Source organism: Pelophylax lessonae, assembly GCF_965119305.1.
Source record: "Pelophylax lessonae genome assembly, chromosome: 9".
NCBI lineage: Eukaryota > Metazoa > Chordata > Amphibia > Anura > Ranidae > Pelophylax > Pelophylax lessonae.
In genome coordinates, this window is record NC_138776.1 from 104,164,275 (window position 1) to 104,452,632 (window position 288,358).

General features: G+C 42.8%; 2 protein-coding genes across 2 annotated transcripts in view; one reads left to right on the forward strand and one right to left on the reverse strand.

The window, feature by feature from the left end:
* Positions 1-5,909: 5,909 nt before the first annotated feature.
* On the reverse strand, positions 5,910-235,170 carry TACC2 (transforming acidic coiled-coil containing protein 2). The gene is made up of 22 exons (XM_082268876.1): positions 235,092-235,170; positions 229,113-229,175; positions 189,349-189,491; positions 177,437-177,571; positions 166,177-171,927; positions 79,218-79,384; positions 72,704-73,880; positions 59,800-59,860; positions 53,477-53,684; positions 52,076-52,137; positions 48,368-48,477; positions 48,055-48,205; positions 45,040-45,180; positions 40,172-40,252; positions 23,062-23,091; positions 22,366-22,512; positions 19,261-19,337; positions 15,679-15,722; positions 9,127-9,287; positions 8,751-8,857; positions 8,457-8,577; positions 5,910-6,426 (listed from the first exon to the last, which is right to left on the reverse strand). Exons 1-22 carry the CDS (start codon positions 235,128-235,130, stop codon positions 6,361-6,363), a joined length of 9,042 nt encoding a protein of 3,013 aa, XP_082125002.1. The 5' UTR covers positions 235,131-235,170; the 3' UTR covers positions 5,910-6,360.
* A 31,965-nt stretch (positions 235,171-267,135) lies between these two features.
* Positions 267,136-288,358, forward strand: part of NSMCE4A (NSE4 homolog A, SMC5-SMC6 complex component) — a 53,670-nt gene continuing 32,447 nt past the window's right edge. The window contains exons 1-6 of the mRNA XM_082269133.1: positions 267,136-267,393; positions 271,623-271,703; positions 276,215-276,345; positions 279,212-279,363; positions 279,444-279,543; positions 283,182-283,272. Of these exons, the coding sequence (XP_082125259.1) occupies positions 267,252-267,393; positions 271,623-271,703; positions 276,215-276,345; positions 279,212-279,363; positions 279,444-279,543; positions 283,182-283,272 (697 nt within the window). The 5' untranslated portion in view covers positions 267,136-267,251. The remainder of the gene's footprint in view (positions 267,394-271,622; positions 271,704-276,214; positions 276,346-279,211; positions 279,364-279,443; positions 279,544-283,181; positions 283,273-288,358) is intronic.

The following is a 288,358-nucleotide window of genomic DNA, read 5'->3' on the forward strand; positions in this document are numbered from 1 at the left end:
CCCTACAGTAAAGCATGGCGGTGGCAGCATCATGCTGTGGGGATGTTTTTCAGTGGCAGGAACTGGGGGAATAGTGAGTATTGAGGGAAAGATGAATGCAGCAATGTACAGAGACATCCTTGATGAATTCCTGCTTCAGAGCCCTCTGGACCTCAGACTGGGGTGAAGGTTCATCTCTTAACAGGACAATGACCCTAAGCGCACAGTCAAGATAACAAAGGAGTAGCTACAGGACAACTCTGTGAATGTCCTTGAGTGTTCCAGCCAGAGCCCACACTTGAACCCAATTGAATATCCCTGGAGAGATTTGAAAATGGCTGTGCACCGACACTCCCATCCAACCTGATGGAGCTTGAGAGGTCCTGCAAAGAAGAATGGGAGAAACTGCCCAAAAAAGGTGTGCCAAGCTTGTAGCATCATACTCAACTTGAACTGTATTTGGTGCCAAAGGTGCTTCAACAAAGTATTGAGAAAAGGCTGTGAATACTTATGTACATGTGATTTTTTAAAATTCTATTTTTAATAAATTTGCAAAGATTTCAAACAAACTTCTTTCACATTGTCATTATGGGGTATTGTTTGCAGAATTTTGAGGAAAATAATGAATTTAATCAATTCTGGAATAAAGCTGTAACATAACAAAATGTGGAAAAAGTGAAGCGCTGTGAATACTTTCCAGATTCACTGTATACTACAATCATTATAGACCAGATTGGGTGTCCATAGAAGCCCGGGCCTTGTCCCCAATGCCAATAGACTTGGTGCTCTGGATGCCTTCAAAAGATAGAAAGGCTATTTTATGCCCTACACTTTCCCATTCTGTTAGTCTATGGGACTCGACTCATAGACAATGGCCCTATGGCGCCCCTTTTTAACATTCCTCAATTTTGTCAGTTATGACGCCTGCCCTCTTTTGCTGGTGGATGAACAAGGGACTCTACCGCATAGGACACTATCTTGACCATAGAGGGGCAAGGCCCTCTTCGTATTTTGTGTGGGATTTGCAAAGGCTCCCCTCTGAGAATTTCTGCCTAAAACAAATACATTTCTAAGATTCTCTACAAAAGAACAGTTTCGATCTTACAGCGCGAACACAGTTCGAAAACAGATGCATACAGGGGAATTTTCAGAAGGGTTGTATCTCCATGTTGTATAAATCCTTTGTTTCCCTCTTGTCGAAACTTCCTTGTCAAATAACTTGGGAGAGGGATCTGGGCATTGCCCTTGAGGTGGAGGACTGGCAATCCTGGACTGCATGCATTTCTAATGGTATAATGAATGTTGCCTTGACTGAAGCTTTATAAGGTGATTGCACGATGGTACCTTGTGCCAGAATGCCTCTCTAAAATGTATCCGGATTTGTCCCCCTCCTGTTTTCGAGGCTGTGATCAGGTTGGCTCTGCCAGTCATATATGGTGGACTTGTCCTAAGGTCCGTTGTTTATGGATACGGGTTCATTCCTTAAATTGTTCGGTCACTATGATTATATCATTACTAAGGATCCTCAAATAGCCTTGCTTAATGAACCTGTGGAGAATATCCCAAGGTCTACACAGACTATAATTTATTATGTTTTTGGCGGCCAAAATAACCATCACTACTGCTTGTAAAAGTCCATTGATCGACTTAGCTTTAATGAAGCGAAAACTAACCTGGATCATACTCCCTGAAAAACTGGTTAGCGTCCTACGGGACAAACAACCCCTGTTTGAAAAGGTGTGGACCCTTTGGCTTTCTTACCTACATGTGCCAAATACTCAGGATTGACATTGGATCGATGCCGGGTTAGACTCCTGGACAGGTATGGTCTCGCTCCTTTGCTTTCTTTTCTGACTCCCTTCCTTTCCTTTTTCTAACTTGGTCTTTGCTATCTCTTTACGCAGGTGCAAGATAGGCCCTCTAGTCTGACCCTTTGTCTCAACGTTAGGGTTTCCATCTAAGTTTTGTACATAACGATATGCCTCAAAGGACATGTTGCAGATACACTAGATTTTTCTAAGTATATAATATTTTTAAGGTAGGATAAATAGTTCTTGTGTTAGATGACACAATGGTCACTATGTTTGTTATAATTCCATTAATATGTCTATAGCCTGCCTTGCTGGTCGGGTGGGCAGGTGTTGTCCTGCTTGACCCCCTCCGCCAAATGTACAAAGGCGGTCTGATATAAGGCCCACGGGTTGTTTAGCCTTTGGATTATAACTGAACATGTTTCTCAAAACAAGTCTCCTCATATTTGACCACTCTGTCACAGTTCCTGATACCCATTGGTGGATTTCCATGGATTTCTGTCTTAACTCCTTACCCCTAAAACATGCCATCATTGATAACTTTTTACTGTTTATGTTGACAGAGCCATTTTGCACTCTTTTACTGTAATTCTGAAAATTTAATAAAAAGATTGAAACAGAATATTTTTACCTAACCTAAAACCTAGTACATACTAGTAGTTTTTTTGTTTGTTCAACCCAGCAGGGCTGAACGAAAAAGGGCTGAACGAAAAAAAACTGACAGCTCAGTAGGAGCCCCTGTACTAACTATTTGTTGTTAGTACAGTGATCTCCTCTACTGTTTCATTGTGTTCTGACAGGGGGACGGCCCCCCTGCCAGAATGCTACAGTCAGAGTGGCTGGGAGCGCTGATTGGGAGCCGATCGGCAGACCTTTTCGCTCATGCCCCTTCAACAGATTGTCGTACCTGCTGCAGTACACACAGGTCAAATGCCGCCTGACATTCGGCCCGAGTGTACTAGGCTTTAGGCCAAATACAGTTTTATGTCACAATACATTATCATTGATGAGGCCTCTGTAAATCAATTTGATACAGAGACAAATCAACAAAATAGTTTGGTTATATAGTGAAGGAAAAGCAACTGTAAAAATTTGAAAAGTTGACTTTTTTACTGAGCAAAATTAAACATGTACGCAGCCAATCAACCAATCAAGTGCTAACAAAAATTCTGTTTTTTTTTTATCCTCCCTTTGATACGGTATTCAAAGTAAACACACATTCACCTTATTGACTGTCACTAGTAAAGTAGACAGTTTCTTCTCCCTTAAATCCTACTTTCTGGAAAACACATAAATCCCCAATATTCCAAGAGATGTTTATTTCCTCACACAGGATCTCACCCATAGAAAAATACAGATTGTCTCTACAACATCTACGAACACACGCTCTTTAGATTTGTTCCTTGAGTCCCGGATCACATTTCTGTGATGCGGGAACGCTGCGAATATACAGCCTGTTCCCGCATCGCATCCGCACCCCTGGCAGTTCCCACTGCCATATGCGATACGCTGGGGGTGTCAATTAGAAGTTAACGACACCCCTAGATCAGATCGCATATCACAGTGCGATCTGAAAGTTCGCACAGAATCGGATCGCACTAGTGTGAACCACCATGCGACTTGACCCAAAAAAAGGGTCCTGTGCGTGTTTTAGTGCGATTGCGGTGCAAATTCAGGCATACAAACTGTATGGCTGAATTTGTACCGCACAGAGATCGCATGTAATTTTAGAAACAGTGCGCTCCGAATTACATGCGATCTCTGTGATCGCACAAATGGGAACCGGCACTGAAACATCAGTGAGAGAAACACATTTAAGTCCAAGGGAACAATGTTCAAAAGTAAGGTTATATAATTTGTTTTGTTAAATTGCTTTTATTGCTGCTTTTCTACACTTACAGAAATGAGTCAGCATAATTCAGAGAAATTTAAAAACTCAATACAGACAATTTTACAAATTGTGTTCTGGTGGTGTCTCCTGGAAAAATCTACTGAAACCTTAAAAACCAACTCCAGCCGGAACATTTTTTTTTTAACCTTTTGATAGAGAGAAAGGTAGATGCTCTGTAGGGGCTGCTGGGTTACAAAACTGACTGCTTAGAATTATATTTAGTTCCTATAAATTTATTTTAACTATGTATTTAGCTGTTTGCCTGGAGTTCAGCGTAACTCACTTTGACACTCACAATTTTAACAAATATGTATGGAATAATGAGAAATACTGCAAAGATTTACAGGAGGTATTGTCATTAGATTGTAAGCTCTAACGAGCAGGGTCCTCTGATTCCTACTGTATTAAAGTGTATTGTATTTGTACTGTCTATCCTCACGTTGTAAAGCGCTGCGTAAACTGTCGGCGCTATATAAATACTATATAATAATAATAACAATAATTTAGGAGCTGTATTCTTCAGCTGGATGTGCTCTGTCAGAATACTGTAATAGCAAAAAAACCTACAAGGATTATTGCAAAGGCATAGCCAATAAGGAAAAGAACAAAACATATTAAAGCAAACAATTTAAAATCAGGTTTCATCTATATGACACAAGTATCAAATATCTGATTGTTTGTACTGTTTGTACCTAAGCATTGTTGTTTGCATGGCTTTAATGAATAATCCTGACAATGTGATCCATTTACAAAAGATGAATTACATTTCTAGTGTTTTCTTTACATCCGAACACTAGCTTTTTTCTGAATTTGCACTGTCGATAAATGACAGCTCTTTTCTGCTTTTCTGAGTGCTACAGTCAGGTTTAACTCAAGATGTTGCACAGAAACACACATATATACACACACACATATATAAATTTATATTATATTATATTTTACAGCATACATTTAGATTCTGTAGTGTGCATGTCGTTTTGAATGCTTGTTTTGGCCATTTTTATTTTTTTTTTATTTTCAATAAATCCCATGCACACCCACTGGGCAGGATTTGTTAAAACTGGTACACTCAGAATCTGATGCAGCTGTGCATGGTAGCCAATCAGCTTCTAACTTCACCTTGTTCAATTAAACTTTGGCAATAAAACCTGAAACGTAATTGGCCCACCCTCTATTTTACTCCTGATGAAGCTGATTGGGGTGTGGTATAATATATTGGGTTTTCTTTTTCATTGGTGTTTTGATTTATGCACCTATTAGGTTGTGCACTTTTTGTTATGAATTTTTATTATTGGAGAGCTACCTCGACCTTATAAAAAATTGACAGGGCTTTAGAGGTGCTAGATTGGCGAAGATAGAACCTGTTAATGATTTATGGGGGGGGCTACTCAGACTGCTAATCTGGGGAGCTGTTGAGCCTATAGATATACTGGGCCATTTGGACACCCACCAGTTTGTTTCTTTGGGGGCAGCCTGAGGAATACAGGGATGGTAGTCCTCCCTACCCCTTGTTATACTAAGTGACGATTTCCATCATTAAATGGAGGCACTGATGTCATCCAGCACTCTGTGATGCACTAGAGTACATACATGCTTACGCTCTATAATAAAGTGAAACATATATATACTCTGAAAGGTGTGAACATGCATAGCGGGACACATGTCAAACCTATTATGCTTTAATAGTGCTATGCCCTGGGTGCAGAGTTAAAATTTAAACAGAAAATCTTCTGTTATCAAAGAGCAGGCAGAAAGCGTGCCCAAAAAGCAGGCAGGAGGCAGGGTCAAAGAGCAGGCAGAAAGCAGAACCAGAGAGCAGGCAGGAGAGGGGCCAATGGTAGAATGTCATGGTCTGACTCGCGCTGTCATCCTTCTTAAGCTACACAGCTGTAATGCACTGTAGGGTTTGTGGTTTACATAACCTTTGAAGGATTATGCTTCTGCATCATATGTTTTTCAAAAAATATTAAACCATTTATATGGTGTTGCTCTAAAGGTATTGTGGCTGTGCCCAAGGTGGTAATACAAAATGACTCAGACAATATATGTGCCAATCAGCAGCAGGGTTAAACCATTTAATTGCCAGCAATGTACAGATATTTGGCAATTATTGAAGCTGTTCTTGTGTATCTCAGGATAGTGCAGCTCCTAAACAAACAATTTGATTTTATGAGAAATAAGAAGAACAAGATGGTAGCAATTCCAGCAAAACATTTCTCAAGGGGGAAAAATGGGTACTCCAGTGTTTGCATAATACAGATTTATTTACAGCACTCCAATCATGCGAGTATGAGCTGGATCATTTCATCTTGAAATCTACTTAAATAGCAATCCAGTGACGAAAGCAATCCCTTAGCCATTTCTTAAAAAGAGTTTGAAACATGGTGTAGTCTTGCCCAGCAGGACGTAGAAGGAGCTTACAGCTCTTTGACAATGCAGAACTCCCATATAAAATAAGATAAAAATGCAAGGAAATGCAAAGCCAGTTTTTTCTACCTTCCTGATACAGGAAGGCCATGCAGAAAGGAAGCTGGCATCATATGCTTCTTGTGCCACCCTTAGCCATGGGTGCCACATCTCCATATCCAAGGTACAAATAAAAATTTATCAGTCCTTCCCTACATCATCCAGATTGCACTCCGCTTGAAAACCAAGCATCCCAAAAGATGAAGCACCAGGTTAACTCTTTCCCATCTTAGCAATAAGTTCATCACAAATCTTGGTGAGCTCTTCAATCTCTTTATTCTGAAAATACAAGAGAAAGTCCATGAGAATCAAATATGTATGACATAAGAACAAGTCAATTCTAATCTTAAACTGTAGTAAAAATGTTTTTACTTTGGATAGAGTGGAAATTGGTTAAACCAGCCAGATTTTTTTTTTTTTTTGGACTCCCTTGGACACAATTTTCTCTAAACTTCCTACCATAGAGATGCAAGAAGAAATCCCTGGCAATCTCCTTGGTTCATCACACATGTTACAAGCTGACTATACAACCTCCTTTAGATCTAGCAACAACTTAGGACTGTCTGACTTGGAGAAAACTGACTGGAGAGGTAAGTTGATGCACAAAAACTTAGAAAACAGATAAAATAACTTAGTAATTTCAACTGATTTGTGTATTGATGCCATAAGGTAATTGAAAATCCAATTTCTGATTTAAAAAATGCATAGTGAAGAAAATACTGCATACGTTTGTGAAAGAACCCACGTGATCAGAGGTCATTAAAAAGCTCAGATGCTTAGGCCAAATATAGAAGCATCAATTACCTACACAAAAACTCTACAACTAATAGGCATACCCTAAATATGCTTTTACATTTTTTTTTTAATATATTTTTTGAGTTTTATAGAAAAAACACAACAATACAGTGTTAAAAAATAAAACCCATTCTAGAAAAGAAATGATCTGGCTAATACAGAGAAAAATCCCTGTGCTGTTTCCCAGGGTTTCACAAAACATACCAGAATAGTAACACAGTCAATACACCAAATATCGTGGGTCATATCAAACAGTAGGTCATAATACAAAGCATGGAGATACATTTAGTAACTGTCTGTAGCAACAGAGGCAAGAATGAGTGGGTTAGAAAGCCAGTGGTCCCAAACAGCAGCAAACAAACGGGGCTTCTTCCGAAGCTCATAGGTAAGTTTATAAACTGGGAGGCTATTGTTAAATAACTGTAGCCACACGAGTAAAGTGGGGACAGTAAAACCTTTCCATGTAAGTAGGATGTTTTTTTTTTAGCATAAAAATATATTATTCGCAATAAGTGCTTCTCATATTTGAAGATGGACAGGTCTCCAAAAATACCAAGGAGACAGTTTTTAGGGTGGGAAATAATTAGGCAGGCCCAGGGTCTGATGAAGGTGATGACCTCTGACAAGAGACCTGAACAACTGGGAGGGTCCAAAGGCAGTGGAGAAAGTCAGCCACTTCTCCGCAACCTCTGAAGCGGGAAGCGTCTGGACACACGCCCATTTTATATAGACGTAAAGTGACTGTGGTGGAACAGTTTAGGTTGGATAACCCTATCTTTAGAGGAGATTACAGGGGATTTGTATGTCCTTTCAAACTCCGACCATTCTGGCTCTGCAATATGTAGGTTGATTTCTTTTTTTTTTTTACATTTTTAAGGACATACCATTGTCTAACTTATTCTACTACTTATAAACACTATTTTAATAGTGAGTATCCTAATCATCAGTGGGGCCTGAAGCTGTCAATGAAACCTGAGATTAAGAGTCACCAGCCAAGCAAAGTGTCAGCTGGTGGCTCTCTAGGGGAAATAATTATTAAGATATCTTGCAAGACATATCATGCTGGGAAAAAATAATATACAGATTCAGGTTGAGATGGAGTTAAAACTCTAGATCCGTAGAACATAAAATAAGCAAATGCCCTTTCCTCTGTTGGCTGTAGAATAGTAGGCTATGGTAGCTCTGCATATAATCCATAATGTTTCAAACAGAACATTTTGTATACTTGCGCAATATGGCTGATGTCATAAGGGATGGAACTTACAGGAAGAGGCACATCATTCAGATGTGCTGTTCGTAACGCTACTTTAATGATTAAAATTAAGAGGCTTAAGGGAAAGGAACAATTTGGAACACTGAGGCATAAGGTCTCAGAAAAAAAGGTAAAAGACCATTGAATTCAAAAAGTAATAAAGGTCAGAAAGTTGAGAAATAGAACACATCTGAAGGCATTGGAACAAAAAGTACTGAACAACACTGCTTTTTACTACAAGAATTCAGAAACAATGTCTAACCTTTTGTTCCAGGGTCCTCTCCAAAGCATCGACTCTGAGTTGTTCCTTCCTCAGACTGGCTTGGTATGCTGCCTGTTCCTGCTGAGATTTGCTACGCACCTGGGCAATGTCTGAATTAGCCCTACAGGAAAAGATCACACACTGTCAAACATTTATGAAAAGCAGATCACAAAAACTTCTGCCAAATCCAACAGCTGACAATCCGCTTCCTTTTCTAAGAAACAAATATCTAATTGGCTGTTCCCAACCTGTAACTAATGTTACATTTCATTTTGCTGTATCATATTATCCTACCTATCAAGTTTTTCCTCAGCATGGATTTTCAGAGCATGGTACCGCTGTTCTTCTTTCTTCACTCGTGCCAGATATTCCTGAGCGCACTTTTTCAACACCTCCTCATTCTGTAGATAGATTTGAAAGATGGGGACATGATCTAGTAAATCAAAACAGCTTCACAAAAAAAGCAATACGTTTGATAAAAAAAAGTATCCAAAATGAAGAACTGCTGCTCATAGCTACCAGATTCTTATTTTCTACCCAATATCACTACATGAAACATCACATCGGTATGAGAAGTCCTTCTTACAGACACTTTAAACCATGAGATCCTTAGATCTTCAAGAGTGAAGTGGATATCTAAAGAGTGGTGTATTGTTTTAAAGCCACTTGCCTTCCGGAAGCCTTCTAGCACATCTTTCATCTTCTCGTATCTTCGAAAGAGATCTGCCAGTGACTTTTCCACTGAATTCAAGTCAGAGAGTGCTTGTTCTTTTTCTATAATCAGCTGCTGTACTGTATGGTGTGACATAGACTTCTCTCTCTGCTCATCCTCTGTTCACAGGAAAACAAAAAACAAAGTTAGTCTTTAATTAACAAGTTTTGTTTTCTATGTACTATGGGCAGTATCCAAGGTAAGAGGTTCATGTCATCTTAGGTTGAGGCTTGAACACATTATGGAGCAGTGTGCTTAAAATGTTGGTGCTTTTTACACCCCAGTCCCTAATTTATCAAAAAGAATTTTAACTAACTGGTCATTATGTGTGGCAGTGTTCCTGTCACTTGTCATATCCTTCCTTCAGTTTCTGCTACAAGCTCAGTGTGACATGTATTAACTACTCCTTCCTGTAATCAGTGTAGCTGAAAGCATAAAGAAATTAGGTACAGATGTATTCTCCTTATCTTTCCTCTACTGTTAAAAATAGTATATCAATTCTAGAAGCAGCAAAGGAAGCTGCACTTCATGGTGTTACAACATACAGAAAGCTGACCGCAATTTAGCAGAACTTATCAAGGTTGATTTACTAAAGGCTAAAAGACTGTTCACTTTGCAAGAGAATTTTCCCTTAGGTTAGTGAATGCAGTGAAGATCTGCTGACTTCCATTATCCAATCATGTGCAAACAAAAATTGTGTTTTTTCTCGCACATGTTTGGGTAATATTTGCAAAGTGAATTTTCACTACATTCATTAACCTAAGGGAAATGTCCCTTGCAACGTCAGTAGTCTATTTGTCTTTAGTAAATGAATTCCATGGAGTCTTAATCTAAAAGAATAAACTTGTTCATAAATGGACATATATCTCCCTTAAGCTGGCCATAGGTGGAGCAATTTTATTTTCTGCAACCACGGGTTTTGATTCGCCCATCAACACACACAGTGGTGACAGGTAAATCCCTCCCATAGAGCCATTATGTTCTCCCGGAGGGGTGGGTAGGGGTGGGGGGACCCTCCATGCCAGGAGAAGACACAGTGATAATTGCTAACAACTAAAGCCGCTGGCAAAAATTGCATGAAAAATCCAACATGCTGGTTGTACCAAAGTTGATTGATGGATCAACATGGGTACAATCAACCTGCCCATACATAGTTTGAATCTCAGCTGGCCCCTGCTGAACCGGTCGACAATTGAACCGTCTTTGGCTGGCTTTAAAACAACTGGTGAGAAATATCTGTCTGTCCTTGAGTGATGGGACCTACAGGAATCCTCACACATTTGGACCTGCACAAACCTAGCACTTCCAACACCTTATAGTTCTCCATAGATGAATAAAGTGGTGGGATAGCTTAAACTGCTTTGTTGCATCTAGCACATGAAAAATGATTTGGTAATTGCAAGCTAAAAATCAAAATAGATGGTTAATTTTATCAAGCTATTTATTATCAAATTACACAACATTTATTCTACACAATGAATACCTGAAAGGTGTCTGTACATAAGCCAGATTTATACTGAGCCATATATGTGTCAATTTCCACTTTTCAAGCGAATAAATACTGCTTGTGTAGAAGATAGGAGTGCTGTACACATGCACAATGTCATACTATTCAGATTTGGAAAAGCCCATCTATTACAGATTGATTCACCAGCACCCAGGACTAAGAAGGGCCAGGTGACCTTATCTCTAAGTATATAGTCAACTTTAGTTTTCTGTACCTTGATCTAAGTGCCACTTATCATCTAAGTCTGTTTTAAAGAGCATGTCTTAGGAATAGAAATGTATATATCATCTGTGTACCAATACCTAAAGCAATTCTCCTCCATATCCCCACATCATTCTCACTATAGCTGTACTGGTACATGTGTGGGCATAGAGGTTTGTAAAAGTACATGATTAAACAAGCTAGAACAGTAAATGTAATGGGTGGAACACAATATCAATGGAAAACAAAGACATGATTAATAGGTCATGAAGGTTTTAATCACAGCATTTATCCAAAATGGCACTCCTTGCAACTAATATGATTAGCACTGATGAAAAGAAAAGACATACAGGACTAGCTTACTTAATAAGGCAGTGCAATAATTATATGCAACGTGCAGAAGCCCATAGCTGGGAGATGATATATGGGGTGGCGGGTATGGGGCACTACAATTTATGCAGAAAAACTGCTCTTTATACTGCCATACTGAATAAGCCAGATACACTTTACAACAAGACAGCCAGTGGAAATATGGCTACAGGATTTACCAGACGTCTCAGCACATTACTACAGACATACGGGGCACATTAAAGTCTTACCTGGGCTGCCTTATGTTTGTAAGCAAAAAAAACAAGCAGAAAGCAGGGGGTAAAACAAATAAAACAAGCAAAGTAAATCAGGTTAGTTCAAGGGAAGAACTGCAAAGCTAGTTGGGAATGTAGTACTTCTAAATTATGAAAGGGATCAGATTTTAGGAAAAAAAAGTAAATAATTTTACTGGGAATGCTGCCTAGCTTTTGAAAGGGCATTAAACACAAGACTTCGGTTGAGTGCAAACTTTCCTTGGCTTCAATATCACATCTATCTGCCTATTTTGGTCCTTTTACACAGGCTTTCTTCCCGACGGACTCAGTTTTGTTCAGCGGGGATCGATCCACCGATCAGGCAGATGATAGGTCAGTCTCCACTCACTGTGCAGAGAGGGACATGTCAGAGTCCTGCTCTCCTCTTTGGGAGATTGGATGAAAACGAGATCAGGTGAAAAAGGGACACCTGTCCGTTTTCATTCGATCCTTTCCTCCAGATGGATGTAATATAGGGTTTCCATCCATCTGGATTTCACAGACAGGATCGGATAGCAGCGGGTGTCAGCGGACATCTCACCGCTAACATCCGCTGCTACACAGGGGTGCATGGAGCATCCGATCAAGTCCGTCTGCAAAACTGACAGGCGGACCTGATCGGAAAATCTGTGTGAAAGGACCCTTTAGGCTTATTAGGATGGAACAATGCACAAATGTCCACTGCACATATAGGGGGGAGAATTACTAAAATCTGGTGCAGCTGTGCATAGTAACCAATCAGCTTCTAGGTTTTATTGTCAAAGTTTAATTGAACAAGCTGAAGTTAGAAGCTGATTGGTTACTATGCGCGGCTGCATCAGATTCTGTGTGCACCAGTTTTAGTAAATCCCCCATATAATGCACTTAGGTTGCATTCACACTTGAGCTAAGCAACTTTGGTTGTTTTTACAGGCTTCTTTTTTGAGTGATTGGTAAAAATGTTTATTAGCATTTTTGCTTGAGCTTTTGCTTTAAAAATGCATGTCTATTCAAAAATGCTTGACATTTGTAACTCAAAAGAAGCTCATGTACTTTTTTAAAGCTACACTTAGATGTGAACAAGCACAACTAAAAACCATGGGATTTTGTACGTTGAGCGTTTTGGAGATCCAAGCTACAAAATGCCCAGGTGTGTGAATGGGGCCTAACTCATGGTTGCAAGTTATTGAGAAAGACAGTGCAAGCAGCAAGGAGGGTTCATTACTTCATACCCATAAATAATAAGTGAGATTTATTTTGTGATCGGATCAGTTAAACATGAAATGTTTGGTTGCATGTGGCTGATGTATTTTTCACTTTGACTCAACTGAACCATTAATTTAAATTCCCTAAATATATTTCAGGTGGATCAAAACAAAATGTGCGTGAAAAATACTAAGCCATGTACCAAGATATGCCCCGTGTATGACTAAAGAGGCAAAAGGAAAGAGAAAAAAACAGGAGAACTGCCAAAAAGAAGGAAAATAAAAGAAGGAGAAAAAGACAGTGAAGGAAGAAAAAAAGGAGAAAAAGGAAGGATATCTTACTCAGCACAGCATAGATTAATATGCTAGAATTAGATAGACAGAAGTGCCTTCTCACATTATGAGTTAATCAGGGCTATAGGATCAACGTGTCTCATAATTATGTGCATCAAATAGGAAGGGAACAGTAGGCACCGGTAAAGAGACAACATGAAGGACTCGAGGAGAAATTGGTGTGAAAACAGCAGAAATAGTAAAAAATAAAACACAGAATTGTTCTGATCATTCGGTATCCTCAAGGTCCAGCGTTCATCCAAAAAACATCCAAAGGGAAGGGTAATATCTAACCCTCCAAGATGTACACTGTTGAGGGGGTGTATCCAATATGCTTCCCAGCACAAGAGAAAGTGGTCTTTGTTTCTTCCCTCAGTAGTCTATCAATGTGTTTAATGACCGTCCCTTGAAACCATTTTTTTATTTTCTTTACAAAGCAGTCACATCTATCCCCTGCCTGTGTGCTGTAGAGAATGACCCTTGCTTTCTGTGCGGAGGCAATGGACTTTCTGCAAAGGTCTGACAATTCTGCACTAAGGCAAACCTATACCTGTGCAATAAGTAAAGTTTATGGTCCCTGCTGATTGAAAAGTTCTAGACTCAGCAGGGGTGTGTGACTTCTGCAGAGAGACTTCTGCTTCTATAGAGAACAAGAGTCCTTCTCCACAGTATGCTTGCAGAGGGCAGGTTTTTTTACTCAAGCTGTGTCTGCTTTCTCTAAGATTTTGCACATCTTTTGTTTTGATGCACATGTAATGCCTTTAGCTGATTTAAATTAAAAGTTCAGTTGGGCTTTAAATATGCTGCAAGGCATTTGGAAATCTGCAAAGTTCTGTGGGAAATCTGCAAAGTTCTGCTTAATTAACCTTTAAAACAGGTGCACTAGGTGGGTAACAATGAGATGACCTCCAAAACAGGAATGGTTTTACAGGTGGAGGCCACTAACTTTTTTCCCCTACTCCTCTTTTCTGACTGTTTTTCACTAGTTTTGCCTTTGGCTCGGGTCAGTGTCACTACTGGTAGCATGAGGCGATACCTGGACCCTATAGAGGTTGCACAGGCAGTCCAACTCCTCCAGGATGGCACATCAATATGTGCCATTACCAGAAGGTTTTCTGTGTCTCCCAGCACAGCCTCAAGACCATGGAGGAGATTTCAAATGACAGGCAGTTACTCCAGGAGAGCTGGATAGGACCGCAGAAGGTCCTTAACCCATCAACAGGACTGGTATCTGCTCCTTTGTGCAAGGAGGAACAGGATGAGCACTGCCAGAGCCCTGCAAAATGACCTCAAGCAGGCCAATGGTCTAAATGTCTCAAAACAATCAGAAACAGACTTCATGAGGGTGGCCTGAGGGCCCGATGTCCTCTAGTGGACCCTGTGCACACTGCCCAGAACCATGGAATTCTATTGCCATTTGCCACTGAACACCAGAATTGGCAGGTCTGCCACTGGCGCCCTATACTTTTCACAGATGAGAGCAGGTTCACCCTGAGCACATGTGGCAGACATGAAAGGGTCTGGAGAAGTCGTGGAGAATGTTATGCTGCCTGTAACATCGTTCAGCATGACCAGTTTGGTGGTGGGTCAGTGATGGCCTGGAGAAGCACATCCATGGAGGGACGCACAGATCTCTACAGGCTAGACAATGGCACCCTGACTGCCATTGGGTATCGGGATGACATTTTGGACCCATTGTCTGACCCTACACTGGTGCAGTGGGTCCTTGGTTCCTCCTGGTGCACGACAATGTCCGGCCTCATGTGGTGATTGAATTGATACCACTGAATGGTCCCCGCTCTTGCCTGACCTAAATCCAATAGAACACCTCTGGGACATTATGTTTCGGTCCATCCGACGCTACCAGATTGCACCTCAGTCTGTTCAGGAGCTCAGTGATGCCCTGGTCCGGATCTGGGAGGAAATACCCCAGGACACCATCTCTCATCTCATTAGGAGCATGCCCCAACATTGTCAAGCATACATATAAGCACGTGGGGGCCATACAAACTACTAAGTACCAATTTGAATTGCTGTAATGAAATTTAAGCAAAATGGACTAGCCTGCTGCATCATTGTTTTCACTTTGAGTTTCGTGGTGTCTTTGAATTCAGCCCGCTGTAGGTTGATCATTTTAATTTCTATTAAACAATGAAGCATCCTTTCGTTCCTAACACATTACCCAGTCCATATCAGTATAGATATTCAGCATGATATTTTTGCCCAGTGAGACCTGATGTGTTTTCAAAGCGTTCCTTTAAGTTTTTTTAATACTGTGTATATATATCTATATATATTATTATTATTATTGTATCACCATAGCACCCGCTAACCTGAGGAAATGGAAGGCCCTGGTGCTGACCCAATATTTCAATTTTTTGAAGGACTTATGCAGTCTATACCATCCCCTATGTGGAACAGGTTTTGCCACATTAGAAGTATAACATTGGACTCTGTCATTTCTAATGACCGTGTTTAAAAAGGGCACACTTTAATGGAGGGGGATGTTTTACTAAACTGTATAGAACATAATTAAATAATGTGAAAAACAGTTTTAAGATTAGTGTTTGGTACCACAAATTTACCAAAATAGTAAGTTAAATTAACTAATACACAAAATGCATTTTATATTTATATATATATGTACGATCTGAACACTTACCAATCATCTGGGCAATTGTTTGTTCATATTCTGCAACAATTTTTCTGGAGGAAAACAAAAAGACTTTTAAATCCCTTTCTTTATAGAAAGCTTAAAACCTTCCTAAAAGGCTTACCAGTTTAATTATGATAACAATTAATCCTTCATGCTAAGAAAGTGACCTTGCCAGTAAGGAGGATTTTGTTCTCACAAATAACTAAGTGATGAACTGTTATAAACTACTGTTAAAACAGAGTTCTTTCCAAAAGCCATGTCTGCTAAATAACTGAATGTATATATCATACTACCAAGGAAGGTGCTCTTCTGTCTGGAGGGTGTCTGCACTGTTAGCTGTAACACCCATACCTTCCTGTCAGCACTCGCAAATCTGTAGCATTATAGAGAATTACGGTCTGTGCACACAACTATTTAGGAAGAGTCATCTGATTCAGGCTGTGTTTACTGTGCTTTAAAAAGTTTATATTTTTTACACCATTCAGTAGTACTTTGTCCCATCTTGCTAGGTGCCCTGTAACACTAGCTGCAATGTTAGACAGGGATACCCAATGGCCTTATAGCACCTGACATCGCAGCTAGCACAGAGGTGGCTGCTTTGCAAGCCCTCCAGCTCTTAGTACTTGCCCGAGGCAAGAGTCAGCATGAGGAATGCAGAAGGAGATGTGGCTAAAATGCCCTCCTTTTCTGTGCATTCTGATTGCTGGTGGCAAGTGCTGGAATTTAGAGACAGTGGCCCACCAGTAAAGCTGCCCTCTCTTTGCTAGTCCTTGCTATCTACAGTGTCTGGCAACCGTGACCTGAGGGGGAAGGGGTGCTCTGTCTGTCACTTCAGCTAGCGTTACAGGGCACCTAGGAAGATGGGACAAAGTACTACATGTACTTTGTCCCATCTGGAACTGAATACTGTAAACAAGTGGTAAAGTGATAATTCTTCTTAAGGCAACTGTGCTAAAGCTTGTGGAACTTTTTGTGGATCTCCTGTTATGTACAGAGGTGCTCAACTTCACTGCCAAACCTGATACCATTTAAGGCCAGCCATATAAGGTTTGAATCATTAATGGGCAGGCTGAATGTACCAAGTTGATCGATCAATCAACTTAGGTACAACCAGCCTGCCCGATTCACTTGCGATTATCAAAAGCGGCTGCTATAGTTGCTAGCGATAATCACTGTCTTCTCCTGGTGGGGATTGCTCCCCCCCCCCCCCAGCCCCCTGTTGGGAGAAGACAATGGCCCGGCAGGAGGGATTCCCGCATCAACACTATGTTGATGGGGAATTTGAGTGAATTTATTTTCTGCTGCCCGTAGTTGCAGGAAAGCAATTTGCTCCATGTATGGCCTGCCTAAGTCACCAGAACATATTGATTTGTCTTTTTGAGGTTGCTAAACAAAGCTGATTAGCTTGGCTGCATCCTGGTGCCCATGTACACAAGCCCTTGAAGGACTACTAAACCTAAGAGGCTGTGTGTGATATTAATATTAATATTATTATACAAGATTTATATAGCGCCAACAGTATTCGTAGCTCTTTTCAATGTAGAGCGATTAAAAACAGTTCAATATAGTCTAATTGGATAAAACTCACAAATATAGAATCCTGTATAGGCTTGGGGGGGAACTACTGTTTCCTCCAATACCTCCCCTAGCCTGATTGGTCGATGTTATGTTTACTGTTCTCACTTCCTCCCTCTAGGCTTGTCCTTCTCTGCTAGGGTAATGTGTGCTATTTTCTACTTTCCTCCTCACCTCCTGTTTTCCTAATCCGTTTCCTTCTTGGCCATCTGTCATTCTCTTTCTACTTTCTTGCATTCTCAATGTACAGTCAGAGTACCAGTAACTATCTTCAGTTCTTTACATCTACAGAAAAGTTTCATATTCCTTTTGAATTAGGATTTTAGTACTACTTGTTCTGTCTTTACTATTGTGATTTATGGTGCTGTCAACTCCAAACTCTACTAAACAGGGAAAAGTCTACCTTTTTCACCAAAGAATACAATTGTAATAGTTAAGTAGTATAAGATAATGAGAAATATTGCTCCCCACTATTCGATCTTAGTAGTTAAATATCATCTGCTCTAAAAACTTTCGGGAACTATTAGGCCTTGTTCACACGGGACGTACCAAAGTGTATGCCTCTAGAGGGCAGTGTTTACCAGCATGAGGATGAACAGGTGACCTACAGCCACACAGATGTCAAATTGGGAGCTGTGCAGCCACTGCATTACAACTGACATCAATGGGACTGCCTGCATGGGGATGCACGGATCACCTGTGCATCCTCGTGTGGGTGAACACGGCCCTCCACTGGCGTACCCTCAGTACATTTCATGACCTTACATGTCTTTCAATAAAATGAGGAATGTACACCAGTACATCAACAATTGTACAGCTTTATTGTTCATGGTGACCATTCCTGTCTCATCTAGCATCTCCCCCTAGGTAGGAAGGGGGTGGCCAGTCTGATCAATGAAATTGTACAGCAGAGGAACATGAATGTTTAAAGGTATTAGTTTATTCAGGTCATGATAAAGCAAGAAGTTATTACTCATATTTAATGGGCTTTGTTCTGTAATGCTCAAAACACTACTCATCCAAATGACTCCCTCAGTTTAAATGAGTGTTAGGAACATACCTCAGAATTTGTAGGCTAAGTCACCAATGTTTCAAACAGGAGTCACCACTCCAAGCTTCTATGGCTGCAAAGCCAATGGCCTATCTGTAGTCTGCCCATGCTCCATGAAAGTACACTGACAAAAGAAAAGGGGCTGCACACCGATGACATCATGCAGCTCAGTAAGATTTACTCAGCCGTTCAAGCGTTGTTGCAACTTGTCCCTGCCTGGAGATTGCCCAACTCGGATATGTTTCACTGTTACAGGCTAAATCATAGAGTCTCTATGATTAAGGTAGGAAAGGTGAAACATGTCAGGGAGGAGCAGTCTCCAGGTGGGAACAAATCGCAATCATTGAATGGCCGAATAAACCTTACTAAGCCACCCAACTTTATTGGTGTGCAGCCTCCTTTTTTTTTGTGAAACCATCATGTTCTAATTTACATAATTCATTCATCATTGTGCAACAACATTATAAAACTGAATGTCAGTAGCTACTACTAGCTTTGCTGGTTTCATTAAAACCCCTTAATGTAGACTAGTTTTTGAAAGTTCCTTGGCTTTTGATCAGTCACCCTTTGGGTAGTTACCAAATTAAGTGATGTTAGGGGGTACAGCCTATTTTATTTCCACAGATTATCAACTTTTACAGTCTGAAAATTTCCTACATTGAGTTCTAAGGACCTGCATAAATTACAGGGCTTGAACTTCTCTGTTCAAGAGTTGTCTGTGATGCAGGTAGATGTAGGTTTGTGCTTATCTCACTGCCATATGGAGGGACCTTTAATGCCTAGGATTTGTAAGGCCATCTGAGGTATAAAAAGCAAGATTACACAGTACTACAAGAGGATCGTCTGCTATGCTCAAGTCAGCTCAGACTCCAATGCCCAGTAATGCTAAAACCTAGAGACTACATAAGCTGGGCTGATAGATGAACAATGCACAGTACATGGCTGATTGTAGCTCTTCTCACCTCATTTCGACAACCTCACAGCGACAGTCTTCATACTTCTTTTTCCAATCCGTTACTTCTCTATCCTTAGCTGCAATCTAAAAAATACAATGGCAGGGTATTAGAATATAGCAGTGAAGAAAGAGCAATTATAAACATTGCCTAACCCTGAGCATTTGACTTATGTCAGACAGATAATTCTAGTCAATTTTCTGAAAGGTTACACATTTATAAACATATGTTATATATCATTTTAATAAATTATTCATGTAAAAACTTTACTTCAATCATGTAATGCCATGAGCTTACATTACGCTCAGATTGCAAAGAATGCTGGACTTTCTTATAAGCACTGCTTGCATGCCTAGAATCACCCTGTGATTAGTGGTTCTAAAGTCTAAATATTTTTTACCTTAATGCAATCCCTGCGTTAAGGTAAAAAATGTTTAGGTATCAGTATCCACCCCTAATACTTACCTGAGCCCTCGTCCAATGCTGTGCACGTCAGCAGCACTTCTGGCCTCACAGGCTTGGCTGAGGCTTTGGGAACCATTGGCTCCAACTGCTGTCAATCAAAGCCAGTAATGAGGAAGCGGGGGGTGGGGCCGAGTCCCGCTGTCTGTGACTAAAGACACAGACAGGGAGGCTCGGAAACAAGCCTGCGTGAGTGCCCCCATAGAAAGTGGCTTTCTATGGGGGCACTCACCAGAGGGGAGGAGCCAGAAGTGCTAATAGGGGACCCGAGAAGAGGAGGTTCGGGGCCGCTCTGTGCAATTCCACTGCAGAGAGCAGATAAGTATAACCTGTTTGTTATTTAAAAAAATTACAATCACTTAAACTGCAGACAACTAGCTGATTTACCTCAGCTAAGCAGCTACAGTGTGTAGCCTGATCTACCTTTTACAAAAAAGGCTATTATCTAAGACAGGTCATAGATGATGCAAATTTCTTTCCTGCAACCATGAGTCCCTTTTGATAGGGGAATCCCTCCCGCAGAGCTATTGTTTTCTCCTGGGGGTGGGGAGGGCAGGGTGGGGAGTGCAGTCCCTGCTGGAAGAACACAGTGATTATTGCTAGCGGCTATAGCTGCTGGCATTGGTTACATGTTAGAAATCCAACAAGCTGGTTGTTCCCAAGCTGGGTACAATCAGAATGCCCAGAGATGGATCAAATCTCAGCCGGTCCCTGCTAAACCGGTCAAGATTCGAACTGTCTATGGCTTAAGCCTCCAGAAACCTGGCACTCTTACTCAGATTTCACAACCTGCTAACACAATCATATGCAAAATTTCACATTTACAAAAAAATATATATTTTTATTGAAGAACATATGATTAAAAAACCCTATACATTCCATTTTTAAAAAAGATGTGGAATGTTCATCTTATCTTTATCTTAATTCTTATCACTGTTTTATCAGATTTTACTGGCACACATCAATAAATGGATGTAATTCCTCCTTGTCTGACAAGCCAAATATACTCTCATGGTATTGCTCAGCTAGGACTGCATGCAGAATTTTTAAGTCGAGTGTAAATCCTTCAGCACACCATCCTGGACTACATTCTGGTGGCCAATATAAGTAAAATCTAAATAAAACATTTATTTTTTATGTGACGATGTGACATCAGTTCTACATATCACTCCTGGTTTTTATTTAGAAACTTTATTTCTTCCAGTCAGATGCATTACATTATTTTAGAACAAAGAAACGCAATACCCTGGCTTCAACAGAACCTCAGAATTGTTTTTTTTTTATAACTGATTAGACAAGATATGTAAAAGAGAACACATCCATGACCCCTAATATCAGCTGGTTCTTAAAATGAAAGGACATTATCTTCCCCTAAATATCGTGTGTATAAGCAGACAGACTCATCTTGCCCGGATATATGTGTATGCAGTCATGCCCTAAAGTTGAAGTTCATCCTAAAACTAAAATCTCTAAATCTACTTACATCCACAATCTAAGACTAACCTATTTAACCCTGTAAAGCAAAAATCCCTATACATACCTTTTCCTGAAGCCTATCTGGTCCGGTCTCCAGTGGTGGAAGCTCTGCAGAGGAGACAGCCGACAATGGCTGGGAAATGCCTGGGAAGTGACGTTATCCATAGAGTTACTATGGGGCTTCCATTGTCCGCTGTATCTTCTGCACACGCCTACATAGAGAAGCCACCGCTGAAGGCTTAGCGTGGGACCGGACCGGCTTCAGAAAAGGTACGTATAGCAATTTCTTCTTTACAGGGCTAGATAGGTTAGTCTTAGATTGTGGATGCAAGTAGATTTAGAAATTTTAGTTTTAGCCTGAACTACTTTAAAAAACTAGCGGCTGCCACCTTTTTCCAGGGATTGGCTGCGTTAATCCACAACCTTTCCTCTTCCTGGTTTTGGTCAGTTAGGGGCATCTGCTCATGTCTGAAGATGCCTGCGGTTGTAACCTAATCCAACCAACAATCATCTAATGTCTCTAGACATCCTTATTGCAATAAACTATAGTATGCTGGTTTGTAATGGCTTGTTACAAGTCACTGCAGTTCACTGCTGGTTGCTCCAAATTAAAATGTATCGAAAACCAGCAGTTTTGAACCAGAAGATTTAGATACATTAAAAAATTGAAGCCACAATCCAACAACATTGCAGTTAGAGCAACAGTTTTTAGGGATAAAGGTTTTACATGAATAAATAAAATCTGACCATTGTAAGCACCCTTATCAGTGGTAAATAGTTTGTCTCAACACTCCAACTGCTACATTTGCAGGCAGCTTGTTCTGTTGAATAACAACAGATTTACTGGATGGATCACCAGGTGAAAATTAAAGAAAGAATGCCTTAAAAATTAAACAAATGCAGCCACCTCATCTAAGAATTGGTAAGTTGCAATATAGTAAAAGTTTGCTTTTGAGTTTAATACTGCTTTAAAGAAAATCGACTAGTGCAACAGTGACACATAGTGGTTATATGCTGAATTGTTTACAATTACATAACAAAACTGAGTCCAATTTTTAAGTATATAATGTATCAAGTGTCTTGTAGAAGATCGGTTTCTTGTGCAGTCAGATAAAGCCAAATATAGGCTTACTACAGAAATCTGTGACAACAACTGTCAGCGAAGGTTTACTGTACCTCTTCTCTGGCAAGCTGAAGAGCTGCTTCAAGGTCAGACTGTTGATAGGTATGTAAATGGCCACCTCCAGCTGTCTCCATAGCCACTGACCGTGAATAAAGTGACTTGTGCGAGAGGCCTACATCATTTGAGTCCAATACCTCAGGCTGTAGGCAAAAACAAAATATCGGTATCAATTTGTATTCCAATGTTTCAGCCCAACAACAGCAATAATATAGGACAAAGGCAGACGCAGGTAAATCCAATCAGGTTAGACAGCAGTGCAGGGCACAGCACACAGGGATCAGCTCTATATTAATGTCGATGGCTTCAGACGATTACTGGACTGCAGCATGAGTGTAACCTGCAATTCTATGACAGCTGAAACACTCCAAGAGGTGATTTACCTAAAGGTCTTACTGACCCTTAGTGGTTGGTTAATCATCAACCCAGTGCAGTCAGTGAACCGCACAAACACTACCTCCCCTCTGCCCCAGAAACACAAGACCTTAAATAATGAAAGAAAGAAAATAATTTATCACAAGGCACTGTGATTTTTTTTCCCAGAATAACATTGCAGAAGACAGTTGTTTTATACAGCTTTATGGTCATGCATTGCCATTATACCTTTGCAATGAGGGAGTGGCACATCTACCCATGCACGACAATACAACAGGTTGTTTTTAATGTTAAACCTCACAGCTGCTTATACTTACAACATCCTTGCTTGCTGCTGCTCCATCCTCCTAAAAAATGTAAGTGTCATACTAAATATATGCAAGTATGTAACTCCCTTTCCTTTCTCCTATATGGCTGCGATGATGCTTAGCAAATGGCCGCACAAATCTCAGTGCTGTCATGTGACGGTGAAGACAGAGCCCTCAGCCCTGTGTAAGCTTTAAGTTGTAATTTCAGGCTTACAAAAGGCTGCTGATTGTAAGCAGGTGAACAGAGCAGCAGGGAGTCTAAAGAAAAGGCAGATGCAAAGACCAGAATAGAATTGAACCCATGGCTTTGTCTGGCATGGGCAAAGCACAGGGCCACTTTAAAATGAGCATAAATTCACTCCATCCAGTTATCCAGGATGTTGTCTTCACCACCTTGACCACTGGAATATCTCAAGCCCACATTACCTGTTCTACCATACTTCCTATAGAAACTAGTAGCGGATCACTGAGCAACTATATTTTGTCATAAACACAGAAACCCAGACCCCTAAAGTGTCTCATCAACAGAGAATCAGTCCTACCAATGTGTCCCATATTTTGAAATGCATAAGTCTTTAGGTCTTGTGGAAGACAAGCACATGTGATATTCCTTCCCAGCATGCACCTGCAACACAATCTATTTTTTGGAGACTTTGCACCTTTTAAAACATACTGTCGCCCACCCAATATTCAATGTTTAATGTTGGACTCAAATTCACTAGTTTAACTCTTATGTAACTATCAACTGTACTATTTTTTGGGCAAAAAGTTGCGACCAACCCCACTGTTAATTGAATTCTCGGTTTAAAAAAAAAAATGCAGAAATTATTACTCTCTGCATTGAGGGATTGGTTAGGGTGGGAAAGGGACTATCATGATGGAAGCACAAGTTTGTAGAGATGTTTTTACTCATAAAGTAATATAAATATGCAGGAAAAAAATGTTGCAGCTTTCAGACAAGACAGTTCTAGTCCAAAACCACCTAAATGAGCCCACCAGAAAGCTATCACTGTATTGTGTCAATCATAAGTGGCTGAGGCATTTCCGACAAGGGGAACATACAAGGGGTGAATATACGTGTGGCTGGGAAATGCCTTCAGTCACTTAAGATTGGCCCAGTACAGTGACAGCTTCCTGGCAGGATGGCTCAGATGGGTTTGGACTAAGATCCAAAAATGTCTGAGCTCATCCCTTATCAGGAAGTGGAACTGTCCGAAATTCAAACAGCGTATGGCCAGCTTAAGGATGCAGCTAATCAAGGGAGAAAACATTATCTGGAAAGTTTTTCCAGGTCAGTTTCTGGATCAGCATGATAACCTAGAAACTAACATTTCCCAAAGGAGAGCTCAGTAGTGGAAACTCCTATATTTCTCTCAGTACAGGAGTCCTTTAACCACCTTTATAGATAGCAACAAAAGGTCACTATTGGAACGCTGAGATATTTTGCCTTAAAAGCTGTCAAGGGCACCACTCTCACGTTGTGACCTTTGGAAACTGCCTCAGCTGCTCTAACAACTGATGGAAATATTCCAATATTTAATAAAAGAAAATGTGTACACAAAGGAAGTTTTACATGCAGAATTAAACAATGATTTTAAAGTATTGAGGATGTGGAGGCCTATAGGTCACGATAATGCTCAGCAATCCTTTCTATAAGGACATCTAACCCACACATGCACCATTAGACATGCACAAAACACAGGCCAGGAGAAATTACCATATCATCCAAATCACTGAAGATCAGTGCAATATGTTTATCCTGTCCTAGCTATATCTGAGCAAATAATCCTTTACCCAGGAGCTGCTTCCTACCTACTGAACACGGGTCAGTTACAGCAGGAGCAAATTATATATAAAACAAAGTAACTTGGCGAGCGGGTAGAATATGTATGGTAGCAGAAAAACCATTTTGTTTATATAATAATGTATTAAGCTTGCAAATGGGACATCTAGCAATTAAATTGTGCACAGGTCACTGGCCCATGTATAATTAAAAACATTTTTCATAGTCCTAATGCAGTAATTCATTTTGTTTAGCTATAAAAATGCAAGTAACTAATAAGAATACTATTAGTACTAGAGACACCGGCACCCATACTAGTGTGAATCACTGGAGGAGAGATTTTAGTGCTTTAGAGCACTCCAAGTTTTTTTAATGGGTTGCAGTAATTAATAGAACCTACTACTAGCTGCTGTACTATATACAGTATAGGGTTGATTTACTAAATGCTAATAGACTATGCAGTTGCACTCTGCAAGAGAAGTTGCTCCAGAGACTTCGTAAATGAGCAAAAGCTCTGCTGACATTCATCATCCAATCATGTGCAAGCAAAAATGCCTTTTTTTTTTTTCTTGCATGTGTTTGGGTATTCTTTGCAAAGTGATACTTTGCCTCATTTACTAAACTATGGCGCAACTGCACTTGCAGAGTGCACAGTCTATTTGCATTTAGTAAATCAACCCCTATGTATCAGAATAAATCATTCATATTCTCCTACATTTAAATTGACCTACCACAAACTATATATATATATATATATATATATATATATATATATATATAAAAATAAATGTATGTACAATACCTCACAAAAGTGAGTACACCCTCACATTTTTGTAAAAAAATTTATTATATCTTTTCATATGACAACAATGAAGAAATTACACTTTGCTACAATGTAAAGTAGTGAGTGTACAGCTTGTAGTGCTGGAAAATAATGGTGGCCACACAAAATATTGACACTTTGGGCCCAATTTAGACATATTCACTTAGGGGTGTACTCACTTTTGTTGCCAGCGGTTTAGACAATAATGGCTGTGTGTTGAGTTATTTTGAGGGGACAGCAAATTTACACAGTTATACAAGCTGTACACTCACTACTTTACATTGTAGCAAAGTGGCATTTCTTCAGTGTTGTCACATGAAAAGATATAATAAAATATTTACAAAAATGTAAGGTGTTTACTCACTTTTGTGAGATACTGCATATATATATATATATATATATATATGTATATATATATATATACACTGTAACAAATTACCTAGGGTAAGTAGCTTTATAAATTCTAGAAGATTTATTAGACAATGCATTCCAATCTTACAATAAACAGACCAAGCATAAAAAAACGGGTATTAATAGGCCTCCTACTTTATTATATGAAATTTAAACATGATTAATGGCATTAGAGGAGAAGTATGGAACCTCCAAACCAGTGGTTCTCAACTCCTGTCCTCAGGACCCACTAACAGGCCAGATTTTAAGTATTACCTTGGGGAGATGCAGACTAGAATATTGCAATCACTGAGCAGCAAATTATATCACCTGTGATCTATTTCAGTTATCTTGCAAACCTGGCCTGTTAGTGGGTCCCGAGGACAGGAGTTGAGAACCACTGCTCTAAACAGTCTCTGGTCGGCTGTGGCAGAATATAGTTGTGTAAGTTGTGTAATATAGCAATTTGTGATGTCGTTTATAGAATAGCCTCTAGGTGGCGCTGTTCATCTTTTCATATGCTTAGGTGTCCACATATGTTCCATATATGTTGTCTTGTGCTGACACCATTCCTAGTGTTAGTAAATTATAATAATATCAATATAACACTAGAGTGTACTCAAACTGTGAACACAAATAAAACATGCATAAGCCGAGGTTGCGTACTGTGAAAATGGTCTGTCAGGATGATGGATAGATCCAGAGATAAAGGCAGCTGAAGTTGCAGAAAAAAAGTGTCAACTTTTTCTATAATAGTCAAGTTTGGCCCCACCCCCTTGCGCCTCTAAAACCTTTCTATTAATCAATGAGACTATCCAATAATGGACCAATAGCAAGTACAGGACACGAGGGTGTAGGACTGTGCTTAAGAGCTACAGGAAAAGTTGCATTTTTATATAACTTGGGCTGCCTTTTATTACTAGATATAATAATTTTTTTTTATAGCGGGGCTTTCACTAAAAGTTAGACCTGCTTATGCATTTTTACATCATATGCTTAGTCTGATTTTCAGGTTTGTAACAGGTTACTTAATTAATTTTTGCAGAATGCCAATACCTCCTATTTGACCTAGTGTGTGAATGACAAATCTAGGTTTTACAAGGAAATGCTTCATGCAGCAGTATATTGTATAATTAACTCCCTATTAAACACAGGGAACATGGCAGCTATCTTGAGTCATTTCCTTCTTTTCTAGCTGGCATATATACTTTATGTTACCTTCAAGTCAGATGGCCCAAGCCATGCCAAGCTCTTTAGTAGGATGCAGAATTGAAAAGTAGCATGCACTTTGCAGGCCTGGCATGGCTTCCAACTAGGAAACAGCACAGCTATCATTTTGGTGCAATAAACCTGTCCTAGCTAAGCATGCTGGACTCTCTAAAGGCAGCCACACATGTTTCAATCTGATTGTACAATCTTCAATAAAAAAAAAAAAAAAATAGGATTTTTGACTTACCATAAAATCCATTTCTCTTACTTTCATTGACGGACACAGCTTCTGATCTTCCTAACCATTGGGTTATACTGCACCCTACATACATAGGACACTAGGTAGACAAATAATCTAGCTAATCCTATGGGCAGTCCCAGGGGGTATACTCCCTCTCTCTGCTATAGGTACTCAGTTTTGTTACAAGCAGTGTCAGAAGAATTACAACTCCACAGAGGGGTGAGTGCTGTGTCCGGACACAGCTCCTGATCTTCATAACCATTGGGACATCCCAAAGCAGTGTTAAACAGAGGGGTGGGAACAGCAAAAAAAATCCAAAGGCTAAACAGTAGTCAACCAGGCAGCAACAGGAGCTCAACCAAAACAACTGGAGCCCACCTGGAAAAAACAATATACCCTCAAAGAGGATCAAGTCCTCTAAACAGCAGCCTGTAAAACCTTGCGGCCAAAAGAAGCATTCGCAAATGCCAAAACATCCACTTTATAGAACTTTGTGAAAGTGTGCAACGACGACCAGGTGGCTGCCTTGCAAACCTGCTTCACTGACGCCTGAGGACAGAAGGCCCAAGAGGCACTGAGCGCCCAAGTAGAGTGTGCCTTGACAGGGAAAGGAGGAACCTGACCCTTGATGGAATAGGCCTGAATCACCGTCTATCTGATCCATCAGGAAATGGTCGCAGAGGAAGCGAACAACCCTTGCAAGGCCCATCCATGAGCACAAATAGTGAGTCTGACTTCCTAAGACACCGTAGCTGCCAGGTACACCCTAATTGCCCAGACCACATCCAAAGCATGCAATGCAATTTGCTTCGGATGGTTCAGCCTGGGACACAGGGAAGGCAACACAATGTCTTCATGCAAATGAAAATCAGAGATAACATTTGGGAGGAACGATGGACAGGGGCGAAGAGCCACCTTATCTCTGTGAATCACCAGGTAAGGTGAACGACAGGATAACACCGCCAGTTCCGACACCCTGTGCACAGAGGTGATAGCCACAAAAAAATGCTACCTTCTGGTCTTCCTAGAAGTAGATTTCCTAGCTTTTAACAGCGTTGGAATCACTGACTCAGATAAACCTCTGTCCATCAGCACCTGGCGTTCAACAGCCAAGCCATCAAAGCCAGCGACTGTAAAGCAGAATGGAAGATTGGTCCTTGGGACAGCAGATCCTCCCTGAGAAGAAGCTTCCAAGGAACGTCGGCGACCAGCTGCACTAGATCGGCATGCCAAACCCGGCGAGGCCAGTAAAGGGCCACTAAACCGGAATCCCTTCTGCCTTCTGCCTCGATCCTGCGTAGAAGTCTTGGCAGAAGCTTGAGAGTAGGGAAGATGTAAATCAAATGATACTGAACCCAAGGGGCCACCAGCGCGTCTGTGGTGTCCACCAGAGGATCCAGTGACCAAGCCACAAACCTCTGCACCTATCTGATGAGTCGAGGTGCCAACAGATCCACCTCGGGATGCCCCACCGGAGACATAACTGATGAAACATCTCCTGATGAAGGGACCACTCCCCTTGGTCCAACGCCTGCCGACTGAGGTAAACCGCCTGCCAGTTTTCCACCCCGGGAATGTATACGGTGGATAGGGCTGGAACGAACCATTCTGCCCACCTTAGAATGCCAGTACCTCCCAAGCCATAGGACTCTTCGTGCCCCCCTACGTGATTGACATAAACCACATCTGTGGTATTGTCCGATTGAATACGCACTTGACATCCCTGAAGACGATCCTCCCAGTGCTCCAGGCACAGTCTGATCACTCGGAGTTCCAAGACATTGATTGGTAGTCCTGACTCTTCCAGTGTCCAGATCCCATGAGCAGAATGTTTGCCGAGGACGCCTCCCCAGCCAGACTGGCTGGCATCCATGGTGACCACTGTCCAAAACAAGGGGAGGAAGGGTTTGCCCAGCCGAAGCACCGGAGAGCGCAGCCACCATATCATGGACTCCTTTTTTCCCCGGCTCAGCCGGAGCTGATTGTCCAGAGACTGCGGATTCTTGTCCCATTTGGCCAGAATCTCCTTGTGCAGGGACCTTGTATAGAACTGTGCAAATGGAACCACCTCGAAGGTAGACACAAAGGTAGACACCACCATGCTCAGCACACGAAGTCGGAACCGGGACAATCACCCCTTGAAGAAACAGGTCTTGTACCGCCCCAACCGGACCCTGTAAGCGGGCCAGGGACAGGCGCAAGTTGCATCCCCCCCACCCTCGATACGAGTGAGGGTGCACCTTCATGCTGGTCTGAAAAAGTCTGCTCTGGGCTTGCCAGACCAGGTTCGTTTGTATCTTCCAGAGGAGGTCCTGAAAGGCTTCGAGCCCTTGTCTGTCGACCCTGAGGGACGAAAAAATCTCTTATGAGCCGAGAAGGAGGGCCCACATCTTCGATGAGGTTCCTTGCTCTTAGTAGCCTGTGGAATAAAGGTACTCTTCCCCCCTGTGAGACCTTTAATGATGTCATCCAGGGTAGCTCTAAAGAGGCGATCTCCTTAAAAGGGTAGATCAGTCAAGACCTTTTTAGAAGTCTGGTCTGCAGACCAGCATTTGAGCCAAAAGACACGCCGAAGGACCACTGCCGAAACGGAGAGCTGAGCCACTAGGGAAGCCACATCCAAAGAGGCATCACAGATAAACTGCAGCCCCGGGACCAGCTGGTCCGCCATCATAGCAAAGGCAGGGGAGAGCTGTTCCCCCTCCAGGTCAAGGCGTAAAAGCTTAGCCCACTTGGTCAGAGTTTGTGACACCAGGGCAATTGGGAATACCGGCCTCAGTGCCGAACCAGCCAGAGTTTAAATATTGTGGGCAACAGCCTCCGCCTTCCTCTAAGCCAGATCCTTGGGGCGTGGCCGGAACTCGGATGTGAAAGCAGCGCGGCTCCGGAGCTCTGTCCTATCTGCCCTGATCCTTCCGTGATCCTGCTGGAACCCGACATCCTACTCACCTGATTCCGACGTCTCCTGTCTCCTGATATCCCGGTGCACCCGCGGCGATGGTCAAAATCGGTCCTCCCGGTCCAGAAGCACTCGGTATCAGCCCGCCGGACCTCACGCTGCCACGATCCCAAGATGGCGCCGGCCCGGCGCGTGCTGCGGGCCCTTCCTCCCAGATCGCTCGCTCCTCGGCTGTGCGGATGGCATCGGCCTCTGTGGAGGGGGAAGCGATCTCTCCTGGATCGTCTCGGCTGGCGGTGACTGTAAGTGATGCCCTCTCTCCTCCCCTGGGCTCCCCCGTACCCTCGGAGCCTGCTCTGTCTGTGGATAGGCCCGAACCTACCCTGTCTGCCATAATGGACGCTATCCAGCACTGTCAGACCTCGCTTGCCTCACAGATTGAGTCTGTACAGATGGACATGTCGTTTCTCAAACAGGATGTGCACAACCTTCGCCACAGGGTGGGCAACGCGGAGCAGCGTATTAGTGACATGGAAGATGCCCACCGCCCCATGCAGTCCACTGTGTCAGAGTTACAGAGGGGCCATGTCGCTACTACAGACAAGCTAACGGACATGGAGGACCGCCTCAGGCGCAATAATTTGCGTTTTTTGGGCTTTCCGGAGGGATCGGAGGGTAAAAATCCTGAATCATTCATGGAACATTGGCTTATCGATACTTTTGGGAAGGAAGTTTTCTCCCCCTTGTTTGCCATTGAAAGGGCGCACAGAGTGCCTTTGCGCCCCTTGCCGCCCGGGGCCCCACCCCGTCCTCTTCTCATCAAGCTCCTGCACTTCCGTGATAGGGAGGCTGTGCTCCGGGCCTCTAGGGACAAGGGCCGAATCCTGTATAATAACCACGCTGTATCTATCTTCCCGGACTTCTCTGCTGCGACCCAGAAACAGCGGGCCTCCTTCATGGCAGTTAAGAGGAGACTGCGGGATTTACAATTGCCGTATAGTATCCTGTACCCGGCTCGTTTGAGGGTCATCTATCAAGGTAAAGCCCACTTTTTTCAGGATCCTCAGGACGCTGCGCAGTGGGTGGATTCCCTGGGACGCCGCTCCCCTCCCTCCCAGGATCATAGGTCTCCTCGTCGGTGATCGCTGGCCTGTGTCTTGCAACTGCTGCTAGGTTTCCCTTTCTTCCTCCTGGATGTCGTTGGGATGCACCTTTATATTCTATGATCCTTCTTACAACTCTTTTTTGTGATTGTCGGGTGTCCTCCTGAATGGGGGGACCCCCCCCTTGTTCCTCTGGAAGGGCATTTTTGGGGATGGTTGCTCCCCTTCACCCCCTTTTTTCCTTTTTTTTGCTACCATTCCTGTCTGCTTCAGGACGAGCAGATCCACGTTTCCCTGAACTACACTGTTTTCTGGTTATGGGATTTCAAGCTCTCAACTGTTGGGGACTGAGGGCCGGGTGGGTTAGGGTGGGATGGGTGTTGGGTTACTACTGTTTTTGTGTTTATCTGGGATTGTGGGGGTCTCTCCCCCCTTTTTTTGATTTGCGTTTACTCCGTCATGTCTTCTTGGACTCTTATCAGGGATTTTTTTTACGCCTAGGTGATACGATTTTCATTTCTGCCTTGCTGTACTTGATAATATTTTGGTTCTTGTCTGTGCCTTCTCCTCCTATGCGTATTGCCTGCCAGTGGTTTTGCCTGCCATATTGTGAGGTCTTGGTGCTCGGGGGGGGGCCTCCCCCTTTTTTGGGACCCCCCCGGTCACCAACGCTGATTTTTAACATATCACTATGTCTACTCTCCGTTTAGTCTCTTGGAACGTCAGGGGGCTAAATTCTAAAGTCAAGCGTTCCCTGGTTTTCGAATATTTAAAACGTCATAACCCACACATTGTTTTATTGCAGGAAACCCATCTCCAGGGGTCCAGGGTGATGGCCCTAAAGAGGGCGCATGTGGCGTACGCGCTACACTCTACGTATTCCTCGTATGCTCGCGGTACTTCGATTCTAATTGCAAAATCAGCCCCTGTCACCATCAAGCATTTGAAGACTGACCCTTCGGGGTGTTTTATTATTCTTGTCTTCGAATTTCTGGGTAAGCCCTATACCCTGGTTAACGTTTATGTCCCTCCGCCGTTTACTAGACAGTTTTTTGACCGTATGCTGGGTCTGGTCTTGGAAATGGCTGAGGGTCCCCTTATTATGGCGGGTGACTTTAATACGGTCCTCGATGCTGCTCTGGACAGGTCTGGAGCTGTCTCCTCCGCACCAACTCCTTTATGCTCCTACTTGGACAAATTGGATCTCCTGGACGCCTGGAGATGGAAACATGGGGGGATTACTGAGTATTCCTGTTATTCCAGCTCCCATAATACATTGTCCCGCATTGATCTCTGCCTGCTCCCTCGGGAACTGCTAAGTCTTCTTTCGGGTGTCAGGTATCTGCCCCGCGCAGTATCGGATCACTCCCCTTTACTGGTGGATCTCGCCTTGGGGTCCCCCCCTAATTATAAACTCTGGAGGCTCAGCCCCCTGTGGCTGGCGGACCAGGCAGTGACTGACCAGGGGTCGGCGGAGATGAACTCATATTGGGCACTCAATAAACAAGCTGGATCTGAATTGTTGACCTGGGAGGCCTTTAAGGCGACCATGAGAGGTACCTTTTCGTCTGCCGTGGGCGGTGCCAGGAAGGCTCGCCAGACTAAGTTGGTTGACGCCGAACTGGCGCTGCATGCGGCTGAACGACAATATACTGATGACCCTACTCCCCAGCACCATGCCTCTTGGCGGGCCAGGGCTCGGGACTTGGATCTGGTGGTTGTGGAGCGTACACAGAAGAAACTCCTTTATCAAAATCAGCGCGTTTTTGAACTGGGCGATAAGAACAGTCGCCTCTTGGCTTATTTGGCTAGGCCGGAATACCAGCCCTGTGTCATCCCTCGGATTACCAGCCACGCCGGTGTCATTGTGGAACAAACCCCCGATGTTCTGGCCAGTTTTGTTGCTTTTTACTCCTCCTTGTACCAATCTAGAGCTCATTATACCATTGTTGAACTTGATGATTTCTTATATGATATTACTTTGCCTAGGTTGTCGGCCGGCCAATCTAGTTTTCTGGATTCGCCCCTGACTGCGGATGAGATAAACAAGGCCCTAGCCACTTTCGCACACAATAAGACACCTGGCCTGGATGGTTTTCCTATCGAATGGTACTTGCACTATAGAGAATTGCTGGTCCCCCATTTACTGACTGTGTTCAATTGTGCTCTGAAGGAGGGACGTCTGCCACCCTCTATGACAGAAGCTCTCATTGTGCTCATCCCCAAGCCACGTAAAGACCCCCTTCTCTGTGAGTCATACCGCCCGATCTCGCTTATTAATACTGATGTCAAGATTCTCGCCAAAGTCCTCGCGAGGCGTCTGAATACGGTTGTCACGGACTTGGTGGGTGCGGATCAGTCGGGATTTATTCCTGGCCGTTCTACATCGATCAACCTGCGTAGACTTTTTACTAACCTTCAGACGACTCATGCCTCTGTGGGGTCCAGGGTCGTTGTGACCCTGGACACTCATAAGGCTTTCGACTCCGTGGAATGGCCTTATTTATTGGAAGTGTTGGCGAAATTTGGCTTTGGGCCCGGATTTATAAATTGGGTCCGCCTTCTGTATTATCTACCTCGTGCTCGTCTTCGGGTGAACGGTTTTGTGTCGGACCCCTTTCCCATTTTTCGGGGCACCAGGCAGGGGTGTCCGCTATCTCCGCTGTTGTTTGCCCTGGCCATTGAGCCCTTGGCTGCGCAGATCCGCCTTTGTGAGGGTATTGCGGGCTTTGTGATCAATGGCTTGGAAGAAAAGGTCTCCCTGTACGCGGACGATATGTTGATATATCTGGCGGATCCCTATCAATCCCTCCCTATTCTGTTGAATGTTATCGAACGCTTTGGTCACTTCTCTGGTTTCAGGGTGAATTGGAGTAAGTCCACGCTGTTCCCCCTGGATCCCCAGGCTCTGCCCCCTTCCCTTGCCTCTTGTCCCCTCCAGGTTGTGGATCGGTTTCGATATTTGGGGATTGAGATTCAGCTCCCCTTGTCTCGATTCTTTTCCAACAACCTGGATCCCCTGGTTGCCCGTCTTAGGTCCTCGCTGCGGCTTTGGTCTACGCTTCCCCTCACGGTGCTAGGCCGGATTAATATTTTTAAAATGATCTTTCTCCCCCGTTTTTTGTATGTGCTCAGCCATTCTCCGGTATATGTCCCTAAGCGCCGCTTTCAGGCCATTGACTCGCTCCTGACTTCCTTTATTTGGGGGGGTCGGGCGGCGCGTGTGGCCAGGGATGCTCTGCAGCTGCCGGTTCTCGCGGGCGGGCTGGCTGCGCCTAACTTGCGTCTATACTACTTCGCGTCTCAATTGGCCCATGCTCATTGGTGGTTCCACCCGGAGGATGCTAATGCTGCGGCTTCATTGGAAGCGGCTATTTTCACCTCCTATGAATCACTGCAAAACTTGGTACATCGAAGGTCCGTTATGGGCAGACCGAACACTGCTCTTGTTTCTGTCACCCTACGGATTTTCGCGGCTGCGGCCTTGGATGGTTCCGACCCTCCAGAGCTGCATTCCCCCAATGCCCCCCTTTGGAGCAATCCGCGGCTGAAGGAGTTCTTTAGTCGGGATGATGGCCTTTTCTGGTCCCGCCTAGGGGTGAAATCTATTTCTCATTTGTATGTCCGGGGAACCTTCAGGTCCTTTGCGGACATGCAATCTACCTTTGGTCTGCCCCCCACGGCTTACTACCGATACTTGCAATTGAGACACACGGCGGCCGCACAGTTTGGCCTCCGTGATGTCTCGCTTGAACCGACCCCCTTGGAAAACCTTCTTTCTGACTCTTCACATGAGAAGCTGGTCTCTACATATTATACTCGACTTTTACATTCTCACTCCAAACGGCTCGCGGTGGTTGAGTCTCAGTGGCGGGAGGATATTCCGGAATTGTCGGATGAGGTGTGGCAAGACGTCCTTCCGGAACAAATACCTGTTGTTATCTCCTCTAGGGATAGGGTTATCCAATTGAAGCTTCTTTACAGGGCGTACTATACCCCAGTACTCCTGCACAAAATGGGTACATTGCCTTCTCCGCTATGCTCCAAGTGTAATGCTGCTGATGGTTCATTTTTTCATATGTTCTGGGACTGTCCACCTGTCCGGGCCTTTTGGTCGGAAGTCACAGCTTTTATTGCAGATATCTCTCAGTTATCCAATATTTGTAGCCCCCTTCGTTGTCTGCTGGGTTATGTGGATGACGAGGACGTCCCTGCCCGTACTAAATTGTTTCTCCGCTTGACATTCTTTTATGCTAGGAAGACTATAGCTACTAGATGGAAGTCTACTGCTCCCCCTGACGTTCCATTATGGATTGCTCTCATTAATCAGGCATTGCCTCTGTATAAAATGACGTATGAGGCCAGAGGCTGCCCCAAGAAGTTCCGGAAAATTTGGTCTTTTTGGGTGGACTCTGACCGGACTGCTTCTTCAGTTTCTGACTAGGGTTCTATACTAATGGTACGGCTGACAGCTATGTATGTTATTTTTGTCATGGCTTTTGTTGTGAAATGGAGTCTTGTGTGTGTCTTTTTTGGCTCCTCAATTGACATGGTTCTGATTATTTCTCTGTTCTGTATTGTTTTGTTTGTTCAATAAAATACCTTTAAAAAAAAAAAGCCAGATCCTTAAAGGCCGGGGACTCTTCAACTGGAATCATGGTTGCCTTGTTCAATCTGGAAACCATTGGTGGAACAGTCCACTTCTTAACAAGGGACTCCCCATAGGGGTAACGCCTAGAAAATCGTTTAGGGACCCCAAGGGGACGCTTTGGTCGTCCCTAATCTTTAGCGACAATTTTGCCATAATAGGCGGGGAAAGGAAACACCTTTGTCGCTCTAGATGGCTTGTAAGTGACAAAGGGAACCTGCGCCTCCATCGCAGAGCAGCTGCATCCTCCATCTGTAAGGTCTCAAGCACAGATACAGTCAGTGCATCCACCAGTGCCTTTTCATGTGCGGTTGCAGATGTGGAGGAATCATCCTCACTATCAGAGGATTCCAGGCGTGTGGTTGCAGATCAAACAGGGCGACCCACGCCCGTGGCAGCTGAATCAGATTTAGGATCTGATAAGACAGATGAGGCAGGGGGCACTTTTTACTAGCCCATCGCCTGAAAACCACCTCCACCCGGGACACAAAGAACTATAGGACCGCCGTCAGTGCATAGATGGGGGGGTTGGGACCTGGAGGGCCCCGCAGCCTCAGATTGGGGATCAAGTGGGGAGATGTGCTCCAAAGACTCCATGAGTCACCAGGGAAACCCCACAAGAAAGGTGTAAAAATACTGCAAGGGACATCCCCACCACGCTGGCAGCACCACCCAGTTGCCAGGCACAGAGCTCCAAGCGATCCTCAGCAGAGAAGGAGAGAATCACACCAGACACACCACCCCGCAGAAACCAGGCACAGCAGCCACCAGGAGAATCTGCACTGCATGAGCTGCGATCAGGAAGTAAAAGGATCCAGGAGTCAGCACCAGGGGATGAGGAGGGGCTCCCACCGCCAAAATTGCCGCTCACAGGGCTCCACTGTCATGGCTGCCAAATCAATGCAAAATGGCTACTGGACTACACAAACATGGCCGCTGTGCATAGAAACACACAGGCTACAACAAAATGGTGGCCCTCCGTGGCACCATGAGGCTTCCAGGGACCCAGGAGGGACCCCTAGGCCTCAGAGACAACCCAGGCAGGACAGGGGGCCCTGGCAGGAGCCCCCACCAGGTACAAACCCCCCGCACAGCCGATCGTCCGGTCGCCGACAGCACATCCCCCCAGCCCGCATGGCCAGTATAGAGCCCTGCCCCAACCCCCAGAGGTGGACCAGACCACCCACACAGCCCCAGCATAAGTGAAGGGGGGGTAGGATGGGGGACAGAAGAAAGGAGGGTGCCTAACGGGAAGGAGGGGTTAGATCGTCCAAAGAAGGGGCCCACGTCCACCCCAAAACCCTCCAGGGGGAAGGGGAGACAGCTACTCACCATACCAGGAATTGGTTACACTCCAGACAGAACCCCTCTCCATTGAAAATTTGGGGCTGTCGACCAGGAGGAATGCTGCGACTCGGGTGGAAACCCAGTCGTATGTGACCTCACGAGGCGTTTACCTCGCAGGCCAGCCCTCGTCCAGTGGGGCTATGTCGCAGCCGACCTAGCGCGGAGCTGAGGTTTGCGCGCACTCGCTGGCCAGACTTGGGTGACCACTGGATCTAGATTATCCAGCCCGTCGCCCAGTCCAGCAGTTGATTGTAGATCTCACAGGAAAAATCCTGGAGAAAAACTTCTATCTAAAAAGAAAAAAATTGCCAGGACTAGAGATCCCAGCAAGGAACTAGGTACTTACTCCTGACTAGGCAGAAAAAAACTAGGTACCTATAGCAGGGAGAGGGAGTATACCCCCTGGGACTGCCCATATTATTAGCCAGAATTTTTTTCTGCCTGGTGTCCTACTCCTGTAAGGGGCAGTATACCCCAATGGTTATGAAGATCAGGAGCTGTGTTCGTCAATGAACAAAAGAGAAATATCCATTACATTTTCCTATAATTATATACTGATAGGACCCATTTAAACACTATATTCAATTTATATATCAAGTCAGGTTCTCCCTTCTAATGCACAGTTGTAGGAAAATATAAAAGAGTTTGGGCAATCAGACTGCAATCTATGTGGTTAGCTTTAGTGTTTCTAAATGTTAAACTATATGAATATTCAAGAAGGGAAATTTACTAAGACTGGAGCAACCAGAATCTGGAGCAGCTGTGCATGGAAACCAATCAGCTTCTAGATTTAATTTTCAAAGCTAAACTCTCATATTCTTTACAGCAAAAGAAGTTGCCATTTTAACCACCTAACCCCCTGGCCTTTTTCTTACACTTTTTGTTTACATTTAACAATCAGCAGAGGCCCTAAAGAATAAATTGGTGGGTGTTGCATTTTTTTTATGTCACACGATATTTGCCCAGCGGTTTTTCAAATGGAAGTTTTTGGGAAAAATACACTTTTTTAAATTTAAATGCAAAAAGCACAACACATACCACAATTTTTTGTAAAATATAAACGATAATGTTAGGCCGAGTAAACAGATACCAAACATTTCACGCTTTAAAAGTGCGCACGCCCTTGCAATGGCCACAAACTACGTAAATTTTATTATCCTTAGGCGACGCTTTTAAAAGCTTTAGATTTACATAGGGAGTCTGGTGCTAGAATTATTGCCCATGGTCTGGTTCGTGGTGATACATCATATGTGTGGGACGATCGCTGTTTACGTACGTGACCGACCTTTTTTTACACAGTCGCTTTCAATTTTTGGATCACTTTTATTGCTGTCACAAGAAATGTAAACATCCCTTGTGATAGCAATTGGCATGTGACAGGTACAATTTATGGAAGGATCTGAAGTCTATAAGACCTGAGATCCCTCCTCCCTTAAAGATCAAGACCAAGATAGGTGTGAGAAAATGCTTTTCATTTTTTAAAATTTGCACTGTTTACATACGGGTAAACCGGAAATAATGTAAGGTTATCGCTTCCAGTTCCCTATAAAATAGAGACGTACAGAGTAGTTCCGGTCTATGTTCGTCTCTATGATCAGCTGGCAGAAGTGCCAGCTGGTCAACTGAGTGTCTTGGTGGGACAAGACAGCCTGAAGAAGATGCGGAAGGCAGGGGGATGGATGTCCCCTACCACTGCTTGTAAAAGCAATCCAGCGGCTAGTAAGAGGGGCTAGTATGAGCTGACCATCGGCTCTAAAAACAGCAGCTGCAGGCATCATTCCTTTATAACCACTTGAAGTCCAGTGACGTACCGATACACTGCTGGTTGTCAAGTGGTTAAGCTACATTCACACGGGCCCTTTGCAATGGTGCAAATGGCAGCTGCAGGCATTCACTGTTTCTTTTGTGTGCATCTAGCTGACAAGAAAGCAATGAATAAGCAGCCACTGACAACCTGTCATTTGAAGTGTACAGGCTCAGCCGTTTACACCTGTTAAAAACAGCCGCAGGAATCCATAGAGTCCTGCCGCGGTCATTCATATCATTGTGCAATGCCAGTGGGGATGTAGCCTTAAGGGCCATACACACTATAAGATTTTCTGAAGACTTTTTCCTTCAGATTTACCTTTTTCTATGTAGTGCAAGGGCCTGCCAGATTGCATACAAATTGAAAGTGTTTAGGTTTGACCTCATATTATATGGTTTTGGTAAGTCTAAAGGAAAAAGTCTTCAGAAAATCTTATAGTGTGTATGGCCCATTAGCCTCTGTTAGATCTGCAGCTGCCATGATGCTGCACATGTGATCATTTATGACACCAACCTTTTGCTGGCTTGATAGTTCAGTTGAGAGCACACGCAGCTGAGACAGTTATCATTCATGGCACGCCTTGAATGTAACTGTTTTAGGAAATAGATAAATCGATTGGTTTAGTTTTGCTTTAACTGAACAAGCTGAAGACAGAAGCAGATTGGTTACTATGCACAGCTGCTTCAGATTCTGTCTGCTCCAGTTTTAGTAAATTCACCATAATGTGTATTATCTATAAATTCTTACAGTTAATACTAGTGGGGAAAAGGTGCTGCGGTTGTGCAGAGATAAAATGGTGTGGGATCCAAGAACACACACACTGTCAGAGGGATGCAGAGACCAGTTCACTGCACACACAGCCCAGATACCTCTGTATACTGGGACGACTGGGATATGTGTCTGGCTAACTTCAGAGCCTCAATTCGCATGGCTTCAAACTCTAACTCCTCCTGCTCCAGTAACAAGCCAGAGAAAAGCATTTAGTAAAACACAAAGAAAACATTTCACAAGAAGGAAAATAAGGAACACAGGCACACGAGAATTACAGAAAAGAGAGATTAAATAAGATTTAACTAATTAAGTAATTAGAGAGGTTCTGACATAAAAAAAAAATGTGCTCCTGACCCCTCTACATAGTAACATGGAGGAGTTTTCCTATACCTACAGTACCACTAAGTCTACTGCTTCTTTATGTCAAAAGGGAAGCCTAGCTTTCTGTTTATCCATTAACATTACCCATATGACATTACATTTTCTAAAGCACTGTCCATGCATTTTTTTTTGGTAAATACTGTTTTAACCACTTTTGCAACTCAGTGCTGCTGATCTCCTGCAGTCTCCTTGCTCCAACCCCAGCAACATCTGCCTGTCATTGCTTAAAGCGGTCTTCTTGATGGTGACAACAATGGAACATGCCTGCACATTTAGCTTCAGCAAGGCTGCCTGTAGACTTTACTGGATGTCAATGTGACAGGGTGACAGCACAAGAGAGAAATCAGGAGACAGGGTTAGAGCATTGTCACCCTATAACAGGAAATGCCTGGACATCCTTCATGGCATAATAGCTGCAGATATAAACTTCACAATGAAGTAACATGTTAAAGCTTTCACGCAATTCTTGTGATAAGGTGTAGATGTACAGCCGTGGTCAAAATTTTTGAGAATGACACAAATATAAATTTTCACAAAGTTGGCTGCCTCAGTTTTTATGATGGCAATTTATCCTATACTCCAGAATGTTATGAAGAGTGATCAGATGAATTGCAATTAATTGCAAAGTCGCTCTTTGCCATAAAAATTACCTTAATCCCACAAAAAAACATTTCCACTGCATTTGTGAAGAAGGCTTCAGGGTGCACAAGAAAGTCCAGCAACTGCCAGTTGATTCAGCTGTGGGATCAGGGCACCACCAGTGCAGAGCTTGCACAGGAATGGCAGAAGGCAGGTGTGAGTGCATCTACACACACAGTCAGGTGAAGACTTTTGGAGGATGGTCTGGTTTCAAGAGGGGTAGCAAAGAAGCCACTTCTCTCCAGGAAAAACATCAAGGACAAACTGATATTCTGCAAAAGGTACAGGGATTGGACTGCTGAGGACTGGGGTAAAGTCATTTTCCCTGATGAATCCCTTTCCGATTGTTTGGGGCATCTGGAAAAAACCTTGATCGGAGAAGAAAAGGTAAGCGCCACCATCAGTCCTGGGTCATGGCAACAGTAAAGCATCTCGAGACGATTCATGTGTGGGGTTGCTTCTCAGCAAGGGGAGTGGGCTCACTCACAAATACGCCTAAGAACACAGCCATGAATAAAGAATGGTGCAAAAACATCTCCCGAGAGCAACTTCTCCCAACCATCCAAGAACAGTTTGGTGATGAACAAATCCTCTTCCCAGCATGATGGAGCACCTTGCTATAAGGCATAAGTGATAACTAAGTGGCTTGGGGAACAAAACATCAAAGTTTTGGGTCCATGGCCAGGAAACTCCCCCGACCTTAATCCCATTGAGAACTTGTGGTCAATTTTGCAAGAGGCGGGTGAACAAAATAAAACCCCACAAATTCTGAAAAATTCCAAGCATTGATCCGTCAGGATGTGGCCCAGAAGTTGATTGACAGAATGCCAGAGTGAATCGCAGAGGTCTTGAAAAAGAAGGGTCAACACTGCAAATATTGACTCTCTGCATAAACTTAAAGTAGAACTATAGACAAAACTTTTTTTTTTCAATTTGGATAGAGTAAGGGAGGATTATAACCAATGTCAGATTTTTTTTCGCCATCTGTGTCCCATTGCAGAGATTTCTCTTCACTTCATATTCCAAAGCAAAACAGGAAGTGAGAGGAAATCCCTGCAATTTAACCACTTAAGCCCCAGAAGATTTGGCTGCTAAACGACCAGGGGGTATTTTGCGATTCGGCACTGCGTGAATTTAACGGACAATTGCGCGGTCGTGCGACGATGTACCTAAACGAATTTGGCGTCCTTTTTTTCCCACAAACAGAGCTTTCTTTTGGTGGTATTTGATCACCTGTGCGATTTTTTGATCACGCGCTATAAACAAAAAAAGAGCGTCAATTTTGCAAAAATAACAATATTTTTCACATTTTTTTATATGAAATTCCCCAAAAAAAAATTTAAAAATCAAAATTTTTTAACATTTTCGGCCAATTTGTTTTATGCTACCTATGTTTGGTAAAAAAAATCGCAAAAAGCGTATTTTTATTGGTTTGCGCAAAAGTTATCGTGTTTACTAACAAAGGGAAAGATTTCTGTCATTTTTGTTGTTTTTTTTTTTAACGCGTAATGGCGGCGATCTGCGATTTTTTTTGCGGTACTGCGACATTGGGGCGGACAGATCGGACCCTTGACTGACATTTTTGACACTTTTGGGGTTACCAGTGACATTTCTACAGTAATCAGTGCTATACATATGCACTGTTACTGTAAAAATACACTGGTAGTGAAGGGGTTAACTTTATTTGGGAGGGAGGGACTGTGTATGTCCCTAGGGGTGTGCTTTCTACTGTGATTGGCTGTGGCTTGAGCTGTAAGGACACTGATCAACGGATCTACATACTAGATCCGTGTGATCAGTGTCTTTACACCGAGGAGAATGACAGGCAGCTTGTTTACACAAGCTGCCTGACTTTCTCCCTCTCCCCCGCCGATCGCAGAGTGGCCGGCAGACATCGGGTCCGCCGGTCACACGCGCGGGGGGGTCCGTGACCGCGCGGGAGCGGGAGCGCGCCGCCGGCGGCGCGCGCTTGCTCCCCAGACCCTCCCAGGCTAGTGACGTACCGCTACGTCACTCTGCCTGTGAGGGGCTGACCGCCGCAGTATATAGTCGTGCGGCGGTCGGCAAGCGGTTAAGGGAATTCCTTGGGGACACCAGGTCACCAGAACTAGTGTTCCCATAGGAAGATTTCCCCTCTATTACTTTTCTGGGGACAACCCAATATTTGGGATTTTCTTTACTTTCACTTTCTGTGATAAAGGTAAACAGGACAAACAGAGAGGGTGAAATGTCCCTAACGGAGGCACAGACAGCAATAAGAACTGACAGGTGTTCTAATCCTTCTCCACTCTATCCAAATCTAAAAAAAAAGTTTTACCTTTAGTTATACTTGAATAAAACCCTTTGACATGCTTATATACATGCTTAGTATAACTTGAAATGCTTGTAAATATACTTCAGTATACCATAGTAACATCTGACAAAATGATCTAAAAACACTCAAGCACCAGAATTTGTGAAATGTAATATTAGTGTCATTCTCACAACTTTTGGTCACAGCTGTACTGTAAGATGTTGCCATTTGTTATAGCAGGGAAGGAGAGCGATTTCCTCTTTTGATATCATGGTCTTTTTATTTTTTTCATAAATGACCTGCTGTCACCAGAGTTGTCACAGAGGAGAGAACTGGCATAGAGCTTCATGGCTCATCTGTAGGCTATAAAGAGGGCAATGCTGAGGGTGGATGCCATCTGAGGTAGTCATTTTTGCGGTGTGACAAGTGCAATGCCCAGGGAGGGAGCTTGGTAACTCTGAGCCTGTGATTTTGTCAGGCTCAGCATTTACTAAGCTGCACTGAGGACTAAGTGTCTGGCTTATATAACACCACCCACCATGTCTGAATTGGTGCCCCCAACACAATTGACCTCATTGGTGGCATGGCAATGGCTGCCAGTGGTAAATATTTACCATATATGCAACATTTCATATTTACCTAATAAAAAAAATAATAATTTGTGATAAACAATATTTTAACCACTGGCCGACTGCTCACAGTGATATTACTGCGGCAGTGCGGCTCCCCTGGGTCCAGCGACGTAGACCTAGGTCGCTGGACTCCTAGTGGTCTCACCGGCGTGTTTAGACACAGTGGAAGTCGGGCCGGAGGAGGAGAGGCGGCGATCGCTGCCTCTCTTCCCCGATTGTGGGGGAAAGTGTGAGAAGACCCGCCTGCTTATATAAACAAAGCAGGCGGATCTTCTCTGTGACAGATAGGGAGAGATTGCAGGATTCAGCATAGCTGAACCTGCGATCTCTGTGTCTGTCACAGAACCCCCTTCCCCCCCCACACGTCAGTAAGCATGAGGCATACATTTAACCCCTTGGTCACCAACAGTGATAACCCCTTCCCTGCCAGTGTCATTATTACAGTAACAGTGCATATTTATAGCACTGATTACTGTAGTAATGTCACTGGTCCCCCCCCCCAGTGTCAAAAATGTCAGTTAGGGGTCCGATCTGTCCGCCACAATGTCGCAGTCCCACAAAAAATCACAGATCGTCGCCATTACTAGTAAAAAAAAAAACAATAAAAATGACATAAATCTTTAACCTTTTTAAAGTGGTTAAAAAAATGTATTGAAAAACAACAAATTCCCTTTTAGTTTTTCATTTTAAACGTTTGGTCTGTAATGCCAGGTTTCCTCAGCAGGTGGGAAAACAATATATGGAAGTTCTTAAAGATATATATTTTTTTTTTAACAAACCTACAGATACAGGTAGCAGTTGGATTTTTATTTATGCCAGAAGACCCTTTTAGAGTGAAGGAGGAGTACACTATGATATGAAAAAGAGATAGATTTTTAGGAAAAGGGTGTAAAGATAAAAAGTGCAATACTCTAGCCTCAGCTGCCTGGCTGAATATAATGGGAGGTACAGTTCAAACACAAACAGCAGGCTGAAACTCGTCATTCTGCAAATTAGGCATTACAAGAGTGAAAGGACAAACCTGTAATTTCTGTGCAAATGCTTGTGGGTTCTTCTCTGCTAGATCCGGCTCTAGGTAACTCAGCTGGTCACAAAGAGTATTGTGATGTGCGATCCGTGACAACAATGCTCCAGAAGGAATATAGTCATCATCAGGAGAGCCCTGGGACGGAACACTTGTGATCAGTAATGTACAATGTAACACAAACATTAGTTAAAAGAAAGAAGTATTTTTTTCATTACAGTGTTCTTTTCCCCCAGGGAAAGACTGTGGAACGTTAGCTATGTGGATGCCCTCTCTACTTTTACCCCACAGTCATCCAACAACACAACTAGCAAGGAGATGGCATTTACTGTTTATACGTGTCAAATAATTCCAGTTCTGTGCAATGGAGGATACTTTACATATTGTACATACAACATTGTATAGTATATACCGTATATGTACAGTATATTTTACATATATAAATGTAATTGGTAAATCTTTCATGTAATTTTACTTTTTTGTTTTCGGGTTAAGCAATCCAGTAAAAAGCAGCCTGTCATGGGATATATATCTCTGCCAAAACAAAATGACTAATTTACACTGGAGTTCTATTTTAAACCACTAGATTCTGAAGGTTCTCATGAACAAATATTGTTTAATTTAGCTTTATGTAAATGAAATACATACTGAGAAAAAAATGATTCCCAAGCAAATGCTAATGGTGCAGTGTTGTGTGAGTGATCTCAGACCACAGGGAATAATTAAAAAGAGTACAGCACACACTACAACATATAATTGTGTAATGTGTTGAGAACTGGAATTACTGGGTTTCCTTAAGCCTGAGAAAAAAAATAGCTAGATGTCCAAAAAGAAAATGAAATGATGGCCTTGATGGATAAACACAGCAAAGGCCAAGAAAAAATATAATGTGTCCCTGGAGCTGGCTTTAAACCAGTGAATAATCGTATCTGGATAATCTTGTATTTATTAGCAGAACCTGTTTGATTGACAGCCATAATTGTTCATTCTAGTAAACATATATTAGCTATTTATTTTTTTCTTACAGACAGAGCAATGATGTGCTATTATCTAGTACAGTTTAACTGAAAAGGGCTGGCGTCTGATTAGCTCTATCATTCACACTCAGTCCAGGCAGATCATTGCTCATTTCCTTATGCACCACTAAGCCTAAAACCAATTCTATACTTGTACAGATGAGCTAGAATTAGATTCACATATTTGTATATATCTGTTTCCAAATCTAGATTAGATATGTGATATTAACATTCATCTCTTTTCAGTATAATGTTTTATTTGTATTGACTTCCACCTTAGACTAAAGATGGCTTCAATGTCAGAAGCAGAAATATTCCTTTCCATGTAAAAACCAGACAGGAAGTACTCTTCGCATAGAAGCTAGTGCTCCCTTTTATTTTTCATTATTTTAAATACACTCTCTTCTGATATGTTCCTGAAACCTTTACATACCTTGTAAATGACATTAAAGCTTAACTCAGCCTGGAGCTTGCTTAAGGACAGCACTGAAGGCTGTCACAGTGAGGGATACACTTTATCCACGCACCCCTAAACTCAACGAGCATTGAACCCTTGTGGGGGTGAATGTTGGCTACTGCAAGGGTAAATTTTGTATAAGTCCTAGAGTTCTATTTTACAGACCAGCAGGCAGTCTTGATAAAGGCTATCACTAATGCAAAGTTACATAGTTACATAGTTGGTGAGGTTGAAAAAAGACATCAGTCCATCCAGTTCACCCTTTGATGTGTGTGTGTGTGTGTTTGCTGTTAACCGTACATTGTATACCCCTGTATGTTGTACATTGTATACCCCCCTGTATGTTGTACATTGTATACCCCTGTATGTTGTGGTCTCTAAGGTGCCCATCTAATAGTTTTTTGAAACTATCAATGCTCCCTGCTGATATGACTGCTTGTGGAAGAGAATTCCACATCCTTACCGCTCTTACAGTGAAGAACCCCTTACGCATTTTAAGGTTAAACCGCCTTTCCTCTAGTTTTAGTGAGTGGCCACGTGTCTTATTGTATCTTTCTCTGAATAGTTTGTTCCTTATGCTGGGGTTGCCAGTACAGTATTTGATCATTGATATCATATCCCCCTCAATCGTCTGTTCTCCAGAGAGAATAAGCTCAGTGCTTGTAGTCTTTCCTCATAGCTGATGTCCTCCATTCCCCTAATTATTTTTGTTGCCGGTTCTCTGGACTCTTTCCAGTTCCAGCACATCCTTCCTGAGGACCGGTGCCCAGAACTGGACAGCATACTCCAGATGTGGCCGGACCAGGGTCTTGTAGAGCGGGAGAATAATCTCTTTATTTCTGGAGTGAATCCCCTTTTTTATACATCCCAGTATTCTGTTGGCTTTGCTTGCAGCTGCTTGGCATTGCATGCCACTGCCAAGCCTGTTGTCTACCAGTACCCCCAAGTCTTTTTCCATCCTAGACTCACCCAGAGGTTCCCCCCCCCCTAGTGAGTAGCATGCTTTCTGGTTTCTGGCCCCCAAGTGCATTACTTTACATTTTTCAACATTAAACCTCATCTGCCATATAGTTGCCCACCCCATTATTTTGTTCAGGTCCGCTTGTAAGGTTTCCACATCCTGCATAGAAGATATTGGCAAGCTTAGTTTAGTAACCCACTCCTTATATCTCTTGGACTGTAACTGGTAAATATCATTATTACTAATCACAATTATGTCTATCTGCTATTCTAATATAAACCAAATGATGGCGTCACAATTGCCTATTTAATTCTCAATATTGTAGGATAAGCATGTATTTAGAAAATCAAACTGCAAGGGAGATACATTTGTAACAGCCTGTGAGTCAGCTGAGACCCAAATTCACAAGGAATATTTTTAAAAAATTAGACAGCAGGTGATACTGCTGCCCAGTACTCTACTATAATTCTGGGAAGCTCATAATCCTAAAAAGCAGAACTTGCTTCTTGGATTTCGTTTTAGATAATGTACTGAATATGTATTTTGGAACACGAATATTTGCATAAACACTTCCTCACCAGTTCCATTTTTCCACTTCCAATCATCTCTGGCTCATCATCTCTGGGCCGTGACCTCTCCAGGGCTTGCCGTGTACTATCCTGCATTATGGGTGGAGATCTGGAGAGGGGCAGCTGTCCAGAGCATATATTAGACTCCATTGTCTCAAAGCTGGATGGATAAAAAGAATATAGATAATTAGGATATAAACACAGCACATCTGACATTACCTCGGCAGCCTTGTACATCCTGCACTGAAGACCAGTTGGCCTCTCATTTGCAAAACAAATTTGACTGCAACTGTACACCAAAATGTGCTGCTGATCTACTTACTCTGTCCCTGGGGTACAAGACTCTGAAAACTTGGCAGGAGAGATTTCTGGGCTGTCCTGTGATGCTTCAAACATGAGGTACAGAGACTGGGGCTGAGGCACATCCCGGAGCTGTGGAAACATTACAACGGCAGCGTCAGAATGAGTCAAACTCTATAATATTTAGGCTGCTGTTATACACCACACACACCCTGAGTAATGACTTTACTTACTATAAGTATGGCCTTATTTTAATAACATACTTTGATGCATTGTTATAGAGGAGAGTTCTGCAATAAATACCTTGTATATAAAGTATACAGGCAGATTTACAGCACAGAGATGGATTTGTACTTCCTATTTTTGTGTGTTCAAGGACAGATTTTATATACATAATCTACATTCTCAATGCTGCCATTTCAGGGAATAATGTACTCATAGGTTACATACAGAGTTGTATAAAGTACTCAAAACCCATACTTGAGTAAAAGTACAAGTGCTCGATCAAAAAGTGACTTGAGTAGAAGTGGAAGTGCTCGATCAAAAAGTGACTTGAGTAGAAGTACTAAAGTATTCAACATTTTTTGTACTTAAGTATTGCAAGTAGTTTTTTTTTAAATTTTGCTACTCAAGGACTGAAAGTAAAAGTACAAGTACTGTGTTATGTAGTTATTAAAGAAAGAAGTCAAAAGTTTGAACATCATATTGTTTTTTATTATTTCAAATGCAGCTTTTATTTATGCATACAGTAGCATTTATTTTCGTATGCGCTGATAATACACGTTTTGAGCTTCATGAAACCTGCCATCTACTGTTCTGGCAGTGGTCATTTTTATAATAGTAACGAGTAACTATGCAGCACAAAAAAAAAAAATATATCGGAGTAGAAGTATTGAAATCAACGAAAAAATGTAGTGAAGTAAAAGTGGAAGTAGGAGAAAAAAATTATACTCTAGGAAAGTACAGATACCGCCTTTCGGTACTTAAGTACAGTAGTGAAGTAGTTCTACTTAGTTACTATACATCTCTGGTTACATATAGAATACAGTAACTTTCCCTACTTTAATGGTATTACCTACTTGAATGTTATTAAATTCAGGAAAATTGCACATTTTAATGTTAAGTGAGTTTTAAATTTCCCCAAATATGATTAAATAGACCTATTGTACTTAGGAAAGTGGATCTGAAGTTTGCTATGTATTCTGTGAACTTGAACACACATGTGTAAGTTGTATATATATTTTTTTGTATCAATAAAATACCATTTTTTTTACATTTATATGCGTTATTACCCGCTACAGTCCCATTTAGGGGGTCCCCTTCCTCTTGTATGCTCACTACTGAAGTTAAAAATTGGTCCTATACCCTCTTGATGTTCCAGTGAAAAAAAGGAATAAGTATTAAAGCATATGTCAAGCCAAAACCTTTCTATCTAGTAAGTAGTTTGGAGCTCTAGCTTTATTTATTTATGGTGTTTTTTTGTTCACAGGAAAAGCAAGAGGGAGTGGGGGACCTAAAATAAATTTTAACCTTAGGTCCCCTTTAAAAGATCTGTAAACCTTTTAAAGGGGACCCAAGGTTAAAATATAATTTAGGTTCACCACTCTCTCTTGCTTTTCCCGTGAAAAAAAATAAAAAATAATAATTGAATAAAGCTAGAGCTCCAAAGTACTTACTAGATAGAAAGGCGTTGGCTTGACATATGCTTTAATATTTTTTTCACTGGAACATAAAGAGGGAATAGGACCAATTTTTTACTTCAGATCCACAGGTCCGCATCAGTGTGAACCCAGTCTAACTAACTGGAATACTGCCAGAATCCTTATGGAAGCTCTGGTGGTCACATTAGCACGTGTGTACAGTTTCCTCAACAGTACAAACAGATTAATAATTGGCTTTAATTGAAACTCTCAAACGGCAATGTCATACTTACCAATAAAGCCTATTTTTACTAGATAATGCCCAATTTTTGGGTTAGGCTCCTATAGTTCAAGACCAAGTTCAACACATGCAAATGCACATAGAATGTATGTGGGAATGAGAACTATATAAGTAATAGGATATAAAAACACAATGGGTGTGTAATATGTGTGTAAAATTAACACTATGTGCTGATACCAAATCAATAAATAAATAAATGTGTTCAATACCTTGCTTATTGAGACTCAACATAAATATGCAAATATATGTAAATGTAGGTATAAAAATATAAAAGCATATAAAGATAGTATTAATAAATTATGGTGATATAGAGAGTTAGTGTGCAAAGGTGCTAAAAAATAAATATAGTGCACTAATCAAACTAAATAAGGTGCATTCCGAATAGTCATAACCATCTATTCAATAAAGTGCAACTGCATACTCATAAGCAATGAAAATAAATAAGTGGGTGAACTATGTGCATCCCACACTGGTGACAATATAAACACTAGTAAATAAATAAGTGCAGCCGTGCAAATAACTATATAAATTGTGAAAGTGAGAACCATATAAATTCAAAGGCTCAAAAAGCAGGTTCTGTGTATTTTAAAATTGTCCAAAAATAGTGCAATCAGAGCTGGTACAGAAATCATAAAGTTCTATAGTCCATATAAGGATGGAGTAAGGTGCTCTTTTTTTCTATGAAGCCGGGAGTGCAGTGAGTGGTCGGAAGATAGGGTGCTCCCCCTCTCCTGGGGTCCTGTGCTTACCGGATGTCCGTACCCCTACAGGGGTAAATGGCGGGTCGATAACAGGGATCGCTCCCATACACCGGCAATCTGGTTCCGTCCTATCCTTCCTATTACCACTCGTATCCACTCCTTGCTCCGGTACACATAGGGGTTAAAGCATCAGGGAGAGAGCTCCAGTACAATTCCCGGGTATATGAAAAAGGGGAAAAACAGAAGCCTCCGATAGTGCAGGATTGCCTTTAAAACTTTTATTTAGATTCCAAAAAAGACATGGACTCACATAAAATCAACATGCAGCGCATCCGTATGGCATAGGGTCCGCAACTACCTCGTTCGCGGTGCTCGCCTGGGATCAGCGTGTGTCCCAACCGCCGGATATGCGTTCCTAGCCTCGGGATCGTTCAGACGGAAGTGATGTGGTCACGGATGCTGATCCCAGGCGAGCACCGCGAACGAGGTATTGAACACATTTATTTATTTATTGATTTGGTATCAGCACATAGTGTTAATTTTACACACATATTACACACCCATTGTGTTTTTATATCCTATTACTTATATAGTTCTCATTCCCACATACATTCTATGTGCATTTGCATGTGTTGAACTTGGTCTTGAACTATAGGAGCCTAACCCAGATTTCCCATTAACCTACTTTCCGGGCAGCGCCAATCACTTCCCCTTTTGACATTTACACCTGATGCTCCCCCATTGGGGGTGCATCTTTTGGAGTGGGCAGCAGCCATTAGTGTTTTATTTATAGAAATTTTACGCACTATTTTATAGATAGCTTATCCTAAGCGCGGATCTTTCTTCTTTTCTTCAATGCCCAATTTTTGGACTCTGAAGAGATGGTGCATAGCAAACTAGCTGGTTTTGACCAAGTATGGTCAGATTTGAAGAATGGTTTAAATCAGAGAGTGTTTAAAACACACATGTTTTTATTATAAGTTTTCAGAAGCTTGAAAATACTCCAAGTATTACCGAAAAATGCAAATGCTAACAGAGATTACACAAACTACACATGATGTGCTATGTATTAAATAAACATGGCTTACCGGAGAGCACTTTCCTGTTTTCTCCATGTATTCAATGTTGTATGAGCTTCCATAATCTGTATCTGTGAAGAAAAAAAAGTAAAAATATTTATGTTAAGGAGTAGAAAAGTTCATTGCTAACCCATAAAATATTAAAAAAGTAATCCAGAGAGTTATCCAATTGCCTTTTGGGAATAGCAAATATTTTATTTCCTTGTTAGAAGAAATTAAACCTCGCTTTCGGGTGTTATGTTGCCTTCCTCTGGTAATGCATTTTAGTGAAAATTGATGGACACGTGCTCATAAATCTCAATGGAAATGCATATTTGATTTAAGAAAAGACAATATAAGCTCACACATTGGATTTATTGGCTGACTTAGTCCACAGTTGCTATGGTAAAGAGTTGTATTTTACATTTGTCTAGCTTTTTATATATTAGACAATGTACACAACTTTACTCACAAGTAACGTGGAGTCTAGCACATAAAAGCATCTGCTACCCTTTACTCAAGAAAGACTAGCTATAAAAAGTATTGTCTATTTTACATACTTTGGTGGTTTAAAAGACTGGCAACAGAGACCCACCAGTTTCCTGAAAGACCACTAAGTGCGAGTAAAGAACTCAAAGTTGTGTTCAGTTCTTGCACAGTGAAAGGAACATTCCCTTGTCCAAAGATGGAACAACTGGTAATTTGTGCTAAAAAAATGAATTAAACCCACTCAGTCCTTGAATGTTTACACTATATTGTCAAAAGTATTGGGACGCCTGCCTTTACATGCACATGAACTTTAATGGCATCACAGTTTTAGTCCATAGGTTTCAATATTGAGTTGGCCCACCCTTTGCAGCTATAACAACTTTAACTCTTCTGGGAAGGCTACTCACAAAGTTCAGGAGTGTGTCTATGGGAATGCTTAACCATTCTTCCAGAAGCGCATAAAGGTCCATAAAGCACAAAGCAAGGTCCATAAAGACATGGATGAGTGAGTTAAGAGTGGAGGACCATGATTGTCCTGCAAAGAGTCCTGACCTAAACGCATTAGAACACCTTTGGGATGAATTAGAGCAGAGACTATGATCCAGGCCTTGTCGTCCACACCAGTGCCTGACCTCAGAAATGTGCTTCTGGAAGAATGGTCAAACATTTCCATAGAAACACTCCTAAACCTTTTGGACAGCCTTCCCCGAAGAGTTGAAGCTGTTATAGCTGCCAAGGGTGGGCCAACTCAATACTAAACCCTACAGACAAAAACTGGGATGCCATTAAAGTTCATGGCATCCCAATACGTATCCCAATACGTTTGACAATCTAGTGTATGTCCATATAGCCTATGTGCCCATGCAGTGGCAGCAAAGAGTTTTTCAAGCAATCAAGGTGACATGTAGCAGTATGTGTAGGGCAGTGTGTACAGAGCAGTACCATCTGTGGAAGAGTGAAACTGATTCTCATTGACAAAGCTGGTCAGGTCAGATGGTTGGGGATAGTCTTGTTTGTCTGATTCCAAATCCACTGCCATGCAGGTCCATTTCTGGCTACCAACAGAAGAGGCTAGCTTCTCTTCATCAGTGGCGTGATCTTCGGAGGCTATCACAGGGGGGGTGTCTGACTTGCAGAGTACTGTCAGCTCCTGCAGGGAGACGCAATAGTAAAATAGTACACATTGGCTAAAACAAATTGTAACTTTCCATTTCTAACAAGTCGAATACTGCACTTTAGGGCAATGTAATAATAAACTTTATGAACAGTATTCAACACCCATTTTGTTCTTTAGGCCTGTACAGTGTGTATATACAATCATGTTTTTGTTACTGTCTGGGCTCCTCCTCCACCAAGCATGCAGTAAATTGATGGAAATCTCAAAAAGGGGGCAGATTGCAAACTCCTAAAAGTGGTTCTAACCCTTCACCCGCTCTACAAAAAGATGCTGCCTGTGTCCCTGCTGGAGAGATCTGTTATCAATTCCTATCCAGAAAATACACAGGAAATTAGGAAAAATCTCCCTAAAGGGGAGACAGACAGCCAAAAAACCTGACAGGGCTTCTAAGCCTTCCCCACTCTATCCAGAAACTAAAAAACAATGTAGCTGGACTTTGAAATGTCTGGCTAAAGCCTAGTACACGCTGGCTCAGGTCGGAGTTGCTATACAGCAATCTCCCCTGCTGTGCTATTGTGTTCTGACAGGGGGATCCCAGAGGGATCCCAGGGGAACAGACACAAGCAAGCCAAACAGCTGGCTTCTGTCAGACCGGCTGCCATAGACACGGGCCGAATGTTGGCCAGTTTCTATTGAACCGGTCGACATTCGGCCCATTTGTACTAGGCCTTATACTATGAGAAGTATTCAAAATGTAATGGTTACTGTGGAGGTTTCCTAAAGTGATTGGGTAACAGTAAATGTCAGCCATTCTATACAGCTACTTCATTATCAAATACATCTTTGCCCCCTACACAATAACCACTAGTCCATATCTCTACTACTCTACAGCCCACAAACATCGGTTTGTTTTAATAAAGGCAAATTATCCCTCAGCTTAGTCAATACTGTAAAAATTCCTTTTGAAAACAATAACCAATCATGTAAATGGAAGATGAAAGAAAAAAAAAATACAACAGTATTTTTGTTGCACGTGATTGGATGATGGAAGTAAGCAGAGCTTCACCTCATTCACTAAGCCAGAGAACATTTTCACTGCAAACTGCTTTAACCACTTGCCGACCAGCAGCCGTAGTTTTACGGTGGCAGGTCGGCTCTATTACGCGAAACGACGTACCTGTACGTCACTTTGTGTATCAGACAGTGGAGTCGCACATGCCCCAATTGGCCAGAGGGGGAGCCAAGCAGCGGGTCCGGTAAACGCGATGTCCGCCGGCCACCCACAATCTCTCCCCATGGAGACAGAACGGCGGTCTGCCTATGTAAACAAGGCACACCACCATTCTGTCACAGATGAACACAGGGATCCTACTATTTAGGAACACAGGTCTCTGTGTTTATCTATTGAATACATTCCAAACACAGTTAGAAAGCACTCTCTAGGAGCACACTCAACCCTTTGATCGCCCCTGGTGTTAACCCCTTCCCTGACAGTGTCATTAGAACAGTAACAGTGCATATTTTTAGCACTAATTACTGTAGTGATGTCAGGTGATGTTAGGTGCCCGATCTGTCCGCCACAATGTCGCAGTCCTGCTAAAAATCGCTGATCGCCTCCATAACTATTAAAAAGTAATTAAAAAATAAATCTATCCCCTAGTTTGTAGACACAATAACTTTTGCGCAAACCAATCAATATACACTTATTGTGATTTTTTACTAAAAGTATGTGGCAGAATACAGCTGTTCTCCCTCTAGGTCACGGCGTAAAAGCTTAGCCCACTTGGTCACTGTTTGCGACACCAGGGCAATGGTGAATACCGGCCTCAGGGCCGAACCAGCCAGAGTGTACATATTGCGGGCCACAGCCTCCGCATTCCTGTCAGCCCGTTTCTTAAAGGCCGGGGACTCTTCAACGGGAATCATGGTTGCCTTGTTCAATCTGGAAACTGGAGGGTCCACCACTAGTGGAACAGTTCACTTCTTAAGGGACTCCTCATAGGGGTAACTCCTTATAAATCGCTTAGGGACCCCAAGGGGACGCTTTGGTTGTCCCCACTCTTTAGCGACAATTCTGTCAAAATAGGCGGGGAAAGGAAACCTTTGCTGCTCTGGATGGCTTGTGAGTGCCAAAGGGAACCTGCGCCTCCGTCGCAGCTGCAGCTGCGTCCTCCATCTTCAAGGTCTCACGCACAGATACAATCAGTGCTTCCACCAGCGCCTTTTCATGTGCGGTTGCAGATGTGGAGTAGTCATCCTTACTATCTGAGGATTCCGGGCGCGTGGTCGTTTTTTTCTAGCCCGTTGCCCGAAAACCACCTCCACCCGGGAAACAAAAGAGTCCAGGTCAGTGCATCGATGGATAGTTGGGACCCAAAGGGCCCCACAGTCTAAGATAGGGGGTCAAGTGGGGGGATGTGCTCCAAAGACTCCATGAGTCACCAGGGGGACCCCACAAAACGTGTTAAACACTGCAAAGGGACAGCCCCCACCATGCTGGCAGCACCACACAATTGCCAGGCACAAGCACTAAGCAATAATCAAGAGAGAGGGAGAGAACCCCACCAGACTCACCACCCAGCAGAAACAGGCACCTGCAGCCACCAGGATAGTCTACAATCCACATGTGGCGATCAGAAAGTGAAAAGATCCAGGAGTCAGCACCAGGGGATAGGGAGGGGCTCCCACCACCAAAACCGCCGCCCACAGGGCTCCACTGTCATGGCTGCCGCTATTTTCAATGGCAAACCACCGCAAAATGGAGAGCAGACTACACAAACATGGACACTGTGCATAGAAACACACAGACTACAGCAAAATGGCACCCCCGTGTGACACCACGAGGCTCCCAGTGACTCCTAGACCTCAAGGACAGACCAAGGCAGGACGGGGGGCCCTGGCAGGAGCCCCCACCAGGTACAACCCCCCCCCCCGCACAGCCGATTGTCACAGCGCCCTGCCCCCTACCCAGGAGGTGGACCAGACCACCCAAACAGTCCCAGCATAAGTGAAAGGGGTTGGGATGGGGAACAGATGAAAGGGGGGGTGCCTGACATAGGAGGAGGAACCCTGGGGTCCAACAGTTCCAAAGAGGGGCCCATGTCCACCCCAAAACCCTCCAGTGGGAGAGGTGGGACAGCTACTCACCCAACCAGCAACCAGGCGGGACCTGCTCCAGACAGAACCCCTCGCCATCTAAATGGGAGGGCTTTTGGCCAGGAGGAACGCTGCAACTCAGACCGAGACCCGGTCGTATGCAACCTCGCGAGGCATTTAACTCGCAGGCCAGCCCCTTTCCAGTGGGGCTATGTCGCGGCTGGCCTAGCGCTGAGTTGAGGTCTGCGCACGCGCGCTCGCTGGTCAGACTGGGGTGACCACTGGATCTAGAATATCCAGGGCGTCTGCCAGTCTGGCAGTTGATTTTAGATCTCACAGGAAAAAAACAGGAGAAAATATTTATATCTAAAAAAATTTGCCCGGACCAGAGATCCCAGCAAGGAAGTAGGTCCTTACTCCTGACTAGGCAGAAGAAACTGAGTACCTATAGCAGAGTGATGGAGTATACCCCCTGGGATTGCCCATAGGTGTAGCCAGATTCCTTTTCTGCCTAGTGTCCTACTCCTATGGGGGGCAGTATAACCAAATGGTTATGAAGATCAGGAGCTGTGTCCGTCAATGAACAAAAGAGAAATATTGTTTTTATTTTCCAGAATTGTCGCTCTGTTTTTGCTTACAGTGCAAAAAATAAAAACCGCGATCAAGATGATCAAATACCACCAAAAGAAAGCTCTATTTGTGGGAAAAAAAGGACATCAATTTAATTTGGGTACAGCGTCGCATGTGTCAGTTATAGTAACGTAGTGCCGTATCACAAAAAAATGGGCTGGTCATTAGGGAGTAAAACCTTCCGGCCCTAAGTGGTTAAATGTTCACTTGAAGTTTTTTCCATATATGATTATTTACTCACTTTCAATGTGGCTTTGAATTTGCTAAAAAATATCAGCTAATAAATTCCCTAGTACAGCCCTTTTCCACCTCTTCTGGGAGTGTCTAATTACTGTGTGTGCTGGCCTTGCTCCTTTGCCCCTCCCCTCAACCCCTCACAAAACCTTGTGGCTGCTGGGGGAATCATAAAGGGAATACTATAGAGCAGTGGTCTCCAAACTCCAGCTCTTTGCTTGCCTGTTTGTGGCCCTTGTGGCAGTGTTCCTCACCAACACCTACTTTGAGTTATCATTCCTTCCAGAGACACAAACAGTGGGAAATGATTCCCCCCCGCTGACAGTAATGATGGGACACATTCTTTCTACTGACATCAGTGATTGGGCACTATTCCTTTCACTGACACCAGCAATGGGGCATCAGGGCCAGTATGGCCTACCGGGATAGCGGTAGATTTCCCGGTAGGACGCCTGCCCTGGGGCCAATTTATTGTTACCAACCACCCGCCCGTATAGGTCGGTTATGGGCAGCGGTGCTCGTAAACAGTATGGCTGCAGGCCGACAGTGCAACTGCGCATGCGCCATTCCCGAAGTCTGAGGGGCTCGGGGAAGCTCCTACACGCTCGATCGAGCGGGCTCATGCACAGTGAAGTAATGGCGCCAACTTGCGCAATTTTTTATTGTGGGGCACTCGGTCTTGGCACGACAGCGCCTCGTTGTCACATCAGCAGGTAAGGCCGGACCCCCGGAACACTCCACAGCCTCTGACCACCCCTTGCACCATGTCCACAGCCGCTGACCAGACCACCACCTGCACCATGTCCGCAGTCTCTGACCACCCCCTGCACCATGTCCGCAGCCTCTGACCAGACCACCACCTGCACCATGTCTGCAGCCGCTGATCACCACCTGTACCATATCCGCAGACGCTGATCACCACCTGCACCATGCCTGCAGCCTTTGACCACCCCCTGCATCATGTCCACAGCCTCTGACCACCCCCTGCACCATGTCCGCAGCCCCTGACCACCCCCTGCACCTTGCCCGCAGTTCCTCACCAGACCACCCCCTGCACCATGTCTGCAGCCGCTGACCAGACCACCACCTGCACTATGTCCGCAGCTGCTGACTACCACCTGCACCATGTCTGCAGCCTCTGACCAGACCACCACTTGCACCATGTCTGCAGCCTCTGACCAGACCACCCCCTGCACCATGTCTGCATCCGCTGACCACCCCCTGCACCATGTCCGCAGCCACTGACCCCCATCTGCACCATGTCCGCAGCCTCTGAAATCTCTAATCACCCTCTGCACCATGTCCGCAGCTATATATATATATAGCCCTATGTGCTTTTTATATCTATCTTATCTATATATAATACACTCATGTGCTTTAAATTGCATGGTTTTCCCTTTTATGAAAAAGAAAATAATGACGTTATGCTGTTGAGCTGGTATAGTACAATAACGCTATAGGGCTAGTATGAAAATATTTTCAGGGCTGATTTTTATTCCCAGCCTGGCCCTGTGGGACATCATTTCTCCCCCGGATATAATCGATTGGGCACTACTCCTCCCACTGATACCAACGATGGGGCACTATTCCTCCCACTGACACCAACGATAGGGCACTATTCCTCCCACTGACACCAACGATGGGGCACTATTCATCCCACTGACACCAACAATGGGGCACTATTCCTCCAAAAATTAGCAACGGTGGGGCACTATTCCTCCAAATAATAGCAACGGTGGGGCACGGTTCTTTCTCCTGCTGACCACAGGCGCTATGTAGTTGTTTTTATCTACCTAGCCAGAGAAATTATTTACTCCCACTGTCCACAGTCTGGCCCTCCTAAAGTCTGAAGGAGAGTAAACTTTTCCTTTGTTTAGAAAGTTTGGAGACCCTACTATAGAGTTTGAGTTGAATAACAGCTCTGAGTCTGCTGGGGCTTCTGACATTCCATCTGCAATGACAGCGTCCAGCAGCAATCTCTGAAATGTTGGCTTTTACAGGTAAAAATGTGTCTAAAATACACAGCTCATATAATCTTATGGAAAGTTTTTTGTTGAAATGAATGGTTTGGCAACAGGGTCTCTTTAACCTCTGAAAAATATATTGAAATATTTTATCATAGAGAACACATCTAATATACAGTGTGAACTACTCAAGAACATCAATCATTCATTCCATTCATACAAACCTCAGAGCCATTTTCAGTAACTGGGGAGCGTTTTGGTGACTTCTTCACCCTAAATGTGTCACTGAAAAAAGGAACAGAAAAAAAAAGTAATTACAATAAAATGACAATCCCAATGGGAAATGATTGATTACACAGGTTATTTACCATGTTATCTACTGCTAAAGGTTTCACATAAATAACATGCAGTTTCATCATAGCCTTTAGCTATAATGTGACTGCATCTGGACAAAGCAGGGTGGTAATCTGCATGTAGCTTGGGTTCCATGCCATCTTCTAGCAGCATTTACTTTCAGACAAAATGCAATGGATATTACATTTAACTGGTTACTGGAAGAAATAAAATGAAAACCGGCATACATTCAGAACTGCCTTCTCCGAAACGATCCTTTAAGTTTGCGGTTTAAACATTTCTTTATATATCCGGTTTGATTAACAAAACATAATGGGGAGTGAAGGCACTGGCCATAGCAAGCAGTCTCCCTGTTTTGTGTACTTGGTGCATGTTTCTTAAAGCCCATTTCAACCCTCTTCATTGATAACTGTAATGCAGTCAGGTTGCATATACAGCAAAAGAAAAATGCTGCTCTTTTACTTTTTTTTTTTTTAATAAATATTCTACAACTTTAATTTTTAGCTGCTAAATGCTACAGCAAGTATTAAATACTCTATGCTGCAGCACATGAGAAAGTTTGACCGCTGTTTAGAAAGCATCAACCTGGCTCTCCAGCAGTCCGATACAGCCCTTAAACTCTGCTTGAGCCCCCGTTCACACCAGTGCGACTTTGAAATTTAAAAGCCGCATATCAGTGTGATTTGGACCCAAGATTTAATTGCAGCTTCATTTAACAAAAGTCAATGCAAGTCGCAATAAAATCCCCAAAAAACTAGCGCAGGAACCTTTTTCAAAGTCGCTGCGACGTGGGTGGCAACGATTTGAACGGTTCCATTACCAGTAATGGGGTGCGATTTGTCAAGCAATTTTGAACTGTCAAATCGCATGACAGCACTGGTGTGAACCAGGGCTTATTCAACACAGTAGTGCTGCTGACTGGAGGAGTGTTTGGGTGGGGGGGGATTTGGTCTGCTGGGGTGCTACTCCACTGCAGAGTATGTGTGAAAATAGGGGTCCAACTCTCCTACATGCTGCAGCACAGGGTATTTTAACTAGAGATCGACCGATATATCGAGGGCCGATATGCGCTTTCCCCCGATATGTCGGAATTGGCCACCAAGGTGACCGATATTGCCGATATTTCGGCAAAGTGCTTGTACCGGAGTGATGCCTGCAGCTAGAGGCATCACCCCGGTACCGGCGTCCATAGCCGACGGTCGGCTGTCTTGTAATGACAACCAATGCATCTGAGAAGCTGCTCGGCTGTCATTACAAGGAGCGTGAGGGAACATACCCCCCCCCCTCCCTCCGGCTTCTGTGGCTCGCCTGGGTATCCCGTCCCACCGGGAGTCCCGGGCAACCAGCCTGCATGGCCGCCGAAGACCCATTCAAAGCCACATTTGGCTCTGATCAGGTATCCATGCAAAAACCCGGACGTGATGTCATTAGTGACATCACTTCCGGGTACTATCTGGAACCAGATTAAAAAGAAATGACAGCATTGAAAACAGCCAAACTTGGCGTTTTGAATGCTTTTAAGTGCAGAGGAGGGGTTTGGGGTCTTTTTGACCCCCAGATCCCTCCACAAGAGTACCTGTCAAATAATAAAAATAAAAAATATTTTTTTTTTTGTACGAAAACATCGGCCGATACCGATATGCATTGGCCTAAATATCGGTATCGGCAACGAAAAACCGATATCGGTCGATCACTAATTTTAACCCTTACTACGGTACGTAGCAGATAAAAAAAAAGGTCATTCAATCCACTTCCTGTGAGCCAAGGCTGTCATGAACATCCCACTTGGAGTGCATGACCATGTCAATCAGAAGCTCATAGTACAATGATTATTGAGGACCAACCACCACTGCAAGAATTAGAGGACCTCATGTGGTTGACCAGAAGACCAAAGTAGAAAAAAGTATGCGTGAAAGAAATTTGTAAAAAATGGACAGGTTTGTGGCAGGGGTTTGGGGGGAAGTAGGCATTCAGAGCACAGATTCACTTTAAAGTCCAGGTCCTGCTTTGTTGATAGATATAGATAATGGTGGGTAAGGTATATGATGATGCCCCCAATGGGGAGATAACCCCTCACTTCCTGTGCGGTAATTTACACATAAAAGTAAAGAGGGCACAGACAGCAATATAAAGCCCTTATATAATAGAATAGTGAAGGAATAGATCTGTCTGGTCCTTATTTTCATTCTGTGTCCCCATTATTAAGTTAGGGAAAAGATGTCCCCAGTGTCAACACAGAAATGCAATAAAATACATGTTTTCTAACCATTTCCCACTTTATAAAAAAAAAAAAAAAATCTTTGAATGGATCTTGGCTTTACATCTACATGCACATCTGTATCTTACATTTAATTAGTAGTGAATAAACACTGACCCAGAATCCACAGATACTGAATGTTTGTTTTCATTTTCAGTTACCCAGTAAATGAATATCACATCCATTACATTTCTGTCTGTCTCTCCAGCTGAAAACACAGAATATAATTAGCTGTTGCTTGAAGCCAATAAATCATGGCTTCTGAAAAGGGTCGATTGATTTTTAACCCGACATGTACATCCCATCTGCTGGATGGTGCATGTTAGATGATCTCCCCATAGGGTCCTGGTAGAGAAACAGTTTCAAGTTATCATTAGGGTACAGTGGCCGAAAATAATTGTGATCTATGGGTTTCAGAAACAGCAGGAATTTGATGAGATTGCGCTCTTCCCAAAAACAGAACATTACCTGGCTACATGGGAATAATTATGGAGGCTATAGTAATACCGCACTGCATCTCTAAAGATACAGTACAGTCAGTGAGGGTTGTCACCCTAGGACAGGAAGTGTGTCACTGGAAGGATCACTGGGTGAGAAACAAATCCTGAAAAAATGATTGCAGACGCCACATCTAAAAAATGGAACGCTGCACTATTTTAAAAAGGTATTCATAGGTTGAGGTATACTTTAAAGTGGTTGTAAATCCTTTTATATACCCAGTGAAGTGACTGGCATCAGGTAATACAGAGAAATGAAACATACTCCTACATAAGTTGTACCTGTTTATCTGCAGGATTCTCTTCTCTACATCTGTTCAAGGTGAAAAATGTATAAGGGCTCTTTCACACAGTCCGCCTCTGTAGGCGGATCCGTGCTGCTCAGTGGGGATCGATCTGCGATCCCCGCTGAGCCGGCGGATAACAGCTCCGTCTCCGCTTGCAGTGCGGAGAGGGAGGTGTCACAGCCCCCACTGCTCTCTATGGGGAATCGGATGAGAGCGGACCGCCTGTCCGCTCTCATCCGATCCCATCCGATCCGATCCCCAGGACGGATGGAAAATAAGGTTTCCATCTGTCCTGATTTCACGGACAGGATCGGATGCGGATGGCAGCGGGTGTCAGTGGACATGTCTCCGCTGACATCCGCTGCTCCATAGGGCTGAATGGGACATCCGATCAGATCCACCTAAAAAACTGACAGGCGGATCTGATCGGACCACCCGTGTGAAAGAGCCCTTAGGCTTGTCAGAGCTGTCAGAAAGCAGGGGGAGAGCTGACTGGAGGAGAAGGAGAGACCCCCCCTTCACACAGCACACAGCAACAGAGCTGAAGCTGTCAATCACAGGCTGTGTGCTGCTAATCCTTTCTCAGTCACCTTTTTTTCTGGATTGAGACAAGTAGAGGGATATGCTTTATTTGTATTTTCTTTTCTGAGGTTTACAACCACTTTAAGGCACATAAATGGGAGAATATGGCACTAAGGTAGCAGTGGGTATGCAATGGGGAGCAAAAGAATGAAAAATTCACTAATTGAGTCAGTATTGGTCATTCAGAGCAACCACCCTCATATATAGGTTGCTATATGCCTCAATAGGTGACTGCTGTCATCATTGTACTGACAGTTCCCCAGATGCTACAATGCTTCTGCTATATATTTTATATTGGTTTCCCAATAAAACATATAAAGCAGCCAACACATAAGAACACATCAATATACAGAGCATGAACAATCACATATTCACAAAGGTTCCACCACATACAGCCACGTACTGCCAAGTGTGATACAGCATAACATGCCACAACTGGCACAGGAGACAATGGGAAAATAATGGGTAGGAGCCGTGACCACAAACATGCACAGGGAAGAAGGAGGAAGGAGGGAAGCACAGAGAAAAGAAATGTAGCTGAAGTGAAGTTACTTACAAGAGAGAACAGACAGACACGACATCTTCAACCATCCTATAGACACAGAGACAAAGAGACAGACAGACAGAAGGCTGTGTACGCACTGTAATAAACATTCCATGTGGCCCCATTGGAGTTATGTACACACAAATTCATATTAACAGGAAGGAACTGCTCAAAAAACCAAAGCAAATCCTCCCACACTGGCCTGTCTGCTTACATTTTAACTGGCTTGATGAATAATATATATCTAAGGAAAGTATAAATGCTTAGAAAGTGCATAAAAGCAGTCCAGCCTATCTTTAAAGATTTTCCATGTAATCCCATGCAGGAGAGTGGGAGAAGCAGGGAAAGCACAGCAAGCCAATCAGGGCTCTATTTCAGTGCACAGTACTGACAATCTATCACAGGTGGCATGCTGACAGGAGGATAGATCAGAGTGAGCAGCAGGCTCTAGGTGAGTCAGTAGCCAAGGTGTACTACTTAAAGCTTCAGGAAGATTTTATAGACAGGCATTAGAGCTGAATTGGTATTGGTATGGAGATTTTTTTATAGTTACATTCATCCAACGTAAGTATGCATGTGGCCAACCAGGTCGATCCCTGTACAAGCTGGAAATCATTGTAGCAGTCACCACAATTAGAGTGATTTTTGATAGCTTTGGGGTCCCATGCCAAGCAACTGCCCTGCTGCTTAGTAAACAAAGGCAGTCACTTGGCATGGGTGACATTCAGAGATCACTTTGCACTCTCCCAATGAAGGCAAAGTGCTTTCTGATTGGACGAGGTGGAGAGCTTGGGTGGTGATGTCACGATCTCAACCTCGCCCCAGGAAATTTCTGTCCATTTAAATCAGGGGTCTTCAAACGTTCTAAACAGTCTGTCCTTCAGATTTTTGAAGGGCTGTACTGTGGCCATTTGGGGTAGAAAATGCCCCACTGTCAGTGGGATTCGACAATGTCTCAGGCTTGGTGGTCAGTGTGAGTAAAAAATGATTTGGCACCTGTGGTCAGTAGGAAGAGGAATAGTGTCCCATCATTGGTGTCAGTGGGAAATTCAGTGCCCTATCATTGGTGTCATTGGGAGATTCAGTGCCCTACCTATCATTGGTGTCAGTGGGAGATTCAGTGCCCTACCTATCATTGGTGTCAGTGGGAGATTCAGTGCCCTACCTATCATTGGTGTCAGTGGGAGGAATGGTGCCCCATCATTTGTCTCTGCTGAAGATTCAGTGCCCCATCGTTGGCATCAGTGGGAGGAATAGTGCTTCATCTTTAGTGACAGTGGGAAGACCAGTGTTCCATCATTGGTGTCAGTGGGGGTAATCAGTGCCCCATCCTTGGTGTTAGTGGTGGGACTAATGCCCCACCATTGTGCTAGTGGAAGAAATATTGCCCCATTATTGGTGTCTGGGGAAGGAAAAATGCCCCATCATTGGTGTCAGTGGAAGGAATGAGCACCATCGATGGTGTCTGTGGGAGGAATAGCGCCTTGTATCAGTGGGAGGAACAGTGCCCCAAGGGCCGCCTATAGGCAAGCAAAGGACCACATTCAGCCCACGGGCCACAGTTTGGAGACCACTAATCTAAATATTTAGAATGATTTATTTTAGAATTAATATATTTTGTTATCTAGTTAAAGAATGAGCAACAGTGAACTTCAGGTAAAATCAGCTGGTGATCAGCAGATATCTCAAACTTATTATACCAGAGACAAAGTCAGAAAGTGTTTTCATTTATCTCTGGATGAGCCAGGAGGGCTCTACAAGCAGGCTTCCCATCTCTATAGTCCCAGAGCAGCTGCTGGGTCAGCCTGACTTAGCTCCACTCTTGCATTTTATGGTTAGGGCTAGAATGAATCATAAGATGGCACAAAACTGGAAATAAACACTAAAGCTAGCCATACCCTGGTAAAACAAAAACAGACAGAGGCACCTCTAAGTGTAGACTTTATGTAACAAGTTTTAATGAATAAAATTCTGCACTCACATTGGTAAGCATATGTTTCATGCCCATAAACAACATTCCAGTGTGGAGAAGTGTACATCATCTGGTCCTAGACGTCCATCCTGCTGGAGCCAAGATCCCTTCACCGTGGCCGGCTTGTACGGCGGGGTTAGAACCAGGAAGTAGGCTCGGTGTATTTTGCTGGCAGCGAGGCTTGGTGGACAGTCGAACCAGGATGACGTCATCTGCATGCGACGCGTTTCTGAGCGTGCGTGCTGCCTGGGGGAGGGCAGCCGCGCTCCTTCTTAACGGAAGATACTTGCCGTGAAGAAGGAGCGCGGCTGCCCTCCCCCAGGCGGCACGCACGCTCAGAAACGCTTCACATGCAGATGACGTCATCATGGTTCGACTGTCCACCAAGCCTCCCACCGAGCCTACTTCCTGGTTCTAACCGCGCCGTACAAGCCGGCCACGGCGAAGGGATCTTGGCTCCAGCAGGATGGACGTCTAGGACCGGACGATGTACACTTCTCCACACTGGAATCTTGTTTATGGGCATGAAACATATGCTTATCAATGTGAGTGCAAAATTTTATTCATTAAAACTTGTTACATAAAGTCTACACTTAGAGGCGCCTCTGTCTGTTTTTGTTTTAGCTCTGTGGAACCCCTGGCTTTGGTTCTGGATGGCTGCCATACATGGTGGACTTTTTCTTCCCCTGTGCCACTAATGACTTTTAATGACTTTTAATGATTTTAATGATTTTTAACTCTACGGACTCTGGTTCGATATGTGACAAAGCGCCTGTTACTATTGTGTATATCCTGGTAAAAGCTTGTTCTAAAATTGTAATCTTGAGAAAGTCCATTCGTTTTTCAAATCCTTGGTGGGGACAATGGCGTTTGTTTCAATCGCACAGAAATCTACTAGTGTATAGCTTAAATCTGTAGTGAGCCCATGCCTTCTATAAATATAAATAGGCATTTTTAGGATTGCTCTTCCTTTAAATAAAACATTTCAGTGGCTAACCAAAAATGATGGTTGGACAAGTTTGGTTGTTGGGTTTTATTCTCTGTAAAATAAAAGATAATTACTACCTCCCTATATCTCTATATTACTATGTATCTGACTTTCATAAAGAGTGGCATGCCGTTTGCGATGTCATGGTGGCGCCACATCAGAAAAATGGGCAATATTTTCTTCTAGTGGTACACCAGTTTCAGGATCCTAAAGCTGAACTCCGGCCTTATCTTTAGCCCTGCACAGTTGTAGGGACTCCTCTGTTGTACTAAAATTCCTAATGGCGGCTTCTCGCTGCCCTGCTGCGCTTTCCCATAGACTTCAATCATGTCCCGCGGTTTTGGTGTGCTTTCAGAAAGCGAGACATAATGGAAGTCTATGAGAAAGCACAGGGAACCCACACGAAAACCGCAGGTTAGCTCCACTTTGCCCAAAGCACAGCGGGGCAGTGTCAAGCTGCCCTGATTTCACTGCACACTGTGAGCTTCTCAGCAGCAAGTCAGATAGATCATGTTAATTGGTTTACTCCCCAGCCTGGCTTCTCCTTGGCGTGTCCTTTTCATTCATTGCATTTCTGTTCTTTCAATCACCGAGGAATCATCATCATCACATGTGGCCATTACCTAGGGCAATTCTAGGCCAATGAAGCTTGCTCAGGAATGCTGACACCTACAGACTGATATCCACCCATCAAGACATTGTGATATCTTCATAATTCCTCCCAGAAGCCAGCATACTCCTTGCATCAGGGCTAAGGACGCAAAAGAAATACTGGGGCAGGGTGTAGTGATGTTTTCAGGAGGCTATGTATAGCACTCTTTTGTAAACAAAAAATAAAATAGAAACAAAAGGCTGCGCTCACAACACCTCTAATAAATTGAGGGGGTGAAGCAGCTAGCCAAATATTTGGGTATCACAAACATAAATAAAATGCGCCAATAAAGACAGTGCTACACCCCAAGTTGCAATATCAGTGTGAACAAAATAAACACACACATATATCACACAAAGGAAATAAAAAAATAAAAAGATACTGTATATATATATATTTAATAAAAAAATAATAAGGAATGCGTAGGGGCATGACCACGCAGTGACGTCATCACGCACGTCGATCATTCTCCGTCTATGCTGGATGATGGCTGAAACTGTTCTTTAAGGTTCTAAGACGTTATTAACCATATGAGTGTAATTTTTTTTAAATAAATGTGTTTTTTTAAGTATTTTACACTATTTCTGGCTTTTTTTTTTTTCTAAACCTATACATCTGCCATATTTATCCGGGAGCCGACTTCCAAGGCTACCTTGAGTACCGCTAAGAAGTAGGGCAGTCTGAAGATCCAAAAAAAGGAACACAAGGGGGTGCCAGCTAAGTGCAGCATCAATGGGTTTATTATGATTAAAAAGCCAAATGCAAACGCACAGAAATTCAGTATATAATCAAAGAGCTTATCTGCCGCCATGCCACATTGGATGGAAACCGTCCACCAGAAAAGCCGCTTGTGGCTCTTCTGGTGAACAGCTTCCATCCAATAAGACATGACTGCAGATAAGCGCTTTGATTTTATATTTCTGTGAGTTTACATTTGGCTTTTTAATCGTAATAAACCCATTAATACTGCACTTAGCTGGCGCCCCCTTGTTTTCCTTTTTTTTTTATTTCAGACATTTGTTCCTGTCTCAGGTGGAGCTGCCTACTGAAGTACAACACCCTTCCTATGGGATTTCTATGAACTTCTTATGAATATTTTATGAACTACAGTACCTGTGCTACCCAATATTTATCTAGGGGGTAGAGGCTAACTTATGTGGATGGTGAATTACCATTTGTTGTTCGAACAGTCTGGAGATACACATGCTTGTCTTGGCCACTCATATGCAGAGGATCATGACATTCTGGTAAGCCTGGAATAAGCTTCTCTAGGCACGGTGAAGGTGGAAGTATTCACTTTGGAGCACTATAACTTTAAGAGAAAAAAGAAAAAGTGTTCCCCTAGTGGTGGGATTTTACATGCACTCCAAGAAATCATAATTTTTTGGAGTGCCGGTAAAATCCCACCACTAGGGGAACACTTTTTCTTTCTTCAATTGATTAAGGGATGTGGCACCAATATTAGAAAGCCCACTGAGAGCAAAAAATTTTGTATAACTTCAAGAGTGTTGGATATTATCATTTATGTTTCAGAATTGGAATTGTTTACTCATTGGATGTTTTGAGATGCACTTTTTAAATGAAAAATGTGGGTCCTTCACTATCACAGTGGACTTTATATTGTTGTGTTGGAATTAATTATATATCAAATGCACTTTTTTTTATCGTATTTTGTCATTAAAATTGTTTTTTCGTTTGTGTGATTTGTGTATGTGTTTATTTTATTCACCCTCATATTGCAACTTGGGATGTAGCGCTGCCTTTATTAGCATATAGCACTCTTTTTAGTCCCTTCTATCAGTCTGGCGGTATTGCTTAGAGAAGCTCAGAGACTCAGTGATGTCATCGCTGGGTCTAAAATAATGTTTGTAATAAAAACAGATTTTTAAAATCTCATTAGCATATTAATGAGGAAGGGGGCGAGGGGCTGAAAAATATGAACAGATTGAACTTCACCTTAAAAAATATTCACTACATATTTTGTCCCTTCTATAGCTGCAAGCATCCTCTGTGTGAACAGTTAAATATCCTCCTCCCCTGACATCAGGGTATTGTTTCATCTCACCTGATTGGTGACTACAGAAGACAGTGACTGCCCCTTTAGTTTCTTCTTCTTCCCCAGCCTGATTATTGGACAATAAAGGAGCAGAAGCCAATGATGAGGTCATCCCTCTGCTCATGTCTGTGTATGCCTGCCACCAGTTTTGCTCTTTGCAGTTTGCTTACAAATATTTGTATATTATCAAACATTGTCTAATTCATGAAGCCATATACAGTAAAAAATGTGTTGTAGAAAGCTATATTGCTCTAAAATACAGTCAACACAGTGAGGTTTATTTGTATCCTGCTACTTAGATAGTCGTGTATTATATTGCCTGTAGAAATGACAAGCGCTGTATTAAAGAAAAGTACAAAGATTTGTTTTATGTGTCTAAAAACCCGCGTTATTTATACTATGCTGTCTCTGCAGACCAGGGAATTAACCTACAGTATTCTTTGGCACAACATAATACAGTGCCCTTTGATAGTCTATCTTATAGGAAATCCGTGTACTTAAAATAAAATGTTTCTCCCAAGGCAAAACATGATTTCAATTAGCTTTCACTAAACTTGATTTTGAAATGTTTACATTAAGATTTTCCTAAATCCTGTACTGCTGGGAGTGAATAGGAAAGTAAAGAATACAAGACAGAAAAAGAAAACAGCATAATGCTGCCGTTTGCTGGAGTAGAATGAACAGGCTGCATTGAATCTGATCTGGGTCCATTTCACTGCTAACCTCTGTGAATACAATGAGGGAGATTTACTAAACCTGGAGCAGCTCTGCAAAGAAACCAATCAGCTTTCAGGTTTTACTGTCAGAGCCTAAAGTTATTGTAAAGTCTCGTTTTTTTTTTTTTTTTTCTCAATAAGGTACAGAGCAGCCCAGATCCTCCTCTTCTTGGGTACCTCTTTGGCTCTCCTGGCCTCTCCCTCCCTTTGATTGCCCCCACAGCAAGCAGCTTACTATGGGGGCACCCAAGTCGAGTCACAGCTCCCTGTATTTATTCAGACACGGAGCTGCGGTTCGGCCCCGCCCGCCCCCTCTCTCACCTCATTGGCTAACTGACTTTGATTGACAGCAGCGGGAGCCAATGGCGCCACTGCTGTGTCTTAGTCAATGAGGAGGGGAGTCCTGGATGGCCCTAGACAGTCGTGGACAGGGAGTTGAGGTGAGCATTAGGGGGGCTGCTGTACACAGAAGGCTTTTTATCTTAATGCATAGAATGCATAGAATGCACTAAGATAAAAAACCTTCTGACTTAACCACTTTAATTGAACAAGATGAATTTAGAAGCTGATTGGCTACCTTGATCAGCTGCACTTGATTCTGAGTGGTCCAGTTTTAGTTAGGCTCCTTTCACACGGGCGCTGCGCCCGACGGAGTCCTTTTTGCTCAGCGGGGATCGATCCGCGGATCCCCACTGAGCAGGTGGATGACACCTCCGTCTCCTCTCTGTGTGCAGAGATGGAGCTGTCAGAGCCCCGCTCTCCTCTATGGGAGATCGGATGATAACGGACCGCCTGTTCATTTTCATCCGATCCTATCCGATCCTCTAGATGGATGGAAAATAGGGTTTCCATCCATCCGGATTTCATGGACAGGATTGGATAGCAGCGGGCGTCAGCGAAGATGTCTCTGCTGACATCCGCTGCTCCATAGGGCTGCATGGAGCATCCGATCCGGTCCGCCTGAAAAACTGACAGGCAGACCAGATCAGAAAGCCCGTGTGAAAGGGACCTAAATCTTATTAACTAATCTAATCTTTATTAACTAATCATTTTGACTTTCGCGGAAGATAATTCCTGTATATGCATTATCTGATCATATGATAAGACTGAACTGACTTATATCATGGTTCACAGGGTGTACTACCCAACAAATTATATTTTACCCTATATTAAACATAGATTTTAATTTTATACTGTATGTTTCCCAGCACACTTGTTCTGAACTCAGGAAAAATGCCTGTATACAGAAAATATGGTATAAAAAATATCTGAGCCCAATAATGTTACTTTATCGTTACATCTACAGGTATGCATTGTTTTGAGCCTCTTTATGGTTTAATCACGCCCCTCAAAACCTGGCAGGACTCTTCCACCATTTATGTTGATCTCTTTTCTAACACACGTATGACTTATTGCCATGGCATAGTCGCCAATGCGACCTAACCCCATCCCATAATCCTCCAGTGGGCTTAGAGTTGATGGACCTGGCACTCATCATGACTAAACTTAGGCATTAAAGTTATATTCAAGTTTCTTTTTTTTTTTCAAATAAAATAATAAACATGGTATAGTTACCTGCTCTTTGCAATGGTTTAGCACACAGAAGTCCTGATCCTCTTCTTCTGTAGTCCTCCGTCAGTGCTTCCTCCTCCTCTTCGATGAGTTCCCCCATAGGAAGTCGCTTCTTATGGGGGCACTCGTGCAGGCTCACTCCTGAGCTGCACTGTCAGCGTCTATTGACACAGACTAGGTGGCTTGACTCCGCCCCCCCCGCTCCCTGGTCACAGCATTTTATTGACAGCAGCGGGTGCCAATGGCTCTTGTTGCTATTATTCTGCCTAGAGAGGAGGGACAGAGCCGGCAGAGCCTCGGCTCTTGTGCACATTGCTGGATCGGAAATGGGCTCAGATAAGTATAAGGGGGGCTGGGGGAGATTCAGTTACACAAGGTTTTTTGCCCTAATGCATAGAATGCATTAAGATAAAAAACCTTTAGACTTTAGAACAATTTTAAATCCAACAGACAGGCTTTAAATGAAACATTCTGAAAAAAAAAAACTGTCATTTTAGGATAATGTACAACAGCGTTTAAAAGCAGGACAATTCACAATCTTTAAAACCAGGGACTGTCCTGAAAAATAAGGAACAGTTTGGCAATTGCCACTGCAGACAGAGTAGATATCTATCATGTGTATAACATTCCTAGAGAACAAAAGTGACTTACGTCTTTAATGGAGTCTTCTTCTTCTTGGCTGGTTTATTGCTCTCTCCATTCTGTTCTGCATCATTTGTTGGAATCTCAAAAGAAGCTGGTGTTTTTGCAGGAGACTCTGATCTCTGGACAATGGGTTTGCATTGTTCAGGTGATTCTTGAGTATTGGGTGGTAAATCCTGTAGTTTCATACTGGAAGAGAAGGGATTAAAGTTGGGATCATCCCATTGGTCCAAGTTATATGTATATGATCCTTTAGCAATAGGAATGTCATCAGGATCTGTAGAATTGGGCCTAGGAGGTCCAGGGGGAGCATCAGGCTTTTCAACTGCCTTTTTAGGCTTAGGTTTTCGTAGAGGCATTTTACCCGAGGGTTTTTTGCCTTTTCTTACAGGAGGCTGACCCTCCCGTGCCTCCTCAGAATAATCGAACTCCAGCCTCACTGATTGCCCAACCACTGTAGGGTTTTCTGGTACTTCAGAGACTTCTGGGGTCACCTCACGTTTCTGGTGGGTAGGCAATGGTGGAGACACTCTTCCTGTTACTTGCAGAGGGCAGGAGTCAATGAGAGGGGCACTTGTGGCGCTGCTCAGCTGGGGATCCACAGAGGTAACCTCTAAGGAGGAAACAGGCTGTGTTTCCTGTTCTCTTGGTAATGGCAGCTCTTCCTCTGTTGGGGGAGGTGATGGAACGGATTGAATCTGAAGATCTTTGGACTCTTCTGCTTCTTGTGGCTCTGCTGACAATGCCTCAGTGTCCTTGGTGCTTACAGCCTCTGTCTGTTTTTTAGCACTTGCTGCCTTCTTCTTTAGCGATGCAGGCCTCGCCTTCTTTGGCCTGCGAAGACTATTAAAGGCACTATCAGATCCTCCTTGACCACTCAACACATCATCAAACTGGAAATCAGAAGCCTGCAAGCTAAGAGAGCGGGACAAAGTGTTTCGGTTGGTAGGCACAGAGTCTGTGGATTTGCGACGGGTTTTGCAAGAGGATTCTGAGGATGCTGAAATGACATCTGCTGGGTTAACGGCAGCAAAATCTAAGTTGTAAGTTCCACTGCTTGCTATGGGCTTGTCTTCATCAAACACTACAGAAAATGAGCGAGAAGGCTGACGGAATGGAGAATCATTAATGTTCTCATCAGGTTTCGGGTCAGGAGCTTGTGTGTTCTCCAAACTTTGCTCTGGAGCTAAACAAAGGGAAACAATAACGTTAATGATTAATTTCTGCCCTAGTTGAGGCTTTTCACTGTTATGGTCACCAGTTAGGCAAAAGTTTGTTAGTCAAATGGGTTTTGAATAAGATGAAAGGCTGGAAAACAAGAAATGCAAATCTGTAGGCACTGAATTTGTTTTTTTTTTTGGGCAGTAAGTGCATTTAGAGGCATAGTCTATAAAATGTATCTCCACTTCTGCAGTTAAATTTGAGAAAACCCCACTGTATGTTTGTTACCTGTTTCCATTTACAAAGCACACCCAAAAATATATATTTTTTAAATTGTTACATTTTCTAGGTGTTTGGAGCAGGCTTTGGGTAGATTTCAAGCTAATCTGTCCCCACTGAATTACACACTAGAGCTGACCGTACATGGTTTAGTTTTGTTCATTCGGCCAGTGCACTGAACAAAAAAAACTGAACCGATTTCCCCCATCCATACATATAAGGTGGATGGGGGAATCCTCCCTACTGCACTGTTTGTTGTATTGGGGGGGGGGGGGGGGGTGGTGGTATACACAGATCAGCGCTGCAGCCGCTAATCGAGTCGCTTTTATCCGACAAGGTGTTAGAACTTCTGTAAAATGCAGAGGCCACACATGGATAAAACCGCCAGAATTTCTTTTTTCTTCAAATATTATCTTTTTATTCAGGAATTTATAAATTTATAAAATTATACATAACTTTTCCAATATCTCAGGCTGCATTCACATGTCAGCTTATAATCGCGGGCAGAACCGCCGCGGTTCCGCCCGCGATTCGGAGATTTATTGCAAATCGCGGGACGCCTAGCGTTGCCCGTTGATTTGCAATAGCCCCCCAAACGCCGAGCGATGTTGCCGCGATTTACGCCCGCCGAATCGCGGCAACATCGCGCAAACAAAATCGCGGGACGCAATACGCTCCAAAAAAGTACAAGAGCTTCTTTGGAGCGTATTGCGTCCCGCGATTTTGTTTGCGCGATGTTGCCGCGATTCGGCGGGCGTAAATCGCGGCAACATCGCTCGGCGTTTGGGGGGCTATTGCAAATCAACGGGCAACGCTAGGCGTCCCGTGATTTGCAATAAATCTCCGAATCGCGGGCGGAACCGCGGCGGTTCTGGCCGCGATTATAAGCTGACATGTGAATGCAGCCTCATACTTTTCCATCCTAATGTATAATATAACATCTCCTTTTTCTATTTCCTTAAATTCCCTTCTTTTTCCTCTTTCCCTTCCTTCCCTCCCTTCCCACCCTCTCCCCAATCAAAAAACAAACAAAAAAAAAAAAAAAACTAATTATAATCTTGCGAACAGAGATGGAGGAGTTCCCTCTCTCTTTTTCTCATCTTGTTATTCCCTTGTTTTATTTTGCTATATATTGTTTCCCTTCTTCAGAGCATATAAAATGATTCCATAATTCCCAAATTTTCCCATATTTTCCTTGCCTATTTTGTGCCGTGGCAATTAATTCTTCCAATCTCCTATTATCCTCTATCCTATTTATCCAATCGGCTACCGAGGGGGGTTGTGTTTTTTCCAGGGGCCCGGAATGCATGCCTTAGCCGCATTTATCAGGTGGGGAATCAGCGATCTTTCATATTTATTTGCTGGTATGTCCGATATATTTAGCAAAAAAAAGGTCGGGCTCTCCTCTATTTCATATTCCACAAATTTCTGAACTATAGATTTTACTCCTGCCCAGTATGTTTTTATCTTAGAACAGGTCCAGAAGATATGATACAGTGGGGGAGATTTACTAAAACCGATGCACACAGAATCTGGTGCAGCTGTGCATGGTAGCCAATCAGCTTCTAACTTCAACTTGTTTAATTAAGCTTTGACAATAAAACCTGGAAGCTGATTGGTTTCTATGCAGAGCTGCACCAGATTATGCACTCTCCAGCTTTAGTAAATCTCTCCCAGTGTGCCCACTTCTTTTCCACATCTCCAACATAAATTAGATTCATTTGGGTACCAACTGTGTAATTTCTTGGGCGTGATGTACCATCTTGTTATAAGCTTGTAGTTCATCTCCTGTGTTCTGGTACATCTAGATGGCCCAAAAATAAACCTCAATATCCTCTGGATCTGTTCATTTGTTAAAACACAATTCAAGTCTGCCTCCCACTTTCTCACCCAAGGTAGTTCCGGTTGGTCCTCTGGGTTCGTCAGTAGACCATATGCGATAGATAGAGTACGTAATAGATTCCCTGGTTTTACGCAAACCTGCTCAAATCTCGTTAGCACTCTATCGAAATCCTCTGGTTTCGACATGGAAGCCAGATAATGGTGTAATTGAATTGCTTGCCAAAATTTCAATCCATCTATATGGCTAGTTTAAAAAGTGTTACTAAATCCACAACAGTAAAGTCAGTCTGTGTATGTAGTAAAGCATGCTTGTTATACTCACTGAGGAACCTAAGGGGTTAACCCTCTGCTTGTGCAAAAAGGCTGTTTGATCCTGTCTTCTCTGATCCTCCTCTTCTTCCACAGTCCTCAATCCATCTGCTGATAGCATATAACCCTAGGAGGCACTCTGCACATGCTCAGTTTGGTGTGTATTGTTAGAGAGTTTTTTTTTGGGAGGGTGTGTGTGTGTGTGATCAGCACAGGGCCAATCAGCACTGTACAAACAGAGCGTCAGGGGTCATGCAGCCTCATAGGACAGTCAGAGGAGAACGAAAACTCCTCCTACAAGCTTTAATCAGTACTCGTCTGACACTGATAGATGTCACAAGACTGCTATATACTGCTAATGAGAAAAGGTATTTAGCAGTTTATATTTACTAAATCAATTGCATTTCCATGTTATGTGTACTGTGGGAGACTAGATAAACTGAAAGCAGGCTGCTGGGTTTAATAACACTTTAAGCTTCCTGTCATTAACATGCTATTAACATACAATGCAAAATGACCGCTTCTATAGCTTTAATCCCTATTGTGGATAAAGAGTGTTTAAATATAGTTTACAAATGATAATGAGATCTGCCAGTAAAGCACAGACAAGGTTTATTATAGGAATCATTCTATGCATCAAGATAAAAAACCTTCTGTGTGTAGCAGCTGCTCCAGCACCATACTTACCTGAGCCCCTCTCTATCCAGCGATGTCCACGAGTCCCTCGGTCATCTGGGACTCTCCTGATTGGCTGAAAGACAGCCACAGCACCATTAGCTCCTGCAGCTGTCAAAGTCAGTTAGCCAATCAGGAGAGAGAGGGGCGGGGCCAAACATCAGCTCTGTGTCTGAATGGACACACGGAGCTGCAGCTTCTTCTGCTTAAAGCGGAGTTCCGGCCACAAAATCGACATAATCGATTTTGCGGCCATCCGCTTGCTTTTCTTCACCTGAAAAGGAAATGGATAGTTAGGATTTTTTTTTTTTACTTACCTTGTTATTGTAGAAAGAAATACTCACCTTTCCTCCACTTCCTCCCTCGGTGGCCGCGGCCCGCGCCGTCACTTCCAGTTTGCAATGATTCCTGGGAGCTGAACGTCATCGCTCCCAGGAATCAATGCCACGGCACCGGATTGGACGAAAGAAAACGACTCGATTCCCCCATCCACACCCTCAATGTGGATGGGGGAATCCCTCCTACTGAGCTTTTGTATACTGACAGTGGGGAGATTTCCCCAGCATTAGAATACACTGATCAACACAGCCAGCTAACAACCAGCATGCCCATACATGGACTGAAATTCAGCCGGTCCCTTATGAACTGTCCCTTATGAGCCTAAAGTTTTTCAAGTTTTGAAATCCATCAATTCCCCATTCAAGCAAAACAGAGTGCATAGAGAAATGTAATTTACCAGCTCTTGTAGTCAGTATCCGCATAAGCAGTTGACTGGATGCATACGCCGTTAGGCTGACCTGCTGCTCTGACAAAACTTGATTGAAAAATCAAGCTGGGATGGGGGGGGGGGGTGTTTGCTGACAGGGTCAAAATATGAGAAGTGTATGGCTATTCCAACATCTCCAAGCTCCATGGTAGCCACAGACCATGTGGTACTTTCTCTGTGTCAATAATTTTCTTAATAAAGTTTATTCTTGTGGCTGTCATTGCTGCCCCTCTTAAAAGTTGTTGCGGTGGATTGTTTTTTAGAGGCATTTAACAGGTGGCTTGGAGGCGATATGTTTCCTCCTGGATGCTTGTTTTACTGTAACCCTTGAAAATCCGTAGCACCACTCCTCAAACAGGTGCATTACATGCGGTTGTAAGCCATCTGCAGTGTGACCCCAATTCACTAGATTGGTTCACATTTGGTGGCGGTAATGCCAGCAGAGCGCAAACTGCGGTATCATTTTTACCGAGCCACACCGTGACTGTGGCAGTGTGTACTAACAATCCAGGTGGCCATGTTAACTTGCGGCTGGGGTGTAAGGAGGCAGTAAATCCATAGCTTGAACGCCTTGTTTTACTGTCCCCTCTGCTGCTCTTGTAAACAAGACCTTAGAATAAAAATTCAACAAAGTATGCTTTATAGATGACATCACTTAATATGCAGTAAATACAAAGTCATAGCAGATTACTAGCTATTATAATAGGATTATGAGCTTAGTTATGGAGCATCAGCATCATTATTTTGCTGAAACCAAAGTCATTATAGCAGCACTGCACTGTAACTGGAATAAGCATGAAATGAAGGTTGATATCTATCAGACGTAGAGATGGTTGTGGTCAGCAAAAGATCATTTTTTACTCAAAAATTAACTTAACTCAACGTAATATTGATTTATGTGAAATTTATTGATAGGACCATTTAAAACAGAACTAAACTGCATATGAGCACCACAAACCAAAAACACTATTAAATTCATTTTTAATATCCAAAGCAGCCCCTGCCCTCCCTAATCCATCCATGTCTCCATGCTTTATTATGCTGGGAAATCCCCTTAAAAAACAGCCCCCAGCCTGTGGCCATCTTGAGTAAGGGCAAATTATTCTTGTAACATTTACTTCCAGGAATCCATCTGCCCCTAGCTTAGGTAGTAGGCAGGTGGGTATGCTTAGTTGAGAAAACCCCTCCTATCCTTTAGGCATGCAGGCAGGTGGGTATGCTTAGCTGAGAAAACCCCTCCTACCCTCCTGAAGACTCCTAAGATGTATGACATCATTTGCCTAGGCCTGGAAACCAGGAAGTAACTGAAGAAATGTAAAACAAGTTTATAAAAGTAAATATCATATACTTTCCTATCTTTTTACTGATGCTAATAGCATAAGGATTATAATCTATTATCCTAGTCGACAGTTAAGGACAGTATTGGATTTTCTCCATTTCATTATTATAAGCAGCAATGAATGCCTATCGCTGTTTGTCTGATATATATACCTGGTTCTTCAGGCTTGGGTGGAGGGGGAAGAATTTCCTCAAGGTCCTGGCGCTGCTGCGGTTGCTTTTCTTGAACCTCTGGAAGGGCTGCAATAGGGATCGGAGGGGCTGACTTCACTGGCGTTGTGGATTCTGGGGTTTCAAAGGCTTCTTCAGAGTCGGAGCTCCTGTACAGAAAGGAAATAATTATTATAAACGCCTTGTTTGATGGTCATCCCTCAGGTGTAACAGCCACGAGTGCACAACACGCTCATATATCAGCTCTTATATAATGGAAGCGGCACTATGTTACTGCTTGTTTTAGAAATATGAGAGTGACAGAGGTAATCTGGTATGCTGCTCCAGGCGTGGATAAAATGATTTAGCATTAGGCAGTTCTAACATTGGTGAGGTAATTTACAGCAGACAGTTTGAGCAAAACAAGGAAGCACAACTTTGTATTGCAGTGAGATGAGGTCTACATGACATGATTATAACCTTGGGGAAAATATATGTCTGAAACAAGAGGCGTTCCTCTAATACTTAGCATTTAAAGGAGAACTCAAGTCAACAGTCAAAATATGGAAACCATTGTGTAATGAAGTTAGCTGTACACCAGTGACTGCAGAAGACCCCCAAGATGGCTCCTGTGTGTTCCAACCACATATAAGACTTTGCGCCATCTAGTCAATTAATGCATCCTAAAAATGCATTGGCTAACTTTTTTTTCTGTGTTTCTTTTACCTTTTTTTAATATTGTTATTGTTCTTCACTTCCTATGTACCCTGCCGCGACGGGGTACATCATTTCCCCAAGTGATTTAGGCCCCCTCCTTCCCCCCGCTGCCTCCTGGGACCTGTGTGTGTCTCAGAAGAAGACGGGACCACTTAGCAAGAACACCGCGACTCGTGCGTGCGCAGTAAGAAACCAACTGTGAAGCCTGAAGGCTTCACTGCCGGTTTGCCTTAGTTGCAAAGCTAGCGCCTGCAAACCGGACTAATTGGTTGAGGTGCCGACATCATGGGAACCCTGCACAGGTAAGTGTTCTTATATTAAACGTTAGCAGCTACAGTATTTCTAGTTGCTGACTTTTTAATGTTTTTGTACAGGCTGGAACTCCGATTTAAGAAATTCTGCCCTCACTGCTAAGACTTATCGATTTAGAACCTCAACAACACACTAGCACTTTGGGGAGAGGAACAATACCTCTGTAGGCATGAAATGACATCTCTACTATATGTCACAGCCTGTGCTTGATGTTGTTTAAGGGGATAGTTTTCCTTTACCACAAAACTGCCTATGCAGATAAGAGGTGTCTGTAGATTAAAAAAAAAATGTGCAACTCTGATTAAAGTTGAATAAAGTTCTTGCTATAGGTGTAGGCCATTTACATACGTTATGAAGCCTGACTAGAATACTTCCAGGACGTTGCTAAGTACTCCCAGCAGGCTGCTAAGTGACGACTAGTCCTCAGCAGCATCCTGGGAGTACTTAGCAACTTCCTGGGAGTATTCCAGTCAGGTTTCATAAGGTATGTAAATGGCCTACCTATAGCAAGGGCTTTATACAACTTTAGTCAGAGCTGCGCAGTTTGTTTTTATATACCCCTTTTTAATATAGGCAGTTTTGTGGTACAGGTGAACTATTCTTTCAAGTACTTTGATACAGCAAACTTTTATGTAATTTATTATCTCCATGCAGTTTACATTGCACTTCCAACACCTCAAGGTTCACATTAGTGCCACTTTTGATGCGCCTTGAGTCACACAGAATCACATGAGAAGGGAAATACATTCAATGGTGCCTGTTCTAATCAATGCGGCTCAGCATTTGTGATAGTGGAAAAGGTTCCTGTGTTACTTTGGTGAGTGCGATTTGGCAACACAGAAATTCAAAAACAAAGACAAGTCGGAGGGAAAATTGCAGCAATACTGCATCGCAATAGTGTGAATCAAGCACCAGATCCAGATACAGTCTATTACATGATAAACATTACTTCTTTGTTGTATCTTTGAGCATACAGCCGCACCTGCAAGAAACTAATTTGGAACGTTCAACACATGCTTCTCTATGACTTATAACTACAGAAGAATATCAGGTATATTCATTTTATACATAGTTACATCGGTCCATTTTCTGAATGAATACAAAGCATTTTCTGACTAGATGAGGAGAGGCGGGACAGTGTCGCCACGTTCTCCACATCATCTAATTAGAGGATGCTTTGCATTCGTTCAGAGAATGTAAAAGCTCCTCTGAAAGGCACCTGTGCCAAGCGGCCGAGCTCCTATATTCATATTGAAGCAGGGCAGCCACTTGGCATGGGAACAGGAAGCATGTGGAGACGATTGGAGTAGTGGTGTCTATTTCAGTGATTTCCAGATTCTGGGGCATTGGTCAGATATGGTAAATCCATGGTTACATTGGTCCAAGCTGGACCAATGTAACCAGCTATAAAATATCCATGGAGTTCTTCCTTAACCAACTCTTTTCCAAGCCTATTCTGACACTTTGCTCCTACATGTAAAAATCTACTTTTTTTTTTTGCTATAAAATTACTTAGAACCCCCAAACATTATATATATTTTTTAGCAGAGACCCTAGAGAATAAAATGGTGTGTATTGCAATTTCTTATGTCACACAGTATTTGTGCAGCGGTTTTTTAAACTCAATTTTTTTGCGAAAAAAAAAACACATTCATGAATAAAAAAAAAAAAAAAAAATAATGTGAAAGATGATGTTATGTCGATTAAATAGATACCTAACATGTCACGCTTTAAAGTTGTGTCTGCCCATGGAATGGCGGAAAACGACAGCGCTTTGAATTCTCCATAGGCGACGCTTTAAACGCCTTTACAGGTTATCAGTTTAGAGTGGCACAGGAGGTATGGTGGTAGAATTATTGCTCTCGCTCTGACATTCGCGACAATACCTCACATGTGTGGTGCGATCACCTTTTACATATGCGTGTGGGAGTAGTGTATGTATTTGCTTTTTTTTTTTTTGTACAAACTTTATTGCTATCACAAGGGATGACCCCAAATCTCTCCTCTGGCCCACCCCCCATGCAGCCGATCGAACCGAAATTGGCCTGATCGGCTGCTTCTCTGGCCACTGGTGGCCAGGTAAACAAAGGGGCATAACTGAAAGTGATAAATACTCGTCGCTCCCGGTTTCAAGGGCTACAGAGAGAGGGGAACGATGTTAATTCCTCTCTCTCTGTCCAAGGCAGCCATTGCGATGGGACCGGAGAGCCCGGGAGAGGCGGCGGCGGGTAGGACCCCCTTCTGCCACCCACAAAAGTGATCGTGTGGCTAATTAGCCACTAAAGCCCCGTACACATGTACCAAATGTCGGCCGAACGATCGGCCGTCTTTTGTCCGGTGCTGTCCTGTCGGCTGAAAAGTGCCAAAGACTGCACATGAATTTTGTCGGCCAACAACAACCGACTGCAGAAGTGATGTCATGTGATGGTTAACTTTCCGTGTGTTTTTTCTTCTCTGAGCATGCCCAGTCTTGCTAATCTGCTGTTTGTCGGCCGAATTCTGTACTGACTGGCGAACAATCGGCCGTTCTGGTGACGGCCAACAAAAATTTTAAAGTCTGCACGCCAGATTCTGTTCGGCCGAAAATTCGCTGTCGGTTGTCGGAAGCATCATACTAACAAGCCGACAATCGGCCGATCGTTCGGCGGCCGAATATTTACGGCCGACAATCGCTACGTGTGTACGGGCCTTTAGATCACATCCGTCTTCTACAGAATCGCTGGCTGAAAATAATGGTATCAGGATGATGCCTGTAGGTGCACCCACCATCCCAGTATAACCACTGAAACCCACTGAAACGGGTACGTCCTTAGGTGAGAAGTGGTTAAAAATAACCAAGTACATACTGTATAACCTGAAATTCTTCTAAAATGTATTAGTCCCCCCTATAGCAGCTATACTCTTAGAAGACCACCCTCTCCCCCCCTTCCTTTATAGCTCTTCGTAAATGAGAGTAGAAACACTTATACACAAACTTTGAAAAATAAAAGCGCCCACAGAAGACGATATTAGCTCTATGGCAAGGCAGTGATACCAGGTTTCACCTCCAGGTGGGGCTGCAGACAAAATCTTAAAAAAAAGCAAGGAAGCAAAGCCATCTACTTAGTGCTCCTTTCACACTTGTGCAACCTAAGAATTGTGCGGTTTTGCTGCATTTATTTGCCGTGATTTTGCCATGATTCTGACTGGACTTGAAGCAATGCCTGTGTAAGCTTGAGGTCTCTGGACCTCAAAATGCACCAAAGTCAAACTAAAGCAGTGCAGGGACTACTTTGAAGTTGCTGCGATATGAACGATACTCATTGGAAATCACAGAGTAGGGCTTGTCTTGTGAGAAGTGGTTAAAAATAACCAAGTACATACTGTATAACCTGAAATTCTTCTAAAATGTATTAGTCCCCCCTATAGCAGCTATACTCTTAGAAGACCACCCTCTCCCCCCTTCCTTTATAGCTCTTCGTAAATGAGAGTGGAAACACTTATACACAAACTTTGAAAAATAAAAGCGCCCACAGAAGACGATATTAGCTCTATGGCAAGGCAGTGATACCAGGTTTCACCTCCAGGTGGGGCTGCAGACAAAATCTTAAAAAAAAGCAAGGAAGCAAAGCCATCTACTTAGTGCTCCTTTCACACTTGTGCAACCTAAGAATTGTGCGGTTTTGCTGCATTTATTTGCCGTGATTTTGCCATGATTCTGACTGGACTTGAAGCAATGCCTGTGTAAGCTTGAGGTCTCTGGACCTCAAAATGCACCAAAGTCAAACTAAAGCAGTGCAGGGACTACTTTGAAGTTGCTGCGATATGAACGATACTCATTGGAAATCACAGAGTAGGGCTTGTCTTGTGACTTTTCAGTCCCAAGTCGCAAGACAAGTCACACACGTGTGAAAGGGGCCTAAATCAACTTTTAACTCTCCCCTCAAAACATTTATTGATACAGAAATACCAACTGAATAACTGAAGATAAGCAATAATAGGAACTTCAAAGGAAATACTTGGGACTATATATACCCAGAATTACAATGAAACTATGTTATTGCATGACATGGCACCTCTGAAAAATAACAGCACCCACATAAGAAATTAGTTCTATGACAGAGCAGTGGTACCAGGTTTCACCTCCAGGTGGGGCTGCAGACAAAATGTTTAACTCAGTAAAGCAATGGAAATAAGTCATTGACCTGTACTTGAAGCAACTTTTAACCATTTTTCAATCCTCACATAAATGCCAATGGAATAATTGCAAATAAGCAATCACAGCAACTTGAAAGGAACAATTTTTAGGATTATGAATACCCAAAATTACAATGAAACTGTTATTGCATGACATGGCAAGTATAAAGTACTTTTATTCCACAATAGATATGGTATGATAAAATTAGGAGGGGAAATACTACACTTAATAATTATCTAAAGCAGAGAATAATTGGTTTATCGACCCTGATCGATCGCTCCTAGTATTTGTTAAGCAAATTCTGGTTGGATTCACCCACATTCTTGAATTCATTTACATTTGCCAATGTTGTTTTTTTTATAAATCCAGGGCTCAGTAGAATTCTTCCATATTGGAGTATATATAATATGTTAGGGCCCCTGGCTCCCATCAGTATTTAGTATTCATTGTTTTCAAGTAGCAAATCAATTGCCATTGATTCCTAAGGAGGACTTGACAAGCTTGCTCACTGCTGCACCCATCTGCCACCCCGCAAATGTGAATTTTAGCCAAAAATCTAAATTGTGGGGAAAGTTTATAGTGTACATGAACATGTAAGGGTGAATGTACCACAAATGTAGGTGAATGTGCCTAGATTGGCAATTTTAATAAAAGTCCTCTGAGGAGTCGTCTTCCCTTCCTCTGTTGCTTTCTTGACATAAGGGAATAATTATTTTAAAAAGCAGGTTAAAAGACAAAAATGTAAATGATTGTAGTTGTGCCAGCCAGCCAGCCAAAAACTGGTTAACAGGCTCTTTAATATCAATAGAAACTTCTAACCACATTGAGATTCCTTTGCACTATTCTATTATAACCCTCAACCCAACACCGTTCACTTCTTTTAGTGATCCATCCTCACGTATATGGTAGGAATGGAATATACATAGCATCACTATTATAAGAAGGGACAAGCTGCAGTAAAAGAATCCACCTGCTGGTGGAGCTGCAAGTGAAATTAAGAATGTTTTTTTTTTTTCAATAAAGTGGACCTTCTGTAATGTTCCGGTACCTTTGGTACCCTAAATTACACTTTCCACAAGTGTATGCGCCCTACCATTTACTTTTGGAAAGGTGCGCATACACCTTTAAGACTGGAGCTGTCATCACTCAGCGCCGGACTAGATGGCTATTTAAGGCGTCGGCTCTCACTCACATGTGTTCGTTCAAACACCCTTATCTGGATGCTAACCTTGCTTGAAGCTTCCATGCTTGCAAGCTTACTTCGCTGACGGAACCTCGCTGCGCTGATCCCTGTATCCCGCTACTGGATCATCCGCCTCTCCTGAACCACCCTTCGGCTGTATCGCTAATAGTGCTAAGTACCCCGCAGGGGAATTCTCTATAAACTTATACTAAGCTTACACTATCTAGCTCTGCATAGTAGAGACTGTTTATCACATCTGCATAAACTAGATTGCTAGCTCTTGAGACTACTGCTACTTTTCTGCACTGGGTTGATCTCTTTTGTATGTCCACCTGCTATTCTATCATCTGCTATCATACAACATTGTTAAACCTTCCTGCATCCATCTGCTACTGTCTCACCTTCAAGTGTCTATCACCTACCACCTCCACTCAACCTATCCCTCAAACCCTTATCATTGTGTTACCACATATATAAAGTCACTCTAGGAACCAGCTTGCTAATTGTGTGTATTTACTGGCTGAAATAAGACCTTCCACACATGATGAGTCATTGAGGTTGGGAATGGTATCTCAGCATATCTCTTACATGACAACTGACGTGGAACTATTTCTGCAGCTGAAAATCCACACCATATAAGAAACGCAGGAGCGTTACACCTTCATCCTAAAGGTCATGTTATGTTGCCCTGCCTCCTCCTCCTCCTCCCTCTCTCAAAATTAGACCTATTTATATTTTTAACATAATGTCTTTTTTTGTGTGCGGCATATAGGTCATAAAACTATTAATAAATGCTGTATTACATGCTGTTCATACTCACTGAGTCACTATGGGATTTGTTTTTTGCATTCTGCAAAAAACTTGGTTGATCCTTCTGCTCTCTATCTCCACCTTCTGTCCATGTCCTCAATTCAGCTAGGGATTTTGCAGCTGCGGTGGAAACTCTGCACATGCTCAGTTTTCAATGAGTTTCTATGCTGAGCATTTCATCACTATCACATCTGAGCAGCCCATGTGACTGTAGAGTCACACATGTGGGCGTATCCATATCCGTAGCCCATTCTCTCCCTCCTCCTCCATGCCCACTAACCAGCGAAACACAGTGGGGACAGGATATTACATTTAGATTGATGGAGGCTTCACCTCCCTCCTAATTCTAAGACAAAGGCTAGAGGGGTGCGACAGCCTCTGACTGGCAAAATTATGCCAACACCATTTTATTTACACAAAATAATAAAGATTTAATTAAAAAAATGTATTTGTATGCCAATCTAGAACCGTTTATTGATATAAATTATTTCTTTTTACCAGCTGCAGAGGACTAGAAGCTCCTTCTGCTTATGTTTCCCTGCAGACAGGCTGGGAGAGATCTGGGTAATGTGACAGCTGTATATCGATTAGGAAAAAGGTATGTTTTTTTAAATTAAAATAATTACAGTGCCATCATCCACATACAGAAATAGAAGGGACAATGGAAGTTAAACAGTGTGTGTTTAGTATCAGTTTAAGAACCACTCACCTTGCCTGAACCTAAATGAAAAGGAATATTTAGATTATACTCTGTCAGGTTTTAGGCTCCATTCACATATAGGCGCCTCGGATCGCAGGCAGAATTGTCGCGATTCTGCCCGTGAACCCTAACGAATGCACGTCGTGGGACGCCCGCATGATCTCCGTGACTTGCAATGGCACCCCAAACGCAGGGCGATTTTGCCTGATGAATCGCGGTAAAATTGCGCAAAAAGAATCGCAGGGCCCCTTTAGCCCAAAAAAAGTACTAGAACTCCATTTGGGCGATAGGTATCCCCCGATTCTGTTTTTGCGCGATTTTACCGCAATTTGTTGGGAGATGATCGTGGCTAAATTGTGCCAAGTTTAGGATGCAATTGCAAGTCACAGGAATCACAGGGGTGTCCCGCGACTTGCAATGGTTTGGAACGCAGGTAGAATTGCAGCAATTCTGCCTGCGATCCGAGACGCCTATATGTCAATGGAGCCTTAGATCATTTGCAATGTATTAGTGTTCTAAAGAGTCAGATACTAGCATGAGATGACAAAAAATGCTGTTTGGAATAACTGGGCCTTGCAGTGGTTAACTCCCAAGTTCTTTTTTTACCAATCACTCCCTATTATCAGTAGAAGAGGGTGCAGTCTTAGTACCCTTTGTTCACTACCTTTTATTTGTTCATCTGTCAAAAAGTAGTAGGGAATAATTTAAAAAAGGTCAAGTAGATCTCACATTGCCTCAACAAAAGTTCTATAAATGTACAGGTAGCAAAAAGGTGTCTACAGACTTCAATCTATCATTAATGGGCACCATCAAATATGAGCAGATACCACCAGCTGGCCAATCTTAGAAATTATTTAAAAAATGCAATTATTTTGTACTGTCAGGGTTCTACAAGTATTTTTATGAGAGTTTAGTTCTACTCAAACATTATTGACTTGTCAAACTAAATGTTGGTGTATGGATAGGCTGTCAGACTTGGGTGTTCGAGGGTGGTCCGGCCTGTGTATCAAAGCCCCCTCTTGTATCTCCTGGACAACTTAAGTTATAATTCAAAATGTGTATGTTCCCTGATCTGTGGTTCCCTAATAATATATTTTCCATTATCCAATTCTACAATTTCTAAAAGGCTAAACCTGCTACAGCCTACTGGTAACCTTACCCTGGTTCACCACCAATGGATTAGAACTAGCACGGACATAAGTGAGATTATCCAGTAACAGCTTGTGCCAGTACAGCTAACAGGATAACGACATAAAATGCCACATGTGAGAAGATTTTACACATTATTAGGTTTCCACACAATGAAGTAACTGGTACAGAATAGTAATAAGAGGTATAAAATGAAGGCTATACTGCTTGCTGAATATTTCCGTGTTCACATAAAATGAAAGACCTTGTAAAGAGATCATTCGTTGGCATACATCAGTCAGTACAAGCATTGGCTCTCTGAGGCTAGAGATAACGTTACATACTAGCATTGTCACCACATAGAGAATGTGTATTATAAAGATAAAGACCCAGGAAAAGGAGATACATTTGGTAACTGTGCCTCGGGGCTGTAATTCAAGCTGAATCAGTATGAATTGAACAGGATATAAGGAAAAAACCTGTCAGACTGGCAATTCCACGTACAATGTAATTGTCCAAGCTTGGGTTTCCCAACACCATCTTTAGGGACAGCCAACAGTGTATGCCAAAGAATAGAGGAGGTGTTGCTCATGACATATTTTTAAAGAGCAAGATACAGAATGAAGAGTAGGAAAAGACAATTACTTTGGTTTTGTCAAGCTTGCCATACATCAGTAGAATTTTGTTGGAAATTTTCCATAATCAGAACGTTCCTTCAATTTTCTAATAGTTAGTGGGGTCAAATCAAAGTTCATTTTCGCCGTGGTGACAAGAAAATGCGAAGGATCAGAATGGACATTTTTTCTCAAAAGGATGAAAGTCTAACTGTAAATGAGGTTTTCCTTCAGAACAAATCATTGTTTGGGTGGGCCAAAGAAAAGGGGAGGTTGGTGTTGCTCTTGACATAATTTAAAGTGGATCTTCAGTTTCCGTTTCAACTTCCTTCTATTAGCATTCTCTCCCCCTCTTTATGTACCAATGGAAAAAAAAAAAAAACTTTTATAGCTCCAAATACTTTTTTTTTACATAGTTCATGTCCACTTTCCGATTCCCCTGCCTAGGCAAATGACGTGTACTCTACTCCTTTTGATTCCTAGGATATTTTCGTCAGAAATCCTAAGAGTCTCCTGACTTTTTTTTGTTTTGCTTTTATTGTGAGGGGAGGCAAGCTGGTGGAGGGCAGAGAAAAGCTGGAGGAGGGCAGGCAGAGATGGGCAGAGGATGGACGGAGACAACGTTTAGTGCGCAAGCGAGCACTGCGATGTGTACTGCTGTACTGTGCATGCACGGATTCGCTATGTACTGCACATGCATGGATTCACAGAGGGCGGAGAAGCGTCATGGATTCCTCAATAAACTGGGGGCGCTGGCTTTAGCTGCCCTCAGGTAAAATGGCTGCAGTGACATAAATGGTGAGTCAGTGTAACTATAGCCTGCTTTTTACATTGAAAAATGGCAGATTAAGGAAAATTAAGTAGATAAATTACATAAAAATGTATACATGCTGCATGTTCTTTTTTCAAAATTTTTGTGGTGTGACTGAAGTTCCACTTTAAGGAGCAGAATACTGAAAGAAGACTAGGCAAAGACTATTATGTTGGTTTTCTTAAGATCATCGGGATAATTTTGTTCACAATTTTTCATAATAGGAATGTTCGTTCAATTCTCTAATAGTTGGTAGAGTCCAAACAATGTTCATTTTTGACCATAGTAATGAGAAAATGCGAAGGAACAGGATGGAATATATTTCTCAAAATTATTGAAATTTTAACCGTAAATGTTGTTTTCGTTCAAGAAAAATCATACATTCTGTAGCCACAAAAAGAAACCTTAGTGTGGCTGGGATTTTATTCAAGTACCAGGTCTGGATGAAATTTTAAGGGCTTTGATGAAATTTGATTTAAAAAAGAAAATGTGAAAATTTGATTTGAAAATTAAATTTCCATTTGATAATGAACTTAGTTGACTCAATGATGGCAAGATTAAAGCTCTGATGAACATTTTCTGAGAATTTCTGTATGAACGTTCAGATGGGATTCCACTAGTGCATGGCCAGCCTAACAAAGAGGGTACATATTATGTTATAATGTTATAAGATGCCCTGTAAGAACTAAGGACATAGGCAAAGAATGTAAATATGTGTAGGCGAAGATCATAGCAATAATTATAGGGACACAGAACACACAGCATCAACTACATTTTTGTTTCCTTTAAATCTGAGCTCTTTCACGACTACTTTCAGGAGTTACATATCTCCAGCCCGCTTACACACAGCCAGAAATCCATGCCCCGTAAATAACTCTAGCCCCAGGGAGCTATTGTCTGACTTCCATGCAGGGCCGGTACAAGGGGTGGGCGGAAGGGACGGGTGCCCTGGGCGGTACCATTTGCTAGAGGAGGGGGGGCGCAGGTGAAGTGCCCGCAGAATACACTGTTTGTGTATGACTGTACACTACATCATCCGCTACATAGCTGCAATGATGTGCCGAGTGCGCCCCTGCACTCGGCACAAGCCTAGAACAGCAGAGCCAAAGTCCTTCCCTTCTCTGTCAGAAGAGACACTCCCCCTGACACAGGCGCCGGCTTGGCGTGACGTCACTGAGATGCCGGCGCCGGCGGGATGGGAGAGGGCTCAGAGGAGCAGAGTGTGCTACCCAGGGCTGCCGGAGGAGCGCGAAGAGGAACCGAGTTCGTATGGCATAAGTAAGCAATACCTCTTTGGATTGTATGGGGAGGAGGAGAGAGGCTGAGGCTGTGGGGTGGTTAATTGCCAATGATATTTATAATATGCAGCATGAGGGGGTAATGTATTTCCACTGGTCATTGACGCATTAGTGACCGACCAATGGCTGTTAATTAACCCCTATTTGCTGCATTAGTGGAACCAGTGTTAGTGTTAACACTGACACTGGTGCCACTAATGCAGCACATAGGGGTTAATTAACAGCCATTGGTCGGTCACTAATGCGTCAATGACCAGTGGAAATACATTACCCCCTCATGCTGCATATTATAAATATCATTGGCAATTAACCACTTGCTGACCCGTCGAGGTATATGTACTGTGATGGGGCGTACGTCCCTTCCTATTTCAGGGTTTCTTGCGCATGCTCCCACCCACCTACTCCCCTGTGATTTGACACAGAAAGAGACTGTCAGCAGATGTCAGCCAATGATTCATGGCTGAGACCTGCTGATCGGCTGTGTCAAATCACAGCCCAGAGCTCTGTGTTGACAATACAGGGCTCTTTACAGAGGGAATGATCGCTTTTTTTTTTCTTTTCCCTGCAAAGCAGAGAAAATAAAGAAATTGATCTGTAGTAAAAAGCAGCACACATTACACATAGTTAGGCACACAATTAACCCCTTGATTGCCCCTAGATGTTAACCCCTTCTTAGCCGGTGTCATTAGTACAGTGACAGCGTATAGTATTATCACTGATCACTGTATTAGTGTCACTGGTAATGTGGCAGTTAGTCAGTTCCCACAAAGTGTCAGTGTCACGATCACAGTCCCACTCTTAGGCCCCTTTCACACAAACTATCCAATCCGATCTGCCTGTCAGTTTTTCAGGCGGATCGGATCCTCCATGCATCCCAATGGGGGAGCGGATGTCAGGGGAGACCTCTCCGCTGCTATCCGCTTCCGATCCTATCCGTGAAATCTGGACGGATGGAAACCCTACTTTCCATCCTTCCAGCAGATTGGATCGGATGAGAATGGACAGGCGGAGACGGAGCGGTCATCCGCCTACTCAGCGGGGATCTGCGGATCGTCCCCCACTGAGCAGAACGGACTCTGTCGGTGGATGCGGACCGCGTGAAAGGACCCTAAGTTGCTGATCACCACCATTTCTAGTATATATAAAAAATTCCATTATATATCTTGTTTGTAGGCATTTTAGCTTTCACACAAACACATTAATATACACTTATTTTTTTACTAAAGACAGCAGATTTTGTTTTGGTCTAAGTTTTGGAAGAATTTTTTATTTTTTTTGGATGTTTTATAGCAGAAAGTAAACATTTTATTTATTTTTTTCAAATTTGTTTTTTTATTTTTTTATTCACATAAAAGCTAACACAATCTAGTGGTGTGCAAATACCCCCAAAAGAAAGCTTTTTTTTTTGTGTAAAAAAATACATACATTTTGTTTGGGTACAGCATTGCATGATGGGGGTAAAATCCTCTAGAGCTCAAGTGGTTAATTAACCTCCCAGAGAGTTAACCACTCCAGCCAGTTCACATGGGGATTGCAGACACTGCCATTAATGCTGGGGGTTATTAAATAAGCTAGCACCATTGCTGGGGATCATTGTTGCAGAAACTGATGCGAATGCTGTGGATTATTATTGCGTAAATTGGCTGCTGTTTAAAGTATTTTCTTGTTTTGAAATTTTTGAAATACACTGAATCTTTCTTTACATCTGAGGGGGGCGCAGTTTGCCATATTCGCCCTGGGCACCAAATGACCTTGTCCCGGCACTGCTTCCATGTGCTCTACATGCCCTAATGATTTCCTAATTGAGCTCAGGGCATATGTGTGGGAAAGTCGAATTAATATCAAAGTATATGTTTATGAGCGTGGCCCTGGAAGCATCAGCTCAACCAAAACCAAATCTCCCAAGATATCACCATGACTTTGCAGCCCCTTCTGGTTTGCAGGCTTTCCCAGAGTAGACCTGTATAATTTCCATCCATTTGAAGATCAATGCTTGCTGTCAGTCCCATTAATTCTCCTTTATTATGTACAGAGCAATCAGTTTAAAGAATCTGAACACCAGGCAAACGGGATTTTGATGGTGGTTGCAATGGAGAAGGGGGAAGAGTTGGAGCAATAAGTATAAGGTGGTAAGGGGGTGGACTCTACACAGACCCTGTGACTCTGTCTTGAATGGGCAAGGTGACAAGGTCTCTTTGATCATTTGTGGATTGGGGATGAGTAACTATAAGATTTGGAGGGGGGGGGGGGGTTTGGGACAGGAGACCCTACAAAACATGTGTAACTGTTAGGCCTCATGCACACGGGGTGTTAAAAAAAAAATGAGCTGCAAAGCCAGTACAGACGTCAAAGCGGCTGTAAAAACATGGTTTTAGAAGCATTTTGCATTGGCGGTAATGCGTGTTTAGCTGCGTTAGCGTTTAGCAGCATTTCTCTGCCCTCTTCTATTTTCCACTATAAATCCACAGCTTAAAAAAAGGCTTGATGCAGCTTAACGCTGTATCAGATGTTTTTACAGCTATAATACTGCTTTCAGAACGCACTGGGTTTTTTTTTGCTGCTTGAAAACACCTTTGCCACTTATAGCTCCTAAAAGCCTATGTGTGCATGAAAAAACATGGAGAGGCATTTTTAAGACGTAAAAAGAAAACGCCTCCTAAAAGCAGCAGGAAAAACGTCCTGTGTGCATGAGGCCTTATCATTTAAAGTTGGAGTTGGACATCAGGTAGGTATTATCAAAACACCAGTTAATTAAGCTACTGTGTAAATTCATTACAAATCATTGTATGTATTTAAAAAACAGCAAGTATTTATATTAGTTTTCTGCAATTTCCTACAAACCAGTATTAATGCTGGCCATACCTTATGGTTCAAACTCATTTTCGAAAAACAAACACTTGGCCGTGAGAGCAAACGATCGTGCCATCATGTAATGACTGATAAATCGTTCAATGGACATAAATTAATCAGTGTTTTTGTTAGTTTTTCACATATACCTAGTGCAAACAGATTGGACAAGAAACACATTAACCTTTCAATCTATCGTTCATTCGGCAGAAAATTTCCAAACAAGTCTTTCAATTACCGATTTGTACTCATTAACTGGCTGAAAAAAACAAACAAACTGTCTTAACCACTTGCCGACCAGTCACTGGGACTGTACTGCGGCAAAGTGGCTCAATTCCGTCCAGCGACGTAGACCTACGTTGCTGGACTCCTCCCCTTCTGGGCAGCGCTCGCGCGCCGCCGGAGGCTCGCTCCCGCTGTGTTCAGTCACAGCGGGAGTCAGGCCACAGGAGGAGCAGCGGCGATCGCCGCTGCTCTTCCCCGATCGGCGAGGAATCGAGTCTGGAGATCCGCCCGCTTGTGTAAATCTCCTAAGTGACAAACAGAGACAGATTGCAGGGTTCAGCATAGCTGAACATGCGATCTGTCCCTGTGTCACTCAGTCACCTCCCCCCACACACGTTAGTAAGCACTAAGCATACATTAACCCCTCCCTCTCCAATAAAATTAACCCCTTCCCTGCCAGTGTCATTTTTACAGTAACAGTGCATATATATAGCACTGATTACTGCAGTAATGTCATTGGTACCCCCAAAAGTGTCAAAAATGTCAGTCAAGGGTCAGATCTGTCCGCCGCAATGTCACAGTCCTGCAAAAAAAATCGCAGATCGCCGCCATTATTCGTAAAAAAAACCCACCAAAAATGACAGAAATCTTTCCCTTAGTTAGTAAACGCAATAACTTTTGCGCAAACCAATCAAAATACGCTTATTGTGATTTTTTTTTACCAAACATAGGTAGCAGAAAACAAATTGGCCAAAAATTTTAAAAAATTTAGATTTTTAAATTTTTTTGGGGGGGAATTTCATATAAAAAAAATGTGAAAAATATTGTTATTTTTTCAAAATTTACGCTCTTTTTTTGTTTATAGCGCAATAAGTAAAAATCGCACAGGTGATCAAATACCACCAAAAGAAAGCTCTGTTTGTGGGAAAAAAAGAACGTAAATTTCGTTTGGGTATGGCGTCGCAGGACCGCGTAATTGTCAGTTAAAGTCGCACAGTGCCGAATCGCAAAAAGTGGCCTGGACGTAAGACAGCAAAATCCTCCGGTGGTAAAGTGGTTAATGACCGAATTTCGGCCGATTTTACGTAGTGTATGGCCACCATTAGGTTGGAATTAAGAAGCCCAGCCCTAGTAGATTTCCGCCTCCAATGCATTTCACAGTCCTGGTAATCTAACAATGGTTGCCTACTGGTAAGAGAAGATAACTAAGTGTGTAAAGTGGCGATCTCATCAATGTGCTGCTAAGCCCTTATTGTCCAACCAGAAGAATGGGTTGAGCGATGACCAAGCTTAGAGGAGAAGTATTGGTTTTAAAAAAATAAACATACATACTCACATCCTTGCTGCAGCATCTGTGCGATGGATGCTGCAGCTGTCCCACATTGGCTCCAAGAGCGAGAACTGGGTGATCAGTTCTCATTCTGCTCTAAGCTGACAGCAGTGACGGTCAGTCACTGCTCTCTGCTCTGCTCCTCCAGCACTTACTGGAGTGCCAGGCTGGGGAGGGGGATGGGTACATTTGGCTCCGGCTCTCAGAAAGACAGAGTGAGCTGTCAGTTAGGCAGCAGGTGGATCCCAACAATATTTTGGGATCTTTCCTGAGCCTGGCATGGCTCTGCCCCTATCAGCTCATAGCAAGCTAAGTCTGGGTCACAGGAGTACCAAAGTAAATGTACTCCTGTGACCCACAAGCGAAGTACAGCCAAAAAAGGTTTAGATGTAGTTCTCTTTTAGGTGCTTATCTGCACTGGTGCTGTCTGACAAGGGTGCCTGGATCACAAGACTTAGCCCTGGTTCACACTTATGCCATGCGCGAAACGCAGCTAATCCTGTGCATTTCCCGCACTGCATTGCAATCGCACGCCCTCCATGCCACCTGCTGCGCTTGTCAATGTTATCCTAATGAAACCCCGAAACAGATTGCAAAACGCAGTGGGATTGACAGAATCGCATCGCATGGGTGTGAACAATCATGAAATGTGCTTCATCATGGATGCGATACGATTTCAGCCATACAAAAAAATAGCTGAAATCGCACCGCACAGAATCGCATGTGATGTGCACAGAAATGTGATGTGATTCCTGTGCGAATCCCATGAGGTGTCTGCATTGCACAAATGTGAACCTGGGCTGAGTGAACAGAATAAGGCCCCTTTTATTTGGACGTTCCAATCAAGTTCACTCATCAGTTATTCAGGTGGACACGATCGGAATCTCCATTTTTCTCTATGGAGTGGTAGGTGTAAATAGACACGTGTCCGTTTACACTCGCCTACATCCAATCTGACCTGATCCACCAAAAAAGACAGGTAGGCATTCCCCTTTCATCCAGCGGATCGGATGGCAGTCGGGTGTAAATGGACAGGCAGCCTATTTACATCTGACTGCCCATAGAGGGGAGCAAGCCTTGTCCATGTCTGTTCTGCATAAGCGGAGCAGACACGGACCTTTCATCTGCCTGCAAGTGGATCACAGCCGCAGTCCGCCTTGTGTGAAAGGGGCCATACAAGAACTATTCACATATATTATATCTATTTTCGTGTATTTACTTATTTGCTTAGCGTTCAGCTTTAAATTGCACTTCAAAGAGCTATAAAATAGGCTGCAAGAAACTATGTCAGAAGTAATGAAAAGGAATAAGCGTCCAGAAATCGCACATGAACATTTTTTATTGTTATATTTTAAAATGGTTGTAAACCCTTACATATACCCAGTGAAGTGACTGGCCTTAGATAATACACAGAGATGAAACAATTCCTCCTACATAAGTTGTATCTGTTTATCTGCAGTCTTCTCTTCTTTACATCCATTCAAAGTGCTGAGATTTAAAGCTTGTCTGGTAGTTAAAAAAAAAAAGAGGATGGATAGCTGAAAGGAGTTGTAAAGTCAGAAGGTTTTTATCTTAATGCATTCTTTGCATTAAGATAAAAAAAAAAAAAACCTTCTGTGTGTAGCAGCCTCCCCAGCATCCCCTAATACTTACCTGAGGTCCTTCTCTGTCCACCAGTCCCTGATTGGCTGGGACACAGCCATGGTACCATTGGCTCCCATGGTTGTCAATCAAATTCAGTTAGCCAATCAGAGAGAGGGGGTGGGGCCGAACAGCAGCTCTGTGTATGAATGGACACACAGAGCTGCAGCTCGGCTTGGGTGCCCCATAGCAAGCTGCCTTCTGTGGGGGCACTCCAAAAGAGGGAGGGGCCTGGAGCAGCAACGAGGGACCCTAGATGAGGAGTATCCAGGCAGCCCTATGCAAAACCAACTGCACAGAGGAGCTAAGTAGAACATGTTTGTTATTTATTTTTATCTTTTTAAACGAGACTTTACAATCACTTGAAGATACACTCTTAATGAGGAGAGGTTTGAAAGGGAAGAAACACCCCCCCCCCTCCACACAGCACACAGGAACAAATATGAGGCTGTCACTCTTCCGGAGATCCCTCCCGTCACCATTTTTCTTTTGGTGGAAAACTTGTCAGAAATGATTCATGCTGACAGCAGAGGAATGAAGCAGCAGACAGAAATAACACTTAGTGCTCTTAATTGAGACAAGTACACACTATAGAGGGATATGCTTTGTTCATATTTCATGTCTGAGGTTTATAACCATATTAACCTGCACACCACAAAACCTGCAACTCTAAGGCCAGCCATACATAGAGCAAATTACTTTCCTGCAGCTACGGGTTGATTCCCCTATCAACACACAGTGTTGATGTGAGAATCCCTCCCGCCGGGCCATTGTCTTCTCCCAACAGGGGGGGGGGGGTGGAAGGTGTCCCCACCAGGAAAATACAGTGATTATCGCCAGCGGCTATTGCAGCCTCTAGCGATAATCGCAAGAAAATCCAGCACAGGCTAGTTGTACTCAAGTTGATCGATTGATCAACTTGGTACATTCAGCCTTCCCATTAACGGTTCTAATCTCAGCTGGTTACTGCTGAACCAGCCGAGATTAAAACCGTGTATGGCCGACTTAAGAATGCATTCAAAATGAATGCTACCACAACACAACACACTATGTTACCATCACTTTCAGTAGCATGTCTCAAAATACACATAAGTGCAATGAATAAATGTGAATAGGGCCCTGTTTATTTTAAAAGGAATGTGGAAATGCATTTTATGGCATTTTATTATATTTGCCTGAAGCTGAGCTTTATATAAGCCTGACAGTGACATTATCTCCCAGCTCTATATCCCTATAGTCTTTTCTTTGCTTCCATCTCTCCATTACTGATTTCAGTTAGCAATACCAAAACAAAGCACATGTAACCACATGCACACACCAAACATTATCACTACATATATTTTCCTTCACCCTATTACATAGACAGCAAGGGTAGCTAAATGAAATCTATGTAGTCTATGAAAAAAATTATTTTCAGTTTCTAGAAAAAGGTATACCAATAAAAGACCTTATAATATCAAAGCAGAGCAAATGCACGGACCTCTTCGACGACACCATCAAAATGGAGGCTTATGGTTCTACTCATTCTCCAACTGGAGCAAACACATCTAAGCCAACCTATTTAACATGCTGTCATAAAAAGTGTATTCACTCCCATCTTTCCCCAGAGATGGTAGAACATGTTTAAATAGTTATGAGGCTGAAGAGCTCAGGTGCTTACAGTATGCTTCCGTTCGATGTCATTACTAGCCAGCAGTGACACACATTCCTTAGCATGACAGCAGCTCCGTGTGATGTTTCTCCGAGGGATCATTTGGGTGGAAAGGATTCTGGGGTAACATAGCAGGGAGTGCTGTTGAGCGGCACTAAGATGTACTGGCACAGATTAAACACAAGGAAAAAGGCTGAGGACACGGTAAAGCCGGCCTGGCACAAAGCCACCAAAGACAGCTGCTTGCCCCTTATTAGAGACATTTTCTACGCAATGTTGAGCAGCAATAAAAAAGGTGTTTTTCCAGATAAAAGAAATAGTGAAATCCGCTCTAGGACCGCACAATAGTAAATAGGCTTACAGTCCATATATAAAGGGCAGCGACAGTTTCCAGTTGAGAGCGCAGTGCATTTTAGACAATTACATAAAAGAGCTTATCTGCAACAAGGACGAACAAATCCAATTAATGATTTTTTTTTGTAGCAAACATCTACTGCTAGATGTAGAGCATCCCGAATGTTGTAATAGGTCAGTGCACCAGCGTCGGAGGACCTGTGAACAGGCTCACCATTAGTGTATTAAACAATTTCATGCATTAAGAGAATGATAGAGATGAAATGGCTAGCCTTGCATATTAGGTGGCAAGATAGTCTCAGGAAATATTGTCCAGCCGTCACATCCACCTGCATTCTCATATGTTTCTATGTGTGAATAGACTGAAGGTGTCATGCGTTCTTTGCACTTTAATGCAAAACAACTGACTTAAACCTTGCATCATGGTTCACAGCCCTCCTGCCATGCACAGTACTTCCCAAAGGCTACTTATGATGGCCATTCCAACCACACAAAAGTGAAGTCAACAAGAGTGCCAACAGTCATCTTAGGAGTCGATAATCATTAACTGTTGGTAGGACCGGGACAACAGGAATGTCAACGGTTTCTAACTTGTTTCGGGGGTCAACAACCAACCTTGTTGATTTCTCTTGTTTATTTCTTCTTCTTATATGCCCTGAAAAACATTGGTTACCTTCTACCTTCTTGTTGTCTCGGTTTTACCAACAGTAAATGATGATGAGCTCTTAAGATGACCATTTGCTGCTGTTCTTGTTGAGTTTAATCCACCAAGGACCACTGCTCCAGATGACATAGTGTACAATGTAGGTGCTGAGAACTCCAATGTACACCCCAAGGTGCTGGTCTGGTTCAGGGAAATACAGGGAAGAAGTAGATGGGATGACCACACTAAAGGGTTTAAGCACTCCAAAAAGCTTTATTATAAATCCATAAAAACACACAATAACACGTGTCAACAAACAGGGAGACAGTTATGGCGTCTCACGCTACAAGTGCTTACTCATAACTCAGTTATGAGTAAAAGCTTGTGGGGTAAAACGCGTTACCTGTCTCCCTACTTGTTATCGTGTTTCTTGGATATATATTAAATCTTTTTGGAGTGCTTCAACCCTTCAATGCAGTCATCTGATCTTCCTTTTGTTGAGTTTACTTGGATTCTTCAATTGGAGAGGCCATTGCTTTTTTGGAGGTCATCCACTTTTGTGGTAGAGCTGGCAAGACTTAAAGTGGGGTACACACTAGTAGAAAATCTGCCGAAAATTCCCACCCGATGTGAAATCGTCCGATTTTCGTCTAGTGTGTACACAACTTTCAGCAGTTGATGCCGACATTTTCAACGAAAAAAAAAACACCAACATTTTTTTCGTCCGTCCCCAGACGACCGATTTTCATTTAATGTGTATGCAGTACGTCCGTGAAAAATCGGATACGAAAGACTGCATGATCTGAAGTTGCTGACAACCCGGAAGTCTAGGAACAAATGTGCAAAAAAAAAGAAAAATCGGACGAGAAATTTCGTGAACATTTATGCACTGTCGACTAAAAATGGTAATGAACGCTGAGAAGACAGAGAAAAATCTGAGGATATTTCGTCCAATTTTCGTCAAGTGTGTACGGCCCTTTAATCTCAAGCCCAACCAATACTTTTTGATGGACCAAAAGATTTAAGTCCAGCTCCTCACATCTACGATGCTCAAAGCACATAGATATGGACAAGTGTACTTATAAATGTGAAGCCAATCAAATCTAGGAGCTTGCAATTCCTTGTTGGGAACCAAGGAATATTGAGCAGTCTTTCAATAACAACAACAGAAAAAAAGCTGCCAATAGGATTTTTGCAGGTAAATAATTGGTTCCTTTGATTTGGCTAGACCTGTGACAAAGACAATCCAGTTGACACACAAACCAGCCAAAACTAAAGGTATCAAATAGGTCTCGTATCTTGCCAGTGGCAAAGGGTGACTGAACACTTTTTGAATTTAGTGCTACAAGGTACATGTGAATGTGCCCCCTACAAACTCCCTTCTCTAAGCAACACATCAATGCTCGATGGCAGTTTGCTCAGGGGTGCATATGTCACATTTAGCATGGAAGATTCAGCAAACTGCTAAAGAGCACTGACCTGTATACCTGCTGTAATGAATAACTGCTTTTATAGCAGAAATATTCACAAATCGAGTAAAAATAGATGACAAGTTCTTGGGGTACAGTGTCAAAGCCCTGTATGAATATCTTATGAGATCAACTAAAGTGCAGCCAGAATGTGCAAATTAAATAACCTCACTCACCAACTACAGCAAGCTGAATTATGATTGGCTGCTATAGGTTTCTACACTTTGTGCATCACAACAGCTCTTTGCACTTCCTTACCGAATAAGCTTGTCATTGGAAAAAATACCTAAAATCACCTGGTTGGGTTGAATATATTTGGCAATTTATTGTCGTGTGTCAGCCATATGTGTTTTTGTGAAAAAATAAATAAATCAAATATCCCCATGTATTTTACCTTAACCCAGCCTGCCCAGCAAGTACTATACAGGCTGATGGAGCTGACGCAGCTCACTAGAGAGTCAGGATTAATAGGCGCTCTACAGAACACTGTAGATGCCAGTTGTTAGTGATGCAAAGCACTGAGGATTTATGAATGAATGACAATACACTTATGGTTCAGAGGTTAAGGTCACAATTCACTGGTAATGAGAAATTCAGGAAGCGCATGATGCTCTTGCGCATCACGCGAAAAACAGATTTATGACAGCCTCCATCAAACCAACTGTGATTCACAAAGGAATATTCCAAATGAGAGATTACTCACATATTTTCAGAAGGTTCACTTGCCAGGCTTGTGGCCTGTCCCTGCTGCAGTGCTGACTCAGTCCCTCCCATCCTCAGCAGGCTGCAGGTCGGCTCACAGCCTCCTGCACTGCCCAAACAGCAGTGCCTGGCCCAGAGTAAGACAGGAGCCTGCAGTGCAGAGATCAGCGACCCGCTGGCAGCCCTAATATCCAGCCCGGAGAGGTTAGCCTCAGGCAGCCTGGCTCCTGCCACCACCTTTATATCACAGGGAGCAGCGCCAGGGAACACAGAGGAACATCACCTCTGCCCGCACACTACAGTAGGTGATGGTCATTTCCAATGCAGAATAGAATCCATTTGCGTGCTCCTTGTAACCTCAGCGAAGTCACGGCGTCAATGCGATTAGTCCAGTCAATCTGTGAAAGCTCTCAGCAAAGTCACTGGCTGAATGCAAATGGCTGTAGCACACAACGGGCGATGATGCTTGTCTGCTCAGACAGCACAATGAAAAAGCAAGAAGGGGGAGGGGAAACAGGACCGTAATGTTCCTCAATACAGGAGAATATTGGGCATCTTCATCTCCCTGAGCTCTCATTCATGAAGGAGAATGGCTTGGAAGGGTGCATGATGAGTGGACGGTCTAGGTGAAATAGGAGAAAGGAGATGGAGAAGCTGGAGCAGCATCAGCAGCGCAGGCTCCAGCAGAGAGGAGGAGGGGAAGCAATGGCTTCGATTTAACTCCTTTACGTCTGATCCTTATAATAACTGCCTACAGATCCGTGCTGCTAACAAAGAGACACAGAAATGGCATTTACATATTTCATTCTTGGAATAAAAGCTACACCACTATCTGCATTATACACAAACTACCACCACTATCTGTATTACACACACACCTGACACAGGGTAACCTAGCCCCATAATGCTTAGGGTCCCTCCAAAAATGTCCATGGATGCAAGCATCTCTAATATGTAATAATCATCACATCCTTCCAGATGCTGGATTACCATAGCGGCTATTGGAAAACAAAAACGATGTGCAGTAACCCATAGGGGACAATCATTATTGTGCACAGTAAGCAATAGCAATTTTTGACACAATAAACCTATCGGTTACTGGATGTCGTCATTGCCCTGTGCTCTGGTTGATTCAGCCTGTATGAGCTACAGAAAATAATTACAGAAGCCTTTCTGCATATTTGGAACCCTGAGGAACCCTAAAAATATTTTCAGGTCTCAAAACCAAGTCACTATGGGTCAGTGGGAAAAACGCCCCTAAATTGGTGATCAGTGGGAAGCATGTTCTTTACAGTGGTCACTAAAATGCACCACTTACAGAAAGCTAAAAGATCATTGGTGTCATGCTGCTGACTCTGTTAAGTAGTGTTGGCCCCGGAACTCCTTTCCAAAGTAGTGTTGGCCCTGGAACTCCTCTGCCAAGTAGTATTGGCCCCGGAACTCCTCTGCCAAGTAGTGTTGGCCCCGGAAGTACTCTGCCAAGTAGTGTTGACCCTGTAACTACTCTACCAAGTAGTGTTGGCCCCGGAACTCCTCTGCCAAGTAGTGTTGACCCCGGAACTACTCTGCCAAGTAGTGTTGGCCCTGGAACTACTCTGCCAAGTACTGTTGGCCCCGGAACTACTCTGCCAAGTAGTGTTGGCCCTGGAACTACTCTTCCAAGTAGTTACAGTCCCTCAAATACTCTGCCAAGTAGTGTTGATCCCGGAACTCCTCTGCCAAGTAGTGTTGACCCCAGAACTATTCTGCCAAGTAGTGATGGCCCTGGAACTACTCTGCCAAGTAGTGTTGGCCTTGTAATTCCTCTGCCAAGTAGTATTGTCCCTGGAACTACTCTGCCAAGTAATGATAGCCACAGAACTGCTCTGCCAAGTAATTTTGGCCCTGGAACTATTGGATATTCATGAAGATATGCGAATTCCGATTCACTTGGGTGGATAGACTTTCATGTGTTTTATGGGAATCCACTCAGCCCGACCAGCGGGATTTGCACCCTAAGGACCAATTCACTCTAATGCGTTGATCTGCGTTTTGGCACAGCTGTAAATCGCAGATCAACAGAACGACATCTGAAATACAATAACTGCCAATGTGTCCTATTCACACCATAATGCTGCATATGCATGTAAACAACAAAATGTATGTCAACGGATGTCAGCACACATGAAAACGTGACTAAAATGGATGGAAATAGTAGCATTTTCCATACATTTTAGCCTGTCAGTGTGAATTGGCCCTTATTCTTCTTCAGTGCTAATTCATGAACACAGTGACCAATAATAGCCAATCAGAATACATCTTGTACTGGTCTGATTTTAGCAGTGAATTCTGACCAGCCACTATGGGTAACTTCACTTAAAGAATAAGCACTCTTTGTTGAAACAGGCCATTTTCGACCACAGAATTCTACGTTTTTTGGCCAACTCCAACATTAAAGAGTAATGTGAGAGAAGCATCGGCAATTCTTTTTAATAGGTTTGATGGCTTTGAAATGATAAAGGGTAATATGTTCAGGGTTGCACTAGCTAAATAGGGAAACCTGTCCTAAAAGAACTATATAGACTGACATTTCCGGCTCCTTATCTGCTTATCTAAAAATGCCGATTGCCTGGCCGTTATGCTAAATAGATGTATTAATACTCCCTGAGCCTTTAACCTGGAAAAGGCATACATATCATTAACTCAGATTTCACCTGCTGCATAACCAGAAAGCACTGATATTGTTGGATCAGCATTACAGCCAAGCAATTAGCATTTTCAGCAGTAGGTAAGCCATGGTGGCCTACATTTTCCTTCAACATACTGCCTATCTAATAACACAATTATTTTTAATAAAGCAATTATCTTGCAATCTAAAGTGACCAACCAGCTATTAGCTCATCCCTTCTTGATCTAGTGGCTGTTAAAAGCTAACTTGTGATTGGCTGCCATTGTACATCAATGATCTCAGGGTTATTAAATACAAAGTGCGTATTTTCTTTTGGGAAGAAGAGGCAGTCACACAAAGAACTGAAAACTGATCTCTAGAAGAGCTGTAAAATGCACAAACAAAACAGAAGGTATAGTGGCCGCTTCTCCCCTTTCCTCAATATCACTTTCTCCCCCCCACTGAGATATTAGTGACACTAATTCCCCCCGCGCATCCAACACAACCATATGTCTCTCAGCATTAGTCACTGTGACTTCTCTGTTCTACTCTATTCATAAAAATACATTGTATGGCAGCTGAGTGATACGAGCCAAATTCCAAGAATGGAAATTTACAGAATATAGCCAAGGTGCAAACTTAGAATCAGATATCAATTGTTGACAATTTATTCACAGTAGTATGAAATTAAATTGGATGAAGATGGAAGGGGGACAATGCAGATCCTAAAATATCTCTGCAGCATTAATACACACATTCACAAAGCGTGGTCTGCAAATCACAGCAATGGACATACATCTCCCCCAAAATGGGGAAACAATGGGGAATTATCAACATTTTCAGGCTGGGTTAAGACCCCAAAAAGGTTAATAGAAGGTTATTTGGGAACTCAGCCAACTCAGATAAACAATATTTTACATCTAAACCATTAATGCTCCATAAGCTAAGTGGGGTATTTATAGAAGTTATGCAAAATGTATTTGCATAGCTGCTCGCCCAGGTAAATTCATTCTGCATGTAGTAAAAAACTATTTATGGCCACTAGATGGTGCTAAGGAGCATACTCCTTTCCTATGATATTCAGTGCCATCTAGTGACCATAATGAGGTAATTTTATTCAAACTGCAGAGAATATAGCCAGAGAACATTCAGTTTTGCCCTATTCAGACAAACTAAATTTACATGAAGGTGTTGGCACTGGCGTGGGAGTTTGCAGATGTCACATTGATGAAACAGATGTGAATATTTGTGGACTTTAGTTCTTCTTTATTTGATTTTTGGAAATATTATGAGGATGAATTCATACCTTTGTTTTTTACCCCTTGATAATTTTTCCAATAAAATCATTGGAAACACATCAAAAAAGCTTTATGCACATCAACACACATTTTCAACACCTTTCACAATGTACTTAGTACTGAATGTCAACGCATGCCATATTGCACATCAATGTGCATGCACTTTGATTTTGTGTAACCGCAATCAGTGAATTGTGGGTGCAATACTCTGGCTCCTGCAGACTAGTAGGAGCTGAAGGATGTATCAATAGACTACAAGTGCAGGGACATCAACACACTTGTTCTCTAATGAGAATTGCTCTCCCTCTATTCCATTTAAAAAAAACATGCACAAGAAAGACTCCCCTGTAGTGAATGTTTGCAGTGAATGCTTATTTTTATTAAATTAACTGCTTGGGGCCCTATTTACACTTGTGCAACTTGTCATGAGACTTTGAACCCCAATGTCGCATGAAAAGTCGCACCCCATGTTTCTCAATGAGTATCATTCATATCTGTATGAATTAAAGTTGTAGCGACTTTAAAGTAGTTCCTACACTACTTTGGTCCAACATTCATGCAAGTTGCACCTGCATGATATACATGCGACTAACGAATTCCAAATGTTCAAAACATTAAGGAGCGGGCTGGGAAGCAGGCCACCTCATCCTTGAAAACTGATGACTCATTAGCTGTCAGCGGGTGTTACCACTAACAGCTGAAGAACGCTGGTGTTCTGTTGAATAGTGCATCCCATTGGATAATGCCTTCGATGATCTGCGCATGTGCAGTATGTAACGTCACTACAGCTGATCTATTGATCAACTGATGTGACGTCAACACTGTGACATCATAGGCGGAATGCTATTCTCGTTGGGCCGATTTGGGGGTGTTGCAGGCGGATCTTGCAGTGCAGATTTAGGTGTGTTGCAGGGCAGATTCAGTCGCTCAAGTCTCGTGCATGCGCAGAGAGCGAAGCAGAATCTGACAATTAAATTCTCTCTCCGTGCTTTGCAGATCATTGGATAATGCCTCTATCAATAGATCAGCTGGAGTGATGTTACGTACTGCGCATGCGCAGATCATTGGAGGCATTATCTGATGGCATGCACTATTCGACAGAACACCAGCAATTAAAAATAAAGGAAAAAACAGAAAGGGGTCCCCTTCAAATTTTATGCCAGACCCTTATCGAAGCATGCAGCCGGCAGGTCAGGAAAGGGGGGATGAGCAAACACCCCCCCCCACTGAACCATACTAGGCCACATGCCCTCAACATGGGGGGTGCTTTGAGGTAGGGGGGCTACTCCCCCAAAGCACCTTGTCCCTATGTTGATGGTGACAAGGGCCTCTTCTCCAGTCTGTGGGTGGGGGGGCTTATCGGAATCTGAAAGCCCCCATTAACAAAGAGGATCCCCAAATCCTGCCCCCCTCCCATGTGAATGAGAAGGGGATACATTGTACCCCTACTCATTCACCAAAAAATTTCAAAAAGAAATAAAAACACAGAGACAGTTTTTGACAATTCCTTTATTAAAAATAAAAACAATGTCCCCCAAAGTAAATCCAGTGTCAATCATGAAAAACGCCACCAACCCAAAAAAAAACAAAAAAACAAAAGAAGTGCACACCTGAAGAAGGATCCCACAAGAGCATGCTGGGTCGAAGATGTCACAAAGGAATGGGGAGGCGCTCGCTGCCCCCCACACACACACACACACACACACACACATACACACACCTTTCCTGATCTGGTGGACTGCATGGTCGGATAAGGGTTTGGAATACATTTTTGGGGGAAGCCCAAACACTTGTTTTTATTGACTTGGGGTTCCCCTTAAAATACATACCAGACCCAAACGTGTTTTTTTTCCTTTATTTTTCTTTGCCAGCGTTCTTTTATTTACATTTAGCTGTCAGTGTCAGCTCCATCTAGTGGTCAAAATGCTATATTTTTTCACATTGAGGTATTTAAAAAATATCATGTTTTGTGCACTAGATGGAGCTGAATATCAAAGGAAATAATCCTATTAGAGAAAATACAGGGAAAATTCAAGCAGGCTGAAAGAATGCTTGTGACATTCATCCAACAAATGTTTTATAACTAGACCCCTAATGCCTGGTACACACAATGAGATTATCGGACGGATGATCGTCCTTTTTTTTGCATGCTGGTCCCGTATCGAAAATTAAGAGTTTATTAAAGTGTCGAAAATTCTCGTACGACAGAACAAACATTTGGAAGTAATGTAATGTATTGTAGTGTATTTGTATTGTATTTTCGAAAGCCAACAGTACTGATTAAAGGAAAATCGTACAATTTGGTATCGTACAAAAAAAATATATGTGCTTGTCCCATAGGATAATATTGGGTGAACTGTTGTGATCGGCTCTTGAAAGCTATGTACTAACGATCAGATTATAGTATGATCACTTCGAAATTGGTATTTTAAGGGTAAGGGTCAGTTGTTCTACTAGCGTTCTGTCTCATGGAATTTATCCCAAGCTAAAATAACAAAATATAATACAAATACAATGGATTTTGGTAAACAATATAAACAGCTATACAAAATACTTTGCTACAGTTTTGCTAACTCTAGGCTCTAGATCTAGACATTGAATCAACCTATTGATCCCCAAAATACTTATTAAATGCAATGAATCTTTACACATTTCTTCCTCCAGTTTCAGAGCGGACTGTACACAGATTTTTGCATTCTCCCAGCTGTCAGAGTCCATCTTATCTGGTTACATTTCAGCCTGTCATTAAACTGCTAGTGTCTCTGCAGCTTTGGAGTCGGTGTGTGATTGTGAGAGCTGGAAGCATGGACCAGTCGCCAGCGGGGGATAAGAGGCGTCAGTGTGGGATGGACCAGATGGGGACATCGTACTCTGCTCACATTACATTGCCATCTGTGTAGGGATAAGAACAAGCATGGCACCATCACAGGCTGTGCTCATACTTCTGACCAGCATTAAGTCCCAAACAATTAATTTTCATCGGACAGCTATGGATGGGGGGACTTTTTCAAAAAATATCAAAATTGCCCCTAAAGGTGTTGGCTTTGACATGCTACAACTGGCGCCCCCTAGGCATGACATCTCTAAATTCAGTGTACAAATAGTAAAATGATCATTCCCTACTATAAAGACACCAATCAAAGGTTGGTCATGGTGAAGAGTCTTTACAATATCTCATAAAATAAGGGGTCAATGTATTAAAAAAAAATCATATCTATTCAAACATGCATTTAATCTGTATAAACTGAGCAAAAATGAATGCTCTTTAGACTATTTTTCTCCTCTGAATGTACATTTTTTTATGGGCAGTAGTAATCAATGGTTACATTGGTTAATTCTCTCTAGCCTCCTTTAGAATTTAAATAGTATGTCCTGTTTCAGAGATGTATGCCATTCCTGTGCTCCCCAGCTCCATCTAGTGGCCAAAAGCAGTATTTTAATACTGCCCATAATAAAAACACATTCATTCAGAAGAGAAAATAGTCTAATAACATTCATTTTTTCCCAATTGGCACAGAACAAATGTATATGCAGATTCCCTGGATGAATGGCTACACATTTTTTTATAAATAGACTACTAAGTGCAGGGCTGAATTTACCACTAGACACATGAGGTGTGCATTAATAAAGCAGCAGTACAGTAAGTCCCCTAATTACGAACCAATTTCCATTCTGGGTGCTCGTTCGTAACTTCAACTTGTTCGTAAGTCCAGCAAGGATCAGTGCTTGCAGACAAAGGCTGATCAGGGTGTTCCCACTGTCACAACACAAAGGCACAGCATTGGTGATTGCTGCACCAACATTACTTATGTCGTTACTGCAATCTGTGTTTTTTTTTTTTTTCCAAATTGGACCCTTAACTGACATTTTTGACACTTTTGGGGGTACCAGTGACATTACTACAGTAATCAGTGCTAAAAATATGCACTGTTACTGTAATAATGACACTGGCAGGGAAGGGGTTAACAGTATTGGTGATCAAGGGGTTAAATGTGACCCTAGGGGCATGATTCTAACTGTGGGGGGCGTGGCTTGTGAAGTCATCACAGAGACATGTGATCCTATATAGCAGGATCACATGATATCTGTGATCACTTCAGGGAGAAGTACGGACGGCTGTGTTTACATCAGCCTTCCGTCCTCTGTCAGCGGCGGGAGATCGCCGGTGTCAGGCGGCCAACGGAGCCGCCTGACACCCGCACTGGCTTCCCCGCTAACGAGCCCCCTAGCTCCTCCCAGGCGAGCGCCGTACATGTACGGGTTTTGCCTGGGAGAGCCAACCTGCCGCAGTACATCTACGGCGGCTGGTCGGCAAGTGGTTAACCGCTTGCTGACCACCCACCGCAGATATACTGCGGCAGGCTGGCTCGGCTGCGCAAATTCCTGTACCCATACGCCGCTCCTAAGGAGCGAGCATGGGGACACGTGCCGATTCATGAGAGGGGAAGCAGATCTGCAGGGCTGGTGGCCGCGATTGCCACCCACTCCCTGATAAAACAGAACAGCGGTCTGCCATTGTAAACATGGCAGACCGTTGTTCTGTCAGTTATCACAGGGCTCCTGTGTTCCTCCTATTTAGGAACACAGGTCCCTGTATTGATTCAATAAGCCCACCCCCCCCCTCACAGTTAGAAAACACCCCCTAGCCTCACATTTACCCTTTGATCACCCCTGGGTTAACCCCTTCCCTGCCAGTGTCATTATTACAGTAACAGTGCATATTTTTAGCACTGATTACTGTAGTAATGTCACTGGTCCCCCCAAAAGTGTAAAAAATGTCAGTTAGGTGCTTGATTTGTCCACCGCAATGTCGCAGTCCCGCTAAAAATTGCTGATCGCCGCCATTATTAGTAAAAAAAAAAATAAACAAAAATGACATAAATCATTCCCCTACTTTGTAGACGCGATAATTTTTGCGCAAACTAATCAATATACGCTTATTGTGATTTTACCAAAAATATGTAGCAGAATACAAATTTTTTCAACATTTATAAAGAGATTTGAATTTTACATTTTTTTTTGGGAATGTTTGTGAAATATATATTTTTTTTTTTCCAGAATTTTTTTGTTTATAATGCAAAAAATAAAAATCGCAGAGGTGATCAAATACCACCAAAAGAAATCTCTATTTGTGGGGAAAAAAGAACATCAATTTTATTTGGGTACATCTACATCGTCGCACGACCGCGCCATTGTCCGTTAAAGTAACGCAGTGCCGAATCGCAAAAAATGGTCTGGTCATTAAGAAGCTAAAACTTTCCAGTCCAGAAGTTGTTAATTTTTTTTTTTAAAAATCATACATTTCTATAAGATACAGCAATGTGTGCAGCTTTAGGATTACCATACACATCCAATACAATCTGGCTGTACAATCTTTGTAGAATCAATTTAAGATTTACCAAAGCCATGTCATATAAGGACCTACTTAATCTATCCAATTATTCTGTATCCAATCAGGTAGGCCCTTGCACTACATAGTTATTGGTAAATCTAAAGGAGATTGTGCAATCAGATTGTAACGTGTGTGATGAGCTTTATACAGACTACAGTTGTCCCTTAATGTACTTTTATATGGCAAGAGCTACAGTTCCTAAGCTGGTAAAACCCTGAAGGTCACAGATTGACTGTTCTCCTTCCTCACTGACCTTTATAACAGAGGAGGCAGTGTCAGGGGAGACATAAGCTTGGCTTCTCCTGTACTTTCATGTCTGTGGACACTGAGCTGCTATTGTGTGATGACACATCCTGTCCTGGAAGCAGCCCAATCACCATACAAAGCATGGATGTCACACACAGCTTTCCAGTCCATTATACACTGAAAGATTTCTTATGTTCCAATACATCCTGAGTCCTATTCAATATGTCAAATGGATGCATTAGACTGTACTGTATATAGGATAATCACACTTTTATACACTGAGCGCCTATTTTACAGGCAAGACACACACCAACGTGCATTAGTATGCATATACAGTGCCTTGTGAAAGTATTCGGCCCCCTTGAACCTTGCAACCTTTTGCCACATTTCAGGCTTCAAACATAAAGATATAAAACTAATTTTTTGTGAAGAATCAACAACAAGTGGGACACAATCATGAAGTGGAACGAAATTTATTGGATATTTCAAACTTTGTCAACAAATGAAAAATTGGGCATGCAAAATTATTCAGCCCCTTTACTTTCAGTGCAGCAAACTCTCTCCAGAAGTTCAGTGAGGATCTCTGAATGATCCAATGTTGACCTAAATGACTAATGATGATAAATAGAATCCACCTGCGTGTAATCAAGTCTCCGTATAAATGCACCTGCACTGTGATAGTCTCAGAGGTCCGTTTAAAGCGCAGAGAGCATCATGAAGAACAAGGAACACACCAGGCAGGTCCGAGATACTGTTGGAGAAGTTTAAAGCCGGATTTGGAAACAAAAAGATTTCCCAAGCTTTAAACATCCCAAGGAGCACTGTGCAAGCGATAATATTGAAATGGAAGGAGTATCAGACCACTGCAAATATACGAAGACCTGGCCGTCCCTCTAAACTTTCTGCTCATACAAGGAGAAGACTGATCAGAGATGCAGCCAAGAGGCCCATGCCATGATCACTCTGGATGAACTGCAGAGATCTACAGCTGAGGTGGGAGACTCTGTCCATAGGACAACAATCAGTCGTATACTGCACAAATCTGGCCTTTATGGAAGAGTGGCAAGAAGAAAGACATTTCTTAAAGATATCCATAAAAAGTGTTGTTTAAAGTTTGCCACAAGCCACCTGGGAGACACACCAAACATGTGGAAGAAGGTGCTCTGGTCAGATGAAACCAAAATCAAACTTTTTGCAACAATTGGAAAATGTTATGTTTGGCGTAAAAGCAACACAGCTCATCACCCTGAACACACCATCCCCACTGTCAAACATGGTGGTTGCAGCATCATGGTTTGGGCCTGCTTTTCTTCAGCAGGGACAGGGAAGATGGTTAAAATTGATGGGAAGATGGATGGAGCCAAATACAGGACCATTCTGGAAGAAAACCTGATGGAGTCTGCAAAAGACCTGAGACTGGGACAGAGATTTGTCTTCCAACAAGACAATGATCCAAAACATAAAGCAAAATCTACAAAGGAATGGTTCACAAATAAACATATCCAGGTGTTAGAATGGCCAAGTCAAAGTCCAGACCTGAATCCAATCGAGAATCTGTGGAAAGAACTGAAAACTGCTGTTCACAACGCTCTCCATACAACCTCACTGAGCTCGAGCTATTTTGCAAGGAGGAATGGGCAAAAATTTCAGTCTCTAGATGTGCAAAACTGATAGAGACATACCCCAAGCGACTTACAGCTGTAATCGCAGCAAAAGGTGGCGCTACAAAGTATTAATTTAACCACTTAAGCCCCGGAAGATTTTACCCCCTTCCTGATCAGGCCTATTTTGCGATTCGGCACTGCGTAACTTTAATGGACAATTGCGCGGTCGTGCGACGCTGTACCTAAACAAATTTGACGTCCTTTTTTTCCCACAAACAGAGCTTTCTTTTGGTGGTATTTGATCACCTGTGAGATTTTTTGATTATGCGCTATAAACAAAAAAAGAGCGACAATTTTGCAAAAATAGCAATATTTTTCACATTTTTTTATATGAAAATCCCCCAAAAAAAAGTAAAAATCTAATTTTTTTTACTTTTTTGGCCAATTTGTTTTCTGCTACATATGTTTGGTAAAAAAATATAAACAAAAAAAGAGCGACAATTTTGAAAAAAAAAAAACAATATTTTTCACATTCTTTTATATGAAATTCTCAAAAAAAAAATGTAAAAACCAAAATTTTTTTAACATTTTAGGCCAATTTGTTTTCTGCTACATATTTTTGGTAAAAAAAAAAATCGCAATAAGCCTACTTTGATTGGTTTGCGGAAAAGTTATTGCATTTACTAACTTTGTCATTTTTGTTGTTTTTTTTTTTTAACGAGTAATGGCGGTGATCTGCGATTTTTTTGCGGGACTGCGACATTGCGGCAGACAGATTGGACCCTTGACTGACATTTTTGACACTTTTGGGGGTACCAGTGACATTACTACAGTAATCAGTGCTATACAAAAATGACACTGGCAGGGAAGGGGTTAACTTTATTAGTGATGCAGTGGCTAAGTGTGTCCCTAGGGGTGTGCTTCTTACTGTGCAGGGATGTGGCTTTTCATGTAACAGCAGAGATCTACGATCCTACATAGCAGGACCATATGATCTCTGCTGTTACACAAGGGAGAATGACAGGCGGCTTTGTTTACATTCTCCCTCTGTAACGGATGATCGCGAGTGACCGGCAGACATCGGGTCCGCCGGTCACTCGCACGGAGGTGTCCGTGAACGAGCGGGGGCGGGAGCGTGCCACCGGCGGCGCGTGCTTGCCCCTATTGGCTCACAGGCGAGTGACGTTCCCATACGTCACTTTGCCTGCACGGGGCTGACCGCCGCAGTATATGTACTTGCGGCGGTCAGAAAGCAGTTAAAGGGGGCTGAATAATTTTGCACGCCCAATTTTTCAGTTTTTTATTTGTTAAAAAAGTTTGAAATATCCAATAAATTTCGTTCCACTTCTCGATTGTGTCCCACTTGTTGATTCTTCACAAAAAATTACAGTTTTATATCTTTATGTTAGAAGCCTGAAATGTGGCAAAAGGTCGCAAAGTTCAAGGGGGCCGAATACTTTCGCAAGGCACTGTACATTGGCAAATCACAGTTAAGTATTACGTTTTTGTTTTTGTGTCTGCCTTGTCTTATTGTAACCGTTGTTATTGTTTTTCTTTTTGTATGTTCTTAAAAACTGAACAAAAATAATTTTCCAAAAAAAAAAAAAGTATTACGTTTTTAAATCCCAACTGAACCTTCTTCATTCATTACTGTAGTGCAGTCATGCTACATATGCAGTAATCAGGATGCCTCCTTTTTTACCATCTAAGTGCTGGAGTAAAGAGTTAAAAGAGAAGTATGTTTTTTTTTTTTTTCCAGAATCATACTTACCTAGGTGGATGCAGCATCTGTCCTCCGCCGGCTCTAAAGCTGGATACGCACTAGTGATCGAACGATATCGGTTTTTCGCTGCCGATACCGATATTTTGGCCAATGCATATCGGTATCAGACGATATTGGCCGATATTTTTGTCTAAAAGACCCCAAATCCCTCCTTTGCACTTAAGAGCATTTAAAACGCCAAGTATGGCTGTTTTGAATGCTGTAATTTTTTTTAATCTGGCGCCAGACAGTACTCGGGTTTTTGCATGGAGACCCGATCAGAGCCGAATGCGGCTTTGATCGGGTCTTCGGCGGCTGTGCAGGCTGGTTGCCCGGGTCTCCCGGTGGGACGGGAGACCCTGGTGAGCCACGGAAGGCAGCGGGAGGGGGGGACATCCCCTCCCGCTCCTTGTAATGACAGCCGAGCAGCTTCTCAGCCCCATCGGTTGTCATTACAAGACAGCCGCCCGACGGCTATGGATGCCGGTACCGGGGTGAAGCCTCCAGCTGAAGGCATTACTCTAGTACATGCATTTTCCCGAAATATCGGCAATATCGGTAACCTCCGGGGCCAATTCTGATATATCAGGAAAAGTGCATATCGGCCCTCGATATATCGGCTTTGCATCGGTCGATCCCTAATACGCACTGTACACTATACTATAGACTTGAATGGCTCCAATAAAATATATGGGCTGCGACTTGTCATGTGACTTTTTGGGTCCAAAGTCCTATGACAAGTCGTAGTGTGAATGGAGCCTAAGCTGGTCACAGATAAATTGAAAATCATCCAGTTCTGCAGGGACTGGAGGAATTTCATTCCATCTATGGCCCTTGCCATTTAAGAGCACTCCTAGTTTGGGGCTCCCTAGGACACCCTAATGGGAAGAAGAAGCTGTATGCAGGAGGTGCTTGCAGGTACCCTTTTCCCCATTGTTCAATTTAAAGGTCACCATGCACATTACAATGTAACCATACAATCTTTTTACGCCCAACTTTAGATTTACCAAAACTATGTAATATGAGGACCTACCTAATATACTCACTCAATCTGTATCCAATCACGTAGGCCCTTGCACTACATATTAGGCAGTCCTAAAGGAATTTGTACATTGAGATTGTAACCTGTGTAGTAGGCTTAAAGTCCAAATCTGGACAGTTTGGAAGGAGGGGGGGGGGGGGGTGGGGGGTGTTAATTTTTTGGTTGTGTCCAGAGTTGGGCTTTAAGAATGTCAGGTACTGGAATGCATATTGGCTGTTTTTAATTAAAACGGTGGTAGGAGTTTAGTATGCTGCATTTACAATTACAACTCAATGTAGCCATACAAAAGCCAATCGGTGCAGCAAAATCAATAATTAAAAAAAAAAAAAAAGACACTTTCCCTTAAAAGTAACATATTGGCATAGGTAAAGGTATTGACAAGGTAATTTATGTTTACATATTATATGAAGTGAACAGGCAACTCAAATCTAATCTGTAGGATCTTGAAGGAGACAAATGCCTGCTCATAGACAGTGGCCTCTAGGTGGTAGCAGAGGGTTATTGAGGACCATTGTCTCTTACCTGGTCTTACCATGAAGCAATGAGCATTCGGCATACACTGCTGCCATACATTGCTGACATTTCATCTGACTCAGTATCTCAACATAAGACAATTGTTCAATCAATTTCTATCCAAGGAGTGGAAAATTGTTGCCCAAACAGCTCCTGCTCCAGATGTAGGCACTGTTCTGATTCTCTGACAGCTGTGGGTGCTGGCTGTCAAAATACAATAGCTCCAATGAAGAAAAATGCATCCAATAGGTGCTGGGACTTTATATAAAGTAGTGAGAGTAAAAAGAATTGGAGAGGCTCAAAAAAGTATTTGAGTAGTACTTTTAGCTGGTATCTGCTATCATCCCCTCGGATTTTTGTACTCTGTGATTCATCGCTGCGCTCTCTAATGTTATACTAAAAAAGCTTGAATTCCTGCATCCTGCATTCAGTAAATTTCAATAGCACTGGATGAACCTTCCAGGCATTGTAGAAAATGGTATTCAAGAAAACCTTTAGAGTGGATGGTATTTGGATTTAGGGGAGTACTAGAAACAAGAGAAATCACTCGGGACCCCCATCCACACTAAACAGGGTGGATAAAAATCAATGATTTAAAAAAATAAAAATAAAAATTAACGGATTTTATTCATTTAAATCAGATTTTTTTTTATTTAAATCAGATTTTTTTTTATTTAAATCAGATTTTTTTTTTATCAAATTTATTTTAATAAAATGCTTTTGGAGTACAAATCTATTTTAAGATACATTAATAATTTAGTTTATTCAGCATGAGATGGAGCTTAGTTATGTAGCATGAGGCTGTATATTCTGCAATTTCCTACATTTTTGGTAAACTCATTAACCATAAGATAAAACAAAGTTCAGGAATATTCCTTTATCCCATTGTTTTGTAAATCAATGTACACTACAAACTGTATGATTAAATCGGTTCTGATATCGCTGTTTTACTAACCTGACAGCTTAATATTTTAAATAGGAAACTTTCATTTTATTTGCAAATATTAAAGATTCTAACTACTAGCAAGAATAAGTCCTTACATTTAAAGAGCACCTGTCATTTCAGATCTATCATGGCAGCACCTGTTAGCGGGCATCCACTCACCTGATGCCTTGTTGTGTCACTGCCCCATCACCAGCTGTCCGATTAAAGTGAATGGGACTGTCAGTGCGTAAACAGTGGGTCAAAGGAGGAGCCGCTGCTGGACAGTTGCTCTTATGATTTAAATCAAACCTTTTTACTACTGATTTAAATTGTGATTTAAATTGTAATTTAAATCGACTTGATTTAAATCAAATCCACCCTGACACTAAACAGAATGGATGGACGCATTTTCCCTACCAGCTAGCGTATTCTGACACTCGGTACCCAAACCGTGACTGCATCTATTTGGCAATTTGCTCCTTTTGATTTATTTATGTTTGTTGAGCTAGGCGTTGCCAGCGGGGTCATCCATGGTTAGATTTTAAGCTGATTAACAGTGATCAGTCAAAATTTTAAGGGTCCGATGACACCCGCCGATATCCGATCCGATCCTGTCCAAGAAATCCAGATGGATTGATACCCTATCTTTCATCCTTCTGGAGGATCAGATTGGATAGGATCTGATGAAAATGAACAGGCGGTCCGTTTTCACCTGATCACCCATAGAGGAGAGCAGGGAATCTGACAGCTCCATCTCAGGAGAGTGAGCAGAGAGGGACCAACGGATTGATCCCCGCTGAGCAGAACGGAGTCTACCGGGGCAGAAAGCCCGTGTGAAAGGACCCTAACAGTGCATGGCTAGCATTAAAACACCTGTTGGTTTTTATTGCTATCTGGGGCTCAGTTAGACAGATCTCCCCTCTTAAGCCCCATTTACACTATCACATTGCGGTAACACGTGCAATACCAGAATGCGAGTCATTAGTGCTATGCAGCGTACCATTCATTCTAATTGGCATCCCGATGCAACTGGACAAAAAAAAAAAAACTAAAAAAAACACCGCAATGTTGTACCGGATGTTTGCATGCCTTACTTTTGGTCCATTAAAGTGCGCTGGGCACCCCATTCCAATGAATAAGCTATGTTGAAGAAACGCGTTAATACGCGGCACAACGCGCATTACCCCACATGCTTTTGTCACATCACAGCAGACCAGTTTGGTGTGATTGGGCCCTCAGAGCCCATTTACACTTTTGCAGTGTACTAAAGCATGTTTTACCGCAACATGCGGTAATGCAAGTAACATATACTACTGCGATGTGGTGCAACCTATTTGGAATGCCACCCTGTTGCACAAAAGCAATGTGCCTGTGTTGCAGCGTGCCACAACACATGGTAGTGCATTGCGGGGCCTTATGTTGCCAAAAAAAAAAGGTTGAGTCAAATTTTAGCACTATTTGTTGCGCTAGAAATCACTTAATTTCAATGGGCTTCCTTAAGACATACCGCAAACAGGTAAATGGGCCCTCAAACAGCCAACACAATGAATAATACTGGGGCCGAAATCCATGGACTGCTCCATAAGATGTTAATTAGCTTAGCCAAATATAATTTTACATTTAGAACAACAGTGAGAACAGACAGCAAAATATATGTGATGTAATCTATTCCATTCTGCAGCTGTTGGAAAAGTTTTGGCTAGCCCCAGCCTTCAACGTTTGCAAAAAAAAAGTGTGCGGTGGATCAAGTGAATGTTTTTCAAATACTGCATTTATCGTGGAATGTAAATGTTTCTATTTCTTGTTACCTTCAAATATGGCTAAGTTAAAAAAATACTGAGAATTGGTGACAGGTGTCCCAAAGGTCACCACTATCCCAGTCCTCTGCTCCTAGGGGCATGCATAACTCTCACCATCCCCAATAAATGATGGGATCTACACTAAAAATTATGATCAAGCGCCAGCTGGCGTGAAACACGTCAAGATTTGCTCTCTATCCTGTGTTTTGTTTGTTTGGACATGTTTTGTTATTTCGCAACCAAACTTTTGGATCTTATACACTATATTGTCAAAAGTATCGGGACACCTGCCTTTACACGCACATGAACTTTAATGGCATCCCAGTCTTACTCCGTAGGGTTCAATATTAAGTTGGCCCACCCTTTGCAGCTATAACAGCTTTAACTCTTCTGGGAAGGCTGTCCACAAGGTTTAGGAGTGTGTCTATGGGAATGTTTGACCATTCTTCCAGAAGAGCACTTGTAAAGTCAGGCACTGATGTTAGACGAGAAGGCCTGGCTTGCAGTCTCTGCTCTTATTTATCCCAAAGGTTTTCTATCGGATTGAGGTCAGGCCAGTCAAGTTCCTCCTCCCCAAACTCACTCACCTATTTTTTTTTTACCTTGTTTTGTGCACTGGTCCAAATCATTTAGTGGAGGCGGGATTATGGTGTGGGGTTGTTTTTCAGGGGTTCAACTTGGCCCCTTTGTTCCAGGGAAGCCAAAAGTCAGCATACCAAGACATTTTGGACAATTTCATGCTCCCAACTTTGTGGGAACAGTTTGGGGTTGGCCCCTTCCTGTTCCAACATAACTGCACACCAGTGCACGGTCCATAAAGACAAGGATAAGCGAGTTTGGAGTGGAGGAACTTGACTGGACAGCACAGAATCCTGACCTCAACCAGATAGAACACCTTTGGGATGAATTAGGGTGGAGACTGCAAGCCAGGCCTTCGCCACTAACATCAGTGCCTGACCTCACAAATGAGCTTCTGGAAGAATGGTCAAACATTCCAATAGACACACCCCTAAATCTTGTGGACGGTCTTCCCAGAAGAGTTGAAGCTGTTATAGTTGTGGCAGCACCACCTGGAGTGTTTTATAATGTATGGAATCTACACTAGTTTCCTCTATACAATTAATTTGGTGGGTAGCCCCGTTGGCCACATTCTGCCTAATATTCTTCAGCTGAAAAATTGAAGGGGGCGTTTGGAAACTTGTTTGCTGGACAGTGGTTGCATCCAGTCAGATGCAACCGCTGTTCAGGTATTCTAACAGCAGCAGAAGGTGGTTGTCAGAATACAATAGCCCAGCAGGGGGACTCACTATATAGCGTGGATGGACAACCCTGTTAGATTTTTTTAGAACCTATGGCAAGCTTTACAGTTAAGAGAGATAATCATGGAGACTCGCACAAACTCGTTCAATCTCCAGGCAAGCAGTGTCCTGATTGGATCACATGCATGATACCAAGTGATGTCCAGCCACTACAAGTGTCACTAAAGTGTATATCCAGGTCTTACCCAACTTTACCCCCAAACCTCTGTCTCCCTGCACAGCAGCGGAACAGTTTCCAGTTTTAGAGAACCCTTCCTAATAATTAATATATCTACAGCTCATGATACATTAGCGTGATGGTCAGTAGCAAGAATGTTCCTTTCATTTGTGGTCAGTGGGGAGAATCCCCCCTTAAGGATCTCTAAAAAGATCATTTCTGATTAGGAGAGGCAGAAATTGCTTACTGCGCAAGAAACCGCTAGCAACCTCTGGAGGAACCCTTCGGTTCTACTATATAACCCTGCTCGAGAAAGGCTGATCTAGAGTATGTCCCATTACTTTTTTTCCTTGTTCCTGTAGTAATTAAGAGACATCTTACTGACATCATCACTGGTCTTGTAAAATTCCTGCAGGGGAAGCTGCTGGGAGCTTGGTTCCTATTGACATATGCATAGGCATGCCCCCAGAACTACATCTCCCAAAGTTCTTTTTCTACACAAATTGCCTGAGCAGACTTTTAGGCTGAAGCATTGTTTTGCTGGGAAAGAAATCAATCTATGAATTTTGAATAAGGCTAGGTTTAGACCTATGCAATTGGTGCGGCTCACATTTTTGAAGGCACAGCAGCCTATTTATTTGAATAGGCCACTGTACATAGGGGAAAGGCAGGAGAAAAAGGTCCCTGCGCCATTTTAAAATTGCAGCCGATTGGAAATCGCATGGTGCTTTTGCACTGCACCCAAAAACATGCTGTGTTTTCAGATGTGTGAGGGCGTCAGAACAATTCATAGCAACTCCGCGCATCTGCTAAACATCAGTGCAGTTTTTCCTGCAGGTGTGGGAATGCGTGCAATTTTTTAGAATGCATGGGAGAGATGTACAGAACGTGTTTTTGGACATGCACTTTAAAGGGATTGTAAGGTCTCAAAGTTTTTCACCTTAATGCATTCTATGCTTTAAGGTAAAAACCTTCTTTGTTGCAGCTCTTATCTCATTGGACAGATTGACCATTGGCTCCCGCTGCTATCAATCAAATCCAGTGATATTAGAGTTAGGGGCAGGGTGGGGGAGTCCTGCTGTCTGTGTCAATGGATGCAGCAGCAGGACTCAGGAACACGCCCGCACGTGTGCCCCCATGGAAAGCGGCTTTCTGTGGGGGGGCTCCCGATACAGAGAAAGAGCCAGGAGTGCTGCCGGGGCACCCCAGAAGAGGAGGAACGGGGCTGCTCTGTGCAAAACCCTTGCACAGAGCAGGTAAATATAACATGTTTGTTATGTTAATTTAAAATACAACAAACCTTTACAACCCCTTTAACTTTACCAATGACGGGCCTGCTAAAGCTGATCATAGATGCCACCTCCAAAGTGGATGAAGGAGTCCTCCCCGCTGTGTCATTGTATTCTGACAGCGAGACTTCTCTGCAATCATAATACACTGATTAGCAGAGTATTTCTACTCTGCTGAATTTTCCTGAGTCTCTTTTTACTGTGTAATGCATGACTTGCACTGGAAACTCCCCATGTACTTTGTCCTATACTGGGGACGGAGACACAGCAGTATTTATACTAGCAACAGTAGGCTTTTCTTTATATAGCTTGTAATATGTACAATGACTCACTCAAACTTGTGATTTGTAAACATCATTTTAAAAAGTCACCTAGCATTGCAATGTTATCTATGGTTGTGTGTTTATGGTCACGGAATAAATGGATCCCATACAGGCCAAAAATATACAGTGCAGTATCTTCATTTGAGGCTTTTCTCGTGGATCATTAAAGCTGAACTCCAGCTAAACTATCCTACTTGTTTTTTTAACAAAGAAAACTATCTTACCTTTTAAATAATTTATAAGGCTGTTCACTGATCCAGGCACTCCTATCAGGCATCACAGCCAGATCCTTCACTCTCTTAGACTTGTGTTGTGCATTGCGGCCTGGTCTGTGGCCTCAGCTACTGCACTAAAAAGGAGCAACAATGCACTAATGAGGTTGTAATTTCTTTTCTTTATAGCCACTTCTTCTTTGGACAACACCGGCAACATTACCCAGTGCTTTCAGGTATGGGGTAGCATGACCTCCTCAGCTGTGATTGGTTCTAGCAGCCATTTGCAACATCCAAACACTGTCACATGACCAAGGTAGTGACCACATGACCACTTCTTCCACTAACCTCTGACATTGGGTGACACTTCAGATTTTAGTGATGGCTGTAACAGAGAAAGAAGCCATGGGGAGCACTGGCAAGGTATCAGTGAGTGAGGGGGGCATTGCAAAGACATTGTCCAGCATATGTAGTCAAGTCAATAGGAACTCCAAACACAAATCGAAAATCTTTTATCTGATGCTAGCAAGAAAAACAAAGGACATCCAACACGTTTTATCCCCTTCATCAGGGCTTAAGGCCCGTACACACGTACCGATCGTCGGCATACAAACGTCGGCGGACGAAAGATCTGCCGATTGTACGCGTGTTAGTATGGTGCCTCCGACAGATGTCTGCGCACAATCCGCGGACAAAAGTCTTTCGTGCAAACATGAAAATTTTTGTCTGCGGACACCAGAACGGACGATTGTTCGCCTGTCAGTACAGAATTCGGCCGACAGACCGCAGATTTGCAAGACTGGGCATGCTCAGAAAATTAAAAACACAGGGAAAGTTGGGGGCGTGGCCGGATGTGAGCGAGGGTAGACGTGCCGGACCGGAGCTCTCTGTTCATCCTGCAACTTACCTCCGTTTTCGGTGTGCGGTAGGGCTGCTCTCCTGTACCATCTTGTGGGGGAAGCTCTCAGGTCTCCAGCGATGCCATCCTCGACCCCAAAACCCGCCCGGCAGCCGCCACAGGACCAGCGCCAGACCCGCTCCGTCAAGAGCCAGGGCTCGGGCTCCGCCTCCGCCATCTTGGCGCCAACGTCTTCCCGGAGGAGCGGTGGTACGGGTGCAGGCATGGAGTCTCAGAAGCCTACGGACCCCGTGCTCTCCGGCACTTCTCAGGAACAGGCTCAGGAGGTGGTCGCGGACCAGCGAGCGATCACGGCCCCCATCCTGGAAGCCATAGATGCTTGCAAAGCGGCATTGATGGTGCGCATAGATCACCTGGCATCGGAGTGCACGCTCATCCGCCATGACCTGGATAAATTCAGGGGGAGACTCACTGCTGCAGAGGATCGCATCTCGGAGGTGGAGGACAGCTCACACTCCCATGGCGCTCAGCTGGCTGAACTCCAGAACATTGTGAAATCCTTGCAACACCGAGCTGACGATGCGGAGGATAGACAGCGCCGGAATAATGTAAGGGTGGTGGGGCTTCCTGAGGGGCTGGAGGGGAAAAAGCCTGCTACATTTGCGGAGCAGTTCTTCAAACAACTGCTCTCTCTGGAGAATTTACCCCCCACGTATGTGGTAGAAAGGGCTCATAGAGTGCCAACTGGGGCCAGACCCCCTGGAGCCCCCCCCCGTCCGTTCCTGGTGAAGTTCCTCAATTACAGGGACAGAGACATGCTCCTCTCGGAAGCGCGGAAACACCCTGAACTTCGCTTTGAGAACGCGCGTGTCATGCTATTCCCCGATTTCTCGGCGGAGACACAACGCCGCAGGCGTTCCTTTACGGATGTCAGGAAGCGCCTAAGGGCCAAGGAACTTATCTATAGCATGCAATATCCTAGCAGGCTCAGAGTGCAGTACAAGGGCTCGGTGAAATTCTTTGACACTCCTCAAGAGGCTTCGGACTGGCTGGATGGCGTGTGATGAATCCTGACTGCCAGTGCTCTCGGCTGGCTCCCCTTTGGATGTGGTCCGTTTTTTCTTTTTAATTTTTTTTTTTTTTTTTTGTTTTTGTTTTCCTGTTGTACGCTGCCCTGCTGTCTTTCTCCTCCTGTACCATTTTTTCTGGATATCTACGGCTTGTTGATGGTTTAGGAATGTCTACTTTTGGGGTTCCCTATCCTGCTATCTGGAGGCTGGTTATTGGAGGAGGGGTGTGTCGTGGCGCCCTCCTTGCACACCGGGTGATCCGGTCTCAGAGACTCCATCGGAACTGTAAGAACATCTTCTTTACCGGACTGTTGCTCACATTGGAAAACTGACGTGCGTCACTGTTTTTTTTTGGGCAGTTTGGGACTGAAGCCGCATACCAGACTACGTTTTTCACGTTTTGGGAAAGCTCGTTTTTGTTCAACTTTCCCTTTTTCTTTGTTTGTTGGGGGGGTTGTTCTGGTATAATGGCATGGGGAGTTCTGCACCAGCACCTGTTTTTGTTTGCTCATGTATATTTTGAGGGGGTTATTTATGGGTCCCTTTTTTTTCTCATCCTGCCCATAGCCCTTACCTGGGCTCTGTGTAATTTTTTTCTAGATTCCCATGGCTGACAATATAAAACTTCTCTCATGGAATGTGAGGGGCCTGAACAATAAGTTCAAACGTGCCAGTGTCTTTCAGTATTTAAAGCTCATTAAGCCACATGTCATCCTCCTGCAGGAGACCCACCTTGACGGGAACCTGATTTTGGCTCTCCGTAGGCCGTGGATACAAAGGGCGTTTCATGCCACGTACTCCACCTATGCTAGAGGGGTCTCCATCCTCATTAGTAAATCTATCCCATGTTCGATCCAGCGGGTGATCTCTGATCCAGGGGGCAGATATGTGGCTGTGCTTTTGGATATGTACTCTGTTACCATGCTGTTGGTCGCTGTTTATGTGCCTCCACCTTTTCAGATACAACTGCTATATGATTTAACTGATAAGTTGGCTGAATATTTGCATTTACCTGTACTGTTCATGGGTGATTTTAATGCCATCCTGGATGCTACCTTGGATACTTCCAACCCCAATAGACCGCCCTCGGTGGATCTGCTCACCTGGGCTTCCACGGTGGGCTTGACTGAACTTTGGAGATGGAAGCATCCGCTCTTGAGGGAATACTCTCACCTGTCCACCGCTCATCGTTCCTCTGCTCGCATAGATCTGGCGTTTGGTACTGCCAGAATGCAATCCCTTTTGACTGCCTCGGAATACAGGGCCGGGGGAGTGTCTGATCACAACCCGCTACTCTTGACAGTGAACCTCCAATTGGGGGCTGGAGTGCGGGGTTGGCGCCTGGCTGCGGGCTGGCTCCAACAGGATCAGGTCGCTTCCCACCTTGAAAAGTCGATCCAGTCATATTGGCCGGAAAATGTGGACTCAGCTGATCAGAGAGTGGTGTGGGAGGCATTTAAGTCAGTGGCGAGGGGAGAGTGTATATCGGCCATTAAATCCGCTAGGAAAGATCACAATGAGGAGGTGAGGATGTTACAGGAGATGGAGCGGAGATGTGCGGAGGAGAACGCGGCCTTGCCGTCTGATTCCAGCTATGCTGCATTGCTGGAGGCGAGACGCCTTCTCTCTCTTCACGTCTCTGATCTTGCTCATACAGAAGCTAACAACCTACGGGCTTCTATATTCGCACAGGGCGATAAGAATGGCAAGTTCCTGGCACTGCTGGTGGCTGACCAGCAGCCGCCAGTTAATATCCCGCTTATCAGGGCCGCTGGGGGTGTGCTCAGGTCGGATCCTCGTGACATTTTGGAGACATTTACTGACTATTTTGAGGCCCTGTACGCCCCGCTACCGGATAGTGACTCTGTGCACGCGGATGCCCTCCTGGAGGGAGTTGACTTGCCATCCTTGTCGGCGGAGGATAGCGCCCTCATGGATGCTCCGATAACAACTTTAGAGGTGGCAAGAGCCATTGCGGCCTTCCCACCACATAAGGCCCCGGGTCCTGACGGTTTCCCTGCTGACTTTTACAAACAATATTCCGAACATTTAGCGCCTAGACTTAGCTCTCTGTTGCAGCACTGTTTGGAGGTGGAGGAACTTCCTCCCTCTATGATGGATGCCTATATGGTGCTGCTTCAGAAACCGGGTAAGGACCCCCTGGACTGCTCCTCGTATCGCCCTATCGCCCTTTTAAATATGGACCTTAAAATCCTGACGAAGGTCCTGGCCACTCGTTTGGCTGGGGTTATTCACTCATTGATAGACCCGGATCAGACGGGCTTTATGCCGGGTAAATCTGTGGACACTAACATTCGGCGATTGTTCACCCATCTTCAAATTCCTGGGGAGGCGTCGGGGCAGCGGGTGGTGGTCTCAATCGACTTTGAGAAGGCCTTTGATTCGGTCGACTGGGCCTTTATGCACAAGACGCTGGATCGTATGGGGTTCGGACCCAAATTCAAGACCTGGATCCGACTCCTTTACGCAAGCCCTAGAACAGCCATAAGATTGGGCTATCTCACTTCTCCATATTTCCGGGTGGGGAGGGGGACGAGGCAGGGGTGCCCCCTTTCCCCATTCCTGTTTGCCCTTACCCTTGAACCCATCGCGACTGCACTGCGCAGCTCCCCGGCCGTGGGGTCGATTAAAGTCGGCTCTATTAAAGAATGTCTGGCGTTATATGCCGATGACATGCTGTTGTTCCTGGAGGATCCGGGTCCCTCCTTGAGGGCGGCCCTGTCCATCCTGAATGATTTTGGCAGGTGCTCAGGGCTTCGCGTTAACTGGAGTAAGTCCTCCATTTTGCCTCTCGATGACGGTGCTCGACCTGCTGCGGCCGGGGACCTGCCCCTTCGTTGGGTGGATAGCTTCACCTACTTGGAGATCAAGATAACTAGGCGTCCCCAGGATTATTTCTCGTTGAATTTGGCTCCTCTATTGCCTAAACTCCAACAAAATATCCAAGCTTGGAAGCGTCTACAACTTTCCTTATTAGGTCGTATTAGTGTCCTTAAGATGAAATTTCTGCCTGTAGTCTTATATTTCCTCCGCAATTCTCCGCTATGGGTACCACTGACCTTTTTCCGGAAGTTGGACAGCCTCGTCTGTTCATTCCTCTGGTCGCCCGGGGTTCCCAGGATTGGCCTTCGGGCCCTCCAGGAACCGTGGGGTAATGGAGGCCTGGCACTGCCCGATTGGCGCAAGTATTATTTGGCAGGGCAGATGGTGTTTGCGCGGCGCTGGCTGCGGGCGGACGGGGAGGATTCGGCAACAATCTTGGAGGCAGCCCACCTGGGCTCCTTCGAAACCCTTAGGTTGGCGCTGTTTAGGGGTCTGGGCTCAGATCTCCCTTTAACGCTCTCCATGAGGGCGACTGTTAGGGCTTGGGCCCAGTCATTGAAGTTGACATGCCCCAGTTATGTTGGATCCTCCCCGTCCGAGCCGTTGTGGATGAACCCTACCTTTCCTCATTTTCGTCACTTACCTGATTTGATGTTGTGGGCGACGCGGGGTATAAAAACCTTGGGTGATATAACAGCGGCGGGGGCTCTCTTGCCGTTTGACCGATTGCGGGAGAAATTTGACTTGCCTAGCGGCTTTATATTCAGATACCTCCAATTGCGGCATGCCTTTCAGGCCCACTTTGCCTCATCCTCTGTTGAGCTGTCTCCTTCGGACTTAGAATGCGTGTTGACATGTGATACCACACTCAAAACTCTCTCCACTGTGTACAAGGATATGTTCCGACTTACACCCCCTGGCATAGTTAGATGTAGGGAAAAATGGACGGCTGAGGTGCCGGACCTACAGGGGGAGGACTGGGATGATGTATGGACGGAGCCTTTCAAATATTTAGTGGCTGCTAGGGACAAACTAATTCAATTTAAATTCCTCCACAGGATTTACTATACTCCGGCCCGTCTGGCCAGAATCTTCCCGACTTCGTCTGCGGAGTGTTGGCGTTGTTCCGCTTCCCCCGCAGATGCAACTCACATTTTTTGGGGCTGTGGCCAAATTCAGCAGTTTTGGACTGCGGTGACGTCCTGTCTCGCCGAGGTGCTGCTGACTCCGATTCCGCGAACCCAGCGAGTCTGTTTGCTGGGTTTGGTGGAGGAGGTGGTCCCCTCGGTGGCCCACAGGACTTTGCTGAGTGTTCTTCTATTCTATGCCAAAAAGGCTATTTTACTACATTGGAAGAAGGTTTCCCCGCCATCCTTACTGTTCTGGAAAGGCCTAGTGAATGCAATGCTACCCCTATACAAAGCCACCTATGTCTCACGAGGTTGCCCGAAAAAATTTGACAAGGTTTGGAGGGCGTGGGTGGACTCCTCAGACACTGTGGGCTGAACTGCGTATGGTGTAACTGTTATGAAGCTGGTGGATTGAACGTTCTATAGAAGTGTACTTATGCTATCTTGTATTTAGCTTTGTAGTCCTGCAAGAACAGCCAGATACTGGGTCTCTTTAATGTTGAATTGACATGTGTTGATCCCGGGTAGGGGGGAGATATGGGATGTTGTTTATGAGAAGGGACCGAAGGTTGTTTACTCCGGAGGCCGGTGGTAGGTCGTGCTGTCCTTGGACGGTGGCCTGCGCTGACCCCCTGACCTCGACGCTCCTGGTCTTCTCGGGGTGCTGGTGGTCGTTTTTGGGTGGGTGGGGGGGGGGGGGGGGGGGAGGTTGTTGTTGGGTTATTGTGTGCCTTTTTTTTGGCTGCTGTGTGTGTCTGTTTGTGTTACTCTGTTCTTTCTTTAAAAATCAATAAAAAGAATTTTACAAAAAAACACAGGGAAAGTTAACCATTACATGACATCACTTCTGCAGTCAGCTGAAGTCTGCAGACAAAATTCTTGTGCTGTCCTTGTGCTGTCTTTGCACTTTTCAACAGACACCGACATCCCGGGGAGAAAAGACGAACATTTGTATGCCGACGATCGGTACGTGTGTACGGGGCTTTAGTGTAATAGAATTTAGGAGGACTCGTGAGCGGCCATACATGGGTTGAAATTTGGCTGCTTCAGCAGGGACCAGCTGAATTTCGATCCATGTATGGCCACTGTGGGTGAACAGAAGTCGATCAACCACCCTGTTGGAAAAGTACCACTTGGTTAGCATTGCACCGATCTGTCTCCCCACTGTCAGAATACAATAATACAGCAGGGAGGATTCTGCCATCCACTTCAAATGTATGAATGGGGGAATTGGGTCTCGCTGGTTGAACGAAAAAACCAACTCGTCTACGGCCAGCCTTAATCCGACCACACATAAATCGACATTCGGTTCGTTCAGCAGGGACCAGCCAAATTTCAATATATATATGCAACGATCAGATTTTCCCAGGGCTATAGCTGGCAGTTCTGATTCATGTATACTAATGGCAGAGAAGTCTCCTCCCTATAAGAATACAAAGGTTCAGCAAATATAGCAGAGTGTGTGGATCTGGGAATGGAGTCATGTATGGGCTGCCTTACTGTGTCAACCGAAAATTGGGTGGAGCTGACCCTTTAACATACCAAAAATGCAAGTAGATAAAATAAGAAAACAGATAAAGTGTTCCTAAGAAAATGTTAATTATATTTAAAAATACTGCTAGTATATTTGTCACTGCTAGTATATTTGCCACTGCTAGTATATTTGCCACTGCTAGTATATTTGCCTGAAAATCTTGTTATGTTCCCATAATCAGCTGCACAGCAGAAACAGGTTTGCATTAAAGGCTAGGTGCTCTGTAGGACACGGCCATCCTAACATAACTTTAGGCTCTCAGAGCCAGGAGAGGATGTGCTCAAACTGCTTAAAGGGGTCATTCAAACATGCGGCTATACAGCTGCCCCTCTGAAAAGCAATCTGCAATGGATCACTGTTCAGAGGGCATTTATCTGGTGGTGAGGATGCGTTATGACTTTCAAAATTCAGATCTGCAACCACCAAGCATTGCACACAGATGCAGGGTGTTTGCGGGGCGACCCCATTTACTTGAATGGCCCATGTTCGGCTTAGGTACTGCCTGCCAAATGCCACGTGCCATTTATTTTTTGAGAAGCAAAGCATCACAGCTGTGGCTTGGGTACAACATTGCCTTAGTTTAGGTAGACAATCAGGGCCTAACTGCCTGCTTTACTGCCCCCCATCCATATGTGTGAACAAGCCCACAGAAGAAGAAGAGCAGATGGGGCGCCTCCACCAGTGGGCTCATATGCTTTGACAGTTCACCAAGAAGGGGTGTGACATAGAAGTTGCCAATCTGCAAGAGGAAATAAGCGGTGTCACTACCTGTGTCAGCAGTGTGTGAATCAGAGAACTGGCCAAATAGAAATACAAATATTTTAGCAAATCAAACAGTTCACATACTGTACATGTATTTTAATCATGTACCCGGCAGTATAACTGAAATTCTGCTTTAAGGTTTTGGTTTCATTTCAAAATTGCTTTCCCATCCCCCATATCACTTACAGTTCTCAGCAGGGGGCTCTAAAGCAGCAGTCAGCAATCAGTGGTCTGTTGACCACTGACGGTCCACGAAAAAATTGTGGTGGTCCCCAGGAGTTCTGCTGCAAATCATTATTGTGGTGGATGTATACTGCCCAATGTTTCCAGTGTTGTTCTCAATGCATGCTGACAGTCAATACTGTCAGTGCGCATTGATACCCGATGCCTCCTGTGTCGTTCCAGCTCCTGTGAACTCAGAGGGAGATGCCGGGAGTAGTGCAGAGAGCAGGAGGGGACTTCTAATGGCAGCGCTGTTCACAGACTTTGGGAGGGAGCATGGAGCTCGAGCAACATGGCTGGATAAGGAGGTAAGATCCAATGATGAGTCTGTGTAAGGCAGCAATGTGATGGAGAGAGTGCAGCGAGGGGTGGCAGAGAGCCACAGCGTTGTGTGTATAAGGCATGTAGAATTCAGGCTAGTGGCTTGCAGGATTCAGAATTGTGAGTTTACCAGTCTGTGGAGCCCGAAAGCTGGCAACCGCTGCTCTAAAGTACGTTCTCACTTGTATAAAAAAAAAAAGTTCTAGTTATAGAGTCTGCTATAACTCTCCTTATTTACACAAGAAATGTTTCCCAAATATACAACACTCTAAATATCTTACAAAACTAAGTAACAGACTGTGGAAAGTCCAGAAATAAAGTCCGGGTGTTTCTGGTGCCAGGACTCACTTTCTGGCGCCAGCGTGCTTCATCTCAATAAAACAGAACAGCTCAGAATTGTTAGGGTCCCGCATACTGACTACCTAAGATCTGTTTATATTATAGAAGACCTGTCCTGTTATCTCTAACAGCCAGAATTCAGAAAAATAGGAAGAATTCAGTGTCCTTGTATGAGGCACACTAAGTTTTGTAGATTTTCCTAGTTCAGCACAGCAAACCCAGTTTAACACAGCCAAAACGAAAGAGAAAAATCAATAAAACAGCATTAAATGTATTTTTATTACATGCAAGCAATATGAATATCTGAATGTAATGTCCAATCTGTACAGCATAGCTCAAGCTGGGAAAGAGAGAAGCAGCACAAGGAGTCATTTAAGGCGGAGTTCCACTCAAAAGTGGAATTCCCACTTATCTGTCTCCCCCCCCTCCCCCTCCAGTGCCACATTGGGCACCTTTCGGGGGGGGGGGGGGCGTATACCTGTTTTTGACAGGTATCCTGTCCCCACTTCCATCAGACCTCGCTGTGGTGAGGTACATTGGCAGTCCGGCCCCTCTCCTCCTTCCTCTGTTTTCTGGCTAGTAATCGAGTGCAGCATGCTTCGCGCATGTGCAACAGGGACCTGGCCGTGAAGCCGCAAGTCTTCAGTGCCGGTTCACACTTCTGCGATGCGGGAACGCTGCGAGTATGCAGCCTGTTCCTGCATCGCATCCGCACCTCTGGCAGTTCACACTGCCATTTGCGATACGCAGGGGGTGTCAATTAAATGTTAACGACACCCCCAGTTTGATCGCATATCGCAGTGCGATCTGACAGTGCGCACAGAATCGGATCGCACAAGTCTGAAACACTGTGCGATCCGATTCTGAGGCGGCTGAAAAAATGCCTCCTGTGCGTCTTTGGTGGGGATACAGTGCGAGTTCAGCCATACATAGTATATGGCTGAACTCGCATCCGCACAGGAGATCGCATGTAATGAAGGAGCAGTGTGCTCCGAATTGCATGCGATCTCGCAAGCCTCAATAATGTGAACCGGCACTCATGGTTGGGTTCCCTTACCGGCAATGGCGGCGGTAGAATCCGATGGAAACATCGACTGCGGTGCCGACATCGCTGAATTCCAGGTCAGGTAAGTGTCCTAATATTAAAAGTCAGCAGCTACAGTATGTGTAGCTGCTGACTTTTAATTTTTGGAGAGGGAGGCCGGAACATCTCTTTAACTGTGCTGCAGTGCTAATGTGTTAACATTGAACATTCTGACAGGAGGAGAAAGCAGAGTGGCAAAGAAGACAGCTCATCAGTCTGCCGCTTCTCCTTTCACTATTCATTCAAAAGCTGTGGAGGAACAAGACAAGTAAGCATTGCTTAGAAGCAGAAGAGACAAATCAAATCCTATGTGGCAGAGCTGTGTGAATCTCACTGGATGTGGTTGGGGAGGGGAGGTTACGCCGTAGTCCAGGCTGCATCGCTCAACAATATTTTAATCTGCAGAAAGGTCTCAGGGAGTGCAAGACCTGGCTGGGCTGCCTGAATCAGTCAACAGAATTCCAAATCCTTTGGCAGGTAAAACAGATTCCATATATGTACTTGTTCTTTGTATTTAGCTGCCTGGCATGTCTTTGTTAAAGCTGAACTCTGGGGACGAAAACCAAAACCTCTTTTAAATAAAAAAAATCAACAGCCACAAAAGATATAAATCCACTTTGTGCTCAGCAGATGCTTTTGCAAACCCAGATATTACTATATAAGAGTAGCAGTGACATCATCACTGTGCTGTACATAGCTTGTGCAGAGAGCAGAGCTGTGGGAGGGACCAAACAGACCTGTCCATTACAGGCTCCCTGCAGAAAACTGTAGGGGGCGGAGACAAGACCAGTCACCCTGCACAAGGAGAGAGCAGCAGTGACCGGTCTTTATTATAGGAAGCTCCTGCACAGAGTGAAGGTTTACATTGAATTACTGCACAGATCAGGAAGAAATACACAAAGCACACCAAGATTCCAGTAAGAATAAAGATGGCTCTTGTATTTAGATGATATTTGCTTATCCTGGAGTTCATCTTTAAACCTTTTACCGCCATTGGCGTAAAAATTGTGGCAGTAGTGGGGGGGTTTACATACACTCCTGGTGGCTACATGCACTGAGAGTGTGTAAAATCTGACAAGCTAACTGTTCTCTTATCAGACGAAAGCCCCCCAATTGCTTCCACACACCTTGGTAAGAGCTCCCCCCGTATGCCCATGAGCGGATTTGGGACAAGAATGGTAAGTGGCCATCGGGTAGCGGAGAAGGAGACCAGCGAACATCCATTCACTAATCTCCCCTTCCTGTTACTTGCCCAGGAGTGATGTGGAAGGCTGGGTCACTTACGTGCGGCCGCAGGTTCATGTCTATGGTTCATCGTGTGTCTGTTCACCGGTTCAAGTGTGATTCAGGTCCGAATTTATGCTTGAATTTGCACCTGAACCAGACCCAAACACACACAGGACCCTTTTTCAATCCGCTTTGCGGCAGCCCCGGACCTGTGTAAACCAGCTCCATTGAAAGCCGGTCACACTCGTCTGTCTTGCGAATTGGATGTGGGGAAATCCTCATCCAGTTGGCATATATGGGAACCCAGCCTAAAACGTAACTTCCGTGTTCCCATGTTGAAGAAGCCAATGGAATGCAGTCTGCCTTTCATTAGTTTGGAGGGCAGCTGAGACAAAAGGGGTCTTATACACCCCTGACATCTTACTAAAGAAAACCCATCACTAAAAAATGCATTAAATAGGGGACTTTTTGTCCTTTTTGTAATTAAAAAGGTTGGTACAAGAAAAAAAAAGATTTAAAGTGTAAAAAATGAAACCCCACATACACGCATGTATGACCGTAAATGCACACGTCTGGGGCACCTACACATGAGAATGTAAATTGCACTACACAAGTTACATATTTCATGACAGCAATAATTCTATGGTCATTATTTAGGGTTAACTCTAAATTGGTAAAATGTCACCTATTGAAAGTATAAGGTAAGGAATTTGTGGCTTTCATGGGAGCACTCAGTTTTAAGGCTTGACATGTTTGGTATCTTTTTACTCGGTGCAACCTCATCATCTTTTGTATTTTACCAACAAAATTGATCATTTGTTGCATTGTGTGCCCTAAGATTAACCCGAATGTATTTTTCACTGAAATTTTTAATTTTTGCACTAATGTTGTGTGGCATATCAAATTGGAACTAGCACTTTTTTATTCTCTAGGGGCAATGTTTCTTAACTCCAGTCCTCAAGTACCCCATCAGGTCATGTTTTCAGGCTTTCCATTATTTTGCACAGGTGATTTGATCAGTTTCACTGCCTTAGGGCTCTTTCACACAGGCGATCCGATCAGATCCGCCTGTCAGTTTTTTAGGCGGATCTGATTGGATCCTCCATGCAGCTCTATGGGGCAGCGGATGTCAGCGGAGACATATCTGCTGACACCCGCTGCCATCCGTATCCGATCCTGTACGTGAAATCCGGACGGATGGAAACCCTATTTTTCCATCCGTTCAGGGATCGGATCGGATGAGTGCGGACAGGCGGTCCGCTCTCATCCGATCCCCCATAGAGAGCAGCGGGAGCTGTGACACCTCCCTCTCCACACTGCAAGCGGAGACGAAACTGTCATCCGCCGGCTCAGCGGGGATCGGCGGATCGATCCCCGCTGAGCAACACGGATCCGCCTACGGAGGCGGACCGTGTGAAAGAGCCCTTAGTAATTACCACAACCGTTTCATCTGAGGGAAATCCTAAAAATATGACCTGTTGGGGGTACTTGAGGACTGGAGATGGGAAACATTGCTCTAGGGCAGTGATGGCGAACATTGGCACCCCAGATGTTTTGGAACTACATTTACCATGATGCACTCTGCAGTGTAGTTGAGCATCATGGGAAATATAGTTCCAAAACATCTGGGGTGCCAAGGCTCACCATCACTGCTCTAGGTTTTTTCTTTTCAGAAAATATATCATTTTGGGGGGGTTTTATGTAATCTTCAGGCCTAAAGTGATTTTTTATAAACAAAAAATGCAAAAACTGTTTTAGCAGCAAAAGGGTTAATGCAGCTTTTTCCTTAATGACAGATTTACACGGAACGTGTCTAACTTTCGACATGTAAATTATAACTAATATGTCACTTTGACCTTCATTCTGAAAATGATAAAGTTAGAGCAATTAGTCCATCAGCACAAGTTGCTCAGAAATGGTTCATCATGCTGGCTGCATGTGCCATTGAGTTTATGCTAACGATATGTGATCTGAGTGTAATGGACATAATGCCTAATGTACCTTGTAGATGACAATGAGTCAGTAGACGGAGATACATTTAGCCGCAGATGTCATGGCTCAGTGCGGTACCAGCTGTTCTGCCTGTGCACTCAAGTCCTATTCCCTCCATGGAGCAGACTGAGAAGTGTGCATTGGGACTACTGTGATGTCATGATTGGGGAATTCAAACCCTTGTGTCCAATAATGGTATCCAGAATAGCAGATAATTGTACAGGAACACTCTACTATGCCACTGCGGAGGGATATTTACACTTCCTCGTCCATATCAATGGCTGTCATCAACGTCCTTCAAAAACCCTTTCCTTGACCACAAACTCCACTATCAAAGCCAAAAACAACAAAGACATTACAAGAGGAACTATAGTGTTTCTACTGTTTTTAGATTTATATGTGAAAGAAATCACCACTAAGCTGATAAATACAAAGTTTTACCTGCTAAAATATTTGCAATTCTCTCTTGTAAACTAGACACCCCTGCTAGATAGCAGAGTTAGATTTGGGACCTTACTGTTCTCCTCTAAGGTTAAAGTATATCTAAAAACATAACTTTTTTGGAATGGTTTAAACTCTTATCAGTTTTATTGCTGTGTGGAGATTTCCCTTCACTTCCTGTCATGGTGACACAACAGGAAGTAAGAAGCCATTTCCCCAGAATGAGGGGGAATCCCCATACCTGACCACCTCATTGGAGCACCTGTTGTGGCAAGATTTCTCATCACTTTTTTGACATAGTAATAGGTGAGCAGGAACAATAGAGGTAGAATATTTTCCAGCAGAGCAACAGACAGCAATAAAACCTGACAGGGGGTTTACCACTTCCAGTCTCTATCCACTAAAGATAAAGTTTAACGCTTTTAGGGCTCTTTCACACGGGCGCCTTCTGTTCCGATCAGAATGGGATCAGTGAGCTAATCCCCTGCTGAGCGGAGCAGAGCGGGCGGATGACACATCTGTGTCCAATCAGTTTCTGCAGAGCAGACACGGACCGACCCTGCTCTGGGCGGCCGAGAGTAAACTGACTACACTGTCCGTTTACACCTGGCTACCTCCGATCCGCCCCTCCCGAACAGAAGAGGACACAGTCCTCCTCTATTTTCTTAATGGGTCTGATTGAACCCAGCAGTAGGGCAAGGTCCCGCTGTCTGCTTCAATAGACACAGACAGCAAGGCTTGGGAGCAAGCCCACACGAGTGCCCCTATAGCAAGCAGCTTGCTATGGGGGCACTCGGTGGGGGGAAGGGCCAGTAGCTTTAGCGGCGGACCCAAGAAGAAGAGGATCAGGGCTACTCTGTGCAAAACCATTGCACAGAGTCGGTAAGTATTTTTAAAGAAAAAAATAAATACATTTACATTTAGAATCACTTCAACCAGTTGTCGACCTCCGTATAGCAGTTTTACTGCACAGGTTCACATAGATCTATACATGATCCCGCTGTGATTTTACACTATGTAAACAAGGCAGATTGCCGTTCTGTCAGTAAGGAAGGCATAGATCCTGTGTTCCTGTAAAGCAAGAAAGTGGATCCATGCCTTCCCCTGGTAGCACCTCCCACACTACACTAAGAGCCCATTCACACTGCCGCGATTTGTCAGGCGACTTGTCAGCCTGACAAGTCGCAGTCGGTTGCGGTCCATTGAGTAGTATAGGACCCCTTCTAATAGGAGCGACACAAGTCGCTCAGACTTAGAAAAAGGGTCCTGTACTACTTTGGGACAGTCCGCGGTGCACGGGACTTCACAGGTCGTCACAGACCTCGGAGCGACTTGCATAGACTTCCATTATGTGAAGTCCCTGCAAGTCGCGCGGAAGTCGCGGTGCACGGGACTTCACAGGTCGCCCCCCGAAGTTGTGTCGCCTCAGTGTGAACCGGCTCTAAAACACTGGCTAGACACAGTTAACCCTTTGATCGCCCCTGATGTTAACCCCATTCCAGCCACTGTCATTAGTACAGTGACAGTGCATATTTTTAGCACTGATTACTGCATTAGTGTCCCTGGTAGTCAAAAGTGTCAGTTAGTGTCCAAATTTATCTGCCACAATATCCCAGTCCCGCTATAAGTCACTGATCGCTGCAATTACTAGTAAAAAAAATGTAATTCCAGAAATATATCCCATAGTTTGTAGACAAACCAATCAATATACGCTTGGATTTTTCGGGAATTTGAGGGAAAAAAAGGACAACATTTTTTTTTTTGGGTATGACCGCGCAATTATCAGTTTAAGTAACGCAGTGCTGTATCACAACAAAAAGGCCTGGTGATGAATTAGGTGGTGGTGGGGGGGGGGGGGTAAATCTTTTAGAGCTGAAGTGGGTAACCTGCAGCTGGGCAGTTGGGGAGCAGTAAAATTGCAGCTTAACTGCCTATTTTTACCATACACCCCAGCCGCCCATGCAAACAAGGCCATAGTGTTGATACATTTTGAGACAAGATTCATTGGTTTGTAAAAAAAAAAAAAAAAAAAATGTACTCCAACTTACTTCTCGCACTCCTGCAAGCGTGGTTTGACTCTCCTCTGCAGTCCAGCCTCAGTGCTTCTGTGTATTGTCACTTAGAACTTCGAAGGCAAAGCATCTCCATAATAGGCAATGGCCAAGCCAGGGAAGAGTTAACTGTTCCCATTTAAGGAGCAGCAACCCGCTGGGGGACAGCAAGTGGATTCGGCTTCATCCTGTCAGTGCAGGGCCAGTTCCTTTCATCAACAACTTTGGCTAATCTAATGGCACAACAATTTGAGTTCTCAGACAACCCGGAACATTCTGTACTTCCAAATCAACTCTGAAAATGTTGGTTTATGTGGCAGCAAGAAGCCTTGCTCACACGATTTACCATCGGATGTTTACTGAGGTTTCTGTCTTCTTATAACAAGTCCTGATGGGAGTCTCTGACGTTCCCCTAGGATTGAAGCGGTCTTCAGTTCATCCATAGTTACATCATCATACAACACGTGGACTACCTTGTCCTATGTCACATGTAGATTGTTTAGAATAATATTTGTGAATTGCACAACAGAAGGAACTACTTCTGTATGATTGCAAAGGATACCATTCATGGTTACTAACTCAGGCTTGAGCAAACCACGAGTGCAAAATATTTACCTAATCTAGGCACAAGTCAGGAGATGGATACAAAAGAAATGTCAAAGGCTTTATCAATGCCTAGAAGCACAGTGAAGTCTATTATTAAGACATGGATGGTATTTGATACAACACAGACTCTCCCGGGATCCGGTGTTCTATCAGAAAACCCTACCCCATCAGATTTCCCTACCTACGTCATTTCCGGTGCAGGCTCATCATGCACCAGCTGAAGCCGCGTCACACGTCCTACTGCGCATGCGTGGAATAGGTAGGGAATTTTGATAACATCGTAAGGGGGTGAGGCAAAAGTCCTACTGCGCATGAGCAGGCGCATGCGCACCAACGGATCGGGTAGCGGCATCTCTTATGACAAACATCCATCCGCTCTCCATGGCATACACTGCGCCGAGCCGACAATGGGACAATCCTGTTCCCTACCCACACGCGCACGCCCACTGTCTAACTGTCGGGACAGTGTGGGGCATGGAGATCGGATTGTCGGGTCGATGCAGTGTCGGCTTGGCGCAGTGTCGGGTCAGCGCAGTGTGGGCCATGGAGATCGGATGGATGTTTGTTATCAGAGATCCCGCTGCCCGACCCGTTGGTGCGCATGCGCCGGCGCATGCACACTAGGACATTTGCCTGAACCTTACGATGTTATCAAAATGCCCTACCTACTCTGCACATGTGCCGTAGGACTTGTGATGCGGCTACAGCTGATTCATGACGAAGCCACAGCTGATCCGCAACTGGAAATGACGGAGGTATGGAATTCTGATAGGGTATGGTATTCTGACAGAACACCGGACGTCGCTCCAAACTGGATGAAAGAGCCAGGAGGAAACTGGTCATTGAGGCTACCAAGAGGCCTATGACAAAGAGTGGTCATTGTGTGCATGTGACAACAGTATCACAAATTCTCCACAAATGTGGCTTGTATGGTCGGGTAGCAAAAAAAAAAGCCACTCCTGAAGGCATGCTACATGCAGTCAGGGCTCAGCTTTGCCAAAAACAGAAAAAGGTGTTCTGGTCAGATGAGATTAAAATTGAATTATTTGGCTTCAACACCAAACGATATGTCTGGCAGAAATCCAATACAACTCACCATCCAAATAACAGCATTTCTACAGTAAAGCATGGAAGTTGTCATATCCTGTTTTGGCTGTTTTTCTCTGCAGCAGGGACTGCAGCACTTGTCAGAATAGAAGGAAAAATGGATGGGGCAAAATACCATTAAATTCTGGAGAAAAATCTGCTGCCCTCTGCCAGAAAGTTGTCAATGGGAAGAAGGTTTACCTTCTAACATTACAATGACCCAAAGCACACAGCAAAAATTATCACACAGTCGTTGAAGGAGAAAAAGGTGAATGTCCTTGCATGGCCTAGTCAGAGCCCAGACTTAAACCCCATTGAAAATCTGAGGAAGGTCTTGAAGACTTCAGTCCATAAACGTTCACTATCAAATTTCACTGAACTTGGCAGTTCTGCAAAGAAGAATGGGCAAATATTGCAAAGTGTAGATGTGTAAAGTCAGTAGAGACAAATACCAACAGACTAAAAGCTGTAATTAAAGCAAAAGGTGGTTCAACAAAATACTGACAAAAGGAGTGATCCTTTTTTAAACTCAGTGATTCTGTTTTTGAGTTTTTTTTTCTGAAATTTTGGTGTTATATCCTTCACTTGGATGTTTAAGTTGCACTGAGTAAATACAGCTAGATAAAACAAAAACTGTGGCTGTCTTCAATTCAGACTGCAAAGCAACCAAATGTGATTATTTTAAATCCAAAACCCAATGTGTGTGTGTGTGTATGTATATATATATAATATATATATATATACCCCAAGGCTTACTGGGTCAGGTGCCCATTCACACCCCCTAAGACTCGCTATTGACCCATCATAATACTGGGACAATAATGGAGCTGAGGAGGTGGGAGATCACAGTGTCAAGCACTCAACTTATAATTCCCAGCTAATATCCACCTGAGAATCTGTGGTGTCATGATGACCTGTCAGAAATGTCTAATGCAAACAGCAGTGGAAAGAGACAGGAGACAGAACCTACACTAGGAGCTTTGGGTTGAGGCTAGTACACACCATAGACAGATATGCTCTGTTTATTTTTCATTTAAGAGGCTTACAACCACGGTGCAAAGGGCTCCAAAAAGGGTCAACTTATTCCTTTTAAATGGCTTAGGTATGACACGGTGTGACTTAAGAAAACCTGTCACGAGTGTTGATTTTAAAATAAGCAAATCCCCAGAAAGCCCATAGTCAAAGTTACCTTCATGAGGCTCGGTTCACACTGATGCGATGCGGGAAGGCTGCGAATTCGCAGCCTGTTCCCGCATCGCACACGCACCCCCGGCAGTTCACACTGCCATATGCGATCCGCTGGGGGTGTCAATGTAATCTTAACGACACCCCCAGTTTGATCGCATATCGCAGTGCGATCGTGCAGTTCGCACAGGATGGGATCGCACAAGTGTGAACCGCTGTGCGATCCGATCCTGATGCGGCTGCAAAAATGCCTCCTGTGCGTGTTTGCACCGGGTGCGATGCAAATTTAGCCATACAAACTGTATGGCTAAACTCGCACCGCACAGCTGATCGCATGTAATGTCGGAGCAGTGCGCTCCGACATTACATGCGAACCCGGCACTCGCACAAATGTGAACCGGGTCTAAGTGTCCATCATAAGAAAGCTCCAAAAAGGAGGGGGTAGGGCCAAGACTGACTTTATAAAAAGAAGTTGAGATTTTCATATAAATTTAGCAGCCTGTATCTCTGGAGATGCTGATTATTTTGATGTGTGATTTTTACAAAAGGTAACCTCTGTTTTTGGATTTTCATGTTCATTTCTGACAATATTTGTGATGGGCTTACTCTGAAGTGAACCTGCACATTCCTATTGCAAGGAAATGCTAGCAAGTGCTGGCTCATGCAATGACTAAACTTTGCCTTCCTCTTGCTCCTCCGCCACTAAGCTCCCTACCAGGAAGCAATGGGTAAGTTCAGTTGGATACCAGTTGGAGCTTACGGAGGGATTTATCACCCACATGTAGTAGTGCTGGGCCAATCACCAAGCACCAATGCTGTCACATGAAAGGAACTGAGACATATGATCCCGATGCCTGGAAGTACCGGGTATTTCTTCTTAAGCCTCATACACACGCAACGATTGTTGGCCGACCGATCGGCCGTCTTTTGTCCAGTGTTGTTGTGTTGGTTGAAATGTGCTCTAGCCTGCACACAAATTTTATCGGCCAACAAAAACCAACTTCAGAAGTGATGTCATGTTCTGGTTTACTTTCCGTGTGTTTTTTCTTCTCTGAGCATGCCCAGTCTTGCTCATCAGTTTTTTGTCTGCCGAAATCTGTACTGACTGACGAACAATCGGCCGTTCTGTTGACGGCCAACAAAAATTTTATAGCATGCACACCAGATTTTGTTCAGCCGAAAAGTCGGAGTCGGTTGTCGGAAGCATCATACTAACAAGCCGACAATCGGCCGATTGGACGTTGGCCGAAAATTCACGGCCAACAATCGTTGTGTGTGTACGAGGCTTTACTCCCAATACTTAAACAGATTGGTGTGGGAGTACCTGAGCACAATGCCTACCATATATCACTTGACTTTTGTGGGATTCCTGCTGAATCAGCTGAAATTAAAGTCATGTGTGGCCCTGTCTGCACCACCTGGCTCCATAAAATTTGATTTATAAAATGACTGAACCATGCAGAATATCGTCAGCAAAAACAGTGACTGCATCCTATCAGATGAAGCCACTGTTCAGGTATTTAGATGGTTACGGGTGCAGCAGCTGTCTGAAGACAATAGGCACCCATGCAGATTCCTCCATCCATCCTGGTCACAGTGCAAAGAGGAATCCACTGAATACTCTCGTTCAGTGCGCGGGGGAGGGGGGATTAGAGAAATCTACAGGAGTATGGCTAGCCTACGTAAATGTAGAAGAAGGCTGTTCAATAAAGTGAGCCTGTTGCTTAGTCCTGCATGGGTAAAGCACAAGGTTACTTTAATCAATGGCATAATGTATATAACTTTGATATGACAGTAATAAGGAACTTAATTGCATATGCCCTGCATAGAGATCTTTGACCGGTGACTTTCCACATCCTTAGACAGGTGACTCAGAAACTTTTCCAAAACTTATAAAATATGGATAGTGTAAGACAAACATTGTACATACACTATCATACTTGACATGTTACCCTTCTATTACTATCTAATTGTTGTGTCTCATAATGTGTCACAATGTTTTCATTTCCTCCAGTGCTCTATACAGTTTTTTTAAGTGTGACACAGATTCTGATCTGTCCTATCTACAAAATCTACCAACAATTGTGTAATATAAGGGTCTACCTGTCTGGATATAAGTTTTTTTTTTGTAAAAACATAGATGGCACATAAACAGTAGGCATTCAAGGTTACAGATACAAAAATGAAGAAGGAGATATCCCAGCAATTTAAGATATAATAGAATATTATCTAAAGAACATAAGAGACATATAATCACCTTAGAGGCAAATCTGTCCCCACAGGGAGAAAAAAATTAACAATCCAACCATGGTTGCCAGATTTTCACATATTTTTTGGGACAGTTCATATTGAAATATGTCAACCTATACATTGGTAGGATCCCGTTTATGATAGATTCCCATAAAGATAGTGTGTGGGGGGGGGGGGGGAGAAGGGGAAGCTCATTTGAGTATTATTTCCTTTTTAGCATAATACAATAGGTACGACACCAAAAGCTTGATGTATCTAGGTCTTTGCTCATCATCATCATCCATGCCCAGAAGTGCCAATTCAGGAGTGCAAGGAAGAGACAACTGGAGGCGAGTATTGATAAGATCAAAAACTTCCTTCCAGAATTGTGCCACCCGTGGGTATGTCCAGAACATATGATAATATGTGCCCTCTGCCCTAAGACATCAAGTGCAGTCAGATGACCTCTGGCGACATATTCTGTGCAACCTCTGTGGCAGCCTTTTTTAACCAGGGTGCCCAGGCACCCAGGAGTGCCTTGAGGCTAGGGATGCACTGATCCGATATTTGGATCGGATATCGGCGCCGATATGGCCATTTTAGATGGATCGGGGGATCGGTAACATTGACCGATCCACTGGCCGATCCAGTTTTTGCTTGGTAACGGCTCAGCCATCCCTTACTAGGTGCAGGAGTAGTATGGGATGGGAGCCGCTACTTCCTGTATAGGTCCGGCTCACAGGCGGAGTGATATCAGATGCACTCCGCCTGTGAATGGAAGAGCCATACACCTGAAGCAGCGGCTTTGCTCTGTACTGCAGCCGCTTGCTTTGTGTGTACTGGTAGCTCTGGATCGGTTGCGGTATCGGTATTGGCGATTTCACAATGCCAGATATCGGTATCGGGTCCAAAAAAGTCGGATCGGTGCATCCCTACTTGAGGCTTCTTCAGGGGTGCCTTGGCAAAATGCCTAAAAGTTGCCCAAAAATGTATAAAAGCCAGCAGGTGGATCAAGCCTGCCTTTTAGTTGCACAAAGCCACAGATTTTTATTGTGCACCACCTTAACCTTTCAGCCACCAGCATCCCAACAACCAGTGATGTCATCGGTGTTGATAAGAAGAGTGTTGATCGCATGCGCAGCATCCTTGTTTGACCATCCCCTGCCCTCTCCATCAGCACTGGGGTCACATTAGTTGAGTGATGGAGAGAATGTGAGGGAGAGGAGAAACACTGGAATACTAGTCAGTACCAGTGTGCAAAAGTGTAATTGCTTTGGAAGAATAAATCACTTCTAATATTGGGTATCCTACGTGTGTCGAAACTGCCACATTATGTAAAAATGTATGGAGTGCCTCAAGACTGTCCATAATTTTAAAGGGTGCCTTGACTGAAAAAAGGTTGAGAAATACTGCTCTGTGGTGTAAAATACACCCTGTGTAGAAATTTTGTCTGAATCAGTTTGTCCCTGGAAGCTATTACTGACTTGGAGCAGACCTCAAAACATTCTTCCCAAGCCTCTCTATCCAGTGTAGGGATGTCAGCCTGCCACCGTTCCCACAGTCTATCCATCTTGGGTGACTCTACGCTGAGAAGAGCTACATAAAGTGCAGACAAGGGTTTAGTCAGTGATTCCTGAGCCAGGAGATCTTCAAACGGGTCAGTTACTAGCGTGGGTAAATCAGGGAACTGGGACCGCACCGCATGTCGTTGTTGAAGATATCTGAAATACATCCAAAGGGGTAGTCTAAATCTAGCTAGTAAGTCCTGAAAGGGTAGGAGTGTCCCTGTGGGCATGATGTCTTTTAATCTTCGAATTGCAAATCTGGTCCAGACATACGGGTTGGGTACCATCCTGATATGAGCTAGCAAGGGATTACCCCACAGAGGTTGGGTTTCAGAAATGAGCCCTAGCAGCTATCTTTACCCTCAATGTTACTCTAGTAGGGAGTTAAAGGGACATGTATGCCACGTCTGGATATAAGTTAAATGGAATATTTAGTCTGGCCCTCACATGACATAGACATAGTAACTTTGTTGATGTGACAAATCAATATCTGACTGTATGTATTTTACTTTAAAACCAGCTTGCTCAGGCTCTCTGCAGTGCGCTGGAAAGGCTGAACCAGCTGCCACTCAGGCATGTGAGTGGATCCCGACAATAAAGTTTTGATCTCTTCAGAGCCTGGACCAGCCCAGTGAAGTCAGCCGACAGCAGACTTTAGCCCGCTGTCGGCTGAAACTGGTGCAGAACTAAGTGCACTCCTGTGACCCACAGGAGAAGTAGGGCCAACAGAGCTTTGGCCCTACTTCTTTAAATTTTAGGAGGCCATAAATGAACAGACACAGATGTCACAAAACTTGACTCCAATTCTGAACTCAGATCTCTTGCTGATCACAATGGAAACAGCCAGCGTGAAAGGGCCCTAATTGTGCACATACGTTTTTTTTGTTTTTTTTTTTAAATGGAAACCTAGTAATACATAGAAAGTCATTACTGACCTCTTTTAGAAAATGCTAGTTACCTGGCAGTCATCTTGATCTGTGGAAATCATTTTAATCCCATGGCTCACTGACCACAACTAATCGTGCAGCAAGTGAAGTCAGCTCTGACCTGCACACCTGTTTTGGTCAATAATGCAGTAGTACTCAAGCAACAGGATTTAAAGGGAAGTTGGGGGCAGTAAATCAAGAACTTCTACCATTAGCTCAATGTTCCCAATTTGTGTGTTTTCTACTTCAGGTCCCTCCTGTTTTGTGAATGAAATCAGTTGCTGCAATGGAAGTCTATGGGGTCACTAAGTCTATGGGGTCACTAAGTCTATGGGGTCACTAAGTCTATGGGGTCACTAAGTCTATGGGGTCACTAAGTCTATGGGGTCACTGCCTATTTACTAAAGGCAGATAGACTGTGCAATTTGCAAGTGCAGATGCACTCCGCAAGGGTAGTTGTGAATGAGAGGAAGCTCTGCTGACTTCCATCATCCAATCATGTGCCAGCAAAAATGCATTTTGGTATTCTTTGCAAGCTTCCCCTTACTAAACATTGGAGCAAATGCCCATGCAAAGTGCACTGTCTATTTTCCTTTAGTAAATCAACCCCTATCAAATCAAATACTGTAGTTGCTGACTTTTAATAAAAGAAAACTTACCTGTCCAGGGATCCAGTGCTGTCCTCACCCAGGCCGGTTCTTTGCTGGTCTTTGGATCCCCACGCCACCATGTCTCGTGTGGCAAGTCGGCTGTGACTCTTTGTGGCTTCACAGCTGGCTTTCCACTGTGCATGCACAAGCTGCGCTGTCGGTTGTGAATGGACCTGCAGCCTTCTGGGACCTGTGCTGTGTCCCAGAAGGCTGTGGGCAAAGAGGAGGGCCAAACTTGAGCCGAAGTGGGATCAAAGCTAGGTACCCCCCCGCAAGAAAAAAATAAGTGGCCAAAAGTTAAAGAGGGGTGGAGAAGGCAGAAAAGCAGAACTTTCCCTTTTGGGTGAAGTTCTGCTTTTAGCAGTACTGTACATACTGAACATTCACATCAGTCCCTGCCCTCAAGGAGCTTAAAGCGGAGCTCCACCCAAAAGGAGAACTTCTGCTTTAAGCATTGCTCCCCACTTCCCCTGCCACATTTGGCATGTCATTTTGTTTTGGGGGAGGGGGACTGCAGGACCAGTTGACAGCCACAGTGCGACTCGTGCATGCGCAGTTTGCACCCAGCTGTGAAGCCACAAGCTGTCACATCAAGGTGCCCACAGTTGAATTTCCGGCTCCAGGGAGCATGTCTTTGGAATGCCCAGGGTAGCCCATACAAGCATAGAGAGTTCATGCAAACTCCATGAGGAAAGTGTGCTAACCAGGGTATGAACTGAGGAATGCAGCATTGCAAGTCAGAATTGCTATAACTAAGCCACTGTTCTGCCCAATGATGTAATTCATTCAGCAACAACAAGCTGCAAGCAAGCAGTTAACAGTTAATTCCACAAGGATAACAAGCCCTCTAAACGTCAGGCATGCTCACTAAAAATGTGGGAAAATATTTGCAGTTACACAGCAGGACAGCGACAGCCCCCTCGCCATGTGTGTTCTGCATCTGTAAGTCAGCTGTGTTACAGAGGGACACTGTGGAGGGTCCCACAATGACAAACACCATTGTTGGGAAGGACTATATCTGATAATGACAATGAACATTATAAATATTATTTATTAACCCCACCAGTATGCAATATTATATATATAAAGGTACCTAAAACTAAACCAACAAAAGGCACCTAAAAAAAAAGAAAAGCATATATTATAATAGCTAACAAATGCAGAGGTCTCAGGTGTATAGCTTTGCAAATATATATGTAGAAAGCACACACAGTCAAGGTGCCTCCTCAAAGTTTGATCCTTCTTTAATCACGACTCCACTGGGACACAAAAGCCCATTCAAACCAGCAGGTGCCATTATGATCCATACTGCTGGTGTGCGTTGTATAGGGGCAGTTCAATGCTTTGCTACAATGTATCACACAGTTCCTCTTTTTTTTTTTTACTTTTTGCAAAATGACATTTTTATATAGTGCATAGTGATGTAGTGAAGTGCATTGCCATGCACTGCGTAAAAATGCAACCAGTCCTACTTTTTTCAGCACACATTAATGCAGCCCTTTTGGATGTCCACATTAGCCCCATTGGGCTGCATTGTGTATCAATGCCTGGCACATAGAAAAGGCAGTTTGCTTTCTATCCTATTGTTTAAGGCTAGGTTCACATGTATGCATGTGCAGTTGATGCTTTTTTGAGGCGCGTTTTCTGGTGCGTTTTGCTGTTCCTATTTGCGTTTTGGATGCGTTTTTAATGCATTTTGCATTTTTGTGTATTAATGTTGCTAGGGGGAGATGTCTGTTGTGATGCAGGAAAATCAACCAAAAACGCATGTACATGAATTTTTTGCTGCACCATGCTGCGTGTAAAAAAGTCTTTCCGCCTTTCCAAAAAAAATGCACTGGTGGAAACTGCATAGATGTGACTGTGACTCATAGGAACTAATGTTAAATGGACTGTAGTGCATTTCTGCAAATCAGCAAATGGACTGAAAAACGCATGGGTGTGAAGCTAGCCTACGATAAAGGTGTGCTGATAAAAAGGACAGGTTGCATTTTTATTTTATTCTTTTGTAAATTACTCTTTATTGGGTATTTTTATAAAAAGTGTACACAATAGTAAAAAAACCGCATGTAAACAAGTAAACCCATTACTATAAAAGAAAAAAAAAGGGGGGGGGGGGAATAAATAAATAAATATATATATATATATATATATATATATATATATATATATATATATATTTATTTATATTTATAAATACAAACACGTGTATGTGTATATATATATATATATATATATATATATATATCAAAACACACTAAATAAGCCCCCGTTCACACTGGGGCGACCTGTCAGGCGACCTGGTCGCCTGACAGGTCGCCTTAGGTCGCCTGCCATACAGAAGCTATGGACCCGTTCAAATAGGAGCGACACAAGTCGCTCCGACTTAGAAAAAGGGTCCGGAGCTGTTATGAAGTCCGTGCCGGCCGCTCCGAGGTCGCGGGGCGAGCAGCGCTCCGCGACTTGTGAGGTTGCCCGGCGAAGTAGCATCGCCCCAGTGTGAACGGGGGCTCAGACTAAACAAAAAACACACAGTGTAAATATAAATATATATACATATATATTAAAACACACTAAATATGACTAAACAAAAAACATTTGTCCTGTCAAACAACAGGTTGCATTTTTTCACAGGTCAGGCCATTGTGACACACTATTGAATAAAATGTGAATTTGTGACATTTCAAAAGAGTTAAAAAGAAAAAAAAGAGTAAAGTAAACTCTTGGATGTGTTGTAACAATGCATTGCACTGCCCCTAGAACACGCACAGCCATGGGCATGCATCATATCGACCATAACTTGCCTTGTCTATGTGCTGGGCAATGCTGCCCAATGGACTGGTGTGATTGAGCCCTATAATAATGGATAGAAGGAGAGCAAAGCTTACGTAGTGGTCACCCGATATTTCCCTGATAGTGTAATGGATCCACACTTCAGAACAGTGCTAAGTTCTCCCACGTTGTATCGGTAATGATCACGCTGAAATGCAGAAAAGGAAGCAATGCAATACAATCAGTTGCACCGACTAGTGCTGGCCATACACTAGCCGAAAGATCGTTCGAAAATCTGTCATTTGGTCCGATCATTCGTTTTTTGTCCAGTTAATGGACACAAATGGAAAATCGTTTTTAACTTTTCAGAGCCGAAAAATTGAAGAAACAATCTGCCGACCGAACGATAAACGAAGGGTAAATTGGAAGGTTAATGTGTTTCTCGGCCGACCTGTTTGCACTAGGCATATGTGACAAACGGATTCATTTATGTCCATTGAACGATTTATCATTTGAAATTCGGTCATTACATGATGGCACGATCGTCTGCTCTCACGGCCGATTTTTCGTTTTTCGAAAAGGAGTTTGCCCGATATTTCGGCTAGTGTATGGCCAGCTTAGGTCCTGCAGACATTAAATCGAGCGATACAAGTGTTTCCTAGACGTTGGAGGAGCTCGCTGCACAGAGACATTCTCCCAAATGTTGAAAGTAGAAGAAAGCCCCCCATGTGAATCGTGCTGTGATATTCAAAGTAAAGCGAACCCTAAAATCCTCATCGCCATTCGCTGTGCCAAATCTTCATCCAGCCTTATATATCCCCATATTATCCTTACGCTCATCCTCCTGAGACGATCCTATTGTTAATCATCACAAATGTGTTATATTTCCACTCTGATCGCCTGTATATACAGTCTATCCACACACTGACAGTTCAGTGGCAGACCGCATACAGATCTGGAATGAAGGATTTAAAAGGCTCACCGTTCCCGAAGCTCCTGGCAATGCCCGCTGTGCCCCTTGTTGGATCCTCACTCACCGGCGACCATCCAAGGCGTGCCTGTTGTGCTTCTACTTCCCAGACAACGGGCAGCGGAGGAAATGCCTGGAGGACGCCATGCCAGCTTCTGTCAATGGCACAGAATGGAAGGAAACTTTGCCTCTCCTTAGTGAAAGTTGAGACACAACAAAAGGCCAGGGAATGGAATGAAGTGCTGCCTGGGAGGGGCTCTGCCTCTCTCTCCCCTCCTTAGGGAAGGGCACTGTGAAAGCTCCCAGACAGGCATGAGGTCCTGCACAGGGTCAGAAGAATCTGTCACACACACTGGATCAGCATGCCCAGGCACCGCTAAAACATTCCCACCCCTAAGGGCAGGAATAGGCGGCCCTCCAATCAGGAATGGGGAGGAGGGAGGGGGGGGGGGTTCACCCTTTAACTAACTCAACATGTGAAAAGACAGGGAGCGTGTCACAGACGCTGGAAGGGATTGTTATGTGGCCAGGAAAACTCTCCATTCCCAAACACAATGCAATCACATTGTACAATCTCTTTAAAGCTGGCCATACACTAGCCAAAAAATTGTTTGAAAATCTGTAATATGGAGCGTTCGCTGGTTTTTCGTCCAGTTAAAAGAGAAAATTGGTTTTCAGAGCAAAAAAAGAAAGTGGTTGAAAAATTCTGCCGAACGAATGATAAATTGAAAGGTTAATGTGTTTCTCCTCCGTTAATAATTGAACTGTTTGGGATCAAACAGACCAAAAACTGATCCGTTTATGGCTATTGAACGATTTATCAATCAAAATTGGGTCATTAGATGATGGCACTATCAGTTGCTCTCATGGCCAAGTGTCAGTTATTGGAAAAACAAGCTTGAACAATTTTTGTATAGTGTATGGCCAGCATTAGGCCCCTTTCACACGGGCGATCCGATTAGATCCGCTTGTCAGTTTTTCAGGTGGACCTGATCGGATGCTCCATGCATCCCTAAGGGGCAGCGGGTGTCCGCTGATACCCGCTGCTATCCGATTCCGATCCTGTTTGTGAAATCCAGACGGATGGAAACCCTGAAGCTGGAGGATCAGATCAGATGGGAACGGACAGGCGGTCCGTTCTCATCCAATCTCCCCATAGGACAGCTCCATCTCTGCACACATTGCAAGGACGGAGCTGTCATCCGCCTGCTCAGTGGGGATCGGTGGATCGATCCCCCTCTGAGCAGAACAAACTTCGTCAGGCGGTGCGCCCATGTGAAAGGGGCCTTAGAGTTGCCACATGTGCTTACATTTTGTTTATCTGATCGAAAGTGCAATTCAATCAAAACAATCATATCCGCAAACAATTTCCCTACTGATCTCCATTTCAATCAGGGAAAATCAAAAGTTTATCAATGGTTTTGCATCAATTGGCAGCAATGAGATACTTTGTTCATGAATACGATTGTATTTTGATCAATCAGATTATGAGATGACAAGGTGGAAGCAGAGAGTTATGCCTCGTACACACGATCAGATAATCGTACGAAAAAAAACGCTTTTGAATTGATCGCACGATAATCTGATCGTTAGTACACAGCTTTCCACAGCCGATCACGACACTTCGTCCAACAAACACGAAAACTTTTCTCGTACGATAGCCTAGCGAACCACAATCATTTAATCAGTACAGTATGCGTTCGCTAAAAATCGATAGACAAAGACCACACATGATCAGAAACAGGAAAATAACCCGGAAAAAGTCTGGCTGCCATTGTTTTTGTTTTGCACCATCCGATACGCAGCTACACAACCAGGAAGCTTTTCCAGAATTATACGAAAAAAAAATCATACATTTAGTACGCATTGTTGAATTTGATATTAGACATGCAACAAAATGAGAACGATAAGTCGTTAGATTATCTGTAAAGAATCATTCAGACCGTTCTGTCTATGGCCACCATTGGATCTACCATAAACTTTGCATTTCAAAGGCCTACCTGAACTGATACTAACTAAATGGACGGTTAAGGCTTGTCATGTTACATGGTTTTGGGTTAATCTAAAAGGAGATTGTAAAAAACTTGTACAATCAGATTGTATAGTGTATGGCCAGCTTTAGGTTCACCATACACATTACAAGCTGGTTGTACAATCTATTTCAGATCTACAAACAAATATGTAGTACAAGGGCTTGTTTGATTTAAAAAAAAATTGATTAGTCAAGATAGGTCCTCAAATTACAAAGTTTTGGTAAATCTAACATTAATTGTACAGAGATTGTATGGTCAGATTGTAATGTGTATGGTGAACCTAAAGCTAGCCATACACTGTACCCTATACACTAACCAGTTTTTCTTTTTTTCTGCACCTCTGAGTGTAAAGGTGGCCATACACTAAGGCCCCTTTCACACATACGGTCCGTTCAGTTCATCAGTTCAGTCACGTCAAAATGTATCAGTTTTTCATCCGTTTTTTCATCCGTTTTTTCATCCGTTTTTCATCCGTTTTTTCATCCGTTTTTTCATCCGTTTTTCATCCGTTTTTTTTACATCCACTACCAATGCAAAACGGACCATTTGTTCGTTTACATCCGTTTGACAGATTCCAAAAAACGGACATTGACGGAAGCGGATGAAAACGGATGTTAATGGATGATCATCCGTTGTCATCCGTTTTTACATAGAGATGCATTGATGTCCGTTTTTCATCCGTCAACGGATGAAAATGGACAAACGGACCGTATGTGTGAAAGGGGCCTTAGAGGCTATATTCATTCACATGGCTGCACTGGGGTGGCTGCCAGGGAGAATCAGCAGATTATAAACACATCCTGGACGCAGTGGAGGAGATTTACTAAAACTGGTGCATTGTGCATGGTAGCCAATCAGCATCTTTTTTTGCGATTTTTTACTGCGTGACTTTAACGGACAATTGCGCGGTCGTGCGATGCTGTACCTAAACGAATTTGACGTCCTTTTTTTCCCACAAACAGAGCTTTCTTTTGGTGGTATTTGATCACCTGTGCGATTTTTTGATCACGCGCTATAAACAAAAAAAATAGCGTAAATTTTGCAAAAATAACAATATTTTTCACATTTTTTTATATGAAATTCCCCAAAAAAAATGTAAAAATCAAAATTTTTTAACATTTTTCAGCCAATTTGTTTTATGCTACCTATGTTTGGTAAAAAAAAAATCGCAAAAAGCGTATTTTGATTGGTTTGCGCAAAAGTTATCGCGTTTACTAACAAAGGGAAAGATTTTTGTCATTTTTGGTGTTTTTTTTTTTAACGCGTAATGGCGTAATGGCGGTGATCTGCGATTTTTTTTTCGGTACTGCAACATTGCGGCGGACAGATCGGACCCTTGACTGACATTTTTGACACTTTTGGGGGTACCAGTGACATTACTGCAGTAATCAGTGCTATACATATGCACTGTTACTGCAAAAATGACACTGGCAGGGAAGGGGTTAACTTTATTGGACAGGGAGGGGTTAAGTGTGTCCTAGGGGCGTGATTCTAACTGTGCAGGGACATAGCTATTGGTGTAAAAGCAAAGATCAACAGTTCTACATAGTAGAACCGTCAGATCTTCACTTTTACACAGGGAGAACTGACAGGCAGCTTGTTTACACAAGCCGCTCTGTCTTTCTCCCTTCACAGGAGCGATCGCAGTGTGACTGGCGGACATCGAGTCCGCCGGTCACACGCACTGACTTGTCTGTGAACGAGCCCGAAATAGGCTCGCAAGTCAGTGACAGGCGAGTGACGTATCGATACGTCACTCTGCCTGGCTGGGGCTGACCGCCGCAGTATATAGTCGTGCGGCGGTCGGCAACCGGTTAAGCTTTGACAATGAAACCTGGAAGCTGATTGGTTACTATGCAGAACTGCATCAGAGTCTGTGTGCACCAATTTTTGTAAATCAGCTGTGTCAGTGGCGGCTGTCAGATTTGTCTCATGAACAAATCAATGGCTGGCGCTGCCGGTGTTCAAATGTAGCCACTCATCTGACCTACTGACCCTGGACACAGATAGTTTGCCTAGTTTGCGTATTGGCGGCCTTAATCTGGGTATACACTTGTAGATTTGGAATCCAAAATTTTCATTTTAGGGCTGGCCATACATTATACAATCTTCTTGTACAATTTTTCTTTAGATTTACCAAAACCATACACTATGAGGTCAAATCTGAACACATTTTCAATTTGTATGCAATCAGGCAGACCCTTGCACTACAAAGTTAAAGGTAAATTTAAAGGAAATTGAATAAGAAAATTGTATAATGTATGGCCAGCCTCAGAACATTAGGATGTCTTTCTAATTAATCGTTACTGGTGTGAAACCGATGTTCTTTTTTCATTCGAAATTTCAAAGGAGCAGAATGAAAAATGTTTTACGAACGAACAAATATCTAACAGAAAATGTGGTTTTCATGAAGTCCTTTCACTCCAAGTAGATCCAATGTTAAAAGCAAATGACATTTTAAAGTACATTAAAATGTTATTCATCGAGCTATTCAATGTACTGAGAATTTTTGTTTGAAAATCTACTGATGTATACCCAGCTTAACAGATTCCTCCACCTTAATACAGCACGGAATGCCTGTGTCTATTGTATTCTGATAGCCACCACCTGCCATTGTCAGAATACCTGAACAGTGGCTGCATCTGATTGGATGCAGCCACTGTTCGACCCATAGTGAAAAGATGTCAGGCAGGAGAGTGATGACAGGGCCATCGTTATCAGGAACCAACCAAAATTGGCACAGTATATGGCTAGCTCAAAGGATAGGTTCACCATTCATAACATGTTACACCCATATTACAGGCTCCCAAAACAAAAAATAATAAATGCACATTTTTTTTAGGCCCCATTCACACTAGTGCGACTTGTCCCGCGATTTTGGACCACAAAATCGCATGACAAGTCGTTTTCCATTATTTTCAATGAGCCCCATTCATATCAGTGCGTTTTGAAGTCGCACCGACTTCAAAGTAGTTCCTGCACTACTTTGCCACGATTTTAATGCATTTTGAGGCATATAGCCTTGCCCATGCTTTCAAAATCGCGGCAAAAATCGCGCCGCGAAATCGCGGCAAAATTGCGTTGCAATAGTGTGAAAGGGGCCTTACTTGCAAAAAAATGTGCATTCATTATTTTTGTTAAAAGGTGAACTTACCCTTTAAAACAGAACTTTGCCCAAAAAGGGAAATTCTGCTTTAACACCTCCTTACCCACTCCCCTACTTTTTTGGAAGTCATTTTTTTTTTTGGGGGGGGGGTACCTAGTTTAAAAGGAAAACCGCTCCCACTTCCACTCTGACCCCCTATGTCAGTGGTGGCCCCTTGCCTATCTTTATATAGCCCTTGGGGCTTTATTCCTCCCACTGACACCAACAAGGAGGCACCATTCCAGTGAGGAGGCGTTTCTCACACACCAACAATGGGGCATTTTTACTTCCACTGGCAACAATGATAGGGAACTATTCCTCCCACTGACACCAGCAAACGGGAATAATTCCTCCCACTGATATAAACAGTTAGACACTATTCCTTCCACCATTACTAATGATGTGGCACTATTCCTCCAACTGATACCAATGATAGGGCACTATTCCTCCAACTGATACCAATGATAGGGCACTATTCCTCCAACTGATACCAATGACAGGACACTATTCCTCCAACTGATACCAATGACAGGACACTATTCCTCCAACTGATACCAATGACAGGACACTATTCCTCCAACTGATACCAATGACAGGACACTATTCCTCCAACTGATACCAATGACAGGACACTATTCCTCCAACTGATACCAATGACAGGACACTATTCGTCCAACTGATACCAATGATAGGGCACTATTCTTCCAACTAATACCAATGGTGGGGCACCATTTCTCCATCTAATACCAATAGTGGGGCACCATTTCTCCATCTAATACCAATGATGTGGCACTATTCCTCTCACTAATACCAATGGTGGGGCACTATTTCTCCATCTAATACCAATGTTGGGGTACTATTTTTCCAAATAATACCAATAATGGGGCACTGTTTCTCCATCTAAAACCAATGATGGGGCCCTATTTCTCCATCTAATACCAATGATGGAGTACTATTTCTTTAATTAACACTAATGATGGGGCACTATACCTCCAACTAAAACCAATGACGTGGCACTATTTCTCCAACTAATTCCAATGATGCAACACTATTTCTCCATCTAATACCAATGGTGGGGCACTATTTCTCCATCCAATGATGGGGTACTTTTTTCTGAATAATACCAATGATGGGGCACTATTCCTCCAACTAATACCAATGATGTGGCACTATTTCTCCATCTCATACCAATGACTTGGTACTATTTTTTCATCTAATACCAATGATGGGGCACTATTTCTCCATATAATATCAATGATAAGGCACTTTTCTCCATCTAATACCAATGATGTGGCACTATTTCTCCATCTAATACCAATGATGGGGCACTATTCCCCCAACTGATACCAATGATGGGACACTATCCCCCTAATTAATACCAACGATGGGGTACTATTTTTAGAATAATACCAATGATGGGGCACTATTCCCCCATCTAATATCAATGATGGGGCACTATTTCTTCATCTAATACAAATGATGGGGCACTATTGCTCAAACTAATACCAATAATGTGACACTATTTCTCTATCTAATACCATTGATGGAGCACTATTCCTCCCACCAATACCAATGATGGGGCACTATTTCTCCATCTAGTACCAATGATGGGGCACTATTCCTCCAACTAATACCAATGATGGGGCACTATTTCTCCAAATAATACCAATGATGGGGCACTATTCCTCCAACTAATACCAATGATGTGGCACTATTCTCCATCTAATACCAATGATGGGAAACTATTTCTCCAACTGATACCAAAGATGGGGCACTATTCCTCCCACCATTACCAATGATGTGGCACTATTCCTCCAACTAATACCAATGATGTGGCACTATTTCTCCATCTAATACCAATGATGTGGCACTATTTCTCCATCTAATACCAATGATGGGGCACTATTCTCCATCTAATACCAATGATGGGAAACTATTTCTCCAACTGATACCAAAGATGGGGCACTATTCATCCAACTAAAACCTATGATGGAGCACTATTTCACCATCTAATACCAATGATGGGGCACTATTTCTCCATCTAATACCAATAATGGGGCACTATTCCTCCAACTAAAACCTATGATGGAGCACTATTTCACCATCTAATACCAATGATGGGGCACTATTTCTCCATCTAATACCAATGATGGGGCACTATTCCTCCAACTAAAACCTATGATGGAGCACTATTTCACCATCTAATACCAATGATGGGGCACTATTTCTCCATCTAATACCAATGATGGGGCACTATTTCTCCATCTAATACCAATGATGGGGCACTATTTCTCCATCTAATACCAATGATGGGGCACTATTTCTCCATCTAATACCAATGATGGGGCACTATTTCTCCATCTAATACCAATGATGGGGCACTATTTCTCCATCTAATACCAATAATGGGGCGCTATTCCTCCAACTAAAACCTATGATGGAGCACTATTTCACCATCTAATACCAATGATGGGGCACTATTTCTCCATCTAATACCAATGATGGGGCACTATTTCTCCATCTAATACCAATGATGGGGCACTATTCCTCCAACTAATACCAATAATGGGGCACTATTTCTCCAACTAATACCAATGATGGGGCACTATTTCTCCATCTAATACCAATAATGGGGCACTATTCCTCCAACTAATACCAATGATGGGGCACTATTCCTCCAACTAAAACCTATAATGGAGCACTATTTCACCATCTAATATCAATGATGCAACTCTATTCCTCCCAATAGTACCGATGATGGGGCACTATTCCTCTACTGACTACAGGCACTATATAATTTTTTTACTCCCACTGACATTTTTGGCATTTTCTACTTGCACTGGCCACTCCGGCCCCCCTAAAGTCTGAAGGACAGTAAACTGGCCCTTCATTTGGACACACAGAGAGACAGACCCCTGTGCTAGGTGATCAAAGTCAAAGTATTTGTAGCTGCTGACTTATCATTTTTTTTTTTCCAGACTGAAGAACCGCTTTAAGCAAATATTGGGCACCTACACTGCATTGTCCTGGCAGACCTTTACGGCAGGCAGCTATTTTGTACAAAGTAACATTTTTGCTGAGCCTGACGGTGTCAATGTTACAATGTCATGTAAAATTTGCTCTAGACTGGAGATATTCTCTCAGGGTCCAGGCACAAAGCTGTGCTGTCTGACTTCATGCATTTTCCTTGCAGCTGATAAACCATCAGAATACAATGTGCTATAACAGCTGATTTTCACTTTCTAAAACTCAGCAATGGAATTATGAATATAAAAAGGTAAAATGAATTTTATAAAGCTTCCTTTACAAAGCTTGGATCTCGTCCCATATCTCACAGATATGTCTTAGAGGAAATCTGTTGCCTGTATCTTCAATGGATTTCTCAGGGTCCTGCGGCGATGGACTGCATCATGGGAGAAGCGCAGTAAAGGTATGAGTAGGTTCCTTAACCCTTTTGCTACCAGAGCTGTTTTTTTTTGCACACATGCTTAAAAAATCATTTTGGGCATGAAGATTACATACCCCCCTCCCCAAAACATTATATATTTTCTGAAAGCAGACACCCTGGAGAATGAAATAGTGGTAGTTCGAATTTTTTTATGTCACGCAATATTACCGCAAAGGTCTAGGGAACACAACGTTTCAGTAAAGAATACACTAAAGTTAATTTTAGGGTGAGGTTGCACCGAGTAAATAGATACCCAACATGTCAAGCCTTAAAATTTGCGTGCGCCCGTCAAATGGCGACAAATTTCAGTACCCTAAATTTTCTATAGGCCACATTTTAAAAGACCCCTATAGGTCCTCAGTTTAGTGCAGGCATTACTAAATGGCGGACCGGGGTCCGGATCCGGACCCAGTTAATGTCTCATCCGGACCCCTGCGGTCCCACCCTTTAGAGTCGTTACGCCCACAGCCATCACCACTGCCAGTCTCACAGAGCCAACAGCTGGAGGCAGGACAGCTATAGACAGAGGACGGGGGCTATCCAAGTTAACAAGCAAGTGATTGGTTGCGAGGATACAGGGTGGCCATCGCACAAACATGTGATTCGGACCTCTGCTGGAAGAATATTTTATTGACTGGACCTTTGTAAATTTTAATTCAATACCCCTGGTTTAGTGTTAGAGAGGAGGTGTGGTGCTAGAAATATTCTCTCACTCCAGCTTGTGGAGCGATATGTAATCTCTGTATCACAATCGGTGTTTTCATGCGTATATGTGGGGATGGGAGGCTTGGTGCTATGTGCTTTGGTATAATATATATTTTTTTTTTTACTTACTTACTTTTTTGGGACAAAAAGTTCCCTATGTGATGATTATTGATTGATTATTGATGATTATTTGGTGATTGATTAATATCTGGCGATCCTGCCGTCAAGGTTCCTAATTCAGGCACTTCCTGTTATAAGGCAAAAATGTCCTATCCCTGCCTCCCACTTGTCACCCTGTCACATGCCTTCATGGCGTAGACTACAATGGATGATGCACATTGCACAGGCACAATCCAGCGTTGTCACTATTAGGAAAACCACCATGGGAAATGACATGGAATACCTGCTAGAGTGCATTCATGTAGATGACAAGTGACTGCAAAGAGGCTGCAGGAGATGAGAGAAACTGAGATAGAAACAAAGGACGAATAAAAGGATGAAAACAGCATTATTTATAAAACGAAACCATAGGAAAGGCAAATATTGTCTAAATATAAGAGGCATGTTTTTTCTTGAGTATTGGTGCTCCTTGTGTACTTCTTCCAGATCTGTGCAGTAATCCAGAATGAAACTTTGCTTCTGTGTAGGAGCTTCCTGTCATAAAGACCAGTCACTGCAGCTCTCTCTCCTTGTGCAGGGTGACTGGTCTTGTCTCCACCCCCTCCTGTAGACAGCCTGCAACTGACAGGTCTGCTGGGCCCCTCCCACAGCTCTGCTCTCTACACAAGCTAAGTGCAGCACAGTGATGAAGTTACTGCTATTTTTACAGGATAATATCTGGGCTTGCGAAAGCATTTGATGTATAATAAGTGGCTTTTTATCCTTTGTGGCTATTGATGAATATATTTAAAGGAAAGTTTGTGTCTGGAGTTTAACTTTAAAAAATGTTGGTTGTGATACACAATATTTTGGCAAATACATTATTCAGTTAGGGTTTATAAGTAAGCTTGTACCAAATATGAACCTATCTACCTCCTTTATGTTAATGTGTTTGAGAATCAGTTTCCTTAGCTGACAGTAAAGAGCTGATGGATGGATCACAAAGCACGACTTTGATTGCGGACACAGAGAGAGACACAACGCTGTAACTACAACTCTTCATTTAACATCTCAACTAGTCAGACAACATATTTCTCTACACCCTGGAGCTACTGATATAAGTAAATGATTTACGCTTCACCAGAGACTATTACTCAGAGATTTTGATTGATGTGTGTTCTATGACTGTAAAGATCCTTTATAAAGGGGTTACGTAAATATAATAAAGGAGATTGCTGGATGAACCTTATGTCTCGCATAGTTTTCAGAATTGTCAGTCATTCTGTTAGTCCTACTTCCAGCAAGGCACACTTTAATGCAATCAAAGGAAGGAGGAAGGCTACAGGGAAGGGGACCATACACATTACAATTTTATTGTACAATACTATGTATTAAACATTCCATTATACATACATTAGATGTATGTATATATCTAATGTATGTATAATGAAATGTTTAATACATAGTATAGGAGGGGCTTTAAGGAGGGTGAAAAAGGGAGTTGGGCTTGAACTTTATGCAGGCTGTTGATTTTGAATGTATTTTCCCATTGGTGTACTTTAGCAAAATCCAGGGCAGTTCTACATATTTTCCCTGATCTTTTTCACGTAGCGATCATCGGCCGAACGATTGGCCGTCTTTTGTCCAGGGCTGTCATGTCTGTTGAAAACTGCAAAAGACTGCACACAAATTTTGTCTGCCAACAACAGCCGACTGCAGAAGTGATGTCATGTGATGGTTAACTTTCCTTGTCTTATTTCTTTTCTGAGCATGCCCAGTCTTGCTAATCGGCTGTCTGTCGGCCGAAATCTGTACTGACTGGCGAACAATCGGCCGTTCTGGTCTTTGCCAACAAAAATTTTAATGCCTGCACGACAGATTCTGTTCGGCCGAAAATGCGCTGTCGGCTGTCGGAAGCATCATACTAACAAGCCTACAATCAGCCGATCGGTCGTCGGCCGAATATTTACGGCCGACAATCGGTACGTGTGTACGGGGCTTCACTCTACATCCAGTCTAGGCATTATAATGATGCTCACTGTCAAATAGCATCACAATTTATTAAGCCTGTGACAACCCCTTTAAATATTCGCACACCTTCACTCATGGATTATGACAGATCAGACTGCAAAGCTTTAGAACATAAGCCAGATTGCAAAGGTACAGATTACTCAGCAAAATCACACTCCATCAGAAATATATATATATATATATATATATATATATATATATATATATACACAGTGCCTTGCAAAAGTATTCTGCCCTCTTGAACTTTGCAACCTTTTGCCACATTTCAGGCTTCAAACATAAAGATTTAAAACTATAATTTTTTGTGAAAAATCAACAACAAGTGGGACACAATCATGAAGTGCAACGAAATTTATTGGATATTTCAAACTTTGTTAACAATTAAAAACTGAATTGGGCGTGCAAAATTATTCAGCCCCTTTACTTTCAGTGCAGCAAACTCTCTGCAGAAGTTCAGTGAGGATCTCTGAATGATCCAATGTTGACCTAAATGACTAATGATGATAAATAGAATCCACCTGTGTGTAATCAAGTCTCCGTATAAATGCACCTGCACTGTGATAGTCTCAGAGGTCCGTTTAAAGCGCAGAGAGCATCATGAAGAACAAGGAACAAACCAGGCAGGTCCGAGATACTGTTGTGGAGAAGTTTAAAGCCGGATTTGGATACAAAAAGATTTCCCAAGCTTTAAAAATCCCAAGGAGCACTGTGCAAGCGATAATATTGAAATGGAAGGAGTATCAGACCACTGCAAATCTACGAAGTCCTGGCCGTCCCTCTAAACTTTCAGCTCATACAAGGAGAAGACTGATCAGAGATGCAGCCAAGAGGCCCATGATCACTCTGGATGAATTGCAGAGATCTACAGCTGAGGTGGGAGACTCTGTCCATAGGACAACAATCAGTCGTATACTGCACACATCTGGCCTTTATGGAAGAGTGGCAAGAAGAAAGCCATTTCTTAAAGATATCCATAAAAAGTGTTGTTTAAAGTTTGCCACAAGCCACCTTGGAGACACACCAAACATGTGGAAGAAGGTGCTCTGGTCAGATGAAACCAAAATCGAACTTTTTGGCAACAATGCAAAACGTTATGTTTGGCATAAAAGCAACACAGCTCATCACCCTGAACACACCATCTGTCAAACATGGTGGTGGCAGCATCATGGTTTGGGCCTGCTTTTCTTCAGCAGGGACAGGGAAGATGGTTAAAATTGATGGGAAGATGGATGGAGCCAAATACAGGACCATTCTGGAAGAAAACCTGATGGAGTCTACAAAAGAACTGAGACTGGGACGGAGATTTGTCTTCCAACAAGACAATGATCCAAAACATAAAGCAAAATCTACAATGGAATGGTTCACAAAAAAACATATCAAGGTGTTAGAATGGCCAAAGTCCAGACCTGAATCCAATCGAGAATCTGTGGAAAGAACTGAAAACTGCTGTTCACAAATGCTCTCCATCCAACCTCAATGAGCTCGAGCTGTTTTGCAAGGAGGAATGGGCAAAAATTTCAGTCTCTCGATGTGCAAAACTGATAGAGACATACCCCAAGCGACTTACAGCTGTAATCGCAGAAAAAGGTGGCGCTACAAAGTATTAACTTATTTGTTAAAAAAGTTTGAACTATCCAATAAATTTCGTTCCACTTCATGATTGTGTCCCACTTGTTGTTGATTCTTCACAAAAAATTACAGTTTTATATCTTTATGTTTGAAACCTGAAATGTGGCAAAAGGTCGAAAAGTTCAAGGGGGCCGAATACTTTCGCAAGGCACTGTATATATATATATATATATATATATATATATATATATATATATATATATATATATATATATTTTTTTTTTATTATTTGTTTGATAATTAAACACAAAAGGTAGACACAGTAGATTTTTAAATTATAGGAAGAAACTGGATGTTCTACAATAAATACATCAACATAAAAAACACATAATCATAATCCATATAGGCCCAGCAAGCAGCAATTTAATGATGGAAATAATCGGTTTGGCCATTTCATTCACTGTTTTTGTCAGTAGTTATGACGTGTTTGTGTTAATTAAAAAAGAATGTTAATCCCAAAGAAAATTTGAAAAGCAACAGGTGCTAAAGCGCCCGCCTGTTTGTTTGCTGGATTGTCGCATATTCAAGCAAACATATTTTAAAGTGTATCTTCAGTTAAAACTATTATTTTTAGTTTTAGATCGAGTTGGGAAGTATTAGAAGCCTTGTCTGGTTTTTACTTCTATCCATGGCTCTCATAGGACTCTTATTTTTACAAGAGTGGTCGTATCTCCTGTCCTCTGAAAAACAATCTGGGGTAGATCTTTTCAGAGGGTAGTAGTAGAGCACCGGCTGCCAGGCATTCAGGAGGCATTTCTGCTGCCTCCTGAATGTCTGTCTTTTTTTTTTCATCTCTGGGGGCGATTTTGAAATAAAATACCACATTGCATTTACGAGTGTGGCATGCTCCCAGGGCCAAGTTACAATTCCTGTTTGCCACCAGGGGACCTGAAAAAACATGGCTAAACTGCCTGTTTTTACTTCCCTTTGGCCACCCATGTAAAAGAGCCCTTAAGCAGGCAAAGAAAGAAAATTGCTCAATTCCCCCATCCACACAGTCATTGTTGATGGGGGATTCCCTCCTACAGAGCTATAGTATTCCACAGGCGGAAAGCCTTCCCTGCCAGCAGAACGCAATGATTACTCTCATCATCTTGTAGCTTATAATGATTAAAATTCGGCTGGTTCAGCAGGGACCAGACAAATTTTGATCCATGTATGGGCACCCTGGTTGTGCACAAGTTGATCCACTTGTGTACAACCAGCATGTCAGTTTTTTTCCCAAATGACAAGTGCTGCCAGCTAAAAGCTGACAAGACTAATCCTACCGTTCTGCCAGCAAGGAAGGCTCCCTGATCTCCCCACTGGCACAACACAACAGCGCAGCTGAAGGGATTCCCCATCAACACTGAATGGGGGTGGAAGGATGGTGGAGGGTAAGAAAATTGCATAATGTATGGCCTGCTTTATTTACCCACTCTGTCATGATGACAACAGTTTCAACAGACAGGTAGTGAGGGAAAACCTGCAACAGGGACACAGGCAGCGAAAAAATGCAGATGGGGGTTCTAGAGTCCCCATACACTATTTTATTTTAAAAAGCATTTTATCTCTGTATGTGTTGCTGTTGCGGATGGCAACAGTTCCAAAGCTGTCCATACAGCATGGATTGATGAAACTCCCGCTGTGGCTATTATATTCTGACAACTGGCACCAGGGGATGTCATATACCCAAACAGAAGAACAGAGGAGAAGAGGGGAGGAAGTCACATTCATAGGTGAAGGCCCACTTTAATAACATCAAATATGCAATACACAATTGTTATCAGTAATATGAAACAGCCTGCTTGCTATCTGAAAAAATGTTACTGAAAACACTTCTAATTCTTTCAAAACTAGAAAATGTACAAAACAACCATCAATTGGCTCCTACAACTGAGCGTCTTTTCTGCTCATTTTAACCAATCCGACTCTAGCAGGATTATTAAAGTATAACTAAAGACAAACCTTTTATTTTAGTTTAGGATAGAGCGCAGAGGGATTAGAACATCTGTCGTTTTTTTTTTTTTGCCCTCTTTGCCCCCCGTTTCAGAAATTCAGACCCCGTTCACACTGGGGCGACTTGTCAGGCGACCTGGTCGCCTGACAAGTCGCTGTGGGTCGCCTGCCATAGAGTAGCACAGGACCCGTTCTAATAGGAGCAACACAAGTCGCTCCGACTTAGAAAAAGGTCCTGAGCTTCTTTGGGGCGACCTGGAGAGACCTGCATTGACTTCAATGATATGAGTCCTGAGCTTCTTTGGGGCGACCTGGAGCGACCTGCATTGACTTCAATGATATGAGTCCTGAGCTTCTTTGGGTCGCGCCTGTGTGAACCGGCTCTCACACTCTCCATTTGTCCTGTTTACCATTATCATTGAAAGTGAAAGTAAATGAAAAAAAAAAACAAATTTTTGGATTGTCTCCCGAGAAGTAATAGTGGCGAAATCTTGTGGATCCCCAAGGAATTCCCTAATTTGCAGGTATTTCCTCTTACTTCCTGTTTGGCTATGGGATAGGAAGTGAAAGGAAATCTCCAAAATGGAACACAGATGGCGAGAAAAAAATCTGATGAATTATAACCCTCCCTTGCTCTATCCAAAATGAAAAAAAAAAGTTTTGTCCATAGTTCTACTTTAAGTTAGGCTTTGTAAACAGCAATGCTAAGTGCAATAACCCATGGCAACCAATCAAAACATGTATTTTTTCAACTAAACAGCACATTGCTATGGGATACTATGCACATCATCATTGTTATTGCCTTACAAAGTCTGTAGCTCTCATTCTTCTGGTGCAACTAGCAGAAATAAATTATGTGACTAGTTGCTAAGCCCAGTGAAGACACTTTCTCTTTCTATTATTTATATATATATAAAACAAAACCATACCTTTCATTAACTGCACCTTCTTTGCACAACCTGGGGCTTGAGGGAAGAACCAGAGGCTCAGAAGATGTCGGTGTCATCGTCTTTTTGGGGAATGACCTCTCAGAGTGGAGAACACTGCGTAGCTTCTGAGTAAAGCTCAAAGAGTCAGTAGGTGGAAAAGTTGGGCTCCTGATTGCTGGTAAGGGAGGTGCTGGCTCAGCTGGTAGTGTCTCTTGGGCAGAATTGGTAGAAGAATGTTCACTTCTTGATATCTCTGTATCAGGAGCTGCTAGCGGAACAGGTACCATGGAAGAATCCTGCTTGTTTTCAATAGATTTATCTATATTATATGTTAACAGTTCCTCCGGTTCAGGTTTAGTCTGTATGGATTTTGTATCTGCAGTGCCACACGTTTCATGTATGTTATTTTTTTCTGGCATGCTAATTACCTCCATGGGAGTCACGGCCAATGCTGAAGTCGTTGAGTCATCAGAAGGAGGGCTTATCTGCTGAGATGCATGTTTTGTCTTATTTTCAGTTGAAAGTGGTTCGTCAGATAGAATTTCTGTCTCCTTGACAGCAGAGCATGGCAAGTCAGATAAAATTTCCATCTCCTTTTGTATTGAGTCTAATAAGTCATCAGCCGTTATTTCTGTCTCTTTAACCTCAAGAACATCATCTTCTCCTGTGACAGCTGAGTGAGAGCCTTCTGCTACAGAATCAGTGTTTTTAAAGTCTTTTTCATGAAGTTCTTCTTTTCGATCATCAGAGGTAAATGCATCACTGATTTGATAACTAACTGAATCCACAAAGGCTTCATCTTTCTTCTCAGGAAGAAGACATGGAGGTACTGGGATTATTTCTTCTTGGCATTGGACATTGGGAGATAAGGTTAATGCTGTTGTACTTTCACATGTTTGGTCTTGTTCAGAATGAGAATTTTCCACCTCTAACGCTAGCTTAGATGGTTTCCCTAGAGATAATTCCAACTCTCCACCGTAGACTGTTTGCTGTACAGTAACAGGTGAGGAGTATTGCATGCTGAGACTCTGATTGTCAGGCCCTACATCCAATCCACAATTTTCTTGAGAAGACAAGTCATTCGTGACAGATAAAGTATCTTCTAATGCAGTTCCACTTGGTGCTTTACCTTTCTCCTTTACCTTGCCTACATCATTCGTGTGAATGATTGTATGCTCCTTTGCCGAGTTGATGATTGTTTCTTCTTTGTCAGGTCTGATATGGAGCATACCATCAAATCTTATTTCAGGATGTTTTTCTTGAGGGTGTATTTCCTCAAAAGTATTGTGATTCTGAATATTAAGTGCTTCCTCTGCTTTAACACTATGTGCATGGGAGCTTTCTGAAAGTTCGCTGTTTGACTTAACAGGCTCTGTATAATAGGACTTATCTTCAGACACTTCTACAATTCTTCCATCGATCTTCAGGGGACCAGCTTTCTGGTCATCATAAACTAATGTACATTCTGTTTTAGAACTTTCCAAGTTCACTTTTGTTTCATCTGGGGGATATTCAGTAGTATTTACCTGGCTCTCCATTGGTTTATTCAATTCTTTCTTTGCAGGCTGTGACCCTTCTGTGAGCACAGGAAAAAAAATGGAGGACTGCTCTCCAACCACAGAACTTAGGACTTGTAAGCTTTGCTGATTGTCCACTACTGAACTTTCTTCATTGCTCAGAATATCCTTGGCCTGATCAATCTTTCCCACTGTTTCTTCACTGGAACATTGCTCAATGTCCCCAAGAAGTGGTGCAAACCTAATAGTATTGTTTTGTGCTGACATTTCTGGAGTGTCAATCACGGATTCAATGTCAATGGAGACAGTACCACCTATAGACAATTCCTGTGATTGGTCATTATTTGTTATTTGGAGATTCTGTATCACTACATCGTTACTTGAAGAGTTATTTATGACATCATGTTTTATAGCCTCTATCTGAATTTCAGCACATATCTTTGTCTTACTCTCTGAACATATGGATGTTATAGGAGTTACAGCTTGTACATTGTCAATAGGAAGAAGAACAGGTTGCATTACCTGTTGTGACTTGTTGTTCTTCTCTGGTGTTATTAATGTGGTAGTCTTTGTGACTTCAGATTCTAAGGCTAAACCAGGAATAGGTGTTTCTTCACCAGTTTTGACATACCCATCCTGATATAAAGGACTTGTTATTACATCTTTAGTGATGTCCATATCAATGTCAATATTGCTTGACTTTACAGACTCCATCTTCATTTTAGCACATACCTTCGTTGGATCTTCTGGATGAATGTCTGAAGTTGCATTCTCTCCATTATCACTTGGAGCAAGAAGAACAGGTGACATTTCCTGCTTTGACTGGAAGTTCTTGTCTGATGCTTCCAGTGTTGGAATTAGTGTGACTTCAGATTCTGAGGCTAAACCAGGAACATGTGTTGCTGTCTTGTCAACCCCATCCTGATAGAGGTGACTTGGTATTATTTCAGTAGAATTGTCCATGTGGATATATTCACTGCTTGGTTTTAGAGACTCCTTTATAATTTCAGCACATACCTTTGTTGAACCCTCTTGACAAATGACAGTAGGTTCATTCTGTCTAATATCACTTGGAGGAAAAGGTATGTTTGATATTTCCTGTTGTGACTGGAAGCTCTTGTGTTGTGCTTCCAGTGTGGGAATTTGGATGGCTTCAGGTTCCATGGCTATACCAGGAGCAGGTGCTTCTTCATCTGTCTTTTCACAGACATCCTGATAAGGAACACTAGCTGTTGCTACATTAGTACCATTCACAAGGATGTTATTGTTGCTAGATTGCATTTTCATAGGGTTGTCTGTATCAGCTGGCATTTGAAGCTGGTTGAATGCATCTGCTGGTATTCTAAAATGAGCTGCAGGAATCTGAATATCTGCTGGTATTCTGAAATGGGCTGTAGGAATCCCATTATCTGCTTTATTCAAATCTGCAGACAGCTCTAAATTTTCCATTCGCTGACCTTCAGTCTCTGATCCTGGTAATTGATTTTCCTCTTTCACATAACTGAAGACGGTTGACTCAGTAGACAGCAGACCTATACTGCCCTGCAGTCCTGCAGCATCTTTGTCACCAGTGGTAGAAAGAGGCTTTTCCATTTCATCAATGACTGGAGAGGCTGAAATACATGCTATAGCAAGGTCGGGTGTTCTGGAAGTAAGCACTTTATCCTCTGACAGTGATCCTGTAACATCAAGACAGGGCAGCATGTCAGAGATCAGGCAGGGTGTGTCCTTTGAAGACGCTTCTTGTTGTTGACCTAATATAAGAAAGGGAACGTCCTCACTCTTTGTAGACCTGATCTCCAGGTTTGGCTTGTCATTGACTCTCTTACTGTCTTCCTCTATAAATGCAGAGGCGTTCTCTAGTAGTTGAACTTTGGACGATTCTCTCAAGGTGTAATCTGGTATGAGGTTATGTCTGTCCACATCAGGCAGGAAAAGCGATTGTAGTTTACAATCAATGTTGCGGTTTTGTCTTTGATGTGAAGGATTTACAGACATGTCAAGCCTACTTTGGTCTTGGCCAAATTCTGTCATGGTTTCAGTAGATAGAATCTTGATGCTTTCATTCGGTGAGTTTTTCTGTTCACCTTCTGGACAGATCATATACTTATAGTCCATATCAGACCCAGTTTTAAAGAATGGTGGATAAAGGTCTGCCTGTGGAGGAAGAAGGCAGACCTCTTCTTTAGGAAATAATTCAAGTGTATTTAAAGGCTGTGCTGGTACATCTTGTGAAACCTGGGTGGATGGGGAGTATCCCGTATCACCAGGACCCACAGAAACTGATAAAGAAGTGGTTTCTATATCAGTCTCTGCAGCTTTTCTCAAATGGGTGGCTGACCTTACACTGTCATTTTCATACTTTTCATTGGCATTACTCTGCATATAATTCTCAACATTCCAGATAAAACCATCTTCCCCTGTTGTTGGAACTTGTTCCTTGCCTGTGCTACTAGGTTTAATCCCACTGAGGATCGAAAGTTGAAACTCAACTCCCTTCTGATCAGCTATCTTCTCATCCAGAACTGGAGTGACTTTGTTCCCCCTGGCTGACTGATCTGTAAACGCTTCGTATTGGCCATATTGTGATTTTTTTGTAAAGTCATCTTGTAAGTCAGGGCATGGCTCTGCCAGATGTAATTGCAATGCATTGAGAGAAAAAGTTGGCACATCATCCAAAAGTAAGTTGTTTATACAGCTCTGTGGCTTATTGTCCTTTGTCATTTGTGCCGTATCATATGCTTGATTAACTACTTTATCTTGGTCACCTGTAAGAGGTTTTTGCAAAATATCTATATTATTTAAGGGGACTAGCTTATCGGCAGGCGCAGAGAACATTTCAACAGCTGTTTCCTGGCACGGCTGACTTTTCTTAAAGTCACTACGGTCATTTAGGATTATACTGTGTTTGTCACTGATCGAGTCTGTGGGAGGTACAATATTAATCTGGAGGCCTGGATCTCTGTTTATGTTACATAATGTAGCTGGGGTACCATTAGCTGGATGGGGAGATTTAGATCCTTCATGCCCTGTTGGAAACTGGCCACTCCTTGGGCTCAACAAATCAGAAGAATTTGTATTTTTAACAATGACTTTTAATTCATCTACCTTTAATTCTATATTATCTCCACCATCTTTTACATTTTTGCTGCTAAAATCCACACTATCTATTCTGGGAATTTCTTTCTGGTCATTTTTAATTTCAAATTGAATGTTCTCAATTAAATTCTTCTTCTTTGTTTGACCATCCTTATTGTTCAGGTCATCAGGACACTTCTTAGGGTCACTATCAAAATCTTCTGATTGTATGCCAGGAAAACTATGATCAGATGTTATTTTACCCATCTGTGCCAACAGTCCTTCTGCCCCTGCAGTCTGATACTGTTGATTAAGCAATGATGTAACAGGATTACTGTCAGTTGATATTTGCTCTAATTCTAGTGGACTTCGGTCAAACACCTGAACTGCAGGGATGGCTCCACTATAGACTAAGCTATCTGGTTCAGATTTACATTTAGTGTCAAGTTTGTCTTTATTGCCCTCTGAATTTCCAATGATTGTTAAAGGCAGGATTAGGTTCCCCTGACTGCCTGTCTGTATATTCGCACTATCTGTATTTAAATCCTTGGCGTCATAAAAACCGCACAATTGTTGCTGTTCTGTCTGAGCAGTAATATTATCTCTGGATTCTCCTTTTTCTTGTTTGGATAGTAACGTGAGGTTCTTCGGTATTGTGTCTGGTTGCACTGGTTCTTCATTCCTAGAGAAGATCTGAGAAGGTGCTAGAATTTGCTCTGGAGTGCTAGTTACAAGTTGAATATTGGGTTCCCCTAGATTCCAACTGCCATAGTCTAGAGTATTATTTGCATTAAAAGGAGTAACCGAAGTGTCTGCAATGGATGAAGGAGTAACCGAAGTGTCTGCAATGGATGAAGGAGTGACCGAAGTGTCTGCAATGGATGCTGTTATATGTTGAGTGCCGGATGAATCTGCGCATTCTTCCTTTTTCTCTTGTGCTTGTACACTATGGGAAACACCATTCAAAGAAGCTGTTTCTTCAGGAGATGGCTCAGCATATGGCATCCATACTGTATCCTTCCTGTCTTCCTCTTTTTCTCTAACATTTTTTTCTGGCTTCACTTGCTGTCCCCATTCTCTGAGTATCCCAATCAGTCCTATGTCTTCTGGTTCACCAAAACTGTCTTCTTCGCTAGTCTCCTCCCTGGAGAGGATGCTGCAGTCAGTAAGGAGATTGGTAAAATTCACTAAGAGCTGTAGATGTGCAACACATGATGACAAGCAAAGATAGCCAAAATCAGCAGCAACAAGCAAAAGCTACAGCCAAGTAAAGAATAAAGAAACCACAGAACCATGCACCACATGCTGAAGATGCAAAGGGAGGTAAGAACATCAAACAAAAAATATAGCTGTCCAAAATGTGCTGAAATACGTGGCAACCAACTAAATTTGTTGGCAGTCTCTGAACTATACAGAAATAGAGTAAAATGGTACTTTATATGCTATTTCACAGCACCTATCTGAGCAGTTACTTGTTATTGATGGAGTTTACGAGTGTAACCACAGGGTGGAAATACACTTTAGCCTTTTCTATACAGTTAGGCCACTTTCATATATGCGGACTGTTCGTTTGATCAGTTAAGTCACTTTTTTTCAAAGAAAAAAACGGGTGAAGTTTACATCCGTTTTTTATCTGTTTTTTTACATCTGCCAGTTAGAGTCCTTAACCACTTGGGTCCCGGAGCCATTTTTCATTCAAAAATGGACCGTTCATCCGTTTACATCAGTTTTTTGTACGGATGAAAAATAGGGCTTTCATCCATAAAATGGATGTTCACAGAAGCAGATGAAAAGGGATGTATATGGATAATCATCCATTTACATCCGTTTTTCCATAGGAATGCACTGATGTCCTTTTTTCATCCGTCAACAGATAGATGAAAAATGGACGAACGGTCCGTATGTGTGAAAGAAGCCTAAAAGGGAAGTCATCCACTTTACAGCTGTCTAGCTAGGAAATCATTATCACATTTTTGCTAATATAATTGTATCTATCACAAATATACTAGCATGACAGATACGGGAGATTTACTAAAACTGGTGCACACAGAATCTGGAACAGCTGTGCATAGTAACCAGTCAGCTTTTAACTTCAATTAAGCTCTGATAACAAAACCTAGAAGCTGATTGGTTACTATGCACAGCTACAACAGATTCTGTGTACACCAGTTTTAGTAAATCTCCTTCATAGAGTCTGCCAGTCTCTGCTTTAATCTAAAGAACAGAAGGATGATTTTAGTATTTGGCTTCATCATATGAAATTTATGATGTAGGACAGCGAATGAAGCCCTTTGCTTGCCTTTGTGTGGGTGTTGGGGCTCTATTCCTCCCACTGACACCAATGAAAGGGCACTATTCCTCCCAGTGACACCAATGATAGGGCACTGTTCCTCCCACTGACACCAATGATAGGGCACTATTCCTCCCAGTGACACCAATAATAGGGCACTATTCCTCCCACTGATACCAATAATGGGGCACTATTCCTCCCACTGACACCAATGATAGGGCACTATTCCTCCCACTGATACCAATAATGGGGCACTATTCCTCCCACTGACACCAATGATAGGGCACTATTCCTCCCACTGATACCAATAATGGGGCACTATTCCTCCCACTGACACCAATGATAGGGCACTATTTCTCCCACTGATACCAATAATGGGGCACTATTCCTTCCACTGATACCAATAATGGGGCACTATTCCTTCCACTGAAACCAACTATGGGTCACTATTCCTCCCACTGACACCAACAATCGGGAACTAATCATTTCCCCATTACCAAAGAAGGGATATTGTTTGCTCCCACTGATGCCAGAGAATTTACTACTCTCAATGGCCACGGTCAAGTCCCCTTAAAGTCTGAAACACAATAAATTGGTCCTTTGTTTAGAAAGTTTGGAGACCAATGGGGTAGGACATCACTATAAATTCTGAAACAGGTATTCCCCTATGGATTAAGTAGAATACCCTATTCATTTATTTGGTACTATGCACTTAGCGAATTACAATCTTTGAAGAAAATATTGGGCTAGTCCACCTAAAAGATAACTTTTTATTTATAGATGGATTTAGGTAGGCCAAGTTTCCTTTTTGGCTTTCTGTACAATTCACCTAAAGGCTTTCTGTACAGAAATGATCTGCAAGATTTCCCCAGCACAAATAATAGCTCAGTTCCCTACCCTCTTCAGGATTTTGCTTCTCCTACTACAACAGGTTTGATACCAGAAGTCCTCTTCTTTCTTTTGCATTCTTCGTAATACAAATACATTTGAAAAAATTCAAAAGCCAATTGCTGCAGAGGGTTTGAAGGTCTAATTTTTATCACTGGAGTGAAAAAGGAAGAATGAATGACACCACTTTGTGTTGCACTGACAACTACCAAAAACTGGTGTATCATTTTTTTATGGACTGACCCCTTAAAATGGAACGTAGAGAAAAAGTACTTTAATTGTGGTTGGTCCAGAGAAATGATGTGTAATATTTTGTCAACTATGTCTGGATGGCAGGTGGGGATGCACAAATAAATACACTATATAAAAATGCAGGTCGGTGTCAAATATGACCGAGGGATCACACAGCGTGTAAAACGTAAACGTCCGGTCTCGGCCGAAGATCTAATCCGGCTCCTCCCGAGGCATTGCGTCACAAAACACGTGACCCTTGAGAAAGCCTGGAAGGTTACATTTTACACGCTGTGTAATCCGGGCACCCCTCGGTCCTATCTGAGACCTACCTGCATGCATGTATTTATTTGTAAGTTACTACTTTTTATTATTAAATCCTGCTTTTATTTACTACACTATGGAGATGTCCTTTGTTTTTTTTTTCACAAGCTGATCATTTACTGCTATGGAGGAATTCTTACAACTGGATGGTTTATTATGAATGCGCATATTATCCTTTACTAAGGTGAGCGGCCATTGCACTCATTGGTGGATAAGTGCTTGTTTTCTGGAATTCTGCACTGGTGAAACCTTAATCACTGGATACATCACCTATTATATGTGGACTTATATACAATTTTGATGCATTTTTTCATTAACCTTTTGGACTTTAGTATTTTTTTGAGATTGTCTCTTTCACTTGTATTGCACTATTTCATGTGGGTTTAATTATTCACGTGTGCTTTTAGTGAAGCATGTTATGCACTTTATTTGTTATGAACATTTTTTATACTTGAACATCTGTATTTATCCAATGGTCCTTATTTGTTTTATGTTATTTATATGCTTTTTGCACTGATTTGATTTTTTTTACTATTGTTAATGTATGCGGTGACACTACAGAAATTGGCTGCTATTGCCTTCCATTCATTCTATCTTTAATATTTGTGCTTTCTCTATACTGCAAATTACTGGTTAGAGCATTGGTTTTTCCGACCCTATAAATATACTCGATTGTGTATGACTATGTATTCAATGCATAACATGGGAAGTTCATGTATATGTATATGTGAAATGATATCCAGTTACCCATGACATACGAATATAACCTGCAGATAGAGAACACTGCCAACAAGAAAGAAAGGATGACAGCAGTGGACTCCAGCCAAATAGAGGAAATCAAGGCAAGCACAGCAACCAAAGGGAGATTTCCAAGTCACTTCTGTTAGCTCAGCATGCAAAGAATGTACACAAGTCTCCAATTTCAACACAAGGGACCTCAAGCAGCAAAAATGAATTAGTTCTATTGCAAACAGTTCAGTAAACTCTCCAGTTATTGCTGTATAAATGACTTTAACATGCATACTATCTTACAAGTAGTGTAAATTCTTTTTTTTTTTTACAGATATCTGGATGTTTCTTGGGAGCTCCCACTACTAGTTCTATATGTACAGTACTGCAGAAAGTATAGTAAAATGAGGGAACCTATCTAATATTCTGTACAACTGTGTAAGCAGTAGCATGTAAGTATGTAGAATTCAGTTTACTGTACAATGATCAACTTCTTGTTCTGAGTGAACACAAATTGCATATTTTAATTCTCTGTACTGCCTAATGAAATTATTCTGCAGCAGCTCAACTCACTTTACTCCCCTTTCCAAAGCACTGTCCCTGTGTACATATGAGATTAGAAGATCGGAAGGCTGCAGAGTCACTGCTGGGAGGGGGCAGCAGGATGAGCTCAGCTGCTCACAGTATGACTTCAACAGTCCCTGCTGCGACCTTAAAAGTGATTGTACAGTCTCGTGTTTTTTTAAATAACAAACATGTTGTACTTACCTGCCCTATGAAGTGGTTTTGCACAGGACAGCCCAGATCCTCCTCTTCTAGGGTCCCTCTTCGCTGCTCATGGCCCCTGCCTCCTGTCGAGTGCCCTCACAGCAAGCACCTTGCTATGGGGCACCCGAGCCAAGCTGCAGCTCCGTGTCCATTCAGCCCCTCCCCCTCTCTCTCCTGATTGGATAAATGACTTTGATTAACAGCAGCAGGAGCCAATGACTGTGTCTCCGCCAATCAGGAGAAAGAGTCTCGGATGGTTGAGGGACTCATGGACATTGCTGGATAGAGATGGGGCTCAGGTAAGTATTTTGGGGTGCGGGGGGGGCTGCTACACACAGAAGGCTTTTTATCTTAATGCATCAAATGCATTCAGATAAAAAACCTCCTTCCTTTACAACTCCTTTAACACTGAATTGCTTCACAGTGCCTGCAGCTACAGAGGTCAGTAAGGATTAGTTTATACTTGTGGTTGGGAGGCAGTAAAAATAAGCGCTATGCTGCTATTTTACCAACCCTCAACCCCCCTCCTTAAACAGCTGAACGAGGCAATACATGATGCTTTGCACAGCAAAAATTACCCCCCCTCCCCCCCCCCCACATTGTTTTTGGTGAGCAATACCACCACCAAATGCAACCCATTCAAGTTAAAGGGGCTTCGCTCCAACCGCAAGCCAAATGCTAGGCTCATGTTTACCACACAGTATTCTTATTCAAGGCCATTCATCTGTAAAAAAAAAAAAGGAAGGAAGGCATTCAAGAGTTAACAGTATTGCCTCTTCATTGCCTGTCAGCCACTCTTATGCTTGGAGTGGCTGCTAGGCCTTGCATGGGGCATGCAAAAACATTTGGCACCTGTAGTGGTAATGAATGATGACCGAGTAAAAATTGCCTAAGCGACTAAACTCCTCCTGTTAATGATGGGCAAAGAATAATGAGCAAAGTTTGGCACCATGCAGCAACCAAGCAACCAATCAAAATCCATATTTCATTCATTGCACTGCAACAAACTGGAATGTGGTTACCTTCTATATATATATATATATATATATATATATATGTGTGCCTTGCATGATCCTACTCAATAAACTGACCAATGTAACAATAATAATAAATATGTAAACGAATGTTATACTGCATATATACTGTCTTGTAGTATTTGTGTCCAGTGTTAGCAATAATCCTGGATTAATGATGCTGAGAAGGAATTCCACAGGTTTGTACATGACTTAACACCCAGAAGCAGACTCAATGAAAGCATGCCCAGCATGCACTAAGCAAGAGAACAAGCTCAGGCTAAATACTCAGGTCTGTAATAATAAATAATAAAAGCTGCTTTTACACTCTGAACAGTTCATTCCACACTCACAGCTGTTAAATGTGAGAAATCCAAGTCACCCGAGAGCTGTGTTACAAGCCAAGCATATAATAATGATACCTGATGGTGCCAGGCTGTGAGCTGCTCCCAGATTCTTTATATTCTTGTCTCTCTATATAAAGTTCAGTCTGCGGAAGGGCAGGAAGCAGCTGTCCTTCCTCCCAAACTCCACGCTGCGGCGAGACGTCACCACTCCTGGGAAAGAAAAGACATTACTGAACACAGGGAAATAGGGGTTCAGGCTGAAACAACATTGTGGAAAAATTACTAATACATTCCATATAAAATAGATTACAGGGCCCTGTCACCTAGAGACTTGCTGTGTCCTCAACAAGGTGTCAAAATAGAGATGGTCATGTCCTCGCAAGCAGCAAACCCATGAACATGCAGAATTCAATGGAAAAAATGAGTGATCCCTTGTGTTTTCATATTTTCCTGGACAGTTCTCATTACTGAATTGTGCATGTTTACACATGGATTAATCACACAATGCTGGTCATTGAGATGATCACTTCACCTCTTGGTGCTCACGTAACGCGTACGGTATGTACAACAGAATAGAAGGTGAGCTTTACCAAGACGGTGAGGTTCCTGTGCTGAGAGTGCGCTCATTATGTGCTCCTGGACCAGTGACAGCTTCTGGTCTCTATTAATGATCGGCAGGTCTGGCTTACTAATATACCCATTGTGACAGCTAATTAGAGTGGTCACATGATTAGGCAGACCTACCTGACTCTTCTTCCCCCCTCCACCAAGCTTTTGGTGACCCTATCAGCACCTACCGGCTTGGCAAACCTATTGTAGAATTAATAAAGCTGTTTAGAAAACTGTCATCTAAAAAACTGTTGCATCCAATCAGATGTAGTCACTCTTTGGGTACTCAGACAGTCACATGTGCTGGAGATTCCTCCATCGATCCTGTTTAGCCTGGATGGAGAAATCAAGTGATTTCTCTCATTCAGCCCTGTATATGGCTAGCCTTATTCTGTGTCTGAGCAAACACCGTGTTAAAGTGTTACTAAACCCAGGACTCTGCATTAGCTATACATGGTCTCCCACAGTACACAGAACATGGAAATGCAATCTAAACCTAAAACCCTTTTCTCATTAGAAGTATATAGCAGTCTTATGTGTATTGGTGTGAGTCTTGCGCTGTCTGGAGGATGTGTGCGTGTAGTACCCCTTAGTGCTGCGTATACCAATTCTGTAAACCATACAGCATCAAATAGAATAAAGGGGGAGGGGTATCGCGCTTCAGGGGGATGGTATTGGTTGAAATTAGATATTGAATAAATAAATTAGCTAACACACTGTTAAATCAATACTCAATAATCTGTGGTGGTGTTTAAATCAAATAAAATCATCTAGTGTACAGTGTATCCATAAAATATTCAATAAACATATTAAATATCTAAAACACACTGCTTGTGCATATATCTATAAAGTGCACATGTGCTGTGAAAATAAATACAAAATTATATAATACAATAATCCATATACTGAATATTCTTAATTCATGTGACAATAAAGTGCTCAGTGCTCCATCTATACATAGGTGAGTGATATTCTCTCAGCATCCAGTGCTTTCAGTTCTTTTAAAGTGCTTAAATTGTCCCAAATTCAAAAATAAATGAAATAGACAAATCTTCTTATTCCAAGTGTTGAACCTCCACCTTACACCGTGTGGACAAACGGGGTGATTCTCTGCTCCTGTCACCCCTCAGGGTGTACTAACCGCTCACCTTAAATTATAAAGTGTTGCGCCTTATTGTTGTAAAGATATAGAAATCCTCTCCTCTCTTTCCTTGCTGTGTGATCAGGAGATGGTGTTCAGCCTTAACTGACTAGATCGGGGTATACGTCCTCAAAGGGTCCCACGAATCTCAAAGGAAAGTGCTCACATAGTGCAGTATTGCCATAAAAATAAGTTTTTATTAAAGTAAATCAAAACACTTACAAACAAACGTGGACCCCTGAAGAAGTCACGTGGGCGGACATGACGTAACGCATAGGGCCAGCATCGGACGTGACGTTCTGGAAGTAAGGTCCGCGATTCCCTGTATTCGATTGAATGCGCAGATACCACGTTTGTTTGTAAGTGTTTCGATTTACTTTAATAAAAACGTATTTTTATGGCAAAACTGCACTATGTGAGCACTTTCCTTTGAGATTCGTGGGACCCTTTGAGGACATATACCCCGATCTAGTTAGTTAAGGCTGAACACCATCTCCTGATCACACAGCAAGGAAAGAGAGGAGAGGATTACTATATCTTTACAACAATAAGGCGCAAAACTTTATAATTTAAGGTGAGCGGTTAGTACACCCTGAGGGGTGATAGGAGCAGAGAATCACCCCGTTTGTCCACACGGTGTAAGGTGGAGGTTCAACACTTGGAATAAGAAGATTTGTCTATTTCATTTATTTTTGAATTTGGGACAATTTAACCACTTGCCGACTGCCTAACACCGATCTACGTCGGCAGTCAGCCCCTCACAGGCAAAGTGACTTAGGGCTACATCACTAGCTTGTGAGGGTCTAGGGAGCGAGCGCGCGCCCCCGGAGGCGCGCTCCCGCTCCCGCGTGGTCACGGACCCCCCCGCGCATGTGACCGGCGGACCCGATGTCCGCCGGTCACTCGGCGATCGGCGGGGGAGAGGGAGAATGTCAGGCAGCTTGTGTAAACAAGCCACCTGTCATTCTCCTTGCTGTTAGGATACTGATCACTCGGATCTAGTATGTAGATCCGTTGATCAGTGTCCATACAGCTCAAGCCCCAGCCAATCACAGTAGAAAGCACGCCCCTAGGGATACACACAGCCCCTCCCTCCCAAATAAAGTTAACCCCTTCACTACCAGTGTATTTTTACAGTAACAGTGCATATATATAGCACTGATTACTGTAGAAATGTCACTGGTAACCCCAAAAGTGTCAAAAATGTCAGTCAAGGGTCCGATCTGTCCGCCTCAATGTCGCAGTACCGCAAAAAAAATCGCAGATCGCCGCCATTACACGTTAAAAAAAAAAACAACAAAAATGACAGAAATCTTTCCCTTTGTTAGTAAACGCGATAACTTTTGCGCAAACCAATCAAAATACGCTTTTTGCGATTTTTTTTACCAAACATAGGTAGCATAAAACAAATTGGCCGAAAAAGTAAAAAAATTTTGATTTTTAAATTTTTTTTTTGGGGAATTTCATATAAAAAAATGTGAAAAATATTGCTATTTTTGCAAAATTGACGCTCTTTTTTTGTTTATAGCGCGTGATCAAAAAATCGCACAGGTGATCAAATACCACCAAAAGAAAGCTCTGTTTGTGGGAAAAAAAGGACGCCAAATTCGTTTAGGTACAGCGTCGCACGACCGTGCAATTGTCCGTTAAAGTCACGCAGTGCCGAATCGCAAAATACCCCCTGGTCGGAATGGGGGTAAAATCTTCCGGGGCTTAAGTGGTTAAGCACTTTCAAAAAACTGAAAGCACTGGATGCTGAGAGAATATCACTCACCTATGTATAGATGGAGCACTGAGCACTTTATTGTCACATGAATTAAGAATATTCAGTATATGGATTATTGTATTATATAATTTTGTATTTATTTTCACAGCACATGTGCACTTTATAGATATATGCACAAGCAGTGTGTTTTAGATATTTAATATGTTTATTGAATATTTTATGGATACACTGTACACTAGATGATTTTGTTTGATTTAAACACCACCACAGATTATTGAGTATTGATTTAACAGTGTTTTAGCTAATTTATTTATTCAATATCTAATTTCAACCAATACCATCCCCCTGAAGCGCGATACCCCTCCCCCCTTTATTCTATATAGCAGTCTTGTGACTTCTATCAGTGTCTGTAAAGTAGGGGTTTTCATTCTCCCCTAATTGCCCCAGGAGTCTGCAGGACCCCTGACCCTCTGTCTGGACAGTGCTGATTGGCCCTGTGCTGATCACATGCACTCTCCCAAGAAGAAAAAAATAACTATCTAGGAAAGCTTGCCCCCAAGGCTCTGTTCTATCAGTAGATGGCTTGGGAACAGTGGAAGAAGGGGAGGATCAGAGAAGACAGGATCAAACAGCCTTTTTACACAATGCAAAGGATTAACAAGCATGCTTTTTTGCATATACAGACCGATTTTACTGTTGTGGGTTTAGTAACAATTTAATACCTTTCTCCCCTCCCCCATGTAACAATATTTGGGCCTGGAGATGATTATGTCTAAGCACTGCATCTTGGGAGAAGATCACAAATTGCCTCAATCCTGGAGGTGCTGGGTATTTTTGATGGTCAAATTAAGTAGCAAGGAGTATAGAACAGATATCAGGGTGGGATTTAGGGAGGTACCCTACCTTTAATGTGTATCTATCGTCAAAATGTTTTCTACTTTTGGGGAGGGAAGGGAATGGTTAGATCCTCTGTTTTTATCCCCTATTGAATAGAATAACCCTCTTGTCCTGGTGTCCATTGTCACAGAAAATGAGGGGGCATCCAAAATTTTACAGTTGTGATTGAAACATTAACAGAAGGAAAATGAGGACACCTGTGCTGGTGCCAAGTATCATTACCAGATCACATAGAGCATGGAATGTTGAAGGAACCAAATGTCCAAAAACCTGAACAAATATGTTTTGTAAAAAGTATAGACTTTTACTTCTCTTCACATAAAATATTAAAAACACAAGCGCGTGCCATATAAATACGTTTGTAGATCTACTACCTCCTCCTTGTTTTCTCTTAAAGAAGAAGATTTCTAGTACCCGGAAAAGCAAAGAGAAGTGGTGTGACCCCCCCAAACATCAGCTGGACATCTAAGACAATTGCTTGTGTGATACTAACAATTATATATATATTGTGACAGGAAGTCAGGTAAATCTGTGGATTTAGTCACAGATAGGAGATACATTTCCACCTGGTTTAGAAAATTCACCAATTACTATAGGGTGTCGGCTGCAAAGGTAGCCAGAACTGTCTCAGGACGGCTTAAGGAAGTTGAAAGGCCTTCAGCTGTTCGGAATGAGGAAGTTAAGGCCTCTATAATTTGTCCAAAGGAAGTCCTATTGATTGCTGCCTCCTGACGCTGTGTGGGCATGGGGAGAGGAGGACAGTCAGATGTGTGCCCCCTGAAAGCTGTGTGAGCATGGGGAAGACCTCCTGAAGCGATGTGCGCTGAGGAGGGTAACAAGTGTGAAGACTACATCGAGAGGTCTTGGATCATTTCTATGTGAAAAGAAACCAATGGACATTTCCTGTGTGAAGGGGAAATTCATTAAGACTGAAGACTTCTCAAGGTGAGAAAATGAACTATTTCTATGTGGAAGAAATAAATGAACTGTTTGTTATGTGAAGAGACAAGCAAAGGGACATGTTCAATGTGAAGAGGAAAAGGGACATGTTCAATGTGAAGAGGAAAAGGGACAGGTTCAATGGACATTTGTTGTGTGAAGATAAAACATGGACTATTGAGAGTCTGCTGTATGATCAGCCAAGTCTGCCCAACAGTAGGTTGGGGACAGACTTCATTAGATAGGTTCCAATATGTGAGAAGGTAGCCGCCCACAGTGGCAAGGATTTATTTTGTGTTTTATTTTTATTTTGATGTTTTTGATGCTTGCACTTGTGTGAAGAAAATAGCAAGAATAAACAAACTGTTTTGTTTGCAACCACTTCTCGGCTATCTCCCTGTGTAACGAATCCCCCCAAGGGGTCATCCACGCCTACCACCGAGCTAATCTCTCACAATATATATAAATTAAATATAAATAATTCAGCTGACTAGGAGGTTGTGTTATGTTATTTAGGTTGAAGTAGCTGAACTCCAAATATGATCTCTATTGCAGCTTAGACCAACGTAAGTATGCATATTCCATACCGAAGGGGCTGCTGGAGAAGCTGACAATCACTCTAGTAGTCAGCACTACTACAGTAACAGGTCTGCACACCGACCACAGAGCATTGCTTGGTAGGGACTGCAGACTTTCACGGAACACCTTGTACTTTTTTCAATGAATACAAGGATGAGGTGGAGGTCCTAATGTTACCGTCCCTCCTCTCCACCTCATCCAGTCAGAGAATGTACTTAGCCTGGCAAAAAGTCAACGAATGCTGCCACCACATCTAAGTACTGGTAAGCTGCAATAGACTACATTTTGTTCTTGGGTTCAGATATACTTTAACTACATGAGTCCTGGTATTTGTCCGGACCTAGTAACAATTGTGCTTTAAAGAGGTTTTAAAGTAATTGTAAAATCTCAAATTTTTTTTCTATTAAAATAAAAAACATGTTATACTTACCTCCTCTGTGCAGTGGTTTAGCACATGGCAGCCCAGATCCTCCTCTTGTCGGGTCCCTGGCTGGAGCTCTTGGCCCCTCCCTCCTGTTGAGTGCCCCCATCAGTGCTGAGACAAGGTCATCAAGAGCCCAGGGCAAACACACTAAATTGCGCCCCCCCCCCCCAAGATGTATGAGCATTAGAAAAAAAATCCCCCTCCTAGCACTAACCCTCTACCCCTCAAATTTTCCCTCCAAGCACAAATCCTCCCCCACTCCAAATCCCCCCTTCCTGCACAAATTCCCCTCCCCAATCCCCTATCCTAGCACAACTTCCCTCTATTCCTAGCAGAAATACCCTCTAATTATCCCTACTAGCACAAATCCCCCCCCCACCCCAAAAAAAAAAAAAAAATTCCCCTTTACCATATGGCTTTTATAGCACAAACCCCCCAAATCTCTCCTCCTAGCACAAATCCCCTTGCCGCCTTCCAGCACAAATCTCCCAAATCACCACTCCTAGCATAACTCCCTAAATTTGCCCTCCTAGAACAATTCTTACCCCCACCGCCCCCCAGATTTCCCTTCCCAACACAAATCTCCTCCTTCCAATCCCTGTGTGGTGCCCCTCCCCCCCCACCTCACATGATACCACAGTGCCCAGGACTCTTGCCCACCCCTTGTCCTGGCCCTGGCCCCCACTGCAAGCAGCTTGCTATCGGGGTGACTAAGTCGAGCTGTAACTCCCTGAATCCATTCAGACATGAAGCTGCTGTTCGGCCCCGCCCCTCTCCTGGTTGGCTACCTGAGTTTAATTGACAGCAGTGGGAGCCAAAGGAGCTGCTGCTGTGTCTCAGCCAATCAGGAGGGAGAGTCCCGGACAGCTTTGGAAACCGTGGACGTCGCTGGATAGAGAGGGGGCTCAGGTGAGTATTAGGGGGGCTGCTGCACACTGAAGGCTTTTTTATCTTAATGCATAGAATGCATTAGGATAAAAAACCTTCTGACTTTACAACACCTTTAAAGCCTTTTCTGCATTAAGGAAAATAAACCTCTGTGTCTAGGATCTTTCCAGCCCCCCTTATACTTACCTGAGTCCAATCTTGATTGAGCGATGTGCTTGAGAACAGCAGCTCTTTTCGCTCTCTCTCTTCTCACAGGGCAGACTAAAAGCAGCGGGACCCATTGGCTACTGCTGCTGTCAATCAAATCCTATCATGAGGGAGTGGTGGGACGCAGCTAGCGGGGCCCGCACAAGTACCTCCCTAGCAAGCAGCTTGCTATTGGGGATACTCGAAGGGGGAGGAGCCAGGAGCGCCTAAGAAGAGAAGGATCAGGGCTGCTCTGTGCAAAACCATTGCACAGAGCACGTAAATATAACATGTTTGTTTATTTGTTTGTAAAAAACTTGAACCTTTAGCCCGCATTCACACTGCAGCGGCACGACTCTGTACTACTTCGGGGGCGACTTGTGAAGTCCCGTGCACCGCGACTTCGGCGCGACTTGCAGGGACTTCATATAATGAATGTCTATGCAAGTCGCTCCGAGGTCGCCCCGAAGTAGTAAAGGACCCTTTTTCTAAGTCGGAGCGACTTGTGTCGCTCCTATTAGAACGGGTCCTGTAGCAGTCAATGGACCGCGATGGACTGCGACTTGTCAGGCTGACAAGTCGCCTGACAAGTCGCGGCAGTGTGAATGGAACCTTAAAGTGAAAGTAAAAGGCAAAACGTAACTAATTCTAATACTACTCCCACCCACAATCTAAGCCTAATCCAACTAGCCCTGTAAAGAAAAGATTGCTATACTTACCTATTTTGCAGCCTCTCCGGTGCGGTCCTAGGCTGAGCTGTCAGCATTAGCTTCAGTGTGCAGGAGAGGCAGCCAACAATGAAAGTCCCATAGTAAGTCTTTGGGTGACGTCACTTCCCAGGCATTTCCCAGTCGTTGTCGTCTTTCTCTGGCACACAGAGGGCACCGCTGGAGACCGAACCAGAGTGACTTCAAAGTAGGTAGATATAGTGATCTTTTATTTACAGGGTTAGATAGATTAGACTTAGAATGTGGATGGAAGTAGGTTTGGAATTAGCTAGGTTTTGCCTTTACTTCCCCTTTACCATCACTTTAATGCACATCATATTGCATCTGCCTGTTGTAGCCACTACAAGTGACAAACTTTTTAACTGCCAACTAGCTGATCAATATAAAGGGAATTTCCCCACTAACAGTGTTTTTTTTTTAGATGCTGTCTGTGCTTTCCTGTTCCTGCTAACTTAATTTCCTTTCCTAGTGTCACACTCACAAGGTTTAGGAAGCAAGGTAAAAATCCCCAATGGTGTCAAAAAATCTCTGCAATCACTTAAAATCTCATCAGGGCCTTCATCCTACTTCCTTTCAGGCCCATATAGCCAAGTTACTGTATCAAAACCAAGTACAGAACAGCTCGACCCCACAACTTCCATCCTATATCCCTCTTCAGTATAGACATCAAATTACTGGCTAAAGTATTGGCTTCCAGACTGAATTCTTTTCTCACTGTCTTGATCCACAAGGATCAAGTGGGTTTTAGCCCCTGATAATACTCTAAGGCGATCCACCTTATACATCTTCTATGCCAGAATCAATTACATCTCTCGACATGGACAACTGTTTTGATGCTATCTCATTGGACTATCTGCAATACATACTGAAAAGGTGGGGCTTTGGGAATTACTTTTTAGACTGGCTGAAATCCCTTTATTCTAACCCCACAGCTTCAGTCAAATAATGAAATTACCATTCCTCCCCATTCCCCATTGAAAGGGGAACCTGCCAGGGATGTCCTCTTTCCCCAATTATGTTTTCCCTTGCCTTAGAACCCCTAGCACACCTTATTAGAAGCAAACTAATATCCATGGCCTACAATACGGCCACTTATAAATCATTCTCCTCGCTAAGGACCTTTTATTGACTTTGACTCAACCCATCATATCCCTACCTAAATGTATTATCTCTTCTCTCAAATCTCCAATTTGCATTTAAAAAAGACAAATCTGTGGCTCTTAACATTTCCTTGCCCAACTCCACACTAACCACACTTAAATCATTCTTCTCATGCAATTGGGCCATAAACAATTGGGTTAACTATCCAACTAACTTCTCATTACTCTGACTAATATTCAGATAACTATCTCCTGACTATTCGCAACCTCAAAACTCTAATAACTTCCTGAAACTTTCATTCCATTTAATGGATGGGGAGGATCAACTCTTTTAATATGAACATTTTCCCTAAAATCGTATTTTTGTTCCGCACCCGTCCCATTCCAGTCCCCTCTTTCATCATTAAATCCTTCCAAAATCATGTTGTGACTTTTATTTGGCACACCCATCATCCTCAAAACTCTAGGCGTATAATGTACATTCATAGACACCAAGGGGGTCTGGGTGTCCCAAGTTTTATGAAGTGCTATGAAGCTGTTCTTTGGGTAGAACTTGGAGCAACTTCCTTTGCTCTTTGTGACAAGTTGGGGTTTTGTAGATCATTGGTAGTGCCAAACAGTGAGTTTAGTCCATGCCAGAAGTATATTTCAAGGCTTTTTCTGCCTACTATTATTCATAACAAAGCAAAAGTTCACATGATTATCTTCCTACGCAGAGGGTTCTGACCATTGATGCAACTAACATAGAACTCAGCATCCCTGCTCTTTATCGGCTCTGTGGCTCAGGCCTCATGCCTCGGTCCTCCTGTCCATCAAAAGCACAGTCCCAGTGCTTGTGCACAAATACTCTGTACCTCTGTCCATGTGGCTTCTTATCCTGCAGCTCCCAGCTACTCTATCTCCCATAGACTGTCTCTCTCACTCAGGCTCAGGCCTTTGTCCTGACCTGGACAGCATGGTGTAGACGTGCACCTGTCTCTGCTCCCAACACACACTGACCCTTACAGGAGGGTGAGGCCCTGACCACTAATCCTGGCTCTAAAATGACAGCACACACCTGCATCATTATTGTGCTTGTATCTTCCAAAATCTGGCCCAGGCTGCCCTGCCACATCTTGTAAATCTCAAATCTCTACCATGGATGCCCTGGAATTTATGCCCGTCCACCATGAGCCACTTTATGAAACCCCTAAGGAAACATACTCTGAAAGTCTAGGACGATGTAAAATATTCCAGTAATTTACCCTCTGTCCATCATCATTTAATTCCTCTCACAGGTAACCCCTTTTCCAACCAAGGCTGGAATCACCTTCAGCTTTCCATTGGTGGACCACACATGGCCTCAACGCAGCCTTTTCTCTGCTTGAGAAAGGCTCATGGTTGACCATTAGGAGCGATTTAAGGCCTCCCTTCCCAAACTCTTCTGATATACCTAAATCAGACATTAGATTGCCTCCCTTATACGAAATAAGAATCTCTTCACTACCTTGACCAGCTTCAAACACCGCTGTCACTATAACCCCTGGTCTATACACACCAACCACTCACACCTATGTAAATAGGAGGGGGATTTAAAAGTTCACAAATCTGATAGAGACTGGCAAGACACTTGGACTGCCACTGCCATCTTTCAGCATGACAATGACCCAAAGCATACATCCCAATCAACAAAGGAATGGCTTCACCAGAAGAAGATTAAAGTTTTGGAATGGCCCAGCCAGAGCCCAGACCTGAGTCCAATTGAAAATCTGTGGGGTGATCTGAAGAGGGCTGTGCACAGGAGATGCCCTCACAATCTGACAGATTTGGAGTGTTTTTGCAAAGAAGAGGGGGCAAATATTGTCAAGATGTGCCATGCTAATAGACTTATACCCAAAAAGACTGAGTGCTATACTAAAATCAATAGGTGCTTTAACAAAGTATTAGTTTAAGGGTGTGCACACTTATGCAACCACATTATTTTAGTTTTTTAATTTTTACTTCCCCATAAAAGATTTTAGTTTGTTTTTCAATTGAGTTGTACAGTTTATAGGTCACATTAAAGGTGGAAAAAGTTCTGAAATGATTTATCTTTGTCTCATTTTTATACATCACAGAAACCTGACATTTTAATAGGGATGTGTAGACTTTTTATATCCACTGTATACTCTAAATACAAGAGTCATGTGTATTCCTACTTGACTCTTAGTGTTTCTTGTGTATTTCTTCCAGATCTGTGCAGTAATCCAGTATGAAACTTTGCCTCTGTGCAGGAGCTTCCTGTAATAAAGACCAGTCACTGCTGCTATCTTTCCTTGTGCAGGGTGACTGGTCTTGTCTCCATCTCCTCCTGTAGTTTTCTGCAGACATCCTGGGGTGGGTGGGGCCTGCTGAGTCCCTCCCACAGCTCTGCTCTCTGCGCAGGCTACACGCAGCACAGTGATGCTACACACTGCTACTTTCACAAGGTAATATCTGGATTTGGAAAGGCATTTGGTGCACACAAAGTGGATTTGTATCTTTTGTGGCTATTTAGGAGTATATTTAAATAAAAGTTTCCGTGCCTGGAATTCAGATTTAAAGTAATAAAGTATTCTTTCAGAACCAGTCTGGATGCAGTTCAGAATGGCGTGTGACATGATCAATACGTGGGCATTAGCAAGAGTCGCACAGCAATGAAGCCTTTCTATTTTGCTACTGAGCTGAGTAGGTTTGTTAAAAAATAATCTTTTTTAAGCAAAAACACACATTAAAGACATATCCATAGTAAAAGATGTCCTGCAATAATTACCCGGGATGTGCAGGTTCTGTCAGGTCGTCAGAGAACAATGATGGAAAATTTGATTCTACCCTCTGCTGTGATGCAGCTTGTTGGCCGTTAGCATCCCATTGAGGATAAAGCACGGGGAGGGTTTCCAATGACGGATGAAACTCCTGAAATAAGAAACACGCAGTAGGTGAAGACAGCATATTTCTTCAAAGTAAAGTGAGTCACAATCAATTACCAACTACAGCAATGTCATAAAAAGTTCAGGTCCGATTAAATGTGCCAAAACTAGAAATTACATTCGCAGTGCTGGCTATGAAGGCTGTAATGTAGCTGTTAATATTTAACAAGTAACTATTATCACTATCAGCATCGGTAGGATGCTAATACCCAGAAGAAAAGGTTAGAATACCATCAGGATTTTTGTTGCATGTGGCCCCATTCAGGAGATTTTCTTCTCACTTCCCATATTGCAAAGTAATCTAGGAAATTGTATAGATTTGGAATATAGATTTAAAGGCATTTCTGTAAAGGCATTTCCTGCACATGACAAATTTTTCTGACAAAGATAATTGCAACATAAAATGCGCCGACAGTTTACGCAGCGCTTTACAACTTGAGGGTAGACAGTACAACTACAATGCACTTTAATACAGTAGGAATCAGAGGGCCCTGTTCGTTAGAGCTTACAATCTAAGAGGGAGGGTCAAGAGATATGAGGTAATAATTGTGGGGTGATGTGCTAATGGAGAAAATAAATGTATAGTTCAGGGCTTAAAATGTCAAGTCCTAAGCTACTAGCCAGGCCTTAAGAGTTAAGCCCCGTACACACGCTATGAATTTCCGCCGACCGGTCGTCCGTCTTTTGTCCAGAGTGGTGTCCGTTGGTTGGAATGTGCTCTAGACTGCACACAAATTTTCCCGTACGACAGAATTCTACTTCAGAAGTGATGTCATGTGTTGGATTGCTTTCTATGTGTTCTTTCATCTCTGAGCATGCCTAGTCTTGCTCATAAGATTTTTCCCCATCGAAATCTGTGCTAATGAGACGAAAATCGGACGTGTGTTGACGGAGGACAAAAATTTTAATGCCTGCACATCAGGATTTTGTCAGTCGAAAAGTCGGAGTCGTCTGTCGAAAGCACCATACTAACAATCCGAAAATCGGCAGATCGGTCGTCGGACGAAATTTCCCTTCCAAATTTCTTATCGTGTGTACGGGGCTTTACTCGCCACTTGTTGCCCCACCCAAACCCTACCCTGCTCTGCCCCTAAACACGCCCTCATAAAATATCTTATAAAATTACACTGTTGAATGTTTTTATTCAGAATTAAATTACAAAAATAATTATTAACAACAACAGCTTTAACAGTATCAATGTTAGCACACTGCTCCCCTCTCCAGCACACTGAGGCCTCCAATCCCTCCCCCCTCCCAATCAAGTGCATTTATGCTTTCAATATTTTCCCAATCCGTCATACATATGCCTCCAATTCCACCCCCCAATCCACCATACTTATGCCTGCAATTCCACCCCCCCCCCCCCCCCACAATCTACCATACCTATGCCTCCAATCCCACCCTCTCCCCCTAATCCATCATACCTATGCCTCCAATTCCACCCACCAACTCCCCAATCTATCATACCTATGCCTCCAATTCCACCCCCGTCCCACAAATCTATCATACCTATGCCTCCATTTTCACCCCTCCCGCCAAATCTATCATACACATGCCTCCATTTTCATCCCTCCCACCAAATCCATAATACCTATGCCTCCATTTCCACCCCCTCCTCCCCAATCTATCATACCTATGCCTCCAATTCCACCCCTGATCCCTCCCAACTATCATACGGTATGATAGATTGGGGGGTGGAATTGAAGGCATATGTGTGATAGATGGGGAGGGGGGGGTGGAATTGGAGGCACAGGTATGATGGATTTGGCAGGAGGGGGGTTGAATTGGAGGCATATATGTATGATTGTTTGGGGGAGGGGGTGGAATTGGAGGCATAGGATCGATAGATTGGGGAGGGGGGGCAGAACTGGAGGCATAGGTAAAATGGATTTCGGGGGGGGTGGGTGGAATTGGAGGCGAAGGTAAGATTCAGATCTTTGCCTCCAATTAACCCCCCCCCCCCCTCCAATCCAGCACATATATGTTCTCACTCCCCCCACTCTCCCTTCTTCCTCACAGCACACTTCTTTATATATTTTACCAATGCCTCTACTGTAAATTAACAGTAAAACTCTTTCTGGGTCTGACATGCAATTTAAAAAGAAAAGAAAAAAAAAGCTTGTTTCACTGAAGAATTCTGGTTTAGATCTATGTAGATAAAGTTGTCATCATGTCCACCTTTCTCCTGAAGCCAAGGGCGGGAGGGAGGGGGGGTTTGTCAGGCATCAGTGCACAGGCTGGTCTGAGAAGGTTAGAGCCCGCCCACCAGAGGCATGCACCGCCCACCTCCTTGATTATGCAAGAAGAGGGAGGTGGAGAGGGGTGGTCACAGGCATCCCTTGAAGCTGCAAGCTTTTGGAGGTAATTGGAAAGCAGCAGTCTTTTGTGGGGGGCGACGATGTGTATCAGGTGGGGGGGGTGGAGTGGGGAGGTCGGTCCCAGGGGCCCAGTTAACAAGTGTAATGCTCGCACTGCAAGCCTGTGAGGGGCAGGGACATGTATCAGGTCGGTGTGGAGTGGCGAGGTCCCAGGCGATCAGTTGACTGAGTGTAATGCTCGCGCTGCGAGCCTGTGAGGGGAGGGGACATTAAGCTGGCGGAGAGGGGCGGTCCCAGGTGCAGGAGGTGGAGAGGAGCTGTATACAGAGAATGCAGGCTGCGCTGTGAACGGTGGCGGCGGGCACTGGGCTCTCACTACATTCCCCATACAGCACAGCCCTATTTCTTACTCGCCCTCCTCATCATTCCACTCACAAAATGCAAGCAGGCTAATGGAATTTTTGAGGGCTGGTATAGTTGTTAGATGGGGGCCAGATAGGCTTCTCTAAAGAGATGTGTTTTTAGGGACCATCTGAAAGTGGACAAAGTAGGAGATAGTCAGATTGCGGTACAGCCTTTCAGAGGATGAGAGAGGCTCTGGAGATGTCCTCAAGGCAAGCATGGGAAGAGGTGACAAGGGTGAGCAGGAGGTCCTGGGAGGAAGGAAGAGAACGATTTGGCTGGTATTTAGAGACCAGGTTAGTGATGTAGCTGGGGGCCAGGTTATGGATGGCTTTGTAAGTTATGGTTAGTATCTTGAATTTAATTTGTAGGTTGAATGTCAGCCAGTGGAAGGATTGGAAAAGAGGGGTAGCAGACACCGAGAGGCGTTCATGATGGACTGAAGCGGGAATAGCCTATTTAAAGGTAAGCCAATGAGGAGGGAGTTGCAGTAATCGAGAAGAGAGATCACAAGGGAATGGAATGGGAATGGATCCTCTTTCCAGCAACATGGCTGCCTGCTTATAGGCTGATACCACCTGTATGCTGAGCCTCTATCAGCGTTCCCATTGGAAGCGTCTGGTCTGGTCTGGAGTGTTTTTGACATACAGTATCTGGAGCTGTGCCCTCAGTGGAAGTGCTTAGTCGGATTTTGGAGTCTCTCTGCCTTACATTATTTGGAGCTGGTAAGGGCATATGTATGTCAGCCCTCTTCGGTGGCACGGTTGGGATCTATATGCTCATTATACCTTCCTTTTGGTAAGCTGCAGTCCTATCGGGGGATGCCTTCTTTTGCTTTTTCTGCAACACTTTCTATTACTCTGGTAAGGAGTATTTTCACAGGATTGGAGGTGTCTGTGTCTTCTACCATCACTACTCTAGCACTTTTCTGACATTCCTATCACTCGGGGTGTTTATTCAATTTATTTGTGGTTTTACGCTATGGCGTTTTTAATTTTATATTTCACATGAATACCCAACACTGAGGAGATCCATTCAGAAATACGGAGTCCGATTGACATCTGGTTCCTGTGGACCCCTTGAAGTTTTTTTGGGCTCATATATCATTTGCCTCTGGTAAGCGGTACCTGTACAGAAAATTTCGTCAGACGTGCTGTTTACTTATACATGGACTTTATTTTGGACTCTATTACATAATCACATATGTTTTTCACTTTCTAGCGCAACTTGTATATATACAATGGATTAGAAGCTTTGTGGTGTCATTGGTTAGGAAGGAGCGTATCTTGGAGATGTTGCGGAGGTTGAGTCGGCAAGCTTTGGACAGCAACTGGATGTGGGGCCAAAAGGATAGTTCAGAGTCAAGTACTATACCTAGGACCTTGGCATGGGGGGACGGGCTGATAGCTGAGCTGTTAATTTTGACAGAGAAATCAGTGGAAGAGAAACGTGGGGGAGGAAATATCATGAGCACAGTTTAGGATAGGTTGAGTTTGAGGAAGTGATGTGACATCCAGGCTGATATGTCTGTTAGTAAGTTGGTGATGTGTGAGGAGACTGATGAGTGAGCTGTGATAGATTTGGGTATCGTCAGCGTAGAGATGATATTGAAAGCCATGGGAGGCAATCAGCTGACCCAAGGAGGAGGTATAGATTGAAGAAGTAGAAGAGTTGTAAGTAGCACTGAAGGTACGTTGGGATAGGTAGGATGAGAACCAGTGAAGAGTACAGTCACGGAGACAAAGGAAGTGGAGTTTTTTGAGGAGGAGGGGGTTGTCTACTGTGTCAAAGGCAGCAGAGAGATCCAGGAGGAGTAGTACAGAATAGTGTCCGTTGGTGTTAGCCGTTAGTAAGCCGTTTGTGAGTTTAAGGAGAGCAGTTTTCGTGGAGTGTTGAGGGCAAAATCTGGACTAAAGGGGATCAAGAAGTTTGTTCTTAGTCAGATGGTCAGTCAGTCGGTTATAGACCAGGCGCTCAAGGAGTTTGGAGGAGAAGGGGAGTAAGGAGATTAGATTAGTTTTCTGTATTCTGCAAGAAAACCGGTTGATCCTGCTGTGCTCTATCTCCCCCTTCTGTTCATGTCCCCTATTCAGCTAGGGATTTTGCAGCTGTGGTGGCAACTCTGCACATGCTCAGTTTTCAGTGAGTTTCTATGCTGAGCATTTGCTCCCTATAACATCTGAGCAGCCTATATGACTATAGAGTCACACAAGTGGGCATATACACAGGTTGAATGGAAAAAAACTGTCACAAGGGAATTTTACATTCCTTGTGACAGCAATAAAAGTGATAAAAAATAAATAAATTAAAAGGATAGTGTAAAAATAAAATAAATAAGAAAAAAAAATGTAAAGTGCCCCATCCCTCCGTGCTCGCGTGCAGAAGGGAGCGCATACGTAAGTCGCGCCCGCAGATGTAACCAGTGTTCAAAACACACATGTGAGGTATCTCTGCGATCGTTAGAGTGAGAGCAATGATTCTAGCACTAGACATCCTCTGTAACGCTAAACTGTTAACCGTTATATTTTTTTAAAATGTTGCCTTTGGAGATTTTTTTTTTTTAATTCACGAAAGTGTATTTTTTCCCAAAAAATTGTGATTGAAAGACCGCTGCGCAAATACAGTGTGACATAAAACATTTCAACTACCACCATTTTATTATCTAAGGTCTCTGCTAATATATATATATACAGTATATATATACTTGTTCTAAGTAATTTTCTAGCAAAAAATACTGATTTCACCTTGTAAGCAACAAGTGTCAGAAAAAGGCTTAGACATCAAAGGGTTAATGCAAAAGTTAATTTGGACATACTTGACAAAGAAATTGAAACTGAACTCCAGCTTTAACAACAACAATTAGCAACACTTTAACTGCCAGTTTTGTTGGACAGCTTGGTCTGTTAAAGGAAGAAAAAAAATAACAGACTTACAACTGGCAGGAAGACAGGATGACAATAAAATAATAAATTCCTAAAAAAGGAAACTAGTGCAACCACCACATCTAAGAATTAAGTAAGCAGTAATATATTACATTTTTGTTTTTGAGTTTAATACCACATTTCCAAATGAAAAGGTGCCGTATGAGTACAGGAAATCATTCAAGTGTAACTAGGCATTAAGCTCCATTTTGTCCTTATTCAGGGCTTTTAAGGTGTTCTATATAGCAGCTATTTGGCTTAAAAACAGAGAATATCTTATGCAATGTAGGTGATATGGGGATCTGTTTAAGAGATTTGTCTAAACTAATAACAGGCTACTGTGATAGAACAGACTCTGCTGAAGAGATTGAAAATTCCAAGGCAGTGCTGGACGCAACCATAAGCCTCTGCTCTTCATGAGTGGAGTAGGTCCCAGTAATAAAGGCCGTATTGTGGGATTGTTTGTCCTTCCCACGCTCTTCTATCCTAGAAGATGACTCAGTGTAACACTCTATGTAACCAGATGCTGACACTTCACTGGCTTCTGCCCTTGTCCAAATATGAAATCTTGTCCTTTCCTTGGATCCATGTCAGTTTTTACACTGGGGGGTTCTTAACACTATGTTGGCCAGTATTTACAGATCTTTTAACTATATAATTGTGACTGGGGGTTTGCATATTGTAAGGTTATAGAAAAGCATGTTACATACAGGACTGGGTTATGAAATACTACAGTGTATAGCCAGAGATTTTTGGACACCTGACCCATCTTCCTACAGTATATGGCAAAAAGTATGTGGCTTCCAAATTACTGAGTTCAGGTATTTCCAGTGAAGGGTACTATAAATGCAACAACCAACAGATATTTTTGACCAATGGCACTTCCAACTTAGTGGTGACAGTTTCCGTTCTAGAAAGACTGCGCCTCTGTGTACAAAGCCATTTTAATAAACACATGGTTTGATGAGTTTGGGATGGAGAAGCTCAGAGCCCTGACCTCAACCCTACAGAACATCTTTGGGATGAATATGAACATTGACTGCGATCCAGGTCTTCTCCTCCGGGGTGGACTCTGTTTTGATCAGCAGGAGATCTGTCCGCTAATCCTCTGCTGATCAGAGCAGAGCAGCAGGATAACAGGTAGGTGTTCGCTCAGTTTCTGCAGAGCGGGCATGGACAGAAGCTGCTGTGCTCTGTGGGCAGCTGGGAATAAACCTACTCTGCTGTCCATTTACACCAGTGGTCTCCAAACTGTGGCCAGGGGCCGAATGGGTCCCTTGGCTTGCCTTAATCCGGCCCTTGGGGCACTATTTCTCCCAGAGATTCAAGACTCTATCCTTCCAACTGACACCAACAATGAGGCACCATTTCTTCCACTGACACCAACAATGGGCCACTATTCCACCCAATGATACCAATGATGGGGCACTATTCCTCTTCCTAATACCAAATGTGGCAATATTTACTCCCACTGATGCCAGGAAAATTTCCACTCCCTGTAGCCACAGTCCGACCCCCTAAAGTTTGAACGACAATGAAATGGCCCTTTGTTAAGAAAGTTTGGAGACCCCTGGTTTACATCCAACTGCCCTCTGATCCAATCCGCCTAGACAGAGGTTCAGACCGGAGGTAGGCAGGTGTAAACAGACACAAGTCAGTTTACAGCGGCTGGTCCATAAGTTACAATGACTGGTCCATAGGGGTGAATGGATTGTACGATCAGGTCTGCCCAAAAAACTGACAGGCAGACCTGATTGGACCCTCCCTGTGAAAGGGGCTTTAGTACCCTTTGTTAAGCTGGGTATACATTAGTAGATTTTTATACAAAAATTTGCACAAACTTTCATAGAAAAATGCTCAGTGCATTCGACAGCTTTGTGAGTGTCATTCAAAATTTCGTGATTTTAACATTCGATTTTGGAATAAATGTAATTTCCCGAACGAAAACTACATACACGTTAGAAAAACGTTCGTTTGAGGAAAAAAATGCATCTTGCTTCTTTGAAATTTTTCAATACTATAGTCAAAAACGAACATTGGTTTCATATCACTAATGACTAAAAAATGGAACAAACATTCTTAAAATAAACATTTTTGTTCAAAAAGCTACTAGTGTATACCCAGCTTTAGTTCTTTATTGCTGTCTCTTCCCCATTTAAGAGGTCTCCTCACTTTCTGTTACAGATACACATTAAGACGATTTTGTGCCCTATGGATGCCAGTGATGTGTATTTGTTAATAGAAGCATTTTAATAACCTTTACAAAATTAGATAATTTCCAGGGAGACAAGTGGTAAGTAAACTTCTCAAAATACATTATCAGAGCATACTACAGTCTTGTTATAGTATAATAGGGTTGCAGTAATATCAATACTAAGCATTTGCACAAGTACTTGTACTCGTACAAATGCTCTGATACCAAAACCGATACTTTTTTGCTTCAGTGTGACTTAAGCCCATACAAAATGAATGGGCCCAAATCGCACTGAAGAGAATCACATGTGATTTGAACAGGAATGCGGTGCGATTATTGTCCGAATCACAGGCGGTTTACCGCACCACTCCTGTGTGAACCAAGGTTTGTCATAAGGACTTACAGCCTGGGTTCACACATCAAAAAATGTAAAGAAAACCTTGTTTTGCTTTGGACCCTTAAATTACTGGCACCTAATTATTTCCACCCTCTTACAGAACTTCCTGTGGATAGTCAAGAATACCAATGTTTTCCTTGCTCCTTCTTGAACATTGACAACTCTTCCATACGATGTCTAGAACCTTGGTGTCCACGGACAGCCCGAGGGTCAAATGCAGCCCTTTGGCCTGAACCCTCCGCAGCCCATTGTGATTTCTCTGACTGTCTCCTGTAGCGCTCTTGTTGGTTAAGGATCTTGGTATTTAGTGACACAAGGACAGGGTTGTTGTACAGTTTTGAAGTGCATTAATTCCAGTTTCATCATAATACACAGAACATGAAAGTGTGTTTCTGTGCTGAGGAAGAACAATTAAGCAGACAATGCAATGTGGGAAACTGCATGTGATTCCGACATTAATCGCACCACATTCCTGTTCAAATCACATGCGATTCTTTGGAGTGAGATTTGAGCCCATTCATTTTGTACTGGCTCAAATCAAACCACGTGAAAAAAATAGGTATTGGTAATTGATATCGAAGAGTGCTTGATAAAAAGTATTGGTACTCCTATTCATTCCTTATTCACACTTCAGGTTTAAATATTAGTATAGAAGACAACAAAATGGACAGTAGAAACTGAGGGGGCAACAGCCCAAAAAATGTTATTGTGAAGACGATCATTGATCAGCATTCAGGACATTTTCTGGGACAAATCTCCAAAACTTGAAACTTTCAGTACGAGGGGCATCTGTGATAACTATGCCACAATGATACAGCGCACCATAATTAAACATCTATGAAAACGTTTGGCACGTGCCCAGACCCACATCAATAAAGCAGTTCACTGTTTGGTGCAAGCACCTACGGAGCAGAGGAGCAGCTGTGAGGCTCAGCAATCCTAACATGTATCACACTGAGCTAATCCTCCTTTCTACAGTACTAAAGCCTATTACATTGTCTGCTTAATTGCTCTTCCTCAGAACAGAAACACACTTTCATGTTCTGTGTATTATGATGAAACTGGAATTAATGCACTTCAAAGCTGTAAAACAACCCTGTCCTTGTGTCACTAAATACCAAGATCCTTAACCAACAAGAGCGCTACAGGAGACAGTCAGAGAAATCACAACGGGCTGCGGAGGGTTTAGGCCAAAGGGCTGAATTTGACCCTCGGGCTGTCCCTGGGCACAGGGTTTCTAGACATTGTATAGAAGAGTTGTCTTTGTTCAAGAAGGAGAAAGGAAAACATTGGTATTCTTGACTATCCACAGGAAGTGCTGTAAGAGGGTGGAAATAATTAGGTGTCAGTAATTTAAGGGTCCAAAGCAAAACAAAGTTTTCTTTCAATTTTTTGATGTTATGTAATCAATAATGAGTAATCAGTAGAGCAACATGAAAAACTGTTCTGTTGTCAGACTAATCAAACTTTTTTTGGAATTTTTTTGGGCAACCATGGATGCTGTGTCCTCTGTACTGGAGAGGAAAGGGACCTTCCGGCTTGACAAAAGAAACCCCTCTCTGTTGCCGGGACTATATTTGGCAATTTTCGACTGTAACACACTAAATTTTCAAAAATATTACAAATCTCTTAAAAAATATCCATATTAATTACAATATTCAATCAAAATAATTTTTGGAATATAAGATCCAGCTGGAAATATACCACCTGCTCCAATTTTGAAATACTCATAATATGGTTGTATTTGTCCCCTGGAGAAAATTGTCAAAGATTTGCATAATTTTATTCAAATAAAAATTTGTACTGAATGTTGTAATAAATATGGATATTTTTTAAGAAATGTATATTTTTGAAAATTTAGCAGTGTTACAGTCAAAAATTGCCAAATATAGTCCCGGTAACAGAGAGGGGTTTCTTTTGTCAAGTAGATTTGAGATGAAGGCAAGCCCACCCCCTGCCATTTGGGTTTTAAAATATAAATTTGGGACCTTCCGGCTTGCTACCAGCGCTCAATTCAAAAGCCTGCATCTTTGATGGTATGGGGTGCATTAGTGTGCATGAAATAGGCAGCTTGCACATCTGGAAAGACACCATCAATGCTGAAAGATATATCCAGGTTTTAGAGCAGCATATACTCAGGCAGGAATGGAAAAACTTTCCTCTTCCAAAACTCCAGCAACTGGTCTCCTGAGTACCCAGACATTTACAGAGTGTTGTTAAAATAAGAGGGGATACTACACTGTGGTAAACATGGCCCTGTCCCAACTTTTTGGGAATTGGGGTTGTACTCTGCCAGCTTTTTGTTGCCCTGCCCCAACTTTTTTGAGACGTGTTGCTGTCATCATTTTCAAAATGACCTTATTTCTTTTCTCAAAACGATACATTTTCTCAGTTTAAACATTTGATATGTTTTCTATTATGAAAATAATATGGGTTCATGAGATTTGCAAATCATGGCATTCTATTTTTATATGCAGTATATTTTACACAGCATTCCAACTTTTTTTGGAATTGGGGTTGTAGTTATATTTGGATTATTTTTAAAGCTCCGTACACACAATCCAAAAATCGTATGAAAAATATCGCTTTCGAAGCGATCGTACGATAATCTGATCGTTAGTACAGAGCTTTCGAGAGCCGATAATGACAGTTCATCCAATATTATCTGATTGGACAGGGACGAGAATTTTTCTCGTACGATACCAGATTGTACGATTTTTGATTAAGCAGTACAGTTGTCGCTTAAAAATACAATACAAACACACTACAACACATTACATCACTTCCAAATTTTTATTCTGTCGTACGAGAATTTTTGGAAACTTTACTAAACTCTTCATTTTCAATCTGAGATTAGCATGCAAAAAAAAAAACAGACGATCATGCGTCTGATAATCTCATTGTGTGTATGGGCCATTAGCAACTGCAAGAGCCAACACAAAGGGCACAGAACACTATGATATCTATGCAGAAACAAAATATGTTTATTCCAGGATTTAGGTGCCATACGTTGCCAGGCACTAATCCAGATTATCCTTTACCATACTTACAGTATGTTCTCAGCTCATGGTTCATCTTTACATCCTGATTCATTTGTTTTAGTTCAGGGGTCTGCAACCTTTAAGACATAAAGAGCCACTTGGACCCGTTTCCGAAGGGAAAAAAAAAAGTGGGAGCCGCAAAACCTACAAAAACCTACCGGGGGGTCGAAAACAGAGAGGTAATTAGAAATCACAGGGCCCCATAGCAAAATTTGCTATTCCCAATGATCATACCCCAATGCAGAGACCAGCGTACATGCCCCTTTCAATGCAGTGACCAGCATACATGCCCCCTTACAATGTGGTGACCAGGGTACATGCCCCTTTCAATGTAGTGACCAGCGTACATGCCCCCTTACAATGTAGTGACCAGCGTACATGCCCCCTTTCAATGTAGTGACCAGCATACATGCCCCCTTACAATGAAGTGACCAGCGTACATGCCTCTTTCAATGCTGAGACCAGCATGCGTGTGTGGCCCCCCCCCCCGAGGCATCACTTCACTTTCCTCACACTGGTGCCTGGCGTGCTGCTGCTGATGTCTTCTTCGCCCTGCATGCGCGCCGCTGCCCTCCTCTCCAACAGCAGGCGGGAAGGTGACGTCGGGACGGTGCGTGACTAACGCACGCACCGCTCCCCCCCCCCACGCGACGTCACAACAGCGCCACAGTGGGGAGTGTTGGGGGAGTGTCGGGGAGCACAGTGCGCCTCCTCCCCTCGCTATCATCCACCCCGGAGCCGTGGCAAAGGTTCAAAAGAGCCGCATGCGGCTCCGGAGCCGCGGGTTGCAGACCTATGTTTTAGTTGATACATGAAAATCATTCCTATTTGAGACAACATTGGATTGTTCTTGTAGTTTTTTGGTAACGGGTCCTATTGGGGTTTAATTAATGGTAAACGTAAAGTAGAACTATAGGCAAAACTTTTTATTTCATTTTTTTTTTTGTCATCTGTGTCACATTGCGGAGATCTTCCTTCACTTTCTGTTCCATAACCAAACATGAAGTGAGAGGAAATCCCTATAAATTAAGGGAATTCCTTGGGGACCCCCAGGTCACCAGAATTAGTGTTCCCGTTGGAAGATTTCTCTATTTTATTTCTGCGGACAACCCAAAATTTGGGATTTTCATTTATTTTCACTTTTAATGATAATGGTAAACAGGACAAACAGAGAGGGTGATTCTCCTTACCGGGGGCACAGATAGAAATAAAAACTGACAGGTGGTCTAATGGTCTTACCCCTCTACTCTCAATCCAAAACTAAAAACTAAGTTTTCCTTTTAATTATATTTTAATTATTACTCATGACTTTACAGTGGTTCTAAGTCTAAACATTTTTTACCGAATGCATTCCTTGCATTAAGGTAAAAAACATTTAGGCATCTGTATTGCCCCCCCCCTTATACTTTTCTGAGCGCTCCTTTGATCCAGGGCTGTGCCCGTCTGCAGCTTTCTCACCCCTCACTTCCGTGTCCCACTGGCTTGCTGGGGCACCATGAGTGATTGGCTCCCGGTGCTGTTAATCAAAGCCAGTTATGGGGGAGAGGGGCCAATTGCCGCCCGCTGTCTGTCAATGGATGCAGCAGTTGGGCTCGGGAGCAAGCACTGGACAGAGAGGAGGAACCAGAGCACTGGAGGGAGACCCAAGAAGAGGAGGTCCGGGGACGCTCTGTGCAATTTTATTAGGTAAGTATAGGGGTTAAAAGAAAGAAAAATTTTACAATCACTTTAAATGTTTATTTTCATTAATTTTTTTTAACAATAATATTTTTATTGAGATATGTCTTTTACATAAAATAACATACTCATTTCAACATTAATATACAAGAAACGTGAGAATAAAATAAAAAAAATGCAAAAAGAAAACAAAAAAGGAGGGTAACAGTATGAGGAACATTGAAGGTGGCATGAAGATCATCAATGACAATCATGTTATCCATTGTATTGAAACGTCATCTCGACATCTCGACGTATAACTGATTTGTAGCCCATTATAAGGTACTAAAGGTTTGGAATAAGGAGAAGCTTTGTAAGCAGACTAGTTGAGAGTACACTCTGGAAAATTGTTGTACAAGACCAGGGCCGTGTCACAACCATGTATCAAAGGAGTCCACTCCTGCCTTCTAGGATAACATTTAAAAAAAAAACCTTGCTTTTCAAGTAGATAGAAAGGAACAGTTATGAGGAAACTGAAAGAGAAGTAATAACTAACAAATCACAGTAGACGTGGTTCAGTAAGGTGTACAGTAACATATCCAGGATATACCGGTAAACTGAGATAGAAAGAACCTAGGAGGGAATTCTCCCAAAGATTATCTATCAACCCGTGGTTAATCTATCATAATCCTCTATATATTTAAATATATGCCATGCATTCCATGTTTTGTGGAATTTTTCAGTAAAGTCTTTGGCGATAGCCAAGGATTCCTCTAGATCAGTGGTCCTCAACCCTGGCCTACAGGGCCCACTAACAGGCCAGATTTTCAAGATAACTGAAATACATCCCAAGTGATATCATTTGCTGCTCAGTGATTGCAGTACTCAAGTCTGCATCTCCCCAAGGTAATACCTAAAATCTGGCCTGTTAGTGGGCCCTGTAGGCCAGGGTTGAGGACCACTGCTCTAGATCATGAATCACTGCTACTGAGCGCAGCCATTCTCTGATTGTCGGGATGCGGTCAGATTTCCAGTGTTTCGTGATCATGGATTTGGTCGCATTCAAGAGATGTTTAGTCAATGTATGTTTGTACCTACCCAAGGGATAATCAGAGATGTGTAATAGGCAGCACACAGGGGTCAGCTTAATTTGCATCTCTGTTATTCATAGAAATACCGTAATTCTCATACTCTGCTCCAGAAGGGGGCGATAAGATCACAGTCCCACCAGATATGTATCATATCTCTCACTGCTTTGTGACACCGCCAGCACTGGTCAGAAGTCTGTGGAAACCATCTCTGTAGGTTGAAAGGCCTTGCGTACCATTATGTTAATAGTTTGTAGCAAGTCTCTTGTAGACGAGTGCTAATAGAGTACTCGTGTGCAAGAATGCATGCGTTTTCCCATTGGGAGTCAGAAAAGTTGGTATGCAACGCATTTTCCCACCTGAACCTGTCCGTATCAGTTAAGTCAGAGTTTTGTAGCCAGGCGTACATCAATGAAGTGGCTTTCTCTACAATCTTCCCTTTCTGGCATATAGATTAAAAGGGTGTAAGAGGTTTAAGAAAATCCCGCTTTTGTGAGTGTGAAGAAAGAAAGTAGCGTATTTGCCTGTAAGACCAAGGCATACAGTACATACATTGGAATTTAAAGCGGAGTTCCACCCTAAATTTATACTTACCTCCATCTTCTCGCTCCGGGTCACCTGAAAAACAAATGGATAATCGCAATTTTTTTTTTTTTCTTACTTACCTTGTAGAGAAAATATACTTACCTTACTTCCTTCTTCCTCCCCTCGGCGGCCACGGCGATTCGTCACCTCCTGGCTTTTGCAATGATTCCTGGGAGCTGAACGTCATCGCTCCCAGGAATCATTGCGCCTGCACCGGCCCCGACGTCAGTTCCGATGCGCGCGCGTCATTCCCTTCTAAACAGCTTCTGGGCATGTGGAGGGATGATGCGCGCGCACCGGAAGTGACGTCGGGGCCGGTGCAGTGCATCGTGGGACCGAAGAAGAAGGAAGAGGACGCAGAAGGGGATCGCGCTGGCTTCAAGCTGCCCACACCTGAGATGGAGGCGCTGGACAAGACATTTTCAAGGTAAGTATTTCTCCTAAAAGGTAAGTGCAACCCGGGACAGATCAGAGGCTAGCCATTGTGGAATGTACTAGCCCTGACTGTCCCGGGGGTATTTTTATTAAAAAAAGTATAACCAGGGTGGAACTCCGCTTTAAGGCTTCTAGAAGCTCTTTGTATGTTAGAATGTGCCCATTCCTCACACAATGTACTGGTAGTGGGGTGTTGTCAGCCGTTTTAAATAGTGATGTTGTGTTCAAGCCAGGGGGGAAGTCTCGATTGTTATTTAGGAAAGTCAATGGTCCAGGGGAGGTGGATATAGGCCCATGGCAGATCACTTCATAGAGAGCCCTCAGTGTGGCTCCAATCAGTGGGTGGTGTTTAACATCTGATGGACACTTAGACCGTACTATCCAGGGCATGTAGGGTAGTGGTGTCGCACTAGTGAGTTCTTCCAAATGGACCCAGTCATTATTGGCGCCATGGCAATGCCAATCTACTATGCGAGCCAGGTGTGTGGCAAAATATTAATTCCAGAAGTTTGGAAAACCTAGTCCTCCCTTGTATTTGGGTACTGTTAGATAGTGCAAACGAATGCAAGGCTTCTTTCCCATCCAAAGAAATTTACGTAGTAGAGCATCTAGTTGTTAAAAGAAGCTCGAGGGCACCCCAATGAAAATGATATAACACCCTGGGGAGAATAAATATTTTAATTATGGCAGCACGGTCAAACCGCGAGAATGACTTAAGGGTCTATTTGGAGAGATCACCCTCTATTTGACGCAGCACGGGTTTATAGTTCATCGAAAAGGTTTCCTGAATAGCTGCAGTAAGCCAAACGCCTAGATTTTTCAGTGTGCTTGGGACCCACCTAAAATAATTATTTTGTTGGGCCAAGGTCAGGGCATTTATTTTCATAAAAAATTACGATAATAAGGTTATAGGATGAGCGCACTGACAAGTAATCAGCCTTGGTAAAGAACCATTGTTTCTAAAACAAGAAGGCCTGTACACTTATGTTTTTTCATCTTATCAGTCTGTTACACTGCTCGAAATTAACTGATTCCTGCTGAATCGGCCACATTTTATACCCTGAGTGGCCCTGTTGGCACCACCTGGCTTTACAAATTTCTATCTGAAAATCAAAAAGAAAGGAGCAGAAATATATTGGCTGAACAGTTACTATATTCAATTAGTTTGGCTATTACAGCCACAGGATTAGTGGCTATCATAATATAATAGTTGGCAGGGAAGATTTCTCCAACCATGTCATTTAGCGTAGATGCGGAATCTAATGATTTCTTCTGGCAGGCTGAACAGGACAAATCTTAATGTGTTTGGTACCCCAACATTTCATATTTCTGATATGTGGCTGCAGTACCATGTACTTGTGTTAGAAAGTATCCTGCATTCTTTGTGTTGCTTCCTTTGTGTGAAATCTCTGGTGTTCCTGCTAGTCCCCTTGCTTTCTTATTAAAAAGTGACCACACTAAGCAGGAGAGCACACCATGGTCAGCTCTCTAGCAATGCTGGAAACTCAGTATACTCTCCTCCAATGATCAGACTTGCCCTGACACTCCCCCACTGCACAGCCATTCACTGGCAAGCTCAGTGTGCTGATACTTCTCCTCCCGTCAGCTCTTCTGCAGCTAAGAACAGAGGGAATGTGATCATTTATTAAAAAAAAAAAAAAAAAAGGAATTTTTTTTTTTTTTTTAATCTATACAAAAATGTTTGCCTTTTGTTTCTATTTAAAAACTGAATGGGTTGTTTTACAAGGTGATCATTTACAATCAATTTAAGGTGTATGGCAAGCCAAAATGTTGAATTTTCACACAAAAATTCTCAGTACATTCATTGACTAGAAGAATGTTGTTTGAAAGTGCTTTAAAATTGAATTTGCTTTTAAAGATTATTTTTGTAATGAATAGACTTTCTAGAATGAAAACCATATACCCTGTTAGAAATTCGTTTGTTCAAAAATAATTTCCCATCCTACTCTTTTGAATTTTCTTGTCACCGTGGTTCAAAATTAACATCGATTTGACAACACTAATGATTGGAAGATGGAACATTCTTGAAACAAAAATTTTGAACAAAATTCTACTAGTGAGTGGCCAGCTTAATAATAACCCCCAGGTGTCTATCTATGCAGCACTGAAATTGTAGTTACAATTATTTCTTTCATCAAAAAGCAAACAAAAAAAACAGTTTTGGCTTTAGATATAATGTAATCAGCCATTTTAGCTTGAAAAAAAAAAACCCTTAAAGGTTTTATATTTAGCTGCTTATATCCTTGATTTCAACATCAGAAATTTCGAAATCAAATATTACAAAATTATGTTAAGATTGGCTTTGAGAACCTAATAAGTGAAATTGGTGGTTAGAATACTTATCCAATGGTGATGGAATCACTAAATGCCAATTAAATATCCACTGGGACTATAACAGCCAAGGCATGTCATTCGTCCTTGTCAATTAATGCCACATTTCTGCGGAGAACCCCTACTGGGAGGGTCCATTCAGAGGTATCAAGGGAGAAATTAGCCACCTGCACCCATAGAACACAGGGAGAGTGGATGACTCATTCAACAAAGTTTTCCCCAAGTACAGTACACTTAAGCAATTATCTATAATTATTCTGATGGTTCTGAACTAATAAAAGGCTAAATGCAGTTGTGCAATTCAGCCCCCCTCGCTGCACTTTTTGTGGCATGGAAAATAAAGCATAGACACTATATTCAAAAATACACAAGTGCCCACGTGTCTGGACTGTTTCCTGCTGCAGCTGTATGTATGGAAGAGCGTAGTCTATAAAGGATATACAACTGTTTTGTGCTAAAATAAATAAAGTGACTGCCGTTGGTAAAATCCTTAAAGGATAAGTCCAGGCGAAAAACGAACTAACGCTAAACCTGCTCTTTGCCACATTCTAAGGCCCCTTTCACACGGGCTTTCCAATCAGGTTCGCCTGTCAGTTTTTATGGTGGACCTGATCAGACGCTATATGTACCTCTATAGAGCAGCGGATGTCAGTGGTGACATGTCCGCTGACACCCGCTGTTATCCGATCTGATCCTGTCTGTGAAACCCAGACGGATGGAAACCTTATTTTCCATCCGTTTAGGGGATTGGATGAAAAAACAGACAGGTGGTCCGTTATCATCCGATCTCCCATAGAGGAGAGTGGGGCTCTGACAGGTCCGTCTTTGCAAAGCCAAGGACGCACGGGACCCCTGTGTAATTTGCTCCGCAGCCACCGCCGAGATATGTCAGCCAGCTTCATTGAGAGCCGAGCACACTGTCCTGTCATGAGAATTAGATGCGGGGAAACCCACATCCACTTCGCACAAGTGTGAACCCAGCCTCATAGTTATTCCCAGATTTGCAACTAATGGCACTAGAGAGAAAAAAAAAAAAAAGGACTGCATGATGAATTTTTTTTAGTGCACATCAGTACTTTGCTCTGGACTGTGCTGGGAAAGGCTGTCAATTGCAAACCAATGGCATGTGGTGTGAACAAGCCACAGCAGTATAACCAGCAGGCAGGTACAGAGTTATGCCCCGTACACACGTGCAGATTATCTGAAGACTTTTGTCTTCAGATTTACCTTTTCTATGTAGTGCAAGGGCCTGCCGGATTGCATACAAATTGAAAGTGTTTAGGTTTGACCTCATATTATATGGTTTTGGTAAGTCTAAAGGAAAAAGTTTTCAGATAATCTGCACGTGTGTACGGGGCATTACACTGTACACGTGTTGGTTGTCCATCCCCTATGTTAGCAATAAACTTGAAAATACTTGAGAGTCACATGACAACTTCCAAATGACAGATTAACACATGATCCATCTCATTCTCTAATCCATTTTAACCCTAATCCGAGGTAGATAGCCAGAGCAGAGACATCAGAGGACTACAACGTAACCACTACAGAACCATTGACATTAACAATATACAGTATATGTAGTGGGAATTTAGGAATCCCCCCTTCCCCGTCTGCTCCCAGCTACACAGTTCATATTCGTGTTCCGTCTGGATTTTTCATCTGAAAATAGATTTTACTGTACACGGAGGGCTCATCCCTATAAATGGAAAGGACACAAAAATGCCACCAGGGAAAATCATCATTGTGTAAAACCAATTTATTCTGAGCTTCACGTTTCCTGGCTGCTGAGGATGAAGGCGGAATGCTAGACAAATTATAGTAAACACGGGGTATTCCAGAACGATCCATTCAGACATCCAGGAATCAAGCAGCTGCTCAAGAAACTCTAACTGCAGGAGGAAAACGTCATTGCGAGGATTCGGCTCACTTCTGCTGTATAGTAATATTTTCCAGTAGATGTGCCAAAGATAATCCATTGCAGACAGCTCTGAGCCTGTACACGGCGACGTCTCCTCTCTACCCTGGCATCACCATCACAGCACACCTTCCACCCAATTACTGCTCTTTTTTTCCACATCTCATAGAGCAGTCCACACGCTGACCAAACACTTGTAGATGTATCATCAAGAGTGAAGACTATGATAATAGAAGGACTAACATTTTTTTTGTGGCATTTGAATTAGGGATCGACCAATTATCGGTGGGGCCAATTATCGGAGGCCGAGATCACCTTTTTTGAAGTATCGGTCACAAACTTGCCAATATGGCCAATATTGATTCAAGTGATTGTACCGGAGTGATGCCTGCAGCTAGAGGCATCACCCCAGGACCGGTGTTTAGAGCCGGTGGTTGGCTTTCTTGTAACGACAACCAATGCGGCTGACCACCCGCTCAATTATCATTACAAGGAGCGGGAGGGGACATCCCCCCCTCCTGCCGCCTTCGGCGGATCATCCAGCTCTCCCGTGCCACCGGGAGACCCGAGGACCAGCCGGCAAGTCTGCCGGCTGGCCGAAGACCCGAACAAAACTGCATTCAGCTCTGATGTAAAAACCCAGAAGCAATGTCAAGACATTGCTCCTGGGTACGGAAATCTTAAAGGCGCCAGATTAAAAAAAAAAAAAAAATGACAGCATTCAAAACAGCCAAACTTGGCGTTTTCAATGCTTTTAAGTGCAGAGGAAGGGTTTGGGGTCTTTTAGACCTCCGATCCCTTCATAAATAGAACCTGTCACAAGGCATGTTTATATTCCTTGTGAAAGCAATCAAACTGATCAAAACTAGATAAATTTAAATGGACAGTTTAAAAATAAAAACTTTAAATGTGCAAAATATCAGCACCTAATATCGGCTATCGGCCTGAAGGGTGGCTGGAAAATCAGTATCGGTATCGGCTCTGAAAAAACAATATCGGTCCATCCCTAGTTTGAATGTGTGTTTTTATTTGTTTACATTAGATCTCCATGGTATGCAAAGGTTGCTAGAGATGCTCAGAGTGTGCGGCCATACGTGGACTAATATTTTCAGGCAGTGGAGCTCAACGTCATTTGCATTATTATGGTGTAAACCCTCGGGGCTCGTTCAGATGTGCTGCTCTTGCCGCCCATCTAAAAAGCGAACCAGGCAGTTGACAGGCAGCTGGGATGTGATATGTCGCATGTTTAAACCAACAAAAGACTGAACCAGCACGATGTAACTGCATTCAATATGGTTGTGCCATGGCCCTTTTCACTTGGAAGGTATGCGTTTGGCAATGGTACCTGGTCGGTAAAAACTCAGCTCAGCTGCCTGCTTTTACTGCCCTTTGGTTACCCATGTGAATGAGTCCTAAATCAGTTTTTTATTATGAAGAGCATGTTTTTGTCAATCTATTGCAAACTTTCCTACCTGGAGATCCTGCAGACAATACTTCCAGTTGCAGGCTGACAACATTAAGCCATTGCCTTGCAATTGGCAGTAGCTTTGTTAGCCTGCCATGTGCGCTCCTTTAGTCTGGATTCACACTAGAATGAGATGCGGTCTGCAACAGGTGTCAGTGCAATCCTAACCACACTCCCAACGCAAACTCTGTTTACCTACACCCGATCCCATGGTACAAAGCACCCATGCGATCCAGTTGCAGTGCAGTTCCAAAATTGGTGCCTGCATAACTTTGGTACAATGAAGTGTGATTTGAGCCCATTCAAAATGAATGGGCTCAAATCACACCGCACTGAATCGCATATGAATTAAACAGGAATGCGGTGTGGTTCCGCTGCGATTCATATACTGTTTATAGTGTGAACCGAGGCTTAGGGCTCATCCACATGGGTGGCCAGGGGGTGGTAACTTTAGATGGTTGAGCAGCGTTTATTTTCTGTTTTTTTAAGCTGCAAAGACAGATAGACAGGGTTGTACACACAATGCTTCACAGCCAGCTAAAAAATGTACCCCGTGGAGGTTTTGGCAGGCAGTAATGATCACGATTTTGGCTTGGTGGTGCTTGCTTTTCAGGGTTTAAATAAGCATCTCCCAGGAGCCTTTCAACTGTCTTCTGAAAAGCGATCCACCACAGATATTTTTAGAGGGGTGGAAAGGGCTTCCTCAAGTTTGAATGAGCCCTTAGTTTGACATTTGCCTACCTATCTGATAAACTAGACTGACAATGCCACAGTCAACTAAGGAGCACACATGGCAGGCTGGCAATAGTGCTGCTAATTACGAGGCAATAGCTTAACCACTTAAGCCCCGGAAGATTTTACCCCCTTCCTGACCAGGGCCTATTTTGCGAATCGGCACTGCGTGACTTTAACGGACAATTGCGCGGTGGTGCGACGCTGTACCTAAACAAATTTGACTTCCTTTTTTTCCCACAAACAGAGCTTTCTTTTGGTGGTATTTGATCACCTGTGCGATTTTTTTGATCATGCGCTATAAACAAAAAAAGCGTAAATTTTGCAAAAATAACAATATTTTTCACATTTTTTTATATGAAATTCCCAAAAAAATGTAAAAATCAATTTTTTTTTAACATTTTAGGCCAATTTGTTTTATGCTACATATGTTTGGTAAAAAAAAATCGCAAAAAGCGTATTTTGATGGGTTTGCGCAAAAGTTATTGCGTTTACTAACTAAGGGAATGATTTGTGTAATTTTTGTTGTTTTTTTTAACGAGTAATGGCGGCGATCTGCGATTTTTTTTTGCGGGACTGCGACATTGCGGCGGACAGATCGGACCCTTGACTAAAATTTTTGACACTTTTGGGGTTACCAGTGACATTACTACAGTAATCAGTGCTATACTTATGCACTGTTACTGTAAAAATGACACTGGCAGTGAAGGGGTTAACTTTTTTTTTTAGAGGGAGGGGTTAAGTGTGTCCCTAGGGGCGTGATTCTAACTGTGATTGGATGTGGCTTGATGTGTAAGAACAGAGATCAACGGTCCTACATAGTAGAACCGTATGATCTCCATTCTTACAAAGGAAAGAATGACAGGCGGCTTTGTTTACATTAGCCGCCTGCCTTTCTCCCGGTGTAACGGACGATCACGAGTCTGCCGGGCACGCGCGCTGGGGGGTCCATGACCGAGCGGGAGCGTGCCTTCAGCGGCGCGTGCTCGCTCCCTAGAGCCTCACAGGCTAGCGACGTAGCCCTACGTCGCTTTGCCTGTAAGGGGCTGACCGCCGCAGTAAATAGTCATGCGGCGGTCAGCACGTGGTTAACATTTTTAGCTTGCAACAGGAAGTGCTGTTGCTGGCAGGATCTCCATTTGAGAAAGATTTACTAAATGATTTGCTTAAGGCAGGGGTCTCCAAACTTCTCAAACAAAGGGCCAGTTACAGACTTTAGAAGAGCCAGACTCAGTAGAAAATGCTCCAGTGTCAGAGGGAGTAAACATTGCCTCAGGCTTAGTGGTCAGTGGGAGTAGAAAAATGACATAGCACCAGTGGTCAGTAGGAGGAAGAGTTGTGCCACATCATTGGTGTCACTGGGAGAAGTTTTGCCCCACTGTTGGTGTTAGTGGAAGAAATGGTACTGCATCATTGGTGCCAGTGGGGGAAATAATGCCTCAAGGGCCAGATAAAGGCAAGCAAAAGGCTGCATTCGGTCAGCAGGCCACAGTTTGGAGACACTGGCCTCAATTTGAGCAAAAATTTAATAAACTCACACTCCTCTCTCCCACTTACCCCCAGTAACCCACCCTGCAAGATGTTTTGCTTTTCATTCCTTTTGAAGCAAGATATACTCACCTTGAGTCCCTCATTTCCAGGAACCACTAATCTAGGTCTGCAAATGCTCCTGAGATCACTGCCCCCCTACAATCCTCTCTGTTTACGTCCCTCTTCTGTATCCTGAGAAGACCTCGCTGCTGGCCAGTCAATAGGAAATAGGAAGAGAGAAGACTCAGGACCTGAGGGTCATGTGACTATAGCTTTTTGTTAAGTAAAAAGGGTGTTTGTTTTTTTCAGCCGGAAATTAGTGGGAGGGGGTTACCATTACCCTGGAAGGGGACTTAAAAAACTGTGTACAGTGAAGCATGATGCAAAACATACTGAAATGTGGATTTTGCGTCACATACTCTTAAGGCCCGTACACACGATAAGAAAATGGGAAGTAAAATTTCGTCTGATGATCGATCTGCCGATTTTCGGATCGTTAGTATAGTGCTTTTGACAGCCGATTACGAATTTTCGGACAACAAAAACTGGATGTGCAGGCTATGAAATTTTTATTGTACGTCAACACAACGTCCGATTTTCGTTTGATTAGTACAGTTTTCGTTCGAAAAAAATCATAAGAGCAAGACTAGGCATGCTCAGAAACGAAAGAACACATACAAAACAATTCAATTCTGTCGTACGAGAATTTTCGTATGAAAGTAACCTCTTCACTTTCCATATGAGACTAGCATGCAACAAAAAACTAAAGAAAATCCGTCCGATAATCTGATCGTGTGTATGAGTCTTTAGTAAACCCTCCTCTGCAAGTTGTACCTATAGGTAAGCCTATGATAAGGCTTACCTATAGGTACTGTAAATATCTCCTAAACATGTACCGTTTAGGAGATATTTACCATACATGCAGCCAGTGACATCACTGGCTCACGCGCTCTGAAGGAACGGCCGCTGGTGCCGTTCCTTCAGAGCCCCGTGCGGTGACCGTCGGCTCCCGCGCGCGTGCGTGGGAGTGACGTCACTGCGGCTCCGGCCAGTCAGATGGTCGGATGTCGCGATCCCGGAAGACGGGCGACTGAACATGTCGCCCGTCATAGAGATAAGCGGGCGGCACGGCGGGGGCTCGTTCTAAGGTAAGTATTTCATGATGAGATAGTATGCGATGCATACTAGCTCATTATGGGTGTCTCTTTCAGGGTGAAAAAAAAAAAAATTGGGGTTTACAACCTCTTTAAGGTGAGGTTTTAGGGAACAACAGAACTCGCATACTCGGGAATACATAATCACATCCCATACTTTACTTTACTCTACACACTATATACTCCTTGATGTCCAATGTGCTATCAATTAGGAGATATCAATAGTTTTACAATTTACTGAACCTTCGGAGCAGGGAACCCAACGTGTGCTTTTGCCCTCAATAGTTTCACCAAGTGCAGTTTGAAGCATCTCAGTACGAACATGTCCTGTTTAGATGGTTTGCATTGAAAAAGTCAAGGTAGGTCCTATGATTCTTGAATGCAGATACTGTATATATGATGGATCTAAAATAATATTTTATTACTATTACACAATAAAAAGTAACAAGAGTTTTAGAGCTATATGGAGTTTAAAACACATACCTGAAATATAAACTGATAAATTCAGACTTTACACCATATGACCTCCATCCTAGCAGACTCTCAGGCAAGAAGTGACCAGTCCCAGAAAAGGTGAATTCTGGGTAAGAGACGTCACCGCCATGGAACAAGGAATTAAACAGAGATGACAACTGTTAGCTTGTCCAAACATTACAGGTCATTCCGGGGCAGTCACAGTGGGTGCATGTCTGCTATACAGGATGGTCAGGGATGTTCCAGAAGAGTCAGACTGGACTGATGACAAACAGCAACTGATGTGATCAGAAAAAATGTACAAAACTTTTTAAAATAGTTCCCCAGGGTATATCGATGCTGAAGCTATGTATAAAAAATGTTACTTAGGATTGTCATTGATAACCTGCATTTTCTTCAAAATGATGAGCCTGCGGATATCTACTTGTCCTTGTAAGAAGTCAATGAGCTCTGAGACATCTAACAATGTGCCAGAGCTAATGTAGGCATGTACTTGGAACTTAAGTCAGCCATACATGGGTCAAATTCCAAACCAATTTTCTTTCAAAAATCAGAAATATTTTTGCATTTTGTGATCTGATGATGCCACCATTGATTTTCAAAATTTGACCAACCAAGCCTTCAATCATGTTGCTACAGAAAATAAGATTTGTGGATGTGAATCTTCTATTCTTTCCAGGTCACAGCTCATGCACATTTTGTTTTCATTTATATTTCTCGCACCATTCTCCCATCATTGGTTAGAAATTCATTCATTTTTCAAAAAAATGGCGGCACGAAAAATCGGCCGTTGCTGCAGCCCACTAATGATTTGAAATTTGAAAGAAAATTCTTAGTTACGATTTTTGTAATATTAATATAAAAATCCAAGATTATAAGAATATTTAGCAAAAAGGCATTTTGTATTCATTTTAGCAAGGTTCAGAATTAGGTCAAATCTTCAAATTTCATGCATGTTGCTGAAGATCAGAGATCTCTGGAAATGCTGCCACATATGTTCCAGCTTGGGTCTAGTTGAAGTACCCTTAAAAAAAGCCCAAATTATTGCCAGCAGCTGTTTAATAAGCATCCTTTCCATCTCAAATGACAACATAAGAGACTCGGTACAATAATCCTTTCTCTGAATAATAAAAAAAAAAACGGTTTATAGATTTCATACCGACAACAATGAAAGAATTGATGTGCACTCACCGGCCACTTTATTAGGTACACCTTGCTAGTGCCAGGTTGGACCCACTTTTGCCTTCAGAAAATTGTTCTTCTTCGTGGCATATATTCAACAAGATGTTGGAAACATTCCTCAGAGATTTTGGTCCATATTGCCATGATAGCATCATGCAATTGCTGCAGATTTGTTGGCTGCACATCCATGATGCGAATCTCCCGTTCCACCACATCCCAAAAGTGCTCTATTGGATTGAGATCTGGTGACTGTGGAGGCCATTGGAGTACAGTGACCTCATTGTCATGTTCAAGAAACCAGTGGTGAGATGATTTGAGCTTTGTCACCTGGCACATTATCCTGCTGGAAGGAGCCATCAGAAGATGGGTACACTGTAGTCATAAAGGGATGGACAGCAACAATACTCAGGTAGGCCTTAGCGTTTAAATGATGCTCAATTGCAACATTTTCCAATCTTCTATTGTCCAATTTTGGACAGCCTGTGCGAATTGTAGCCTCAGTTTCCAGTTCTTAGCTGACAGTAGTGGCACCCGGTGTGGTCTTCCGCTGCTGTATCCCATCTGCTTCAAGGTTTGATGTGCTGGTGGTTCAGAGATGGTATTCTACATACAATGGTTGTAACAAGTGGTTATTTGAGTTACTGTTGCCTTTATCTCATCTCAAACCAGTCTGCCCATTCTCCTCAGATCTCTGACATCAACAAGGCATTTTCGACCACACAACAGCTGCTCGCTGGATATTTTCTCTTTTTGGACCATTCTCTGTAAACCCTAGAGATGTAAAAAAAAGTCTGGTGCGCTACTAAATTGCAATAAAATGAACAATGTCAATCATGCATACAAAATAGTGTACAAACAATTTGAAACAAATGAAAATGTGAGTGAACAAAGTCTCTGGTATCTCTTGCAAATCAATATAATGTGTTTTCCGTGAACAACTCCACCAGAAAAAAGCGAAATAGATGAATGTGCAAATGAAGTCCAGTGTTCATATAAATTCCAAAAATAATCACTGGTGGCCGTGAGAAAACCAAGTGCTGCTGCAAATCAACAAACGTGACGTGAAAATCCCATCACCTGGTGAATTCACCGCTTACCAGCTTTAAGTAGATTTATGGCAGATATACAGAATATGAATCCAAAGGGACCTCTGTAGATAACCAAAGGGAGTGCTATGTTGGAATCCACCCTTGTGTGTGACAGGGGGGGGGGGGGGCAGCTGCTTACCAGATCCCACTGTTTCCAAACATGTAATGAGTGTAGACTCTCTTTGTATACGTAAATGAGGGACTCCTGGTGTTTCCTGGTTCTTCTCTCAGACCGACACTCATATAAGGTGCACCATGAAAATGAGGGAAGAGACTAATAGAGCATTACCTTATATCACATTTATTAGATAAAAGTAAAGATTGCACTTACAGGAAAAAACGAAGATACAAGTTCTGTCTGGAGAGCGGCGGCTGCCTGCAGTGCAAGCCGCGGCTGTTGTGATTGACGGCACGACTCCTCCTTCGCTCTGACGCGAAGCCCAATAGAGAGTCTCTTCCCTCATTTTCATGGTGCACCTTATATGAGTGTCAGTCCGAGAGAAGAACCAGGAAACACCAGGAGTCCCTCATTTACGTATACAAAGAGAGTCTACACTCATTACATGTTTGGAAACAGTGGGATCTGGTAAGCAGCTGCCCCCCCCCCCCTCCCCTGTCACACACAAGGGTGGATTCCAACATAGCACTCCCTTTGGTCTTTATCTACAGAGGTCCCTTTGGATTCATATTCTGTATATCTGCCCTAAATCTACTTAAAGCTGGTAAGCAGTGAATTCACCAGGTGATGGGATTTTCACGTCACGTTTGTTGATTTGCAGCAGTACTTGGTTTTCTCACGGCCACCAGTGATTATTTTTGGAATTTATATGAACACTGGACTTCATTTGCACATTCATCTATTTCACTTTTTTTCTGGTGGAGTTGTTCACGGAAAACACATTATATTGATTTGCAAGAGATACCAGAGACTTTGTTCACTCACATTTTCATTTGTTTCAAATTGTTTGTACACTATTTTGTATGCATGATTGACATTGTTCATTTTATTGCAATTTAGTAGCGCACCAGACTTTTTTACACTATTTCATTTATACACCTTTGGTAGCAGCACACTCACATTTATCAGCGCACTTTTTCATTTATAAACCCTAGAGATGGTTGTACATAAAAATCCCAGTAGATCAGCAGTTTTTGTAATACTCAGACCAGCCCGTCTGGCACCAACAACCAGGCCCCGTTCAAAGTTACTTAAATCCCTTTTTTTCCTCATTCTGATGCTCAGTTTGAACTTCAGCAAGTCGTCTTCATCACGTCAAGATGCCTAAATGCATTGAGTTGCTGCCATGTGATTGGCTGATTAGCAATTTGTGTTACCAAGCAAATTAACTGGTGTACCTAATAAAGTGGCTAGTGAGTGTACAGTCAGGTCAATAAATATTGGGACATCGACACAATTCTAATCTTTTTGGCTCTATACGCCACCACAATGAAATGAAACAAGAAAGATGTTCTTTAACTGCAGACTTTCAGCTTTAATTTGAGGGTATTTACATCCAAATCAGGTGAAAGGTGTAGGAATTACAACAGTTTGTATATGTGCCTCCCACTTTTTAAGGGACCAAAGGTAATGGGACAATTGGCTGCTCAGCTGTTCCATGGCCAGGTGTGTGTTAGTCCCTCATTATCCCATTTAGGCTTGTGACGGTATCAGATTTTCATGCTGCGATTAATTGATTAAGGTTTTGCCACGGTATACGGTTAGACATATGCCGGTTTTCGGTAATTCGATATATCGCGGTATTGCATAGCCACGGTATTGTTATTGTGGCATTTTTAAAATACCGAGTTTCTCTGTCAAGTCTGCCTGACTTGTGAATTGATACATTTCAGTGAGCTGGATGACTCATTCACTCACACAGCTAACCCCTTTCAGCATCAGTCTCCCAGTAACTATAAACAAAAATGATTACATTCGTATCTTTTCCTTCCCTCTGCCAGGGAGAAAGGAAGTTTAACCTCTTAAAGACTGGATCTTTTTCTGACACTTGTTGCTTGCAAGTTAAAATCAGTTTTTTTTTTTGCTAGAAAAGTACTTAGAACCCCCAAACATTTTATATATTTTTTTAGCAGAGACCCTACAGAATAAAATGGCGATTGTTGTAATATTTTATGTCACACTGTATTTGCGCAGCAGTCTTTCAAACGCAATGATTAGACTTTAATGAATAAAAAAAAAAAAAAAAAAAAAACGTAACAGTAAAGTTATCCCAATTTTTTTTTTTTGTTGCACAGAGAATCGTGAGAGAATCGTGATCTTTATTCCAAGCTAAAAAATCGTGATTCTCATTTTGGCCAGAATCGTGCAGGTCTAATATACACACACACACGCATAGCAGCCCACATTACATTATTATATAGCCATCAAGCAGTGTCTGGCCTACCTGGTGATGACTGGTCCTGGCGCTCTGATCCGATGGCCTGGTCTTTAAAGGGGCAAATCCTTGCGATCCAGAAGTGGTTAAACCTGCAGGAGGACCGGTGTTTTTATCTATTAATGACTTTACTATTGCTTTAGGCCTGGTTCACATGTATGCGGGTTGGTGGTTCACATGTATGCGGGTTGGTGGTTCACATGTATGCGGGTTGGCGGCCCACATTTGCACAGGCATAGCAGCCCATTGATTTGAACGGGCTGCTATGCCCTAATTTTCTGCAAAAAAAAGGTGCATGCAGCATTTTTTTAAAATTCAGTGGCCTTGAAATCCATCCTGCTTTTGCACCATGCGACTAACCTGCAGTTCCTGCTCTGGCAAGCTTTCTGCATCTTTTGTATACGTGGGCACGGCATTTAAAAATAAACAGTTTGCGTGTGCAGCAACGGCAGGTAAGTCGCATGGTGCAAAAGAAGGATGGATTTCATGGCCACTGCATTTTTTTAAATTCTGCATGCACCTTTTTTCAGCTGAAAACGCAGGCATAGCAGCTCAAGCCCATTCACATCAATGAGCTGCTATGCCTGTGCAAATGTGGGCCCCCAACCCGCATACATGTGAACCAGGCCTAAAGCAATAGTAAAGTAATTTATAAACAACACCTCCTTAAGGTTTAACCACTTCTTGACCACAAGGATTTGCCCTCTTAATGACCAGGCCATCGGATCGGAGCCGAGCGCCAGGACCAGTTATCACCAGTTAGGCCAGACACTGCTTGATGACCTATTTTAGGCCTGGTTCACAGAGTCTGTACTGACTGACTATATAATAATGTGCAAAAGTGAACCAAAGCCCCTAAATTCAGCAATGAAATTGAAGTGAGGTGGAAATTTAATAATTTAAATTTAATAATAGAATACCGTGATAATACCGTATATAGGCTTGTGACGGTATCAGATTTTCATGCTGCGATTAATTGATTAAGGTTTTGCCACGGTATACAGTATTATCACGGTATTCTATTATTAAATTTAAATTATTAAATTTCCACCTCACTTCAATTTCATTGCTGAATTTAGGGGCTTTGGTTCACTTTTGCACATTATTATATAGTCAGTCAGTACAGACTCTGTGAACCAGGCCTAAAATAGGTCATCAAGCAGTGTCTGGCCTAACTGGTGATAACTGGTCCTGGCGCTCGGCTCCGATCCGATGGCCTGGTCATTAAGAGGGCAAATCCTTGTGGTCAAGAAGTGGTTAAACCTTAAGGAGGTGTTGTTTATAAATGACTTTACTATTGCTTTAGGCCTGGTTCACATGTATGCGGGTTGGGGGCCCACATTTGCACAGGCATAGCAGCTCATTGATGTGAATGGGCTTGAGCTGCTATGCCTGCGTTTTCAGCTGAAAAAAGGTGCATGCAGAATTTAAAAAAATGCAGTGGCCATGAAATCCATCCTTCTTTTGCACCATGCGACTTACCTGCCGTTGCTGCACACGCAAACTGTTTATTTTTAAATGCCGTGCCCACGTATACAAAAGATGCAGAAAGCTTGCCAGAGCAGGAACTGCAGGTTAGTCGCATGGTGCAAAAGCAGGATGGATTTCAAGGCCACTGAATTTTAAAAAAATGCTGCATGCACCTTTTTTTTGCAGAAAATTAGGGCATAGCAGCCCGTTCAAATCAATGGGCTGCTATGCCTGTGCAAATGTGGGCCGCCAACCCGCATACATGTGAACCACCAACCCGCATACATGTGAACCACCAACCCGCATACATGTGAACCAGGCCTAAAGCAATAGTAAAGTCATTAATAGATAAAAACACCGGTCCTCCTGCAGGTTTAACCACTTCTGGATCGCAAGGATTTGCCCCTTTAAAGACCAGGCCATCGGATCAGAGCGCCAGGACCAGTCATCACCAGGTAGGCCAGACACTGCTTGATGGCTATATAATAATGTAATGTGGGCTGCTATGCGTGTGTGTGTGTATATTAGACCTGCACGATTCTGGCCAAAATGAGAATCACGATTTTTTAGCTTGGAATAAAGATCACGATTCTCTCACGATTCTCTGTGCAACAAAAAAAAAAAAAATTGGGATAACTTTACTGTTACGTTTTTTTTTTTTTTTTTTTATTCATTAAAGTCTAATCATTGCGTTTGAAAGACTGCTGCGCAAATACAGTGTGACATAAAATATTACAACAATCGCCATTTTATTCTGTAGGGTCTCTGCTAAAAAAATATATAAAATGTTTGGGGGTTCTAAGTACTTTTCTAGCAAAAAAAAAAAACTGATTTTAACTTGCAAGCAACAAGTGTCAGAAAAAGATCCAGTCTTTAAGAGGTTAAACTTCCTTTCTCCCTGGCAGAGGGAAGGAAAAGATACAAATGTAATCATTTTTGTTTATAGTTAGGAGACTTAATGCTGAAAGGGGTTAGCTGTGTGAGTGAATGAGTCATCCAGCTCACTGAAATGTATCAATTCACAAGTCAGGCAGACTTGACAGAGAAACTCGGTATTTTAAAAATGCCACAATAACAATACCGTGGCTATGCAATACCGCGATATATCGAATTACCGAAAACCGGCATATGTCTAATCCCATTAAAGGTCCAGAGTTCATTTCAATGTGCTGTTTGCATTTGGAATCCGTTGCTGTCAACTCTCAATATGAGATCCAAAGAGCTGTCACTATCAGTGAAGCAAGCCATCATTAGGCTGAAAAAACAAAAACAAACCCATCAGAGAGATAGCAAAAATATTAGGTGTGGCCAAATCAACTGTTAGGAACATCCTTAAAAAGAAAGAACGCACCGGTGAACTCAGCAACACCAAAAGACCCGGAAGACCACGGAAAACAACTGTGGTGGATGACCGAAGAAGAATTTCCCTGGTGAAGAAAACACCCTTCAAAACAGTTGGCCAGATCAAGAACACTCTCCAGGAGGTAGGTGTATGTGTGTCAAAGTCAACAATCAAGAGAAGACTTTGCCAGAGTGAATATAGAGGGTTCACCACAAGATGTAAACCATTGGTGAGCCTCAAAAAAGGAAGGCCAGATTAGAGTTTACCAAACAACATCTAAAAAGCCTTCACAGTTCTTTCCGTTGCGGCTCCGCCCCTTGCCCGCAGACCCGCACAACCACCACCCAGGGTTGTCGGGAAGAGGCCCTTGTCCACATCAACATGGGAACTACGTGTTTTAGGGTGGGGGGGCAGAGTCCCCTTGCCCCAAAGCACCCACCCCCCATGTTGAGGGCATGTGGCTTGGTATGGTTCGGGGGGAGGGGATGGGGGCACTCGCTCATTCCCCCCCCCTTTCCTGACCTGCTGCATGCTGGGTCTGGTATGGATTTGGGGGGGGCTCGTTTTTTTTTGGGGGCGTGGGGTTCCCTTTTAAGATCCATACCAGACTCAAAGATCCTCAGAGCACAAGTTGCATTCCGTAAGTCGGATCAGATGATGATCCAACTTGGATGCGACTTCCATTTAAATAGATGGGGTGAAATGGCACCCAAGTCAGACCGAAGTAGTGCAGGAACGTTTTTCAAAGTGGGATCAACACAAGTCGGATTGGTTAAGACGGCTCTGACAGGAAACTATTGATTTTGACTTGTCATGCCACTTGTGCTCTGTAGTAATTGGATTTGGGAATGGAAAAAAGCAGAGGGTGAAGAAATTTTGAGTAACGCTTACACGGAAAACGCACATTAATGTCAATGCAAAATGCTTCTAGAAGTGCTTTTTTTTTGGCTGCTTTTTCCTGCATCGGTACTTGCTTTGCAGCTCATTTTTTACGCACTGTGTGCGTGAGGCCAAAGTATTTCTTTGACTGGTATAAGTACTCCCTGAGCCATAAAAGACAACCTCTAGGGGTGCCCATATACCACATAGAAAACATCCAACTCCATGCTTAGTTTTTTCTATTTTTTGAATAGTAAATATCATCCTGAAGTTGTGTTTACTTCTCTATCCTTGAAAGTTGACTTCATTACCTTTATTTCAGCCTCAGATGTTTGCAAGGAATTAAAAGAAAGGGGTGCTGATAAAGCCCCCCATTTCTTTATGGGATGGCGGCAGAGGCTATTAGTTAAAAGGGAACATAGGTAGTTAGATTGTCAGGTGGTTTTTTCTCTCAAGCTATTGAACTTTTGACCCAGGTCACTCAGTTTTAAGCTTCCCGCTCTAATCTGTGGGTATCCAGGCAGTTTCTGTAAGAAACTGCAGCTTTCCCGCCCGATTAGTAGCTATCTCCAGGCAGATTTGCGCGTGGAGCTCCGTTCCTGCTCAAATATCCCGCTCTTTTACAGATAATCCGGCATCAACTGGTTCCCAAAGGGCTAATTAAGTAGTGACCGCGGGGCTCCGGGTCACTTCACCTCAAAGGAATTCAACTACTGCGTTCCCCTTCCTCCCACCCCTTTTTCCTTTGGTCGTCGCGGCCAGTTATTATTTATTGGCACATACTGTCGCCTTAGCATAGGTGCTTTGGTGGACGCAAGTTTCATTTGGTGATATATTTTAATATATGTTGGATAATGGTTGTGAAAGTTAACGTTATGTTTGTCAACCTGAGCCGTAGTGGCTAGGTTGTGTTGACGTGATTTTAATCTGTAAGTGTAAATAAAGTTTGAAGATTTTATTTATGTATGTTTTAAGCCAATAATAAAACAGCCGCAGCCTTTTATGTCCAAGCTAATATCTTGTGGTCTATTTATTTATTTATTATTAGTACGTCTAGTATAATTTTATAGTTATTAGATTTAAGTAAACACATCCTACCTGCCATTCCCATTAAAGTGGTACTAAACCCAAAATCCAACATTTATTACATTGCACCTTACCAATTCTTAGATGTGATAGTTGCATTCATTTTTTTTTCTTCCATTTTCTTCTGGTGATCATCTGGTGATACAGCTAGTAAGGTCGGCCATACACTGAGCGAATTTCTTCAACCCATGGTTCCAGGAAAGAAATTTGCTTGATTCCCCCATCAACACACATAGTTTAAAGCCCTGTTCATTCAAAAACGCCCAACAAGCGAAATCCCCAAATTTTCAGAGCAGTGCGCTCCCAATCACATGCAATGTCTGTTATCGCACATACTGTATGTCAACCTCAGTCACATTTTTTTGCATGGGTGTAGACTAATAATTTAGGTTTATACTCTTATTTGAATTAGAACTATGGCAGATGTAGTCCCGAGAGTTGTTATGCAAAACAAAACATATTCTTTAGCTTTTACCCCAGAAAATACAACCTAAGTGGTCTTTCTGTTGTGTTGGTCCCACTAGACCACAGGTTTACGGAGATGTAAAAATTCCCGACCCTTTGTCCAAGGCCATATGTCACACAAATGTAGCAACTGCTGTTGACAGCAACTGGTACATAGTTCACATACATTATAAAGCCACAGCAGTGAGAGAGTACAAGAGAAAAAGCCCAAAAATCTACATAGACAATAATTACAAGCTAGTGAGTAAACCTGTGAAATAATAAATCCATACATGCCTGGAATATGGTAGGCACAGACAGTTGTCAAAATTGGTCATCTGAATCGTAGAATTGCAAATTTGTAACTTCTACCAATTGCTCCCCAAACACCGACTCCTTATATATGTACTGAAGGGCTGTATGACCCAATAGTGATATTTTGATCATGGATAGGATTTGGTGAGGTGAATAGGCCACTTGTTTCTCATACCTAAACCTTTAATGGGAAAAACTCTCTGCCACAGAATATCTTTTACTCCCCAGCCAAGGAGTCTCACTTCTGTTGCAACAGCAAGCCGTCTCAATTCTCCTACCACAATCTCTGCAACATAAGCCTGAGGCTGGGTTCACATATGTCCGGCTGCAGTTTGCAGTCCGGTGCGTTTCTGTTCACTGGTTCAGGTGTGATTCAGGTGTGAATTTTATGCCTGAATTTGCACCTGAACCGGACCCAAAAACACACAGGGCCCTTTTTTAAATTCCCACTGCAGCCGTCCCGGACATGTGTGAACCGGCTCCATTGAGAGCGAGTCACATCTACATTTTATGCAAATTAGATGCACATCCAATTCACATATATGTGAAGCCTCATGAAAGATCCAACCGGCACGATGAGACCACATTTTAATGGCTCCAGCTATAAGGTGGATCTAAAATTGTATATATTGAAGTGAAGTAATCTATTCACCTAAGTAATTTATTCAATGTGTATCAAATCCGGCAGGACTTTCCACTACATAAATAATGGTAGATGGTTTTCATACATGCTTTGATATATAATCAATATGTTTTGTTTTCCATTTGATCCCTTCTGATAGAGTTAATATATATTATATATATATATATATATATATATACAGTAAACCCCCCTCCATTGCGGGGGTTACGTTCCGGACCCAGCCGCGAAAAGTGAAATTCCGCGAAATAGAAAAACCCTATTAAAATGCATTGTAGGCATGTTTTTTTACTGTCACTGTACGTGTAGAAGCATTTTAAGGTCTTTAAACACACTTTTAAAACAATAGAAACTCATTTAAACACATAAAAGATACTTAGAGACAGAGCAAGAGCTATGAAAAACACAAAAATCTTTCATTTTTAATGATTTATATAGTAAAATAACATTACAAAAAAAACCGCGAATTACCGGGACCGCAAAAACTGAACCGCGATGTAGCGGGGGATTACTATATATATATATATATATATATATATATATATATATATATATTCACAGTATCTCACAAAAATGAGTACACCCTCACATTTTTGTAAATATTTTTATTATATCGTACAGCTTATATAACAGTGTAAATTTGCTGTCCCCTCAAAATAACTCAACACACAGCCTATAATGTCTAAACCACTGGCAACAAAAGTGAGTACGCCCCTAAGTGAAAATGTTCAAATTGGACCCAATTAGCAATTTTCCCTCCCCGATGTCATGTGACTCGTTAGTGTTACAAGCTCTCAGGTGTGAGTGGGGAGCAGGTGTGCTAAATTTGGTGTTATCGCTCTCACTCTCTCATACTGGTCACTGGAAGTTCAACATGGCACCTCATGGCAAAGGACTCTCTGAGGATTTGAAAAAAAGAATTGTTGCTCTACATAAAGATGGCCTAGGCTATAAGAAGATTGCCAAGTCCCTGAAACTGAACAGCAGCACAGTGGCCAAAACCATACAGCCATTTAAAAGGGAGGTTCCACTCAGAACAGGCCTCGCCATGGTTGACCAAAGAGGTTGAGTGCACATGCTCAGTGTCATATCCAGAGGTTGTCTTTGGGAAATAGATGTATGAGTGCTGCCAGCATTGCTGCAGAGGTTGAAGGGATGGGGGGTCAGCCTGTCAGTGCTCAGACCATACACTGCACACTGCATCAAATTGGTCTGCATGGCTGTCATCCCAGAAGGAAACCTCTTCTAAAGATGATGCACAAGAAAGCCCACAAACAGTTTGCTGAAGACAAGCAGACTAAGGACATGGATTACTGGAACCATGTCCTGTGGTCTGATGAGACCAAGATAACTTATTTGGTTCAGATGATGTCAAACGTGTGAGGTGGCATCCAGATGAGGAGTACAAAAACAAGTGTGTCTTGCCTACAGTCAATCATGGTGGTTGGGGGTGCATGAGTGCTGCCAGCACTGGGGAGCTACAGTTCATTGAGGAAACTATGAAAGCTGACATATACTGTGACATACTGAAGCAGAGTATGATCCCCTTCCTTTAGAGACTGGGCCACAGGGCAGTATTCCAACATGATAATGACCCCAAACACACCTCCAAGACGACCACTGCCTTGCTAAAGAAGCTGAGGGTAAAAGGTGATGGACTGGCCAAGCATGTCTCCAAACCTAAACCCTGTTGAGCATCTGTGGGGTATCCTCAAACGGAAGGTGAAGGAGTGCAAGGTCTCTAACATCCACCAGCTGCGTTATGTCATCATGGAGGAGTGGAAGAGGACTCCAGTGGCAACCTGTGAAGCTCTGGTGAACTCCATGCCCAAAAGGGTTAAAGCAGTGCTGGAAAAAAAAAATGGTGGCCACACAAAATATTGACACTTTGGGCCCAATTTGGATATTTTTACTTAGGGGTGTACTCATTTTTGTTGCCAGTGGTTTATACATTAATGGCTGTTTGTTGAGTTATTTTAAGAGGACAGCAAATTTCCACTGTTATACAAGCTGTACACTCACTACTTTACATTGTAGCAAAATGTCATTTATTCAGTGTTGTCACATGAAAATATATAATAAAATATTTATCAAAACCTTTATTCCCCTCTCTGGCTGTACCATTGACACCATAAGGCAATCCTCTTTTGCTTATTTATTGTTTTTAGGCGCTTCTCAATGGAAAGCCGGGATATTTATCAATGCCTACCACACTTCCCACAATCTCCTCAAGTGACGCCAGCCATGAAAGTGTTTATACTGGTGTTGGCCTTTCCTTGACTTTTCTCTTATTTATGTTACCACCTGACACCCCAAGTTGCTGTTTTCTTGACCTTGTGCTGCTGCCAGGATCTGATGGACCTGGCGGTTTAGGTTCCTTATTTGCACTTATTGATATTGATTGTTGTATGCACTTACTCACAGTTTACCATATGTCATACCTGAACAATTTATTTCACTCTATGTTTCATACCCCCATGCTTTTCCCCTAACTCTGTAAAACCCTTCTCTTTCAATAAAATAAGATTGAACTAAAATGTTTACAAAAATGTGAGGGGTGTGTTCACTTTTGTGAGATACTGTATACTGTAAATATACTGTCTATAGTATATATATATATATATATATAGCCACCAACTGATTTGATTGCTATGCCACACATGGGGAAGTGGATTTCAGTTGATAGTTAGGAACTGATCCTAACCTACAATTGTTAATGATTAATCTCATCTTTGTCTCCACCATGTGATGTCATTATTTGCTTGATAGAAATACATTCATTATCATAAAAGATCAATCCTTTTTTTGCCCTGGCTGATTAACTCAGTTTGATCAAATCCATTCTAAATGGATTCTAAATTGGAAGGTAAGTTTTCGCTAAATGTCTGCTTGCAGATTTAATGGTTTTGTTTAAATCCAACATGGATCGGATACAAAAATCAAAATGTATTTGGCCACCATTAAGCCCCGTACTCACCGTCTGTCTGAGAGAAGCAAGCCGTTTGGCCAGCTTCTATTGGACGAGCACCCTGGAAAACCAGCAGCCGACCGGCTCCCAATCAGCGCTCACAGCCAATGGCTGAGAGCGCTGATTAAATTGTTCTGGGGGGGGGGGTTGTCCCCCTGTCAGAACACGATAGCTCAGTGGGGGAGATCGCTGTACTAACGTCGGATAGTTAGTACAGCGGCTCCACCCGGAGCTGTCAGTTTTTAGTTAAAAAACTAGTGTGTACCAGGCTTTAGGCTAGTTATACACTCTAATTCCTCCTGTATTGAATTGTATTGTAACTGTATTGTCTTCCCTCGTATTGTAAAGAGCTGCACAAACTGTTGGCGCTATATAAACCCTGTATAATAATAATATATAAATCCTATATAATAATACACAACCTAATTGTACAATCTCCTCTAGAACTATGTAATATGAGGACACACCTACTAAACTATCCATTCAACGCCGGTTTACACTAGAACACACATGTTCCCACCTGGTCAGGATTTGACAACCTATTCATTTCAATGGGCTGCCAAATGCACAGGAAAATCATGCTGCACCAAACCGCATACTACTGTGGTCACATGCTGCGTTTGCTAGGTAGACCGCGTTCTAAGATGAACCAGTCCTCAATGTGTGTCCAATCAGGCAGAACATTGCTTTCCATAGTTGATGGTAGATCTTAAGGAGATTGTACAATCAGATTGTATAGTGTATGGTCAGCTTGACGCTGACAGTGATTCATTAATGCAGATGAGTTTACTGTCTGTGTTGTGCTGAAAAATCATTTCCAATATCTATTAAAATGATTGAAATAAAATAATCGATCACAAAATAAATCCATATACAAAAAAAAATATTATGCAGATTGGAAACAATGCCACTGAAATCAAAACTCCAGATCACCAAAATGAATCCTGGAGTAACAAAACTAAAATATTCCAAAATAATTATTTTCCTTCAGTTTTTTTTTGGAAGCCAATCTGCTGGTAACAGAAGTCAGGTTTGCTGATTTGAGAGTCTGCAAGTGACAGAAATCTCCATTGAATGTTACTGGAAGAGAATATGATGTCATAAATCTCTGATGTCACAGAAAGTGGAAACTACTCACCTCCTGCACCTCCTCATCAGGCTGTGGGGATGCACTTGGGCTGTCTCTGGCTTGGGGTTCCGGCTGGAAGTAGATATAGTAAACGTTATGTGTATGTCCCTTCTGTCACCACCATGTGCTTCTGTCCTCTACAACACACACCCCGCCCCCACACTGTATTCTACTACTACACTCCTTTTTTAGACACAGCCGTACTTCATCTGTCTCACGCTAGGTGGCGCTATAACTGAAACTGATCATTTGTGAACACACAGCGCCACCCACAGCCTGCAAATAGAACAACAACATATATTTTTTATAGGTTATTTTCTTTAGTCAATAGTAGCCTAACACTAAACACATCAGCAATCACACTTTTTTAAAGTGTAATTTAACTCTGCAGTACATGATTAAGATACATATAGATATCTCACATGTGGTATTGGAGACTGAAGATACCCAGACCAAAAATATACAAAAATGCAAAATGATGTATTTGTTACTGTTCCAAATAAAAAGACAACACATGGTCTACTCATAAAACAAGGATTTGGTACCCACAACATATAGAGTATATATAATTGACTGTAATATTGTCATCTATATATGATGGTTGCATTGCTTGTTTGCATTTTACTCATGTGAAATATTATTTTAAAGTGGAACAGTACACTAGGGGGGACTATTTATTATTTTTAAATTATGAAAAAAGTTAAAATGTACTTTTATATATATATATATATATATATATATATATATATATATATATATATATATATATATATATATATATATATATATATGTGTGTGTGTGTGTGTGTGTGTGTGTATTATATATATACACAGTATATACACATTTTATATATATATATATATACAAATTATATCAATGTTATATTTTTTACACAATATTCCCATCACTTTCACCAATAATTCCCACATTATTCCAAAATAAAAATTAATTTGAAAAAATGTGCAAATGCTGTGTGAAAAACATAGGCCCCCTATATATTTTTTTAATTATTTTTGGACAAGTTTAAATTGTTACTAAAGCCACAACAGTAAAATCAGTCTGTATATGCAGTAAAGCACGTTTTTTATATGTACTGTGGAACCTAAGGGGTTAATCCTGTGCCTTGTGCAAAAAGGCTGTTTGATCCTGTCTTCTCTGATCCTCATTTTTTTAAAGTCCCCAGTCCATCTGCTGATAACAGAGGAGCTGAGGATCGTGTGTACTGAGTGGAGATATTGCCTATGTGACCCCCTATAATTAAGGGGTCATATATTTCCGGTAAGGAGTACCTTACTAGATCACTGGGTGAAGTGTGGAGGTGAAGGTTAATCTGCACTAATATCAAGTCTCTGCTAATTTGTGTGACACCAAAGAGATGTGGACTGTTTGATGCTGCATATGGACTGTTTGCACTTTACAATATTGAGCACAGATTGATTGATTTTTTAGATTGTCACCTATCATGTATTTTTAATTTTTGAATTAAGGTTTAAATATCTGCACAAGCACTTTATGTTTGAGCGCGACACTACCCATTCTTTTAAACAACCATTCTTTTAAACATCTGCTGATAGTACAGAGCCCTAGGAGGAACTCTGCACATGCTCAGTTTGGGGTGTAATGTTAGAGAGTTTTTCTCTTTTTTTTTAAGAGGGTACATGTGATCAGCACAGGGCCAATCAGCACTGTCCAAACAAAGGATCAGGGGTCATGCAGCCTCATAGGACAGTCAGGGGAGAATGAAAACTCCTCCTACAAGCTGTAATCAGACACTGATAGAAGTCACAAGACTACTATATACTTCTGATGAGATAAGGTATTTAGCAGTTTATATTTACTAAAATAATTGCATTTCCATGTTCTGTGTACTGTGGTAGACCAGATATAGTGAATGCAGGGTGAATTTAGTAACACTTTAAACCTCCCTTGGATGGATTAGAAAAAAATGTGTAAATGTGTGATTCCTGGGTATTTATAGCCCAGTATATTTATTTTTACTCTTTTTGGACAAGTTTGAACGTCCCTTAGAGCCTTTTGAACCTGGTCTGTAGCAAAATTGCATATGTGGTTTTGCCTTGATTTTGCTATTGTTCAGATGCATTTTCAGTGCTTTTCTGGTGCATTTTTTGGTTGACTGCCCCTGTAAAAAATGGACATGGCTGAAAAACACACTAAAAACCCAACACAATGTAAATTGTTGGTGCATTTTTTAGGCGTTTTTGTTGTGTTTTTGCTGCTTTTTCCATTCAATTCAATGGGGAGCTGGATTCTTGGTGCAGTATTTAAAATGCACCAAAGATGAAGCAAGCAGGACTTTTCAAAATGCACTGCATCCATAGCACAGAGGTGTGAAGAGTCCCATAGGATTTAAAGGGAAACATTTTATCTTGTGTTTTTCTTGCAAGGTAAAAATGCAGAACAAATGTATCAGTGTAAAAGGGCCCTTAGGTTCTTCCTTATTTTCCCTTACTTTGTCTTTGGGGTTAAGTGAGGGGTAATTTCTCTAATGGCGCCAGCAATTAAAAAAAAGAAAATTTGCTCAAGGAACCCCTAGAAACCCTTGAGGAACTCCGCATGAGTAAGGCAACATCATTAAACCTCCTATGTTACCAAGTCTGGATAGGGAAATAGGGCTAAACTATTGAATCCACAATGTCTTAGAACTTTGCACACATTTGTAAACCATTTTTGTGGGACTGCAGTTGTATTATAATATTTTTAAATAGTATATTTGCTAGAAAAATAGTATGATTACAGCTCAGTATGAAGCATTACTATATCATATGAAGCATTAGAGAGTCCTTCCTCCCAAATTTCAGTTTTATGGAAGAGGCTGGAGAGTTTGGTCCTTGGTACATGGAGCTGTCTAAGAGCAGAGCGTCCCTCCCAGTGTATTGGTGTGGGTGAAGTATACAGCTCCGCTCCAGGCCACTTGTCAAAGTCAATGGACAGGGCTGAATGTTGCACTGGGTGGTAATCATGTTTGGGCCCATGTTTAAGGAACAAAGGAACAGAACACAAGTCTTCTGTATCCTAGACCTTCAACCCTGAACACATAAGGCACTAATAATGGGTACCAGCATCCAGCCCTGTCCAGCCCCAGTCCAATAAAGACTTTGACAGGCTCAGTCCGCCTGGAGTCGGGCTGGATGCCTACACCTACACCAAGATGCCAAGGAGGACATACACACTGCTTCTAGATGTCCGCCGGTCACACTACGATCGCCGGTACAGCGGGAGAAAGACAGAGCGACTTATGTAAACAAGCCGCCTGTCAGTTCTCCCTGTGTAAAAATGAAGATCAGACGGTTCTACTATGTAGAACCATTGATCTTTTTTTTTACACCAATAGGAATGTCCCACTACAGTTAGAAGCACGCCCCTAGGACACACTTAACCCCTCCCTGTCCAATACAGTTAACCCCTTCCCTGCCAGTGTAATTTTTGCAGTAACAGTGCATATATATAGCACTGATTACTGCAGTAATGTCACTGGTACCCCCAAAAGTGTCAAAAATGTCAGTCAAGGGTCCGATCTGTCCGCCGCAATGTCGCAGTACCGCAAAAAAAATCGCAGATTGCCGCCATTACTCGTTAAAAAAAAAACACCAAAAATGACAAAAATCTTTCCCTTTGTTAGTAAACGCGATAACTTTTGCGCAAACCAATCAAAATACGCTTTTTGCGATTTTTTTTACCAAACATAGGTAGCGTAAAACAAATTGGCCAAAAATGTTAAAAAATTTTGATTTTTACATTTTTTTGGGGGGAATTTCATGTAAAAAAAAGTGAAAAATATTGTTATTTTTGCAAAAATTACGCTCTTTTTTTGTTTATAGCGCGTGATCAAAAAATCGCACAGGTGATCAAATACCACCAAAAGAAAGCTCTGTTTGTGGGAAAAAAAGGACGTGAAATTTGTTTAGGTACAGCATCGCACGACCGCGCAATTGTCCGTTAAAGTCACGCAGTAAAAAATCGCAAAAAACCCCCTGGTCTTTTAGCAGGAAAATCCTCCGGTGGTAAAGTGGTTAATGATTGGAGTCCTTTAGGCCTCATGCACACAGGGCTTTAAAAATGGCGCTTTTACCAGCGTTGAGTATTTTTTTTTTCAGCCTGTAAAAGCACATCTATTTCAAGCCTCTACATCCATGCACACATAGGTGATTACATGCATATTCGAAGAACAGTGTTTACAGGCTGAAAAAAAACCCCACCAAAGGCATGTTCAAGAGAGGAACTAAAGAGCAGGAAAATGCTAGATGCTTCTAAACGCACCTAAACTCTAGGCGCATCTAGCGTATGGGCATGAATGCATTCCAATGGTTGGAAAAAAATGTATATTCTGGTCAATGGAATCTAATAATGCTCAAATGCTTGACGCGCCGAAATGCGTGTGCAATATGTGGCTTAAACTGCGTTCTTTAAGCAGCTATCGTCCTGCCAGGAGCAGAGGCATTCAGAGGGGCTAAACAGACAGACAGACATCCTGTTGCATAAGGCCTTATAGATATCACTGTATGTACATACAAATAATATAAAAAGTACAAGGAGCACACAGACATCTGCTTTAATCAGCAACTCAAAGTCATATCAAAGCTGAACTCCGGGAACTCAGCCACATTGTAGATTGTACTAGAATATTAGGAGTTAAGTCTGTTGAGGTGCATGCCACCTTGTAGACTTATCACTTTAATTTACAGTCTTTATTTTTACTGATTTCTGGTAGCACAGCTGTTGCTATGCTTCCGGCACTCCCACGCTTGATCTTCTGATCTTAGCTACTGAAACTGCAGAGTCACATCCAGCTGCTGTGCCCGTCCCTTCCCTCCTCCTGCCAAATCACAGAGTACTTTTTATTATGTGAACTCATTCACAAAATATAAAGGCTTCCATAAATGAACAACAGAGGGGAAGGGGTGAGCACAGTGGCTGCTGAATGAGAGTCTCTCCTGTCAGAGCTCTGAGGGTATAGCGATACCTGTACTCCTAAAGCTCCATAAAACAGATGTAAATTAAAGAGATAAGTCCACGAGGTGGCAGGCACCTCGTTGGACCTAACTCATAGCATGCCAGCACATTTTACCAAGTGGCTGAACTCCTGGAGTTCAGCTTTAAACCCCCAGTTTTTAGGCACTTATAGCTATGATTTAATCACTTAATGAGTATGCAGCTTATTTATCTTTAAATCCTTACTTATGTTCCATTTAAACTGGTGCCATGACCACTGCCCAAGGTCTTCTGTTTTAAGGGTGGCTCCTTTCTTTTTCAGCATGCTTTGGAGCCACCATTGCATGCAGGAACTAGTGTTGTGTCTGCCTACACTGTATGCATCAATAGAAATACACAGCCCCATAGCCCAGGATGGCAAGGCACTCCCCCCCCCCCCCAGCCCCCTACCTAAGCTAACAGACTGTCCATTGGTAACTCATTCCTGCGAAGACCTAAGGTTCAGTGCAGGAACCTGCAGCATTGAAAGTTGTAAGGGGTAAGAATTTTACCAAATAGTTTAATGGGAAATGTTTATTTTATTGTGCTCAATGTGTTAGGGTCCTTTCACACGGGCGTTCCGTATGTCCGCAAATTATCCTATTTTTTTGCGGATGATTTACGGACATAATGAATGTCTATGGGATTGCGGATGTCAGTGGATGACCATCCGCTGACATCCGATTTTCTTCCTTTCAGTTCTGTTCCGTTTTTTGGAACGGAACAGAACCCTATTTTTCCTCCGTTCAAAAAACAGAAAGGAAGGAAAATCGGATGTCAGCAGTGTCATCCGCTGACATCCGCAATCCCCATAGACTTACATTATGTCCGTATATCATCCGCAAATGGATGGGATGATATGCGGACATACGGAGCGGATGACACAAGTGTCATCCACTCCGTGAAAAAAAAAAAAAAGAAAGTCCCGCAGCGGAGCAAAAAACCAGAGCGGCCGTGTGAAAGAGGCCTAACTCTAAGAAACTAAAATAATATCTCACCTGAGGTTCAGCTTTATTATGGCTGTTGTCATTACCCATCTTGTGCTTCTATGGCATTATGTAAGTAAAACCTGCAAAAATAAATTGAACACATTAGGTTAAATAACAGGTTATTCCAAATGTAATGTGCAATCACAGTTAGAAGTACTATGCTGTTTCTGCAATTCACACTTCTAAGTACATAAATACTCTATAAAAATCATATATTTATCTTTTGTTCTGTAAAAACCCTTAACCTTAAACACTTCTAAACATGTTCACAAAGAGATGTATTTCTTAACATATTTGTAATATTTCAACGTTTCTGGAAAAATATGTCTACAGTACCTATTGCAACCAATCAGATCACAGCTGTCAAAGGGAGAATCTGATTTAGGCCACAAACCCTTATCTAAATAAAGCTCAGTATCCAAAAAGCAGTTATGTTAGCTGCCATTGTTTATGTTGGCAATTCCTCCAGATCAGTCTTTGTAATATGTAAGTAAATACAGACCCGTGCCTTTTAGCTCTATAATATTCCCGTTTACCATATCATATCCCATACTTAAAGCTCTTGCAATAAATAATGTTTCTTGATAGGCTACTATACAATTCCGAGAAGGCATATGTACAGTACGTAAACAAACTCCTTATATCTCTCCAAAATATCCAACGTGCCTCCACTAGAGGAAAATGCAATCCAAAGTTGTTGCATGGACCCTTCGCACTGTCAGGAAATGTAGGATTGCCGCGTATTCTATGTGAAGCCCCTGCAGCTGTCATATACTTACAGCATAAGATTCCAGACTGTACTTAGAAATGTAATGCTTTCTCTTCCTCCCACACAGACAGGTAAAATAGATCTATATGAGACCCGCCCATCATAACACCAAACCTGCTAAACACACATTGCCGGTACCCGCCCTTAAGAGTCCAGACTACCAAATTACTCAGGATCATCTGTCGCTTAATATTAATGCTTACTTAATTACTTAATGCCTAAATGCCTGGGAATATTGCACTTAAATTTAATTTATGCTTGCATATTAAAGGGTTAGCCCACCTTTATCGAAAAAATGCCTATGTAGGGAAGAGGCCTCTGTAGATTAAAAACAAACTGTGCAGCTTTGACCAAAGTTAAATGATACTATTGCTTTAAAGCGTAACTCCACTTTTGTTGAGAAAAAAAACATTCCCCTCTGGGTGATCTCTGTACATTAGAAGGATTTTAACAAACTTTGTTGCAGATTCCTACCTTTTGTTATTCTGAAGAAATCCCTGTTCCTATGTGCCTCTGTGCTGAGTGGGTCAAATGGGGGTGGTTTCATAATTATCTATCAGCTGTGCAGCTGCAGGGCACTAATGAGGAAAGCTGCTGGGCCTGCATCCCTTTAGATGTGTCTCTATTTGGAGTATCTCACCAAAAATGACATTTTTGTTGCAGGGGATGCCAGAAATCTGACTTGTATCTTAGTGCAGACTTCTGGGAAAATTGGTGAGCCAATCACACAAGCAGGAAATTATGTTTCTGGGGTGTGGTCAGTATACATTCTGTGCACAGAACAGCTTCAGGTAGCCATATTGCATTTTCAGAAAATTACAACAGTTGCAGGTTGAAAAGGAAAGGTAATTTTTAATAACATTCAATTACAATATGATTTGTGTCGCAATTGTATACGCTATATTTTTTTAATTTATTTGCTATTATTTTCCCCCACGAAAGTGGAGTTACCCTTTAAGTGTAGGCCATTTATGTACTTCCCAAAGCCTGGCCGTAAAATTCCCATAGATGGCATCATCCTGTCCTGTTTTGTTGCTAGAGCGTTGCTAAGAAACTCCCAGCCAATTCAAGAACCCTTGCAAGCGTTTTCTCTCCCCGTTGCAGTAGCTCTGAGCTTAGAGATGCTGCAATGGAGGAGATAGTGGAAGGGTAAAAACTGTCAGTTTTTATTGCCATCTGTGTCCCCAATGAAGACATTCACTCTCTCTTTTTTCTTGATAACTATTATCACCAGGATAGATAGTGATCGTAAATCCAAATTTTTTTTACTGGACCAGGAGATGAGGGGAAATCTTCCAATTAGTCACAATAAGTGATGAGCTTGGACTCAGCCTTGGATTTGGTCCCACCCATCCCAACCACAAGTTAGTTGTCATTGCTGGGTCAATGGGCTGCAGGCCTCATTAGGACAAATTTCACTGACCCAATATGGTTATGTGGCCATAGGTACAGCTGTGGGGTGAGGAATCCTTTTTTATTTTTTTAAAAACGTATTTTTTTATTGTGTTTTTAAAGAGAGAATTTACAAAACGGAGCCGTGGGGCATTCTCCAGCTCAAGGTAGTACATAACAACAGAAGGTACAAAAACAATGAAATCCTTACTATTTGCTATATAGTTTATATATGCTCAAAAATTGCTGGAATACTGCTGATATCCACCAAGGCATTAAATTAAGGAGGTAACACTACAGTTGTATAAACCACTCATCCAGTTTCAACCCATTAACGACACAGTTCACTTCTAAGCCATTTGGCACTTCTAGCAGGAAAGCAAAAAAATGTATTCCAGGGTTTTATCCCAGAAAAAAATTGTCCTATGACAATAGGAAGACATAAAATTAGGAAGTATTGTCATCAACCATCAGACTCAGTTTGGTTTACAATAGTGACATTTAATTCTAAACATAAATTCCAGATCTTTTGGAACTTTTTAGGAAATCCATGAGATTGATACGTCTCCTTATATAGAGAAATAACTGAGTTTACAGGGGATTTCCAGAGACCTGAGGTGGGGGCAGTATCTCACGTCCATTTTAGGATAATGGACTTCCTAGCATAAAAAAGTAATTGGCGAAGCAGTGTCATAACAGCCCTGGTAGGTGTCAATGCCTCAACTAAGCCAAGGACACATACAGTATATTTGCCTGCAGTGCAATATGGACAGTGAGCAGTAAACTGAAGGACCAGTATCCAAAAGGTTTGTATATGAGGACAAGTCCAAATCATTTAAAAGTAGTCAGCTAGTTCCACCTGACGGTGGTAGCAATGGGGGGACAATGTGGATATATTCTATGGAGCCGTCGAAGTGTCAGGTAGACCCTATGTAATATTTTAAACTGAATCAGCCTATCTCTACTAGAGACAAGCTACAGAAAAGGGCATTCCCATACTTCCTCCCAATCCTATCCATCCACCTCCAGCAGCTCGGCCAGCCAGAAAGATTGTAGCTTCTCCAAGCCATGATGCACAAAAGGCTGTAGGCCTTCATATACTGTATGTTAGAAAGGGGTTTCATGAGTGACTTGTCCTGCAGGAACGATTCCATGTCAAACGACCCAAGAGTCAAGGGATTGTTCCCAAATTGCGCAAAGAAGGCATGGCGGAGCTGAAGGAATCTGAAAAAGTAGGAGTTGGGTAAATGATATTGTTGCTTAAGGGTGTCAGATGTCTCTATGTGCCATTCTCACAAATGTGGTTTAAATATTACACACCTCTAGTAGCCAAGAGGGAGGGGTCCAGAATATGATAAAATTCTTGGCGATTGGGGTTCATCCACAAAGGTTTATTGGGGGGATAACAAGCTGAGGCGTTTCCCCCTTTAGGTACTGTGGGGAACCTATTTTGCAGCTCTTTGGAACATCAACGAGAGCTAACTCCTAGGTTTAGACCAAACCCTAGCTTATCCCTCGTCCCAACCCAAGATATCCCTAGCACGCCATGTTCAGACAAAGAACTGGACACTTTTATTGTCACCCAAAAGTGACATTTCGAGGTAAAATAGTAAACAGGGAGTTTAACTAAGTACCATTACCCAATCGCAATCCCCCACCCATAAAAAGGCCCACAGACAATCTACAATGAATGTACATGAAACAGAAGTAGTTCTTAATACATAACTGAAATGAGTACCCAAAAACAAAAGGTACCTAAAACAAAACTGCCAAGCCAGACCTCAAAGGAGCACTGTATTAGGCTTGTAATAGAATGCTGCCACCATGGGAACCCTATTCTTCTTAGACCAGCCTAATAACAACATGAAGGCAGGACAGAAAGTGCATTACAGTCCAGCTTGCACTATCCATCATTTCACCACTGCACCTTTTTATGATTGGGTCCAATTGCTGTTTGGAGTGCTCTGACACTGATTTTTGTTTGTATTTTTCTCCCAATGGGGACACCCGTTTAAGGGGTTTCCTCACACTTTGGAGGGATTTCCTCTCATTTCCTGTTGTGTTTCTGAAACAGAAATTGAAGGTAAAAATTGCCAATGTGCCAGTTAGCAAAAAAAAAAAACTGACTGAAGTTTAAACCATTACATTATCCAATTTTTTTTTTTTTTTTTTTGGAATTAGATATATTTTAAAATAAAAGTGTCATGAGAGGAGCATGGAGGCTGCCCCTGCTTTAAAAATATGATAAAAGTCAGTGACCCACAGCAAATGCACAGATTAGGCCTTCTGACTCCTAAAGTACAGAGACCATCGACAGCTAGGCAGTGAGCATTTTCAGAACTAGCTCAGCCAGCCCTTGTATCTCTCTTATAACCACTTTCATTTTGTCTCTCCCAAAATAATAAGGATTCTCATAGTCTGGAAAAGTACTGGCTAGCTGAAGCTAGACAAGTATTCAGTGTTGGACTTACAGTGTAGGCCATGTGAAACCCTTTCTCCTTAAGGACTATACCTCTTCGATCACGTACTTTCCATAATACCTAATAAAGGTGGTTGTACATTGACCAATATTCACTGAGCTTTGTAGGTTTTAATTCTTGAACAATACCAACTAACAAGGAATGAAGGGAATGCTCATAATAACTTAGCTTTCAATCATGCATAGGGTTGCTGCCGAAACAGGAATAAGTTGGGTTACCAAATCTGGGATAAAATATGGGTTTTGGAAGGGTGGTGATGCAAGACAAGTCTCTTGATGCCCACAATGTCATGGTAATATCTACACCTTCAGTCCCCTTTTTCAACAGCACTAGACATTATAACCAGAGCTGTATTAAGATATCATACCATCTTACATACATCTGAATGATGACACCCTGTTGCAGGGAAGTACTGGGCTGGAGGTCAGTACAAATAATATATGTTGGGTTAGTAACCCTAACAGCAGACAATGACAGGTGCTAGGAGGTATATACAGTAGCTACCTGCTCCCTTTTCTACGCCTTCAATCACAACACTGTGCATAGGAAAGTGTTCTAGCATCAACCTCCTTTTCATTACGGAGATGCTATGTGCAAGAATAGAGAATGCAATGGAGGTCAGTGCTAGAAGAATGCAAAATTGGGAAATGCAATGTGTGCAAATGGTTAATGAAGCATATGATATTCATGATGATTGCATGTTATTTTATTTCACTTTTTTTATTTAATTCAGTCAATGCCATTTTTTCAGAGCAGCAGCCACCTTGTTCAGGTCAAAAAGTACTTCTTCGTTTACAATCCATCACCTAAAATCCATCTATTTTAGCATATATGACTATATCTAACTATACATATAAAGAACATAAAACATATCTTTTTCTACCATACGGGAATTGGTTATTCTGCTGCCCAACTGGCTAATAAATGCTATCATGGCCATTAGGTGTCAACCTATGTTGTTTCATTGAAACTTTATATAGCAAAAGACCTATATCTGAATACCAATCAACTCAATTTTCTCTAAAATCCCTGTTAAGATTAGAAGCTTCAGACTTACATTTATGCAGTGGAAATGGTTAAATACAACCTGCTGTTTTCCATAGCCCTGGTGGTACAGTGGTAGGTCTCCTCTTACAATGCCCTTCATTACATGTTCATGCAGCACAGAAAAAATCTTCCATACACTATGATATACTTCGTGTCCTAATGTGCATGCTTGTCAGGTGTTTTTATTTTAGTTCATATTCCCATGTACAGAAATCCACAGGAAAGAAATAAATGTGAACCCACCCATACAACTGAGAAATGCTAACAAAAGAGGATTGTCTTCTGGTAAACTGAGCCCAGGAACTATCCTTCAAGGTGTGGTGTGTAAATCATTTTGTTTTTTTAACAGATACAAACGGAATTTTCTTTCCCAACAAAAATGTTGATTTATGGCAACTAATTTGTTTCTCTAAAAAGAGTCAAATCTTAGATCCACCTAAGATTTCTACAATAATATTTCATGCGATTTTTACAGTATTTTGGCACAATGTTTAAAAAAAACATTTAAATTATGACAGCTCACATGAAAGCCCCTAACCTCTGACTTGCACACTGCTAAATGCTATGTGAACAAGGCAAAACAGTTATGCAGGCTTTAATAATTAACCTCCCCTACCCAAACACTAAACACTTAATAATGTCACATGAAAAATAATTTTCAATACTTTAAAATTTGCAGCTTTTAAAAAATAATCCCTGGTGATCCTGCTACAAGGGTCCCTGTTCAGGCACTTTCTGTTAAAAGTTGACAACATTCTGTCACTGGTAGTTTGAGGAAGCAGTAGACTTTTTCATTTGTGAGTACATCTCTTCCAGCTTGACGACTCATAGAGGGTCCACGGAGTGGATCTCTTCAAGCATGTGAAGATTGTGGTGGTAGGTGAGGGGAACCATGGCTGAATGGAATATCTTGGACTCTCCAATTCGTTGGAGAACAATAATCACTGTCAAAACTTGGGAATCCGTTCCCACTATGGGTAGAGTGGCTGAGCAAGACTAGTTGTGGCAGCAGGGAAGATTGTGTTAAAGGAAAAGGAATTGGCAGCACTCCAGGTTGAGTCAAAATCCAGATTTATTGACTGGATATCCAAATTATGACAATCGTGACAAGGTAGACGCGTTTCACACACTGACTGTGTGCTTAATCATTAGCACACAGTCAGTAATGATTGAGCACACAGTCAGTGTGTGAAACGCGTCTACCTTGTCACGATTGTCATGATTTGGATGTCCAGTCAATAAATCTGGATTTTGACTCAACCTGGAGTGCTGCCAATTCCTTTTCCTTTATCAAGTTTTCACGGAGGCGAGCCGGGGCATGCATCGGTGTGAGTCATCAGGCAATTACACCACCTTGAGCAGTGAGTCCTTGTCTGTTCAGGGAAGATTGTGGTTGAAAGCCACAGAGTAGATACACTCTGTTCGACGTGACTGCTCGCTTTTAGGTGATGTGAACCCTGAAAAGGGCCAAAGCAGAGTTATCATCAGAGCCGCTAGAGGTGAAGATGCTGTGCTGCAGGTGATACTCAGGTTGTGTCCCTCCGATTAACCCAAGCAGGCCACAAGTAAGAGCAGATGGAAACTCCTTGCAGTGCTGGGGGAATGAATGCACAAAGCAGTAGGTAACACGGGAGGGTTAGCAAGAGTGAATGGGAATACACAGAGACATCGCAGTGAGAACCACAGGCTGGGAGTGCACAGGTGCTCATAACAAGGCTGGCTGGAACTTACAAAGGATACACACTGATGCAGAGAAGCAAGTAACAGACTAAAGTGCAAAGGGGGATATAGTGGTGGAGGCTGGGTGCAGATCGGAGTGACTGGAGAAGGATACAGACTGGGAGAACACTAGGGTGACATGGCTGGAAGTAGGCTGAGACACACTCGGAACACAAGATTGGAAGTAGGTTGGGACATACTGGAAACACAAGATTGGAAGCAGGCTGGAACACAGGACCGGAAGTAGGCTGAGACACACTGGGAACACAAGGCTAGAAGAAGACTGAGACACACTGGGAATATAAGACTGGAAGCAGGCTGGGACACACTGGGAACACAAGGCTGGAAGCAGGTTGGGACACAACAGGAGCAGGAACACAAGGCTAGAAGTAGACTGAGACACACTGGGAATATAAGACTGGAAGCAGGCTTAGACACACTGGGAACACAAGACTAGAAGTTGGCTGAAACACAATGGGAACACAAGACTGCAAGCAGGCTGAGACACACAGGGAACACAAGACTGGAAGCAGAGTAGGACACACTGGAAACACAAGACTGGAAGCAGAGTAGGACACACTGGGAACACAAGGCTGGATACAGGCTGACACACACCAGGAATACAAGGTTGGAAGCAGGCTTGGATACAATGGGAACATAATGGTGGAAGCAGGTTGGGACACACCGGGAGCACAAGACTGGAAGCAGGGTGAGACACACTGGGAACACAAGACTGGAAGCAGGATGAGACACACTGGGAACACAAGACTGGAAGCAGGGTGAGACACACTGGGAACACAAGACTGAAAGCCGGATGAGACACACAGGGAACACAAGACTGGAAGCAGAGTAGGACACACTGGGAACACAAGACTGGAAGCAGAGTAGGACACACTGGGAACACAAGGCTGGATACAGGCTGACACACACCAGGAATACAAGGTTGGAAGCAGGCTTGGATACAATGGGAACACAATGGTGGAAGCAGGTTGGGACACACCGGGAGCACAAGACTGGAGCAGGTTGGGACACACTGGGAACACAAGACTGGAAGCAGGGTGAGACATACTGGGAACACAAGACTGGAAGCAGAGTAGGACACACTGGGAACACATGACTGGAAGCAGGGTGAGACAAACTGGGAACACAAGACTGGAAGCAGAGTAGGACACACTGGGAACACAAGACTGGAAGCAGAGTAGGACATACTGGGAAACACAAGACTGGAAGCAGGTTGGGATGTACTGGGAACACAAGACTAGAAGTAGGGTGAGACACACTGGGAACACAAGAATGGAAGCAGGGTAGGACAAAATGGGAGCACAAGACTGGAAGAAGGGTAGGACAAACTGGGAACACAAGACTGGAAGCAGGCTGGCACACACCAGGAATACTAGGCTAGAAGCAGGCTTTGATACAACGGGAACACAATGCTGAAAGCGGGTTGAGACACACTGGGAGAACAAGACTGGAAAAAGGTTGAGACACACTGGGAACACAAGACTTGAAGCAGACTGGGAACGCAAGACTGTAAGCAGGCTTGGACACACTGGGAACACAAGACTGGAAGCACTTACGACACTGGGAAAATATTGGGGATAACTGAAGACACAGGCAAATGCTAGAAAAGTTGCTAACGAACATAGGAGGTTTGGCTACTTTTCTCAGACACATTCTCCGACACATTTTACACTGGCCACATGCTGAGCACCATTTATTTGAAATGTACAATTTACCAATATAACGGCATATCTAAACAATGTGCCTCATGTAACATTGATACACACATAAAATACACCCATAAATAACGGGTTTATAGCAAATGCAACATTCAGAAAGTTTGAAATATAACACACTTAGTAAAGTCTTACCATTTATTTATATTTTGTAGTCAAGGCTTTAGAACCAGAGGGGCCATAAAATAGCTGCTGCCTACATAAAAGCATTGTCATATGTTTATTGTAAGCAGAGCAGAATATAATTAATATTGTGAACAGTGACAAGCATTACCAGCTGTATTACAGGCAAATCTAAAAACAAATCTAGCCGTTTGGCCTTGTGATTGACTATACCATGAGTGCTTCTTGTCTTACTGACGTAACTATTGTGTATGTCACTGAGTAAGACTGTATCTATGTGCTAACTCTGCCAAGTCCCCGTAAGTAATTTTCCAGCTGCTGCGATACATACGTCAGGCTACGCATGAAAAGTGTCACATGAAGCTGTGTCTCCTGGCCTTCAAACATTAAACTGTAATAAGATGTGAAGAGTGAGGACATACAGCATATATTTAACCCTGTGCTCTTATGAAGGCTATACTGGAACAGTGATCATACATTATATACAGAATATATTTTAATGCATCAAAAATGAATTGACTCAAACTAAAGTAAGAACAGGTCTACCAGACCATATCCAGTTCTATCTAGCTGTACACCTTGCAAGAATAGTGGATTGGTGCAAACATCCCACCCTCTAGAGTTTAGTAGAGCTGGATCAGGATATGACTGATTTACCTCTGCAAGCTCTCCCCTGGCTCACCATAGACATCTCCACGTCAATCAAAAACCATCATCTCATAGGTACTACAATAAAAATAGTCCTACAAACACGATGTACACAGTGCATCCCGAAAGTATTCACAGCGCTTCACTTTTTCCACATTTTATGTTACAGCCTTATTCTAAAATAGATTAAATTCATTATTTTCCTCAAAATTCTACAAAAAATACCCCATGATGACAACGTGAAAGAAGTTTGTTTGAACTCTTTGCAAATAAAAAACGTAAAAAACATGTACATAAGTATTCACAGCCTTTGCCATGACACTCAAAATTGAGCTCAGGTGCATTCTGTTTCCACTGATCATCCTTGATGTTTCTACAACTTGATTGGAGTCCACCTGTGATAGATTCAGTTTAATGGACATGAATTGTAAAGGCACACGCCTGTCTATATGAAGTCCCACAGTTAACAGTACATGTCAGAGCACAAACCAAGTTATGAAATTCAAGGAATTGTCTGTAGACCTCTGAGACAGGATTGTATCGAGGCACAGATCTGGGGAAGAGTACAGAAGCAGCATTTAAGGTCACAATTAGCAAAATGGCCTCCATCAATCGGAAATTGAAGAAGTTTAGGCCGCCTGGCTAAACTGAGCAATTAGGGGAGAAAGGCCTTATTCAGGGAGGTGTCCAAGAACCCTATGGTCACTCTGACAGAGCTCCAGCATTTCTCTGTGGAGAGGGGAGAACCTTCCAGAAGAACAACCATCTCTGCAGCACTCCACCAATCAGGCCTGTATGGTTGATTGACCAGATGGAAGCCACTCCTCAGTAAAAGGCACATGGCAGCCTGTCTGGAGTTTGCAAAAAGGCACCTGAAGGATTCTCAGACCATGAGAAACAAAATTCCCTGGTCTGAGAAAACAAAGATTGAATTTTTTGGCCTGAATGGCAAGCGTCATGTCTGGAGAAAACCAGGCACTTCTCATCACCTGGCCAATACCATCCCTACAGTGAAGCATGGTGGTGGCAGCATCATGATGTGGGGAAGTTTTTCAGCGGCAGGAACTAGAGACTAGTCAGGATTGAGGGAAAGATGAATGCAGCAATGTACAGAGACATCCTTGATGAAAACCTGCTCCAGAGCGCTCTGGACCTCAGACTGGGGTGAGGGTTCATCTTCCAACAGGACAATGACCCTAAGCACACAGCCAAGATAACAAAGGAGTGGCTACAGGACAACTCTGTGAATGTCCTTAAGTGATTCAGCCAGAGCCCAGATTTGGACACGATTGAACATCTCTGGAGACTTCTAAAAATGACTGAAAATGCATTAATGCTCCTCATCCGACCTGATGGAGCTTGAGAAGAATGGGAGAAACTGCCCATAAATAGGTGTACCAAGCTTGTAGCATCATACGCAAAAAGACCTGAGGCTGTAATTGGTGCCAAAGCTGCTTCAATAAAGTATTGAGCAAAGGCTGTGAATACTTATGTACATAGGATTCTTTTAGTTTTTTATTTTTAATACATTTGCAAAGATTTCAAACAAACTTCTATCACGATATCATTATGGGGTTATTGTTTGCAGAATTTTGAGGAAGATAATGAGTTTATTCAATTTTGGAATATGTAGAGAATAAGGCTGTAAGATAACAAAATGTGGAAAAAGTGAAGCGTTGTGAATACTTTCCGGATGCACTGTACCTATATCGAACAGTGATGTTCAAAATGAAACCAGTCATTGGGAACCTGGCTTTCCAACCTTGTATGCTAGACTATCACTTCTGACCTTGCCTATCATCTATTAAGTTTTTTTAAAACGTTCGCTTTTCTACTGGTTGGAAATCTATTTCCAAAATGACAACAATGGTGGACCCGCCATTGTGGCAGGCGATGCAGCTTAGACACTTTCTTTCCACTCTGCAATCATTCTCTTCAAATAGCAAACCCAGGTTGGCCTTTGAAAATCACTGCAAAGACCTTGAGCCATTACAACATGCATGTAAATGATGTATAGGATCCTTTCCAGCCTGATTTTGTTTCTTCGTCTATACAGAAATGGGAACAAAAACGTGGCTAAAAATTCCCATAAGATCATTATATAACTATATTATTTCCTTGGCTCACAAATCATCAATATCTAGCAGGTTCCAGGAGTCTGGATATAAACCTATGACCAGGTGGCAGAAGTGGTAGGTGGTAGGCGGGAAGTACTCTATATGATGTTGAAATGAAAAGCGATAACCTCAAATCTCACAGGTGTCACTCTTGATGATCAGGTGGCCCTTCTTCTCATTCCGTAGCCCACTTACAAGAAAACGTAACAAAAACATTACTTATTTATCTTGAATTCATCTTTGAATGCAGCTAGAACATTTATACCACTGAAGCGGAAACCACAGATCCACCCACTATTGGTCAATGGATTTTGGTGGTGAATAAAATATAACACATGAAAGGTTTGGCTGCCTCCCAAAAACGTATGGAAAGAATGAATTCTGTAAAACACGCTTCTACTGAAATTACTTTAAATACACACAGGATTATACACCTAAGAAGGACCTAAGAAGAAACACAACATTTGGCAGTGGGCAGGGGCACACAGCTTTTGCTTTTTGGAACCCCTTAAATCTCCTTTTCATCACTAGGAGAATTTTTTCTCCTGCCCTTTCCTTCCACCTCCCTTTTTCTCCTTTTTTCTACTTTCAACTAGAAATATTGATAAAATCTGAAGCTGCCTTTCCACACTACCCCTATTCAAGAATAAGACAAACTAGAGATGCTAGCTAGTGCTTGGCATCCCAATGAGTGGATATGGTATCACAGACCTGACAGAGGCCAACTGTACTAGGAGTCTGATATATATGCATCTCATGCACCATGTTTAACCACTTTACCACCGGAGGATTTTGCTGTCTTCCGTCCAGGCCACTTTTTGCGATTCGGCGCTGTGCGACTTCAACTGACAATTGCGCGGTCGTGCGACGCCGTACCCAAACAAAATTTACGTCCTTTTTTTCCCACAAACAGAGCTTTTTTTTGGTGATATTTGATCACCTGTGCGATTTTTACTTTTTGCGCTATAAACAAAAAAAGAGCGTTTATTTTGAAAAAATAACAATATTTTTAACATTTTTTTATATGAAATTCCCCCCAAAAAAGATGTAAAAACCAATTTTTTTAAAAATTTTTGGCCAATTTGTTTTATGCTACATATGTTTGGTATTTTGATTGGTTTGCGCAAAAGTTATTGCGTTTACTAACAAAGGGAAAGATTTCTGTCATTTTTGGTGTTTTTTTTTTAACGCGTAATGGCGGCGATCTGCAATTTTTTTTGCGGGACTGCGACATTGCGGCGGACAGATCGGACCCTTGACTGACATTTTTGACACTTTTGGGGGTACCAGTGACATTACTGCAGTAATCAGTGCTATATATATGCACTGTTACTGTAAAAATGACACTGGCAGGGAAGGGGTTAATTTTATTGGAGAGGGAGGGGTTAATGTATGCCTGGTGCTTACTGACGTGTAGGGGGGGAGGTGACTGTGTGAGTCATGGACAGATCGGATGTCCAGCTATGCTGAACAGTCCGATCTGTCACTCCCTGTCACTATGGAGATCCGCCCGCTGTGTTTACACACAGCGGGCGGATCTCCAGACTCGATCCCCGACGATCGGGTAAGAGCAGCGGCGATCGCCGCTGCTCCTCCCCTGGCCCGACTCCCGCTGTGAATGAAAACAGCGGGAGCGAGCCTCCGGCGGCGCGCAAACGCCGCCCAGAAGGGGGAGTGTCCAACGACGTTAATACTACGTCGCTGGACGATACCGAACCACTCTGCCGCAGTAGTATTACTGTGAGCGGTTCTAGAGTGGTTAACCTGGTTGATGGACATATGCCTGCTGCAAAGTATGATGTATAGAGCCGGTTCACACTGGGCCGACTTGTCAGGCGACCTGGTCGCCTGACAAGTCGCCGCGGGTCGCCTGCCATAGATTAGCACAGGACCCGTTCTAACAGGACACAAGTCGCTCCGACTTAGAAAAAGGGTCCTGAGCTACTTTGGGGCGACCTGGAGCGACCTGCATTGACTTCAATGATATGAAGTCCGTGCATGCCGCTCCGAGGTCGCGGTGCGAGCTGCGCACCGCGACTTCACAGGTCGCCCGGCAAAGTCGGGTCGCGCCTGTGTGAACCGGCTCTCATACAGAAAGTATAAATAAAATAAATAAATAAACAACTTACTGAACCATCTCAATAATAATAGTGGATAATACTTTGTTTTGTTCATATAGCCACATCTGGGCTGAATTTCCATTCTTGCTACCTATGGGCATGCAACAGAATGAGTGCTTTACCAAGAATGCATTCTTGTTCTGCTGGTCCTAACCTGTCTAAATTATTGGGTCAGTGTGTATTCATGCTAATATGATTAAAACTGGGCGAATCAGTGAATGATAGAGCGGGACATGGGTGTCATGGTGGTTTGTTCACCTAAAATTCAGCTCTGGACTTGGGTATTTTCCTCCTAAAAAATGTTCCCCCTTTTACCATTAAAGTACCCTGACAGAGATAAAACAATATCTTTACACTTAACTTCTGTCCAGGAGTCTCTGGTCCAATAATGTCACAGTTCCTCTGTATCCTCATTTTTCTCCTAGGGAGGCTAGATCCTAAATGCTGCAGACAGCAGTGTCGTGTTATGACATGGAACTCTTTTATGCAACATTCTGTAACCCTAGGGTGTTGAAGGAGCCTTGATCCATGGTCCAGTTGCAGGCAGACATTAAAAAAAATACACTATCCTTGTCACCATTATTTAGTGCATAATACAAGTAACAAAACATAAACATTAGGTCTCTTGCTTTATTCTCCAGCCATGCGATATACTTCCTGAACCACACTTTGCATAAACTGGGATAAGTCATGCAAATGTGACAATTTCAACTGTTCCCAGTATAAAGGGGACCTTTCTACCTGCAAAATAAAAACAAATAACACTCTGTTAGTAGGTACTAAAGTTCTGTCATGCTGGGCATGACATCACCATCATACTGGAAAGATTTCTAGGGAATGCAGAGCAGGTCAGATCTCATGAGCCGGCACCGAAATCTTTTGCAAGAGTGTTCAGGAGATTTGGGATGCTCTATATATCTCAGGATCTAGCTAGAAGTACAGTGATATCACCCTGGCCTCGGCATTGCATTGGGAAGATGTAGGTAAGGTAAATGCTACAACCATCTTGTAGGCAGGTGTAGCTAGCTAGTCTGCCACTAAATGGCTCTGTTCCAGAATATTATTTGGGTGCAGAAAGCAGTGTCATCAGGTGCTAGGCCCCTTTTAGTTAGAGCCCTCCTGTAGTGATGTAATGGGTGAGTCTGTACCCAGATATAAGGCAGGTTTGGAGGAGCCCTAGTTGCAGTTGGGATATGAGAGCTAAACACTCCCCATCAGCACAAATGTAACCAGCACGTGGCGGCCCTGGAGAGGGCTGGAGGCCAGGGAGAAGTAGAACCTGCACCCAGCTGTACAGCTGACTGTAGACTTCCAGACCCTTTTGGAGGTGGGGGTTAGTGCAGGTTGCAAGAGGCCCTTTGGGCCAAGAGTTCTCTGGAGTGAGACTATTCCCCTACATAGTCAATGTGATTGACTATGTACTGTCAAGTGAATCCGGAATGTATGTTGGTGTGATGTCACTGTTTATGCCATTTCCAAAAGACCACCAGTAAAGTGCAGCAACCCTATTCTTGTGTGGCCATCCCTTCCTTAGGAATACAAAGGTCAGTGACTGAATGTTGTGTGGAAGCCTCTGGCATGGAGTGGGCACAATATGGCAGAGGGTTGGGCCTCAGCAGGAGGGACAGTGTTCTGGCAAGGACAGGAGCAGGGCAGGGAGCTGTGCTTCTGGCGCCAACTTTAAACCAATCACAAAGCCCCTCTTTCAAGCTAATTTGTATATTTTTACTTGATCGCTGCCTGTGTAAATTCAGACCCATTACAGGTCTTGGTGCACCTTTGGGATCATAAACTGTTGCCCCAGTATGCTTCCAACTGAAAAGCCTCCTCCTTATGGTATAATTTCAATTTGGACAGAACTCCGCTTGTGAACATCAACTCTTTGCTCTTTCCCCCTCTCACCAGGCTTGCAGATGTCCCAGTGTTTAGTCCACAACCACACTTCCATAAATTGATCCAAGCCTGGTGAGAGGGGGAAAGAGCAAAAAGTTGATGTTTACAAGCGGAGTTCTGTCCAAATTAAAATTATACCATAAGAAGCAACAAGATCTGTAGTGGGTCTGAATTTAAGGTGAGCAGGCATTGCACCCAGAGGTGTCAGGTAATGGTTCTTTATTACACAGTTACTTGCATATAGATGGATATCACAGATCATTTTTGCACCTTTGAAAGATCTTTTTTTACACAACACAAAAATACTGTGTAATAAGGCCCATACCCCTAAATGATAATGTGCAAAAAAATGAGAAGAAAGAAGATGGGGCTTTACGGGCCAATGGGAGGAGAAGGATCACAACAACAACAAAAATGTAGAAAACTGATAATTTTATTGTACAACTATAAAAATGTACATGAGCAAAAATGCGCATGTTAGAGATAATTAAAATTAAAATTGCTGTGTCCTGCTATTGCCTGCTACCTCCTGAGTCACATTGGGTCATTACAAGATTATTGTTTTCAGATATATAGGTGTGCTACTAATGTTATATGTATGAATCTAGGGATTTATTGTTTGCTAATTCTTTATATTATACACAATTTGTAGAAATATCGGTCTGTTTTGGTCTCTCTGGCCCTGAGGAAGCCTCGTGCAAAACGCGTCGGCTTGCTGGGGACCTTCCTTGACCGTGCTCCATCTGAGACCCTTACACCAACTATCTATACAGGCTACCAGCTCTCCCTTGTTGGGAAGTATTTCTACATTGTGACCTGATTTATCTATTTATTTTAATTATCTCTAACATGCGCATTTTTGCTCATATACATTTTTAAAGTTGTACAATAAAATTATCTTTTATTACATTTTTGTTGTTGTTGTGATCCTTCTCCTCCCATTGGCCCATAAAGCCCAATCTTCTTTCTTCTCATTTTTTGCATCTTTTTTTACACAGTGGACTACTGTTTTGGATAATTATTATAATATCACCACTTTTTATTATATACATTATCAATGAGCACAGTGTTTATATGAACCTCCTACAAGCTGCTGACAAACTTTGTACCAATCTAAGTAATAGCGACTATACCAAACAAAATACTCACGCCCTGATGAAGGGGGAAAGACCTAATCTTTAAACGTGTTGGAGCAAATGTATACCTGGACTATATCATGAAGGTGCAATGCTTTCATTCTGGATTGAAACACTCCATTTGTTAGCACTAAGCCAATCGCTGAGCACCAGAGCTGTCCCATGGGCAGAGCCAATAGCTCTGGATATTTTACACCAAGCAACTTCTCCTGCTTTTGGAAACCATACAGATTGGTGGGGGAGTGAAGGAAGATAAGTTTGTGCTCCTGGGTCAGGGAGCATAAAAGTGAACCTGTTGCTTTGCCCTGCATTGGCAAAGCACATAATCATATTAACATTTATAGAGAGGTATTTTATATTGTTTTTTTTTTTTTTTTTCTTGGGTCTGTGATATTCAAAGTATATGAGTACTTCTAAACTAAATATATCACTGCACTGTCAGACAGCAGAGCAGAAACATGATCGCAGCAGCTAATCCTAACCCCTCTGCATTAATACTGAGCCAAATGCAAACAGCCGAAAAAACAAAGCACAAAAGAGCCCAGACAGAGTCCTGACCAGAGTTGTGATGTCATGCTTTTCTCTATCGCAGCACAGACAATCTCTCCACTTCTCCATGTCTGTATGCAGGACATCTCTTCTATATTATCAATGAGTGTTTATATCTGAGGTAAATAATCATTTTTATTGTGGCGAGCAAAGCCACAAATGTATCTGTTGCCTAATTGAGCATGAAATCATTAATGTGGGTGTAAAAAGGGTGATAAATCAAGCTGACAACAACAAGAAAATTGTTTAATAAAAGGATTTCTATGACAGACATTACATTTATTTGAGCCCATATGTTCCCCCTTTTTACCTTGGGTTGCTTGATATAAATACTAAGTCATAAATGTAAATGTTACTTGTTCTTTTACGCCTAATATGTTTGTCTATCACGGTACTTTAAATATTTATTATAATTCAATTAAACAAGGACATTTTTGTATGTTGGTATAGCTAACAAAGTCTTTAAGTCCCGGTTCACACTGAGGTGACCTGTGAGGCGACCTGGTCGCCTCACAGGTCGCCGTAGGTCGCCTCCCATAGGGAAGCTGCGGACCCGTTCTAATAGGAGCGACACAAGTCGCTCCGACTTAGAAAAAGGGTCCGGAGCTTCTTTGGGGCGACCAGGAGGCGACCGCCATAGACTTCAATGTTATGAAGTCCGTGGCGGCCGCTCCGAGGAGGTCGCGGTGCGAAGTAGCGTCGCTCGTATGTGAACGGGCACTAAAACATACAATACCTAATGCACAAAGAGCAACAGTAATGTGACAAATTATACAATGCCATAACTAGCCTAACTACTAACAGTCCATTGAGGTAGGCCCCTTTCACACTGCGTTCCGATCAGATCTGTCTGTCAGCTTTTCAGGTGGATCTGGATGAAAGCTTTATGATAGTCTATAGGCAGGAAGAATTAAACAGACGTGTATATATTCACATCCGGTTACCTCTGAGTCATTTGTCAGAAAAGTAAAACGGAAAAGGTTTGCATCTTTTTCTGCTTTTTTGGACATAAATGTGACAGATTCGAGGTAAACGGATGTGAAAGGATACAGATTCGGTTACATCCACCTGTACAGGTCTTACATGCGTTCGTCAAGCTTTGGGAGGGCAAAAGTGACATCCGTACCATTCCACTTTAATTCAGCAGGGGATCTGTTCACAAATCCCCAGCTGATCAAAAAACACATTGTCCATGTGAAAGGAGACCTCTGGTGAGACAATCAGGTGAGACCTCAGAGAAGCAAAAAAACTGCTCACCACACAGGACCTTGCCTCAAAGTCCAGGAACATTTTCCCTGGGAGAGTGTGGGGTGTATTTTTGGATTCCTGGTAAGATCAAACTGTACTAGAGAGCAGTCCTACCACTTGTAAGGAAGGTAAAGAGTGACTGCCTCAGCAGGATTAAAAGAGAGACATCACAACAGCTCCTATCCCTGTCTGAGGACTTGAACTGAATAAGAGCACAGGTCCAGAGACCAGGAAGAGGGCACCCTGAGTCTTGTAATAAACAGACATGCACAAGTTGATCTATTGTCTGCTGGAAACTATTTTGTTTTTCTTTAAGTGCCCCAACTTTGCAGGCCAACATTTCCCATTAACTGGCCAGTGGAATAAACAGGGACTCTTATAGCAAGGTAGAACTGTCTGTATATACTGTTGCTAGGTAAATGCAATGAAGCTCTCTCTTCATTTAGCCTATGCTTCGCCTACTAAATGCTTTGAGATATCTCAAGGTGTGTCGGTAAGTGCTGGTTGAGCGATGTATGTCATCTTCAGGTGTGCAAAGGAATCACAAGACAGTTCAGTGGCTCCTCTGGGTAGCGCTCCAACACTAAATGATATCCTTATTCTCCAAAGAGAATCCATACACATCTACAACCTAATGGCCCTGTTATCATTTTTTCATGAAACCATTTCCTACTGTGTTTTGTCTCCCTGCAACAACCTTCCTAAACTCCCCTGAACCTCTCTTTTTTCCACTCACTTCCTTTGTTTGGGATGAACAGTGCACGTTAGTTTTGCACTGATCTATGCATGCTACAATACTTATAGCCCATATTCCATCACAAGAGTGAGCAAGAGAGGGTGGCTACACTCTTATATAGAGTGGGAACATGGAGAACAAACGTAGCTCCCCTCTAACAGAGGAAGTCAGATCACAGGAGCAAATAAAAAAAGGAACTTGGTGATGTGGAGGAGGCTGAGGGCAATAGATTGTACTTTTATGAGTTAAAAAAATAAATACTTGAATGCAATTTTTTTTTTTAATACAGAGTTTAGTATTTTTAAAGATGGGATTTATTTTCAATGTAAGAATTATTCTATGATTCGTGCAATAGTTTTACTGTTCTTTTATTCTGTTTATAGCTATTTCAGATTTTAACTATTTTTACAATCTATGTATAGTTTTTATTTTATTTTGTCTTGTGCACTGTTTGCAGAACAATAATAACCAATTATATTGGCAAGGTTCTTTGCAGAAGACTTCTTGTTTTGCATGTGTGGTGTGCATAATAGGAGCACCCAGCCCTAAGGGCCCGTGCTGCAGCTGTTGTTCATTTCATTCAGCTTGCCTTTGCTTGCACCTTGATATACTCTCTGATTGATCGAACCTTTTGTTTTTGACCTTTATGACAGATCTTTTCGGTGTATCATCTGTTGACATTAAAAAGCATGCATGAGTTTTTTTCTTTTAGATGCAAAAGCAAAAAGGTAACATAGTTATAATGTAGTACCCTCCTAGTTTGCTAGTTGTTAGGTAAGTTTAGTCTGCTCCCCTCTAGGCAGAGGAGCATGGGGTAATTGTGTCTAAAGGCTGTGCTGTGCTTCACAGGTTGTGGCTTTGCTACCTCCCCTGTATTCTGGAACTTACTAGAGGTTTCAAGAACATAGTGGGTGGGTGAAAAAAGGCTGCATCCTGAATATTCATGGGACTTCCCTCAAACCCTGGGGAGGTGAGCCCAGAAAGTGGGATAACAATCCATAAATATTGTGAAGCCTGGCAGTCTGGGAGCAGAGTCCAGGGTCCAGCCATTTGGAGGTGAGGTGACCTCTATGCTGGGGGCTCTGCCCCTGGGGAAGGGAGAGAGAGATACAGAGGAGTTCAGCTTCAGTTCTGCTTTAAACGAGCAGTGTATAGCAAAACAATATGGATGGCTATACGAAAAGTAAAATTGGCTTTTTCATTGACTGGACAGGTATTTGCATAAAATAATCATGTTTCATTATATGGTTACACAGGCCTTACAAAGAAAATTGAGAACCCAGGCCAAGGCTGTAAATGTATTTGAGAAGCAAGTTCTGCAACATTTTATCTCTGGGGACCTCAAACCTTTTTAAATTGAGGGCCCGTTCCCTTATCCTTCAGTATGTAGGGGGGCCAGACTATGGCCAGTGGTCCGTGAAAGTAAAAAATGCCCAGTGTCAGTCGTCAGTAGTTTGAGGACCATTGTTCTAGCGTTGATTTCTTAAAGGCCAGCATGTCTAACCAACCTCCTCTGAAGTACACTCCACACACATTTGTCAGTACCTAAAGATCTACAGAATATACTATATATACTTTGCTGGCACTGAACAGAGTAGAAAAAAGCTTTCTGTCACAAAAAGATACGCCTTTATAGTTTTGATTAGGTAGCACATTGGCTGACTTTTACCGACCTACATTTTTAACTAGAACTTAGTGTAGACAGCCTTTTATGGTTTGCCTCTGACATAGGCAGAGCTGGATCATCCACAGGGCAACCTAGGCAGGATCCTAGGACCTAAGGGACATCCAGACTGTCCAGCTTCAACCTTTCCTACTCTTGCAGTAATCAGAGGGATAGCAACATTTATCAAAGCTGTAAACAAGTCTGCCACTTCGCAAGGTAGGATGCACTTTCAGGCAGCTTGTGTCTGATGGAGTAGGCCATACTGGTTCATAAAATACAAGTAGGGTGGCTTCTCTGCATATTGCAATACGTATCAATGTAGACAGAAGGGATAGGGGTTGGAAAACCCCATTCTACCGTAATCCCCTTCGAAAAATGGGTTTTTGAAGTATGTTTGAAATATATTGAAAGCAGTGGCATAACATGATAAATTACAATCTTTGGTTTATCATGCAATTCTCACACTGGTAATACTGTACACAAATTTATACACTGTATTTCCAGTCTAAATCAGCAACAATACATCACAATTTCCCTTATCAACTATTGCATTTAGGGTGAAAGTCAAATATTTTTTTAATGTAATTCGGTCAGTGTTTAAAACCGTGCCAGGCTTTTACCGTCTAAGGTGCAGTTGAATAGCTTTTCCACTCACTTCCTCCATAGTCACCAGTGTGAAGGAAGGATCAACCCAACCAGGACCCTGCACTAAGGATCCAACAGTGGCTGTAACCCTCTAATAAAAGTGTTTTATTTCTGTTTGGGTCCCTGTTGGAGAGATTCTACTCAATATGACCGACAAAGAAATGAAGTAAGAATTTTCCGGGTACACAGACAACAATAAAAAAATATTGCTGGGGTCTTACCCTACTCCATTCTATTCAAAACGTAAAGGAAACATTGGGGAGATTTACTAAAATTGGGGAGTGCAAAATCTGCTGCAGCTGTGCATAATAACCAATCAACTTCCAGGTTTTATTACCAAAGCTTAAGGGTCGTTTCACACGGGCTTTTTGCTCGGTGGATTCCGTTTTGCAAGCGGGGATCGACCCGCCGATCCCCACTGAGCAGAAGGATGACACTGCTCACTGTGCAAAGACGGACCTGTCAGATTCCTGCTCTCTTCTATGGGAGATCAGAAGGAAACATACCACCTGTTGGTTTTCATCCAATCCGATCCTCCAGACGGATTTAAATCCTTCTGGATTTCACAAACAGGATCGGATCGGATAGCAGCGGGTGTCAGCGGAGATGTCACCCCTGACATCCGCTGCTCTATAGGGGTGTATGGAGCGTCCGATCAGGTCCGCCTGAAAAACTGATCGGAAAGCCAGTGTGAAAGGGGCCTAACTGAAGAAGCTGAATGGCTACCATGCACAGCTGCACCAGATTCTGTGTGTTTTAGTAAACTCCTCCAATATTGTGTTTGCTGTTTCACTTTAGGCTACCCTAGCACCAGCTAGTGCAATCTGTAACCACCAATCCCTATAGCAATAAGACCAGGGAGCTGTAGGATGGTATGATCTTTGTTACCACAGAGGTCTCAAAAAAGACATGGGTTTTTTAGAGTTTTTTGGTATTGCAAAACATCTGGTATATATTGGTCATTTAGTAGGTCCCCATTTTTGATTTATTAATAGGCCTACTTAACCAAGTTTGACAACTGGTAGAACCCCTGTGCAGCAGTTTCTCCACTTTACTGTAAAATGATAATATGATGTTGCAAATGAGCTTCATGATAAAAGAAAAACACGCAAATGATTTCTTACCCTTCAAACACACATGTAAGGAGCTGAGCAGAGCTTTGATGTTCCGTTCACAGTTAAATCCTCTCCTTCTTGCCTCCACTGTAGTTAACGTCACCTACTAATCCCTGTCCTTGTCTCAGAGTGTCTCCAGAATGTCAGAGTTGTGCCTGAGTGTTCCTGATCCCTCTGTTTCCGTTCCTCTCTTACCTAGTCAGTCCAGCCCTGCTGGCAGCACTCTCCTGTGCCTGCTGGCTCAGGATGTTGATCCCCTCTCCTGAGCAGGTCACATGTAGCCAGCTTCTATAAATGGGATTTGAAACTCTGGTGAAGTGTGAGGAATCTGATCCCAGAGCTATATAACGGCCCTGGAAATGTTCACACAGTGCAACTGAGAGGAGAAAATAGAGACAGAAACAGAACCAGCCACAGGGAAAGACAAAGACAGGTCAAGGAAAGTAAGACACAGGTAACGTGGAGGCTAAACAAATGTAATGGAGAAACATACTGGGGTTGATGTACCAAAACTGGAGAATGCAAAATCTGGTGCCGCTCTGTAGAGAAGCCAAACGGCTTCCAGGATTTTTTTGTCGAAGCTTAAAGTGATATTAAAGTGGTTGTAAAGTCATAACGGTTTTTATCCTAAAGCATTCTGTGTAGAGCAGCCCCCTAATACTTACCTGAGCCCCATCTAGATCCAGTGATGTTGCAGGAGTGTCTCAGCTGCCTGGGACTCCCCTCCTCATTGGCTGAGACAGCAGTGTGGCGCCATTGGCTCCTGCTGCTGTCAATCAAAGTCAGTCAGCCAATGAGGAGAGAAAAGGGGCTGGGCTGCGGCTCCATGTCTGAATGGACACACGGAGCTACGGCTGGGCTCAGGTGCCCCCATAGCAACCTGCTTGCTGTGAGGCACTCAACAGGAGGGAGAGGCCAGGAGCACAGAAGAGGGTCCAGAGAAGAGGAGAATCTTGGCTGCTCTGTACAAAACCAACTGTACAGAGGAGGTATAACAGGTTTGTTTTTTTTTTACTAAAAAAAACCCCAAAACATTAGTATCACTTCAAGGTGATATTAAAGGGATTGTAAAGGCAGAATGCTTTGCATTCTATGCATTAAAATGAAAAATGGTGGTATTTGATCACCTCTGCAGTATTTATTTTGTGCACTATAAAAAAAAAAAAACAACAATTTAAAAAACAAAAAAACAATATTTTTTACTTTGTGCAATAAAACACATCCAATAAAAAAATGTAAAAAAAAAATCTAATTTCTTCATCAATTTAGGCCAATATGTATTCTGCTGCATATTTTTGGTTAAAAAAAATCACAATAAGTGTACATTGATTGGTCTGTGCAAATGCTATAGCATCCAAAATCTATGGGATATATTTATGGATTTATTTATTTTTTTACTAGTAATGGCAGCGATCAGTGAGTTATAGCGGGACTGCGATATTGCGACGGACAAATTGGACACCTAACTGACACTTTTGACACTTTTTTATGAACCAGTGACACCAATACAGTGATCAGTACTAAAAATATGCACTGTCTATGTACTAATGACACTGGCTGGCAAGGGGTTAACATCTAGGGTGATCCAGGGGGTAAATGTGTGGTCAAAATGTTGTACTGTGTGAGGTGTTTTTATTTCCTGCTTTGTCTTCTATCTACACAGGGCTCTCTTCCATAATCTCCAGGGCCGATAGTCGGGTGTCAGCGACCAATCAGCAGCCAATCGCAACAGGCTGGGACAGCGGGGATGGTGCGCAGGCGTGGATCATGTACTAGGTACGTGATCCAGCTCAGGAGAGCCGCTTTGCCGCCGTATATGTACTATATAGGATTGGCAAGTGGTTAACTGAACAAGCTGAAGTTAGAAGCTGATTGGCTGCCATCCACAGCTGCATCAGATTTTGCACTCTCTAGTTTTAGTAAATCAACCCCAGTATGTTAAAGTGTACATAAAAATAAAAAAGTTGCCCACACAGGCACAGGGAGAACATGCAAACCTCAGGGAGAACATGCAAGTGATGCGTGAACTGACAGCGCTTTATAAGTACCAGTAATAAAATAAATTCATTAATTACATTTTGGATAGAGTAGGGAGTGGTAAGACCCCCTGTCAAGTTCTGTTTCAAATGTTGCTTTATGCAATTAAAGATACCTCCTGAGACCCAGTCTACATGACAGTATGACCTCCTGCTAACCCAACAAGAATCCACAGGCAGCGTCAACTCGCCAGGAAGAAAAAGTGGAATTCAGTGTTCTTTATTCTGGACTATTGAAGGTTACAAAGATGTTTTCTGAGCATTTCTTTGAAGTGGAACGTACCTCTCAATATTAGAAATTGACAAAGATGGACAACAGGAAAAGATGCAACTTACTGTGTCGAAAAGTGGGTGTGGCTAAATTGCACTGGATAATAGTCATTGCCTAAGGAGCACAAGTAAATATAGTCTTATGCAGGCCATAGATGGTTCGTATCTCAGGCCAGTTCATCAGAGACCACCGAGATTCGAACCATGTATGGGCAGACTGAATGTACCAAAGTTACAACCAACCTATCAGATTTTTTACGCGATAATTGCCAGACTGTGCTGATGGGGGATTTTCTTTCCTGCAACCCATAGAAAGTAAGCTAAGCATACCTTAGCCACCTCAATTACCAGCGTGCTTCTGTATTTCAAAAAAGTTCAGCAAAAAATAAGGTCACCTTGTAGAGTCTACTTTTTAAAACAAAGGGTCATTTTGGGGGTTTTTGTACTATTCTGGCAATTTTATTTTAAAGCGGAACTAAATCCATTGATAAAAAAAAAACAGTTACATTCCTGGCATGCTTAGAATGCTAACTGTCACCGTTGCTTGTGTCCTCAACCAAACATTAAAACCAAGCAAATAGCTGATGTCATATTTGATCACACATGCAGCACCATGGCAGCTGCAGATCAAACAGAAGCTAAGATGGCAGCTTCCCTGGCTAAAGAGCAGGGGCGTAACTACAGGGGTTGCAGGGGTTGCAATCGCTACCGGGCCCCATGCTCCAGGGGGCCCGGTAGCAAACCAGTGGGTGAACTTCCAGGATCGCAAAGGTCACACTTGCGACCGGACCCTGGCATTGCACCACTGTGGGGAGGCCCCAAGATTGCAGGAAGGGGGCCCACAAGATTGCAGGAAGGGGGCCCACTGCAGAACTTGTGAAAGAATCCTGCTGCGGGATAGTAATAAAAGGCCATGCAACGAGTGTAAAGAGCCCCAGGATTAGTGGGAAGAGCCCTGGGCTTGAAGGTAAGGGCCCCGGCCAGGGGTCTGGGGGGCCCTTCATGGTTTCTTGCATCAGGGCCCTGAAGGTTCTAGTTACGTCTCTGCTAAGGAGGATAGAAGGGTTTAGTTCCGCTTTAACATAAAGTTAGGGAAACAGTTATTTTTTTTAATTGTTGGTCTTTTTTTCTTTTTTTATAATAATACCACCAAAAGAAAGCTCTGTCTGTTCCACAAAATGATAAAAACTCATCTGGGTGCAATGTTGCATGATGACGTAATTGTCAATCAAACTACCATAGGGCTGAAAAGTGAAAAATGGCCAGGGAATGATAGGGTATTACAGGCTGGGACTCAAGTGATTGAAAACCTTTAAAAAAAAAAAAGTGTATTGGTAGCGCTCTCAGTACACAACCTCAGGCCACTATGGATGCATATATACCGTGACTGGGCATTAAAGTCCATCTTTCTTGCTGCAACATACTGTATATGTGTTAAGTAGTTAAACAATATATTATTGCCTTGAGAAATTACTATTTGATTCATTCTTCAAAAGGCATCTGTCCCCTTAATTTCCTTTAAGTAAGACCAGGTGCAAATATGCCCACTGTTCCCCCGGGCACCATCTTGTAATATTCTCAATGTAGTTCTTCCTGCAGTTGAGCAGCAATATAATTATGACTCCTGATCTGAACCGCCCATTGGCATGGAATCAGATGATTGACGATTGACCACTGGTCTGCTGAAAACTCCAACTCGCCAAAATCTCCAACCACATCACTTCTGGTGACTCTACCGCAGCAATAATTGGAGATTTGGATGAGTTGCTGTTTTCACAGACCGCTGGCAGCCTATACACTAGGATACACAATATATTGGACATGAGTGGAGTGGACATTGTTAGTCTGCCTGCTACTAACCAACAATGTGGCTGCCTCCAAGGCGGCGACAACTTTTTTCCTCCCTACCCGGTGTTCTGTGAAAACAGGCAACTGGTCGAGTACCGTAGTGTATAGGCTGCCGGCGGTCTGTTAAAACAGCAAAAAAACATACATGTTCGCCAACACACCATGGATCTTGCACAGCAGTCCGAAGAAACTTTTTATTGCAAAGGGATCACATTACATCAGGATAAGTGCAACGTTTTGGAGTCCCGCAGGACCCCTCCAACCTCCTTCCCATTCCCGGCTCCATGAACATTGACGACGGCTCAGAGGATGAGGACTGATTGGAGGCGCAGGCAGGAGAGGAGTAGAGCACCCCATCTTCACCCAGAAGGAGAATGAGCTCTGCTTGTTGCTGGCCATCATAAATGTCATGGAAGATGCCGGGCATCACACACAGTCACCTACCCGCAGATAAGGACTGGGACAGTGGGGCAGTGGCATAGCGTGGGGGGTGACGGGGGGGGGGCGGCCGCACCGGGCGCAACATCTGGGGGGGGCGTATCTGCAGTGTCACTCCGTCTGTCTGACTCTGAAATACACAGTTCACACACTGTCTGCGGCTGCCTCCATCTTTAGGCTGGGAGATGTCCAGCGCGGCAGCCCTATGGCTGAAAATGGGGGGTCGGGGCTGGACTGTGCCTCACCTGTCCATTGTCACACGGATCCTCCTCCTGGCCAATCAGGAAGCGGGTCCGAGACCCGCTTCCAGATTGGCCGAAAGGCGAACGCACGCCATTGGCCGAGGAGGAGGCGGGAGGACTCGAGGAGACGCAGGAACTGAGGGGAAGCCGCCGCTGCAGGTAAGTCTCTCTGCATTGAAGGGGGCAAGCTGGTCACTCTGCATTGAAAGGGGGCACTATGATCTCTCTGCATTGAAGGGGGGCACAGCACGCTGGTCACTCTGCATTGAATGGGGCACACTGGTCTCTCTGCATTGAAAGGGGGCACAATGATCTCTCTGCATTGAAGGGGGGCACAGCACGCTGGTCACTCTGCATTGAATGGGGCACACTGGTCTCTCTGCATTGAAAGGGGGCACAATGATCTCTCTGCATTGAAGGGGGCACGCTGGTCATTCTGCATTGAAAGGGGGCACGCTGGTCATTCTGCATTGAAAGGGAGCACGCTGGTCATTCTGCTTTGAAAGGGGGCACGATGATCTCTCCGCCTTGAAGGGGGTCATGCTGATCATTCTGCATTGAAAGGGGGTCATGCTGATCATTCTGCATTGAAAGGGGGCACGCTGGTCATTCTGTATTGAAAGGGGGCACGCCGGTCATTCTACATTGAAAGGGGGCATGCTGGTCTCTCTGCATTGAAAGGGGGCACGCTGGTCATTCTGCATTGAAAGGGGGCGCGCTGGTCATTCTGCATTAAAAGGGGGCACTCTGGTGGTCATTTTGCATTGAAAGGGGGCACGCTGGTCTCTCTGCATTGAAAGGGGGCACGCTGGTCATTCTGCATTGAAAGGGGGCACGCTGGTCATTCGGCATTGAAAGGGGGCACGATGATCTCTCTGCATTGAAAGGGGGTACACTATACCTTGATTACTGAAGGCCCCTTTCCCACTTTTGTGACCTCAAAGTCAGGTTAGGGGGCGCAAATTACTTGCCTTGCCCCGGGGGCTGACAACCCACGCTACGCCACTGCAGTGGGGAACAGGAGGGACTGCAAACAGGGACAGAGGGACTGCAGGCAGGGATTCTCACCCCTCTCTCTCTCACCCCCTCTCTCTCTCACGCCCCTTTTCTCTCTTCCTTTCACCCCTTCTTTCTCTCCCCCCTCTCTTTCACCCCCCTCTCTCCCACTCCCCTCACTCTCACCCCTCTCTCAGTCTCATCCCCCTCTCTCTCTCTCACCCCTCCCTCTCTTTTACCCCCCTCTCTCTCATCCCCATTTCATCCCCTCTCTCTCTCTTTCAACCCCCCTCTCCCCCCTTTCTCTCTCTCACCCCTCTCTTTCTCTCACCCCTCCATCTCTCTCCCCCCTTTCTCTCTCACCCCCTTCTCTCTCTCTACCCCATTCTCTCTCACCCCCTTCTCTCTCTACCCCCTTCTCTCTCCCCTCCCCCTCTCTCTCACCCCCTCACACTCCCCCTTTCTCTCAACACCCTCTCTTGCCCCCTCTCTCACCTCCTTCTCTCTCACCCCCTTTCCATCTCTCTCTCACCCCCCTCTTCCCCCCCTCTCACCCACTTCTCTTTCTCTCACCTCCCTCCCTTTCTCTCACCCTCTCTCTCTCATACCCCCTCTCTCACCCCCTCTCTCTTGGTCTCTCTTTCTCCCTTTAATCCCTCTCTCTCACCCCCCTTTCCCTCTCTCTCACACCCTCATCCTCTCTCTCTCTCTCACTCTCCTCTCTCTCAGCATCCTTCTCTCCCCCCTCTCTCTCTCTTTTTCACCCTACCTCTCTCTCTCACACCCCTCCCTTTATTTCACCCTCTCCCTCTCTATCTATCTCTCTCACCACCCCCATGGAGGACATGGGATGGGGGGGATTGGACTGGAAGAGGAGGAGTACATGGGATGGATGAGATGGGACTGGAGGAGGAGGACATGAGATAGGGGAAGAGGAGACTGGGAGAGGACACGGGATCGGGCAGATGGCACTGGAGGAGGAGGACATGGGATTAAGGAGATGGAATTTAGATGAAGAGTAGGACGTGGGATGGAGGAGGAGGAGATGGGACTGAAGGAGGAGGAGATGGGACTAGAGGAGGAGGAGGACACAGATTGGAGGATATATTAACCAGGCCTATTTTTGACACTTTTTGTTTACATGTTAAAATCATTATTTTTTCCTAGAAAACTACTTAGAACCCCCAAACATTATATATTTTTTTAGCAAAGACTCTGGAGAATAAAATGGCGGTCATTGCAATATTTTCTGTCACGCGGTATTTGCGCAGCGGTCTTTAAAGCGCCATTTTTTTGGAAAAGTTACGAAAAATCAAATTTCACTGCATTTAAAAAAGACTAAACAGTATATTGTGAAAGATGATGTCATGCTGATAGATACCCAACATGTTACGGTTTAAAGTTGCGCACAACCGTGGAATGGCGACAAACTACGGTCAATAGAAATCTCAATAGGCAACGCTTTAAACATTTTTAACGGTTACCAGTTTTGAGTTGCAGTGTAGCTCTTTTTTTTTTAATTATTGCTCACGCTCTGGCGATCGCGGCCATACCTCACATGTGTGGTTTGAACAGTGATTTCATTTTCGGCTCGACTTCCATATACGTTTTCTTTTTTTTCTATTTATTTATTTATTTTTTTTAACTTTATTACAGGTTTTTAAAAAAAAAAAATCTGATCACTTTTATTGCTGTCACAAGCAATGTAAACATCCCTTGTGACAGCAATATGCAGTGACAGGTACTCTTTATGGAGGGATCGAGGGTCTAAAAGACACTAGACTCCACTACACTTCCATGCATTCAAAACGCCGAAAACTGCATTTTTGAATACACTCATTTTTTTAATCTGCCGCCTTTAGCAGCAGAGTAACCCGGACGTGACATCATGGACGCCGCCTCGGGGTTACGTCATCGGAGACCCGATCGAAGCCGCATCCAGCTTAGATCGGGACTCCATCCAGCCGGCGGCTGTGCCGACTGCCGCTCGCACCCCTATTAGCCAGCGGGGAAGCTGACTCACAGGGCTGGCGGCCGCTATTGCCACCGGGCACACGCAATCGCTCCCCGTAGGGAGAGAACGACGATCTGCTGTTGTAAACGCAGCAGACCGTTGTTCTCTCAGGAATCAGCACAGAGCGCCTGGGATCCTCCTATTTAGGAATACAGGTCTCTGTGTTGATTCCACAAGCCCATCCTCCTCACAGTTAGAAAACACCCTCTAGTCATAAACTTAACCCTTTGATTGCCACTGAGTTAACCCCTTCCCTGCCAGTGTCATTATTACAGTAACAGTGCATATTACTGTAGTAATGTCACTGGTCCCCCCAAAAATGTCAAAATTGTCAGTTAGGTGTCCGATCTGTCGACCGCAATGTTGCAGTCCTGCTAAAAATCGCTGATCGCCGCCATTACTAGTTAAAAAAAAAATAATGAAAAATTACATAAATCTTTCTCCTAGTTTGTAGATGCGATAACTTTTGCGCAAACCAATCAATATACGCTTATTGGGATTTTTTTTTACCAAGAATATGTAGCAGAATACAAATTGTCCTAAAATGATAAAAAAATTAGATTTTTACATTTTTTTTTGGGAATGTTATATAATAGAAAGTGGAAAACATTTTTTTTATTTTTTTCAGAATTGTCACTCTTTTTTGTTTCTAGCGCAAAAAAATAAAAACTGCAGAGATGATTAAATACCACTACAAGAACGCTATTTGTGGGAAAAAAAGGACATTGATTTTTTTTTGGGACGGCGTTGCCCGACCGCACAATTATCCGTTAAAGTAATGGAGTGCCGAATCGCAAAAAGTTGCCTGGTCATTAAAGGGGTGTAAAACCTTCTGGGGCTGAAGTGGTTAAAGGGATGGGACGGAACCCAAGGTATGACGTCACCTGCAGCTTCACCACTAAATATCTCCTAAACGGTGCAGGTTTAGAAGATATTTACAGTACTTACAGGTAAGCTTTATTATAGGGTTACCTGTAGGTAAAACATAAACAAAAAACTTTTACTAGCACTTTAATAAACCTGAGTGTGGCGGAATGAGAACGAGGCTTGGAACGCAGAGCTCCGCGGTGTCACATGTCCCCGCCCCCTGCCGGCCTCCGTAGGGTCTGTGTTGTGTCTTGCGTAGTGCAACGGCGCCAAAGCCGAGTGATCGAAGTCCTGGCTGCTGTCATCGGGCTCTTCCAGAATGTCCGGCCGGAGATCCACCAGTGGGGAGGACCATGAGGTCTCGTTCATGGACGGAGATGCAGACGGAGACGGAGATCGGGACAATGGGAGCCGACGGAACATCCGACACAAGTACCGGGAACTCATGCAGAACATGCACGGTGAGTGTCCTGGGGGCGAGCAGTGTGTGCGATCGGAGCCCTCCACTTCACTGCTCATCATCCACATCACTGCTCATCATCCACATCACTGCTCATCATCCACATCACTGCTCATCATCCACATCACTGCTCATCATACACTGCTCATCATCCACATCACTGCTCATCATCCACATCACTGCTCATCATCCACATCACTGCTCATCATCCTCAACACTGCTCATCATCCACATCACTGCTCATCATCCACATCACTGCTCATCATCCACATCACTGCTCATCATCCACATCACTGCTCATCATTCACATCACTGCTCATCATCCTCAACATCCTCAACACTGCTCATCATTCACATCACTGCTCATCATTCACATCACTGCTCATCATTCACATCACTGCTCAACATCCACATCACTGCTCAACATCCACATCACTGCTCATCATCCACATCACTGCTCATCATCCACATCACTGCTCATCATCCACATCACTGCTCATCATCCGCATCACTGCTCATCATTCGCATCACTGCTCATCATTCACATCACTGCTCAACATCCACATCACTGCTCATCATCCACATCACTGCTCATCATCCACATCACTGCTCATCATCCACATCACTGCTCATCATACACTGCTCATCATCCTCAACACTGCTCATCATCCTCAACACTGCTCATCATCCTCAACACTGCTCATCATTCACATCACTGCTCATCATCCACATCACTGCTCATCATCCACATCACTGCTCATCATCCACATCACTGCTCATCATCCACATCACTGCTCATCATCCACTGCTCATCATCCACATCACTGCTCATCATCCACATCACCGCTCATCATCCACGTCACTGCTCATCATCTACGTCACTGCTCATCATCTACGTCACTGCTCATCATCTACATCACTGCTCATCATCTACGTCACTGCTCATCATCCACATCACTGCTCATCATACACTGCTCATCATCCACATCACTGCTCATCATCCACATCACCGCTCATCATCCACGTCACTGCTCATCATCCACATCACTGCTCATCATCTACGTCACTGCTCATCATCTACATCACTGCTCATCATCTACATCACTGCTCATCATCTACGTCACTGCTCATCATCCACGTCACTGCTCATCATCCACGTCACTGCTCATCATCCACGTCACTGCTCATCATCCACATCACTGCTCATCATCCACGTCACTGCTCATCATCCACGTCACTGCTCATCATCCACGTCACTGTTAATCATCCACATCACTGTTAATCATCCACATCACTGCTCATCATACACTGCTCATCATCCACATCACTGCTCATCATCCACGTCACTGCTCATCATCCACATCACTGCTCATCATCCACATCACTGTTAATCATCCACATCACTGTTAATCATTCACATCACTGTTAATCATCCACATCACTGTTAATCATCCACATCACTGCTCATCATAAACATCACTGCTCATCATCCACATCACTGCTCATCATCCACATCACTGCTCATCATCCACATCACTGCTCATCATCCACATCACTGCTCATCATCCACATCACTGCTCATCATCCACATCACTGCTCATCATAGACATCACTGCTCATCATAGACATCACTGCTCATCATAGACATCACTGCTCATCATAGACATCACTGCTCATCATAGACATCACTGCTATATCATAGACATCACTGCTATATCATAGACATCACTGCTATATCATAGACATCACTGCTCATCATCCACATCACTGCTCATCATCCACATCACTGCTCATCATCCACATCACTGCTCATCATCCACATCTCTGCTCATCATACACAGACACCATTGTAGGGCTGATCTTCATCTCAGTGTCCCGGCTATGTATGGAGGGGTTGGGAAAACTAGACATATACAATGCCTGGGAAAGGGACATTAACCTTTCAGGTGCCAATAAAGTAGAACTAAAGGAAACCCCGCCCCCCCCTTTTTTTTTTGCATTCAGTGTCCCAATAGGGAGATTTCTCTTTACTTCCTGTCCCAGAGACAAAACAGGAAGTGGGAAGAAATCCCTCCAAAGTTAAAGAAGAACTATAGGCAAAACTTTTTCTCTTTTCTTTCTTTTTTGGATAGCGTAAAGGAGGGTTATAACCCCTGTAAGGTTTGTTTTTGACATCTTTGTCCCATTGGGAAATTTACCTTCACTTCCTGTCCCATAGCCAAAAGAGGAAGTGAGAGGAAATATCTGCTAATGAAGGGAATCCCAGGTCACTAGAACTAGTGACCCCATTGGAAGATTTCCCCTCTATTACTTTTCTTAGGATAACCAAAAATTTGGGATAAACAAGACGAATAGGAAGGGTGAATATCCCTAACGAGGGGGCACTGACAGCAATACAAACTGACAGGTTTTCTAATCTCTCTCCTCTCTATCCACAATGAAAAAGTTTTGCCTTTTAGTTATACTTTAACCACTTAAGCCCCGGAAGATTTTACCCCCTTCCTGACGAGGGCCTATTTTGCGATTCGGCACTGCGTAACTTTAACGGACAATTGCACGGTCGTGCGACGCTGTACCTAAACGAATTTGACGTCCTTTTTTTCCCACAAACAGAGCTTTCTTTTGGTGGTATTTGATCACCTGTGCGATTTTTTTTGATCATGCACTATAAACGAAAAAAGAGCGACAATTTTGCAAAAATAACAATATTTTTCACATTTTTTTTATATGAAATTCCCCCCCAAAAAATGTAAAAATCTAAATTTTTTTAACATTTTCGGCCAATTTGTTTTATGCTACATATGTTTCGTAAAAAAAAATCGCAAAAAGCGTATTTTGATTGGTTTGCGCGTATGTTATCGCGTTTACTAACTAAGGGAAAGATTTTTGTCATTTTTGTTGTTTTTAACACGTAATGGCGGCGATCTGCGATTTGTTTTTTTTTTTTTTTTTTTTTGCGGTACTGTGACATTGCGGCGGACAGATCGGACCCTTGACTGACATTTTTGACACTTTTGGGGGTACCAGTGACATTACTACAGTAATCAGTGCTATACATATGCACTGTTACTGTAAAATTACACTGGCAGTGAAGGGGTTAACTTTTTTGGAGAGGGAGGGGTTAAGTGTGTCCCTAGGGGAGTGATTCTAACTGTGATTGGCTGTGGCTTGAGGTGTAGGAACAGTGATCAACGGTCCTACATAGTAGAACCGTATGATCACTGTTTCTACACAGGGGAGAATGACAGGCGGCTTTGTTTACATTAGCCGCCTGCCTTTCTCCTGCTCTAACGGATGATCGCGAGTGACCGGCTTTCCCACAACATGTGTCTATCTGCCCCCTCCACTTCCACTGGAATATTTGCATTGAGTAGAGTAGAGTAGGGACTGGCCAGATAGGGATTACTGTGAAGTACAGCAGCTGGCCAGCTATACCCCCTTCGTGCTTACAGTATGTATATAAGGGTGGGCCTTAACACCAAGCAACCACATATATGCAGCCCTGTTTAAGCAGCTTACTGTGCTGAAAGCGCGCTCCCAGCATGATAGCCAGCAGGGATCGGGAGCTTTCCAATCAGGTGACCAGTGTGACAGCCAACCGCAGCGATCACATGACCTGAATGCCCACCCCCTGGCTTTCTAAACTCTTAACCATTTGCAGACTGTATGCTGTGTATATATACGACGGCAAGGCAGCTCTGCTGTGCAGGATCATGTATGTTGCATGTGACCCTACACTTCTGGGTTTGGGATGCACGCCATCCTGGCAGCCCACTCCCACTGTGATTAGACTTAGACTAGATACATTCGCTATCTGTCCAGTGGATGGGATCAGATAAAAACGGACAGGTGTCCCACAGACCTTCATCAGGATTGCTTCCTCTACATTTGGTGTGGTTAGGACTCATCAGATATGTGGATTGCGGACACTTGCTTCTATTTTGTAGCGTGCTAGCTTTACCTTTTGTATATCTTGTATATCTATATCACTGGCAGCCATGCAAGCTGGTGAGTGTAATCTTGTTTAGTTTCTTATTTGCTGTATATATGCAGCTTTCCAGGGTACATACAACTATTCACATCACTCCATGTCCCCCAAACATTGGGCAGTTTTTTTTTTTTGGGTAGCAGCTAATTACCTGTCAGTATGTATGTCCAGCATAGCTTGGTATTCTCTTTTAGTATTGGCTCAGAGATTGTATTGTGTATAAAATGTTTTTTTTTTTGCAGAGAACAGGGAAGACATGCTCAGCTCCCGTAGTAACAGGCTGACGGAGACCCTGGAACAAGCCAATAAACTCTTTGAAGGAGGCAAGTGGCTAATTCTTCACTTTTTATTTAATTTATCAAAGTTGAAAGTGAATGTAAAGTCTCGTTTTTAAAACAACAAAAAAGAAAAATAAACATGTTATACTTACCTCCTCTGTGCAGTAGTTTTGCACAGAGCAGCCCGGATCCTCCTCTTCTCGGTCCCTCTTCTGTTCTTCTGGCCCCTCCCTTCTGTTGAGTGCCCCCACAGCAAGCAGCTTGCTATGGGGGCACCTGAGTGACTTTGACAGCAGCAGGAGCCAATCACGTTGCACTGCTGTCTTAGCCAACGAGGAGGGGAATCCTGGGCAGCTGAGACATGCAACATTGCTGGATACAGATGGGCTCAGGTAAGTATTAGGGGGGCTGAGGAGGGCTGCTTTTTTGTTTTGTATATTAATGCATAGAGAGCATTAAGATAAAAAAAACATTCTGACTTTACAATCCCTTGAAGTTGCGGTATGGCATATTTTACATCAGTTAGATTGATTCAGCCTAGACCAATGTAACCACCAACATAAACTACAAAGATAATCCCCTGCGAAGTGTAGTAGCCCAATAAAAAACGTACTCTGTTGCATAAGGTTGATAATTCCCTTGAAGCCTTGCTGCCCTCTAGCACTGGGGTAGTCCTCAGAACACACTTTTGAATTAGATAAAAACAGAGGACGCACTGGCCTTGTGCATTATCCAACAAAAGTTTATTAGAGGTAAAATATGATAAATAACTACTCAGAAACATAGTTGATAAAAGCACTCATCAGACCACTGCTCGTGGGTACACTTTCCCAGGCTAGCCAATGACTCGAGCTTAGGGGGGGGGGGGCCTTACCAAGGTCCCTGCTGGCTGACGCCTTTTGAAGGTGAGTCCTATATCGGAGCCAAAGACTTGCCGTCGAAACGCGTCAGCAGCAGGGACCCTGGTGAGATTCCCTTAAGCTCGAGTCATTGGCTAGCCTGGGAGAGTGTAGCCACGAGGAGTGGCCTGATGAGTGCTTTTACCACCTATGTTTGTGAGTAGTTATCATATTTCACCTCTAAAAAAAATTTTGTTGGATAATGTACAAGGCCAGTGTGCCCTCTCTGTGTCTATTTCTACAGTGGACCCATGTTAGTATGTATGTAAAATACCTGTAGGATCCTTGTGGAAGAGTGAAACCATTGTAATAGGCACTGCTGCTACATTGAGCTCCACTAACTTCCGAGTTCTGTGCCAAGCGGCTGTCCTGCTGCATTGTGAAAGCAGGGGGTCATTCGCTCAGCACAGGCACCATTTAGGGTCCTTTCACACGGCCCGCATCCGCCGACGGAGCCGTTCTGCTCAGTGGGGATCGATCCCCAGATCCCCGATGAGCAGGCGGATGACAGCTCTGTCTCCGCTCTGTGTGCGGAGACGGAGCTGTCAGATCCTCACTGTCCTCTATGGGGGAATCGGATTAGAACGGTCCGCCTGTCCGTTCTCATCCAATTCGATCCACTGGACGGATGGAAAATGGGGTTTCCATCTGTCTGGATTTCACGGATAGGATCGGAAGCGGATAGCAGCGGGTTCAGGCGGAGATGTCTCCGCTGACATCCGCTGCCCAATAGGGATGCATGGAGCATCCGATCAGGTCCGCCTGAAAAACTGACAGACGGATCTGATCGGATCGTTCGTGTGAAGGGACCCTAAGAGAACACTTTGCATTTTCTTAATGAATGCAAAGTATTCTCTGTCAGTGGTGACATCATGATTTTCACCTCATCCTGTCAAAATGCAGAGAGAATGCAAAGTATTCTCTGCAACCCATTCTGTTTTCTAAGCAGCAGGGCAGCCACTCGGCACAGGACCTGGAAGCTTCCACAGGGATCCGACCGGTATGGTGCATACTTACATTGGTCTAAGCTGGACTAATGTAACTCTGTTAAAATTGTCCTATCTACACTTCAGCTTTAAAGTGACTCTAATGCCTGAGAGTGTTTGTAAAGGAAATATTTTTTATAAAAGATTATTTTTAAAATTACAAACATGTCAAACTTCACTGCTCTGTGCAATGGTTTTACATGGAGCAGCCCTGATCCTCTTCTTCTCGGGTCCCCCACCGGCGCTCTGGCCTCCTCCCCATTGCCAAATTTCCCAAAGAAAATTCCCGAGCCAGCCTTCTGTGTCGGCTCAACCCTGCCCTTGCTCCCTCCTCACTGGCTGTGATTGACAGCCAATGGCTCTTGCTGCTGCATCTTAGCCAATGAGGAGGGAGAGACACGGGACAGCTGCTGCCCTCATGCACATCGCTGGATCGAGATCAGTGTCGGGTAAGTATTAGGGGGGCTAAGGGGGGAGCTGCACACTCAAGGTTTTTACCTTCACACATAGAATGCATGAAGGTTAAAAACCTTCAGCCTTTAGAACCACTTCAAGGTTTCTTACCTTAAGACATTCTATTTATTAAGGTTAAAAAACCTTCTGTTGCAGAGGATTTTCCCCCAGCCCTCCTTATACTTACCTGACCCCATTGAATTCAGTGATGTGCACGAGTGCAGTGGCTTTCCGGGCTTGGTCCCTCTTCACAGGGAAGATTGATAGCAGCGGAATCCAATGATCAAATCCTACGACGAGGGAGCAGGGCCGAGCCCCGTTATCTGTCTCAATAGACGCAGACAGCGTGGCTCGGGAGCGAGCCCTCATTAATGCCCCATAGAAAGTGCCGACGGGGGACCTGAGAAGAGGAGGAGCAGGTAAGTATGACATGTTTGTTATTTAATTTTAAAAAATTGGAAGCTTTATTATCACTTAAAGCAGGGCTCCACAAACCCCGGGCGCCAGGTCGCATTTGCGACTAGAATTAGCGACCTGGCGCCTGGGGTGCCCTGCAGGAGGTGTCCTGTCCCTTTTGCGCCCTCACCTTCCCCGAGTGCACGGACTTCCGCGCCGTCCAAAAATTGAGGCCCCGGCTTTTCGGCCTTCTTCTGTGAGATGAGAGAGGCTGGGGAACTGGCACCCTCTTGTGGTGGCCGGGAGTAATGCCTGTTCTCAATGCCTTTCCATCTCCTTCCAAACAGGAGAGGAGAGGGAAGTTTTTGCAGGCTTCATCTTGCTGTCCAGTTACCTTTGCTTAAAGGTAAGTGGACAGGGAGTGGGGTTATTATTATTAATTTATTTTTTAAATTTAAAAAAAATAAATAATAATTGTTTTCTTTTTTTTAATTATTAAAAAAAAAATAAAAAATGTTTTTTTTTTTTTTTTTTTTCAATTCTTAATATTTAAAAAAAAAAAAATTATATATATATATATATATATATATATATCTTTTTTTTGTTTTTCCTCATCACCGTGCCACAGCCGAAGGCCCCTTTCACACGGGCTGTCTGAACAGGTTCGCCTGTCAGTTTTTCAGGCAGACCTGATCGGACCCTTCATTCGCCTCTATGGAGCAGTAATCTGCCGCCATCTGATCCTGTCTGCCAAAAACAGACGGATGGTGGTTCTATTTTCTATCCATCCCGTGGATCGGATCAGATGGCATCGGATGGAAAGAGACAGACAGTCTGTTTCCATCCAATTGCGCTATAGAGGAGAGTGGGGTTCTAGTCGTATTTATGTGTAAATTTAGTATCCGTTTTATTAAATAAAACTTGGTTGTTAGTTTAAAAAAAAAAAAAAAACTGGCTCCTAACTTTTTTAGCTGGCTCCTAGATTTCAGGCAAATTTGTCAAGCCCTGACTTAAAGGTTTACCTGTTGTGTATGCGGTGTACATCTTTTAGGTGACAAAAAAAGCCATAAAACCACTCATGATTAACCGAGATAACTGTAAAACCGCCCATACATTTGAATGTTATGAGTGTTGGGGTGCTGTATTAAAATTGTCCATGTTCCCATTCAGGCAAGAAAAACATTAGTCATACGTGTGCACAGTAAAAGGCGGTTTACCATTGTCTGCTTTTTTTCCGTTAAGGTGTACTGATTGGGGGGAAAAAAGCATAATCTTAAATGCATTTTTGGGTCTGTATTTGGCTATAAAGCTTGACTTAGACAGCATACTGCTTTTGCATATAATAGCTTAAAGCGGTAGTAAACACTGAGAATTAAAAAAAACAAAAAGAGTGGTTTAAGCCATAAAGTGCTAGTATTACAGCGCATACTAGCACATTATGAAAGACTTCCCTTAAAATGATGCCCTCCTGCGGTGTTTTCATCTTGACTCTGTCTTCCTTGTGGTTTGCGCTCTTAGATTGTTTGAATGACTGGGCTACAATGGCGTCACTCCCACACGTGAGTCGCGGTTGTGGCACAGCGCTCTCAATGAACCGCATACTCCAGTGTGCCATCTATTCAGAGCGCAGTGCGTGTGCTTCAGTAATGTCACCGACCACTACAAATGTGAATATATCCTAAAAGGTGCACGTTTAGGAGATCTTCACTGTACCTACAGGCAAGCCTTATCATAGGCTTACCAGAAATGTACAAGTCATAAAGCAGAGTTTACTACCGCTTTATTGAATATGTTACATCTGTACCTTTATTTGCAATTTCAGTGTCCAAAGCCAGGGAAGCTGCACTTGACGCTCAGTTATTAGTTTTGGCATCAAATCTAGGGAAAGAGAAAGCCAGTCAACTCCGCACAGACCTGACAGTGTTTGACCCATCTTCATTCGCAGAGGACTTGGTAAGTTGTACTTGGCCAGGTTAAGTTGTGCAAATCAGAACGGGCAATAAACTGAAATCTAGGCAGATAATAAACACCAATTCAATTGATTATTTTTAATTCCTTTGTGGTGTGGCTGCACCTGCCCTGCAAGGGTTAATAGTTTGTTCTGTCTAGGAGAGAGGAGAAATAGTTTTACCTGATCCTCCGCTCCTCCAGCAGATGGTAACCCCCCCCCATTCTCCCAACTGTGGACTGTCCCTGGTGTGGTCATGTCCAGTGAACGGCTACTGACCCTGCTTTGATCTTGAAATCGGGACCCTAGAATTTGGTAAAAATAACACCGATCAGTGTACTGTGTATTAATTGGCCTTTGTGAAAGTTATAGAGTCTATAAACTATGATATACACTATTTAAAAAATAAAGGAACACTTTTTAATCCAAGTATAGCATCAAGTCAGTTACATTTCTGGGATATTGATTTGCTCAGTTAAGTGGCAGAGGGGGTTGTTAATCAGTTTAAGCTGCTTTGATGTTAATGAAACTAACAGGTGCACTAGATGGGCAACAATGAGATGACCTCCGAAACGGGTATGGTTTTTACAGGTGGAGGCCACTGACATTTTTTTTTCCTACTCCTGTTTTTCACTAGTTTTGCATTTGGCTAGGGTCAGTGTCACTACTGGTAGCATGAGGTACTTCCTGGACCCTATAGAGGTTGCACAGTCAGTTCAACTCCTCCAGGATGGAACATCAATACGTGCCATTGCCAGAAGGTTTGCTGTGTCTCCCAGCACAGTCTCAATAGCATGGAGGAGATTCCAGGAGACAGGCAGTTACTCTAGTAGAGATTGACAGGGCAGTAGAAGGTCCTTAACCCAGCAGCAGCACCGGTATATGCTCCATTGTGCAAGGAGGAACAGGATGAGCACTGCCAGAGCCCTACAAAATGACCTCCAGCAGGCCACTGGTGTGAATGTCTCAGATCAAACAATCAGAAACATACTTCATGAGGGTGGCCTTAGGGCCCAATGTCCTCTAGAGAGCCCTGTGCCCACTGCCTGGCACCATGGAGCTCCATTTGCATTTGCCATTGAACACCAGTATTGGCAGGTCCGTCACTGGCGCTCTGTGCTTTTCACAGATGAGAGCAGGTTCACCCTGAGCACATGTGACAGACGTGAAAGGGTCTGGAGAAGCTTTGGAGAATGTAATGCTGCCTCTAATATCGTTCCGCATGACCAGTTTGGTGGTGGGTCAGTGATGGTCTGGGGAGGCATATCCATGGAGGAACACACAGATCTTTACAGGCTAGACAATGACACCCTGACTGCCTTTAGGTATTGGGATGAAATCATTGGACCCGTTGTCAGACCCTTTGCTGGTGCAGTGGGTCCTGGGTTCCTCATGGTGCAGGACAATGCTCGGCCTCATGTGGGGATTGTATGCAGCCAGTTCCTGGAGGATGAAGGAATTGATACCATTGAATGGCCCCCACGCTCGCCCTGACCTAAATCCAATAAAACACCTCTGGGATATTATGTTTCGGTCCATCCAGCGCTGCCAGGTTGCACCTCAGCCTTTTTAGAAGCTCAGTGATGCCCTGGTCCAGTTTTGGGAGGAAACTACCCAGGACACCATCTGTTGTCTCATTAGGAGCATGCTCCGACGTCAGGTATGCATAGAAGCATGTGGGGGGCCATACAAACTACTTACATACTACTTGAGTACCTCAACTGCTCACACTCAGCATAGGCGTACTTAGAATTAAACCCCAAAACACATGCTAGTACACCTCCCGAATATGGGGAATACCACATGTGTGAGACTTTTTCATAGTCTAACCACATAGAGTGACCCAAAATCTAAAGAGCACCTTCAGGCATTCCAGTGGCATGAACTACATATCTAATTTCCTGACTACCTATCACATTTTTGGAAGCCTTGGAGCATCAGGACAGCAGAAACACTCACAAAATGACCCCATTTTGGAAAGCAAACACTTCAAAGTATTTTCTGAAAGGCATAGTGAGTCTTATGAAAATGTCATTATTTATTTATTCTTTTGCCACAAGTTTTTGCAAAATGTCAGAAAGGAAAAAAAAAATGTGTTTATTTTTATTTTTTTTTACACAAAGCGGTTAATTCAGTATTTCTAACACAGCATAGGCATACTTAGATTTACACCCCAAAACACATTCTGCTGTTCCTCCTGAGTGTGGCGATACCACATGTGTGAAACCTTTTCACAGCCTGGCCACATTCATGCTATCTAGGGGCATAAATTATGCATCTAATAATGATCAGGGACACTATAACTGGTGTGGTAACAGACTGGTGAGAGTATGTAAAAATCAATAAAATGTATACTTTTTTTTTTTCTTCTTTTTTACAATATTTTTGATTACTTTCACCAGTAGTGCAGTGTTATCATACTGACTGGTGCTCTGGGGTGGTGATCCCTTTTTACAGTGATGATCACTGTAAAAAGCAGTCAGTAAGACTGTTCAAAGGTTTCATTAATAAGACCTTGTTTACTACTGTGATTGGTCACCGCTATCACCTGGTACAGGGCTGCTGTGATTGGCCCTTGTACCATGCGATTGCTGTGACCATTCACAGAGATCACACAGTAGTACACAATTAGAGCCTTGTTTACTATTGGTACAATGATCGGAGATCTGTGTCTGGCAGTCACAGGCCCTGCCACTGAGCAGATGGTAGGGGTTATATCCTCAAGGGGCTGGCCTTTTGGTTTGTGCTCCTAGTATCCATTCTCCCGTAGGTGGCAATATAACTTGGTTTGCTTAATTATCGAGCTGTGTTTCTAAATGAACTTGAAGGAGTTTACTGTAAGTACGAAAAAACTTTTATTCCTTATTGCAGCTTACCTTCATGGGCATTAATCGGTTGGAAAACCCGGACAGTGACAGTGAAGATGAATCATTTGCCAAAGGATATCTTCCCCCAGATGCTTGGTATAAACTTGGAACTGGAGCTGCTAAATATTTCAAAAGAACTCCCACTTTTCATTTCATGTGAGTGACATTGCAGTGCACAGTTCAGAGCAGAGTAAACTGAATTTGGTCAGTCTTAAATCTCATATTTATTTCCCTAGGCTGGGCTCCTTTAAGACAGAACCTGCTGTAGTTCGGCAAAGAATTGACCGCCAACGGAGGGCTAATAAAGTTGAAGAGAAGAGAGCGATGCCAGCACAGGTATGAGGCTTTTTAGAAATAAAACCTGATGTAATAAAAAAAATGTTTTTCACAGTGACCGATCACATTTACACCTGCCTTGAAAGCTGAGATGTGATTGAGAGAGAGTAAGAGATTATATATATATATATATATATATAGGGTACACTGGTTTTGGAAAGTACACTTTGCTGACCTCTGACTTGTATAGTGAAGTTTTGGGCATCATAAGAAAGCCCTGATGAAAGGGGGGTTCTGATCCCCTAAATGCATTGGTGTTTTTTTTTTTTTTTTTTATATAGTATAAATGACTTTGAACTCTTATCTTTTGCTCTGGTGTTTCTTCCATTTGTGTGTGTTTTTCTGGTAACCTGTTGTGTTGGGGTCAGTGTTAATTTTGGCAGCAAATTTCAATTTAGTTTTAGTCTTAGTCTTAGGACTAAAATAGCATTTTAGTTTTAGTCCCATTTTAGTCTTCTGCTAGTGTTTTTTAGTTTTAGTCGTATTTAGGCGACTAAAACTCCAGTACTTTTTAGTCGACTAAAACATCCTACTTTTTAGTCGACTAAAACGTCCTACATTTTAGTCGACTAAAACTAATTTTAGTCATTTATAATCGAATGGGTGTAGTTCAATTGTAATTTGTAATCCATTATTTAAGCATTTCTCTACAATTTCCAAACTCATTATATACTACTGCTGGCCCTGGAGTGAAAAATCTAATATGTTATTATTTATGGTATTAAGCTTTGAGCATGCACCAGTGTTCATTTTGGCAGCAAATTTAGATTTAGTTTTAGTTATAGTCTTTTGACTAAAATGCCATTTTAGTTTTAGTCGTATTTTAGTCATCTGAATTGTTTTAGTTTTAGTCGTATTTTAGTAGACTAAAATTGTGTTAATTTAGTCGACGAAAACGTTTTAGTCGACGAAATTAACACTGGTTGGGGTACCCACTGGAGGATAGCTTGTCTGCTGTAAGCAGCCTAACCTGAGCCAGTGAGCTTGTCAAATATTTTTGCCCTCTCGCTTCTTTGTATGAACTCGCATCAAAATCCCAGTGCCTCTTGGATGCTTTTGCTTCATTGAAATAATACGGTTACTTTGTCAGCTGTATAGCCTTAGTGGCTGACTGAATGTTTTCAAAGTGCTTGTCTATGTAAGAAACTGTCATCTTTCCATCAGCTTTTTTCCTTGTGACCAAAACTAGATTTACAGGTGCCGCTCAAGGCTCCACTTGGCCCTCTTATGTAACAACTGCTTGACTAAGGTAGACTAAGCGCTGTGGGCGGAGTGAAAGTGAAATAATTTTTTTTTCATGAGACAACACTGAAGAAATGACACTTTGCTACAATGTAAAGTAGTGAGTGTACAGCTTGTATAACAGTGTAAATTTTCTGTCCCCTCAAAATAACTCAACACAGCCATTAATGTCTAAACCGCTGGCAATAAAAGTGAGTACACCCCGAAGTGAAAATGTCCAAATTGGGCCCAATCAGCCATTTTCCCTCCCGGGTGTCATGTGACTCGTTAGTGTTACAAGATCTCAGGTGTGTTAAATTTGGTGTTATAGCTCTCACTCTCATACTGGTCACTGGAAGTTCAACATGGCACCTCATGGCAAAGAACTCTGAGGATCTGAAAAAAAGAATTGTTGCTCTACATAAAGATGGCCTAGGCTATAAGAAGATTGCCAAGACCCTGAAACTGAGCTGCAGCATGGTGGTCAAGACCATATAGCGATTTAACAGGACAGGTTTCACTCAGAACAGGCCTCACCATGGTCAACCAAAGAGGTTGAGCGCACATGCTCCGCGTCTTATCCAGAGGTTGTTTTTGGAAAATAGATGTGTGAGTGCTGCCAATGCTGCAGAAGTTGAAGGGATGGGGGGTCAGCCTGTCAGTGCTCAGACCTTACGCCACATGCTACATCTAATTGGTCTGCATGGTTGTCGTCCCAGAAGGAAGCCTCTTCTAAAGATGATGCACAAAAAAGTCTGCAAACAGTTTGCTGAAGACAAGCAGACTAAGGTCATGGATTATTAGAACTATGTCCTGTGGTCTGATGAGACCAAGATAAACTTATTTGGTTCAGATGGTTTCAAGCGTGTGTGGCGGCAACCAGTTAAGGAGTACAAAGACAAGTGTGTCTTGCCTACAGTCAAGCATGGTGGCAGGAGTGTCATGGTCTGGGGCTGCATGAGTGCTGCCAGCACTGGGGAGCTACAGTTTATTGAGAGAACCATGAATGCCAACATGTACTGTGACATACTGAAGCAGATCGTGATCCCCTCCCTTCGGAGACTGGGCCACAGGGCAGTATTCCAACATGATAACGACCCCAAACACACCTCCAAGTCTACCACTGACTTTGCTAAAGAAGCTGAGGGTAAAGGTGATGGACTGGCCAAACATGACTCCAGACCTAAACCCTATTGAGCATCTGTGGATCATCTTCAAATGGAAGGTGGACGAGCGCAAGGTCTCTAACATCCACCAGCTCCGTGATGTTGTCATGGAGAAGTAGAAGAGGACTCCAGTGGCAACCTGTAAAGCTCTGGTGAACTCCATGCCCAAGAGGGTTAAGGCAGTGCTGGAAAATAATGGTGTCCACACAATATTGACACTTTGGTCCCAGTTTGGACATTTTCACTTAGGGGTGTACTCACTTTTGTTGCCAGACAAACGGCTGTGTGTTGAGTTATTTTGAGGGGACAGTAAATTTACACTACTACTTTACATTACAGCAAAGTTTCATTTCTTCAGTGTTGTCACATGAAAAGATATAATAAAATATTTACAAAAATGTGAGGGGTGTACTCACTTTTGTGAGATACTGTATATTTGTGAGCAACTATTTTAAAGGATGAAGCACACGAAGGGCAACCAAAATATCTGATGAGCACCTTGAGAAATCATTGACAATTACTACTGCGCCCATCAAACCAGATATTGATGCGTCCGTGTCAATGTTGAATATCGTACTAGTTTTATGTTCCCCCCCCCCCCCCCCTTTTACTTTTATTATATAAAAAAAAAAAAAAAAAAATTATTATCATTCCATTATCTATATCAAGGATCTTAACTTGCAATCTGCCTGTTACTTCTGCTCATCGACAATCCTTAGTGTATTTTATGTGTGGCCCAAAACAATTCTTCCAATGTGGCTTAAAAAGGTCAAAAGGTTGGACATCCCTGCTTGTACGCTGTATGTTCGCATACAGTGGTTTCACTTAGGGACTGAACTCTTCTTTATAGCTTGCATTCAGTTGACCCTAATTAAGAGTGTACGGGTATTCATTTGTAAACTGGATTTTCCCCATACATATGTTCCAAAGCATCCAGGGTGCCCACAATTTTTAATCATGCGTATGTACATACGTGTTCTTGTGTTGTCAGTAATACAATGCAGTACAGAACTCACCCTTCAAAATGCACACATGCTAGTTCTTGTGCCCATGACACAAAATACCCACCCTGACAATTATCTGAGCAAATCTGGTATACACTTGCCTTTGGTCAAATCCTGGTTTGTGTAAAATGCAGTGTGTAATTTGCGTGCATTACACAAATTGTTTAGGCGGGGTTTTTTTTTTCTTTTGCATGAGCAAGATTCTGCATATATCATTTTAATATTTTATATATTTATTTATTTTTAGCTGAAAAAAATGGAAGAGTCTCACCAGGAAGCAACAGAAAAGGAAGTAGAGCGTATTCTGGGCTACTTACAGACCTATTTTAGAGAAGATCGTGAGTCTGAACTTTTAGTAATAATTTGATGCTTGCCATTATCCATTAAAGCAAACCTGTGAAGAGTGTAATACGTAGGCTGCTATTGTTGACCTCCTCTTGGTTGGCGGTTACCATCTATCTATGTAAGTTTTCAGACTTGGAGGGGGCATTTTACTGCCAAGTAACCATCATTTTCAGAAGAGGTTGGCAATAGTAGCTGCACTACCTGGCCAGAAATATAGTGAGTGTTGACTTCACTGGCATTCTTGCTGTAGGTGTAGCTAGAAAATTTGCATGATACCTGCTAGAAATTTCTAAAGAAAGCAATGACAGAGCAAAAATTTATCTTGTAACATCTTGCATGTGAAAAACCTTATCCCTAGAATCTTTGCTGTTTTTTGGGAATTAATTTAGTAGTATTTAATTTGATACCTAGCATAGTTGTAAGTTAGAAAGATGTTAACCTAGTTCAGGGAATCTATGTCACCATTTAATTTAGGATCCTGTGTTCCCTTTCTTGGGTACAGGTATAACGTTGGGGCTTTTGTATCCAACCGTTAACTAAATATGATACTATCCGCTGCTAAAAATACTAATCTAAAGATGACAAAATGAACTGCTTGAAACGAAACAGGATCAACTATATAACAACATCAACATATAGTGCAACAATGTAGAACCTTAGACATCCCAACAAGTAAAGCACATGCGAGTACTGCCCAGCGCCATATAAAATAAAGCACACGTGAAGATGTTGCCATGCACCACTGGGGTCCCAGTTCGAATCATAGTCAGGACACTATCTGCATGGAGCCGGCATGTTTTTCCTGTGCTTGCATAGGTTTCCTACTACACTCTAAAGACATGCTGGTAGGTTAATTGGCTCCTGTGTGTGCATATGTGCCCATGTGAGTTAGGAACCTTAGATTGTAAGCTTCTTGAGGGCAGGGACTGATATGAATGTACAGTATGAAAAGTATCGCATAGATTGTTGTTGCTATATAAATATCTGTATTAATGATCACATTCAAATTGCCCAGGAGCACATTTAACAAAATACGTGAACATTTCCAAATGGCATGTGTGAACACTGCCTAGGCCCACATACAATAAATCACAAGCAAACACTGTCTACTGGTACATATAACCAAAGCACATATTAACATTGTCTAGTGGCACTTAAAGTGGTTGTAAAGGCTCAAGGTTTTTTACCTTCTCTGTGCAGCAGCCCCCTAATACTTACCTGAGCCCCATCATGATCCAGCGATATGCACAAGAGATTTGGCTCTCTGGGGACTCTCCCTCATTGGCTGAGACAGCAGTGGGAGCCATTGGCTTCTGCGTCTGTCAATCACAGCCAGTGAGCCAATAAGGAGAGAGGCGGGGCCGAGCTGCAGCTGTGTGTAGCTCGCTCTGGGGGCACTCGGCAGGAGGGAGGGGCCAGCAGTGCCGGCAGGGGGACCCGAGAAGAGGAGGATCGTGGCTGCTCTTTGCAAAACCATTACACAGAGCAGGTAAGTATAACATGTTTGTTATTTTTAAAAAACAAAAAAATTGCCTTGAATATCACTTTAAAACTTAGCACATGTAAACATGCCCACACAAGAACATTGCAGAGTGGCACATCCAACAAAGCACTTGTTAACATTGCCCCGTAGTACATCTAACAAGGCACACATGAACTTTGCCCACTGGCAATATAACAAAGCACATGTAAACATTGCCCACACGTAAACACTGCCCAGTGGCACATATAACTTGGGACACATGAACATTGCCCAGTGGAATATATAACAAAACATGTGCCCCTTCCCCTGATTTCTCTGTCAGGATCGATGGCACAACTATTACCCATCCCTGCATGCCAGGTTGTGAAGTGTAATCCTGGACTCTGAACTCTCCTTTCGACACCACACCCAATCACTGTCCAAATCTTGCCAACTCAACTTCCGCAACATTTCCAAAGTACGCCCTTTCCTAACCAATGGCACCACAAGGCTGCTAATTCATTCCCTGGTTAGCTCTCAACTCGACTACTGCAACTCCCTCCTCTTTGGGTTATCTTTACATAGGCTATCATTAATCATTAAAAAAAAAAAGCTAGCATTTTGTAATTATAAAAAAACCCAGAGCAATGAAGATAAGGAAATCTACAAGATTAGGCAGAAAGAGGCTAAGCAAGTTGTAAGAATTTCTAAAGCGCAGGCAGAAGAAAAACTAGCTCAGTCTATGAAAAAGGGGGATAAGACATTCTTCAGATATATAAATGAAAAAAGGAAATTAAAACAAGGAATAACTAAATTAAAAACAAAGGACGGAAGGTATGTAGAAGAGAATAAAGGGCTAGCTGACTACCTTAATGAATACTTCTGTTCAGTTTTTACAGAAGAAAAAGAAGGACCTCCACTTGAAAGGATGACTAATGAATCGTTTGATGCATGTGTCTTTACAGAGGAAGACGTTCTAAGATTTCTGTCTAAAGTGAAGACAAATAAGTCACAGGGTCCTGATGAGATACACCCAAAATTATTAAAAGAGCTTAGTGGTGAGCTGGCAAAACCATTAACAGATTTATTTAACCAATCTTTAGTAACAGGAGTCATCCCGGAAGATTGGAAATTGGCAAATGTCGTGCCCATTCACAAGAAAGGTAGTAGGGAGGAATCGAGCAACTATAGACCAGTGAGTCTGACATCAATAGTAGGCAAATTAATGGAAACCCTATTAAAGGATAGGATTGTGGAACATCTTAAATCCCATGGATTGCAAGATGAAAAACAACATGGGTTTACTTCAGGGAGATCATGTCAAACAAATCTTATAGATTTTTTTGACTGGGTGACTAAAATAATAGACGGTGGAGGTGCAGTAGACATTGCATATCTAGATTTTAGTAAGGCTTTTGACACTGTCCCACATAGAAGACTTATCAATAAACTGCAGTCATTGAGCATGGACCCCCATATTGTTGAGTGGATTAGGCAGTGGCTGAGTGACAGACACAGAGGGTTGTAGTCAATGGAGAACATTCAGAACAAGGTCATGTTACCAGTGGGGTGCCTCGGGGATCTGTACTGGGACCAATTTTGTTTAATATCTTCATAAGTGATATTGCAAAAGGCCTCGATGGTAAGGTTTGTCTTTTTGCTGATGACACAAAGATATGTAACAGGGTTGATGTTCCTGGAGGGAAACGCCAAATGGAAAAGGATTTAGGAAAACTAGAAGAATGGTCAGAACTCTGGCAACTGAAATTTAATGTGGATAAGTGCAAGATAATGCACCTGGGGCATAAAAACCCAAGGGCAGAATATAGAATATTTGACACAGTCCTGACCTCAGTATCTGAGGAAAGGGATTTAGGAGTAATTATTTCAGAAGACTTAAAGGTGGGAAGACAATGTAATAGAGCAGCACGAAATGCCAGCAGAATGCTTGGATGTATAGGGAGAGGTATAAGCGGTAGAAAGAGAGAAGTGCTTATGCCGCTGTACAGAACACTGGTGAGACCTCACTTGGAGTATTGTGCGCAGTACTGGAGGCCACATCTCCAGAAGGATATAGATACTCTAGAGAGAGTTCAGAGAAGAGCTACTAAACTAGTACATGGATTGCAGGAAAAAACTTACCAGGAAAGGTTAAAGGACCTTAACATGTATAGCTTGGAAGAAAGAAGAGACAGAGGGGATATGATAGAAACTTTTAAATACATAAAGGGAATCAACTCGGTAAAGGAGGAGAGCATATTTAAAAGAAGAAAAACTACCACAAGAGGACACAGTTTTAAATTAGAGGGGCAAAGGTTTAAAAGTAATATGAGGAAGTATTACTTTACTGAGAGAGTAGTGGATGCATGGAATAACCTTCCTGCAGAAGTGGTAGCTGCAAATACAGTGAAGGAGTTTAAGCATGCATGGGATAGGCATAAGGCTATCCTTCATATAAGATAGGGCCAGGGACTATTCATAGGATTCAGATATATTGGGCAGACTAGATGGGCCAAATGGTTCTTATCTGCCGACACATTCTATGTTTCTATGCTATCCCCCCTTCAGTCCATCATAGTTTCGAGGGGCAACAAAACTATAAAGGGGAATGGAGGACCTCAATTACGAGTAACGCCTACAAGCACTAAATGTATTTTCGCTGGAGAAGAGACACTTGAGAGGGGACATGATAGCAATCTACAAATACCTCAGTGTTGATCCCAATGTAGGAAAAATGCTATTCAGTCTCAGGGAGTGCAAGGACACGTGGCCACACGATGAGATTGGAGGAGAAGCGGTTTAACCTTAAAGTGGATGTAAACCTGATTCATGAGATTTGACCTAGGCACATATATCTGCATTGTTTTCTTATTTCTCTCCAAAGCCTTGAGTCCAGTGGATTTCTCCTGCTCTGTTCTCTTGCGATCAGCATGATAACTTCTGATAAGTTCTCCGTCATTTAAGATAGAACCAGGTGGAATTTTGTGTTGGGATGGGTACCATAAATAGAAAGCTGGTCTATTCACAGCACATCCCTTCCTTCCTTCCTTCTTCTGCCTATGTGGAGGGGGGGTGCCTTTCCTCCAATCAGCTGTCTCACAGTGTATACCAACACAACAGTCCCAGTGCTGAACAGGAAGAGAAAATCTTTAACACAATGTCCACTTTCTAAATAATATAGAAAGCTGAAAACCGCAGATATGCATATAAAACTTATGTAGGGAGATTTGTTTAATCTCTGTGTATCATGTGAGGCTGTTCACTTCACTGGTATATGTGAGGGTTTACACCCACTTTAAGCTGCACAGTGGGTTTTTCACTGTCAGGGCAGTAAGAATGTGGAACTCTCTTCCACAATTGGTGGTGTCAGAGGGGGGTAATTGATTTTTTTCAAAAGACGGACGTGCGTCTTACAGAGCACAATATACAGGGATATTGAAAATAAATATTGACACTGACAAACCTACATCTACATGGGTTGAACTGGATGGACTTTTGTCCTTCTTCAACTGTAACTACTATGTAACTATGAATGCTGCTGTCTCCTTAACCTTTACCATCCGTTCAGTTTCTGCTACCCTTCTCTGCCAATCCCTTCATTGACTTCCACTCACCCA

Coding starts and splice junctions, on each gene's coding strand:
- TACC2 (XM_082268876.1), bottom strand. CDS start 235,130: ATGGGTAATGACAACAGCCATAATAAAGCTGAACCTCAG. Junction 229,176..235,091: donor ATAATAAAGCTGAACCTCAG/GTGAGATATTAT, acceptor ATCTACTTCCAG/CCGGAACCCCAAGCCAGAGA. Junction 59,861..72,703: donor AAGAAGACTCCATTAAAGAC/GTAAGTCACTTT, acceptor TCCTTTTTTCAG/TGACACATTTAGGGTGAAGA.